The 272,270-nt window shown below is 52.1% G+C and overlaps 5 protein-coding genes and 63 non-coding genes across 71 annotated transcripts; 38 read left to right on the forward strand and 30 right to left on the reverse strand.

Moving 5' to 3' along the window:
- Window positions 1-240: 240 nt before the first annotated feature.
- On the forward strand, window positions 241-33,883 carry SDHC (succinate dehydrogenase complex subunit C). The gene is made up of 6 exons (XM_045783822.2): window positions 241-333; window positions 5,162-5,218; window positions 7,242-7,343; window positions 16,188-16,249; window positions 29,668-29,831; window positions 33,036-33,883. The coding sequence occupies exons 1-6, from the start codon at window positions 314-316 to the stop codon at window positions 33,138-33,140; spliced, it is 510 nt and encodes a 169-aa protein (XP_045639778.1). The 5' UTR covers window positions 241-313; the 3' UTR covers window positions 33,141-33,883.
- Window positions 33,884-35,472: 1,589 nt separating this feature from the next.
- Window positions 35,473-41,422, reverse strand: CFAP126 (cilia and flagella associated protein 126). Its single transcript, XM_087865887.1, has 5 exons — window positions 41,386-41,422; window positions 37,130-37,224; window positions 36,848-36,928; window positions 36,177-36,353; window positions 35,473-35,867 (listed from the first exon to the last, which is right to left on the reverse strand). The coding sequence occupies exons 1-5, from the start codon at window positions 41,420-41,422 to the stop codon at window positions 35,550-35,552; spliced, it is 708 nt and encodes a 235-aa protein (XP_087722013.1). The 3' UTR covers window positions 35,473-35,549.
- A 23,941-nt stretch (window positions 41,423-65,363) lies between these two features.
- TRNAV-CAC (transfer RNA valine (anticodon CAC)) lies at window positions 65,364-65,436 on the reverse strand. Its single transcript has one exon. It is a non-coding gene; the product is annotated as a tRNA-Val (tRNA).
- A 4,674-nt stretch (window positions 65,437-70,110) lies between these two features.
- TRNAE-UUC (transfer RNA glutamic acid (anticodon UUC)) lies at window positions 70,111-70,182 on the forward strand. Its single transcript has one exon. It is a non-coding gene; the product is annotated as a tRNA-Glu (tRNA).
- Window positions 70,183-71,010: 828 nt separating this feature from the next.
- TRNAE-UUC (transfer RNA glutamic acid (anticodon UUC)) lies at window positions 71,011-71,082 on the reverse strand. The gene has a single exon. It is a non-coding gene; the product is annotated as a tRNA-Glu (tRNA).
- An 8,172-nt stretch (window positions 71,083-79,254) lies between these two features.
- TRNAN-GUU (transfer RNA asparagine (anticodon GUU)) lies at window positions 79,255-79,328 on the reverse strand. Its single transcript has one exon. It is a non-coding gene; the product is annotated as a tRNA-Asn (tRNA).
- A 2,714-nt stretch (window positions 79,329-82,042) lies between these two features.
- Window positions 82,043-82,114, reverse strand: TRNAE-CUC (transfer RNA glutamic acid (anticodon CUC)). The gene has a single exon. It is a non-coding gene; the product is annotated as a tRNA-Glu (tRNA).
- A 257-nt stretch (window positions 82,115-82,371) lies between these two features.
- Window positions 82,372-82,443, reverse strand: TRNAG-UCC (transfer RNA glycine (anticodon UCC)). Its single transcript has one exon. It is a non-coding gene; the product is annotated as a tRNA-Gly (tRNA).
- A 711-nt stretch (window positions 82,444-83,154) lies between these two features.
- On the reverse strand, window positions 83,155-83,226 carry TRNAD-GUC (transfer RNA aspartic acid (anticodon GUC)). The gene has a single exon. It is a non-coding gene; the product is annotated as a tRNA-Asp (tRNA).
- A 616-nt stretch (window positions 83,227-83,842) lies between these two features.
- Window positions 83,843-83,925, forward strand: TRNAL-CAG (transfer RNA leucine (anticodon CAG)). The gene has a single exon. It is a non-coding gene; the product is annotated as a tRNA-Leu (tRNA).
- Window positions 83,926-85,739: 1,814 nt separating this feature from the next.
- TRNAG-GCC (transfer RNA glycine (anticodon GCC)) lies at window positions 85,740-85,810 on the reverse strand. Its single transcript has one exon. It is a non-coding gene; the product is annotated as a tRNA-Gly (tRNA).
- Window positions 85,811-87,461: 1,651 nt separating this feature from the next.
- On the reverse strand, window positions 87,462-87,544 carry TRNAL-CAG (transfer RNA leucine (anticodon CAG)). The gene has a single exon. It is a non-coding gene; the product is annotated as a tRNA-Leu (tRNA).
- A 606-nt stretch (window positions 87,545-88,150) lies between these two features.
- On the forward strand, window positions 88,151-88,222 carry TRNAD-GUC (transfer RNA aspartic acid (anticodon GUC)). Its single transcript has one exon. It is a non-coding gene; the product is annotated as a tRNA-Asp (tRNA).
- A 710-nt stretch (window positions 88,223-88,932) lies between these two features.
- Window positions 88,933-89,004, forward strand: TRNAG-UCC (transfer RNA glycine (anticodon UCC)). The gene has a single exon. It is a non-coding gene; the product is annotated as a tRNA-Gly (tRNA).
- A 288-nt stretch (window positions 89,005-89,292) lies between these two features.
- Window positions 89,293-89,364, forward strand: TRNAE-CUC (transfer RNA glutamic acid (anticodon CUC)). The gene has a single exon. It is a non-coding gene; the product is annotated as a tRNA-Glu (tRNA).
- Window positions 89,365-93,409: 4,045 nt separating this feature from the next.
- TRNAG-GCC (transfer RNA glycine (anticodon GCC)) lies at window positions 93,410-93,480 on the reverse strand. The gene has a single exon. It is a non-coding gene; the product is annotated as a tRNA-Gly (tRNA).
- Window positions 93,481-95,149: 1,669 nt separating this feature from the next.
- TRNAL-CAG (transfer RNA leucine (anticodon CAG)) lies at window positions 95,150-95,232 on the reverse strand. The gene has a single exon. It is a non-coding gene; the product is annotated as a tRNA-Leu (tRNA).
- A 606-nt stretch (window positions 95,233-95,838) lies between these two features.
- Window positions 95,839-95,910, forward strand: TRNAD-GUC (transfer RNA aspartic acid (anticodon GUC)). Its single transcript has one exon. It is a non-coding gene; the product is annotated as a tRNA-Asp (tRNA).
- Window positions 95,911-96,621: 711 nt separating this feature from the next.
- TRNAG-UCC (transfer RNA glycine (anticodon UCC)) lies at window positions 96,622-96,693 on the forward strand. Its single transcript has one exon. It is a non-coding gene; the product is annotated as a tRNA-Gly (tRNA).
- A 281-nt stretch (window positions 96,694-96,974) lies between these two features.
- On the forward strand, window positions 96,975-97,046 carry TRNAE-CUC (transfer RNA glutamic acid (anticodon CUC)). The gene has a single exon. It is a non-coding gene; the product is annotated as a tRNA-Glu (tRNA).
- A 4,042-nt stretch (window positions 97,047-101,088) lies between these two features.
- On the reverse strand, window positions 101,089-101,159 carry TRNAG-GCC (transfer RNA glycine (anticodon GCC)). Its single transcript has one exon. It is a non-coding gene; the product is annotated as a tRNA-Gly (tRNA).
- Window positions 101,160-102,806: 1,647 nt separating this feature from the next.
- On the reverse strand, window positions 102,807-102,889 carry TRNAL-CAG (transfer RNA leucine (anticodon CAG)). The gene has a single exon. It is a non-coding gene; the product is annotated as a tRNA-Leu (tRNA).
- Window positions 102,890-103,495: 606 nt separating this feature from the next.
- On the forward strand, window positions 103,496-103,567 carry TRNAD-GUC (transfer RNA aspartic acid (anticodon GUC)). Its single transcript has one exon. It is a non-coding gene; the product is annotated as a tRNA-Asp (tRNA).
- A 709-nt stretch (window positions 103,568-104,276) lies between these two features.
- Window positions 104,277-104,348, forward strand: TRNAG-UCC (transfer RNA glycine (anticodon UCC)). Its single transcript has one exon. It is a non-coding gene; the product is annotated as a tRNA-Gly (tRNA).
- Window positions 104,349-104,636: 288 nt separating this feature from the next.
- TRNAE-CUC (transfer RNA glutamic acid (anticodon CUC)) lies at window positions 104,637-104,708 on the forward strand. The gene has a single exon. It is a non-coding gene; the product is annotated as a tRNA-Glu (tRNA).
- A 4,049-nt stretch (window positions 104,709-108,757) lies between these two features.
- Window positions 108,758-108,828, reverse strand: TRNAG-GCC (transfer RNA glycine (anticodon GCC)). The gene has a single exon. It is a non-coding gene; the product is annotated as a tRNA-Gly (tRNA).
- Window positions 108,829-110,491: 1,663 nt separating this feature from the next.
- Window positions 110,492-110,574, reverse strand: TRNAL-CAG (transfer RNA leucine (anticodon CAG)). Its single transcript has one exon. It is a non-coding gene; the product is annotated as a tRNA-Leu (tRNA).
- A 606-nt stretch (window positions 110,575-111,180) lies between these two features.
- TRNAD-GUC (transfer RNA aspartic acid (anticodon GUC)) lies at window positions 111,181-111,252 on the forward strand. Its single transcript has one exon. It is a non-coding gene; the product is annotated as a tRNA-Asp (tRNA).
- A 711-nt stretch (window positions 111,253-111,963) lies between these two features.
- TRNAG-UCC (transfer RNA glycine (anticodon UCC)) lies at window positions 111,964-112,035 on the forward strand. The gene has a single exon. It is a non-coding gene; the product is annotated as a tRNA-Gly (tRNA).
- A 288-nt stretch (window positions 112,036-112,323) lies between these two features.
- Window positions 112,324-112,395, forward strand: TRNAE-CUC (transfer RNA glutamic acid (anticodon CUC)). Its single transcript has one exon. It is a non-coding gene; the product is annotated as a tRNA-Glu (tRNA).
- A 4,065-nt stretch (window positions 112,396-116,460) lies between these two features.
- TRNAG-GCC (transfer RNA glycine (anticodon GCC)) lies at window positions 116,461-116,531 on the reverse strand. The gene has a single exon. It is a non-coding gene; the product is annotated as a tRNA-Gly (tRNA).
- Window positions 116,532-118,195: 1,664 nt separating this feature from the next.
- On the reverse strand, window positions 118,196-118,278 carry TRNAL-CAG (transfer RNA leucine (anticodon CAG)). The gene has a single exon. It is a non-coding gene; the product is annotated as a tRNA-Leu (tRNA).
- Window positions 118,279-118,884: 606 nt separating this feature from the next.
- On the forward strand, window positions 118,885-118,956 carry TRNAD-GUC (transfer RNA aspartic acid (anticodon GUC)). Its single transcript has one exon. It is a non-coding gene; the product is annotated as a tRNA-Asp (tRNA).
- Window positions 118,957-119,665: 709 nt separating this feature from the next.
- Window positions 119,666-119,737, forward strand: TRNAG-UCC (transfer RNA glycine (anticodon UCC)). Its single transcript has one exon. It is a non-coding gene; the product is annotated as a tRNA-Gly (tRNA).
- A 281-nt stretch (window positions 119,738-120,018) lies between these two features.
- On the forward strand, window positions 120,019-120,090 carry TRNAE-CUC (transfer RNA glutamic acid (anticodon CUC)). The gene has a single exon. It is a non-coding gene; the product is annotated as a tRNA-Glu (tRNA).
- A 4,052-nt stretch (window positions 120,091-124,142) lies between these two features.
- TRNAG-GCC (transfer RNA glycine (anticodon GCC)) lies at window positions 124,143-124,213 on the reverse strand. Its single transcript has one exon. It is a non-coding gene; the product is annotated as a tRNA-Gly (tRNA).
- A 1,651-nt stretch (window positions 124,214-125,864) lies between these two features.
- TRNAL-CAG (transfer RNA leucine (anticodon CAG)) lies at window positions 125,865-125,947 on the reverse strand. Its single transcript has one exon. It is a non-coding gene; the product is annotated as a tRNA-Leu (tRNA).
- A 606-nt stretch (window positions 125,948-126,553) lies between these two features.
- TRNAD-GUC (transfer RNA aspartic acid (anticodon GUC)) lies at window positions 126,554-126,625 on the forward strand. The gene has a single exon. It is a non-coding gene; the product is annotated as a tRNA-Asp (tRNA).
- Window positions 126,626-127,335: 710 nt separating this feature from the next.
- On the forward strand, window positions 127,336-127,407 carry TRNAG-UCC (transfer RNA glycine (anticodon UCC)). The gene has a single exon. It is a non-coding gene; the product is annotated as a tRNA-Gly (tRNA).
- Window positions 127,408-127,695: 288 nt separating this feature from the next.
- Window positions 127,696-127,767, forward strand: TRNAE-CUC (transfer RNA glutamic acid (anticodon CUC)). Its single transcript has one exon. It is a non-coding gene; the product is annotated as a tRNA-Glu (tRNA).
- Window positions 127,768-131,812: 4,045 nt separating this feature from the next.
- On the reverse strand, window positions 131,813-131,883 carry TRNAG-GCC (transfer RNA glycine (anticodon GCC)). The gene has a single exon. It is a non-coding gene; the product is annotated as a tRNA-Gly (tRNA).
- Window positions 131,884-133,534: 1,651 nt separating this feature from the next.
- On the reverse strand, window positions 133,535-133,617 carry TRNAL-CAG (transfer RNA leucine (anticodon CAG)). The gene has a single exon. It is a non-coding gene; the product is annotated as a tRNA-Leu (tRNA).
- A 606-nt stretch (window positions 133,618-134,223) lies between these two features.
- TRNAD-GUC (transfer RNA aspartic acid (anticodon GUC)) lies at window positions 134,224-134,295 on the forward strand. Its single transcript has one exon. It is a non-coding gene; the product is annotated as a tRNA-Asp (tRNA).
- Window positions 134,296-135,005: 710 nt separating this feature from the next.
- On the forward strand, window positions 135,006-135,077 carry TRNAG-UCC (transfer RNA glycine (anticodon UCC)). The gene has a single exon. It is a non-coding gene; the product is annotated as a tRNA-Gly (tRNA).
- Window positions 135,078-135,365: 288 nt separating this feature from the next.
- Window positions 135,366-135,437, forward strand: TRNAE-CUC (transfer RNA glutamic acid (anticodon CUC)). The gene has a single exon. It is a non-coding gene; the product is annotated as a tRNA-Glu (tRNA).
- A 4,069-nt stretch (window positions 135,438-139,506) lies between these two features.
- On the reverse strand, window positions 139,507-139,577 carry TRNAG-GCC (transfer RNA glycine (anticodon GCC)). Its single transcript has one exon. It is a non-coding gene; the product is annotated as a tRNA-Gly (tRNA).
- Window positions 139,578-141,238: 1,661 nt separating this feature from the next.
- TRNAL-CAG (transfer RNA leucine (anticodon CAG)) lies at window positions 141,239-141,321 on the reverse strand. The gene has a single exon. It is a non-coding gene; the product is annotated as a tRNA-Leu (tRNA).
- Window positions 141,322-141,927: 606 nt separating this feature from the next.
- Window positions 141,928-141,999, forward strand: TRNAD-GUC (transfer RNA aspartic acid (anticodon GUC)). Its single transcript has one exon. It is a non-coding gene; the product is annotated as a tRNA-Asp (tRNA).
- A 710-nt stretch (window positions 142,000-142,709) lies between these two features.
- Window positions 142,710-142,781, forward strand: TRNAG-UCC (transfer RNA glycine (anticodon UCC)). The gene has a single exon. It is a non-coding gene; the product is annotated as a tRNA-Gly (tRNA).
- A 288-nt stretch (window positions 142,782-143,069) lies between these two features.
- On the forward strand, window positions 143,070-143,141 carry TRNAE-CUC (transfer RNA glutamic acid (anticodon CUC)). Its single transcript has one exon. It is a non-coding gene; the product is annotated as a tRNA-Glu (tRNA).
- Window positions 143,142-147,221: 4,080 nt separating this feature from the next.
- TRNAG-GCC (transfer RNA glycine (anticodon GCC)) lies at window positions 147,222-147,292 on the reverse strand. Its single transcript has one exon. It is a non-coding gene; the product is annotated as a tRNA-Gly (tRNA).
- A 1,659-nt stretch (window positions 147,293-148,951) lies between these two features.
- Window positions 148,952-149,034, reverse strand: TRNAL-CAG (transfer RNA leucine (anticodon CAG)). Its single transcript has one exon. It is a non-coding gene; the product is annotated as a tRNA-Leu (tRNA).
- Window positions 149,035-149,640: 606 nt separating this feature from the next.
- TRNAD-GUC (transfer RNA aspartic acid (anticodon GUC)) lies at window positions 149,641-149,712 on the forward strand. The gene has a single exon. It is a non-coding gene; the product is annotated as a tRNA-Asp (tRNA).
- A 711-nt stretch (window positions 149,713-150,423) lies between these two features.
- Window positions 150,424-150,495, forward strand: TRNAG-UCC (transfer RNA glycine (anticodon UCC)). The gene has a single exon. It is a non-coding gene; the product is annotated as a tRNA-Gly (tRNA).
- Window positions 150,496-150,776: 281 nt separating this feature from the next.
- Window positions 150,777-150,848, forward strand: TRNAE-CUC (transfer RNA glutamic acid (anticodon CUC)). The gene has a single exon. It is a non-coding gene; the product is annotated as a tRNA-Glu (tRNA).
- A 4,084-nt stretch (window positions 150,849-154,932) lies between these two features.
- Window positions 154,933-155,003, reverse strand: TRNAG-GCC (transfer RNA glycine (anticodon GCC)). Its single transcript has one exon. It is a non-coding gene; the product is annotated as a tRNA-Gly (tRNA).
- Window positions 155,004-156,672: 1,669 nt separating this feature from the next.
- On the reverse strand, window positions 156,673-156,755 carry TRNAL-CAG (transfer RNA leucine (anticodon CAG)). Its single transcript has one exon. It is a non-coding gene; the product is annotated as a tRNA-Leu (tRNA).
- A 606-nt stretch (window positions 156,756-157,361) lies between these two features.
- On the forward strand, window positions 157,362-157,433 carry TRNAD-GUC (transfer RNA aspartic acid (anticodon GUC)). Its single transcript has one exon. It is a non-coding gene; the product is annotated as a tRNA-Asp (tRNA).
- Window positions 157,434-158,143: 710 nt separating this feature from the next.
- TRNAG-UCC (transfer RNA glycine (anticodon UCC)) lies at window positions 158,144-158,215 on the forward strand. Its single transcript has one exon. It is a non-coding gene; the product is annotated as a tRNA-Gly (tRNA).
- Window positions 158,216-158,503: 288 nt separating this feature from the next.
- Window positions 158,504-158,575, forward strand: TRNAE-CUC (transfer RNA glutamic acid (anticodon CUC)). The gene has a single exon. It is a non-coding gene; the product is annotated as a tRNA-Glu (tRNA).
- A 2,726-nt stretch (window positions 158,576-161,301) lies between these two features.
- On the forward strand, window positions 161,302-173,667 carry HSPA6 (heat shock protein family A (Hsp70) member 6). Its single transcript, XM_087865891.1, is given in 14 exon segments — window positions 161,302-161,685; window positions 161,802-161,928; window positions 171,644-171,920; window positions 171,965-172,032; window positions 172,035-172,195; window positions 172,197-172,244; window positions 172,246-172,618; window positions 172,621-172,722; window positions 172,725-172,852; window positions 172,854-173,018; window positions 173,020-173,203; window positions 173,206-173,334; window positions 173,337-173,513; window positions 173,516-173,667. Coding segments are annotated over 14 exon segments (2,475 nt in total).
- TRNAG-GCC (transfer RNA glycine (anticodon GCC)) lies at window positions 171,189-171,259 on the reverse strand. The gene has a single exon. It is a non-coding gene; the product is annotated as a tRNA-Gly (tRNA).
- A 5,323-nt stretch (window positions 173,668-178,990) lies between the features above and the next one.
- Window positions 178,991-179,073, reverse strand: TRNAL-CAG (transfer RNA leucine (anticodon CAG)). Its single transcript has one exon. It is a non-coding gene; the product is annotated as a tRNA-Leu (tRNA).
- Window positions 179,074-179,629: 556 nt separating this feature from the next.
- TRNAG-UCC (transfer RNA glycine (anticodon UCC)) lies at window positions 179,630-179,701 on the forward strand. Its single transcript has one exon. It is a non-coding gene; the product is annotated as a tRNA-Gly (tRNA).
- An 826-nt stretch (window positions 179,702-180,527) lies between these two features.
- TRNAD-GUC (transfer RNA aspartic acid (anticodon GUC)) lies at window positions 180,528-180,599 on the forward strand. The gene has a single exon. It is a non-coding gene; the product is annotated as a tRNA-Asp (tRNA).
- Window positions 180,600-186,155: 5,556 nt separating this feature from the next.
- TRNAN-GUU (transfer RNA asparagine (anticodon GUU)) lies at window positions 186,156-186,229 on the forward strand. Its single transcript has one exon. It is a non-coding gene; the product is annotated as a tRNA-Asn (tRNA).
- Window positions 186,230-187,786: 1,557 nt separating this feature from the next.
- Window positions 187,787-194,458, reverse strand: LOC123783673 (low affinity immunoglobulin gamma Fc region receptor III-A-like). 2 transcript variants are annotated; one of them, XM_045784571.2, is made up of 5 exons: window positions 194,307-194,458; window positions 193,620-193,640; window positions 193,016-193,267; window positions 189,888-190,142; window positions 187,787-189,176 (listed from the first exon to the last, which is right to left on the reverse strand). In XM_045784571.2, exons 1-5 carry the CDS (start codon window positions 194,344-194,346, stop codon window positions 188,998-189,000), a joined length of 747 nt encoding a protein of 248 aa, XP_045640527.2. In that variant the 5' UTR covers window positions 194,347-194,458; the 3' UTR covers window positions 187,787-188,997. The 2 variants fall into 2 exon arrangements, with proteins under 2 accessions (XP_045640527.2, XP_045640526.2); XM_045784570.2 differs by having other exon boundaries at window positions 193,016-193,270; window positions 194,307-194,457.
- Window positions 194,459-243,359: 48,901 nt separating this feature from the next.
- Window positions 243,360-257,921, forward strand: FCGR2B (Fc gamma receptor IIb). 3 transcript variants are annotated; one of them, XM_045784290.2, is made up of 8 exons: window positions 243,360-243,560; window positions 247,601-247,621; window positions 248,859-249,116; window positions 252,213-252,467; window positions 253,193-253,315; window positions 255,039-255,095; window positions 257,206-257,243; window positions 257,327-257,921. In XM_045784290.2, exons 1-8 carry the CDS (start codon window positions 243,506-243,508, stop codon window positions 257,417-257,419), a joined length of 900 nt encoding a protein of 299 aa, XP_045640246.2. In that variant the 5' UTR covers window positions 243,360-243,505; the 3' UTR covers window positions 257,420-257,921. The 3 variants fall into 3 exon arrangements, with proteins under 3 accessions (XP_045640246.2, XP_087712009.1, XP_087712014.1); XM_087855883.1 differs by having other exon boundaries at window positions 248,862-249,116; XM_087855888.1 differs by lacking the exon at window positions 255,039-255,095.
- Window positions 257,922-272,270: the final 14,349 nt, after the last annotated feature.

Genomic DNA, 272,270 nt, shown 5'->3' on the forward strand with positions numbered 1-272,270 from the left:
TCCCTGGTGAAGCATCAGGCCAAGTCAGATGTTCAGTAGTGCGAAACGAAATTAATTATGTTCGCAGGTAAAATGCAGACTGTAGAGTCTGAGTCAGCGCCATTTCTGCCAAATCTCTGGCAAATTCTGGTAGAAGCGATCTGAGGGAGACGGGGAAAAGAAGACAGAACCAGCAAAAACCAAGAATCTGAACAAAGCTGGAACACGGCCACGCCCCATCCTTTATAAAGAGCGAGTACTGTCACGTGACAGAGACCCCGCCCTGAGGCGGTGGGGAAGTTGGGCGTCACTTCCGTCCAGGCCGGAACTCAAGATGGCTGCGCTCTTGTTGAGGTGACTTTAGCCTGGGGCTGGGAGTCGGTGTCCGCGGCCGTCGGGAGCCCTGCACTGCCCCTCACATCTTGCTTACGGCTGTTTGCCCCGTGCCTGGGCAGGGGAAGGCCCCACGGCTGTGCGTGCCGCGCGCTGTGGAATCCTAGGGCCCCTTCTCTTCCCCCAGCCGCTCCGGTACTCGGGGTCACTGGCCGGTTATCTCGTCCCTGCTCCCTACCGACGGGTCGCGCGGCTCTCGCCCCTTCCACTTCCCCCCACCTCCAGTACTTTTCCCCCAGATTGCTCTCGGGGCCACACCGAGAGCCAAGCTCCGAGAGAGTAAAGTTATGACTTCGAGGTCAGCGGATTATCCGCTAGGACTTCGAGGTCTTATTCAGGAATTGGGCTTCGGGGAGAGGGATCTTGGTGTACTTTGTCTTTGCTTAAAACTCCTGCAAACGCTGGTTGCTGGCAATGAGAGGGCACTGTCTTGAGTTTCTAACGGGCCCCTGGCGGAGGGACAGGAGACCTGGATTCCTACCGCGCTGGCGATTAGCAATAGCGCCCATAGCGGTCACTCTGCTGCCCCACAGCAGCCCGGGGAATTCAGTTTTCATTTCTCTTTTTGTTCAGGGTGAGAAGGCGGGGGGGTGGGGCATGTGTGTGGTGTGGATGTCTCAGTTTTTCTATACGAGGTCATTCACTGTCTGGAGAAGTACCCCGGATTTTCTTCCATCCTGAGCTGTCCTCTTTCTAGGCTTCATTCTGTATTCAGAGCCTTTCTAGACCCAGCGACTTCAGTGACTTTAGACACTCCTGGTACAAATGCCAGCATAGTTTCGTGCCAAGCCTATTTTTGGAAACTATTTGTTATGGAAAGTTAGTTTTAATGTTGAGATTTAATTCCTGATTTCCCCAAATGTCTTCTCATTTCTCTTTCCACTTCAGTCACCCAGTATAAAAATAGAGGGACTTTATTTAGTTTTTCTCTGTGAAAAAATGACTCCTCTCGGAGTTGATACCAGGAGTGGGTTATCTCAATCCATCATTTTTCTCCCTCTCATTTCCAAATGTATCTTTTTTTCCTAAGGCATACCAGGGCCAGTCTCTTCAGAACTGCAGTCTTCATTCCAGGTAGTTTTACCATAATTGACTGGTTTTGAATTCTTTGATATATTTTGGTAGATGTCAGGGACTTTTGGTAGAATTAACATTTAGCTTGAAATGATCATATTGGTCAGGATTATTGTTCATTGACTAGTGCTCTATATTTTGTATACTCCCTAAACAGTTCACAGACTAGCCAGGAATGAATAACCTGCTGAGTAATGCAAGCTCCTTTGGCACTCAGTCAAGGAAAGACTTGCCAAAGCCAAGACGGAGATAGAGACCTAAGCTAAGAAAAGCTAGACTTCTGTCTGATAAAGTTCATGCTACTTAAGCACAAAGTCACCAGGAGTCATTAACTATCTGCACATCGCTCATCATATAAAATGCTACATGTGAAACACCTCTAAAAATAAGGTTTAACTTTAAATATGTAAGACTGCTTTTTAAAATAAGCATATTCATTTAGAAACCACTTCTTTTGAGCCTCTCCTATGTGTCAGACATCGTAGATGTTACAGACAGAAAGCATTCCAGTCCTATCCTTGAAGAGCTCAGGCTAGCGGAGAGATAAGTAGATTAATTACCAGGCAACATAGTATGTGTCGATACAGAGATAGGAAGAAGTGGTGTAGAAGCCAGGCAGGTGCAAGTAAGGCTAAAGAAGCGGTGAAGTCGCCATCTAGGAGTTGTTGGGTTTTGAAGGAAGAGTTTATCAGAGTGAGGGAGGTTCCGCTCAAAGAACAGCACAAGTGAAGGCATGTGGTCCTAAGACGGCTTGCTCTGTCTGGGCGTATGTAGTATAATATTCAGTAGTATAATATAAGGGGCTGAAGGGAATTTGTGGGAGAATGGATCCAGAGAGTTGGTTTGGGCTGTGTTGAGAAAAGCCTTGTTTGGCTATCATAGGGACCTTATACTGCAAGCAACAGAACTGTTAAAAGACTTTGGGGCAGAAAAGCAATGAAATCAGCTTCATTTTTCAGTAAGTTAGCTTTGGTAATATTGAATGATAGAGAAGAGAGTGATGCTAGGGAGATCAGTTCAGGAGCTCCTTTTATAGCCCTTTTGTGAGAAATGAAAATGGTAAGGACTAAAACAATGAACTGAAGTTTCCTGGATAGCATTGATAGGATTGGGTGGTGCCTCGCATATATATGGGGGGGCGGTGAGAGAAAAGAAGAAATCAAGGGTGACTCCTGTTGTAGCTTGGGAGCAGGTTGGGTCCTAATAGCCATTAATGAGAACTTTTGTATATAAACGATTGCTCTTCATCCTGTCCTTCAAAGTTGCACATCTATTTTAGTGTTGCTCTTACATCAGATATTTCTAAAACTTTTTGGCATACCATCAGATCAAGTTTAGAGATCATATAAGAGAAACTCATTATATTGTAGTCACATCTTGTTTTGGACCAAAAATGGTTTTATTTTTATTTATTTATTTTTTTAAAAGATTTTATTTATTTATTTGACAGAGAGAGGCAGCGAGAGGGGGAGTACAAGCAGGGGGAGTGGGAGAGGAAGAAGCAGGCTCCCAGCAGAGGAGCCCGATGTGGGGCTCGATCCCGGACCGCTGGGATCACGCCCTGAGCCTAAGGCAGACGCTTAACGACTGCGCCACCCAGGCGCCCCCAAAAATGGTTTTATTTAGTTTGATCACATAGACTTGGCTTTGAATAACTTTTGTTTTTCTCCAAAAGTCAAATCCATTTTCAGCAGATGAATGTTTTTATCACCACTGAGGGTTTTAAAAAGAACGTGATGTGAATTCTAAAGACCTTGGGGAGACCAATGAAATATTAGTAATATCTCATATGTATGGGCAATACTGCGGTTTGGAGAATGCCTTCCTGTACATTTTCTTGTGTCATCCTCCCAGCAACCAGTCAGTGGGTCTTACCAATCCCATTTCATAAATGAAAAAGCTGCAGCTCAGTGATTCCATAAAGTTATACAACTTAGAACTAGAACTCTAGTCTGACTCTTACTTTGATGTTCTTTCTGCATGACTGTTGTTGCCCCAATCCAGAGAAGAGTTTCAGAAACGATTTGAGCAGTGATTACATTTTTGGGTGTATGTTTATTGCATTTAGAAGGGAACAGTACTAACTAGAATGATACATTCTGGGTGTTAATTAAAAAGAAAATACTGTTACCTTTGAGCTATAACGTATAAAGTACAAGCCTTGGTGGAACTTTTCAGAGTTCCTGGTTTCACGTTAAAGGCAAGGATAGATACCTACTTTTGTCATATTTCAAATAAGGTTATGGAGTTTGTGCAGCTAGCTTCTGCGAGGGCCTTGTGGAAAGCTTACATTGGCATTTGTCTGGGAAACAATAGCACGAGACAGAGAGTGCTGTAGATTCCAACCCACATCTGCAAACTCTTGCCGGGTAGCTGGGTGACTGGACCTCGCCTGGTGTGAGGAATGCGTGCCCTGCAACTTCAGAACCACAATTACTTCAATTGATTGAAGACATTTGTTCCCACTTCTCCCTTCTGGGAGCCTTCCGTACACAATGTTGGTATTCACCTCTTGCCTCCAAAGCTGGAAAGAAGGAAGAGCTGAAGGAAGTGTTGATTGGATTATTTTGCCTTCAAATAGTGGGCGCTTCTACTGTCCTATGTAAAGCATAGGGATTTTGACCTCTTTATGCATCTAGTATCTGTGGTGTGAAGGACACCGTGAGCTTTTTTAGAAGATCATTGGATCTCAAGGAGATTTTATGTCCCCACAGTGCTTTACATGTAGTAGATATACCGTAAACTTTTGTAGAATCAATGTATTTTTAATTTTAATCCCACTCAGGTAACTTTCTTAAATAATTTTGGAAAGATTTGATATAATGTGAATAAAGGGGCGTCGTGGTCGTGTTTTTCATAATACTGTGAACTCTGGATCAGTTAAATTCACTTTACATAGAATGCGTGGGCACGTCTTAGTTTTAGACTTGAAAAGCAGTTTTGGTACTGATGTGTACCTTTCAAAAATAGCAACTTTTTGGTAGAACACTTGTGTACCCTCCTCACGTAACTCTTCACTGGTCAGGGAAGTCTTTGCGTTCCCATGCTTTTTGCATGATTAGAGACTTTTTGACTTGAAGTTCATCCAGCTTGTCTGGAACTTGATGGCAGTTCCTAAAATGATAGCTTAGTATTTAGGACCTTCCTTCCACAAACCCCTTATTCTTCAACCTTCTTAATTCATCCATTTGCAGCAGTTATCTGAGGCATATTCTTATTCTTGTTCTTATTTACCCCTGTCCTTTAACACCTAACTAAAAAAAAAAAATCACATTCTATATTTCTCTCTTGAAAATTACCAACTCTGATTATTCTTTTATCTTGTATTATTCGTGTTTGGCTAAGACTTTATTTTGCATTTGTAGGTTATATATCTGATTATTCTCCAGTTATTTGAAGTTGTAGCTTTCCAACTAAAAAATAATCTCAAGGAAATTGATACTGTCCTTGTTTTCATCTTATTAGTTTTTCCCTCCACTCCTAAATCTAATACGGTACAAAAATAGAGACGTTGATAAACTGAGGTTGATCTCTAAATGTGTGTTGACTCTTTATTCTCTCTCTCTTTTTTTTTAAAGATTTTGTTTTTAAGTAATCTCTACACCCAACGTGGGGCTCAGGGGATACAACCCTGAGATTCAGGGTCGCAGATTCCACCCACTGAGCCAGCCAGGCACCCCCCCCCCCATTGACTCATTATTCTCTTATCTTGCAGACATGTTGGCCGTCATTGCCTCCGTGCCCACCTTAGTCCTCGGCTCTGTATCAGAAAGTAAGTTTCTAAATTTGTGGAGGTTATTATGACTTTTTTTCTCTCAGGGAACAGCAGTGGGTCGTTGGTTTAGATTTTGGGGATATGTATGAAAGAAGGAAGTTGCAGAAGGTTGGCTGAAAATTTAGTGATTGTGGTCACTGTTTTTCTCATCTGGTAGTAGAAGGAAGGATAAAAATATTAAACTTTATTTTATTTTATTTTTTTTTAAAGATTTTATTTATTTATTCAACAGAGATAGAGACAGCCAGCGAGAGAGGGAACACAAGCAGGGGGAGTGGGAGAGGAAGAAGCAGGCTCATAGCGGAGGAGCCTGATGTGGGGCTCGATCCCATAACGCCGGAATCACACCCTGAGCCGAAGGCAGACGCTTAACCGCTGTGCCACCCAGGCGCCCCAAAAATATTAAACTTTAAATTTGGGAAATATTTTATTCTTTCAGAAAAGTTGGAAGAATAGTACAGTGGAGTTCTATATACATTTCACCTAGATTCATCAGTTGTTAACATTTTGCTGTGTTTAAGTAAACACAGTTTACTTTTTTATGTATTTTAGGTTGTGTCTTACGAAATCGTTACCTTTGTTGGTCAAACCTGGTCTAATATTGACAATTTAGTGTGGTCCAGACTGATGTATATTTAATTACTGTTAGTGTTTTCTCTGAGTTCTTTGAGATGAAGTTGCAGATACCACGACATTTTGCTTCTTCAAGAGCAAGAACACTATCTTATATAACAGTATAATTATACAAACACAATTACCGAATTCAGGAAATTTAAAATTGATGTACTCTTATCCAGCATAGAGATCGTTTTCAGATTTTCCATTTGTCCCATAGAATGTATTTTAGAGAAATACAGTCCTCCTGTTCCCCATCCAGGAGCTAATTAGGCTCGTACATTGTATTTACTTGTCATGTTTCTTTAGTGCCCTTTACTCTGGAACTGCTTCTTAGCCTTCCTTTGTCTTTTATGACACTGACAGTTTTTTTTTTTTTTTAAAGATTTTATTTATTTATTCGGCAGAGATAGAGACAGCCAGCGAGAGAGGGAACACAAGCAGGGGGAGTGGGAGAGGAAGAAGCAGGCTCATAGCGGAGGAGCCTGACGTGGGGCTCGATCCCAGAACGCCGGGATCACGCCCTGAGCCGAAGGCAGACGCTTAACCGCTGTGCCACCCAGGCGCCCCGACACTGACATTTTTGGAGAATACAGGCCAGTTATTTTGTAGAATGTCTCTCACGTTGGCTTTGTCTTACTGTTTCCTATAATTAGAGTCAGGTTACCCGTTTTTGGCAGGAGTATTACTCAAGTGATGTATATTCTCTGTTACATTCACTTCAGGGGGCGTGTGATCATTTGAATAAGGGAATGTCTGCTAGGTATTTTTCCACTATGAAGTTACTGGGTTTTTTTTTTTTCTTTCTGTCATTAATAAGTAATCTAAGGGTAGGTTATATTTTCTTGAGTGGGATGGGATCGTGTTTAATATGGATACGTAATAAATGAAATTGTTGAACGCAGCTGTTCAACACTTGGCTTCAACCCAACCCTGTGACAAGGGAAACCAAGAAACTGTTCAGAGGTACTGAGCTGATCTAGTTCTTGATTTTTGAGAACCTGAAAGGGAGTCTTGACAAAACAGATGAGAGCAGGTGGTTGTGTATGAGACAGCACCCGTGGCCTGGGGAAAGGGTGATGCATTTATTTAAATGGTTTTGAAATATTGCCCTTGCTCTGCTGTGCAGCATGAAAGAAGTTGAGCTTCTGTTGCAGGACCTGTGTGTTGGGGGATTGGAAAGAAGAGTTCTCCTCTGATACGACTTCACTGGGTGATTGGGGTTATTAATAACTGAGTCAGACTTGGCATAGAGTCAAGGGGAGTGGACGAACATGTTTTCCTTATGCAGTGGGCTCATCCAGCCCAGCTTAGAGCTTAGCTTTTTTAATTTACCTTTTTGTTATGTAAAAACTTAAGCCAAGTTTACTTTTAATCATTTTAAAGCCTTCTGGTTTTATTTCAGTGCTGTTCCTTTGGGAACCACAGCCAAGGAAGAGATGGAGAGGTTCTGGAGTAAGAACACTGATTTAAACCGTCCTCTGTCTCCCCATATCACTATCTACAGGTAAGGTCTCTGGAACCAGGGAGTTTAGAAGTAATAGGTGAAGGTTCTGGAGGTTGGACCATTGCCTCCCTGTTTATTTCCCTCAAGCCTTTTTTATAAGAAGAAGACTGTTTTCTGTCTTCTGGCCTTATAGGGTAATTTATCCTGCAGAACTATGATTATGGAAAATGCTGGTGGGTCAAAATGTAATTCTCATTAATTGAAAAACATTGTTTTGAAACGATTTCAAATCTATATAAATGTTATAAAAACAATACACTGAATTCCTGTATAGCTTTATGCACGTTCCCACTTTGTTAACATGTCCAGAGATGATGTTCCGTCAGTCCTGTAACGCTGCTGTAACAACTCAGCACAAGCTTTGCGGCTCAAAACAACACACTTCCTGTCGTACAGTTCCATAGGTCAGAAGTCTGACACAGGTCTCAGTGGGTTAAAATTAAGGCATTGGGAGGGCTGCATTCCCTTCTGGAGGCTCAAGGGAAGAACCTGTTTCCTTGCCTCTTCTAGCTTCTAGAGGCTACTCTGAGTTCCTGGGCTTGTGGCTTCCTTCCTCCATCTTCAAAACCAGCAATGATGGGTGACGTTCTTCTCCCTCCCACCACGTCAACCCTGCTTCCATTGTCACATTTCTTCTCGATTCCTTCCTTCTGCCAGCCTCTCCCACTTTTAAGGACCTTGGTGATTATGCTGGGTTCATCCAGATAATCCAGGACAGTCTCCTTAGTTTAAGGTGAGCTTATTAGCAAACTTAATTTCATTTGTAACTTTATTTATTTATTTATTTATTTTTAAAGATTTTATTTATTTATTTGACAGAGATAGAGACAGCCAGCGAGAGAGGGAACACAAGCAGGGGGAGTGGGAGAGGAAGAAGCAGGCTCCTAGCGGAGGAGCCTGATGTGGGGCTCGATCCCAGAACGCCGGGATCACGCCCTGAGCTGAAGGCAGACGCTTAACCGCTGTGCCACCCAGGCGCCCCATTTGTAACTTTAAATTTCCCTTTGCCATTTAGGTAAAATACAGGTTCCAGGGAATAGAGTGTGGACATCTTCAGGGAGGTCATTACTCTACCTACCATAAACCCTTAATACTTGAGTGCATGTTTTTTACATTCAAGGGCACTCTAGGGTGGCTTGGTTGATTAAACATCCGATTTTGGATCAGGTCCTGATCTCAGTCAGGGTCGTGAGATTGAGCCCGGCGTCAGGATTCTCTCTCACCCTCTCCGTCTCCCCCTGCCCCTCCCTGCCCCATCCCTCTCTAAAACAAAACAAAACAAAATTCAAGGATACTCTATAGTACAAACCATCACAATCAGAAAATTAACTTTGGGGGCGCCTGGGTGGCTCAGTCGTTAAGCGTCTGCCTTCGGCTCAGTTCATGATCCCGGGGTCCTGGGATCGAGACCCACATCAGGCTCCCTGCTCAGCGGGGGAGCCTGCTTCTCCCTCTCCCACTCCCTGTGCTTGTGTTCCCTCTCTCGCTGTGTCTCTCTCTATCAAATAAATAAATAAAATCTTAAAAAAAAAATTAACTTTGACTCAGTGTCACCATCTAATCCTCAGATCCCATTCAAATGTTGTCAGTTGTCCTAATACTGTCCTTTATAGGTCCAGGATCCAACCCAGGATTGTGCACTGCATTTAGTGTCCGTTTAACTCTTTGATCTCCTTCGGTGTGGAACAGTTTTTTAGTCTTTCCTTATCTTTCATGACGTTAACATTTTTAGATTGTTCCTGTTTGGGTTTGCCTGACGTTTTCTTGTGATTTATGCATTTTTGGCAGGGATAGCTCTTAGTGGTCCTGTGTTCTTCTCAGTGCCTGGGGGAGGGGGAGCTACATGTGATCATGATTTATCCCATTGCTGGCGATGTTGACTTTTATCATTAGTTAAAATGTGTCTGCTTAGGTTTCTCCATCTGTAAAGTTAATGAATAAAGATATTGTGTTTATTGTTAATTATTTTGTGGTGAGACGCCTGCCCCCCCATCTGTTCATGATACTTACTATCAACATTCATTAGTTATTACTAGGAGTCACTTACTACAATGATGGTTGCCAGATTGTATTTTTTCTAATTCCATCATACCCTCTAGATTTATTTATAAATAAATTAATAAATAAATAGGCTAAAGTTTGCTTTCTTTATCAGTACAGACTCAAGGATTGCTAAAAGGAAAAACTCATTTCTCCTCTACTCTTGTGACACCACCTAAAGGAAAAACAGCACTGTTTTTTTCTCTGTTTTCAGTACTTCTTTTTTTTTTTTTTTTTAAGGTTTTATTTATTTATTTGACAGAGAGACAGCCAGTGAGAGAGGGAACACAAGCAGGGGGAGTGGGAGAGGAAGAAGCAGGCTCCCAGCGGAGGAGCCTGATGTGGGGCTCGATCCCAGAACGCCGGGATCACGCCCTGAGCCGAAGGCAGACACTTAACGACTGTGCCACCCAGGCTCCCCTGTTTTCAGTACTTCTGACATCAAATGTGTGGAGGTTTTTCCCACACGAGCCAGTTTTCCAACCCTCTGGATACCAGTTGGGTGTCCAGTAATTCATTTATGACACTTATCTGGAGTTAGTGCAGACCCCACAGGTTAGGGGCTCAGTCCCACAAGACTGCCCCCCACGCCAGATGCCAGTTTGCAAGTCCTGTGCTTTTGACTGACCAGCTATAAATCAAGAGTTCTTTCTATCCCCTTCTCAGGTTCAATAATTTGCTAGAGTTGCTCACAGAACTTAGAAACATTTACTTACATTTACTAGTTCATTAAAAGGGATATGACAGCTGATAGCTGATTGACATGTGTGGATGTACTTACCAACGTGGAAACTCTGAATCCTTCACTTTTGGGATTTTTATGGAGGCTTCATCAGGTAGGCATGATCAATTATTGACTCAATGTCTAGCCCCTCTTCCCTCCCTGGAAAGAAAGGGGGTGGACTGGAAAGCTCCAAGGTTCTAATCATGGCTCAGTGTTTCTGGTAACTAGCCCCCATCCAGAGTCACCTCATTAGAACAGAGGACACTCTTACCACCCAGGAAATTCCAAGGGATTTAGGAACTGTGTGTCAGGAATCAGGGTCAAAGACCAAATATTAGAACAAAAGATGTTCCTAGCACTCCCATCACTAAGATTATAAGGGTTTTAGGAACTCAGTGTCAGGAACCAGGAACGGAGACAATGTATATCCATATTTCTTTTTTTTTTTTTTTTTTTTTTTAAAGATTTTATTTATTTATTTGACAGAGATAGAGACAGCCAGCGAGAGAGGGAACACAAGCAGGGGGCGTGGGAGAGGAAGAAGCAGGCTCATAGCTGAAGAGCCTGATGTGGGGCTCGATCCCATAACGCCGAGATCACGCCCTGAGCCGAAGGCAGGCGCTTAACCGCTGTGCCACCCAGGCGCCCCTATCCATATTTCTTATTATTTCATAGTTCCTATTTTCCCCAAAGGTTAACTCTCCCTTTATTTTGATGTCTGAATTGTCCCACACTCAGCCAGTGGGAGTTCTTCAAGAACGCTCCTGTGCAATCAAGATCTGGGTGCTAAATGTGCTCATTGCTGCCAGGCTGTCATGGCTTCTAGGCCTTTGCAGTAGGTAGAACTGGGATGTATATGTCTGCAAACACAGAGGCACATGTATGTACGCGAGTATACACTTGTACATAGCTGCGTCTGTAGCTGCTTATCTGGTGTTCTCAGAAGTAACATTGATAGCTGCCGTGCTGGTGTTGGCAAAGCAGAACCCCTCACGAGCTGCTCCTTGGGCTCCACTACTCTCTTTACTTGGGTTCTTGCCAGAGAGGCTGGCCATTTTTTAACCACCTCCACAAATACCACAACGCTTCAGATTTTTTCCAAGCCGGATTCCAGAAATAATTCTGATTGCAGAAATTGGACATTCTACTAAAACAGAAGGATCCTAATAAGTGGTCTTAATCCTGCAACTTTATGGTAAACTTTTCTTAAGAGAGAAAACATTTGGGGGGGGATTATAATGGTGAAAAACTTATTATTATGTTATTCTTAATGTATATTTAAAGCTCAGGTCATGATCCCAGGGTCCTGGAATTGAGTCCCATGTTGGGCTCCCTGCTCAATGAGGAGCCTACTTCTCCATCTGCCACCCGCCTGACTCTCTAGCTCTCTCCCTCTCAAATAAACAAAATCTTTTAAAAAATAAATAAATAAAGCCCTGGGCTTTTTTCTTGGGTCACATAATGAATGATAGTAAGCTGGTGGGCTTGAGTCTTTCACTACCTTGTTTGCTGTTGGAGTTAATGAAACTCTTGACACGCTTGTAGGGGGGAAAAGCATCACGGAACACAGGGCAGTTTCCGAGATGATATGTCCAGGAAAGATGGCTGATTTATGTTTTATGGCATCATATTTTCTATTACTAACTTCTAGAGCTGTTTGGAGGAGGCATGAAAATAAAGTTAAATTAGCACCATATGAAATACTCTTTCATCTTAATAAGTTGAGTCAGTTTATCAAAGCAAGAGTGTATCAGGGTTTAAGTTATCAGGAAAACAAGAGTCATTGAAAAGGATGTTAGAAAACTTTTTAAGGGGTGCCTGGGTGGCTCAGTCGGTTAAACATCTGCCTTCGGCTCAGGTCATGGTCCCAGGGTCCTGGGATCAAGCCCCAGTCGGGCTCCGGAGCAGGGAGCCTGCCTCTCTCTCTCCCTCTGCCACTTCTCCTGGTTGTGTGCTCCTCTCTCTTTAAAATAAATAAGATCTTAAAAAAAAGAAAAAAATAGAAAAAACTTTGTTAAAGTTAGAGTTGAAGGGTCCGTAAAATTTAATTTCATCATCAACCTTACTGGTTTTCAGAGTGCTCCGGGGCTTTGGGTATTCCACTAAGCCTCTGTGGGTAATCGTGTGGGGCTGGCCAACGTTCAGAGGAAACTGTAGGCCCCTGGCCCTGGGTAACCAAAGCAGCTTTGCCTTGATCTGTGTTAAATATTGCGTTTTTGCGTTTCAAGAAGGGTGCTGCTCACACACACACGAAGTTAAAAGCCACCATTGTACCTACTGAGTGAATATCTCTGCAGTATCTTCATGTGGTTGTCTGCCTGTGCTTGTATACCTGTAGTATACAAGGAACTCACTGCCCCCCTTTTCCCTTTGGAACTTCTCTTACCATCAGAAAGACGCTTCTTTTATTGAAGTTGTTGCCTCTTATATCTTCTAACCAGTGGCTCTAGTTTTACCTTGAATGATATAAAATAAATCTAAGCACACTGGTTCTCTGACTTCTGTTTATTGATTTTGAATATTTTTTCATGTATTTATTGGCCGTTTACATATCTTCTTTGGAGAAAGGAATATTCCAGTCCTGTGCTCATTTTTTAATTGGGTTGTCTTTTTACTCCTTTTTCACATTTTTTTATTGTAGTGAAAAATGCTTAGTGAAAACTTGCCATTTTAACCATTTTTAAGTGCACAGTTCAGTGGCATTAAACATATTCACCTTGTACAAACCATCACCACTATCCATCTCCAGAATCCTTTTATATTCTTAAACTGAAACTCTCTGCTCATTAAACAATAATTCCCTTTCTCCTCTGCTCCCAGCCCCAGCCCCTAACCGTTCAATGTTCTCTCTCTATAAATTTGACTACTCTGGGTCCTCATAAGGTGGAATCATACAACGCTTGTCCTTTTGTGCCTGGCTTGTTTTACTCGGCACATTGTCTTCAAGGGTTCGTCCATATTGTAGACTGTCAGAATTCCATTCCTTCCTAAGGCTGAATAAAGCCTCTGTTGTATGCGTACGTTACATTTTGCTTATGCATTCATCCGCCCATGGACATTTGTGTTGCTTCCGCCTTTCGGCTCTTGTGAATAACGCCGCAGTGAGAATCAGTGTACAGGTACCTCTTTGAGTTCTGCTTTCAGTTCTTTTGGAGATCTATCCAGAAGTGGAACGGAACTGCTGGATCATATGGTAATTCTTCGTTTAATTTTTTGAGGAACCCGCCATACTGTTTTCCAAAGGAGCTGCGCTGTTTTACGGTCCCACCAACAGTGCACAGGGTCCCAGTTTCTCTCCCTCCTCATCAGCACTTGTTATTTGTTGTTTTTGTTTGTTTGTTTTTAATAACAGCCATCCTAAGGGTGTGACGAGGTATCGCATTATAGTTTTGATTTGCATCTCCCTAATGATTGGTGATACTGAGCATCTTCTCATACACTACCTGGCCATTTGTACATCTTCCTTGGAGAAAAGCATTTTACTTCGTCGATGGCTTTATTTGCCACATGGTTGTTAAATCACTTGCTGAAATTCATATATCCTATGTCTCTAGCTTTTCCTTGATTAACATTCCAGTGACAGTCAAAAAGGAAATAAAATTAATACATTTCAAATCAGTGTATTTGTTGATTGCTCACAGTGTGCTTGATACTCTTTTAGGAATTGGAAATACAGAGATGAATAAGATCTAATCTGTGTTCAAAGGGATCTCGTTATGTCCCGAAAAAATTTTTTCCTGAGGGAAAATTTTAGTGGCTCTTAGTGATTATCTTTTCTATAAGTGAATTAAGAAAATCTTGATTTTCTGTACCAGACTCCTACGTAATGTTCAAACAGGAAATAGTGGGAATGATTTGCCTTTGCTCTGTGATGTCTAGGCCTCAGCTAGAAAACACAAAGGCTGGGGCTGAATTAATCTGAAGATCCACTTACTCACATGACCTGGGTTGATTCTGGCTGTTGGGGGCACCATCCTTTTCTCCCTGCCTGAGCCTTGCTACCTGAGCTCTCTGTATGGGCTATTTGGGCTTCCTCACAGCCGAAGAGAGTGTGATTTGGAAGTCATGCGGTGTCAGTTCTGCTACAGTCTCTTTTTTGAGGCCATCAATCATCAAGTTCTGCCCAGGTTCAAGGGGCTCAATGCTTACGTGCCTGATAAGGAGTGACAAGACTCTGGAAGGTCATGCGGGACTGGAAATAGTACAGTGGGTGTCTGGGAAATAAAATCTCCTTTACCTACTCAGCACTCAGCTGACCCAGGCTGTGGTTGTAACCATTTTTGAAAATTAGGGTCACGTTTGATTCCAGCAGTTTCTTGTCTCACCCCCATTTTCCACTTCAGTATTTCTAAATATCCAGAGCCTCGCGCACGCTTCCTCTGGTAGCTCTTCCAGTCATGGGATTTCATTCGCTGGCCACGAGCCCTAAGTCCATTTGGAATGCTAAGCAATGTCTTAACAATTTCCCCACCTCTGTTTTTTTCAGTTCTCTCAAATCAATATTTGTTCTGTCTTTTTCAGTCTGATAATCATTCTCTTTGACAAATAAAATAGTTGAGCAATCGGCTTTGTACTCTGTCCTCTATTAACATAAAGTTGTCCATCCCGGTTAGGAGGCTTTCTTTCCCTGAATACAATTTTAAAAGCCCCTTTTTGTTGTCCTTGACATTTTTGCAAGCCTCAGCTCATTCTGGGTTTTAGTCTCCTGATTTATCTAACCAAATTATGTCATTGTTCTCTGCCTGTCCTTTGTTATGTGGCTCTTCTTCCGCCTTTTATATTTATCCTGTTAAGTCTGAGTTAAGCAGAGTGGTGTCTAGCCAGTTTTTGTGGTTTCTTTGGACATTACTCCTTTCTTACTGTGACCATTTTCATTACATAGTTAGAATTTCTTTTTGAGATTTTTTTCAGCCTACTTGAGTAGCTTGCCTTTAGAATGCTGAAAGTATGGTCTGCTTGTGCTCAGCATTTCCTATGTAAGCTGACTTTCCAGGATGAATATTAACTTTATCCAAAGACTCCTGTTCTTTCCATTTCACTAACCAGTCCTCTGGAGCATGAGAACTAGGTCCAGAATATAGCAGTGTTAGTTGTCCTTCTACGGAAATGCTCTGGCAAATCAATGATTCAGAACATGATTTAGAAAGGGTTTGATGACAAAGTATTTCGAAACAACTGTGGATTAAGAAACATTTACTAAATCCAGGAAAATTGGATTTAAAAATTTGGGATAGTAGTTTATTAGGGAATAAATGGTATGCTCAATGTGAATATTTATGGGCACATAATAAGAAAGAGTTCAAGGGTGACTATATTCTGTGAAACTAGATCAAGAAAACTCACTTCGTTTTCCTTTTACTTCAGTCTTGTGACTGGCACAAGGAAGGACCTAGGTGGTTGTATTCTAGTGATTATTTTCTAACTAGATGCAACTTTAATTGGTGCCTGACTAACGTTGTTTCTTCTTATGAAAGGAGGAGTTTGAGTTGTGATTGATTCCTTCTGGTAAAAGGGATGTTCTCCTGAAGTAAATCAGTTTTCCTATAAAACAGTGCCTATTTCCAAAGTGGTTTATATTGTCTTTGCCAAAATGGAGTCTCTGGGGATGGCTGGGGCTCAGTCGTTAAACATGTGTCTTCGGCCCAGGGCGTGATCTCAGGGTCCTGGATCGAGCCCCACATCGGGCTCCCTGCTCCGCTGGGAGCCTGCTTCTTCCTCTCCCACTCCCCCTGCTTGTGTTCCCTCTCTCGCTGGCTGGCTAGCTCTCTGTCAAATAAATAAATAAAATCTTTTAAAAAAACAAAACCAGGGGCGCCTGGGTGGCTCAGTTGTTAAGCATCTGCCTTTGGCTCAGGGCGTGATCCCAGCGTTCTGGGATCGAGCCCCACATCAGGCTCCTCCACTGGGAGCCTGCTTCTTCCTCTCCCACTCCCCCTGCTTGTGTTCCCTCTGTCACTGGCTGTCTCTGTCAAATAAATAAATAAATAAAATCTTTAAAAACAAAAACAAAAACAAAATGGAGTCTCCATTGTGATGTCATATTTTTCTTTTTTTAATTGCCTTCGTGTATTTCTTTGCAGTTGGTCTCTTCCCATGGCGATGTCCATTTGCCACCGTGGTACTGGTGTGGCCTTGAGTGCAGGTATGTACATGTGAATTTATGCGCTTGTGCGCGCGCATACACACGCATGCACACACATACACACACACGCACTTTGAAGAACTTTGCTGTTTCTGTGCCTCTTAGCACTGCCTTTTCTACAAATCAGCAACTTGATTTAGAGAAAGTGATGAGTCCTTTTAAGCTTACTGTTCATTCATTCCTTTAACAATTCATTCTGAGTTTCCAGTGTGCTCACATTCTTTTCTTAGCCAGTTTTTTTTAAGGTTTTTTTTTTTTTTTTAATTTAAGCAATCTCTACCCCCGTGTGGGTCTTGAACTCACAACTCTGAGATTAAGAGTTGCATGCTCTTCTGACTGAGCCAGCCAGGTGCCCCTACTTCGCCAGTTTTTAAATCATCCCTAGCACAGCCTGACATTATATGTATTGAAATTACAGAGAGCAGAGATAGAAATGTCATAGAGATGGGCTGGCCAACTAAACATTGACCAAACACAGTCCAAGATTAGTCATCGACCTTATTCTTCCAGAAATTCAGTTTTAGCACCCATTCTTTATCACCTAGAATTGATCGGAGCCAAAAAGATTAAGTCAGTCTCCAATCTTACAAAATCTTGGTTTACAACCCAGGATGTCTGTTTATTTACTTATGCAGTATGAATTGTATGCTGGTCGTGGATAGTGCATCCATTTCAGGTAGTAAAGTTTATTACAGGTAGGAAGTATGCAGATTATCATCAGGATTTGGGGTCTGATGCATCTTTCCACAATAGGGAGATACTTTACAACAGGATCAGCTGTATTTAAAATTTTTTCCCTGGCTTATCATGGAAACATGGACATATTTCTGTTTTCTCTAATATTCTTCAGGGCCCTGCTGGGCTCCTGTAGACTATGTTTTACTGAAGTCATCAGCAAGACTGGTGGCTCAAGTGGAGGAACCCTGTATGTAGGGAGCTGCTGCTGAGACACTGGCAGAAATGATTTAACAACACATCTTTGCCATTTGAAATCAGATTTGTTTTATTGATAATCAAGTAGGGATAGGAATTCCTATCTAAGACCTGATGTTATCATTCCTATATTATCATTCCTTTGGTTGGTAAAGGAATGATGGAATCCAGGTATAAGGATGATGGCTTTTGCTTGGGAATCTGTATATAGTTTCTGGGGGGGGGGGTTGTGTGTTTTTTTTTAAAGATTTTATTTATTTATTTGACAGAGAGAGACAGTGAGAGAGGGAACACAAGCAAGGGGAGTGGGAGAGGGAGAAGCAGGCCTCCCGCCAAGCAGGGAGCCTGATGTGGGGGTCGATCCCAGGACCCTGGGATCATGACCTGAGCCGAAGGCAGATGCTTAATGGTTGAGCCACCCAGGCACCCCTAGTTTCTGGTTTTTAACCCACTTGGAATGAAATAATATGATACGTTTCAAGATTAGGCTCTTCTAGCTGTAAATTCATAGTTACTGTATATCTGCTTACTTAGAATCTTACAATTGTTAGATTGATACTTTATGCTTGGTTTGGTGGTATCGATGAGCAAATTTAATCCTAAAAATCATTGGAAGAACAAGACTAGTTTTATTAGGCTTTAGATCCCCCCCCCTTTTTTTTTTTTAAGATTTTATTATTTATTTGAGGGAGAGAGAATGGAGCAGGGGGAGAGGGAGAGGGAGAAGCAGACTCCCCATTGAGCAGGGAGCCCAACATGGGGCTCGATCCTGGGACTCCTGGATTGTGACCTGAGCTGAAGGCAGATGCTTAATGGACTGAGCCACCCAAGCACCCCTAGATACCTTTTTTATGTCCGTGTATTTATTACCACTGAATGAGAAGGGGGATATTGACTCTTTCATAGACTATAATGACAAAAAAGTATTAGTTTACCAAACATAGCTAAAGTAAATATATTTTTTTTCACAAGGATACTTAATAATCATTTATATTTTCTATCTTTACCCCTTGAATGACCTTGTATTCATCAGCATTTATTCAGTTTTTCCCTATTCTTGGCCCCTAATCCTGTGATGGAACATAGTGGCTGTTGTTTACATACGGTAGTAGTTCTCATGTTTCCCTCGAATGCTGAAGGTCCATTCAGAACTGGAAGGGAACTGGTTTTTGCTAGATGGATGACATAGGCAACTTAGCTCTCTGAACTCGGTTTATTCCTTATAAAATGAGCGTGTTAATAATGCCTATACCAGAATTGATGGAATTTCAAGAAAGTATACTTTGGATATTGACTTATGAAAATAGGGATGAGAAGCACGATAAATTGAATGGCAACGGTCTCTTAGAAGATGATGTGCACTGGACTGAATGGTGAGAAGAATTGGATCATTTGGCCTGAAATGAAGTCAGTCCCGGCAACTGTGATCTTTGCATTCTTGTGGCTCTCCTCCAGTCTTTTTCACATAACAGCAGGAAAAACAAAAATCTTATGAAAATAAGTGGAATCATGTCACACTTAGAATCACCCTTTTACTGTATTTGCCTTTGCACTTAGATTAAAACTTAAGTCTCCCCCGTGCCAGAAAGTGCTCTGCCTGATCCGGCCTCCTCAAGCTCGTCTCTGCCTCCCCTGCTTCCTGTGCTCTGCCGCCCTGGTCTTTGAGTTCCTTTGAATGAGCAAAACTCTTTCTCCCCTCAGAGCCATTGCATGTTCTGTTCCCTTAATCTGAAATGTCTGCCCCTACCCTGTGCTGTGCTGGGTTAGTTCCTTTTTATCCTTCAGATCGGAACAGAATTGTCCACTTAAACAGTACCTTGCTCCCTACCATTTCCGAGGAAGGAGTTTGTGGTTCTAGTTCTTTTGTTAGTTTCTGTCTCGCGGCCCTGCTCCTTCGTAGTTCTTATTGCACTGGTTGTTTCTGTAGAGCTTGTGGTATGTGTTTATTATTATTTTGTTTATAAATCCGTCTCTTTTACGAAACTGCAAACTCTTCAGAGAGTGGGGACTGCGTCTGTCTTTGTTACTGTTCGTACCCTCTAGTGAGCACTGAGCAGGTGCTTGGGTCTCTGTTTACAAAGTGAATATGCCCATCCAAATCATTTTGCTCGTGGTGGTCATTTCAGAGCTGTTCATTCTTCCTGCCTTCTAATTAGTTTCCTGCTATGCATTAGAAATTAGATAGTGATGGTAATAGCCTCTACTCTCGAGGGTAGAGGAGTCTAAGGAGTAAGACAAATAAATATTTATAATGCGTTATGGTAACTTTTTTTAAAGATTTATTTATTTATTTTAGAGAGAGAGAATGAGAGAGAGAGAGAAAGAGCGTGCAGTGGGGAAGGGCAGAGGGAGAAGGATAGGGAATCTTAAGCAGACTTTGTGCTGAGCATGGAGCCCAACGTGGGGCTTGGCGTGGGGCTTGATCCCACGACCCTGAGATCACGACCTGAGCCGAAATCAAGAGTTGGACACCCAACAAAGTGCACCACGCAGGCGCCCCTTTGATAACATTTGAATAGAGATACGGGATCCCTGAGGAGAGGACATCTCTGAAGGAGTTGGAGAGCTTGCCGGAAGGATGAGCAGGAGCGATCCTGAAGAGGAGGTCGGGGACGCATTCAGCAGGGAAACCACCGTATGCAGAGGCCTCGGCGTTGGGAAGCGTTCAGTCCCTGGATAGTGGTGATGGGGTCTGATTGTTTGAGAGTAGTGTTTATGGGAAAAGTGGCAGAAGGTAAGGCTGGAAAGTGTGCCAAACATTAAAGGACTTTGCCCCACAGAGAAGTTGGAACTTGATCCTGTAGACCGTTGGAAGTCATAAAAGGTTCCTGTTCTTGGGGTTCCTGGCTGGCTAAGTTGGTAGAGCACATGACTTTTGATCCTGGGGTCATGGGTTCAAGCCCCACATTGGGCATAGAGCTTACATTCAATTAAAAAAAAAAATTCCTCTTCTTATATGTTCCAGTAATAGGACAAAATGCCAGGACAAATCCATGATAAGGTATTTATCCAGACTGCAGCCAATATATAAATTCTACAAAGCATGTTGAACTAAAAAGTTTGATGACGCTAGTTTGACTTTAAAATAGAGTCTAGTGAAAAAGAACTTTATAGGGGTGCCTGCGTTGCTCAGTTGGTTAAACATCCAACACTTGATTTCAGCTCAAGTCACCATCTTAGGGTTGTGAGATCCAGCCCCGCATCAGGCTCCACGCTGGGTGTGGAGCCTGCTTAAAACTCTCTATCTCTGCCCCTCCTCCCCCTCTAAAAAAGAAAAAAAAAGAAAAAGAACTTTACAAACAGTCCTTTAAAACGTGGAAAGAGATGGCTAGTAACCCTCTTCCTTTACTTAGGGCTGTAGGGATTAAAATACTCATGATTTTCCACAGTGACCGATGGTGTGGCAGTCTAGATGAAACCAGGTAAATACCTTCAGAACAGCAGGGGGCCAAGCTCCCTTGTGAGTGGGGGGGGTGCAGAGCAATGACCAAGACGCACCGACACACAGCAGTAAAAACAAGGAGTTTAGAAAAGGCCCAGATGGTTGCTAAATAGCGGGTATTTGCGAGGAATGCAGCTGTAAGTGAGGTGTACAGTGACCTCGAGTGGGTGTAAGGATGGTCGTGAGCGTTTTGGATAGTCGTTCAAAGCAGGTTAGATTAGAGAATCAGCCCTTCGGTGTGAGATGCCCTAAATGCATAGGCAGACCTTCTGCTCAGGCAGTCAGCTCCTTTTCTAGAAAAGAAGGCCTTAAAGATTTATAAAGGAACTTACAGATTTGTAAAGGAACTAATAGAACTCCAGAACGACTGCTTTTTTTTTTCTGGGCTTGTCATGAGATGGGACATAAGTCACTGATGCTCAAATGTGTTAGAAATCCTGGTCACTGAGGCAGTGGAGAGAAAGTAACAAAGCAAGCTTTGGAGTAAAGCAGTCCTGAGTTCTATATCCTTACTTCCTTTTCTGCTTATAATAATGCCTAGCTAGGATTGTGAGGATTAAATTAAATACTATCTGAAGGGGCGCCTGGGTGGCACAGAGGTTAAGCGTCTGCCTTCGGCTCAGGGCGTGATCCCGGCGTTATGGGATCGAGCCCCACATCAGGCTCCTCCACTATGAGCCTGCTTCTTCCTCTCCCACTCCCCCTGCTTGTGTTCCCTCCTTTGCTGGCTGTCTCTATCTCTGTCGGATAAATAAATAAAATCTTTAAAAAATAAATAAATAAATAAATAAATAAATAAATAAATAAATAAATAAATAAATAAATAAAACTATCTGAAGTTCCGGCTATAAATCAGAGTTTTCATGACCCCTTCCTCAGGTTCGATAGTTTGCTAGAGTAGCTCACCAGAGTTCATGAAAACACTTCACTTACGTTTACTGACTGTTTAAATGAAGGATGCAACTCAGAACAGCCAAATGGAAGATCAGTGTAGGGCAGGGTATGGGGGAGGGGCGGGGGAGTGTGCATGGAGCTTCCATGCCCTTTCTGGTGTAATGCAGCTGAGTAAATAAGATCTAATTGGTTTTATTCATTGATTCATGAGTTGGGCAGCATCCCCTCTAGCGAGGAGAGAGATGCTCTGCTGAGCTAAACAGAAGAAGTTTTTAAAGGTAGAAGGCTTACCAGCAACAACAATAATAACAACAAACGGGCACCTGTCTGGCTCAGTCGTGTGGCTCTTGATCTTGGGCTTTTGAGTTTGAGTCCCACACTGGGTGCAGTGTTTAGTTAAAATCTTTAAAGAAGACAGAAGGAAAGAAAGGAATTTATTAGCAAGGAATGCATTGTGTAGGCAGGGTTGTCCTAAGGGGAGTAGAAGGTATCTATCAGTAAATGTCCTAGTATTGACCAGGAAATTCCATGTTGACTGGTTAAAGGTTACAACCCTGGGGAGTTGAAACTGCAGTTAGGTTAGGCATTAAGGTAGGTTTGCTGATTTGGCCTAAGTGTCACCATGATAGGCCTGTGGTTTCTTTTAACACCACCCTGTCAGCATCTTGATGTGTTCAACAACTTGAAAGCTGTCCAAACCCTGTATAGTTCAGGGGTTTTTATGGAGCTGTCATCACCTAGGCTTAGATCATTTACCATTAGCTCAGTCACCAGCCACTCATTTGCAGATATCGGGGGGGTGGGGATGGGGATGAAAGTTCCAACCCTCAATCATGCCTTGGTCCTTCTGGCAACAGGCCCCATCCTGAAGCCATCTGGAGGCCCCCAGCCACCAGTCATCCCAGTAGCATACTAAAGGCACTCTTAATCACTCTAGAGGTTCCAAAGGTTTCAGGATCTGTGTGCCAGGGACTGGGGGAAAAGAAAAATATATATTTCTTATCGTATCACATCTTTGAACAAGGAATAGCAATCAGTTAATTAATCAGAAATGACTCACCAAAGCTTTCCTCATTACAAGTGAAAAATGTAGGAGTGGAAACCAAATATACGATTTCCTGAATTCTCCTCTGATGTCTAGGATACCGGGAAGCAGGCAGTAGGCTCTCCTCCTGCAACCTCAGTGCCTGAGGAGGGGCCCCTCTAACGGCTAAGCAGTGTAAATGGGGAAAACAGAGCCACTGAGGCTGTCCCGTCTCATTGCCAAGACAAATTAAATGGTGCTTTCGCCTGGCCGCCAGGACAAGCTCCAGCCTCCTCCACTGCGGCGAAGTGCTGTGTACAGACCCCGGTGGGTTGTCAGGACGCCCTGTGGCCACTTCCAGGAACCATCCTTCTTCCCAGCAAGCCCCTGCAGATGTCACTGCAAGTGGAAATGAAAACATGGGGAAGAAAGGCCCTGGCGGAGCTGGCCACGTGGTGATGAAACTCGGGGTGACAGCAGCTGGCTGCTCTTTTTGCTGAAGTGTCCTCACACTAATCTCCTCGTGTGAAGTCGTGCCTGTGCCTTCCCTGCAGCCTCTGGAGGGGGGCGGGGGGCAGGAGGGTTCTTGCCCTGAGAAGTAAAACAGTTCTGAGACGCGTCTTCTGGCGACCGTCAGTCTTGCCAGGCGGTTTCATCTTGGCAATGCGAGGACAGAGCTGTCGCACTTGTGAAGCCGGAGGGTGTGAGAACAAGCGTTTCAACTACAAATGGTCATTTTCTTAATGGGACAGAATTAAATATTCGAAGCATTAATGTAAATAGTAATCACTACCAGGCCTGTATTAGGAACTTCATATCTAGTACTTAATTCTCACCGTCCGAACAAGGCATTAATATAAGCAGAAGGGGAAGTGAGGAAATAGTAGCTGGTTAGTGACAGAGTGGGAACTGAACCCACATTGCCTTTCCCCAGAGGTTGTGTTCTCACCACTTTCTCTCCACCGCCTCGGTGCCAGTGACCAGGATTCCTGATGTATACATAACACATCACATTTGAGAATCAGTGACTAATGGCCTGTCCCATGAAAAGCCCAGAAGAAAAACACAGCCACTTCGGAGCCTCACTGGTTACCTTCTAAGTCTGTATGGAAGGCCTTTCGCTTTTCCAGAAAAGAAGCTGCCTGAGCCATAGGTTTGCCTGTGCATTCACGCAGGCTGTCACTGAAGGGCTGATTCTTCAGCCTGGCCTGTGTGAAAGGCGGGGCAGAGCCGGGAATGATGCTGCTGATGTCCAGTCTGATACCCAAGGTTGGATGTGTTGTTCTGTATCCGACAGTGTATACATCTCATTAGTAAATAATTGTGGTTACTTAAGACCGAAATTTTTTTAAAAAAAATTTCTATTATGTGGATGATTTTTTTTTTCAGATGGCTACTGAATTGTTAGGACATAAATACTTGAGTTGCTTGAATCGAATTACTTATGAAACAAACCTGTTAGGTATTTCTTTTGGCTTAGGGGCACGCTGATAAAAAAAAAAAACTACTGAAAACACTCAGGTACCACAAACTGAGCTAGTTTGAGAAGATTTGGACAGAAGCTATGACCCAAGAGGATTCAAGGATCTTTGACAGTCTGGACAGATAGGAAGTTAGGGGGCCCCTCCTCTGTTCTTTGAATTTCAGTGCAAACCTGCAGCTCCGAACTTACAACAGCCGCACATGGGCCTTAGATATCCAGACAGACTCAGCCCTGGTCCGTGCACCTGACGGGACAGTCTGACCGCTGAGTCCCAGGGATGGCCACTCATCGCAACACTAACCTCTAGAAGACCAGACTGATAGGACTGCCTCATCTTAGAATAACACCAGCTACTCTCGGATAGCCTCCCAGAGTCAAAACTAATGGAAATACCAAGGTATGAACAGCAGTGTCTTCCGCCTTTGCTTCTATGAATGTTTTGGAATTTTATCAGTTAGTTAAATCAGTTCAAAAGCAAATGAATGTCTCAAAATAAATCAGATGTTCTCGACACCATTCTACTGCACCAGTTTTTTCAAGATCAGTATTTTTTGAACGACAGAAACACCAGCAAGTCTAAAAGAACAGTTATGAGTCAGCAGTTTATAGGTGCTTAAGAAAAAAGTGTGGTGTTAGTGGAAAGAATCTGAGTTTTATGTTCGAATCCCAGCCCATTCACTTAATGCTCAGTAAACTTGGATATGCTTCTTAACGTTTCTGAACCTCCTTTCTTCAGCTGTTAGTGAAATGAAGGTGGTACTAATTTTTCAGATTGTTATGAAGATTAAATAATTATGGAAATTTTAAGTAAATGGTGGCTGCAGCAATAAACATTTGAAATAGGTGGTATTTTTCTGACGGGTTGGGTACTTAAAAACAGAAAATGACACAGTGTCTCTGGATGTACACAAAATGGTTATCACTGAGTGGTGGGATTACGGGGAACTTTTCTAAAGCATACATTTCTATAATGTTGTAGTTCTTTGCAATTATTTTGTAATCAGAAAAAATAAATGTTGTCTCTGGGAGGTTAAGGAGATCGGGGGCTCATTACACGGATTCCAGTCCAGATGTAATTAGAAGAGAGACCATACTGGCTGGCTGCCTCTCTCTTCTTTCAAAAAAGGCCCTTTTCTGAACTCTTTTTACTCACAACACTTCTGACACCAAATGCATGTTTTTCTGATTAACGATAAATTTTCCAGTTCTCCAGACACCAGCTGGGTGTGTCCAGTTCAGCACAGCGCTGATCCTCACTACGCAGAGTTAGTGCAGACCCCGCAGGTTAAGGGCGCAGCCCCACAAGACGGCCCCCACTTCAGTCTCCAGTCACGGGTCCCACGTTGCCAGCTGCACTTCTTGACCCAGTAGCGTTGAGAACGTGCTTTGTGTTGCTCTCTGTGTGAAATGCGGTGCTTACAGAGGTGAGAGCCGTGGCCCTTCCCTCGGGCTCCGCAGCCAGGTGGATTTGCCTCCCCCAGGTGCCCCATCCACGCTTCACACTTCACTCATCGCTTGCATGCGGGTGACCCTCAAATCTGTGTCTTTAAGCCAGAGCCCAGCCAGCTTTAGACCTTCAGCCAGCTGCTTACTGCGTATCCTCACGTGCTGTTCCTGGGGTACCTCCAGCTTGGCGGTACTCTAAACTGATCGACATCCGTTCTCAGACAACTCAGAACCGAAACCAAAAACAGCCTGCATTTCCTCGTTCCCTGTGGGGGGAAGGGCATTATCTAGTCACTAGCCCATGCAAACCACCATCCTTGACTTACCTCATTTACCCCATATCCCCAAATTTTATCAGATTTTCCGTTCTTTATTCTCCCTGTACTGTCTTCAGTCAAGCCGTCCCCTTCCTCCGCTGGAGACTTGGAATTACCACAGCATCCTCTTCAGACTCTCTGCCGCCGCTGACTCCCCTCATCCGTCCCCCTGTTGCTACCAAGTTGACCTTTTCAAAGGTCAAAGGTGTATCTGACCGTATCACTGTCCAGTGTAAACTCTTCATGATTTATCAGTCCCCTTAGGAATGGCAGTGTTTGACCCAAGTAACCATCCCCTCCTTCTGAGGCCAGGGCCGGTCATTGTTTCCGTGTGCGATGCGGCCTAAGGATCCTTCCCACTATAACACTTCTTTTTTTTTTATTTTTTTTTTTATTTTCAGGTATACAGTATATTGATTTGACAACTCTATACATTACTCAGGGCTCAGGATAAGTGAAGTCACACCTGTCACCGTACAGTGCCATTACAGTATTACCGACTATATTCCCTATGCTGTACTTTTCATCTCTGTGATTTATTTATTTCATAACTGGAAGTTTGTACCTCTTAATTCCCTTTATGTGTTTCACCTGTGCCTCCACCCACCTCTCCTCTGGCAACCATGAGTTTGTTCTCTATATTTAAGAATCCATTTATTTGTTTGTTTTGTTTTTTAGATTCCACATATAAGTGAAATCATGTGGTATTTGTCTTTTTTTTTTTAAGATATTATTTATTTTTGAGAGAGTGCGAGCACGAGCTGGGGTGGAGGAGCGGCAGAGGGAGAAGCAGACTTCCTGCTGAGCAGGGAGCCTGCTGTGTGACCAGATCCCCAGACCCTGGGATCATGACCCTGAGATGCTTAATGCCTGAGCTACCCCAGCACCTGGTATTTGTCTTTTTCTAGCTAACTTACTTCACTTAGCATAATACCCTCTCGGCCCATGCATGTTGTTGCAGGAGGCCAGATCTCTTTCTTTTTTATGCCTGAGTGATACTCTACTGTGTACGTGTACCACATCCTCTTTAGCCATTCATCTGATGGACACCTGAGCTGCTTCCATATCTTCCATTGTAAATAATGCTGCCATAAACATAGGAAATTAGTGGGGTTTTTTTTAAGTTTGTTTGTTTGTTTGTTTATTTATAGTAATCTCTACACCCAACATGGGGCTTGAACTCACAACCCTGAGACAAAGAGTCATGCTCTTGCAACTGAGCCAGCCAGGCGCCCCGAATTAGTGTTTTCGTTTTCTTTCGGTAAATACCCAGTAGTGGAATTACCAAATCGTATGGTATTTCTGTTTTTAATTTTTTGAGGAACCTCCATACTGTTTCCCACAGTGTTTGTACAATTTACATTCCCATCACCAGTGTGCCAGGGTTCTTTTTTCTTCACATCCTTGTCAACACTTGGTATTTCTTCTCTTTTTGACACTAGCCATTCTGACTGGTGTGAGGTGATATCTCAGAGTGGTTTTGATTTGCATTTTCCTGAAGATTAGTGTTGTGCCTCTTTTCACACATGTGTTGGCCATCTATGTGTCTTACTAGAACACTTTAGATAGCCATTATTAATTGATAGGGGTTGGCACTGAGATGAACCGTGTTTGATTGGCACCAAGATGAAATCTGTCATCCTCGATTGGCAGGATCAAGTTGAAACTCTGTAGTTTAGCATATAAGGCCCTCTGATGTATCCTGTCACTCCTGACTTCTCTGCCCCCTCAGCTCTTTCCTCAAAATTTAGCTTAACTACACCTCTGAAAAAGCTTTTCAGGATACTGTCCCCCTCCTACCAGATGGGTTTTGATTGTTCTGTGTGTTCCCGAGCACCCCACGCACACGTATGCCTTTGTTACGGTGCTAGTGACTTCTGGCACCTTCCTTGGACCGTAGACTGATGCACTGAAGTGTCTCCCCTACTAAACTATAAGCTGCTTTTTTGTTTTAAATATTTTATTGATTTAGTTAATAATTATTAATTATTAATAAATATTTAAATATTTATTTGAGAGAGAGAGTGCACAAGAAGAGGGGAGGATCAGAGGGAGAAGCAGACTCCCTGCTGAGCAGGGATCCTGATGTGGGGCTCAATCCTGAGACTCCAGGATCATGACCTGAGCCGAAGGCAGACGCTTAACCCACTGAGCCACCCAGGCGTCCCTAATTCTATCAATGTTTTGAGAAACTGCCAGATTGTTTTCCAAAGTGGCTGTACCATTTCACACTCCCACCAGCAATATGTGAGATCCTAATTTCTCTACATCCTTGCCAACACTTGTTATTACCTGTCTTTTGATATTTACATGTTATTAAATATAAATTAGACGTATTTGAGGGGCGTATGGGTGGCGCAGTTGGTTAAGTGTCTGACTTAATTTTGGCTCCAGTCATGATCTCAGGGTCGTGAGATCAAGCCCTGCGTTGGGCTCCATGCTAGGCTTAAGATTCTCTCTCTCTCTCCTTCTCCCTCTGCCCCTACCCCCTGCTCGCTCACTTGTTCAGTCTCTCTCTGTCTAGGAAAAAAAATTAAACACATTTGATATTTATGTAAATGTGTATATCTTATATAAATGCACATAGTTTTATATTTAGATATGTTATAACATCCTGGTAGTTGTGAAGTAGCTTCTCATTTTTTTTTCTTTTTTTGAAAGATGTTATTTATTTGAGAGAGAGAGGGAGAGCACAGAGGGGAAGCGAGAGGGAGAAGCAGACTCCCCACAGAGCAAGGAGCCCAATGCGGGGCTCGATCCCAGCACCCTGGGATCATGACCTGAGCCGAAGGCAGACACTCAACCGGCTGAGCCACCCAGGCGCTCTCCTCATGGTTTTCATTTGCATTTCTCTGTTGGCTAATGGTGTTGAGCATCTTTTCATGTTCTTCTTGGCCATTTATTTATCTATGTTTGGAGAGATAACCTATTTAGATCTTTGTCCATTTTTAAATTGGGTTTTATTTTTGAGTTGTAAGATAAAGTTGTAAGTTTATTATTGAGTTGTAAGAATCTGTAGTATATTCTGGATACACGTTCCTTACAGACATATGATCTGCAAATATTTTCTCACGCTCTGTGTTGTCTTTTTACTTTTTTTTTTCTTTTCCCGTTTGAGTGTAGTCGGCACACAATGTTACATTGGTTTCGGGTGTACGACATACTGGTTTCGCTTCCCTTTACGTTATGCTGTGCTCAGCGCTGTTGAAACCACCATCTGTCACCACGCACACTGTCACTCTACCGTTGACTGCTCCCTATGCTGTGCCACTTATTCATGTTTTTACTTTCTGTATGACATTGTTTGCAGCACAAAAAATTTTAATTTTGATAAAGTCCAGTTTATTCTTTTGTCACGATGGTTTTGGCAGCATATATAAGAAACCAGTGCCTAATCTAGGGTCGTGAAGATTGACTTCTGTGGTTTTCTCAGAGTTTTAATGTTTTAGCTCTTACGTTTAGGTCTCTGGTCCATTTTATGGTACATTTTTTGTGTGTATGGTAGAGATTTGAATGATTTAAAATTTTTTCTCAGTCTTTACCTTGGACTGAATATACTGTTTTTACTTTTTCTTATGGAGATGATAATGTAGGTGCAGTCCGAAGGTGACCTCTAGAGTGCCAGGTGAAGTCTTGTAGAGAGGGATGTTGGAAGGAGGAGTAACATGCTAATGTGTACGGCAAATTTAAGACATGAGGGTCAGGTCCCTAGTAGCTTACCTCCTACCACAGACATGAACATTATTTTAAATCTTCCCCATTTCACAATGGGTCGGAATCGTATGAGGTGCCCGGGCCTGTCAGAGGACCGAGTTTTCTGTGTTACAGTAGTGGTAGCTGGTGGGCAGCTGTAATGGGCTCACTTGGTTTTCTCCTCAGGGGTCTCTCTCTTTGGCCTGTCGGCCCTGTTGATCCCTGGGAACTTTGAGTCTCATTTGGAACTTGTGAAGTCCCTGTGTCTGGGGCCGTCATTGATCTACACGGCCAAGTTCGCACTTGTCTTCCCTCTCATGTATCACACCTGGAATGGGATCCGACACCTGGTAAGTTAATTGTTGGTTTATACATTTTCTGGGTGAAGGGAGTGTAGGGGAGTGTAGGATTCCCTCCTTCATTGCCTGGGTTTAGTGCCACCCCTAAAGTTAGTTGTCTGGACCTTTGCTCAGGGGCTCTTGGGGAGAGCTAAACTAGATCCGTGTGCACTCCCTGGCAGCCCTGCTGGGGATCCCGCTGAGCTCTGCGTGTAGGCCTGGCAGATACTTGCAGGGTCTCAGTGTGAACTGCTCCATTTTGAAGGGGAGTGTTGCTAAAGGAGACCCCTGAAGCCAGGTCATCCCTCTGACATAGAAGGCAGATTTATGAGATAATTAATTGGTACCTACAATGTGTCAGGCTCTATTCTAGAGCCTGGGGTGTCAATTCTGAGCTAGATGGTTGCTGCTTTCACTCTAACATTCCTGTCAACCCAGGGTGACAAGTCCAGCTGGAGTCAAATATATTAAGTTTTGTTATCTTGACATTGGATTGCATTAATTGTTTTTGGTTTTTGTTGAGCTCTTGGAGAGAATGGGGTACCTAGGATTCCAGATTTTAATATTGGGGTTAGGAATCTTTTGATGGCCTGAAAACAGTCCATGCTGCCTCCTACATGACTTTTCTCCTCCTCTTTTTTGAATTTTTGTTACTATTTTTTAATTTATTTATTAGAGAGAGAGAGTGCATGCACGCGTACTCAGGGCACATGTGAGCCAGGGAGGAGCAGAGGGAGGGGGACAGGCAGACTCTACTGAGCGTGGAGCCCAACGTGGGGCGTGATCCCAAGACCCTGAGATCCTAACCTAATCTGAAACCAAGAGTCAGACATTTCTAACCTAATCTGAAACCAAGAGTCAGACATTTAACCGACTGAGCCACCCAGGAGCACCTCCTTCTCTCTCTCTCTCTTTTTAAGATATTATTTATTCATTAGAGAGAGCACATGCAAGAGCACACGTGCACAAGAGAGTGAGAGCAGGAGCAGGGTAGAGGGAGAGGGAGAAGCAGACTCCCCACTGAGCAGGGAGCCCAACGTGGGGCTTGATTCCAGGACCCCGGGATCATGACCTGAGTCGAAGGCAGATGCTTAACGGACTGAGCCACCCAGGCACCCCCTCCTTCTCTTTTATAAAGGAATTAAAGCTTAATCATGCCTACCCCAGGTCAGAGAGCAGTCCCTCCTCCAGCATTTTAAGATTTCATGTTTTGTGGTCTCTCTACCCATGGTCTTGCTTTCTTTCCCGGAAAGACAATTATGATTCGATTCTTTCTTGTCTTCCAGTTTCTTCCTAACCTGAGCCATCTGTCAGATGGATTCTCTTGCCTTAATCTGACCTTTATAATTTCCACATCAGAATCCAGAAACAAGCACTTTCTGAATTTCAATCTGGTCCAATAGACAGTTTAATGGAATCAGAAAAGTGAGAGCCTAAATGACCTATTTAATTAAGTGTATCTATCAACTGTTCCCTGGGGCAGTGTTCAGTTTGATTCACAATGACTTCATTTCCCTCCGGGAGGGGGTAAAGAAGGAGGGCATTTCCATTAATGACTCCTTATTCCACAGAACAAATCTCTCTAATGAAAATCAGCTGATCAGCTTCCTCTGTTCACATCCTGGCTCTAGAGGGCTTGCCATATATTTGCTTTTGTCTCAGTATGAGGGGAGGGAAGGGGAAGAGGTTTTGCAAAATCTCAGAACTCAGTCAAGGTTTTTCTGCCCTGGTTCCTGCCTGTAATGGTAATCTCTTTGTTGAGAGAAGTGAGGAGCCTAAAGGCTTTTCTTAAGCCCTTAAATCTGCTTTTATTTTTTCTTGTAGCAAGTACTGGCTCTGAGTGTGGGACAGGATTTGATCTGTTCTCCATGACAGACAGTCCTAGCTCTTGCCCTCTGAGCTTGATAGTTGCCTTCCCAGAAGATCTAATGGGGAGAGGGGAGTCGAATTGATAGAAAAGAGTGGGAAGTGACAGGGTCTCTGGCATTCTAGAGAGTAACCCCCCCCCCTTGTCACCACCAGCCAGTAGGGCTCAGGTTTTTTGGTAGAACTCTGTGCCTATATAAGCAAAACAGCTCTGTGTGGAATCTGCTTGACCCCTAATCTGATCTAGGTAGAGGCTCCATCCCCCCCCCCCCCAGGGTCTCTCTTAGTTTTCTCTTAAGTCCTCCTAATTTAGTTTAACCTTCAGAGTGTGGGCGTTTGTGTTAAATTGGGATAATCAAATGTGGAAAGCGTAGAACCTAAAAATTCTGCTTTTGCCCCGGGGGGTCTTTTAGTGACTGAGATGTAACACCGTTAGTATCCCTGGGGTACAGGAGAGGCTAGTCAGTGCTTTTAAAACCCTGGTTTCTGATGCAGTGGGGAGAAAATCAGTTTAGCGGGTTTTTACCAAAAAAATCCAGAAATTTAGGGGCTCCTGGCTGGCTCAGTCGGTGGAGAGTGTGACCTGAACTTGGGGTTGTGGGTTTAAGCCCCACATTGTGCATGGAGCTTATTAAAAAAAAACAAAACAGAAATTTAATAGCATACAGTATAGAGAATGCAGCACACATACTAATGGTAAATATCGCTTATTCTTTCGTGAGCTTTTGCTGTAAACATACTGGCAAACAAAATGAGAAATAGTGTTCTAGATCTCAGGGCTTTTTTAGAATACTGGTTCTCTGACTGGATGTTACTTCTCAAAGGCAGGGGTTTGGGGAGGTGGTGGTGGTTCTGTGACTGACTGTATCTAAGAAACCACGTATCTTCTATCCTTGTTGTTTTAGAGCTTGACGGTATATGTTAATAAATTGTTTCAAAAGTCTTGCAGTTAAATGTTTACTAAATTTATTTGACTGTGGAACTATGCTCCCCCGTGCAACACCTTTTAGCATTCTGAGGAACTAGTTTGTGGAGGAGCGCACTTTGGGAAATGTTGATTGGGTTTTGTTGTCATTAGCGAAGTTTTCTTTCTTTGGAAGCTTTTGTAGATAGAGGCTGTACTTTGTATATCTGTCTTTTCTGTCATTCGGGCAGCTGGGTGGTAGGGACCATGTTGTGGGTTTTGAGAAAGGTGGGGTCCAGGAGAAGTGCTTTTCCCTAGAACCATGCTAGGAGGAGTTGTCCTTCCAATGGGGTGGAGCTCCTTTCTCAGAAAGGAGAGTACCCAGGGCCCTGATTGCTGAAATTCTTTCTTCCTTCTTTTTTTTTTTTCTTTTCTTTTTTCTGCAGGTATGGGACCTAGGGAAAGGCCTGAAGATTCCCCAGCTGTACCAGTCTGGAGTGGCTGTCTTGGTTCTTACTGTGTTGTCCTCCGTAGGGCTGGCAGCCATGTGAAGAGCTGACGTTCCTGGCATTGTCTTCCCATAAGTGATTCACTGACCTATCTTCCTGTTTGTCACTCTCTTCTCCAGCCAAGACAAAGTTCTCCTGATTTATTTAGACCCTTTTGTGCTTGCACATCCCCTTGGAGCTTAGCGGCAGTAGAGTGCCTTCTAGGACCAGAGCAGTGGAAGAGGGTCCAGTTTCCCCTTTGTTTCTAAAGATGGGATGACTCAAAACTTCCCTTTTCCTGCCCCCAGCTTGAAGCCTACTCTGGGCCTAGAAGCCCTCATTCTCTCTCCATATTGGGCCTTGATTTGTGCTGACAGTCAGCTTTTGGCTCCTTCTTCCTGAGACAGTGGAAACAATGCCAGCTCTGTGGCCTCTGCCATGGGGACTGAGAGTGGGGCTTTGGGTGCCATTGCCTGTGGGTTGCTGGCTTAAAGGACAGTTCTGTTCATTGGTCAGAGCCCAGGGTCTTCAGCACCCACACAGTATGACTGAAAGAGGAGGGATGGGGGTGGAGGGGAATTAGCCTGTCCCAGCTAGCAGGAAATGAAGAGGGTCAGTTGACTCTTAAAGCAGGTGCTTTGGGGAGAAGATATATAGCTTTTAATGCAAAAGGAAGATCCAGAAAATTACAGTGAACCTATTAAGGCCCCCCCCTGCATTTCTGGAAAAAACAAGCCTCTTTTCTAATCCAAATTCATGTGACATCTGTTTCTGAAACTGAATTAAAATACTCATTTTGTCTTTGACTCTCCTTGAAATCTAGAGAAACCAAGAGAATGGAGGTTGGGGAAGAGCCAGTTTCCTCCCTCTCACTCTGGTCTCAGGCGTTTACATCCCCCAATCTGACCTTTCTCAGGAGGGAAACAGCTTGTCCTGCGGCTGACCACTGGAGCAATGTTTAGGGAATCAGATGCAAGTAGCCAGAGATCAAATATTGTGCAGAAGCCTCAGAGAAGGAAGAGAAAGGAGGTTAAGCATGTGGAAGCTTTGCATTATCACGAGCTGCAGAATACCCCTGAGAACTACGCATCGACCTCAGGGTGCAGTTCAGCAGTTGATGACCCAGTAAGGGAGCCAGAGGGCCAGGGGAGGCCGATGAGCTAGGTGTGTAGACTGGGAGAGAAAAGAGAGCAGAGATAAGAGAGGAGGGATTGTTGAAGACCTGGCAAAAATGTGTAATTTAACGGGAAAACTTGCTACTTTTAAAATCCATATGGGCCGGCCTCTTGACTCTCTAACTCCCTTGGCAGGAATGCTGTTTTGATAGTCTTTGGAAACTCGGGGGTAGCAGATCTATCTTGTCTGAGTTGTTGGCCAGCCAGTTGAAGCTGTGGGTTGGAGAGGAGGAGCAATGACTGGAACTGGTGGCAGTTGGACAGGAAGGCCTCACTGAAGCTAAGACACTGGGGATCTGCACTCAGCGGTCCTCCTCCCAGCTCCTGAGTAGCCTTCGGCTTTCTGTGATGATCACTTCTCCCTTCTTGCTTGACTAGCCCTGGGAAGCCTTTGTAGCCTTCCTCCAGCTTAAACCCTGTGTCCTCTGTACTTGTCCTTGGCGTGGGGGACAGATGTTCATGAGGGACACTTCAGCGTTGGAGCTGGGAAGGGTTTGGCAAGGGCGTTACGTTGAACAGCCGGCGCCAGGAAGACCACAGAATAGGACGAGGATAAGCTGGTGTTGGAGGCTGGGAAACCGACAGGGAACTTCTTACCTTTTTTTGGTGGCTTCTTACCATTTGGGTGATTGGGGTTGGGGTACAGGGGTCCTCATGTTTCTTACGCTGCCCTAAATTTCTACTTACCGTCTGTCTTTGTTGTTCTTCTCTGACTTCCAGTCACTTCTGTATCTTCACTTTTCAAAACCATGTATGTACTTTTGCTTGAGTTTTACTTTTATGACTCTTTCTAGTTTGTCTTCCCCGTGTGTTCTGCCGTCAGATGTGAAGTCGTAGACAAGGATAGTGTCTTGTACCCTGGCTTCCCTTCCCTTTTCTTCCCCCATCTTCTCCAGACGTGCGTCTGCGTGCTCTACTGAACAATCGTATTTCTGACTTCAAGGTGGTGGTTGCGCATGCTCAGATGAAAAATGAGGGGCTCGGGGTAAGGACTGGCTCTTTGAGGTTTTTCTTTTGCTACAATTCAGACCAACTTCCTCTTGGCCACTTTTGCAGGATAACTGACTCAGTCCTTGTAAAAATGTGTTCCATCTCCAGCCACTGCCGTGTTCTTTTTCCTACCCTATATCCCCCAGCCCGCCTCCTAGTCATGGGTTACAAGAGGCAGCCATAACAGAAGGAAAAAACTTCCAAATCAGTAATAGATTCAACAAATACTGTTTATTTTCCAAGATTGCCTTTATTCCCACCCTATAATTTCCCTGTTCTATGTCCTGCACCGGGGGTCTTGCTTACATCACTCAGTCTCTAGACAAGTTTTCTCAGTGTGGGCCCTTGGTGCCTCTGGAATTCCAGGTTTGTTTTTCTGGACTGCAGCTGGATTAGGACCTGCCCCGTGTTCTAGCATACATGGGCTTCCTGGTGGGCTCCTGAGAGAGTTGGCTGGGCTGGGGGGACCTGGGGTGTGACCTGCAGAGGGGTGTGAGCTTTGGGGTTGGTCTGGGGAATTGAGGTTTACAGCTGGGGAGCTTGGAATTATGGTCGGACTTGATGCTTGTTGTACAGTCTTTGTGGTAGACTTCCCGAGTTTCCTCTGACTGTCCGGATCATGAGGCTGCCGGGTAGAATGGAAGAGACAGTCATGTTTCTGGTCAGGCCTAGATCATTCCCAGTCCATCTTAGAATTCTAACTCCCTTCTTCCCCATACCATGGACAAAAGGTCAGATCAGATCATTTTGCATTCTGGGGGGAATGTGTCCCTAGCACATCTCTTTAGGTGTCAGAAGACAGGGACTAGACAGGATGAGAGAGCTGGTTAGAGGTTCCCCCTGCTGGGATAGTGCTGGTATAACAAGAGGCATTTTTGAGGTTGAAAAGAAATGCAGATGATAGGATTTGAGGTTAGGTGGGAGGAATAGACACCTTGCCTAAGATTTCAGGACGCAGCCCATTGGAGGCCTTGAGCAAATCAGGATTTTTCTGTATCCATTTGGTGAGGGAGGCAGCACCAGCAACTGTACGGGAGGTCAGGGTCACCCGAGCAGGGGGTATCTTCAGAGGCATTTGCCAGGTGCCCATGAAAGATCCCCAGGGACTTGCCTAAAAGGAAGAAGATGAGGCTCTTCAGCTGGCTTCTCCCAGGACTACTGCCCTATCGGCAGGTCTGTTGTCTTCCTTCCACCCTTCACCCTTGGGGTGCATGGTAATGAAATCAGACTGAAAGCACAGTCTCCTAGTCTCCCCATTCGTGCTTTACCCCCTTTCTCAATTAGGTTACCCTGATTTTGTCATCATATTAATTCTGCTGGGTTAACTTAAATTCCGTGTCCTTAGGCTGAGTCTAGCGGAGTACCCACTACCTAAGTATCGTGAAGATGTTCATCGGTTTAAGGCATTCTGGGTGCTAAGCACAACTCTGTTGTGTTGGATAAGCTGGCTGGAAGTTTGGGGACAGTCATGTTGCAGTGGGAATTAGACTGAACTTTAATTTCCAGATAGTGGCTGTGGTAGATTGCAACCTCCCGTCTCGGTTACTCCAGTTGTGTGCCCCAGTTCTTCACCTTCCTCAGTGGGAATGGGGATCAGTATCTCACCTTGGAACGGGGCACTGAGGGCAACAGATGACCACGATCATTGGCGATAATCTGAGTGTAGCCTTCATGGGAAGAAATTCTCTGGGGTGGAGGTGAGGAGAGAAATGCTTGTGAAGATGGAGTGGAAAAGAGAGGGTATCCGAGGGGCTCGAGTTAAGGGCTGAGGGAGAGGAAGATACGGGAATTTGGAGGCGGCTAAAGGAACTAGGTGCCAGTGAGTTACAGAGAACGTGATGGAAAGAATCAGAAACTGGCCCTGTGGGAGCCCTGCACATGCAATACCTCTTTTGTTGGCTTGGCAGGAGACCAGTTCCGCAGATACTTGGGTGAGAAAGCTTTTTCATACTGTGGAGAGAAAGATGAGAATCTCTGTGAGGCTCAAAGGCCCTGTGCCCGGGAAATGATGACGAGGCACAGTTCTTTAGAGTTGAAGACCAAAGACCTGAACAGCCAAGCTAGGCTTTAACTCACTATAGAAGGGATATTATTTTTTGGTCTAAATGTGTGCTATTCAACATGGCGCCACTAGCCACATGTGGCTACCCAACACTTGAAATGTGACTAGTCCCAATGGAGGTGCTTTGTAATTTTGGAGAGTTAGTACAAAAAAAAGAGAATGTAAGCATCTTATTATAACTTTTTAAATATTGATTAAACATTGAAATAATATTTTAGACTTACTGGGTTAAATATATTATTTAAGTTAATTTTATTTCTTTTTAGTTTTTTTTTTCACATAGCTACTAGAAAATTTTAAATTACATTTGTGACTCGCATTATCTGTTTATTGGGTGATCCTGGTCTAGACCAGGGGTGGGCAAATATGGCCCATGGGCCCAATCCATCCTCCTGTCTGTCTTGGGATGACCTGAGACAGCAAAGAATGGTTTTTATAGATGGATATTTGCAATTGCTTTGAAAAAGGAAACAGTAGTAAAGTGTTTTCTTGTCCCACAAGAATTCTGTTTTTCTCATTAGTATTACAAAAAAATTACGGTTACGATATTCTGAATTCTGTCAGAAATTTTATGGAAAAATATTTTCTCTTGCTATTTTAAGCCATAACATCTCTGATTTTGCCACGTGGCCCTAAAAATTTTGAGATATTTACCGTTTGGCCCTTTACAGAAAAAACCCTGCCAACCTCTTGTCCAGATCCTACAAACTTAACCCAGAGAAGCCTTTTGCTTGTCCGTGGGCCCTCTCTACCCTGAGGAGCTAAAGAGGTGAAAAATACCATCTCACCCCACTTTCAGCTCTTCATTCAATAATCAGAATCCTCTGGGAGAGTCAGTGCAAGGGCAAAGTCAATCATTAGAGATGGAAAAAGAGCTTACCTGGTTGGCACTGTAGTTAGTGGCCATGATCCTGCCACTCTGTGCTGTTTACCTTTGTTGCCCAGCAACCGCGGAAGGCGGCCCTTCCAGGACTGCCGGCCCCTTTACTTGTTACTCACCTCCTTGGATGACACTGCCCCAACCTCTCCCTGGAAATTCAGGTTTGGTTTCATTTTAGAGATGCGGGAGACAAAGTAAATGAGCTAAAGAGCGGCCCTTTTTAATAGCATAACTTACCCTACTTAAGAACTTCTGGATTGTCTGACTGTGGTTTTAACCATCTTAAACTGTGGAACACCAAGAGCTGTGTTTTGGGGGCAGTGTGCTGGAATGGACCCTGGACTTGAGAGCCAGGTGCTGGGGTTGGAATCCTCACTTGACTTACTATCATAGGAGCTGTGTGACATTAAACAGTTGGCTCCCCTTCTCAGTTTCTGTGGACTCATTCATATTGTGAAGATAATAGAGCCTGCCTTTACAGGGTCCGTGAGATAAAGTGGGAGGTGTCCAGTCAGTGTCATTGCATAGTAGGTCCTCAATACGGCGAGACTTAGTTTATAGGGTCCACTTCTTCATTTTCTCAGAATAGCAAAGGAATAATGTTTTTAAAAGTGACTCAGATTTATCTCCAGCAGGAAAAAGCATAGCTTGTCCTTTGTCCTTGAATGACTCCGGTCCCGTCCATCACTCTAGGATCTCAGGGCCTAAGAACACAGGTGCGTGGAGTTGGCAGGGATGAGGTAGAATTAGTGGCGGGAGATTGGGCAGGGATGGAGAAAGCGATGGTGTGGAAAGCATCAGATTTGGAAAGTTAAGTGGTGGTTCCAGGACACAAACTAACATTCGTGGGACTGGGCAACCCCTCCGAGATGCGTCTGAAATGGCATTATCATATTCATTTCCTGGGTTGTCAGAATTGATGAGAAAGGGAAACTGCTTTATGAATTGTAAGTCTGTTTGTAACACGAGATGTGAAGATGAAAAAAGCTGTTCAAAGAAATCATTGAGAACCAAGAGAGCATTATAGGGGACAGTTGTCAGTCCCTCTCCCTTCCTTTTCCCCCTAAAGTCGTCATCCCAACTAACACGCCAAGTATGAGAGCCCTCCTACGCTTGGAGAGATGGAGGTAAAAACAGCCCTGGTTCGGCAGGCTCTGGCAGGTAACAGCCGGAGAATGTGAGGTCTGGAAAGAGGACTTGGCGTGCTTATTCCCTGTGGTTCTCAGTGCTCTAGAGTGATAACCTTCAGAACCAAGGACTTTGCTCTAGGACATCCATTGTGTCCTCAAAGCCACAGTGATAGTCAAATAACCAGCATTTCTCTCGGAACTTCTGTCTTCAGCTGGTATGCTTTTCTTTTCTTTCTTTTTTATTTTTTTTTTAAGAAAATAGCAGTATTTTAAGATTTTATTTATTTATATATTTATTTATGTATTTGAAAGAGAGAGAGAGCACCAGCAGGGGGAGGGGTAGAGGGAGAAGCAGACTCCCCGCTGAGCAGAGAGCCTGATGTAGGACCCGATCCCAGGACCCTGGGATCATGACAGAGCCAAAGGCAGACGCTTAACTAACCGAGCCACCGAGGTGTCCCTGGTATGCTTTTCCGATAGAGTTGTAAGATTATCTGATGACTGCACTCTTGTTTAGAAAAATCAGCTAGCTTTTGTTTAATGGAAAAAGTAATGTACATGGGGGAATCGTTCCATTTTTACAGAAGGGTGTTTAATGAAAACCAAATCTCCATCTGACTTCAACTCCCAGTCTTGCTCCTTAGAGGGGATTGCTGTTACTATTACTATTATAACTACTTTTACTATTTTCTTGTGTCTCTTTCCAGAAGTATTCTATGTATTCTAACACTAACAGTGGCAAGATATCCACATTGTTCTGTGATTGCTTTTTTGACTATCTCAGGGATGTTTTTCATGACAGTATACTATCCATTTTAGGACACACCAGCATGTACTTATTTGGTCCCATTTGGATGACCATTTAGGTTATTTCCAGTCTTTTGCTGTTACATTCTTTTTAAGATTTATTTATTTGAGAGAGAGAGAGTGCATGAGCAGAGGAAGGGACAGAGGAAGAGAGAGAGGGGAAGCAGACTCCTCGCTGAGCAGGGAGCTCATCACAGGGCTTGATCTCCTGAAACTGAGATGGTGACCTAAGCTGAAACTGAGTCGGACACTTAACCGACTGAGCCACCCAGGCACCGCTGTTATAGACATTCTTGCAATGAAAAGCTATATATACATGTATGTCTTTGTGAATATATAGATATATAGATTGATATGTATATAATTTTATGAACATGTGATCGATAGGATACGTTTCTGAAAGTGAATTGCAAAGTCAGATGGCTCGTGCATTTAGTATGCAAGTTGCCAAAGACATTGTGCCAATTTCTACATCTTTTTTTTTTTAAAGATTTTATTTATTTATTTGACAGAGAGACAGCCAGCGAGAGAGGGAACACAGCAGGGGAGTGGGAGAGGAAGAAGCAGGCTCCCATCGGAGGAGCCTGATGTGGGGCTCGATCCCAGAATGCTGGGATCACGCCCTGAGCCAAAGGCAGACGCTTAATGACTGAGCCACCCAGGCGCCCCCAATTTCTACATCTTCTGACAGTCTGTGAGAGGGCCCAGTCCTCTCTTTCCAACACTACTCATGTTTTTACTGTTTTTGTCAGTCTGATAATAAGAATGAACATAATTACTATATGCCAGGCACAGTTCTAATCGCTTTTTATTACATGTTCTCATTTGGTTCTTATAACCACCCCAGCCAGGAAACTGCAGCATAGGGACGCCTGGGGGGCTCAGTCGGGTGAGCATGTGCCTTCGGCTCAGGTCATGATCCTTAAAACGAAATCGTAAAGAAAAAGAAATATATTTTGAACCCCATTACATATTAGTGCGTAAAGAGCTTTCTAATCGCTGCCCGCTGTTACACGGTGAGGTGTTACACTTCATCTAATCAGCGTCCTATTGTCGAACGTGTCGTTTTGTTGCTGTTACAATGCAGAGATGAACATCTTTGCACAGGTGTTATTTTGCATCTTTATGAGCCTATTTGTGGGATAAATTTATAGAAATGAAATCATACAGTCAAAAGGTATTGCATTTTTTTAAAAGATTTTATTTTTAATCTCTACATCTAGTGTGGGGCTCGAACTTACAACCTCGAGGTCGAGAGTCCCACGTTCCACCGGCTGAGCCAGCCAGGCGCCCTGCTGCATTCCGACAGATGTTGCCCAATTGCGTTCCAAAGACGTTACACCCCCTCCAGCCGTGTGTCAGATTCTCTGGCAAATTTTGGAGTCTTGATAGAATTGATTAGATCTCTAAGTTGTTTGCTTTCATCCCATACTCCTTCCCAGATAGTAAAGGGATCTCGAGCAACTTCTCCCTCAAAAATTTGCATTGTTAGATAAACTACCTTATTTGGTGCTTTCTACTTTATCACAACCAAAAGTCAGCAACACGTACTTTCGATGTATTTTTCTTCCCATGGTAATTTTTATTTTATTTGTATTTTCTCCCCATGGTAATTTTTTAAAACCAGAAATCATTAGTAACCCCTCATTAGTAAAACTGTGGGCATCTCATCTATTGCAATTTGACCCCTGAATCATTGTCTCTAGTCATACCATCAGCTCCCCAAGGTTTCTTCCAGATAGTTCCAAGGTACCCTGCATGTTACTTCACTGGGGCAGGTGATGGTGGGTCTTAGATTAGAACCTGGCTTGTGCCTGTTTTCCTGGGCTGACAGGATCTTATCCGACCACGCTAGTGGCCCAGCTCTGAACTCTCCATGTCCCATGGCTTCTGTATATTCCCTTGGAGTCCTGCGCGCAGTGCAGTTCCGTGCACACGAAGCCGGGAAGAGACGGATGCCCGCAAACACAGAAGCTATTTCAAACCTTCTCTGTAGATTATGAAGTTTGGATTCTATTTTCTTCCCCTCTGTTGGAAACTGCTATTATATCTCCCCACACACACCCTAAAAGAAAAATATTCTTGATCAGAACCCTTCCTGAGGAATCTAGAGAACAAACTGTGTACAACCAAAGACTGGAGAGACATCTGTATCTCGCTAGTGGTGAGAGTTAAATTTGTTTCCTTGGCTTTAATGGAAACTGTAGCTTGCACAGCATGGAGGGCGGCCACAAAGTTGGAAAACAGATACTATTATCTTACCATGTATTGAAATGCGATCTCAAGAAACCACGAATATGTATTCTTTTATGTTCCCAGGTTTCTTGGCAACCCTGAAATGTAGTAGAGCTCTCATCATCAGTGAGGAGAGTTCAGGGCGAGGATGTGAGAAGTAGTCATTGTCAGGTGCCGGTGTTAACTAGGACTCAGTTTGGGTGCTGGAGGAGAGCAAGCAGAGGGGGGTTAAGAGAGTCTTAGATTGGGGTGCCTGCCTGGCTCAGTGGGTGGGGCATGTGACTCTTGTCCTAGGGGTTGTGAGTTCAAGCCCCAAGTTGAGCGTAGAGCCCACTTAAAAAAAAAATTATATAAAGTACTCAGCAAGACATTAAAAAAAAGAGAGAGAGAGTCCTAGATTGATTTGATGTTTCTGCACATTAGGAGTCTTTCAAACACCCTGCTAGCACCAGATGTGGGGGGGGGGGGCACCGAGCAGTTGTGCGTCTCCACCTGGGCCACCTACAGCGTAACTCTGTTCTGACACAGTCCACCTAGAGATGGCATCAGGTCCCTGAGGTGAAGGGCTCAGTCCCACAGGACTGCCCCCCTCCGGCCACCCCCAGTTCAGCTGTCAGCTGCCAAGTCCAGATTGTCACCTGGGCTTCCGCCTGATGGCTGTAAGGGAGAGGTTCCCATGACCCCCTCCTTGAGTGGAACGGATTTGCTAGAGTGGCTCACAGAACTCAGGGAAACTGTTTCCATACTGTTTCCCAGCTAATAATAAAAGGCTATGATTAAGGATACAGAGGAACGTCCAGAGGGAAGAGGTGCTTCGGGCAAGGTGTGTGGGCAGGGGTGCGGCGCTTCCACGCCCCTCACCCGCACCTCCACGTGTTCACCCGCCTGGAAGCCCTCCAAACCTGCACTGTTGGGGCTCTTAGGGAGCCCTCATCACCTAGGCATGATCAATCATTAACTCCCATCTCCAGCCCCTCCTCCCTCTCCGGAGAGCTGAAGATGCCAGGCTTCTAATCAGGTCTCCAGGCTTTCTGGTGACCAGCCCCCATCCAGGAGCCCCCCCCTCCCAGAGTTGCCTCAGAACAGAAGACACTCCTAGGACCCAGGAAATTCCAAGGGATTTAGGAGCTCTGTGTAAGGAACTAGAGTCAGAGACCAACTCAGAGCAAAAGATGCTCCTAGCACTCTTATCACTTAAGAAATTACAAGGGTTTTGGGAGCTTTGTCAGGAACAGAGATGGGAGGGGCAAAGACCAATATAGATACTGTCTGCTCACGTGGTCACACAGAGAACAACCCAAAAAGAGAGAGAATTTATGTATTGTATAAAAGTTTTAGGATAAAGGTAACCCTTAGAACAAAAATACAAATTCTTCCTAAATACCAGGAGGTCTCTTTAAAAAAAAAGGGAGGGGAGGGGGGAGGAGGAAGCAAATGAAATAGATCACATGGTGAAAGACTTAAATATATAAAAACATAACATAGGGGCGCCTGGGTGGCTCAGTCGGTTATGCATCTGACTTCGGCTCTGGTCACAATCTCGGGGTCCTCGGACGGAGCCCTATGTCAGGCTCCCTGCTCAGTGGGGAATCTGTTCTCCCTCTCCCTCTGTCCCTCCCCCCACTCGTGCTCCCTCACTCTCTCAAATAAATGCAATCTTTAAAAAAAAATAAAAATAGGGGCGCCTGGGTGGCACAGCGGTTAAGCGTCTGCCTTCGGCTCAGGGCGTGATCCCGGCGTTATGGGATTGAGCCCCACATCAGGCTCCTCCACTAGGAGCCTGCTGCTTCCTCTCCCACTCCCCCTGCTTGTGTTCCCTCTCTCGCTGGCTGTCTCTGTCTCTGTCAAATAAATAAAAAAACAAAATCTTAAAAAAAAAAATAAAATAATAAAACAGGAAGATCAGAGGTCAAGCATATTGATCACATCAATAAATATATTAAGGAGTCTACCACGCCTGTCAAAGAAAATGATTTTCACATCGACTGACAAAGCAAAACCCAGCAGTGTGCTGTGTAAATGAAACACATCTGAAATGAGGAGCCTCGGGAAGGCTAAAAATAAATGACTGAAACAAAAATGTACCAGAGTGGGGTTTTTTGGGTTTTTTGTTTTTTTTTAAACTGAAGCAGGGATTGCAATTGTAATTATCAAAGAAAGGAGGATTCTGACTAAAAAGTTTTACGAGATAAACTTTTGCTGCAATTTGAAAAAAGAAGAGAGAATTACATTTAATACAGGGAGAAAGAAGCGCATCAGTAATTGGAAACTGTAACAGATCTCTCAGATCTAGAAAGATGAAGTGTACACTAAATTAGTAAAGGGCATAGAAAACCTAAGCAACATAATAAATAAGATTTAATATGTATTAAACTCTGAACCTTGATAATAGAGAATACGCTTTTTTTTCCCCAAATGCATTTTAAAACATTCACAATATCACAAGAATGTAGCACATTCACGTCTTAGGCCTCAAAGAAAATTGCAGTTAATTCCAAGGGGAAAAAAAATAATAAAACAAATAGTTTTCTCTGGCCACAATGTAATATAACTAGGTACTAACAACAACAAACCAAAAGACTCTTCTAACAGGAAAAAAAAAATGTTAAATCACTCCTGGGTCTAAGGGGAAATGCAACTCAATTTGTAGATTTTTTTTGAAAATAGTAATAATGGGGGCACCTGGGTGGCTCAGTCCACTAAGTGCCTGCCTTGGGCTCAGGTCATGATCCCGGGGTCCTGGGGTAGAGTCCTGCCAGCTGCTCTGCCTACTTACACTATCAAATAAATGAATAAAATCTTAAAAAAAAAATTCATTCATTAAAAAAAAAGAAAATAGTAATAATGAAAACCAGAATCTATGAGAAATAGTTAAAACAGCTAACAGAAATATTTATGATATCAAATACTTATATGAATTAAAGTAAAAATGAATGAATAAACATTGCGACTCAAGAAATTAGGGGAAGAAAAAAGGTAAACCAATGACAGCAGAAGGAAGGAATAAGTAAAAGAAGGGCAGAGATTCATGGGTTTGAAAACAACCACAGCAAAAAGTAGCACTAATAAATCCTAGCCGGTCTGTTTGAAAAAATAAAATGAACTTTTTAGCTAAACTACTCAAAAAAGGGGGGGGGGAGGGAGACAGCACAAATATATGAAATTAGAAATGAAGAGACATAGGAGAGGAAATTTTAAAAATATTCTATGTAACTATATTTGAAAATCTACGGTAAGTGGATAATTTTGTAGAAAAATCCAATTTAACACAATTGACCCCTGTGGAGACAGAAAGTCTAAACAGGGGCGCCTGGGTGGCTCAGTCCTTAAGCATCTGCCTTCGGCTCAGGGCGTGATTCCAGTGTTCCGGGATCAAGCCCCGCATCAGGCTCCTCTGCTGGGAGCCTGCTTCTTCCTCTCCCACTCCCCCAGCTGTGGTCACTCTCTTGCTGGCTGTCTCTCTCTGTCAAATAAATAAATAAAATCTTAAAAAAAAAAAAAAGTCTAAACAGACCATTTAACATAAACAAAATTGAACTAGTTAGAGTTCCTACAAAACAAAACAGGCTCAGACAGTTTCACTAGGGCGTTCTATCAAACTTTAAAAAATCAAGCCTTCCTAAACTATTCTAGAGCATGACAAAAGAAGGAAAACTCCCAAATTCATGTTATGAAGTGACTTATGAATTCCCAAACCTGAACTTTGGCACCATGACAAACACTATAATAAAAAAAGAACAGGGTAGGTCATTGCACTTATTAATATTGATGCAAAAATCTTTTTTTTAACGTTTCATTTATTTAAATAATCTCTAGACCCAACATGGGGCTTGAACTCATGACCTCAAGACCAAGAGTCCCATGTTCTTCCAACAGAGCCAGCCAGGTTCCCCCATGCAAAAATCGTAGACAAAACATCATGACCAAGTGGATGATAACTCTGTAAATGCAAGAATGGACAAATTAGGAAATCCATTAATATCTATCCCATTCATTGATCCAAAGTGAAACAAAATGTATCATTATCTCCATACGCAGATTGACAGATTTTAATACATCATAACAACAAAAGGCAAAGTGAAAAGACAACTGGGGAAAATGTCATAAATTATAGACCAAGAATATCACTGATTTAAAAAAAACTAAAAATACAGAAGAAAAAAATCCTAATGACCTTATAGAAAACTGGGCTAGAGATATGATCAGGCATATCACAGGGACAGAAGGGAATTGCTGTTAACCATATGAAAATGTACAACGTTGTTCATAACTTTAAAAAATACACATTAAGACGGCGTGGAGCTATGTATCTCACGCTCGGGACTGGAGTGCATCTACTGTGTTCTGTCTAATGCTCTGTGGCCCGGCTCTGAGGAAACAGACACTCTGATACACCGAGCGCGGAAGTGCGAACTGGGACGACCTCCACCACAATACGAGATTTGGCAATATCTAGGCGGCCCAACCAGCAACACCTTTTTATTAAGCAATCCTGATGTAAGAAGTGGTTGGGGTTCGAAGCTGACGGCCAAGAAAGAATTCTTGAGATGTCTTTGGCGCAAAACAGTGGTTTTATTAAAGCATGGGGACAGGACCCGTGGGCAGAAAGAGCAGCACTGGGGTCATGAGGAGTGGCCCATTATATACTTTCAAGATGGGAGGGGATTAGGGATAGCCTGTCCCTAAGGAATTTTGGAAGCAAGGTCCCCAGGACCTTGAGGGGGCGAGCTATTGTTAGGAAAAGGTCATTTATTATTATTTAATAAAACACTCATCATGAGATCGTTCAGATGTGTATCGTTGGGCCATATGCTTGGAGGAGGATTGCCAACTCCTATCTTGGGGGGGTAGGGTCAAGGAAATTTCCAGAGGAATTTGTGTATGTTAAAGAAGATGTTCAGGATCCTAGGGGATTGGGATAATGTTAAGCTACGACTGCCTTTTGCCCTTAGCAAAGTCTTAACATCGAGGCAGCTGAGTTCCTACAGGAATGTCACTTTCCTGTTTCAAGGACTTGTCAATGGGCTGCAAGTAGTAAGGAAATTTTTCTTTTGCCTTTGCTCCCACATCAATCCCACTTTTAGAAATCTATCCCAGAGCTACTCCAGCAAAAATATGAAAAGAAATATGCGCTATTAAACACAGCATTATTTGTAACAGCTGGGACTGTCAATAAGCCTGTGGTACCGCCACCCAAAGCAGTATTACGCAGTCGTAAAAGGCAGTGAGGGGCACCTGGCTAGAGCGTGCGACTCTTGATCTCGGGATCTTGAGTCCAAGCCCCACCTTGGGCTTAGAGATGATTTAAAAAAAAAAGCAACGAGTTAATGTGCTACTATGGAATGATTGTCAAGAAATACTTTCAAGTGGGGGCACCTGGGTGGCACAGCGGTTAAGCGTCTGCCTTTGGCTCAGGGCGTGATCCCGGCGTTATGGGATCGAGCCCCACATCAGGCTCCTCCGCTATGAGCCTGCTTCTTCCTCTCCCACTCCCCGTGCTTGTGTTCCCTCTCTCACTGGCTGTCTCTGTCTCTGTCAAATAAATAAATAAAATCTTAAAAAAAAAAAAGAAAAGAAATACTTTCAAGTGAATAAAGCAAGGTGTAGGACATGTGCGTGTGAATAGTATGCTCTTGTTTATCTAAAAAAGGAGATGTATGTATACATATTTCTAACATAAAAATGGTGGGAAAAGGGGCACCTGAGTGGCTCAGTTGGTTAAGTGTCTGCCTTTGGCTCAGGTCATGATCCCGGGGTCCTGGGATCCAGCCCCGTGTGGGGCTCCCTGCTCAGCGGGGAGTCTGCTTCTCCCTCTGCCTCCTCCCCCCTGTTCATCCTCTGTGTCTCTCTCTCTCAAATAAATAAATAAAATCTAAAAAAAAAAAAACAAAACAGTATAATGAGGAAGAGGGAAGAATAAGGGGGAAAGGACAGGGATAGAAGATAAAACTTTGAATATACCTTGTTTTGCAGTGTTGATTTTAGACCCATGTAAAAATATTAAATAATTATAAAATTAATTTAAAAGAGAAACCAATTCCTAAAATTAAAAAAAAAACAACAAATAAATTCTATTATTTTCAAAACAAAGGTGTTTTTTCCTAAAGAGTTGTCTACAACACGAAAGCTAGACCAATGAGTTAACACCTGGGCTTCCTCTCAAGGCAACGGCCCATCTTTTCTTTCGTGGGACGCAGTCTCCCTCTAGCGGAGGCTAGTTTTATAACTAGTCCCCGAAACCACGAAGGAAACCTTTTGCTCATTGTCTCCTGCGCCGCCCCCCCCCCAATCCTTAAATTACATAAGTCCTCGAGCCACCAGCGGGAGGATGTGGTAGAAGATTCTGAGCGATGGCAGAGCAAAGAGTCAGAGACAGAGTCCGGTGTTAGAAGGAAAGTTGGGGGCATGAGAGACAGGACAGACTCGAAGAGCCTCGAACACCGGGCGGAGGATCTGCAGCTTCCTGTGGTGGAGGATTCCCAGCGCCCGGGGCCAGAAAGAGGTGACTAACATGCTGATGTCACCGTGTGCTCGGGAATAGCTGCGCACAAGGCATTGCCTTCGGGGGAGCCCCGAGGAGAAGTAGAGGGGAAGAGTAGGGATTCTCAGCAATCAGGGACGGTGCGATGGGGATGCACTCCAGGCGTCCCTCCCGTCCCTCAGGACTCTCCCGGAGCCTCGCTGACGTTGGGCTCGGCTGCCGTGGTCAGAGGCGTGAAAGCTTGGTCTTCCCCCAGGCGGTTGGGGGAAAGGCCCTGGCACAGCCTCTTCCGTTCCTGGTGGGGAGGGCCACAGCCTGGCCAGCGGGGAAAGTGGCCTCTGGGGGGAAATGATGGGAGGATCCTTGCCTTCCGGCCACTCTAGGTCTCATCTGACCTCGCCTACTGGAAACGACTCCATGGAAAACTCCCTCGGCAGGGAAACCCTTCGAGTGGAGCCTCTTCTAAGAGCTAGTCCGGTCTCTAAGAGCGTCTGCCATGCTTCCCCTTCCGTCATTCTGTGGTCTGACCCTCGGTCAGCAATATTTGGGAGCTGCCAATTCAGTGTGTATCTCCAATCCCCTTTACCTGCTCAATAAGAATCAAAAAGAAAGGAGCACTAAAAACAGCCTGGTTTCCTAAGTTCATTTTCTGGTCCCATAAAATCTAACTCCTGAATTCAGCTCTTTGTCTCGCTCTTGTATCTAGCAAGCAGGAGAATGCCGTGCAGGAAACTGCATGTTGGAATCCTTATTTCCACCAATTCCCACACGCTTCTTTGTCCTGTCTTCACTTCTTCTCCTTAAAAGGTGAATTTCCAGGCGCACTGAAATTCTGAAGGGAAAACACTGGGCTAACTAGGTGTGGTAACCCTTCCCGGGTGCAAAATGCAACATATTTCTCGAGGAGTCCATCGATGAGGAAGGCAGCTGATGGAGAAAGTATGTGTCTTTCCCCAAACACATTGATGAAGGGCAGCCCCCAGATCATAATGTTTTTCAGACCCTAGTTTTTTTTTTTTTTTAAGATTTTATTTATTTATTTGACAGAGATAGAGACAGCCAGCGGGAGAGGGAACACAAGCAGGGGGAGTGGGAGAGGAAGAAGCAGGCTCATAGCGGAGGAGCCTGATGTGGGGCTCGATCCCATAACGCCGGGATCACGCCCTGAGCCGAAGGCAGACACTTAACCTCTGTGCCACCCTGGCGCCCCAGACCCTAGTTTTTAATATAACAAAAAGTATTATGAACCTTATACAATGGAATGTTATTCAGACTTAAAAAGGCAGGAAATTCTGGCATGCCTCGCAACATGGATGAACCTGGAGGGCTTGAGGCTCAGTGAAATAAGACACAAAAAGACAAGTAGTGGATGATTCCATTTCTTATGAGTACTTGGTCAGTGTGGAGACAGGAAGTAAAATGGCAGTGGCCGGGGCGCCTGGGTGGCTCAGTCCGTTAAGCATCCAACTCTTGATTTTGGTTTGGGTCATGATCTCAAGGTCATGAGATCGAACCCCGTGCCGGACTTGTGCTGGGTACCGAGCCTGCTTAGGATTCTCTCTCCCTCTGCCTGCCCCCATCTCTGTGATGCCCCACAGTAGGAGTGTTTAATTCCATTGAGCTGTTACCCTTAAGAAGGGTTCAGATGGTAAGTTTACTGTTTTGTGTATTTTGCCGCAATAAAAAATTGAAGGAAAACAAGCAGTGTGCACTGCGCACTTCACCGAGGACTGCCAAGGAGCATGGGAGCAGGGTACCGATGACCGATGCTGGCCAAGGAGCACGGGAACAGGGTACTGATGACCGATGCTGGCCAAGGAGCACGGGAGCAGGGTACCGATGACCGATGCTGGCTGAGGTGCTCACCTCCCGTTCCCCGGAGCCCCCAGGAGCCTTTCTTTCTTTCTTTCTTTCTTTTTTTTTTTAAGATTTTATTTATTTATTTGACAGAGACAGCCAGCGAGAGAGGGAACACAAGCAGGGGGAGTGGGAGAGGAAGAAGCAGGCTTCCAGCAGAGGAGCCTGATGTGGGGCTCGATCCCATAACACCGGGATCACGCCCTGAGCCGAAGGCAGACGCTTAATGACTGAGCCACCCAGGTGCCCCAAAATATACCAGTGTTTTAACTTATTTTTCCAACAATCCCGTGTAAAACTGATGATGAGGGCTAGAAACAGAAAAATGTTCACCTTTAGCCCAGAAGAATGACGAAAAGCCTGCATCGTTCTGATGAGGATCAGATACATGCTGGGTGCTCAGTTCTTAAAATTTTTAAAAAAATTTTTTAAATTTCTTTGAGAGAGAGAATGAATGAGGGCAAGCATGAGCAGAGGGGGAGCAGGGGGGAGCCAGCAGGCAGAGAGGGAGAAGCAGGCTCCCCACTGAGCAAGGAGCCTGACATGGGGCTCGAGCCCAGGACCCTGAGATCGTGACCTGAGCCGAAGGCAGCTGTTCAGTTAACTGAGCCCCCCAGGAGCCCCTGGGTGCTGAGTTCTTACAGGGTCTCACGACTGCCTGCCTGTACATCTCACCCACTGTTAATATGGAGCTGAATGATAAGCACCAGAGAAATCTTGAGAAAGTAGTTTTACCAGCAGACAAACATTTATGATGGAACACTCCCTACCCCTCCCAGCCCCCACCCTCCACCTCCCCCCACCGCCCTTGAGCTCTAAGCTTGTCACCCCAGCTTGACGCAGCCAAAGCTCAGCCCTTTCTGCGTGGGGGGGTGGTCCCGGTCCCCGCGCTACTTAAATAAACTTATTACTTTGCAACCCGGAAACATCTCAAGAATTCTTTCTTGACCTTCAGGTTTGACGATTTCGCAACAGAATGAGAACAGCATTGGTACGTTTTACAAACGAGAAAAGGGAAGCACAGGAAGGTGAAACTGTCCGCAGCAGCACAGCTGGGAAGTTGCGGAACCAGGTGTCACCGTCCCAAACCGGCCCATTCCTGAAGGTCCAGACTCTGAAATCGAAAGTCTCCAGCCCTGCTTTAATTGATCGGGTTAATGATGTGAAACAGGCTTGTTTCCTGCGGGAATTGTCAGATGTTTAACTTCCTCCCGTTCGCGGAGACTCCGAGAGCTGGAGAGGGAGATGATAGGCAGCGTCTCTTCTATTCATTTCGCCCCCGGACTTATTTTTCACGAAGCATCTCAAGGAACTTTCTCAGCTGAAATGTTGCAAAACTTTGCATGTAATATGCAATGTTGCTTTTGTCTTTTTCAACTACTTTAGAACAGTATATGAATTATTTTCTCTCATTTAGAAATATTTAAAAATTGAGATAGTGAGAAACTTAGTAATTTGTCCAAGGCCCTAACCAGTGAATTTTGGAGCTGAAATTAAAATCTAGGTCCTCTTGGGGCGCCTGGGTGGTACAGCGGTTGGGCGTCTGCATTCGGCTCAGGGCGTGATCCCGGCGTTGTCGGATCGAGCCCCACATCAGGCTCCTCTGCTATGAGCCTGCTTCTTCCTCTCCCACTCCCCCTGCTTGTGTTCCCTCTCTCGCTGGCTGTCTCTCTCTGTCAAATAAATAAATAAAATCTTTAAAAAAAAAATAAAATAAAATCTAGGTCCTCTGGCCATAATTTCAGGGGTCTTTTTTTTTCTTTTAATTGCAGAGGGAATATGTTCTCACTCTAGCAAATCAGAGATGTACAAAGAAAGCCACATGCAGGGTGCCAGGGGGGTGGGGAGGGCTCAGTCAGTTGAGCCTCTGGCTCTTGATTTCAGCTCAGGTCATGATCTCAGGGTCCTGACATCAAGCCCTGTGTTAGGCTCCATGCTGAGCATGCAGCCTGCTTAAGATTCTCTCTTTCCCTCTCCCTCTGCTCCTCCCCATCCCCCACTTGTGCTCTCTTTCTCTCTAAAAAATAATAATAGTAATAATAATACCTTTTTAAAAAGAAGAAGAAAAAAAAAGAAGGCCATACCCAGCACTTCAATCTCATCTTCCTCGGGTTAAAAAAAACTGGTCTAGTTAGAGTAGATTTGGCTGCAAGTGACAACAAATCCAAAATAAGCACGGCTTAAAATATATAGAAATCTACTTGCCCCTATGTAAAAACCCAGAGATATGCGGGCCAGGGTTCAGGATCTTAGGCTCCTTCCAGCTCGCTCTCATCCATCCCAAGGGGACCCTGATCTTCAAGTCCACCATAGCCGTAGTCCCAAACGGCGCATAGCAGCTCTCTTTGAAGGAATGATCCCTAAAGTGTCACAAAGAGATGTTTCCACTTACATCTCATTGCCTGAACTTAGTCACATGGCCACGCATAGCTGCAAATATAACAGGCCAGGAAATGTATTTTTATTCTGAGAGGCTACATGCCCAACTAAAACTTACAGTAATGAAGAAGGGGCAAGGGGGTGAGTTATGTCAGGAAATTGTTCCTGGAGCCAAATAATCTCTTTTTTCTTTAAGTGGACTTGTAATATTGCGTTAGTGTCAGGTGGACAACATCATGATTCAGTTTTCGTATATTGTGAAACAATCACTAGGATGCCTCGTTAACATCCATCCCCATACACTGTTACAGAAAAATTGTTTTCTTACAAGGAGTTTCAAGGTCTCTCCCAGGAACTTTCAAATATACAATATGGTGGTAGTAACTCTAGTCACCATGCTGTACTCCACATCCCTAGAACTTGTTTATTTTATAATGGCAAGTTAATGCTCTTTGACCTCCTTCACCTTTTTGCCCCCTCCCCCCCCAACTTTGACCTCTGGCAACCCCCAGTCTGTTCTCTGTATCTATGAGCTTGGATTTTTGCTACATATAAGTGACATCCATGTTGTCACAAATGGCAAGATTTAATTCTTTTCTATGGCAAAGTAATATTCCATTACACACACACACACACACACACACACACACACACACACACACACACCACGTCTTCTTTATCCATTCATCCATCAATGGGGATTTGGGTTGTTTTCACGTATTGGCTGTTGGGATTAATACCGCCGTGAACATGAAAGTGCATACATCTTTTCGAGTTAATTGTTTTGTTTTCTTTGGATAAATACCCAGAATGAATTGCTAGATGATATTGTAGTTCTATTTTTTTTATGTGTTTATTTATCTATTTGAGGGAGAGAGAGCGAGTGAGCATGCGTGGGGGGGGGGGGAGTGGCAGGCAGAGGGAGAAGCAGACTCCAGCTGAGCAGGGAGCTGGACGCAGGGCTCAGTCCCACGACCCTGGGATCATGACCTGAGCTGAAGTCAGATCCTTCACCAAGTGAGCCACCCGGGCGCCCCTGTAGTTCTATTTTTAATTTTTTGAGGAACCTCTATATTGTTTTCCACGGTGGCTGCACCAGTATGCATTTCCACGAGCAGTGCAAGGGCACAAAGGTTCCCTTTCCTCCACATGCTCACCAGCACTGTTATCTCTTGTCTTCTTGGTGGTGGGCATTCTACCAGGTGCGAAGTGATAGCTCATTGTGGTTTTAATTTGCATTTCTCTGATGATGAGTGATGTTGAGCTTCTTTCCGTGTACCCGATGGCTGTCTGGATATCTTTGGAAAAATGTCTAGTCTCAGATCCTCTGCGCATTCTTTAATTAGAATGTTTGGATTTTTTGCTATTGAGTTGTATGAGTTCTTTATATATTTTGAATATTAACCATTGTCAGATACATGATTTGCAAATCTTTTCTCCCATTTGCTAGGTTGCCTTTTCATTTTGTTGATGGTTTCCTTTGTCGTGCAGAAGCTTTAGTCTGCTGTATTCCCACTTGTTTATTTTTGCTTTTCTTGCCTTTGCTTTTGGAATCAGATCCAAAAAGTTCTCACCAAGATTGATGCTAAGGAGTTTTCCATTTATGTTTTCTTCTGGGAGTTTTACAGTTTTACTAAATAACTGTCAATCCTTGTCATGTATTCTTCCAAACTGTTATGTCTTTTTGCGCTCTGCACATTATCGTAACAACGTGCCTTTTTCATTTAACGTATCTATGAGATATCAGAGTCCTTAGTTGAAAGAAACACAGACTAACTCTGGCCAATTCAACAGAAAAGGAGCTTATTAAAGGACATTGTGTAGCTCATACACTTTCTGGGAAAGTTGGAGAATTAGACTTGAAGTTACTAGATTTTAAGTTATTTCTGATCATCCTGCAAAATTGGTCCCCGGAACTGCCGCTGTCACTGGGCATAATCCCCGCCGCTTGCCTGACTCGCTGGTGCGCTCCCGGCTGGCCCCGTGCACACGAGGGCTGTGAGTCGCCCGTGGCCCTGCACTTGGAAAGGCCGTGCTCTTGGCTTCATACTCTGCTGTCTCCATCTTGAAGTTCCCAATACTTTTTGAGCAAGGGGTCCTGCATTTTCATTTTGCACTGGGCCCTACAAGTCAGGTGGTCAGTCCTAGGTGCTGGACATTGGCTACCGCTATTACAGCCACTGTCACTCTAACTCTAGAGACCAGATGAAGTTGTCCCTGTTGCCACTGACCCTCACCAAGAGTCATTCACCGTCCTCCCTGCTGCTCTCCCTCACCTGTTCCCAGTTCCAGATGTGGGACTGCAGCATCTAGACTGCAGATTTTCCAGCTGTAGTAGGAGCTAGAAAAATGAGTATCTGATATTTTACAGTGGGAGGAAACTGTATGTCCTGAGGCGAAGTAGGAGGTAGTCCCTCAGACGTAGGAAGTAGGTTCAGAGGCTCAACGGCCAAATGCAATCACAGATGCTCAGTAGGCTAGAACCGCGAGTATGTATAGATTTGTCTCATTCTTTGACATGACGGTCTAATATCCTATCGTGGAGACATTGTAACTGAGTCATTGCCCTGTTGGGGGGCATTCACGATAGTTTCCCTTTTTTTTTTTTTTTTTTTTGCTGCTACAGTGTTGTAACAGACATCTTAATACATTTGGCCTTCTGTACTTATGGTTTTATTTCAGGAAGCTAGAATCTTAAGAGTGGAGTAGCTGGACAAATGTATGTCTATGTTTAGTATTTACTGCCAGATTACTTTTTAAAAAATATAGTAACTTATAGTCCCACCAGCAACATACAAAAGTGCCTTTTTCTCCATCCTTTCAGTTTCTGAAAATTATCACTCTTTTCTTTGTATGGGTCTGATGAGTGAAAATGATATCTCAGTATTCTTTTCTTCTCTGGTCTCTTGACTACTAGCACCCTTTCACGTGTTTATTAGCTACGTGGAATTCCTTTCTTATAGATTACCGAGTCATATCCTTTCCTTATTTTTCTTTTGTTTTCTTCCTTTTTCTTATCAATTTGTAGGTATTCTTTGTGTATCAGGGATACTCTTTATCAGTCATACGTGTTGGATTGTTTCTCAGGGCACGTTTCTTTCTTTTTTTTTTCTCTCTCTGTGGTATGCTATCTTTTGTCTTAATTTTTGTAAAGGTAGTGAAATATGTCTTTTCCTTTATGACTTCTCTTTTTGTATTGTTATTTTTGCTTAAGAAAATTTTATCATACATTTCTGTGTCGATTGTTAAAATAAGAACATATTTCTTTGTAAAAAAAAACCTTTTTTTTAAAAAAGGAAAAAAAAATTAAAGACCACGAAAGAGTATGTTGAAGACCTGTATTCTTAGGTCCAAATCTATTACCAACTAGTTATAGCCTCGGACAAGTCACCAGCCTCTGAGTATCTCCTTGTCTTAGTTTTACAAGTGGGGGATAATAGCACCCTCCCTGCTGACTTCAGAGACTCCCTGTAAAGATAAAATCAGATTTTAAAGAAGGAAAGGTTTGAAAAGTATAAATATGGGTTATAAAAATATAAGGTATTGGGGTGCCTAGCTGGTTCAGTCGGTTGAGCATGCAACTCTTGATCTCAGGGTCATGAGTTTGAGCCCCACGTGAGGTGCAGAGATTCCTTAAATAAATAAAACCTAAAAAAATATATATTATTATCATGCGTTTTCCCTCTTTGCTTGAAAGAAAACGTGATGAGTAAAAAGATCACTAGATCAGGAAGTCATGTTCCATATTATGCCAATTACTAAGCGGCGTGCTTCCGAGCAGCTCAGCGAGCTTCTGCGACCTTCACTTTCCTCATCCTTAAAATGAAAGAATTGGTCTCCAAGTTTGCTTCCAGCTTTAAGCATCTGAAAATATTACAGGGAAATCCCTAACAAGAAAGTTATGTGAATTTTTTTTTTTTTTGTATTAAAGGTATATCCTTAGGATCAAGTGTTTAATGATGTATCGTAAAGACATGCAAATGGAGGGGCGCCTGGGTGGCACAGCGGTTGAGCGTCTGCCTTTGGCTCAGGGCGTGATCCTGGCGTTGTGGGATCGAGCCCCACATCAGGCTCCTCAGCTATGAGCTGCTCAACGAGGGATGGTGGTGGACTGAACCAGCGATGAGAGCAAAGGAAACAAACAAGTGAATTATCAGGGTTTAAAAGTCTCACCGGATCATTTGGTCCACCTTGAGGTGTTTAAGTCCCAGCAAGCACCGATATGATGGAGAGATACAGGTACAAAAGCTTTAGTAGCAAAACCAGAATTAATCTATTTCCCATCCTGATCCAAATTTGTTGTCCAATTTTATTTCTGACTACCAAGGCTCTTTCTGGTGCAGACTAGTGTTTTGACATATGTAATGGCTCACGATTTATTCTTTATATTCAAATATGCAGGAGGCGGAAGGTAGCATACTTAGTAGCTGACCTAACTTTGTTCCTAAGCCTCTGTCCCACAAGATGGGGAGAAGTAGGGGGAAATTTAACTGCCTAATTTGAGATCTTTCCGTTTCATCTTGTTTCGCATCGGTGTGGTGATTGTGTCTCCAAAGAGAGCACATCGGGATCTCCCAGCCCATAAGCCCTTTTGCAGTGTGACCCGGGCATCTACCCTTCAAGAGATGGAGTCTGTTTCCTTTCCCTGTGAATTGGAGTTGGTCCCGTGACCTGTTTCGACCTAAGAATGGGATGGAAGCACTAATATGTAGCTTCTGGGGTACAAGCCCTAACGGATCTGTGGCTTCGGTCTGCCTTGGTTGTAATGTTTCTTTTTGGAAGTCAGTTGCCTGCAAGCCCAGTCACCTTGCCAGAGACAGAGGCCATTGTGGAGAGAGGCCTAAAGCTATCTTGAATGTTCCAGATCAAGCCACACTCCCATCAGAACAGCCCAGCTCGGCCCCAGCCAATGAAAAGAACTATGAGAAATGGTAAATTATTTTAAGCCACTGCACTTTGAAGTGGTTATATAGAAATATCACCAAATAGAAATATAACCCAAACATAGTGTTTTGGGGTTAACTCAGTCCCTCTTGGTAAATGTTTGGGCTCTCCGTCATTCCTCCTAATTTTTCATGAAGGTTGTAGTCAGGGATTAGGCGCAATTTGGACGGCCCCAGGAGTAGGAAGGCGAAATCACCGTGTGACGAAGTACTTTTGGGGAAATGAGCGTTAATGTGTCCCTATTTATTCATTTGAGGGAGAGAGAGAGCACGAGCTGGGGGAGCCACACAGAGAGGGAAAAGCAACTCCCTGCTGAGCAGGGAGCCCAATGTGGAGCTCGATCCCAGGACCCTAGGGTCACAACTTGAGCCGGAGGCAGATGCCTAACTGACCGAGCCACCCAGGCGCCCCGCCACATGCTCTTCTTAAATGTGTTGTTCACACTCCTCCCATTGAGGCGTGGAGTCTGTATCCTCTCCTCTCGAATTCCGGTGGGCCTGACTAAGGTGAATGTGATACAAAGTTTAAAAAAATAAAATAAAAAAATAAAAAGATGCTCTCCTCTGCTTGATGCTATTGGGATGCTCTCTCTTGGAATCCAGCCACCCTGATGTGAGGAAGTGGACCTTATGGAGAGGCCACATGTAAGTGTTCCCACTGAAATGCCCTCCAACAGCCAGCACAACCTCCAGGCTCGTGAGTGAGTGACTCCAGGTAATGCCCGCACCAGCCTGTTAAGTCACCTCTAGGCTCTGTTCTGGCTGAAGTCCCAGAGATTTTGGAACAGAAGCTGTCCCCCTGCTACTCTTTCCCAATTCTTGACCCTGGGGTGGTTTGTTACACAGCAGTAATCAGAGGGCGCCCTCAAGGTGGCATCTAGGTTCACGTGGAACTATCGTGGTAGCAGAGAGAGGAGGCAACCTCAGCTCCCTGTGGCTGGCCTCTGGGACGCTACTGCTCTCAGCCACGTTGGCCTTGTCCCTGTGGGCCTCCTGCTGACTTGCAGCTGTTTCTGCTGGGCCTTTTGGGGTCTTATCCTGACATTAACTAGTTCACTCATTTTCCTGTAGTTGCAAAGTCTCTGCCCAACGGGCTGCTCTGTCTCGTTCCCTTGTTTACAAAAGACATTTGTTCTTGTCTAGGAGTCTTCCCTTGGAAGGAGATAGGAGTTCAGTCTCTTCAGACTCCATTTTTCTCTTCATTCCCCCAAAACTCCCACTGTGGCTGGATTAGCTGGATAGCTGGGTGTGCTCACTTCCTACTCCTGGGTTTTTTAAACGCATTTCCTCAGAAGCAGGAGGATCTGATTCCTTCCAGGACTGGCCCCACTGCAGGGTGTCATGGGACTATTTGGGCATGTCCCACGAGGGGTGTGGGGAGGGGCAGCAGCAAGCACTGGTGGCACCTCGACCTGTCTCCTGCAGTTTCCCCACTGCCTCACCTTGCGGTCAAAAGGGGCAATCCGCCTCTTCCACGGCAGGGTAGGGGCTCACATTCATCCCTTGTCTGGCTTGGACCTCACAGCTCCCCTCTCCAGGCACTCCAAGACAAACTGCAGTATCTGTAGGGCTGATCCCTAGTGATGCTCCAATTTAAAAAGGGATTTGTGGGGGCCCCTGGGTGGCTCAGTCGGTTAAGCATCTGCCTTTGGCTTGGGTCATGATCTCAGGGTACTGGGATCAAGTCCCACCATCGGCTCCCAGTTCAGCGGGGAGTCTGCTTCTTCCTCTCCCTCTGCCTGCCACTCCACCTACTTGTGCGCACTCTGTCAAATAAATAAAATCTTAAAAAAAATATTAAAAGGGATTTGTGGACAATCAGTATGAATGACCTAGGTTTGGATCTGGCCCCATCCCTAGAATGGGAGCTCGGGTATGTCCCTTAACAACTTTATTTCTTCATCTGTTGCATTTTGGTGGTGATTGTCTCCTAAGATTGTTAAAATGATTCAGTGACACTGTAAACCACTTAGTCTTATACAAGGTAAATGTAAAACAAAAATGAGTCATTATGATTTTAAAATGTGCATTAACAAATTCAAGACTCTGCAAGGTATGTAGAGAACCGCTGCACTTTCCTACACCAGACTTTCCCCGTTGTTACGTCCGTAGAATCCTTTTAAATGGCACACCTGTAACTGGGATCAGAGCGGTTTAGGGTCAAAGACGCAGGAGCCGAGTGAACAGGATCGGACGGAACAGCGCCAGGAATGAGTGCGGGTGTGGACTCCACTCCCCTGGGGACGAACCCGGTCTTTCCCAGCGCCTGGGCCCGAGCCACAGACGCCTGGGAGAGGCAGTGGGGCTGCGGAATGGGATCGGCCCTTTCTCCCCACCCCATCCGCGACACCCGGCTCTGCTCTGCTTCCCTTCCGCGGCGTGTTGCCCGTTCCGCGTCATCCTGCCCTCACTGCCGGGAACCGACACCAGCCCCTCTCCACCTTCCGGTCTTGACTCAACCTCACTGACGGGAAGGCTACCGACCGCTGGGGCGGGCACCCGAGCGGGGGCGGGGACGAGGGCGGGGGCGTCCGCGGGCAACAGGCGGGCGGAAGGGTGGGGGCGTCCGCGGGCGGGAGGCGGGGCCGGATGTAACCGGGGGTGGAGGTGGGGGAGGGGGGACTTCCGCCGACGGGAGGCGGGGCCGGACGTGACGGACGGGAGCGCGGACGTCCGCCTGCGGGAGGCGGGAGGCGGGGCCGGCCGAAACAGGAGGCGAGGGAGGCGGGACATCCGCGGGTGGGAGGCGGGGCTGGACGTGAGAGCGGGCGGGGGAAAGGTGACGTCCGGGGGCGAGGGTGTCCCGGGGCTCCAGTCGTTGGGCCTTCTCGGACTTCCGGGGAACCCTGGCTCGCCTTTTCTCGGGGCGTCGCTGATCGGATGTGGATTTTCCGGGATGTTTGGTTAGGCTGGCGAGGTTGGCTGATGTGCAGGGTCGATGTCGCAGGGAGTGACTCGCGCGCGAAAGGCGTCAGGGGTTAGGCGCAACTTGGACGGCCCCAGGAGTAGGAAGGCGAAATCACCGTGTGACGAATTAATTTTGGGGAAATGAGAGCTAACGTGTCCCTGTTTATCTTCGTAATGAAAATTTACTCATAATCTCGCCTTTACCTGACTAGGCTGCTCATTTTTCATGATGCCTCTTTTTTTTTTTTAATCATACTTGAAGTTTGTGTTGTGCCGACTTTTTATCTCTTTTTATTTTAAAAACATTTGAGGGGCACCTGGGTGGCGCAGTCGTTAAGCGTCTGCCTTCGGCTCAGGGTGTGATCCTGGAGTCCTGAGATCGAGCCCCACATCAGGCTCCTCTGCTGGGAGCCTGCTTCTTCCTCTCCCACTCCCCTGCTGTGTTCCCTCTCTCGCTGGCTGTCTCTCTCTGTCAAATAAATAAATAAAATCTTAAAAAAAAAAAACATTTGACATTTTTTGGTAGATAATATGTGAACGTAATAAAAACAATTCAACCACTGGGGCACCTGGGTGTCTCAGTCAGTGAAGCGTCTGCCTTCGGCTGGGGACATGGTCCTGAGATGGAGACCCCCGCATGGGGCTCCCTGCTCGATGGGGAGTCTGCTTCTCCCTCTCGCTCTGCTCCCCCTGCTTTCTCTCTCTCTCTCAAATAAATAAAATCTTTAAAAAACCCCAGACAATTCAACCATTAACGTATATGCAAGGAAAAGTAGGTCTCCTTTCTGGCTCTGCCCTCAGTTCCCCATTCTCTTTCTCAGAAGCAACCACAGCCAAGTTTCTTGTAGGTACTTCATGGATAAGTCGTACCTGTGGATATTTATATGTGCATATGATACGGTTTTAAGTAGGGTTCGGGAGCCAACGGCCAAGAAAGAATTCCTGAGACAGTTTTGGTGCAAAAGGTGGTTTCATTATAGCACAGGGGCAGGACTTGTGGGCAGGAAGAGCTGCGCTGGGATTGTGAGGAGCAATTGATTTAGTACTTTGGAATTTGGCGAGGTAAGGACAAAGGGAAGTTTCAAAAAGGACTTTTCATATGTTAAAGAAAGCTCATAGGGTCCTGGAGGGCTGGCTATTGTCAAGCTAAAGTTGTTTTCCCCTGTAGAAGGCTTTAACCTTAAGTTTGGGGGTTCCTGGGGGAATGTTATCCTCTGCCTGTCTCAACTATTTGTCAATGTTACAAGGAAATGTGATTTTATCTACGTTTCTTTTGCCTTTGTTCCCCACATCACATACATATATTTTCTCCACTTTTCCTTACCCAAACACCACACATTCTACACACTGCTCTGCGCCTGAGTCTTTTTCGATTAACATTACTTGAAGTCCCTGAATGAGTCCAAAAGTGAGGCGCTATGCAGGATTCTATGGTTGGGCTTGAAGGTACTTCCAGCTTTTTGACAATTTAGGCAAAAGGCCCAACTATGGGAATTACAGATGCATTTCTGGCCTGTGCCATGCTCTGGCTGTTTCCAAACAAGGGGAAAAGTTTGTCTAGTCTTCTAACTGGAGTTGGGCAGGATGGTGATGCCTGAGCCTCCTGACTCAGCCAGATGGAGCCCATTTCCCCAGCAGTGTGTGAAGCTCTTGCCTGCAGTACCGAAACTGGAGTAGAATTACTGGCCTGTGTAGTGTGGCCCCTGCTTTTGCATCAGTGGGAGATCCCTGCCAACCCCCCCGCCCCCAGCAAATAGGTAGAAGTGGTGCGTGTTGCCAGGTGAACTGGGGAGCCTCCCCCCTCGGGCCCTGAGGCCTCCACCCAACCAGACCTGAAGGAGTTACCAAAGATTCTTGGTCTTGTCACAAAAAGGAATTCAAGGACAGACACACAGCACAGTAGATGGGTAACACAAGCAGGAAAGTTTATTAAAGTGAAAAGTACATTCTCCGGGTAGGAGAGCTCAATGAGAGAGCTGAATGCCCTGGTGGCTGGGTTTCTAGTTCTTACTGACACTTGTTAACTAGGGTATGGAATATTTATTACTTGAGGTGGGAAGCAGGGTTTCACCCTTTTGCTTCCTAATTTAGTCAGGGGTTTCCTGTCAAGGCATCCGCCATCTTGGGCCTGTCTGGTTTGATCTGGCTTCTTGTGGAAGGCTGCCAGGACAGGCCTCTGACCTTCCCATAGCTGGCCATGGCTTCCTCGCTGCTGGCTTCTGGGTCCCCTGTTAGAACCGAACTAACTGCCTATGTTAACATGCGGACTACTTCTTTCAGGCCCCAAACATGTGTGACCCAGCCATTTTCTTATTTCTTAGGCAAGTCTCACTGATTCTATCCTGAAACGCTTCACAAGGCTCATCATACTTTCCTTGACCTGGGGTGACAGCAGCCTGGGTCCTAAGTGACAACAGAGAAGGGAGCAGGGTGAGAAGACCACTGTGCTTACTGCACTTTACCTTTTAACTTCCATAGGAAGCCATGGACTTGTTTGCTCCCGGAAACAAAGTCTGCCTCCTGTTCCTGGATTTCCCATTTGTGTCCCACCGAGGATCAGACTTTGCAAGATCCTGGCCAGTCTGGGTGGTACAGGCCTGCCACCCTACTAATTCTTTGTACTCTCCATAAAGCCCTGAAATCTGAGCAACAGGGAGGGAATCTTTTCAAGGTCCACAGAGCTCTGAGGAATTTGCCCACCCTTCTTTTCCACAGCTGGCCCAGCTTTCTGGCATCTACTCAGGAGCTAGTGGAATGGGTAACCTAGGAATGCTAGAGTAATTGGTCTGGAACAAGGGTGAGGGAGAGCCATCAATCATTTTGGGCTCCAGATAGACACAAAAGCAAGGTAACCAGAGGAGCTGTAGTTATTCCTTCCCTGCTGCTATTTGGCTGCAGTTTCTCTCTTTCTCAGATGCCTTCTCTGCCCTGTTGTGCCTCGCAAGGAAATACATTTCCCACGCTCTCAGCTCTCCGCTAAGTGAAAGCCAAAAATGTCTTAGTGCGTCTTACAAGGCACTCTACTGCCCCCTAGCGCTGTCTGATCCAGTTACAGGGTCTTTTTGCTATTTCTGGAATACAAGAGCTCCTGCCGTAGGACCTTTGCCCTTGCTTCCCCCCCAGCCTAGAAGCCGGATGCCCAGATCTACAGGGCTAGTCTCCTCACTTCTTCCAGGTTTTAACGCAAAAATCACTTTCTCAGGGGCCCTTCTTTGGCCATGCTATCTAAAACTTCCCATACACTTCCCCTACCTACTCGCGTACACACCGCCAGACATTTCGTATCCTGCGGCTCTCTTTTCCGTGAGTACTTATCATCACTGAATATACTATATATATTATCTTGTTATTGTCTGTCTCACCCACTAGAGTGTAAACTCCATGTGGGCAGGGATTTGTTTTGTCTCTCTTTTTGTCACGACCAAATCCCTGGAGGTCAGAACAGTATCTGGCATTTAGGCTCTCTCTAAATATGTGTCTAATAGAGAATGTATGATGGCATTGTTTGCCATAGCAGGGAGTGCATGACAGCCTGATCCAACATGGGGGAAAGAAAAGTAAAGTGGGCAGATGCTCACTATAAAATTGTTTACGGCAGTTAGAAACAAAGGACTAACTGTGCAGACAACATGAGTAGATCATAAAGTCACAGTGCCGAGTGCAAAAATGACAGAACAGATGTGCATTTTACAAGGCTACATACACATCCAAGATGCATATCGAACACATTAGCGGGGGTGGGAGTAGGGAATAGGGATAAAAGAAAAGAAATTGAGACACCCCCCCCAATAGTTTTGTACTCATCCAGGTGGATAGAGGACGATGAATTGAGATTAACACTGTACCTGAGGTCCACCTGAGGGGTTGCATTGTGAGAGTAACTTTTTAATTAGAGGAAAACATATCGTTCCCACCTGATGGAGAACCGACGGCCTTCGGATTCCGGTGGGGAGAGACAGAAAAGAGGGAGGGAGAAAGGAGAGCACGCTTGTTGACTTGAGAACGGGCTGGATGGTGGGAACTGACATGAAGAGAAACCTGGAAAGACAGGTCTGGTGGGGGACCCGGCTCCTCGGTCCTGAGGGCCGTTCTTGGAAAGCCGGACGGTCGCCCAGCACTGGCTGGGCCCCCGCACAGGTTGGCAGACTCCCCGGAGGAGGCGCGCCCACCGCGGCCCCAGCCGCAGACGCCGGCAGCTGAGCTGCTTCTGACCGGGAACCTGGTCCTCAGGGCTCCGGAGCGGAACCGAGGGCTCCATACGCTGAGCGGCCAGAGTGCTTTCCCTTTCTGGGGCCGGAAAAGGACATCGCAGAGGAGGCGGCGGAGGGCTGCAGGGGGGCCTGCTGCTCGGTGAGGGAGGGCCACCGGCTGACCTGCCTCCTGCCCGGATCTTCCCAAAATCGGCTGCAGGACTGCAGAGCGGCAGGCAAAAGGTATGCGTGTTTCCGCCCGGTTTCGAACCGGGGACCTTTCGCGTGTGAGGCGAACGTGATAACCACTACACTACGGAAACTGGTGGCAGCTGGTGCCTGCAAAGTCGCCTTGCCGCTGGGCAGCTGCGAGCCCCGGGCAGGACCGATGGCGCCCCCGCCGGAAGCTCCGGCCCGGGAGCCCCGTGGCCGCCGCCGGGAGCCGCCTGCGGCTGCCGGGCTCCTCAAACGCAGGTCCCGCGGTTTCCCGACCCCGCAAGTCCCGCGGGAGCGCCGGCGCCCTGCACCCACGGGCGGGAAGAGACAGGTGGCGGCGTGGCCGGGGTAGGGAAAAGCAGCTTCTCTCCGAAACAAGCATACGCGTTCCGTTCGCCCAGCACTAGATGGAGAAGCCCTTGTAAGGAAACACGCCGTTTTCTCTTTCCTGTGCCTTTCCTCCTGTGAGTCCTTTACTGCTCCACGGACGCTTCACCTCTGCCCACCAGGTGCACGGGAGGTTTCCCCACCCCAGCCAGTCCCCGCCTGGGACCCCGGCTGGGGTCCTCCCCTGCAGCTGTGGTCCGACCTGTGCACTCAGGGGCGGTGTCGGATCCCACAGGTTAAGGGCTCAGTCCCACATGACACCCCCTCGCCCCTACAGGCACCTGTCATAAGTGCAGGTTGTCACCTGTGCTTCCGACCAACCAACCAGCTGTAGATCAGAAGTTCCCACCACATCCTCCTCCAGCTTGATAATGTGCGAGAATGACTCGCTGAACGAGGGAAAACAGGTTACCTACCAGATGAATAGCCAGACCGAGGAGATGCATAGCACAGGGTAGGTGGGCAGGGGAGTAAGGTTTGCACCTGTTCCCCAGCCTGGAAGTGCTGCAGACCCCTGCCTCAGGGATTTCTTTTTGTGGAGGCGTCTTCAAGGAGGCACGAGCCACTATTAACTCGATCTCCAGCCTCTCTCCAGAGGAGGGGGAGGTGCCACTGAAATTTCCAAGTTTGTGATCATAATGGTTTTTCTGGTGACCAGACCCCATCCTGCAGCTATCCAGGAGCCCACCAGGAGTCACCTCATTAGAACATAACACACGCCTACCCAGGAAATTCCAAGGGATTTAGGAGCTCTGTGACAGGAACCAGGTCTTAGCATCTTTCTGTCTTAGGAAATTACGAAGGTTTTAGGAGCTCTGGCCGGGGGCCTGGGATGAAGACCAAAGTATACATTTCTTGTTATATCACAATGTCACATTACCGATGCAGGGTCTCTCAGACACTTGGCATATGTGGGCTGGGCGCCATCGTTTTATAAGTCCTAATACTGTTAAGCCAGACAGACACTAGCATGTTCTCTATTCGTTGGGGGAAGGCAGGAGTTGCGGTCCTCAGCGGAATCCAAAACTAAGACTTAGAAAGTTGGAGAAGCAGTGAAGGCAAACTGAGGCATTGAGAGCAGCAGGATAGCAGCCTCAGGAAAGGCTGTCCAGGGATGGGATTGCACCACTGAACATCAGTTAAACGCTGAAGGTGGCAGCCAGCAGCACCCCATAGGCTCGCTAGTGTGGTTCCCCAGGTAAGTCTTGTCCAGGTGCTCGCCGCACAGAGGTAAGGTTGTGCTTTGAGCTCAGTCCTGCTGGGCCCAGCACCAGAATTCGCCACTGCCCAGGACCCAGCTCTGTGACCCTGAGCCTGGTAGCAGGACAGACGGGGTGATTCCAGAAGCGAGACATGGAAATCATCACAACTTCGGGAGCCCAGAACTTCGTTTCATCAATCCCAACGCCCTGCTCCAGCCACAGGCCACTGCTGCTTTCATCCAGAGTTGAGACCTGAGTCAGGCATTGAAGTGGACCCTGCACTGGGTGAAGGGACCCTTCGCTTGGACTGAGGGAGGGGGCAGCCGGAGTGGGGCGGGGAAACTCCCAGCCCCGGGCGCCTTAGCCTGATGACAACAGCCTCTCAGCAACCTCTTCTGTAAGCCAGCTTCATTACCTCTCACTGAAATACATTTTAAAGGTAAGGATGCTGATCACTTACTCAAAGGTGTAAATTAAGAATGGCAGTGAGCTCCTAGTCCTTCTAGCTGTAATCCTCAAGAGAGACAAAGGGCAGAGTCAAACACCCAGTTGCTAGGCTGACAGCACCTGAGGGGCAAGGAGGCTGTGAAGATTGAAGATGTCCTTCCAGTAATTCCGAAATGCTCTCCACCCCCCACCCCCAGGGAATCGCTGATATGTTATTAAACTGTCACTGGGAAACATGCACAATATTTCAGATATCTGCTAAATCTAGAAAGATTATGTCAATAGAAGCACAGTATTAGTAATTATGAAACGTTCTCTCACTGTGAAATCCTAAAAATAGTTCAAATTAGAGTTCTAGGCAGCCCAGTAATTTTACCTGTTTGGCCTTTCCGCTGGAGGCTGCCAGCAGGTGTCTAAAGTGCCTCAAAGGGCAGTGCAGAGCCACGCAAATACACGCGCTGGGCGTGCAAACAGGAATGTCACACTTAATCCCTTCGGACTTCTTGTAAAGCAGCAATGTATTTCTATATGGTAACTAACTGCTTGATTTTACTTGTAAGCTAGGAAATGAGGAGTTAAGCAAAAGTGATGTGGTAACGAATGAGTTAAATGGCCGGTGAATTAAATCCTAATCTCCTATGACAGATGGGAATACATTTCCACTATCCTAATGAGGAAGGAGGTGGGGCTTTTCATCAAAGTCGGTTATCTCCTCGTTCTAGTTTGGGTCCAACTAGCTACAAGGCTTTGATTGCTCTTGTGCCCTAGATCCCAGGAGACCACCGGTGTCCAGTCCCCTGCCCCAGCAAGAGACCAGTATAGGAGTGGCACAAGGTGGAAATGCCAGAAACACTGGCAGCTTTCCACCCCTCCCCCACCCAAGTCCACCAGCGCCCCGCAGGGCTGTGGTAGGTGGTCAGAGACAGCCCCTCTTCCACCGGGGATGCAGAGGTTGCTGGGAGGTGTGAGGCTGCCTTGCCCCTCATGGGAATGGGCAAGCAGAGGTGAGGCTGGGCCTTTCAGAAGCAACGGGTCAGTGACATCCAGCCGCAGGCTCTGGAGAGAGGCCTACCCTGCTCAGCTCCTGCTGGAGGAAAGGGCAGTAGGCGATTGCAAGGAACCGACTGTCGTCCTCTATCTTCCAGGCAAAGCAAAAGAGCAATCAGCTGGGTCTCGCGCCCAGCCGGACGCCTGCACGGGAGGTTAGCCTGGGCGTTCCCAAGGTCTTTGGGGGCTTGACTGAGCCCCAGAACAGTGAAGAAGGATAACAAAACCAAAACTCCAGCTCTGGCTGGTATGTTTGAGAAAGAAGCGGTAACTCATGATAATACAAACGTAGACCCGGAAACTCAACTTACCACCTGGTACTAGGAGCAGCTACAGGAATTGTGGGGCCCCGCGGAAGATGAGAATGTGAGCCCCTTGTTCAGAAAGCAGCAGGAAAAGTGCTGCTAGAGGTCATGAAATATAATGCTTCCCACCGCCCCCCCTCCTTCTTCTGTGGCCTCCCTCCCAACTTGTCGTGGTGTTTTTCATTTGCTATTTAATGTCATTCTATGTAAAGAAAAATTAAAATAATTAGGGTGAATTTTGCCGGTTATCATTAGCTTGTGTGAGGCCCATTTCTCATCCTCTGCTTTAGCTTGAGCTAACTGGAGTCAAGCTTCTCTCCTCCCCACAGGCCCTTGGACTTAGGCTTGTCCCCAAGATTGAGCAAGTGCCAATGTGCAGAACATGTCCCATTTACTAGCTTATCCTGCCAGTCCGTTGACCAAAGGGAAACACATTTCCTGGGAAACTGCTCTCATCACGCTCTCTGTTCAGTCTCCCTCGCTGCCTCAACTTCCCCTTGAAAGCTTCTGCCAAGCTCTGCTTACCCCTCCCTGTGAAAGAAACACCTTTTGCTGTTTGATTTTGAGATATTTGCAGATTTCTGAGATTGTCTTCTTAATAAGTCTCTCCTTATCTAAGTCCGGATTTGTTTTTAGTTGACAGTGCAAACGTAAAAGCACCGAACTCAGAGGCAGAATCCCTGAAGTCACACAATCCGAATTTCCTAGCTCTTCCGGGCGCATGAGTTTTCGTCCTTCCCAGAATAGTGGGAATGTTGCACAGAATTAACTCAACTATTCTTAGTTTACTTCTAAATACACACGTTCTACCATTTTCTACCTTCGGCTTGCTGGTAAGTAAGGGAGGCCTGGAAGGAAAAGGAATTCTTGGTTGTGCTGTCTTTGCCTTTCCTTCCGTGTCCTTGTTTCCACAGTAAGCAGTTGGCTGATACCGGATGTCAGGTAAGACAGGATGACAGGATTTCTTGGTCGTTGGTTTTTCTTAGAACACCACTGTCTTCTTTTTCCGTCTGAAGCAAATTCTGCTTGGAATGGAAAGTGTGGCCTCTGGGCTGGAAGGTCAGTTTATGCGGTCACAGAGGCAAGGTGCTTACTTTACACTCACCTGAAGTCTCTGAACTCCCACTGCGTAGTGGGTCCGTCCATCGAACGTGGCAAATGTTATATAAAACGTGACCAGGGAAGGTGAACAGGAATACTGCTGGCATCCGGCATCCTCTGCACATATGCAGGCTCCATTGTGCCATTGGACTCCAGTTACAAATCACACCTCCAGAAATTATTTAAACTTTCAAGGACATTTTTCAGACATACTCCCAAATTTTTAATGTATGGTTAAACCAATCCTAAGATCTTTTTTCAGGAGGTGCTGCCCACCCATGCTCAGCACCTCTCCCTGGTGGTCTAGTGGTTAGGATTCGGCGCTTTCACCGCCGCGGCCCGGGTTCGATTCCTGGTCAGGGAAGTCTGTTTTCTTTCTGATCGCCGCCGTCGTTCTACTGTTGCTCCGAGCGATTCCGCCTTCACCAAGGCTCGTTTCGGCGCATCCCACGTGTTATCCGGTCCTGAGGTATATCAGTATTGAGGGAACAAGGTACCTGTGAAGAATGAGAAATTCCTCTATGCGGATTCAAACTCACCTCCGCCTCCCTCAACTGGGAATTACGGGTTTGTTTTTTCCCTATGAGAAAATTTCTACGTGAAACAAGTGAGTTACGTCAAATGACTCATATCTATTAAGGTTTGATAGGCATAGGCACTGTTTCAATTTCAATAATGTATGTAACGTATTTCCCCCATTCTTTGAAACCCTAAGTTACATCCCAGAGGTGTAGACAGCTCAGGTAATTTTACCAGATGGTCTGCCGTTTGGTCTTTTGTAAAACAAGAATGTATTTCTAGATGGTAATTAATTCACTTTACCCGTAAGACAGGAACAATCATAAATAGATGAGGACTGATCCTATTAAAATAGCAAATTATAGGACACCAGTCTTTGGCTCCCCAGTAACTTCGTCCTGAGGTTCTCAAAACTGATTTTAGGATCGGCTGGGGAAAGCTTGAGGGGCTTGCAGACTGCGCGAGCCACCGTCTTAGTCTGAAGATCCCTGAGCTTGGCCCTGGCGGGCAAGAGTCAGGAAGGAGCCAGGCGGGCACTTGCCAGCCTGGGAGACTGAGCACGACCCGCCTTGACTATAGCCAGGCTGCTGCGGTTGCATCAAAAGCAGAATGTTGGTGGTGGTCAAAAGGGGAAAGAAAACAAAGAGGAAAAAAAACCCAAAACAAGACTTACTTCCCTGACCGGGAATCGAACCCGGGCCGCGGCGGTGAAAGCGCCGAATCCTAACCACTAGACCACCAGGGAGGGGTGCAGGGGATATTGGGGTAGTGTCTCCTGGAGTAAGGTCTTAAGAATGATGCAGGCACCTGTTAGAGACCTTTAGAAATGTCTGGAGAACGTTGTGAAGTGGGTACGTGGCGCTGGATGCAGGGACTGTCACTTGGGTCAGGGGGTAGAAGGACACTTCAGTGGCAGAAACGTTGCAACAAAGATTGTCACGAGTCAAGCCAAGGAAGAAGACAATTTCTCCTACATTTTTGTCACCGACTCCTTCTGACCACAAGCGTTTCTCATATTTCTTTTTTGCCCCCTTCATTACTAAAATTTCTGTACCTCTCCCATGGTTGATGGAGGAAGATATGTCTCTCTTTTGCTCCCTCACCTCCCACAAAAGGATCTTATTCCTCATCTCCTCCCACTCTGGGCCTCCCGGTGCAGCAGAGGGAGGAATATTCAGGGCCAAGGGGACAGGCCCACCTGGAGCTGCACCCCTCTTCTAGGCCCTGCTCTGTCATCTGGGACCTGGAATGCCATGCCCAAATGCTTGAAGTTTGGTGGGGCTCTCCGCACATCAGTGTTGCGGAGCTGCATTAGGCCTCCAGTGTGTGCAGGTGGTCAAGGGAAGGCTGTTTGCAGGGGTTTGAACAGCTCCTGGTAGTGGCAGGCGAGGTGCCCCCTCTCGGTGCAGGAAGGAGCTAGAATTGAGAGGAGAGGGTCCTCCCTGAGCCACCGTGCTCAGGCACAGAGCTATGAGGAGTCCCACAATTCTAAATGCAAATCTGGCCTCATAGGTCCTTAAGAAAGTCTTTTTGTCAAGGTAGGTGGAAAGATCTTATTGCATTTTACTGTTCATTAGCTTAACTGATAAATTTAAAATATTTAGACATATGGTGTGTGGCCCTCCACTTGTGCTGTTCCCCACAGCTGCAAATATTAGGCACAGCTACTTCTCTAGGCTTCTGGGCCCACTCCTGTATAGAGCTGTCAGCTCCTCACCCCACCACTTGGACCTAAGGTCATGCTCCCCCAAACTGAGTCATCTGTCTCCATTCCCCCGCCCACGGACCTTTCCCCAGGCCCCACCCCTGGTGGATCACAGCACCCTTAGAAATAAACTCGGAACCTTTGCTACCCACCATATCCGTTAACGTACAGTCCTTTCTGTTTGGACCTCTGTGGCTCTCCCTCCAGGAAGGACACTGCCCAGTTCTTTGGGGAGTGTTTTCACCTCCGCAGCTCGAGCAGCTCCCATGTGGTTTGAAGGCAGTGGGCTAATGGGTATGCATTTTCTCCTTCAAATCGCATTCAGTAGCATGTTTCCAATTAAAAAAAAAAATTATAAAGCTGTTTCTGTTTCCTGTCATTTGAGGAGCCCTCAGATTTTCTGCTAGAAGTGAATGAGCAGAGGGGGAAGAAGGGACCTGCATGGAAGGCGCGTTAAGAGTTCTCCAGAGAAACGGAACCCCTAGGAGATCTGCATCTGTAGCTGTCTCTAAGGGTCACGTGATTAGGGAGTCCCAAGACCGGCAGAGTGCGCTGGCAGGCCGGAGACCCAGGACAGGTGGTAGTGAAGTCCCAGTTGCAGTCTGAAGGCCTGAGAACCCCGGGAGCTGCTGGTGCAGTTCCAGTCCGAAGACCAAGGCTTGAGACCCACGAAAAGCGGATGTTCCAGTCCAAGCCCGAAAGCAGGAAAAACCCGGTGTCCCAGTTCACAGGCAGTCAAGCACAAGGAGTTCTCTCTTACTGGAGGCAGGAGGTACTTTTATTCTATTCAGGCCTCCGTCTGATTGGCTGAGGCTCACCCACATTAGGGAAGGCACTGTGCTTTATTCAGTCTACTGATTTAAATGTTAATCCCATCCAAAAACATCCTCGCAGAAGCACCCCACGTAATGTTTGACCAAATATCTGGGCACCCCACGGCCCAGTCAAGGTGACACATAAAATTAACCGTCCCAGAAGGGGATACCTTACTCTAAGCACACAGAGGAGAAAGCTGCCTTGGTCAGGCTTCAGTTTACCATCACTGCTTTTTCAGAGCTTCTGCTCTCTCTGGGTACGGGGCAAAGATGCTTTCATCCGGTCATATAACAGGGATGGATTAAGAAAAAGTCCCTTCTGGCAGAGAAGCAGCAGGGCTGGGGAGGAGTAAGTTAGCAACACACCTCTCCTGGGGGACTTGAACCACCAATATACTGACTTATGATCAAACCTGCTGACCACCGGACTTCAGGGACCATGCTGAGTTGTTTTTTTTTAAATGTAATGCATACGACAGAAGTTTAACTATTTTTAAAGTGAACAGTTCAGTGGCATTTAGTACCTTCTTAAAGTTGTGAGACGACCTTCACTATCGAGTTCCAAACCTTGTTCATCATCCCAAAATAAAACCCCACATCCATCCTCAGTGAGCAATTATTCCTCAATACACACTCCTCCCAGCTCCTGGAAGCCATCAGTTTGCTTTCTGTTCCTATGGACTCACCTCTTCTAGCTATTTCACATGCATGGACTCACACAATATGCGATTTGTCTCTGGCTTCTTTCACTTGGCTTATTGTTGGAGTTCACGCAAGCTGGGCATTCCTTTTTATGGCTAAAGAATATATACACCACATGCTGTTCATGTGTTCATCCACTGATGGACATTCGGGTTGTTTCCACCTTTTGGCTCTGAATGTTCATGTGCAAGGATTCGTTTTGAGTATCTGGATTTAATTTTTGGGGTACGTACCTAGTAGTGAAATCGCTAGGTCATTTACATCCTCACCAGCAATGTTTGGTGGTTCTAATTTCTCCTTCCTGCCAACACCCTTTATTTTCTATTGTTGTTGTTTTTAAAATGATAGCAATCCTAGCGGGTATGAACTTAACGATACACATGTACTAGAATGACTAAAATTAAAAAGACTCACGATACCGAACAAAAAAGAGGGCTTCCTGTATGACTCCATTTACGTAAAATTCTAGAAAATGCCAACTAATCTACAGTGACCGTAAGCGGATCAGTATTTGCTTGAGGTGCACGGGTCAGTGGGGGCATGACTTAGTGAGGGACAGAAGGGAGGCGTTACCCAGGGCAAATGGAAACTTCTGGGGGTGATGGATACATTCATTATTTTGATTATACTGATGGTTTCACTAGTGCGTCCATATGCCAAAATATCATATTGTCTGTTTTAAATATGGGCAGGTTGTTGTATGTTAAATAATAAACTGTTAAGAAACAAGGTGAAACAATTTCATATATCCCTTTTGGAGGTCACTGAAGTCTCTTCATTTTAACCTGTGCTATAAATTGAAAACGTAGAGGATTGATTACACCATTCTCTTTTAAGGAGACTCTCGGAGTCCTTAAATTTCTCACATCTGTGACAAAGTCCTAAGTCATTAGCAATGCAGATCCCCAGGTGACAACAGATGACCATTACCTGCTATACAGCAGACATTGGGTTGTTAGATTCTCTTTCCAGAACATTCACAATATCTTGCCTGCCTTCTACCCCAACAGAGCCCTTTCGCCATTTCAGATGGTGCCAGCTAAAACATGTGGCTAGGTCTGGAGCACTGGCTGGCAGCCAGGAGCCTGACGGGCCTCAAGAAGGCTGGCAGTGATGGCCTGGGATAAAATGAGGAGTATTTTATCAGAAACCAGACGAAGACGCACCCTGGTTTTGTAGTGTCAGAAAGTACCTCAGCACTGTTTCCTGTAGTAATGTGAAGAATGGAAAATGTACCTGGTGAATCCAGGGATTAGCTAAGTAATTTTCCATAGAGAGCACTGAGGAGCAGTTTGGATTCTTTTAGCTGCTATTGGGGACCAGAATATGCCACCCCAAAATATGGCACTTTGGCATAAAGATTATTTTTTTTAAGGATTATTCAGCTGGAGACAAACGAGCATCAACAGATACAGAAAGATGGTTTTCCCGGAGTTCCCTTAGCTGACTAAAAGCAGAAACTTCTGAAAATTGAGGACTCCCATAAATCCCCTCTCCTGGGGAGTTTCTTTTCTTTTCTTTCCTTTCTTTCTTTTTCTTTTCTTTCTTTCTTTTTTTCTTTTTTGAGATTTTATTTATTTATTTGACACAGAGAGAGCAGAAGAGCACAAGCAGAGGGAGCAGCAGAGGCAGAGGGAGAAGCTGACTCCCTGCTGAGCAAGGAGCCTGATGCAGGACTTGATCCCAGGACCCTGAGATCATGACCTGAGCCAAAGGCAGACTCTTAATCCACTGAGCCCCCCAGGTGCCCCGTGAGGAGGTTTTATAGCCATGAAGAAGACATAAAGGGGCACCTGGCTGGCCCAGTTGGTAGGCCACATGGCTTGATCTTGGGGTTGTGGTTCGAGCCCCATGTTATGGGTAGAGATTGCTTAAATAAGCTTAAGAAAATCTTAAGAAGAAGAAGGAGGAGGAGGAGGAGGAGGAGGAGGAGGAGGAGGAGGGGGAGGGAGAGGAGGGGAAGAAGACGAAGACGACGACATAAAGTCAGTTCCAAGAGGGACCTGTACAAGCAAAACTTACTCTTTTAGGCCGCTCATATATTTACCATCCCACAGTTTGCTACCCTTGAAAAGGAAATCCCTTTCCTTTGTCTTGTCATTTCTGTACATATTTATTTTTCTTTCGTTAAGATGCTATATAAGCCCAGGTTCCAACCACCCCTTTGAGTTACTCATCAGGACGTTTCTCCTGTGTGATGTAAGCTGCATGCATTGATAAACTGTTTTTCTCTTGGTAACCTGTCCTTGGTAACCAGTCTTGATCTTACAGGGCCCCAGCCAGAGAACCAAGAGGGTATAAGCAAAAATAATTTTTCCTCCCCTGGACTGCCTATAACAAAACACTAAAAAAAAGAGAGATGAGCTAAAGGACTAACTACTCAGTTTTCAGCTGGAATTTGGAGGAAATGTGAAGGCTTGGGACAGTTTCCATCCAGCAAATGCTTCAGAAAGAAAGAGCAGGCCAAAGAGATCAAACCCAGGCACTGTCAGGAAAACATGGTTCCAGGGGCAAGAGGAAGCTAAAGCTGTGTCGATGGAACTCTTTGTTAAGAACTCAAGAAGATTGAAGTGGTGCCTCGCGGGCTCTTTCAGACAGAAAGGAGGCATTCTTTTTGTTTTATTTAATTTCATTTTTTCTTTAAAATCCATTAATTACCATATAGTGTATTATTAATTTCAGAGGTAGAGTTTAGTGATTCATCAGTTGCATAAAACACCCAGTGCTCATTACATCCTGTGCCCTCCTTAATGCCCATCACCCGGTTATCCCTTCCTGTCACCCACCTCCCCTCCTGCAACCCTCATTTTCTTTCCTATAGTTAAGTGTCTGTTATGGTTTGTCTCCCTCTCTGCTTTTGTCTTATTTTATTTTTCCCTCCCTTCCCCTATGTTCATCTGTTTTGTTTCTTAAATTCCACGTATGAGTGAAATCCTATGATATTTGTCTTTCTCTGACTTATTTCACTTAACATAATACCCTCTAGTTCCATCCATGCCATTGCAAATGGTAAGATTTCATTTTCTCGATGGCTGAGTAATATTCCATTGTGTGTGTGTGTGTGTGTGTGTACCATCTTCTTTATTCATTCATATGTCAGTGGAGATCTGGGCTCAGAAAGGAGGCATTCTATCAATCTTAAGGGCATGCTTCAGAGACCTTTCCTGCTAAGGAGTCTTCTAAGGATCTTAAGAACATTGACCCACAGCAACCTTACCAGGGACCTGATGTAGAAAAGGGTTGATCTCTAAGATATCTGTGAGTGCGGCTTCTACCTAATAAGTGGAGTATATATTGATATAAGAAACTCTTCAAGTTTTTAAAGGAATTATCTCAGCTTGGACTGAAAGGGACAGAGACAGTACAAAATTAAAAGAAGCCTTTGGACCTCGAAACTCCTACAGTCGGGAAGCAGGCTGAGAAAATGATCAGCTGCAAACACTGACTGTTCTTACAAAAAGTAAGGCCAATTCGGGAGGTAGAAGTGAGAGCCACAGATAATCATTCCCAGTGAGTAGTAATGGGGCTTCAGCAGGGAACTGGCAACATGTACCTGACTGGATGTCAGACCAGTGACTGCCATGTGCCTTCAACTTCCCCCTTTTGAATGGGAGTATCAATAGCAGTCGAGCCACGCCTGTCCCAACATTGTATGTTAGAGATGTGCGGGCCAGGTAAGTTATTCTTTTACTCAAAGCCTTTTGACCAGTTTTAGTATACGTGCCGCCAAAGCGAGCACAAAAGTCTTTTGACCAGGAAGAAACTGCCCAAGGTCATCCGCTGAGCATCTGACTCTTGATTTGGGCTCAGGTCATGATCTCAGGGTCGTGAGATCGAGTTCTGAGTTGTTGGGCTCCACGCTGGACATGGAGCCTGCTTAAGATTAAAAAGGAAAAGAAGAAACTTCCCAAGGAGCCTCATGTACACCAGGAGCAATTCAGAAATGAGGTAAGTAGCTTATGAAGAGATGGAGAACATGGAGTTCTGGGGGCAAAGGAAAGATGTTTATGGCTCAAAGGATAGCAATCTCTGGGTGCGCTGCGAACTGCCAAGCTTTAACCTAACCGCAGAGAGTCTAACTGATTACACTACAAGGATCAGGCAGAGTTCGTGGGCTGGCAGTTCCTATTGAATAATTTGTGGCCAAACGCCAGGGTGTACCCCGGGTTAACTGCCAGCCCCAGGTCCAGCACTTTGGGGAGCTCAACTCTATGCAGCCAAAGACCCTGCTCTGCTCTCCTGAGTCTGAAAACCTGGCAGCACAACAGATTCGGATGATTCCAAAAGCCAATCTCCTTCGGCCACTATGGGACAAGTGCATAGCATAGCCCTGTAGCCTCCATAGCTTTGTAAATGGCAGACAAAAGAATTAGGGACCGTGGTGCGCCACATTTGTACTGGAAATTTCCCCAGAGAGCACAGTTGGATCACCCTTTCATGTTGTGAGGAATTACAGAAAGTAGTTTAGGAACTGAAGAACTATGGCAACTATATCCGTTTTCTCGCTCATCATTGTATTTGTAGCTCCTTGCAGAGTGCCTGGCACGTAACAGCTTCAATATATGTTTGATGAATGAATGCACGTGTGCATAAATAAGTAGATGGGTAACAGGTACGCATTCAGAGATTAGGGACAAACCAGGATTTTGTTTTTCTAAAAGACTTGAGGAAAAAGTTTGATTTAGCCAACAGAGTTTCCTCTCTGTGGTCTTCCTGTCCTGACTCCTGAGCTAAGAAGGACATCTGAGAGGATGAAAAGTCCAGCTCACTAGAGTTCCCGGCATGGGAACAGAGGCCGGAGTTTTGGCAACATGTACCTCATTCTATACCAGGACTTTTCCAGCTGACCTGGGTCCGTTTCCCAGGGAAACAGGGGGCTAACAGGAAAGGAAGGCAGGGAAGTTAAAACAGGAAGAACTTGATGACTGATGGATTTGCTGGGTGAGGGAAAGAGACTTCGGGGAAGTCACCTTGCTGTCTGGCTTGTTGCCCAAAAGGTGATGGTACCGCCATTCACTAAGAGAGGGAACACTGGAGAAGACTCCTGCTTAGGGACTGGGGAGAAGTTGGATTCAGGTCAGGAGAGGATAACCAGAGGGCAAGGGGTCATGAAACGCAGGCAGGTGGATGAATGAATAGTTATAGGACTTGGCGAAGTACTGGAGACACATATTTGAAAGTTGACAAGATCACCAAAAGGGAGTGTGATATGAAAGGACAAGAGTTGGAGCCACAGGCAAAGCCCTTAAAAGATTATTTCTAGGACCTTCAATGCAGTCCTATGTGTAAGAGCAGTGTCCAACTGTGAGTAGCAGGAGAAATTAGAGCACATTAATGCATAAAAAGCTTTACACTTTAACCCCTTTTAAACTTGGCCAGAAATCATTGAGTTTCTCCAGGTGCTTAGCATCTGCTGCAAGAATTAACTAAATGGGAAAGAGCCTTAACTGATTTTTGTGTTACCAGGGCTCTACCGGCTGTGGAATTCTGCCGGAAAGCTGCTCTGAAAGTTTCGCTTCTAGGGGGAAAAGTACCGGTGTCTCTAGTTTGGCCATGGATAGCTCCTCATCTTCTAGGATGTGGGACTTGGGAAACGTCTCTTACTAAACAAGTAATTCATAGAATTTTGGATTAGAAGTAGAACTTTGATGTTTAAGAGGGAGGACTGAGGAAAAAGGAAGACCACCCTTTTAGACGTCCCTGGGTGGGATCGAACCACCAACCTTTCGGTTAACAGCCGAACGCGCTAACCAATTGCGCCACAGAGACCGCCTCTGTAGAGGCTTATTTGCAGGTCGTATTTACAGATCATTAGTCAAATACTAGCAGTATTCTGCAGGGATCATTTCTTCGCCTTGAGATTGCAAGTAAGTCTCAGTTGTGTAACTCTAAAAGCCAGAACATGAAACCATCCCTGTTGTGGAACACTAAGACCCTTGCTTCCTTTCTTCCCAATTTCTTAGCACCACCAAGAAGCGACCCTTTCTTTCTCCCCAAGTTGAGACCTGCACGCAAGTAAGACCAAATTCACCACTGGAGGAAGGTGAGAATGGAGGGAGGGAGGGAATGGAGCAGAGGTGGGTGAGTGCAGGGGAAACAGCTTCCTGCTGAGTTGAACTGGCATCCCTGCTTGGGAAATCAGGCTGATGTTCTTTTTTCACCAAATTTCTATAAAAACAACTTACATTAACCCTTTATGAATTTTAAACCCATATGTTGAGCGTTTATTTAAAAAACGTAACTTAAAAAGTGGTAATGATATCCAAAGTTCAACCTGAATGTGATTCTCCAGCAGTACTAAATATTCCGTGGAGACGCAAAACAGCATCTGGAGACCTGAAATACAGCGTAGGCTGAACACTTCCCCCAGTACTACTCCCTTCACTCATATAGTGATTCAAAAATATTGCCAAGGGGCCCTGGCTCTCCATAGAGAATTACTAATTTATAATAACTAAGACTGTAATTTTTTACACTGAAATGTGAAACTAATCTGCAAGTTACTTTAAATCAGGAAAATAAGTTTTAGTAATGAATGTAATTTTACCAGCTCTATGAAATTCTACGAACATAAATTTTAAGGGTTTTGTACAGCCTGAGCATTTTTACCAAACCCTCTGACAGTTCCACCGGTAGATACCGCCATTCAGAAATTCCTGGCTAGAGAAACCCAGATCGTCCATTATATGTGCTTAGGCTCAGAAAAACACCAATAGTGGTACGCTTAATGTGGTTAGTCTTCTGAATGTAAACAATTTAGTTCATGCCGCTTGTAAAACGTGATCAAAGACATCTTCATAAAATAGAAAATACTAGCATGTCATTTCTATGCCAGACAATAAAGCAGATATGACTGGAAGACACTGATTCCTCCCGGATACATCTTGGGTTCATTCAAAAGGTTTTTATAAAAATTCACAGGCCAAGTTAGCTAGACTTACAGGAACCATGGCAGAGGAATAGGTCAACAGGGCCAACCCGCTTTTTTAATCCCCTTTATATCTTTTTTACCATCGTAAAATAAAGAAGCCCATTACTTTCAGAGTACACAAAGGTAGTGAAATGAAAGTTCACTTTCCCACATGACTAGAAGGTAAATGCCTAGCAGGATAGAGAGATGGGAAGTCATCTCCCAGGATCACCAAAACGACCAGGACTATTTGATTCCTGCCAGAATGGCCACAAAAATATCAAGTGATGGGAAAAGACTGAAAAAAAAAGAGGAGGCTTCCAAAAAGGAGGAGGGTTCCAAAAGGAGGTTTTCAAAGAAAGGAGAGAAAAAGAAAAAAGGGGATCTGGATATAAGAAGGATATATTAAATACTTGCAAAAATATACAGATCTCACTGGCGTGCAGATTTCACAAAAAGAGAGGACTATCCCTGTTACCATAACGAGCATCCCTACAAGAGGACAGGCACAGGGGTGGAGAGAGGGATGGAGTAGACCCTGGCTAGGTGTACGCTAAGGCTGAATGGGAACATCTTTAAGGTGACGTCTAAGTCGTGGACCTGCGGGGTGGGGGTGGGGGCTGCAGGGGAAGGAGGCGGCTCCAGGGAGCACGCTTGCCACTTTGCCAAGGGATTCAGGGGAGTGGTGGTGAGGCGATGTGAGGGACGTGTTGGCTAGAAGTCCACCCTGTGTGTCTCCCGTGCGCCTCCAGCCGCTCCCACCCGCTCGGCCGTTGGGTTTTCCCCACCGGCCTCCCGAATCTCCCCGCTGTCTCACCTGCTCTGCCTGGTGGTCCGGCGACCTGGACATGCCCAAATTCGCTTTCCCAACCCCACCTCCGGGGCGCAACGGGCCGGCTCTCTACTCGCATCCCCGCCCAAGGCCAGCACCCACGTGGACCGCAATCGCCGGGCAGGGGGGACGCGGCCAGCCCAGAGGGTAGCCGGGGGCCGGTGGCCGGTGGCTGGGAAGCTGGCCCGGGACGTGGCTGGCAGGGGGGAGAGGCAAGGGACCAGGGGCTCCAGCAGGGTACCCGACTCGAAGAGGTAGATTGCTCACGCTCCCCAGACCTCTTCCCCCACTCCCCCTGCCCCTCTTCCCAGCACCGACACCACGAACTAGCACCTCAGGAAGGAGCAAGGGGTGTCCTGTCAGGGGTGGCGAGGTTTCTACTGGAGGCAGCAGTGAGGCGCAGAGTCCAAGACCCTGGGCTGGTCGGACGTGCGGGCGTCTGCTGGTGGCCACAAGTGGGGACAGAGGGTGTCGCAGCCTCTCGGATTTGGGGCGGAGGAAGACGGGGACAGAGGCCAGCGTCCAGGGAAGGCGCCGAAGCCCTATAGTTGGGCGGCCAGCTGGCGAGACCAAAAGGCTTGGGCTGGCGGAGGCGCGAGGGCAAGGCTTGAGCTAGACGAGGCGACAGGCTTTGCGTGGGTGCCGAGGCGGCGAAGCAAGGGAGAAGTCAGCGAGCTTCGGCAAAAGAGGGGCGGATGCGCTGGGCAGGTTGGTACGTAGGCCTAGAGGAAGAAGAAAGGCTTCCCTGACCGGGAATCGAACCCGGGCCACGGCGGTGAGAGCGCCGAATCCTAACCACTAGACCACCGGGGAGCGGCCCTGGCCCGCACCCCCTGGACCCAGCGCCTCCATACCACCCACGCGCTTCTGCTTTGCCTCCAAGGCCCCCGCCTTGCCACGGCCAGCCGCCCGCCGGCCCTGCCAATCCACCTACCCTGCTGGCAGCACCCTCAAAACGCTGCACGCCTCCTTCCCTCACACACGCGCTCAGCTTCGCCCACGCTCCATGCTCCGGGCTCCCATCGGGCTCGTGCACGAGGGCCCTGGAGCCACGCAAAAGGTTGGCCAGCTGCGTTGGCCGGGAATCGAACCCGGGTCAACTGCTTGGAAGGCAGCTATGCTCACCACTATACCACCAACGCTGCACAGCCCGGGCCGCCCCCAGACGCCGGCCCAGGGTTCGCAGCAGCGCCTTCACGCCTTCTCCCCACCGCCTCGGCCGCCTGGCGCAGCCCTGCCCCGACGTCCTGCCGACCGCCGCTAGGCGCCGCCACACGCGCCAGCAGCGGCCGCCCGGCGCCCCACCCGCGCCGGCCCGGCGCAGCTGTGCGGCTCCGCAGGCCCCACCGCCCGCCGCCCGCCGCCCGCCTCTGGGGGGCGCTCTGGCCGCCCTGCGGCTCCCGGGCCCTCGCCCCCCGACACACGCTGCCCCTCCCAGACCCGCTGGCCTGGGCCCTTCTCCACCCGCTGGTCCGCGAGCCCACATCCCGCACCGACGGAGGACCCCACACGGCCGCCACCCACCCGTCCCCCGTGCGGCACCCCCTTCCCCCGCTTCCCCGCCACGGGGCAGCGTCGCGTCCCCAAGGAGCGCCTTGAGCACAGCCACTCGTCAGGCGCCGTGGCCACGACAGGAGGCCCTGGCTGGGCTGTGGCGATCCCGCACGCGCGCGCGCCGGAAGGGGGGGGGGTGGCGAGGAAGGGAAAGGGGTGGCGGTGGTCGACGGCGGGCAGGCCGGACACCCGTCGTCGCCCTGCGCCTCTTGTCGGACGCTGGAGGGAGGAGAAGAAGGGCCCTGGGGGCAAACGTTTGGAGAGAGCGGCGACGCCGGCGACCAAAAAGGGCGTCTTGCCTCCCCGTCGGGGAATCGAACCCCGGTCTCCCGCGTGACAGGCGGGGATACTCACCACTATACTAACGAGGACGGCGGCGGCCACCCAGGCGCCCGACCCCTCTCCGCCTGCCTGCCCACGCCTACCCCTGCCCTCGACGCCCTGCCTTACACAGGCGTCCGCCACACGCCACACCCGACGCGACCCCAAACCAACCGCGTCAGCCCCCACAGCAGTCCCCCTGCCCCCCACTCGGAGTGGACCAGGGACCCGGGCCGGGCGGGCGGCGCTGAATACCCCGAGTGCGCCGCTGCCTACCGCCTGCCAAGCGGAGATCCCGCCGGCAGGAGAGACCCGAGAGGGCAAGCACGGCTGCGAGCAGGAGGACGGGGGCTCAGGATGGCCAGAGGCGGATGACGGAGGGGAGGGGAGGGCAGGGGAGAGCAGGGGAGGGCAGGGGAGGGCAGGGGAGGGGGCGGTGGCGGCGCAAGAGGCTGGCCCGACGGCGTCCTCTGGGTGCAGAGCCGGGGATGTGCGAGCGGGGCGGGCGGGCGGCGGCTGCGGCGGGGCGGCCAGTCGGCTGGCCGAGCTCCCGGTCGGCCGGTCCCCGCGCGCGCCCCGTCCCTTGCGCACCCACACAGCCGCCAGCCAGCACCAGCGTTCGCGCCGGGTCCCAGCCAGGCGAGCGGCGACGCGCCCAGGCCCGCCGTCAGGATGGCCGAGCGGTCTAAGGCGCTGCGTTCAGGTCGCAGTCTCCCCTGGAGGCGTGGGTTCGAATCCCACTCCTGACACGCCCCCCTTTTGGCGCGCCCAACGAGGGCACGGGACACCGGCGGGCCTGGACGACGCCCTATAGCAAGCCCCGGCCTGCCTGACGGGCCGCTCCTGCCTGGCACCGGAGCAGAAGGGGCCCAGTATGGAGCCCCGACGCCTCCACCCTCCTGGCCACGGGCTTTGCGCACACACGCCCTCCCCCACCAATTCACGCGCCTTTCCCACCTGATCCCACACCCGCAGGCTTCGGGAACCTCGCGGCACGTCTCTGCTCACCTGCTTTCGGGGGGCTGTCTTTTCCTTCCTCCCTCCCGCTCCCGCTCTCGCTCTCGCTCAGGCTCCCGCTCCGGCTCCGCTGCCGGCGCATGCTCCCGCGCCCGCTCTGGCGCCGGCTCTGGCGTCCGCTCCACTCCCACCGCCCACTGCGGGCCAGGCGCGTGCGCAAAGGCCAAAAGCCCTCCGCATTCGGTTCTCCACCAGACTCGTGCCTGGTGAACAGCGCCTCGCTCTCCGAGCCGTGCTCTTCAGCCACCAGGAGCACACCGTCCCGCACCCCGTCCTTTCCGCCGGCCTCCATTCCATTCCCTCCACAGCCTACGCAGGTGGCTGTGGTGCCCACGAGGATTTTGCACCTTGAAAGCTTACCCTGGCCACATCTGCCTGACTGCACTCCTGCCTACCTCGTTGTGGCGGTGTTGAAGGACTTTAGTGCTGTTTGCAGTGGTGCCCGTGGTGGTGTGGTGGTGGACTTGGTCCTAGTGGTGGTGGTGTGGGGGGGTGATAGTGATGGTGGAGGACCTTAGTGCTGTTGGCGATGATGCCTATGCCGGTGCGCTGGTGGTGGCCTTGGTTCTGTTGGTGCTGGTGGCGGTGATGCCGAAGGACTTTAGTGCTGTTGGCAATGGTGCCCGTGGTGGTGTGCGGTGGTGGACTTGGTCCTGCTGGTGGCTGGTGGCCGCGGCGGCGGGGGGTGGTGTCGAAGGAGGCTGCCGAGCTGATGTTGGTGATGGTCCGGGTGCTGCTTTGCTGGTGGACTTGGTGCCGCTGCTGCTGCTACTGGTGCTGCTGTTGGGCGGGGGAGCTCGTGGTGGTGGTGGTGGTGGTGGTGGTGGTGCTGCCGCTGCTGCTGCTGATGCTGGTGGAGGGGGAGCTTGGTGCTGGTGGTGCTGCTGCTAGTGCTGGTGCTGGCGGTGGTCTTAGCGATGGAGGAGCGGCGGGATTTGAAGGATACTGTGGCCAAGCAGGGCATAGAGAGAACAGAGAGCGTGTGTCGGGACGATGGTGTTGTGCCATGAATGTGGTCTTCCTGGTGCACCCTAGTGAGTTTGTGAGGGCCCCTGCCGGAGAATGGGATGTATCAGTGGTAGGGGTGGCAACTTGGTTGTTCCTGGTTGTCAGAGACAGGAGGATTTTGGGAGTGTGGGGAGAGTGAGGCAGGGAGGGAGGAGCGGTGGCGAAAGGAGTGGAGGTGGGGCGAGGTGGGGCGTGCCCACACCCCGAGGCGCGATCGGGGTACAGGTGTGTGGTGGTGCGCGGAAGTATTTCTGGAAGCGAAGTGGGCGAGTCAAGCCGGGTGGTCGGGGTCCCGAAGAGAAAAGGGGCAAAGAGAGCGTGTGGGCGGGCCAGGGGCCTTGGCCCAATGCAGGGTGGAGTTTGGTCGCCTGGACAAGAGAGCCCAAGAAGAAGGGAATGGGCGTCAGAGTGGGGCAGGGCAGGGGCGGTCCCCCCCGGTGGGAGCAGGGTTGGTGTAGGCCAGGTGCCTGGAGCTTTGGAGAGAGGAAGCCGGGCCGTGCCAGCGTTGGGGCTGCAGGGCCAAAAGGGGACAGAGCACTGCATGGGCCGGGAATCGAACCCGGGCCTCCCGCGTGGCAGGCGAGAATTCTACCACTGAACCACCCATGCACCGATGGCAGTGGTCAACAGACGGCTTCCCCAGCGGCGCTCCCCAGCGGCGGCCAGACGCGGGTCGGGGCCAGTCGCGAGCATCTGCTTCGTGGGAGCAGGAGGCGGACGGGCGGCCTGAAAAAGAGGCTCCAGGCACGTCCAGAGCCCTAGGGAGCGGCGCAGACGGGCAGAGCGAGGCACCGGCGCGTGCAGGCTGACTAGGCTCATCCTGTGCTTTCTCCCTGGTGGGAGGGGGGGCGCCAGACACTGCCCCGCTGGGGGTCGGTTGCCAGGGAAGCCAGGAGGTGGACCAAGCCCGGCCTGCGCCCGAATCGCACACAGCACGGGGGATGTGTGGCGGGCGCAGCTGAGCACTGACGTTCCCTTCAGCAGCTCGTGTCAGCACCGACCCAAAGTCCCTTTGGCTGATGGCTTTCTCGTCCACTCAGTGTGTGCAAGGGCCAGGGGGGGAGCGGAGGGTCTGGGGAACGGAGCTGCGGTTGTGTGCGCACGTGGGGTGCCGTGGGGTGGTGTGTGTGTGTGTGTGTGTGTGTGTGTCCCCCGCGCGTGCGCGCGCGTGCCGTGTGGAGAAGTCGGAGGCCCGGCAGCGCGACCGGCGCCTCTGAGTACCGCTCAGGCCGGGAGACCAAAGCAAGGTGTCTGAGCTCTGGCCCGCAGCTCTCCCTAGGGGCCCAGCTCGGGTGCGGTGGTTGTGAGGCAGGAGCGCGATCTTGGCTCGCAGGAGCGCGTGGGCAGAGTGGCCAGCTGGCCGATGGCGCGGCGAGGGAGCGCTCTGGGCTCCTGGGGTCCCGGCCGGGCCGCGGCTTCCGGCGCGGAGATGTGCTGTGGCGCCCAGGTGGGTGGCTTGGGTATCCAGGGCTTCCCTCCGCCCAGCGCTCATGGGAACCACCTTTGCGGGCTGGACTCCAGGGCCAGGCCCAGTGAAGGGAGGGCCCTGGCGTTAGCCGGCGAGCAGGTGGCTGGGCTGCCTGTGTCCCGGGAGGCAGGCAGGCAGGCAGGCAGGCGTGGCCAGGGCAAGGCGTCAAGGTGGAAAATCCTCGTGGGCACCACGGGCCACCTGCGTAGGATGTGGAGGGAATGGAATGGGGGCCGGCGGAAAGGACAGGGTGCGGGACGGTGTGCTCCTGGTGGCTGAAGAGCACGGCTCGGAGAGCGAGGCGCTGTTCACCAGGCACGAGTCTGGTGGAGAACCGAATGCGGAGGGCTTTTGGCCTTTGCGCACGCGCCTGGCCCGCAGGGGGCGGTGGGAGTGGAGCGGACGCCAGAGCCGGGGCCAGAGCGGGCGCGGGAGCATGCGCCGGCAGCGGAGCCGGAGCGGGAGCCTGAGCGAGAGCGGGAGCGAGAGCGGGAGCGGGAGGGAGGAAGGAAAAGACAGCCCCCCGAAAGCAGGTGAGCAGAGACGTGCCGCGAGGTTCCCGAAGCCTGCGGGTGTGGGATCAGGTGGGAAAGGCGCGTGAATTGGTGGGGGAGGGCGTGTGTGCGCAAAGCCCGTGGCCAGGAGGGTGGAGGCGTCGGGGCTCCATACTGGGCCCCTTCTGCTCCGGTGCCAGGCAGGAGCGGCCCGTCAGGCAGGCCGGGGCTTGCTATAGGGCGTCGTCCAGGCCCGCCGGTGTCCCGTGCCCTCGTTGGGCGCGCCAAAAGGGGGGCGTGTCAGGAGTGGGATTCGAACCCACGCCTCCAGGGGAGACTGCGACCTGAACGCAGCGCCTTAGACCGCTCGGCCATCCTGACGGCGGGCCTGGGCGCGTCGCCGCTCGCCTGGCTGGGACCCGGCGCGAACGCTGGTGCTGGCTGGCGGCTGTGTGGGTGCGCAAGGGACGGGGCGCGCGCGGGGACCGGCCGACCGGGAGCTCGGCCAGCCGACTGGCCGCCCCGCCGCAGCCGCCGCCCGCCCGCCCCGCTCGCACATCCCCGGCTCTGCACCCAGAGGGCGCCGTCGGGCCAGCCTCTTGCGCCGCCACCGCCCCCTCCCCTGCCCTCCCCTGCTCTCCCCTGCCCTCCCCTCCCCTCCGTCGTCCGCCTCTGGCCATCCTGAGCCCCCGTCCTCCTGCTCGCAGCCGTGCTTGCCCTCTCGGGTCTCTCCTGCCGGCGGGATCTCCGCTTGGCAGGCGGTAGGCAGCGGCGCACTCGGGGTATTCAGCGCCGCCCGCCCGGCCCGGGTCCCTGGTCCACTCCGAGTGGGGGGCAGGGGGACTGCTGTGGGGGCTGACGCGGTTGGTTTGGGGTCGCGTCGGGTGTGGCGTGTGGCGGACGCCTGTGTAAGGCAGGGCGTCGAGGGCAGGGGTAGGCGTGGGCAGGCAGGCGGAGAGGGGTCGGGCGCCCGGGTGGCCGCCGCCGTCCTCGTTAGTATAGTGGTGAGTATCCCCGCCTGTCACGCGGGAGACCGGGGTTCGATTCCCCGACGGGGAGGCAAGACGCCCTTTTTGGTCGCCGGCGTCGCCGCTCTCTCCAAACGTTTGCCCCCAGGGCCCTTCTTCTCCTCCCTCCAGCGTCCGACAAGAGGCGCAGGGCGACGACGGGTGTCCCGCCTGCCCGCCGTCGACCACCGCCACCCCTTTCCCTTCCTCGCCACCCCCCCCCTCCGGCGCGCGCGCGTGCGGGATCGCCACAGCCCAGCCAGGGCCTCCTGTCGTGGCCACGGCGCCTGACGAGTGGCTGTGCTCAAGGCGCTCCTTGGGGACGCGACGCTGCCCCGTGGCGGGGAAGCGGGGGAAGGGGGTGCCGCACGGGGGACGGGTGGGTGGCGGCCGTGTGGGGTCCTCCGTCGGTGCGGGATGTGGGCTCGCGGACCAGCGGGTGGAGAAGGGCCCAGCCCAGCGGGTCTGGGAGGGGCAGCGTGTGTCGGGGGGCGAGGGCCCGGGAGCCGCAGGGCGGCCAGAGCGCCCCCCAGAGGCGGGCGGCGGGCGGCGGGCGGTGGGGCCTGCGGAGCCGCACAGCTGCGCCGGGCCGGCGCGGGTGGGGCGCCGGGCGGCCGCTGCTGGCGCGTGTGGCGGCGCCGAGCTGCGGTCGGGCAGGACGTCGGGGCAGGGCTGCGCCAGGCGGCCGAGGCGGTGGAGAGAAGGCGTGAAGGCGCTGCTGCGAACCCTGGGCCGGCGTCTGGGGGCGGCCCGGGCTGTGCAGCGTTGGTGGTATAGTGGTGAGCATAGCTGCCTTCCAAGCAGTTGACCCGGGTTCGATTCCCGGCCAACGCAGCTGGCCAACCTTTTGCGTGGCTCCAGGGCCCTCGTGCCCGGGCCCGATGGGAGCCGGGAGCCCGGAGCCCGGAGCCCGGAGCATGGAGCGTGGCCGAAGCTGAGCGCGTGTGTGAGGGAAGGAGGCGTGCAGCGTTTTGAGGGTGCTGCCAGCAGGGTAGGTGGATTGGCAGGGCCGGCGGGCGGCTGGCCGTGGCAAGGCGGGGGCCTTGGAGGCAAAGCAGAAGCGCGTGGGTGGTATGGAGGCGCTGGGTCCAGGGGGTGCGGGCCAGGCGTGGAGCCCGCCGCTCCCTGGTGGTCTAGTGGTTAGGATTCGGCGCTCTCACCGCCGCGGCCCGGGTTCGATTCCCGGTCAGGGAAGCCTTTCTTCTTCCTCTCGGCCTACCTACCAACCTGCCCAGCGCATCCGCGCCCCTTTTAGCCAGCTTCTCCCTTGCCACGCCGCCTCGGCGCCCACGCAAGGCCAGCCGCCCCGTCTAGCCCAAGCCTTGCCCTGTCGCCTCGGCCAGCCCAAGCCTTTTGGCCTCGCCAGCCGGCCGCCCAACTGCAGGGCTTGGGCGCCTCCCCTGGACGCTGGCCGGGCTCCCCCTCTTCCTCCGCCCCAAACCCGAGAGGCCGCGATACCCTCTATCCCCACTCATGGCCACCAGCAGACGCCCGCACGTCCAGCCAGCCCAGGGGCTTGGCCTCTGTGGCTGCAGTGCTGTCTTCAGGAGAAACCTCGCCACCCCTGACAGGACACCCCTTGCTCCTTCCTGAGGTGCTAGTTCGTGGTGTCGGTGCTGGGAAGAGGGGCAGGGGGAGTGGGGGAGGAGGTCTGGGGAGCGTGAGCAATCTACCTCTTCGAGCCGGGTACCCTGCTGGAGCCCCTGGTCCCTTGCCTCTCCCCCCGGCCAGCCACGGCCCGGCCCAGCTTCCCAGCACCGACACCACGAACCTCTGGGCTGGCCGCGTCTCCCGTGCCCGGCGATTGCGGTCCACGTGGGTGCTGGCCTTGGGCGGAGATGGGAGCAGAGAGCCGGCCCGTGGCGCCCCGGAGGTGGGGTTGGGAAAGCGAATCTGGGCACGTCCAGGTCGCCGGACCACCAGGCAGAGCAGGTGAGACAGCGGGGAGATTCGGGAGGCCGGTGGGGAAAACCCAACGGCCGAGCGGGTGGGAGGGGCTGGAGGCGCACGGGAGACACACAGGGTGGACTTCTAGCCAACACGTCCCTCACATCGCCTCACCACCACTCCCCTGAATCCTATGGCAAAGTGGCAAGCGTGCTCCCTGGAGCACCCTCCTCCCCCTCCAGCCCTACCCTCATCCCGCAGACCCACGACCTGGACGGCACCTTAAAGATGTTCTCATTGCCCATTCAGCCTTAGCGTACACCCAGCCAGGGTCTACTCCATCCCTCTCTGCACCCCTGTGCGCGTCGTCTCCTACGGGTGCTCCTCTAGGGAAATCGCAGACCAGGGTCTCCTTCCCGCCAACACGTTCACGCCCCTGTCCGCCAAGCGTTTGCTCTCTGTTCAGAGATTGTCTCCTTCAGAGCCCAAGCGGACAGCCCGTGCCCCGCCCAAACCTGCCGCCGCAGCCCACTCGCTGGATTGGGACAAGGTCGTACCAGCCAGGAAAGGAACCCCTGTGGGCGTCCGGGTGTTTACCATCACCACAGGGAGTTCCTTCAGCACCCTTGCCTCTGTGTGCATGCGTACGTGAGTGAGTGTGTGTGCGTGGGGGGGGGGGAGGCAGCCGCGGTGGGGGAAGCGCAGGATGAAGGTGTTTGCTCCCGTGGGTGGCCTCCCACGGGGGTTAGGGCAGAGGGCGACAAGGATCCCAGAAGGACGGGAGGGCCGGGAGCAGCCCGGATGTGTGGGTGGAGTGCCGGGCGGGGAAGTGTGGGGCTTGCGGACCCGGCCGAGAGCGTGGCTGGCCACTCAGGCAGGGTCTCTGCGGAGGCTTGGGGCGTCTTACCCGGCACGCGTGCACGTGTGCGGGAGGGTGAGCTCAGATCTGAGGTAGGGGAGGAGACGGAGTAGGAGTGTGCCTGAGGAGCCTGTGGGAGGTCCGACTGCTGGCCTTGAGTGTGAGAGATGGGTGTGGGGTACACGGGGTGGGTGGCGGGTGGCAGGGGTCTAGCCTGGAGGCTGGCAGGAGCAGCACGCGGCAAGTGGTGGGGAGTGGGTCCCGGCGTAAAAAAGCTGGAGTCCCCCGTGGTGGGAGAGGACCATGGCGGTGGTGCGGGGGGAGACTGCTGTGCTGTGCTATGCTGTGTTGTACTGCAGGGCGCTCGGGCCAACGGGTGGGGTGCAGGGGGACGTGGGTGGGAAGCCGGTAGGCAGGCAAGCACGGGAAACACAGAGAGATGGGGGACCGGGTCTAGGAGCCGTCCCAGCGGGGTGAGGAATTCCACAGCCCCGGAGACTTCAGTCACCTATCATTGGGACAGTCAGTCAGGTCTCAGGGGTCGTCCTGGGGTTGAGATTCAGAGAGGCCAACAGGACAAATGCCACCCAGGATCATTGACCAGTGAGGACCTGGAAAGGAGGGGGCGAGGAGGCAGGCGACAGGTGTGGGGATGTTGGGCCAGAGGGGCGGCCGGGGCGGGGGGGAGGTACTGGCTGAGCTGGTACTTGTGTTGTTGCTGGTGGATGACTTGGTGCCGCCGCTGCTGGCGATGGTGGTGGTGGCCTTTGGTGCCGTTGGTGACGGTGCCAGGGCTGCCGGGGTGATGGTGGACACGGTCTTGGTGGTGGCGGTGGTGGTGGTGACGAAGGACTTCAGTCCTGTTGGCGATGGTGCCCGTGCCGGTGTGGTGATAGTGGAGCTCGTGGAGGTGGCGGTGGCGATGGCGGTGGTGGTGATCGTAGAGGACTTGGGTGCTGTTGGTGATGATGTCCATGCTGGTGCGCTGGTGGTGGACTTGGTGCTGCTGCTGGACTTGGTCATGGTGGTGGTGGTGGTGAAGGACGTCAGTGCTGTGGGCCATGGTGCCTGTGCCAGTGTGGTGATGGTAGACTTGGTCTTGCTGCTGCTGCTGCTGCTGCTGCTGCTGCTGCTGCTGCTGCTGCTATGGTACGAGGGGTTGGGGGTAGACTACGTGGTGTGGGGGTGGTACTGATGGTGGAGGACTTGGGTGCCGTCGGCGATGATGTCCATGCGCGTGAGCTGGTGGTGGACCTGGTCCTTCTGGTGATGGTGGTGGGGGCGGTGATGATGGTGAAGGACTTCAGTCCTGTTGGTTTTGGTGCCCGTGCCGGTGTGGTGATGGTGGACTTGGTGGTGGTGGTGGTGGTGTTGAGGACTTTAGTGCTGTTGGCAGTGGTGCCCGTGGTGGTGTGGTGGTGGACTTGGTCCTAGTGGTGGTGGTGTGGGGGGGTGATAGTGATGGTGGAGGACCTTAGTGCTGTTGGCGATGATGCCTATGCCGGTGCGCTGGTGGTGGCCTTGGTTCTGTTGGTGCTGGTGGCGGTGATGCCGAAGGACTTTAGTGCTGTTGGCAATGGTGCCCGTGGTGGTGTGCGGTGGTGGACTTGGTCCTGCTGGTGGCTGGTGGCCGCGGCGGCGGGGGTGGTGTCGAAGGAGGCTGCCGAGCTGATGTTGGTGATGGTCCGGGTGCTGCTTTGCTGGTGGACTTGGTGCCGCTGCTGCTGCTACTGGTGCTGCTGTTGGGCGGGGGGGCTCGTGGTGGTGGTGGTGGTGCTGTCGCTGCTGCTGCTGCTGCTGGTGGAGGGGGAGCTTGGTGCTGGTGGTGCTGCTGCTAGTGCTGGTGCTGGCGGTGGTCTTAGCGATGGAGGAGCGGCGGGATTTGAAGGATACTGTGGCCAAGCAGGGCATAGAGAGAACAGAGAGCGTGTGTCGGGACGATGGTGTTGTGCCATGAATGTGGTCTTCCTGGTGCACCCTAGTGAGTTTGTGAGGGCCCCTGCCGGAGAATGGGATGTATCAGTGGTAGGGGTGGCAACTTGGTTGTTCCTGGTTGTCAGAGACAGGAGGATTTTGGGAGTGTGGGGAGAGTGAGGCAGGGAGGGAGGAGCGGTGGCGAAAGGAGTGGAGGTGGGGCGAGGTGGGGCGTGCCCACACCCCGAGGCGCGATCGGGGTACAGGTGTGTGGTGGTGCGCGGAAGTATTTCTGGAAGCGAAGTGGGCGAGTCAAGCCGGGTGGTCGGGGTCCCGAAGAGAAAAGGGGCAAAGAGAGCGTGTGGGCGGGCCAGGGGCCTTGGCCCAATGCAGGGTGGAGTTTGGTCGCCTGGACAAGAGAGCCCAAGAAGAAGGGAATGGGCGTCAGAGTGGGGCAGGGCAGGGGCGGTCCCCCCCGGTGGGAGCAGGGTTGGTGTAGGCCAGGTGCCTGGAGCTTTGGAGAGAGGAAGCCGGGCCGTGCCAGCGTTGGGGCTGCAGGGCCAAAAGGGGACAGAGCACTGCATGGGCCGGGAATCGAACCCGGGCCTCCCGCGTGGCAGGCGAGAATTCTACCACTGAACCACCCATGCACCGATGGCAGTGGTCAACAGACGGCTTCCCCAGCGGCGCTCCCCAGCGGCGGCCAGACGCGGGTCGGGGCCAGTCGCGAGCATCTGCTTCGTGGGAGCAGGAGGCGGACGGGCGGCCTGAAAAAGAGGCTCCAGGCACGTCCAGAGCCCTAGGGAGCGGCGCAGACGGGCAGAGCGAGGCACCGGCGCGTGCAGGCTGACTAGGCTCATCCTGTGCTTTCTCCCTGGTGGGAGGGGGGGCGCCAGACACTGCCCCGCTGGGGGTCGGTTGCCAGGGAAGCCAGGAGGTGGACCAAGCCCGGCCTGCGCCCGAATCGCACACAGCACGGGGGATGTGTGGCGGGCGCAGCTGAGCACTGACGTTCCCTTCAGCAGCTCGTGTCAGCACCGACCCAAAGTCCCTTTGGCTGATGGCTTTCTCGTCCACTCAGTGTGTGCAAGGGCCAGGGGGGGAGCGGAGGGTCTGGGGAACGGAGCTGCGGTTGTGTGCGCACGTGGGGTGCCGTGGGGTGGTGTGTGTGTGTGTGTGTGTGTGTGTGTCCCCCGCGCGTGCGCGCGCGTGCCGTGTGGAGAAGTCGGAGGCCCGGTAGCGCGGCCGGCGCCTCTGAGTACCGCTCAGGCCGGGAGACCAAAGCAAGGTGTCTGAGCTCTGGCCCGCAGCTCTCCCTAGGGGCCCAGCTCGGGTGCGGTGGTTGTGAGGCAGGAGCGCGATCTTGGCTCGCAGGAGCGCGTGGGCAGAGTGGCCAGCTGGCCGATGGCGCGGCGAGGGAGCGCTCTGGGCTCCTGGGGTCCCGGCCGGGCCGCGGCTTCCGGCGCGGAGATGTGCTGTGGCGCCCAGGTGGGTGGCTTGGGTATCCAGGGCTTCCCTCCGCCCAGCGCTCATGGGAACCACCTTTGCGGGCTGGACTCCAGGGCCAGGCCCAGTGAAGGGAGGGCCCTGGCGTTAGCCGGCGAGCAGGTGGCTGGGCTGCCTGTGTCCCGGGAGGCAGGCAGGCAGGCAGGCAGGCGTGGCCAGGGCAAGGCGTCAAGGTGGAAAATCCTCGTGGGCACCACGGGCCACCTGCGTAGGATGTGGAGGGAATGGAATGGGGGCCGGCGGAAAGGACAGGGTGCGGGACGGTGTGCTCCTGGTGGCTGAAGAGCACGGCTCGGAGAGCGAGGCGCTGTTCACCAGGCACGAGTCTGGTGGAGAACCGAATGCGGAGGGCTTTTGGCCTTTGCGCACGCGCCTGGCCCGCAGGGGGCGGTGGGAGTGGAGCGGACGCCAGAGCCGGGGCCAGAGCGGGCGCGGGAGCATGCGCCGGCAGCGGAGCCGGAGCGGGAGCCTGAGCGAGAGCGAGAGCGGGAGCGAGAGCGGGAGCGAGAGCGGGAGCGGGAGGGAGGAAGGAAAAGACAGCCCCCCGAAAGCAGGTGAGCAGAGACGTGCCGCGAGGTTCCCGAAGCCTGCGGGTGTGGGATCAGGTGGGAAAGGCGCGTGAATTGGTGGGGGAGGGCGTGTGTGCGCAAAGCCCGTGGCCAGGAGGGTGGAGGCGTCGGGGCTCCATACTGGGCCCCTTCTGCTCCGGTGCCAGGCAGGAGCGGCCCGTCAGGCAGGCCGGGGCTTGCTATAGGGCGTCGTCCAGGCCCGCCGGTGTCCCGTGCCCTCGTTGGGCGCGCCAAAAGGGGGGCGTGTCAGGAGTGGGATTCGAACCCACGCCTCCAGGGGAGACTGCGACCTGAACGCAGCGCCTTAGACCGCTCGGCCATCCTGACGGCGGGCTTGGGCGCGTCGCCGCTCCCCTGGCTGGGACCCGGCGCGAACGCTGGTGCTGGCTGGCGGCTGTGTGGGTGCGCAAGGGACGGGGCGCGCGCGGGGACCGGCCGACCGGGAGCTCGGCCAGCCGACTGGCCGCCCCGCCGCAGCCGCCGCCCGCCCGCCCCGCTCGCACATCCCCGGCTCTGCACCCAGAGGGCGCCGTCGGGCCAGCCTCTTGCGCCGCCACCGCCCCCTCCCCTGCCCTCCCCTGCTCTCCCCTGCCCTCCCCTCCCCTCCGTCGTCCGCCTCTGGCCATCCTGAGCCCCCGTCCTCCTGCTCGCAGCCGTGCTTGCCCTCTCGGGTCTCTCCTGCCGGCGGGATCTCCGCTTGGCAGGCGGTAGGCAGCGGCGCACTCAGGGTATTCAGCGCCGCCCGCCCGGCCCGGGTCCCTGGTCCACTCCGAGTGGGGGGCAGGGGGACTGCTGTGGGGGCTGACGCGGTTGGTTTGGGGTCGCGTCGGGTGTGGCGTGTGGCGGACGCCTGTGTAAGGCAGGGCGTCGAGGGCAGGGGTAGGCGTGGGCAGGCAGGCGGAGAGGGGTCGGGCGCCCGGGTGGCCGCCGCCGTCCTCGTTAGTATAGTGGTGAGTATCCCCGCCTGTCACGCGGGAGACCGGGGTTCGATTCCCCGACGGGGAGGCAAGACGCCCTTTTTGGTCGCCGGCGTCGCCGCTCTCTCCAAACGTTTGCCCCCAGGGCCTTTCTTCTCCTCCCTCCAGCGTCCGACAAGAGGCGCAGGGCGACGACGGGTGTCCCGCCTGCCCGCCGTCGACCACCGCCACCCCTTTCCCTTCCTCGCCACCCCCCCCCCTCCGGCGCGCACGCGTGCGGGATCGCCACAGCCCAGCCAGGGCCTCCTGTCGTGGCCACGGCGCCTGACGAGTGGCTGTGCTCAAGGCGCTCCTTGGGGACGCGACGCTGCCCCGTGGCGGGGAAGCGGGGGAAGGGGGTGCCGCACGGGGGACGGGTGGGTGGCGGCCGTGTGGGGTCCTCCGTCGGTGCGGGATGTGGGCTCGCGGACCAGCGGGTGGAGAAGGGCCCAGGCCAGCGGGTCTGGGAGGGGCAGCGTGTGTCGGGGGGCGAGGGCCCGGGAGCCGCAGGGCGGCCAGAGCGCCCCCCAGAGGCGGGCGGCGGGCGGCGGGCGGTGGGGCCTGCGGAGCCGCACAGCTGCGCCGGGCCGGCGCGGGTGGGGCGCCGGGCGGCCGCTGCTGGCGCGTGTGGCGGCGCCGAGCTGCGGTCGGGCAGGACGTCGGGGCAGGGCTGCGCCAGGCGGCCGAGGCGGTGGAGAGAAGGCGTGAAGGCGCTGCTGCGAACCCTGGGCCGGCGTCTGGGGGCGGCCCGGGCTGTGCAGCGTTGGTGTTATAGTGGTGAGCATAGCTGCCTTCCAAGCAGTTGACCCGGGTTCGATTCCCGGCCAACGCAGCTGGCCAACCTTTTGCGTGGCTCCAGGGCCCTCGTGCCCGGGCCCGATGGGAGCCGGGAGCCCGGAGCCCGGAGCATGGAGCGTGGCCGAAGCTGAGCGCGTGTGTGAGGGAAGGAGGCGTGCAGCGTTTTGAGGGTGCTGCCAGCAGGGTAGGTGGATTGGCAGGGCCGGCGGGCGGCTGGCCGTGGCAAGGCGGGGGCCTTGGAGGCAAAGCAGAAGCGCGTGGGTGGTATGGAGGCGCTGGGTCCAGGGGGTGCGGGCCAGGCGTGGAGCCCGCCGCTCCCTGGTGGTCTAGTGGTTAGGATTCGGCGCTCTCACCGCCGCGGCCCGGGTTCGATTCCCGGTCAGGGAAGCCTTTCTTCTTCCTCTCGGCCTACCTACCAACCTGCCCAGCGCATCCGCGCCCCTTTTAGCCAGCTTCTCCCTTGCCACGCCGCCTCGGCGCCCACGCAAGGCCAGCCGCCCCGTCTAGCCCAAGCCTTGCCCTGTCGCCTCGGCCAGCCCAAGCCTTTTGGCCTCGCCAGCCGGCCGCCCAACTGCAGGGCTTGGGCGCCTCCCCTGGACGCTGGCCGGGCTCCCCCTCTTCCTCCGCCCCAAACCCGAGAGGCCGCGATACCCTCTATCCCCACTCATGGCCACCAGCAGACGCCCGCACGTCCAGCCAGCCCAGGGGCTTGGCCTCTGTGGCTGCAGTGCTGTCTTCAGGAGAAACCTCGCCACCCCTGACAGGACACCCCTTGCTCCTTCCTGAGGTGCTAGTTCGTGGTGTCGGTGCTGGGAAGAGGGGCAGGGGGAGTGGGGGAGGAGGTCTGGGGAGCGTGAGCAATCTACCTCTTCGAGCCGGGTACCCTGCTGGAGCCCCTGGTCCCTTGCCTCTCCCCCCGGCCAGCCACGGCCCGGCCCAGCTTCCCAGCACCGACACCACGAACCTCTGGGCTGGCCGCGTCTCCCGTGCCCGGCGATTGCGGTCCACGTGGGTGCTGGCCTTGGGCGGAGATGGGAGCAGAGAGCCGGCCCGTGGCGCCCCGGAGGTGGGGTTGGGAAAGCGAATCTGGGCACGTCCAGGTCGCCGGACCACCAGGCAGAGCAGGTGAGACAGCGGGGAGATTCGGGAGGCCGGTGGGGAAAACCCAACGGCCGAGCGGGTGGGAGGGGCTGGAGGCGCACGGGAGACACACAGGGTGGACTTCTAGCCAACACGTCCCTCACATCGCCTCACCACCACTCCCCTGAATCCTATGGCAAAGTGGCAAGCGTGCTCCCTGGAGCACCCTCCTCCCCCTCCAGCCCTACCCTCATCCCGCAGACCCACGACCTGGACGGCACCTTAAAGATGTTCTCATTGCCCATTCAGCCTTAGCGTACACCTAGCCAGGGTCTACTCCATCCCTCTCTGCACCCCTGTGCGCGTCGTCTCCTACGGGTGCTCCTCTAGGGAAATCGCAGACCAGGGTCTCCTTCCCGCCAACACGTTCACGCCCCTGTCCGCCAAGCGTTTGCTCTCTGTTCAGAGATTGTCTCCTTCAGAGCCCAAGCGGACAGCCCGTGCCCCGCCCAAACCTGCCGCCGCAGCCCACTCGCTGGATTGGGACAAGGTCGTACCAGCCAGGAAAGGAACCCCTGTGGGCGTCCGGGTGTTTACCATCACCACAGGGAGTTCCTTCAGCACCCTTGCCTCTGTGTGCATGCGTACGTGAGTGAGTGTGTGTGCGTGGGGGGGGGGAGGCAGCCGCGGTGGGGGAAGCGCAGGATGAAGGTGTTTGCTCCCGTGGGTGGCCTCCCACGGGGGTTAGGGCAGAGGGCGACAAGGATCCCAGAAGGACGGGAGGGCCGGGAGCAGCCCGGATGTGTGGGTGGAGTGCCGGGCGGGGAAGTGTGGGGCTTGCGGACCCGGCCGAGAGCGTGGCTGGCCACTCAGGCAGGGTCTCTGCGGAGGCTTGGGGCGTCTTACCCGGCACGCGTGCACGTGTGCGGGAGGGTGAGCTCAGATCTGAGGTAGGGGAGGAGACGGAGTAGGAGTGTGCCTGAGGAGCCTGTGGGAGGTCCGACTGCTGGCCTTGAGTGTGAGAGATGGGTGTGGGGTACACGGGGTGGGTGGCGGGTGGCAGGGGTCTAGCCTGGAGGCTGGCAGGAGCAGCACGCGGCAAGTGGTGGGGAGTGGGTCCCGGCGTAAAAAAGCTGGAGTCCCCCGTGGTGGGAGAGGACCATGGCGGTGGTGCGGGGGGAGACTGCTGTGCTGTGCTATGCTGTGTTGTACTGCAGGGCGCTCGGGCCAACGGGTGGGGTGCAGGGGGACGTGGGTGGGAAGCCGGTAGGCAGGCAAGCACGGGAAACACAGAGAGATGGGGGACCGGGTCTAGGAGCCGTCCCAGCGGGGTGAGGAATTCCACAGCCCCGGAGACTTCAGTCACCTATCATTGGGACAGTCAGTCAGGTCTCAGGGGTCGTCCTGGGGTTGAGATTCAGAGAGGCCAACAGGACAAATGCCACCCAGGATCATTGACCAGTGAGGACTTGGAAAGGAGGGGGCGAGGAGGCAGGCGACAGGTGTGGGGATGTTGGGCCAGAGGGGCGGCCGGGGCGGGGGGGAGGTACTGGCTGAGCTGGTACTTGTGTTGTTGCTGGTGGATGACTTGGCGCCGCCGCTGCTGGCGATGGTGGTGGTGGCCTTTGGTGCCGTTGGTGACGGTGCCAGGGCTGCCGGGGTGATGGTGGACACGGTCTTGGTGGTGGCGGTGGTGGTGGTGACGAAGGACTTCAGTCCTGTTGGCGATGGTGCCCGTGCCGGTGTGGTGATAGTGGAGCTCGTGGAGGTGGCGGTGGCGATGGCGGTGGTGGTGATCGTAGAGGACTTGGGTGCTGTTGGTGATGATGTCCATGCTGGTGCGCTGGTGGTGGACTTGGTGCTGCTGCTGGACTTGGTCATGGTGGTGGTGGTGGTGAAGGACGTCAGTGCTGTGGGCCATGGTGCCTGTGCCAGTGTGGTGATGGTAGACTTGGTCTTGCTGCTGCTGCTGCTGCTGCTGCTGCTGCTGCTGCTGCTGCTATGGTACGAGGGGTTGGGGGTAGACTACGTGGTGTGGGGGTGGTACTGATGGTGGAGGACTTGGGTGCCGTCGGCGATGATGTCCATGCGCGTGAGCTGGTGGTGGACCTGGTCCTTCTGGTGATGGTGGTGGGGGCGGTGATGATGGTGAAGGACTTCAGTCCTGTTGGTTTTGGTGCCCGTGCCGGTGTGGTGATGGTGGACTTGGTGGTGGTGGTGGTGGTGTTGAGGACTTTAGTGCTGTTGGCAGTGGTGCCCGTGGTGGTGTGGTGGTGGACTTGGTCCTAGTGGTGGTGGTGTGGGGGGGGTGATAGTGATGGTGGAGGACCTTAGTGCTGTTGGCGATGATGCCTATGCCGGTGCGCTGGTGGTGGCCTTGGTTCTGTTGGTGCTGGTGGCGGTGATGCCGAAGGACTTTAGTGCTGTTGGCAATGGTGCCCGTGGTGGTGTGCGGTGGTGGACTTGGTCCTGCTGGTGGCTGGTGGCCGCGGCGGCGGGGGTGGTGTCGAAGGAGGCTGCCGAGCTGATGTTGGTGATGGTCCGGGTGCTGCTTTGCTGGTGGACTTGGTGCCGCTGCTGCTGCTACTGGTGCTGCTGTTGGGCGGGGGGGCTCGTGGTGGTGGTGGTGGTGCTGTCGCTGCTGCTGCTGCTGCTGGTGGAGGGGGAGCTTGGTGCTGGTGGTGCTGCTGCTAGTGCTGGTGCTGGCGGTGGTCTTAGCGATGGAGGAGCGGCGGGATTTGAAGGATACTGTGGCCAAGCAGGGCATAGAGAGAACAGAGAGCGTGTGTCGGGACGATGGTGTTGTGCCATGAATGTGGTCTTCCTGGTGCACCCTAGTGAGTTTGTGAGGGCCCCTGCCGGAGAATGGGATGTATCAGTGGTAGGGGTGGCAACTTGGTTGTTCCTGGTTGTCAGAGACAGGAGGATTTTGGGAGTGTGGGGAGAGTGAGGCAGGGAGGGAGGAGCGGTGGCGAAAGGAGTGGAGGTGGGGCGAGGTGGGGCGTGCCCACACCCCGAGGCGCGATCGGGGTACAGGTGTGTGGTGGTGCGCGGAAGTATTTCTGGAAGCGAAGTGGGCGAGTCAAGCCGGGTGGTCGGGGTCCCGAAGAGAAAAGGGGCAAAGAGAGCGTGTGGGCGGGCCAGGGGCCTTGGCCCAATGCAGGGTGGAGTTTGGTCGCCTGGACAAGAGAGCCCAAGAAGAAGGGAATGGGCGTCAGAGTGGGGCAGGGCAGGGGCGGTCCCCCCCGGTGGGAGCAGGGTTGGTGTAGGCCAGGTGCCTGGAGCTTTGGAGAGAGGAAGCCGGGCCGTGCCAGCGTTGGGGCTGCAGGGCCAAAAGGGGACAGAGCACTGCATGGGCCGGGAATCGAACCCGGGCCTCCCGCGTGGCAGGCGAGAATTCTACCACTGAACCACCCATGCACCGATGGCAGTGCTCAACAGACGGCTTCCCCAGCGGCGCTCCCCAGCGGCGGCCAGACGCGGGTCGGGGCCAGTCGCGAGCATCTGCTTCGTGGGAGCAGGAGGCGGACGGGCGGCCTGAAAAAGAGGCTCCAGGCACGTCCAGAGCCCTAGGGAGCGGCGCAGACGGGCAGAGCGAGGCACCGGCGCGTGCAGGCTGACTAGGCTCATCCTGTGCTTTCTCCCTGGTGGGAGGGGGGGCACCAGACACTGCCCCGCTGGGGGTCGGTTGCCAGGGAAGCCAGGAGGTGGACCAAGCCCGGCCTGCGCCCGAATCGCACACAGCACGGGGGATATGTGGCGGGCGCAGCTGAGCACTGACGTTCCCTTCAGCAGCTCGTGTCAGCACCGACCCAAAGTCCCTTTGGCTGATGGCTTTCTCGTCCACTCAGTGTGTGCAAGGGCCAGGGGGGGAGCGGAGGGTCTGGGGAACGGAGCTGCGGTTGTGTGCGCACGTGGGGTGCCGTGGGGTGGTGTGTGTGTGTGTGTGTGTGTGTCCCCCGCGCGTGCGCGCGCGTGCCGTGTGGAGAAGTCGGAGGCCCGGTAGCGCGGCCGGCGCCTCTGAGTACCGCTCAGGCCGGGAGACCAAAGCAAGGTGTCTGAGCTCTGGCCCGCAGCTCTCCCTAGGGGCCCAGCTCGGGTGCGGTGGTTGTGAGGCAGGAGCGCGATCTTGGCTCGCAGGAGCGCGTGGGCAGAGTGGCCAGCTGGCCGATGGCGCGGCGAGGGAGCGCTCTGGGCTCCTGGGGTCCCGGCCGGGCCGCGGCTTCCGGCGCGGAGATGTGCTGTGGCGCCCAGGTGGGTGGCTTGGGTATCCAGGGCTTCCCTCCGCCCAGCGCTCATGGGAACCACCTTTGCGGGCTGGACTCCAGGGCCAGGCCCAGTGAAGGGAGGGCCCTGGCGTTAGCCGGCGAGCAGGTGGCTGGGCTGCCTGTGTCCCGGGAGGCAGGCAGGCAGGCAGGCAGGCGTGGCCAGGGCAAGGCGTCAAGGTGGAAAATCCTCGTGGGCACCACGGGCCACCTGCGTAGGATGTGGAGGGAATGGAATGGGGGCCGGCGGAAAGGACAGGGTGCGGGACGGTGTGCTCCTGGTGGCTGAAGAGCACGGCTCGGAGAGCGAGGCGCTGTTCACCAGGCACGAGTCTGGTGGAGAACCGAATGCGGAGGGCTTTTGGCCTTTGCGCACGCGCCTGGCCCGCAGGGGGCGGTGGGAGTGGAGCGGACGCCAGAGCCGGGGCCAGAGCGGGCGCGGGAGCATGCGCCGGCAGCGGAGCCGGAGCGGGAGCCTGAGCGAGAGCGGGAGCGAGAGCGGGAGCGGGAGGGAGGAAGGAAAAGACAGCCCCCCGAAAGCAGGTGAGCAGAGACGTGCCGCGAGGTTCCCGAAGCCTGCGGGTGTGGGATCAGGTGGGAAAGGCGCGTGAATTGGTGGGGGAGGGCGTGTGTGCGCAAAGCCCGTGGCCAGGAGGGTGGAGGCGTCGGGGCTCCATACTGGGCCCCTTCTGCTCCGGTGCCAGGCAGGAGCGGCCCGTCAGGCAGGCCGGGGCTTGCTATAGGGCGTCGTCCAGGCCCGCCGGTGTCCCGTGCCCTCGTTGGGCGCGCCAAAAGGGGGGCGTGTCAGGAGTGGGATTCGAACCCACGCCTCCAGGGGAGACTGCGACCTGAACGCAGCGCCTTAGACCGCTCGGCCATCCTGACGGCGGGCCTGGGCGCGTCGCCGCTCGCCTGGCTGGGACCCGGCGCGAACGCTGGTGCTGGCTGGCGGCTGTGTGGGTGCGCAAGGGACGGGGCGCGCGCGGGGACCGGCCGACCGGGAGCTCGGCCAGCCGACTGGCCGCCCCGCCGCAGCCGCCGCCCGCCCGCCCCGCTCGCACATCCCCGGCTCTGCACCCAGAGGGCGCCGTCGGGCCAGCCTCTTGCGCCGCCACCGCCCCCTCCCCTGCCCTCCCCTGCTCTCCCCTGCCCTCCCCTCCCCTCCGTCGTCCGCCTCTGGCCATCCTGAGCCCCCGTCCTCCTGCTCGCAGCCGTGCTTGCCCTCTCGGGTCTCTCCTGCCGGCGGGATCTCCGCTTGGCAGGCGGTAGGCAGCGGCGCACTCGGGGTATTCAGCGCCGCCCGCCCGGCCCGGGTCCCTGGTCCACTCCGAGTGGGGGGCAGGGGGACTGCTGTGGGGGCTGACGCGGTTGGTTTGGGGTCGCGTCGGGTGTGGCGTGTGGCGGACGCCTGTGTAAGGCAGGGCGTCGAGGGCAGGGGTAGGCGTGGGCAGGCAGGCGGAGAGGGGTCGGGCGCCCGGGTGGCCGCCGCCGTCCTCGTTAGTATAGTGGTGAGTATCCCCGCCTGTCACGCGGGAGACCGGGGTTCGATTCCCCGACGGGGAGGCAAGACGCCCTTTTTGGTCGCCGGCGTCGCCGCTCTCTCCAAACGTTTGCCCCCAGGGCCCTTCTTCTCCTCCCTCCAGCGTCCGACAAGAGGCGCAGGGCGACGACGGGTGTCCCGCCTGCCCGCCGTCGACCACCGCCACCCCTTTCCCTTCCTCGCCACCCCCCCCTCCGGCGCGCGCGCGTGCGGGATCGCCACAGCCCAGCCAGGGCCTCCTGTCGTGGCCACGGCGCCTGACGAGTGGCTGTGCTCAAGGCGCTCCTTGGGGACGCGACGCTGCCCCGTGGCGGGGAAGCGGGGGAAGGGGGTGCCGCACGGGGGACGGGTGGGTGGCGGCCGTGTGGGGTCCTCCGTCGGTGCGGGATGTGGGCTCGCGGACCAGCGGGTGGAGAAGGGCCCAGGCCAGCGGGTCTGGGAGGGGCAGCGTGTGTCGGGGGGCGAGGGCCCGGGAGCCGCAGGGCGGCCAGAGCGCCCCCCAGAGGCGGGCGGCGGGCGGCGGGCGGTGGGGCCTGCGGAGCCGCACAGCTGCGCCGGGCCGGCGCGGGTGGGGCGCCGGGCGGCCGCTGCTGGCGCGTGTGGCGGCGCCGAGCTGCGGTCGGGCAGGACGTCGGGGCAGGGCTGCGCCAGGCGGCCGAGGCGGTGGAGAGAAGGCGTGAAGGCGCTGCTGCGAACCCTGGGCCGGCGTCTGGGGGCGGCCCGGGCTGTGCAGCGTTGGTGGTATAGTGGTGAGCATAGCTGCCTTCCAAGCAGTTGACCCGGGTTCGATTCCCGGCCAACGCAGCTGGCCAACCTTTTGCGTGGCTCCAGGGCCCTCGTGCCCGGGCCCGATGGGAGCCGGGAGCCCGGAGCCCGGAGCCCGGAGCATGGAGCGTGGCCGAAGCTGAGCGCGTGTGTGAGGGAAGGAGGCGTGCAGCGTTTTGAGGGTGCTGCCAGCAGGGTAGGTGGATTGGCAGGGCCGGCGGGCGGCTGGCCGTGGCAAGGCGGGGGCCTTGGAGGCAAAGCAGAAGCGCGTGGGTGGTATGGAGGCGCTGGGTCCAGGGGGTGCGGGCCAGGCGTGGAGCCCGCCGCTCCCTGGTGGTCTAGTGGTTAGGATTCGGCGCTCTCACCGCCGCGGCCCGGGTTCGATTCCCGGTCAGGGAAGCCTTTCTTCTTCCTCTCGGCCTACCTACCAACCTGCCCAGCGCATCCGCGCCCCTTTTAGCCAGCTTCTCCCTTGCCACGCCGCCTCGGCGCCCACGCAAGGCCAGCCGCCCCGTCTAGCCCAAGCCTTGCCCTGTCGCCTCGGCCAGCCCAAGCCTTTTGGCCTCGCCAGCCGGCCGCCCAACTGCAGGGCTTGGGCGCCTCCCCTGGACGCTGGCCGGGCTCCCCCTCTTCCTCCGCCCCAAACCCGAGAGGCCGCGATACCCTCTATCCCCACTCATGGCCACCAGCAGACGCCCGCACGTCCAGCCAGCCCAGGGGCTTGGCCTCTGTGGCTGCAGTGCTGTCTTCAGGAGAAACCTCGCCACCCCTGACAGGACACCCCTTGCTCCTTCCTGAGGTGCTAGTTCGTGGTGTCGGTGCTGGGAAGAGGGGCAGGGGGAGTGGGGGAGGAGGTCTGGGGAGCGTGAGCAATCTACCTCTTCGAGCCGGGTACCCTGCTGGAGCCCCTGGTCCCTTGCCTCTCCCCCCGGCCAGCCACGGCCCGGCCCAGCTTCCCAGCACCGACACCACGAACCTCTGGGCTGGCCGCGTCTCCCGTGCCCGGCGATTGCGGTCCACGTGGGTGCTGGCCTTGGGCGGAGATGGGAGCAGAGAGCCGGCCCGTGGCGCCCCGGAGGTGGGGTTGGGAAAGCGAATCTGGGCACGTCCAGGTCGCCGGACCACCAGGCAGAGCAGGTGAGACAGCGGGGAGATTCGGGAGGCCGGTGGGGAAAACCCAACGGCCGAGCGGGTGGGAGGGGCTGGAGGCGCACGGGAGACACACAGGGTGGACTTCTAGCCAACACGTCCCTCACATCGCCTCACCACCACTCCCCTGAATCCTATGGCAAAGTGGCAAGCGTGCTCCCTGGAGCACCCTCCTCCCCCTCCAGCCCTACCCTCATCCCGCAGACCCACGACCTGGACGGCACCTTAAAGATGTTCTCATTGCCCATTCAGCCTTAGCGTACACCCAGCCAGGGTCTACTCCATCCCTCTCTGCACCCCTGTGCGCGTCGTCTCCTACGGGTGCTCCTCTAGGGAAATCGCAGACCAGGGTCTCCTTCCCGCCAACACGTTCACGCCCCTGTCCGCCAAGCGTTTGCTCTCTGTTCAGAGATTGTCTCCTTCAGAGCCCAAGCGGACAGCCCGTGCCCCGCCCAAACCTGCCGCCGCAGCCCACTCGCTGGATTGGGACAAGGTCGTACCAGCCAGGAAAGGAACCCCTGTGGGCGTCCGGGTGTTTACCATCACCACAGGGAGTTCCTTCAGCACCCTTGCCTCTGTGTGCATGCGTACGTGAGTGAGTGTGTGTGCGTGGGGGGGGGGGGAGGCAGCCGCGGTGGGGGAAGCGCAGGATGAAGGTGTTTGCTCCCGTGGGTGGCCTCCCACGGGGGTTAGGGCAGAGGGCGACAAGGATCCCAGAAGGACGGGAGGGCCGGGAGCAGCCCGGATGTGTGGGTGGAGTGCCGGGCGGGGAAGTGTGGGGCTTGCGGACCCGGCCGAGAGCGTGGCTGGCCACTCAGGCAGGGTCTCTGCGGAGGCTTGGGGCGTCTTACCCGGCACGCGTGCACGTGTGCGGGAGGGTGAGCTCAGATCTGAGGTAGGGGAGGAGACGGAGTAGGAGTGTGCCTGAGGAGCCTGTGGGAGGTCCGACTGCTGGCCTTGAGTGTGAGAGATGGGTGTGGGGTACACGGGGTGGGTGGCGGGTGGCAGGGGTCTAGCCTGGAGGCTGGCAGGAGCAGCACGCGGCAAGTGGTGGGGAGTGGGTCCCGGCGTAAAAAAGCTGGAGTCCCCCGTGGTGGGAGAGGACCATGGCGGTGGTGCGGGGGGAGACTGCTGTGCTGTGCTATGCTGTGTTGTACTGCAGGGCGCTCGGGCCAACGGGTGGGGTGCAGGGGGACGTGGGTGGGAAGCCGGTAGGCAGGCAAGCACGGGAAACACAGAGAGATGGGGGACCGGGTCTAGGAGCCGTCCCAGCGGGGTGAGGAATTCCACAGCCCCGGAGACTTCAGTCACCTATCATTGGGACAGTCAGTCAGGTCTCAGGGGTCGTCCTGGGGTTGAGATTCAGAGAGGCCAACAGGACAAATGCCACCCAGGATCATTGACCAGTGAGGACCTGGAAAGGAGGGGGCGAGGAGGCAGGCGACAGGTGTGGGGATGTTGGGCCAGAGGGGCGGCCGGGGCGGGGGGGAGGTACTGGCTGAGCTGGTACTTGTGTTGTTGCTGGTGGATGACTTGGTGCCGCCGCTGCTGGCGATGGTGGTGGTGGCCTTTGGTGCCGTTGGTGACGGTGCCAGGGCTGCCGGGGTGATGGTGGACACGGTCTTGGTGGTGGCGGTGGTGGTGGTGACGAAGGACTTCAGTCCTGTTGGCGATGGTGCCCGTGCCGGTGTGGTGATAGTGGAGCTCGTGGAGGTGGCGGTGGCGATGGCGGTGGTGGTGATCGTAGAGGACTTGGGTGCTGTTGGTGATGATGTCCATGCTGGTGCGCTGGTGGTGGACTTGGTGCTGCTGCTGGACTTGGTCATGGTGGTGGTGGTGGTGAAGGACGTCAGTGCTGTGGGCCATGGTGCCTGTGCCAGTGTGGTGATGGTAGACTTGGTCTTGCTGCTGCTGCTGCTGCTGCTGCTGCTGCTGCTGCTGCTGCTGCTGCTGCTGCTATGGTACGAGGGGTTGGGGGTAGACTACGTGGTGTGGGGGTGGTACTGATGGTGGAGGACTTGGGTGCCGTCGGCGATGATGTCCATGCGCGTGAGCTGGTGGTGGACCTGGTCCTTCTGGTGATGGTGGTGGGGGCGGTGATGATGGTGAAGGACTTCAGTCCTGTTGGTTTTGGTGCCCGTGCCGGTGTGGTGATGGTGGACTTGGTGGTGGTGGTGGTGGTGTTGAGGACTTTAGTGCTGTTGGCAGTGGTGCCCGTGGTGGTGTGGTGGTGGACTTGGTCCTAGTGGTGGTGGTGTGGGGGGGTGATAGTGATGGTGGAGGACCTTAGTGCTGTTGGCGATGATGCCTATGCCGGTGCGCTGGTGGTGGCCTTGGTTCTGTTGGTGCTGGTGGCGGTGATGCCGAAGGACTTTAGTGCTGTTGGCAATGGTGCCCGTGGTGGTGTGCGGTGGTGGACTTGGTCCTGCTGGTGGCTGGTGGCCGCGGCGGCGGGGGTGGTGTCGAAGGAGGCTGCCGAGCTGATGTTGGTGATGGTCCGGGTGCTGCTTTGCTGGTGGACTTGGTGCCGCTGCTGCTGCTACTGGTGCTGCTGTTGGGCGGGGGGGCTCGTGGTGGTGGTGGTGGTGCTGTCGCTGCTGCTGCTGGTGGAGGGGGAGCTTGGTGCTGGTGGTGCTGCTGCTAGTGCTGGTGCTGGCGGTGGTCTTAGCGATGGAGGAGCGGCGGGATTTGAAGGATACTGTGGCCAAGCAGGGCATAGAGAGAACAGAGAGCGTGTGTCGGGACGATGGTGTTGTGCCATGAATGTGGTCTTCCTGGTGCACCCTAGTGAGTTTGTGAGGGCCCCTGCCGGAGAATGGGATGTATCAGTGGTAGGGGTGGCAACTTGGTTGTTCCTGGTTGTCAGAGACAGGAGGATTTTGGGAGTGTGGGGAGAGTGAGGCAGGGAGGGAGGAGCGGTGGCGAAAGGAGTGGAGGTGGGGCGAGGTGGGGCGTGCCCACACCCCGAGGCGCGATCGGGGTACAGGTGTGTGGTGGTGCGCGGAAGTATTTCTGGAAGCGAAGTGGGCGAGTCAAGCCGGGTGGTCGGGGTCCCGAAGAGAAAAGGGGCAAAGAGAGCGTGTGGGCGGGCCAGGGGCCTTGGCCCAATGCAGGGTGGAGTTTGGTCGCCTGGACAAGAGAGCCCAAGAAGAAGGGAATGGGCGTCAGAGTGGGGCAGGGCAGGGGCGGTCCCCCCCGGTGGGAGCAGGGTTGGTGTAGGCCAGGTGCCTGGAGCTTTGGAGAGAGGAAGCCGGGCCGTGCCAGCGTTGGGGCTGCAGGGCCAAAAGGGGACAGAGCACTGCATGGGCCGGGAATCGAACCCGGGCCTCCCGCGTGGCAGGCGAGAATTCTACCACTGAACCACCCATGCACCGATGGCAGTGCTCAACAGACGGCTTCCCCAGCGGCGCTCCCCAGCGGCGGCCAGACGCGGGTCGGGGCCAGTCGCGAGCATCTGCTTCGTGGGAGCAGGAGGCGGACGGGCGGCCTGAAAAAGAGGCTCCAGGCACGTCCAGAGCCCTAGGGAGCGGCGCAGACGGGCAGAGCGAGGCACCGGCGCGTGCAGGCTGACTAGGCTCATCCTGTGCTTTCTCCCTGGTGGGAGGGGGGGCGCCAGACACTGCCCCGCTGGGGGTCGGTTGCCAGGGAAGCCAGGAGGTGGACCAAGCCCGGCCTGCGCCCGAATCGCACACAGCACGGGGGATATGTGGCGGGCGCAGCTGAGCACTGACGTTCCCTTCAGCAGCTCGTGTCAGCACCGACCCAAAGTCCCTTTGGCTGATGGCTTTCTCGTCCACTCAGTGTGTGCAAGGGCCAGGGGGGGAGCGGAGGGTCTGGGGAACGGAGCTGCGGTTGTGTGCGCACGTGGGGTGCCGTGGGGTGGTGTGTGTGTGTGTGTGTGTGTGTGTGTCCCCCGCGCGTGCGCGCGCGTGCCGTGTGGAGAAGTCGGAGGCCCGGTAGCGCGGCCGGCGCCTCTGAGTACCGCTCAGGCCGGGAGACCAAAGCAAGGTGTCTGAGCTCTGGCCCGCAGCTCTCCCTAGGGGCCCAGCTCGGGTGCGGTGGTTGTGAGGCAGGAGCGCGATCTTGGCTCGCAGGAGCGCGTGGGCAGAGTGGCCAGCTGGCCGATGGCGCGGCGAGGGAGCGCTCTGGGCTCCTGGGGTCCCGGCTGGGCCGCGGCTTCCGGCGCGGAGATGTGCTGTGGCGCCCAGGTGGGTGGCTTGGGTATCCAGGGCTTCCCTCCGCCCAGCGCTCATGGGAACCACCTTTGCGGGCTGGACTCCAGGGCCAGGCCCAGTGAAGGGAGGGCCCTGGCGTTAGCCGGCGAGCAGGTGGCTGGGCTGCCTGTGTCCCGGGAGGCAGGCAGGCAGGCAGGCAGGCGTGGCCAGGGCAAGGCGTCAAGGTGGAAAATCCTCGTGGGCACCACGGGCCACCTGCGTAGGATGTGGAGGGAATGGAATGGGGGCCGGCGGAAAGGACAGGGTGCGGGACGGTGTGCTCCTGGTGGCTGAAGAGCACGGCTCGGAGAGCGAGGCGCTGTTCACCAGGCACGAGTCTGGTGGAGAACCGAATGCGGAGGGCTTTTGGCCTTTGCGCACGCGCCTGGCCCGCAGGGGGCGGTGGGAGTGGAGCGGACGCCAGAGCCGGGGCCAGAGCGGGCGCGGGAGCATGCGCCGGCAGCGGAGCCGGAGCGGGAGCCTGAGCGAGAGCGGGAGCGAGAGCGGGAGCGAGAGCGGGAGCGGGAGGGAGGAAGGAAAAGACAGCCCCCCGAAAGCAGGTGAGCAGAGACGTGCCGCGAGGTTCCCGAAGCCTGCGGGTGTGGGATCAGGTGGGAAAGGCGCGTGAATTGGTGGGGGAGGGCGTGTGTGCGCAAAGCCCGTGGCCAGGAGGGTGGAGGCGTCGGGGCTCCATACTGGGCCCCTTCTGCTCCGGTGCCAGGCAGGAGCGGCCCGTCAGGCAGGCCGGGGCTTGCTATAGGGCGTCGTCCAGGCCCGCCGGTGTCCCGTGCCCTCGTTGGGCGCGCCAAAAGGGGGGCGTGTCAGGAGTGGGATTCGAACCCACGCCTCCAGGGGAGACTGCGACCTGAACGCAGCGCCTTAGACCGCTCGGCCATCCTGACGGCGGGCCTGGGCGCGTCGCCGCTCGCCTGGCTGGGACCCGGCGCGAACGCTGGTGCTGGCTGGCGGCTGTGTGGGTGCGCAAGGGACGGGGCGCGCGCGGGGACCGGCCGACCGGGAGCTCGGCCAGCCGACTGGCCGCCCCGCCGCAGCCGCCGCCCGCCCGCCCCGCTCGCACATCCCCGGCTCTGCACCCAGAGGGCGCCGTCGGGCCAGCCTCTTGCGCCGCCACCGCCCCCTCCCCTGCCCTCCCCTGCTCTCCCCTGCCCTCCCCTCCCCTCCGTCGTCCGCCTCTGGCCATCCTGAGCCCCCGTCCTCCTGCTCGCAGCCGTGCTTGCCCTCTCGGGTCTCTCCTGCCGGCGGGATCTCCGCTTGGCAGGCGGTAGGCAGCGGCGCACTCGGGGTATTCAGCGCCGCCCGCCCGGCCCGGGTCCCTGGTCCACTCCGAGTGGGGGGCAGGGGGACTGCTGTGGGGGCTGACGCGGTTGGTTTGGGGTCGCGTCGGGTGTGGCGTGTGGCGGACGCCTGTGTAAGGCAGGGCGTCGAGGGCAGGGGTAGGCGTGGGCAGGCAGGCGGAGAGGGGTCGGGCGCCCGGGTGGCCGCCGCCGTCCTCGTTAGTATAGTGGTGAGTATCCCCGCCTGTCACGCGGGAGACCGGGGTTCGATTCCCCGACGGGGAGGCAAGACGCCCTTTTTGGTCGCCGGCGTCGCCGCTCTCTCCAAACGTTTGCCCCCAGGGCCCTTCTTCTCCTCCCTCCAGCGTCCGACAAGAGGCGCAGGGCGACGACGGGTGTCCCGCCTGCCCGCCGTCGACCACCGCCACCCCTTTCCCTTCCTCGCCACCCCCCCCCCTCCGGCGCGCGCGCGTGCGGGATCGCCACAGCCCAGCCAGGGCCTCCTGTCGTGGCCACGGCGCCTGACGAGTGGCTGTGCTCAAGGCGCTCCTTGGGGACGCGACGCTGCCCCGTGGCGGGGAAGCGGGGGAAGGGGGTGCCGCACGGGGGACGGGTGGGTGGCGGCCGTGTGGGGTCCTCCGTCGGTGCGGGATGTGGGCTCGCGGACCAGCGGGTGGAGAAGGGCCCAGCCCAGCGGGTCTGGGAGGGGCAGCGTGTGTCGGGGGGCGAGGGCCCGGGAGCCGCAGGGCGGCCAGAGCGCCCCCCAGAGGCGGGCGGCGGGCGGCGGGCGGTGGGGCCTGCGGAGCCGCACAGCTGCGCCGGGCCGGCGCGGGTGGGGCGCCGGGCGGCCGCTGCTGGCGCGTGTGGCGGCGCCGAGCTGCGGTCGGGCAGGACGTCGGGGCAGGGCTGCGCCAGGCGGCCGAGGCGGTGGAGAGAAGGCGTGAAGGCGCTGCTGCGAACCCTGGGCCGGCGTCTGGGGGCGGCCCGGGCTGTGCAGCGTTGGTGGTATAGTGGTGAGCATAGCTGCCTTCCAAGCAGTTGACCCGGGTTCGATTCCCGGCCAACGCAGCTGGCCAACCTTTTGCGTGGCTCCAGGGCCCTCGTGCCCGGGCCCGATGGGAGCCGGGAGCCCGGAGCCCGGAGCCCGGAGCATGGAGCGTGGCCGAAGCTGAGCGCGTGTGTGAGGGAAGGAGGCGTGCAGCGTTTTGAGGGTGCTGCCAGCAGGGTAGGTGGATTGGCAGGGCCGGCGGGCGGCTGGCCGTGGCAAGGCGGGGGCCTTGGAGGCAAAGCAGAAGCGCGTGGGTGGTATGGAGGCGCTGGGTCCAGGGGGTGCGGGCCAGGCGTGGAGCCCGCCGCTCCCTGGTGGTCTAGTGGTTAGGATTCGGCGCTCTCACCGCCGCGGCCCGGGTTCGATTCCCGGTCAGGGAAGCCTTTCTTCTTCCTCTCGGCCTACCTACCAACCTGCCCAGCGCATCCGCGCCCCTTTTAGCCAGCTTCTCCCTTGCCACGCCGCCTCGGCGCCCACGCAAGGCCAGCCGCCCCGTCTAGCCCAAGCCTTGCCCTGTCGCCTCGGCCAGCCCAAGCCTTTTGGCCTCGCCAGCCGGCCGCCCAACTGCAGGGCTTGGGCGCCTCCCCTGGACGCTGGCCGGGCTCCCCCTCTTCCTCCGCCCCAAACCCGAGAGGCCGCGATACCCTCTATCCCCACTCATGGCCACCAGCAGACGCCCGCACGTCCAGCCAGCCCAGGGGCTTGGCCTCTGTGGCTGCAGTGCTGTCTTCAGGAGAAACCTCGCCACCCCTGACAGGACACCCCTTGCTCCTTCCTGAGGTGCTAGTTCGTGGTGTCGGTGCTGGGAAGAGGGGCAGGGGGAGTGGGGGAGGAGGTCTGGGGAGCGTGAGCAATCTACCTCTTCGAGCCGGGTACCCTGCTGGAGCCCCTGGTCCCTTGCCTCTCCCCCCGGCCAGCCACGGCCCGGCCCAGCTTCCCAGCACCGACACCACGAACCTCTGGGCTGGCCGCGTCTCCCGTGCCCGGCGATTGCGGTCCACGTGGGTGCTGGCCTTGGGCGGAGATGGGAGCAGAGAGCCGGCCCGTGGCGCCCCGGAGGTGGGGTTGGGAAAGCGAATCTGGGCACGTCCAGGTCGCCGGACCACCAGGCAGAGCAGGTGAGACAGCGGGGAGATTCGGGAGGCCGGTGGGGAAAACCCAACGGCCGAGCGGGTGGGAGGGGCTGGAGGCGCACGGGAGACACACAGGGTGGACTTCTAGCCAACACGTCCCTCACATCGCCTCACCACCACTCCCCTGAATCCTATGGCAAAGTGGCAAGCGTGCTCCCTGGAGCACCCTCCTCCCCCTCCAGCCCTACCCTCATCCCGCAGACCCACGACCTGGACGGCACCTTAAAGATGTTCTCATTGCCCATTCAGCCTTAGCGTACACCTAGCCAGGGTCTACTCCATCCCTCTCTGCACCCCTGTGCGCGTCGTCTCCTACGGGTGCTCCTCTAGGGAAATCGCAGACCAGGGTCTCCTTCCCGCCAACACGTTCACGCCCCTGTCCGCCAAGCGTTTGCTCTCTGTTCAGAGATTGTCTCCTTCAGAGCCCAAGCGGACAGCCCGTGCCCCGCCCAAACCTGCCGCCGCAGCCCACTCGCTGGATTGGGACAAGGTCGTACCAGCCAGGAAAGGAACCCCTGTGGGCGTCCGGGTGTTTACCATCACCACAGGGAGTTCCTTCAGCACCCTTGCCTCTGTGTGCATGCGTACGTGAGTGAGTGTGTGTGCGTGGGGGGGGGGGAGGCAGCCGCGGTGGGGGAAGCGCAGGATGAAGGTGTTTGCTCCCGTGGGTGGCCTCCCACGGGGGTTAGGGCAGAGGGCGACAAGGATCCCAGAAGGACGGGAGGGCCGGGAGCAGCCCGGATGTGTGGGTGGAGTGCCGGGCGGGGAAGTGTGGGGCTTGCGGACCCGGCCGAGAGCGTGGCTGGCCACTCAGGCAGGGTCTCTGCGGAGGCTTGGGGCGTCTTACCCGGCACGCGTGCACGTGTGCGGGAGGGTGAGCTCAGATCTGAGGTAGGGGAGGAGACGGAGTAGGAGTGTGCCTGAGGAGCCTGTGGGAGGTCCGACTGCTGGCCTTGAGTGTGAGAGATGGGTGTGGGGTACACGGGGTGGGTGGCGGGTGGCAGGGGTCTAGCCTGGAGGCTGGCAGGAGCAGCACGCGGCAAGTGGTGGGGAGTGGGTCCCGGCGTAAAAAAGCTGGAGTCCCCCGTGGTGGGAGAGGACCATGGCGGTGGTGCGGGGGGAGACTGCTGTGCTGTGCTATGCTGTGTTGTACTGCAGGGCGCTCGGGCCAACGGGTGGGGTGCAGGGGGACGTGGGTGGGAAGCCGGTAGGCAGGCAAGCACGGGAAACACAGAGAGATGGGGGACCGGGTCTAGGAGCCGTCCCAGCGGGGTGAGGAATTCCACAGCCCCGGAGACTTCAGTCACCTATCATTGGGACAGTCAGTCAGGTCTCAGGGGTCGTCCTGGGGTTGAGATTCAGAGAGGCCAACAGGACAAATGCCACCCAGGATCATTGACCAGTGAGGACCTGGAAAGGAGGGGGCGAGGAGGCAGGCGACAGGTGTGGGGATGTTGGGCCAGAGGGGCGGCCGGGGCGGGGGGGAGGTACTGGCTGAGCTGGTACTTGTGTTGTTGCTGGTGGATGACTTGGTGCCGCCGCTGCTGGCGATGGTGGTGGTGGCCTTTGGTGCCGTTGGTGACGGTGCCAGGGCTGCCGGGGTGATGGTGGACACGGTCTTGGTGGTGGCGGTGGTGGTGGTGACGAAGGACTTCAGTCCTGTTGGCGATGGTGCCCGTGCCGGTGTGGTGATAGTGGAGCTCGTGGAGGTGGCGGTGGCGATGGCGGTGGTGGTGATCGTAGAGGACTTGGGTGCTGTTGGTGATGATGTCCATGCTGGTGCGCTGGTGGTGGACTTGGTGCTGCTGCTGGACTTGGTCATGGTGGTGGTGGTGGTGAAGGACGTCAGTGCTGTGGGCCATGGTGCCTGTGCCAGTGTGGTGATGGTAGACTTGGTCTTGCTGCTGCTGCTGCTGCTGCTGCTGCTGCTGCTGCTGCTGCTGCTGCTGCTGCTGCTGCTGCTATGGTACGAGGGGTTGGGGGTAGACTACGTGGTGTGGGGGTGGTACTGATGGTGGAGGACTTGGGTGCCGTCGGCGATGATGTCCATGCGCGTGAGCTGGTGGTGGACCTGGTCCTTCTGGTGATGGTGGTGGGGGCGGTGATGATGGTGAAGGACTTCAGTCCTGTTGGTTTTGGTGCCCGTGCCGGTGTGGTGATGGTGGACTTGGTGGTGGTGGTGGTGGTGTTGAGGACTTTAGTGCTGTTGGCAGTGGTGCCCGTGGTGGTGTGGTGGTGGACTTGGTCCTAGTGGTGGTGGTGTGGGGGGGGTGATAGTGATGGTGGAGGACCTTAGTGCTGTTGGCGATGATGCCTATGCCGGTGCGCTGGTGGTGGCCTTGGTTCTGTTGGTGCTGGTGGCGGTGATGCCGAAGGACTTTAGTGCTGTTGGCAATGGTGCCCGTGGTGGTGTGCGGTGGTGGACTTGGTCCTGCTGGTGGCTGGTGGCCGCGGCGGCGGGGGGTGGTGTCGAAGGAGGCTGCCGAGCTGATGTTGGTGATGGTCCGGGTGCTGCTTTGCTGGTGGACTTGGTGCCGCTGCTGCTGCTACTGGTGCTGCTGTTGGGCGGGGGGGCTCGTGGTGGTGGTGGTGGTGCTGTCGCTGCTGCTGCTGCTGCTGGTGGAGGGGGAGCTTGGTGCTGGTGGTGCTGCTGCTAGTGCTGGTGCTGGCGGTGGTCTTAGCGATGGAGGAGCGGCGGGATTTGAAGGATACTGTGGCCAAGCAGGGCATAGAGAGAACAGAGAGCGTGTGTCGGGACGATGGTGTTGTGCCATGAATGTGGTCTTCCTGGTGCACCCTAGTGAGTTTGTGAGGGCCCCTGCCGGAGAATGGGATGTATCAGTGGTAGGGGTGGCAACTTGGTTGTTCCTGGTTGTCAGAGACAGGAGGATTTTGGGAGTGTGGGGAGAGTGAGGCAGGGAGGGAGGAGCGGTGGCGAAAGGAGTGGAGGTGGGGCGAGGTGGGGCGTGCCCACACCCCGAGGCGCGATCGGGGTACAGGTGTGTGGTGGTGCGCGGAAGTATTTCTGGAAGCGAAGTGGGCGAGTCAAGCCGGGTGGTCGGGGTCCCGAAGAGAAAAGGGGCAAAGAGAGCGTGTGGGCGGGCCAGGGGCCTTGGCCCAATGCAGGGTGGAGTTTGGTCGCCTGGACAAGAGAGCCCAAGAAGAAGGGAATGGGCGTCAGAGTGGGGCAGGGCAGGGGCGGTCCCCCCCGGTGGGAGCAGGGTTGGTGTAGGCCAGGTGCCTGGAGCTTTGGAGAGAGGAAGCCGGGCCGTGCCAGCGTTGGGGCTGCAGGGCCAAAAGGGGACAGAGCACTGCATGGGCCGGGAATCGAACCCGGGCCTCCCGCGTGGCAGGCGAGAATTCTACCACTGAACCACCCATGCACCGATGGCAGTGGTCAACAGACGGCTTCCCCAGCGGCGCTCCCCAGCGGCGGCCAGACGCGGGTCGGGGCCAGTCGCGAGCATCTGCTTCGTGGGAGCAGGAGGCGGACGGGCGGCCTGAAAAAGAGGCTCCAGGCACGTCCAGAGCCCTAGGGAGCGGCGCAGACGGGCAGAGCGAGGCACCGGCGCGTGCAGGCTGACTAGGCTCATCCTGTGCTTTCTCCCTGGTGGGAGGGGGGGGCGCCAGACACTGCCCCGCTGGGGGTCGGTTGCCAGGGAAGCCAGGAGGTGGACCAAGCCCGGCCTGCGCCCGAATCGCACACAGCACGGGGGATGTGTGGCGGGCGCAGCTGAGCACTGACGTTCCCTTCAGCAGCTCGTGTCAGCACCGACCCAAAGTCCCTTTGGCTGATGGCTTTCTCGTCCACTCAGTGTGTGCAAGGGCCAGGGGGGGAGCGGAGGGTCTGGGGAACGGAGCTGCGGTTGTGTGCGCACGTGGGGTGCCGTGGGGTGGTGTGTGTGTGTGTGTGTGTGTGTGTGTCCCCCGCGCGTGCGCGCGCGTGCCGTGTGGAGAAGTCGGAGGCCCGGTAGCGCGGCCGGCGCCTCTGAGTACCGCTCAGGCCGGGAGACCAAAGCAAGGTGTCTGAGCTCTGGCCCGCAGCTCTCCCTAGGGGCCCAGCTCGGGTGCGGTGGTTGTGAGGCAGGAGCGCGATCTTGGCTCGCAGGAGCGCGTGGGCAGAGTGGCCAGCTGGCCGATGGCGCGGCGAGGGAGCGCTCTGGGCTCCTGGGGTCCCGGCCGGGCCGCGGCTTCCGGCGCGGAGATGTGCTGTGGCGCCCAGGTGGGTGGCTTGGGTATCCAGGGCTTCCCTCCGCCCAGCGCTCATGGGAACCACCTTTGCGGGCTGGACTCCAGGGCCAGGCCCAGTGAAGGGAGGGCCCTGGCGTTAGCCGGCGAGCAGGTGGCTGGGCTGCCTGTGTCCCGGGAGGCAGGCAGGCAGGCAGGCAGGCGTGGCCAGGGCAAGGCGTCAAGGTGGAAAATCCTCGTGGGCACCACGGGCCACCTGCGTAGGATGTGGAGGGAATGGAATGGGGGCCGGCGGAAAGGACAGGGTGCGGGACGGTGTGCTCCTGGTGGCTGAAGAGCACGGCTCGGAGAGCGAGGCGCTGTTCACCAGGCACGAGTCTGGTGGAGAACCGAATGCGGAGGGCTTTTGGCCTTTGCGCACGCGCCTGGCCCGCAGGGGGCGGTGGGAGTGGAGCGGACGCCAGAGCCGGGGCCAGAGCGGGCGCGGGAGCATGCGCCGGCAGCGGAGCCGGAGCGGGAGCCTGAGCGAGAGCGGGAGCGAGAGCGGGAGCGAGAGCGGGAGCGGGAGGGAGGAAGGAAAAGACAGCCCCCCGAAAGCAGGTGAGCAGAGACGTGCCGCGAGGTTCCCGAAGCCTGCGGGTGTGGGATCAGGTGGGAAAGGCGCGTGAATTGGTGGGGGAGGGCGTGTGTGCGCAAAGCCCGTGGCCAGGAGGGTGGAGGCGTCGGGGCTCCATACTGGGCCCCTTCTGCTCCGGTGCCAGGCAGGAGCGGCCCGTCAGGCAGGCCGGGGCTTGCTATAGGGCGTCGTCCAGGCCCGCCGGTGTCCCGTGCCCTCGTTGGGCGCGCCAAAAGGGGGGCGTGTCAGGAGTGGGATTCGAACCCACGCCTCCAGGGGAGACTGCGACCTGAACGCAGCGCCTTAGACCGCTCGGCCATCCTGACGGCGGGCCTGGGCGCGTCGCCGCTCGCCTGGCTGGGACCCGGCGCGAACGCTGGTGCTGGCTGGCGGCTGTGTGGGTGCGCAAGGGACGGGGCGCGCGCGGGGACCGGCCGACCGGGAGCTCGGCCAGCCGACTGGCCGCCCCGCCGCAGCCGCCGCCCGCCCGCCCCGCTCGCACATCCCCGGCTCTGCACCCAGAGGGCGCCGTCGGGCCAGCCTCTTGCGCCGCCACCGCCCCCTCCCCTGCCCTCCCCTGCTCTCCCCTGCCCTCCCCTCCCCTCCGTCGTCCGCCTCTGGCCATCCTGAGCCCCCGTCCTCCTGCTCGCAGCCGTGCTTGCCCTCTCGGGTCTCTCCTGCCGGCGGGATCTCCGCTTGGCAGGCGGTAGGCAGCGGCGCACTCGGGGTATTCAGCGCCGCCCGCCCGGCCCGGGTCCCTGGTCCACTCCGAGTGGGGGGCAGGGGGACTGCTGTGGGGGCTGACGCGGTTGGTTTGGGGTCGCGTCGGGTGTGGCGTGTGGCGGACGCCTGTGTAAGGCAGGGCGTCGAGGGCAGGGGTAGGCGTGGGCAGGCAGGCGGAGAGGGGTCGGGCGCCCGGGTGGCCGCCGCCGTCCTCGTTAGTATAGTGGTGAGTATCCCCGCCTGTCACGCGGGAGACCGGGGTTCGATTCCCCGACGGGGAGGCAAGACGCCCTTTTTGGTCGCCGGCGTCGCCGCTCTCTCCAAACGTTTGCCCCCAGGGCCCTTCTTCTCCTCCCTCCAGCGTCCGACAAGAGGCGCAGGGCGACGACGGGTGTCCCGCCTGCCCGCCGTCGACCACCGCCACCCCTTTCCCTTCCTCGCCACCCCCCCCTCCGGCGCGCGCGCGTGCGGGATCGCCACAGCCCAGCCAGGGCCTCCTGTCGTGGCCACGGCGCCTGACGAGTGGCTGTGCTCAAGGCGCTCCTTGGGGACGCGACGCTGCCCCGTGGCGGGGAAGCGGGGGAAGGGGGTGCCGCACGGGGGACGGGTGGGTGGCGGCCGTGTGGGGTCCTCCGTCGGTGCGGGATGTGGGCTCGCGGACCAGCGGGTGGAGAAGGGCCCAGGCCAGCGGGTCTGGGAGGGGCAGCGTGTGTCGGGGGGCGAGGGCCCGGGAGCCGCAGGGCGGCCAGAGCGCCCCCCAGAGGCGGGCGGCGGGCGGCGGGCGGTGGGGCCTGCGGAGCCGCACAGCTGCGCCGGGCCGGCGCGGGTGGGGCGCCGGGCGGCCGCTGCTGGCGCGTGTGGCGGCGCCGAGCTGCGGTCGGGCAGGACGTCGGGGCAGGGCTGCGCCAGGCGGCCGAGGCGGTGGAGAGAAGGCGTGAAGGCGCTGCTGCGAACCCTGGGCCGGCGTCTGGGGGCGGCCCGGGCTGTGCAGCGTTGGTGGTATAGTGGTGAGCATAGCTGCCTTCCAAGCAGTTGACCCGGGTTCGATTCCCGGCCAACGCAGCTGGCCAACCTTTTGCGTGGCTCCAGGGCCCTCGTGCCCGGGCCCGATGGGAGCCCGGAGCCCGGAGCCCGGAGCATGGAGCGTGGCCGAAGCTGAGCGCGTGTGTGAGGGAAGGAGGCGTGCAGCGTTTTGAGGGTGCTGCCAGCAGGGTAGGTGGATTGGCAGGGCCGGCGGGCGGCTGGCCGTGGCAAGGCGGGGGCCTTGGAGGCAAAGCAGAAGCGCGTGGGTGGTATGGAGGCGCTGGGTCCAGGGGGTGCGGGCCAGGCGTGGAGCCCGCCGCTCCCTGGTGGTCTAGTGGTTAGGATTCGGCGCTCTCACCGCCGCGGCCCGGGTTCGATTCCCGGTCAGGGAAGCCTTTCTTCTTCCTCTCGGCCTACCTACCAACCTGCCCAGCGCATCCGCGCCCCTTTTAGCCAGCTTCTCCCTTGCCACGCCGCCTCGGCGCCCACGCAAGGCCAGCCGCCCCGTCTAGCCCAAGCCTTGCCCTGTCGCCTCGGCCAGCCCAAGCCTTTTGGCCTCGCCAGCCGGCCGCCCAACTGCAGGGCTTGGGCGCCTCCCCTGGACGCTGGCCGGGCTCCCCCTCTTCCTCCGCCCCAAACCCGAGAGGCCGCGATACCCTCTATCCCCACTCATGGCCACCAGCAGACGCCCGCACGTCCAGCCAGCCCAGGGGCTTGGCCTCTGTGGCTGCAGTGCTGTCTTCAGGAGAAACCTCGCCACCCCTGACAGGACACCCCTTGCTCCTTCCTGAGGTGCTAGTTCGTGGTGTCGGTGCTGGGAAGAGGGGCAGGGGGAGTGGGGGAGGAGGTCTGGGGAGCGTGAGCAATCTACCTCTTCGAGCCGGGTACCCTGCTGGAGCCCCTGGTCCCTTGCCTCTCCCCCCGGCCAGCCACGGCCCGGCCCAGCTTCCCAGCACCGACACCACGAACCTCTGGGCTGGCCGCGTCTCCCGTGCCCGGCGATTGCGGTCCACGTGGGTGCTGGCCTTGGGCGGAGATGGGAGCAGAGAGCCGGCCCGTGGCGCCCCGGAGGTGGGGTTGGGAAAGCGAATCTGGGCACGTCCAGGTCGCCGGACCACCAGGCAGAGCAGGTGAGACAGCGGGGAGATTCGGGAGGCCGGTGGGGAAAACCCAACGGCCGAGCGGGTGGGAGGGGCTGGAGGCGCACGGGAGACACACAGGGTGGACTTCTAGCCAACACGTCCCTCACATCGCCTCACCACCACTCCCCTGAATCCTATGGCAAAGTGGCAAGCGTGCTCCCTGGAGCACCCTCCTCCCCCTCCAGCCCTACCCTCATCCCGCAGACCCACGACCTGGACGGCACCTTAAAGATGTTCTCATTGCCCATTCAGCCTTAGCGTACACCCAGCCAGGGTCTACTCCATCCCTCTCTGCACCCCTGTGCGCGTCGTCTCCTACGGGTGCTCCTCTAGGGAAATCGCAGACCAGGGTCTCCTTCCCGCCAACACGTTCACGCCCCTGTCCGCCAAGCGTTTGCTCTCTGTTCAGAGATTGTCTCCTTCAGAGCCCAAGCGGACAGCCCGTGCCCCGCCCAAACCTGCCGCCGCAGCCCACTCGCTGGATTGGGACAAGGTCGTACCAGCCAGGAAAGGAACCCCTGTGGGCGTCCGGGTGTTTACCATCACCACAGGGAGTTCCTTCAGCACCCTTGCCTCTGTGTGCATGCGTACGTGAGTGAGTGTGTGTGCGTGGGGGGGGGGGAGGCAGCCGCGGTGGGGGAAGCGCAGGATGAAGGTGTTTGCTCCCGTGGGTGGCCTCCCACGGGGGTTAGGGCAGAGGGCGACAAGGATCCCAGAAGGACGGGAGGGCCGGGAGCAGCCCGGATGTGTGGGTGGAGTGCCGGGCGGGGAAGTGTGGGGCTTGCGGACCCGGCCGAGAGCGTGGCTGGCCACTCAGGCAGGGTCTCTGCGGAGGCTTGGGGCGTCTTACCCGGCACGCGTGCACGTGTGCGGGAGGGTGAGCTCAGATCTGAGGTAGGGGAGGAGACGGAGTAGGAGTGTGCCTGAGGAGCCTGTGGGAGGTCCGACTGCTGGCCTTGAGTGTGAGAGATGGGTGTGGGGTACACGGGGTGGGTGGCGGGTGGCAGGGGTCTAGCCTGGAGGCTGGCAGGAGCAGCACGCGGCAAGTGGTGGGGAGTGGGTCCCGGCGTAAAAAAGCTGGAGTCCCCCGTGGTGGGAGAGGACCATGGCGGTGGTGCGGGGGGAGACTGCTGTGCTGTGCTATGCTGTGTTGTACTGCAGGGCGCTCGGGCCAACGGGTGGGGTGCAGGGGGACGTGGGTGGGAAGCCGGTAGGCAGGCAAGCACGGGAAACACAGAGAGATGGGGGACCGGGTCTAGGAGCCGTCCCAGCGGGGTGAGGAATTCCACAGCCCCGGAGACTTCAGTCACCTATCATTGGGACAGTCAGTCAGGTCTCAGGGGTCGTCCTGGGGTTGAGATTCAGAGAGGCCAACAGGACAAATGCCACCCAGGATCATTGACCAGTGAGGACCTGGAAAGGAGGGGGCGAGGAGGCAGGCGACAGGTGTGGGGATGTTGGGCCAGAGGGGCGGCCGGGGCGGGGGGGAGGTACTGGCTGAGCTGGTACTTGTGTTGTTGCTGGTGGATGACTTGGTGCCGCCGCTGCTGGCGATGGTGGTGGTGGCCTTTGGTGCCGTTGGTGACGGTGCCAGGGCTGCCGGGGTGATGGTGGACACGGTCTTGGTGGTGGCGGTGGTGGTGGTGACGAAGGACTTCAGTCCTGTTGGCGATGGTGCCCGTGCCGGTGTGGTGATAGTGGAGCTCGTGGAGGTGGCGGTGGCGATGGCGGTGGTGGTGATCGTAGAGGACTTGGGTGCTGTTGGTGATGATGTCCATGCTGGTGCGCTGGTGGTGGACTTGGTGCTGCTGCTGGACTTGGTCATGGTGGTGGTGGTGGTGAAGGACGTCAGTGCTGTGGGCCATGGTGCCTGTGCCAGTGTGGTGATGGTAGACTTGGTCTTGCTGCTGCTGCTGCTGCTGCTGCTGCTGCTGCTGCTGCTGCTGCTGCTGCTGCTGCTATGGTACGAGGGGTTGGGGGTAGACTACGTGGTGTGGGGGTGGTACTGATGGTGGAGGACTTGGGTGCCGTCGGCGATGATGTCCATGCGCGTGAGCTGGTGGTGGACCTGGTCCTTCTGGTGATGGTGGTGGGGGCGGTGATGATGGTGAAGGACTTCAGTCCTGTTGGTTTTGGTGCCCGTGCCGGTGTGGTGATGGTGGACTTGGTGGTGGTGGTGGTGGTGTTGAGGACTTTAGTGCTGTTGGCAGTGGTGCCCGTGGTGGTGTGGTGGTGGACTTGGTCCTAGTGGTGGTGGTGTGGGGGGGTGATAGTGATGGTGGAGGACCTTAGTGCTGTTGGCGATGATGCCTATGCCGGTGCGCTGGTGGTGGCCTTGGTTCTGTTGGTGCTGGTGGCGGTGATGCCGAAGGACTTTAGTGCTGTTGGCAATGGTGCCCGTGGTGGTGTGCGGTGGTGGACTTGGTCCTGCTGGTGGCTGGTGGCCGCGGCGGCGGGGGTGGTGTCGAAGGAGGCTGCCGAGCTGATGTTGGTGATGGTCCGGGTGCTGCTTTGCTGGTGGACTTGGTGCCGCTGCTGCTGCTACTGGTGCTGCTGTTGGGCGGGGGGGCTCGTGGTGGTGGTGGTGGTGCTGTCGCTGCTGCTGCTGGTGGAGGGGGAGCTTGGTGCTGGTGGTGCTGCTGCTAGTGCTGGTGCTGGCGGTGGTCTTAGCGATGGAGGAGCGGCGGGATTTGAAGGATACTGTGGCCAAGCAGGGCATAGAGAGAACAGAGAGCGTGTGTCGGGACGATGGTGTTGTGCCATGAATGTGGTCTTCCTGGTGCACCCTAGTGAGTTTGTGAGGGCCCCTGCCGGAGAATGGGATGTATCAGTGGTAGGGGTGGCAACTTGGTTGTTCCTGGTTGTCAGAGACAGGAGGATTTTGGGAGTGTGGGGAGAGTGAGGCAGGGAGGGAGGAGCGGTGGCGAAAGGAGTGGAGGTGGGGCGAGGTGGGGCGTGCCCACACCCCGAGGCGCGATCGGGGTACAGGTGTGTGGTGGTGCGCGGAAGTATTTCTGGAAGCGAAGTGGGCGAGTCAAGCCGGGTGGTCGGGGGTCCCGAAGAGAAAAGGGGCAAAGAGAGCGTGTGGGCGGGCCAGGGGCCTTGGCCCAATGCAGGGTGGAGTTTGGTCGCCTGGACAAGAGAGCCCAAGAAGAAGGGAATGGGCGTCAGAGTGGGGCAGGGCAGGGGCGGTCCCCCCCGGTGGGAGCAGGGTTGGTGTAGGCCAGGTGCCTGGAGCTTTGGAGAGAGGAAGCCGGGCCGTGCCAGCGTTGGGGCTGCAGGGCCAAAAGGGGACAGAGCACTGCATGGGCCGGGAATCGAACCCGGGCCTCCCGCGTGGCAGGCGAGAATTCTACCACTGAACCACCCATGCACCGATGGCAGTGCTCAACAGACGGCTTCCCCAGCGGCGCTCCCCAGCGGCGGCCAGACGCGGGTCGGGGCCAGTCGCGAGCATCTGCTTCGTGGGAGCAGGAGGCGGACGGGCGGCCTGAAAAAGAGGCTCCAGGCACGTCCAGAGCCCTAGGGAGCGGCGCAGACGGGCAGAGCGAGGCACCGGCGCGTGCAGGCTGACTAGGCTCATCCTGTGCTTTCTCCCTGGTGGGAGGGGGGGCGCCAGACACTGCCCCGCTGGGGGTCGGTTGCCAGGGAAGCCAGGAGGTGGACCAAGCCCGGCCTGCGCCCGAATCGCACACAGCACGGGGGATGTGTGGCGGGCGCAGCTGAGCACTGACGTTCCCTTCAGCAGCTCGTGTCAGCACCGACCCAAAGTCCCTTTGGCTGATGGCTTTCTCGTCCACTCAGTGTGTGCAAGGGCCAGGGGGGGAGCGGAGGGTCTGGGGAACGGAGCTGCGGTTGTGTGCGCACGTGGGGTGCCGTGGGGTGGTGTGTGTGTGTGTGTGTGTGTGTGTGTCCCCCGCGCGTGCGCGCGCGTGCCGTGTGGAGAAGTCGGAGGCCCGGTAGCGCGGCCGGCGCCTCTGAGTACCGCTCAGGCCGGGAGACCAAAGCAAGGTGTCTGAGCTCTGGCCCGCAGCTCTCCCTAGGGGCCCAGCTCGGGTGCGGTGGTTGTGAGGCAGGAGCGCGATCTTGGCTCGCAGGAGCGCGTGGGCAGAGTGGCCAGCTGGCCGATGGCGCGGCGAGGGAGCGCTCTGGGCTCCTGGGGTCCCGGCCGGGCCGCGGCTTCCGGCGCGGAGATGTGCTGTGGCGCCCAGGTGGGTGGCTTGGGTATCCAGGGCTTCCCTCCGCCCAGCGCTCATGGGAACCACCTTTGCGGGCTGGACTCCAGGGCCAGGCCCAGTGAAGGGAGGGCCCTGGCGTTAGCCGGCGAGCAGGTGGCTGGGCTGCCTGTGTCCCGGGAGGCAGGCAGGCAGGCAGGCAGGCGTGGCCAGGGCAAGGCGTCAAGGTGGAAAATCCTCGTGGGCACCACGGGCCACCTGCGTAGGATGTGGAGGGAATGGAATGGGGGCCGGCGGAAAGGACAGGGTGCGGGACGGTGTGCTCCTGGTGGCTGAAGAGCACGGCTCGGAGAGCGAGGCGCTGTTCACCAGGCACGAGTCTGGTGGAGAACCGAATGCGGAGGGCTTTTGGCCTTTGCGCACGCGCCTGGCCCGCAGGGGGCGGTGGGAGTGGAGCGGACGCCAGAGCCGGGGCCAGAGCGGGCGCGGGAGCATGCGCCGGCAGCGGAGCCGGAGCGGGAGCCTGAGCGAGAGCGGGAGCGAGAGCGGGAGCGGGAGGGAGGAAGGAAAAGACAGCCCCCCGAAAGCAGGTGAGCAGAGACGTGCCGCGAGGTTCCCGAAGCCTGCGGGTGTGGGATCAGGTGGGAAAGGCGCGTGAATTGGTGGGGGAGGGCGTGTGTGCGCAAAGCCCGTGGCCAGGAGGGTGGAGGCGTCGGGGCTCCATACTGGGCCCCTTCTGCTCCGGTGCCAGGCAGGAGCGGCCCGTCAGGCAGGCCGGGGCTTGCTATAGGGCGTCGTCCAGGCCCGCCGGTGTCCCGTGCCCTCGTTGGGCGCGCCAAAAGGGGGGCGTGTCAGGAGTGGGATTCGAACCCACGCCTCCAGGGGAGACTGCGACCTGAACGCAGCGCCTTAGACCGCTCGGCCATCCTGACGGCGGGCCTGGGCGCGTCGCCGCTCGCCTGGCTGGGACCCGGCGCGAACGCTGGTGCTGGCTGGCGGCTGTGTGGGTGCGCAAGGGACGGGGCGCGCGCGGGGACCGGCCGACCGGGAGCTCGGCCAGCCGACTGGCCGCCCCGCCGCAGCCGCCGCCCGCCCGCCCCGCTCGCACATCCCCGGCTCTGCACCCAGAGGGCGCCGTCGGGCCAGCCTCTTGCGCCGCCACCGCCCCCTCCCCTGCCCTCCCCTGCTCTCCCCTGCCCTCCCCTCCCCTCCGTCGTCCGCCTCTGGCCATCCTGAGCCCCCGTCCTCCTGCTCGCAGCCGTGCTTGCCCTCTCGGGTCTCTCCTGCCGGCGGGATCTCCGCTTGGCAGGCGGTAGGCAGCGGCGCACTCGGGGTATTCAGCGCCGCCCGCCCGGCCCGGGTCCCTGGTCCACTCCGAGTGGGGGGCAGGGGGACTGCTGTGGGGGCTGACGCGGTTGGTTTGGGGTCGCGTCGGGTGTGGCGTGTGGCGGACGCCTGTGTAAGGCAGGGCGTCGAGGGCAGGGGTAGGCGTGGGCAGGCAGGCGGAGAGGGGTCGGGCGCCCGGGTGGCCGCCGCCGTCCTCGTTAGTATAGTGGTGAGTATCCCCGCCTGTCACGCGGGAGACCGGGGTTCGATTCCCCGACGGGGAGGCAAGACGCCCTTTTTGGTCGCCGGCGTCGCCGCTCTCTCCAAACGTTTGCCCCCAGGGCCCTTCTTCTCCTCCCTCCAGCGTCCGACAAGAGGCGCAGGGCGACGACGGGTGTCCCGCCTGCCCGCCGTCGACCACCGCCACCCCTTTCCCTTCCTCGCCACCCCCCCCCTCCGGCGCGCGCGCGTGCGGGATCGCCACAGCCCAGCCAGGGCCTCCTGTCGTGGCCACGGCGCCTGACGAGTGGCTGTGCTCAAGGCGCTCCTTGGGGACGCGACGCTGCCCCGTGGCGGGGAAGCGGGGGAAGGGGGTGCCGCACGGGGGACGGGTGGGTGGCGGCCGTGTGGGGTCCTCCGTCGGTGCGGGATGTGGGCTCGCGGACCAGCGGGTGGAGAAGGGCCCAGCCCAGCGGGTCTGGGAGGGGCAGCGTGTGTCGGGGGGCGAGGGCCCGGGAGCCGCAGGGCGGCCAGAGCGCCCCCCAGAGGCGGGCGGCGGGCGGCGGGCGGTGGGGCCTGCGGAGCCGCACAGCTGCGCCGGGCCGGCGCGGGTGGGGCGCCGGGCGGCCGCTGCTGGCGCGTGTGGCGGCGCCGAGCTGCGGTCGGGCAGGACGTCGGGGCAGGGCTGCGCCAGGCGGCCGAGGCGGTGGAGAGAAGGCGTGAAGGCGCTGCTGCGAACCCTGGGCCGGCGTCTGGGGGCGGCCCGGGCTGTGCAGCGTTGGTGGTATAGTGGTGAGCATAGCTGCCTTCCAAGCAGTTGACCCGGGTTCGATTCCCGGCCAACGCAGCTGGCCAACCTTTTGCGTGGCTCCAGGGCCCTCGTGCCCGGGCCCGATGGGAGCCGGGAGCCCGGAGCCCGGAGCCCGGAGCATGGAGCGTGGCCGAAGCTGAGCGCGTGTGTGAGGGAAGGAGGCGTGCAGCGTTTTGAGGGTGCTGCCAGCAGGGTAGGTGGATTGGCAGGGCCGGCGGGCGGCTGGCCGTGGCAAGGCGGGGGCCTTGGAGGCAAAGCAGAAGCGCGTGGGTGGTATGGAGGCGCTGGGTCCAGGGGGTGCGGGCCAGGCGTGGAGCCCGCCGCTCCCTGGTGGTCTAGTGGTTAGGATTCGGCGCTCTCACCGCCGCGGCCCGGGTTCGATTCCCGGTCAGGGAAGCCTTTCTTCTTCCTCTCGGCCTACCTACCAACCTGCCCAGCGCATCCGCGCCCCTTTTAGCCAGCTTCTCCCTTGCCACGCCGCCTCGGCGCCCACGCAAGGCCAGCCGCCCCGTCTAGCCCAAGCCTTGCCCTGTCGCCTCGGCCAGCCCAAGCCTTTTGGCCTCGCCAGCCGGCCGCCCAACTGCAGGGCTTGGGCGCCTCCCCTGGACGCTGGCCGGGCTCCCCCTCTTCCTCCGCCCCAAACCCGAGAGGCCGCGATACCCTCTATCCCCACTCATGGCCACCAGCAGACGCCCGCACGTCCAGCCAGCCCAGGGGCTTGGCCTCTGTGGCTGCAGTGCTGTCTTCAGGAGAAACCTCGCCACCCCTGACAGGACACCCCTTGCTCCTTCCTGAGGTGCTAGTTCGTGGTGTCGGTGCTGGGAAGAGGGGCAGGGGGAGTGGGGGAGGAGGTCTGGGGAGCGTGAGCAATCTACCTCTTCGAGCCGGGTACCCTGCTGGAGCCCCTGGTCCCTTGCCTCTCCCCCCGGCCAGCCACGGCCCGGCCCAGCTTCCCAGCACCGACACCACGAACCTCTGGGCTGGCCGCGTCTCCCGTGCCCGGCGATTGCGGTCCACGTGGGTGCTGGCCTTGGGCGGAGATGGGAGCAGAGAGCCGGCCCGTGGCGCCCCGGAGGTGGGGTTGGGAAAGCGAATCTGGGCACGTCCAGGTCGCCGGACCACCAGGCAGAGCAGGTGAGACAGCGGGGAGATTCGGGAGGCCGGTGGGGAAAACCCAACGGCCGAGCGGGTGGGAGGGGCTGGAGGCGCACGGGAGACACACAGGGTGGACTTCTAGCCAACACGTCCCTCACATCGCCTCACCACCACTCCCCTGAATCCTATGGCAAAGTGGCAAGCGTGCTCCCTGGAGCACCCTCCTCCCCCTCCAGCCCTACCCTCATCCCGCAGACCCACGACCTGGACGGCACCTTAAAGATGTTCTCATTGCCCATTCAGCCTTAGCGTACACCCAGCCAGGGTCTACTCCATCCCTCTCTGCACCCCTGTGCGCGTCGTCTCCTACGGGTGCTCCTCTAGGGAAATCGCAGACCAGGGTCTCCTTCCCGCCAACACGTTCACGCCCCTGTCCGCCAAGCGTTTGCTCTCTGTTCAGAGATTGTCTCCTTCAGAGCCCAAGCGGACAGCCCGTGCCCCGCCCAAACCTGCCGCCGCAGCCCACTCGCTGGATTGGGACAAGGTCGTACCAGCCAGGAAAGGAACCCCTGTGGGCGTCCGGGTGTTTACCATCACCACAGGGAGTTCCTTCAGCACCCTTGCCTCTGTGTGCATGCGTACGTGAGTGAGTGTGTGTGCGTGGGGGGGGGGGAGGCAGCCGCGGTGGGGGAAGCGCAGGATGAAGGTGTTTGCTCCCGTGGGTGGCCTCCCACGGGGGTTAGGGCAGAGGGCGACAAGGATCCCAGAAGGACGGGAGGGCCGGGAGCAGCCCGGATGTGTGGGTGGAGTGCCGGGCGGGGAAGTGTGGGGCTTGCGGACCCGGCCGAGAGCGTGGCTGGCCACTCAGGCAGGGTCTCTGCGGAGGCTTGGGGCGTCTTACCCGGCACGCGTGCACGTGTGCGGGAGGGTGAGCTCAGATCTGAGGTAGGGGAGGAGACGGAGTAGGAGTGTGCCTGAGGAGCCTGTGGGAGGTCCGACTGCTGGCCTTGAGTGTGAGAGATGGGTGTGGGGTACACGGGGTGGGTGGCGGGTGGCAGGGGTCTAGCCTGGAGGCTGGCAGGAGCAGCACGCGGCAAGTGGTGGGGAGTGGGTCCCGGCGTAAAAAAGCTGGAGTCCCCCGTGGTGGGAGAGGACCATGGCGGTGGTGCGGGGGGAGACTGCTGTGCTGTGCTATGCTGTGTTGTACTGCAGGGCGCTCGGGCCAACGGGTGGGGTGCAGGGGGACGTGGGTGGGAAGCCGGTAGGCAGGCAAGCACGGGAAACACAGAGAGATGGGGGACCGGGTCTAGGAGCCGTCCCAGCGGGGTGAGGAATTCCACAGCCCCGGAGACTTCAGTCACCTATCATTGGGACAGTCAGTCAGGTCTCAGGGGTCGTCCTGGGGTTGAGATTCAGAGAGGCCAACAGGACAAATGCCACCCAGGATCATTGACCAGTGAGGACCTGGAAAGGAGGGGGCGAGGAGGCAGGCGACAGGTGTGGGGATGTTGGGCCAGAGGGGCGGCCGGGGCGGGGGGGAGGTACTGGCTGAGCTGGTACTTGTGTTGTTGCTGGTGGATGACTTGGTGCCGCCGCTGCTGGCGATGGTGGTGGTGGCCTTTGGTGCCGTTGGTGACGGTGCCAGGGCTGCCGGGGTGATGGTGGACACGGTCTTGGTGGTGGCGGTGGTGGTGGTGACGAAGGACTTCAGTCCTGTTGGCGATGGTGCCCGTGCCGGTGTGGTGATAGTGGAGCTCGTGGAGGTGGCGGTGGCGATGGCGGTGGTGGTGATCGTAGAGGACTTGGGTGCTGTTGGTGATGATGTCCATGCTGGTGCGCTGGTGGTGGACTTGGTGCTGCTGCTGGACTTGGTCATGGTGGTGGTGGTGGTGAAGGACGTCAGTGCTGTGGGCCATGGTGCCTGTGCCAGTGTGGTGATGGTAGACTTGGTCTTGCTGCTGCTGCTGCTGCTGCTGCTGCTGCTGCTGCTGCTGCTGCTGCTGCTATGGTACGAGGGGTTGGGGGTAGACTACGTGGTGTGGGGGTGGTACTGATGGTGGAGGACTTGGGTGCCGTCGGCGATGATGTCCATGCGCGTGAGCTGGTGGTGGACCTGGTCCTTCTGGTGATGGTGGTGGGGGCGGTGATGATGGTGAAGGACTTCAGTCCTGTTGGTTTTGGTGCCCGTGCCGGTGTGGTGATGGTGGACTTGGTGGTGGTGGTGGTGGTGTTGAGGACTTTAGTGCTGTTGGCAGTGGTGCCCGTGGTGGTGTGGTGGTGGACTTGGTCCTAGTGGTGGTGGTGTGGGGGGGTGATAGTGATGGTGGAGGACCTTAGTGCTGTTGGCGATGATGCCTATGCCGGTGCGCTGGTGGTGGCCTTGGTTCTGTTGGTGCTGGTGGCGGTGATGCCGAAGGACTTTAGTGCTGTTGGCAATGGTGCCCGTGGTGGTGTGCGGTGGTGGACTTGGTCCTGCTGGTGGCTGGTGGCCGCGGCGGCGGGGGTGGTGTCGAAGGAGGCTGCCGAGCTGATGTTGGTGATGGTCCGGGTGCTGCTTTGCTGGTGGACTTGGTGCCGCTGCTGCTGCTACTGGTGCTGCTGTTGGGCGGGGGGGCTCGTGGTGGTGGTGGTGGTGCTGTCGCTGCTGCTGCTGGTGGAGGGGGAGCTTGGTGCTGGTGGTGCTGCTGCTAGTGCTGGTGCTGGCGGTGGTCTTAGCGATGGAGGAGCGGCGGGATTTGAAGGATACTGTGGCCAAGCAGGGCATAGAGAGAACAGAGAGCGTGTGTCGGGACGATGGTGTTGTGCCATGAATGTGGTCTTCCTGGTGCACCCTAGTGAGTTTGTGAGGGCCCCTGCCGGAGAATGGGATGTATCAGTGGTAGGGGTGGCAACTTGGTTGTTCCTGGTTGTCAGAGACAGGAGGATTTTGGGAGTGTGGGGAGAGTGAGGCAGGGAGGGAGGAGCGGTGGCGAAAGGAGTGGAGGTGGGGCGAGGTGGGGCGTGCCCACACCCCGAGGCGCGATCGGGGTACAGGTGTGTGGTGGTGCGCGGAAGTATTTCTGGAAGCGAAGTGGGCGAGTCAAGCCGGGTGGTCGGGGTCCCGAAGAGAAAAGGGGCAAAGAGAGCGTGTGGGCGGGCCAGGGGCCTTGGCCCAATGCAGGGTGGAGTTTGGTCGCCTGGACAAGAGAGCCCAAGAAGAAGGGAATGGGCGTCAGAGTGGGGCAGGGCAGGGGCGGTCCCCCCCGGTGGGAGCAGGGTTGGTGTAGGCCAGGTGCCTGGAGCTTTGGAGAGAGGAAGCCGGGCCGTGCCAGCGTTGGGGCTGCAGGGCCAAAAGGGGACAGAGCACTGCATGGGCCGGGAATCGAACCCGGGCCTCCCGCGTGGCAGGCGAGAATTCTACCACTGAACCACCCATGCACCGATGGCAGTGCTCAACAGACGGCTTCCCCAGCGGCGCTCCCCAGCGGCGGCCAGACGCGGGTCGGGGCCAGTCGCGAGCATCTGCTTCGTGGGAGCAGGAGGCGGACGGGCGGCCTGAAAAAGAGGCTCCAGGCACGTCCAGAGCCCTAGGGAGCGGCGCAGACGGGCAGAGCGAGGCACCGGCGCGTGCAGGCTGACTAGGCTCATCCTGTGCTTTCTCCCTGGTGGGAGGGGGGGCGCCAGACACTGCCCCGCTGGGGGTCGGTTGCCAGGGAAGCCAGGAGGTGGACCAAGCCCGGCCTGCGCCCGAATCGCACACAGCACGGGGGATATGTGGCGGGCGCAGCTGAGCACTGACGTTCCCTTCAGCAGCTCGTGTCAGCACCGACCCAAAGTCCCTTTGGCTGATGGCTTTCTCGTCCACTCAGTGTGTGCAAGGGCCAGGGGGGGAGCGGAGGGTCTGGGGAACGGAGCTGCGGTTGTGTGCGCACGTGGGGTGCCGTGGGGTGGTGTGTGTGTGTGTGTGTGTGTGTGTGTCCCCCGCGCGTGCGCGCGCGTGCCGTGTGGAAAAGTCGGAGGCCCGGTAGCGCGGCCGGCGCCTCTGAGTACCGCTCAGGCCGGGAGACCAAAGCAAGGTGTCTGAGCTCTGGCCCGCAGCTCTCCCTAGGGGCCCAGCTCGGGTGCGGTGGTTGTGAGGCAGGAGCGCGATCTTGGCTCGCAGGAGCGCGTGGGCAGAGTGGCCAGCTGGCCGATGGCGCGGCGAGGGAGCGCTCTGGGCTCCTGGGGTCCCGGCCGGGCCGCGGCTTCCGGCGCGGAGATGTGCTGTGGCGCCCAGGTGGGTGGCTTGGGTATCCAGGGCTTCCCTCCGCCCAGCGCTCATGGGAACCACCTTTGCGGGCTGGACTCCAGGGCCAGGCCCAGTGAAGGGAGGGCCCTGGCGTTAGCCGGCGAGCAGGTGGCTGGGCTGCCTGTGTCCCGGGAGGCAGGCAGGCAGGCAGGCAGGCGTGGCCAGGGCAAGGCGTCAAGGTGGAAAATCCTCGTGGGCACCACGGGCCACCTGCGTAGGATGTGGAGGGAATGGAATGGGGGCCGGCGGAAAGGACAGGGTGCGGGACGGTGTGCTCCTGGTGGCTGAAGAGCACGGCTCGGAGAGCGAGGCGCTGTTCACCAGGCACGAGTCTGGTGGAGAACCGAATGCGGAGGGCTTTTGGCCTTTGCGCACGCGCCTGGCCCGCAGGGGGCGGTGGGAGTGGAGCGGACGCCAGAGCCGGGGCCAGAGCGGGCGCGGGAGCATGCGCCGGCAGCGGAGCCGGAGCGGGAGCCTGAGCGAGAGCGGGAGCGAGAGCGGGAGCGGGAGGGAGGAAGGAAAAGACAGCCCCCCGAAAGCAGGTGAGCAGAGACGTGCCGCGAGGTTCCCGAAGCCTGCGGGTGTGGGATCAGGTGGGAAAGGCGCGTGAATTGGTGGGGGAGGGCGTGTGTGCGCAAAGCCCGTGGCCAGGAGGGTGGAGGCGTCGGGGCTCCATACTGGGCCCCTTCTGCTCCGGTGCCAGGCAGGAGCGGCCCGTCAGGCAGGCCGGGGCTTGCTATAGGGCGTCGTCCAGGCCCGCCGGTGTCCCGTGCCCTCGTTGGGCGCGCCAAAAGGGGGGCGTGTCAGGAGTGGGATTCGAACCCACGCCTCCAGGGGAGACTGCGACCTGAACGCAGCGCCTTAGACCGCTCGGCCATCCTGACGGCGGGCCTGGGCGCGTCGCCGCTCGCCTGGCTGGGACCCGGCGCGAACGCTGGTGCTGGCTGGCGGCTGTGTGGGTGCGCAAGGGACGGGGCGCGCGCGGGGACCGGCCGACCGGGAGCTCGGCCAGCCGACTGGCCGCCCCGCCGCAGCCGCCGCCCGCCCGCCCCGCTCGCACATCCCCGGCTCTGCACCCAGAGGGCGCCGTCGGGCCAGCCTCTTGCGCCGCCACCGCCCCCTCCCCTGCCCTCCCCTGCTCTCCCCTGCCCTCCCCTCCCCTCCGTCGTCCGCCTCTGGCCATCCTGAGCCCCCGTCCTCCTGCTCGCAGCCGTGCTTGCCCTCTCGGGTCTCTCCTGCCGGCGGGATCTCCGCTTGGCAGGCGGTAGGCAGCGGCGCACTCGGGGTATTCAGCGCCGCCCGCCCGGCCCGGGTCCCTGGTCCACTCCGAGTGGGGGGCAGGGGGACTGCTGTGGGGGCTGACGCGGTTGGTTTGGGGTCGCGTCGGGTGTGGCGTGTGGCGGACGCCTGTGTAAGGCAGGGCGTCGAGGGCAGGGGTAGGCGTGGGCAGGCAGGCGGAGAGGGGTCGGGCGCCCGGGTGGCCGCCGCCGTCCTCGTTAGTATAGTGGTGAGTATCCCCGCCTGTCACGCGGGAGACCGGGGTTCGATTCCCCGACGGGGAGGCAAGACGCCCTTTTTGGTCGCCGGCGTCGCCGCTCTCTCCAAACGTTTGCCCCCAGGGCCCTTCTTCTCCTCCCTCCAGCGTCCGACAAGAGGCGCAGGGCGACGACGGGTGTCCCGCCTGCCCGCCGTCGACCACCGCCACCCCTTTCCCTTCCTCGCCACCCCCCCCCTCCGGCGCGCGCGCGTGCGGGATCGCCACAGCCCAGCCAGGGCCTCCTGTCGTGGCCACGGCGCCTGACGAGTGGCTGTGCTCAAGGCGCTCCTTGGGGACGCGACGCTGCCCCGTGGCGGGGAAGCGGGGGAAGGGGGTGCCGCACGGGGGACGGGTGGGTGGCGGCCGTGTGGGGTCCTCCGTCGGTGCGGGATGTGGGCTCGCGGACCAGCGGGTGGAGAAGGGCCCAGCCCAGCGGGTCTGGGAGGGGCAGCGTGTGTCGGGGGGCGAGGGCCCGGGAGCCGCAGGGCGGCCAGAGCGCCCCCCAGAGGCGGGCGGCGGGCGGCGGGCGGTGGGGCCTGCGGAGCCGCACAGCTGCGCCGGGCCGGCGCGGGTGGGGCGCCGGGCGGCCGCTGCTGGCACGTGTGGCGGCGCCGAGCTGCGGTCGGGCAGGACGTCGGGGCAGGGCTGCGCCAGGCGGCCGAGGCGGTGGAGAGAAGGCGTGAAGGCGCTGCTGCGAACCCTGGGCCGGCGTCTGGGGGCGGCCCGGGCTGTGCAGCGTTGGTGGTATAGTGGTGAGCATAGCTGCCTTCCAAGCAGTTGACCCGGGTTCGATTCCCGGCCAACGCAGCTGGCCAACCTTTTGCGTGGCTCCAGGGCCCTCGTGCCCGGGCCCGATGGGAGCCGGGAGCCCGGAGCCCGGAGCCCGGAGCATGGAGCGTGGCCGAAGCTGAGCGCGTGTGTGAGGGAAGGAGGCGTGCAGCGTTTTGAGGGTGCTGCCAGCAGGGTAGGTGGATTGGCAGGGCCGGCGGGCGGCTGGCCGTGGCAAGGCGGGGGCCTTGGAGGCAAAGCAGAAGCGCGTGGGTGGTATGGAGGCGCTGGGTCCAGGGGGTGCGGGCCAGGCGTGGAGCCCGCCGCTCCCTGGTGGTCTAGTGGTTAGGATTCGGCGCTCTCACCGCCGCGGCCCGGGTTCGATTCCCGGTCAGGGAAGCCTTTCTTCTTCCTCTCGGCCTACCTACCAACCTGCCCAGCGCATCCGCGCCCCTTTTAGCCAGCTTCTCCCTTGCCACGCCGCCTCGGCGCCCACGCAAGGCCAGCCGCCCCGTCTAGCCCAAGCCTTGCCCTGTCGCCTCGGCCAGCCCAAGCCTTTTGGCCTCGCCAGCCGGCCGCCCAACTGCAGGGCTTGGGCGCCTCCCCTGGACGCTGGCCGGGCTCCCCCTCTTCCTCCGCCCCAAACCCGAGAGGCCGCGATACCCTCTATCCCCACTCATGGCCACCAGCAGACGCCCGCACGTCCAGCCAGCCCAGGGGCTTGGCCTCTGTGGCTGCAGTGCTGTCTTCAGGAGAAACCTCGCCACCCCTGACAGGACACCCCTTGCTCCTTCCTGAGGTGCTAGTTCGTGGTGTCGGTGCTGGGAAGAGGGGCAGGGGGAGTGGGGGAGGAGGTCTGGGGAGCGTGAGCAATCTACCTCTTCGAGCCGGGTACCCTGCTGGAGCCCCTGGTCCCTTGCCTCTCCCCCCGGCCAGCCACGGCCCGGCCCAGCTTCCCAGCACCGACACCACGAACCTCTGGGCTGGCCGCGTCTCCCGTGCCCGGCGATTGCGGTCCACGTGGGTGCTGGCCTTGGGCGGAGATGGGAGCAGAGAGCCGGCCCGTGGCGCCCCGGAGGTGGGGTTGGGAAAGCGAATCTGGGCACGTCCAGGTCGCCGGACCACCAGGCAGAGCAGGTGAGACAGCGGGGAGATTCGGGAGGCCGGTGGGGAAAACCCAACGGCCGAGCGGGTGGGAGGGGCTGGAGGCGCACGGGAGACACACAGGGTGGACTTCTAGCCAACACGTCCCTCACATCGCCTCACCACCACTCCCCTGAATCCTATGGCAAAGTGGCAAGCGTGCTCCCTGGAGCACCCTCCTCCCCCTCCAGCCCTACCCTCATCCCGCAGACCCACGACCTGGACGGCACCTTAAAGATGTTCTCATTGCCCATTCAGCCTTAGCGTACACCCAGCCAGGGTCTACTCCATCCCTCTCTGCACCCCTGTGCGCGTCGTCTCCTACGGGTGCTCCTCTAGGGAAATCGCAGACCAGGGTCTCCTTCCCGCCAACACGTTCACGCCCCTGTCCGCCAAGCGTTTGCTCTCTGTTCAGAGATTGTCTCCTTCAGAGCCCAAGCGGACAGCCCGTGCCCCGCCCAAACCTGCCGCCGCAGCCCACTCGCTGGATTGGGACAAGGTCGTACCAGCCAGGAAAGGAACCCCTGTGGGCGTCCGGGTGTTTACCATCACCACAGGGAGTTCCTTCAGCACCCTTGCCTCTGTGTGCATGCGTACGTGAGTGAGTGTGTGTGCGTGGGGGGGGGGGAGGCAGCCGCGGTGGGGGAAGCGCAGGATGAAGGTGTTTGCTCCCGTGGGTGGCCTCCCACGGGGGTTAGGGCAGAGGGCGACAAGGATCCCAGAAGGACGGGAGGGCCGGGAGCAGCCCGGATGTGTGGGTGGAGTGCCGGGCGGGGAAGTGTGGGGCTTGCGGACCCGGCCGAGAGCGTGGCTGGCCACTCAGGCAGGGTCTCTGCGGAGGCTTGGGGCGTCTTACCCGGCACGCGTGCACGTGTGCGGGAGGGTGAGCTCAGATCTGAGGTAGGGGAGGAGACGGAGTAGGAGTGTGCCTGAGGAGCCTGTGGGAGGTCCGACTGCTGGCCTTGAGTGTGAGAGATGGGTGTGGGGTACACGGGGTGGGTGGCGGGTGGCAGGGGTCTAGCCTGGAGGCTGGCAGGAGCAGCACGCGGCAAGTGGTGGGGAGTGGGTCCCGGCGTAAAAAAGCTGGAGTCCCCCGTGGTGGGAGAGGACCATGGCGGTGGTGCGGGGGGAGACTGCTGTGCTGTGCTATGCTGTGTTGTACTGCAGGGCGCTCGGGCCAACGGGTGGGGTGCAGGGGGACGTGGGTGGGAAGCCGGTAGGCAGGCAAGCACGGGAAACACAGAGAGATGGGGGACCGGGTCTAGGAGCCGTCCCAGCGGGGTGAGGAATTCCACAGCCCCGGAGACTTCAGTCACCTATCATTGGGACAGTCAGTCAGGTCTCAGGGGTCGTCCTGGGGTTGAGATTCAGAGAGGCCAACAGGACAAATGCCACCCAGGATCATTGACCAGTGAGGACCTGGAAAGGAGGGGGCGAGGAGGCAGGCGACAGGTGTGGGGATGTTGGGCCAGAGGGGCGGCCGGGGCGGGGGGGAGGTACTGGCTGAGCTGGTACTTGTGTTGTTGCTGGTGGATGACTTGGTGCCGCCGCTGCTGGCGATGGTGGTGGTGGCCTTTGGTGCCGTTGGTGACGGTGCCAGGGCTGCCGGGGTGATGGTGGACACGGTCTTGGTGGTGGCGGTGGTGGTGGTGACGAAGGACTTCAGTCCTGTTGGCGATGGTGCCCGTGCCGGTGTGGTGATAGTGGAGCTCGTGGAGGTGGCGGTGGCGATGGCGGTGGTGGTGATCGTAGAGGACTTGGGTGCTGTTGGTGATGATGTCCATGCTGGTGCGCTGGTGGTGGACTTGGTGCTGCTGCTGGACTTGGTCATGGTGGTGGTGGTGGTGAAGGACGTCAGTGCTGTGGGCCATGGTGCCTGTGCCAGTGTGGTGATGGTAGACTTGGTCTTGCTGCTGCTGCTGCTGCTTCTGCTGCTGCTGCTGCTGCTGCTGCTGCTGCTGCTGCTGCTATGGTACGAGGGGTTGGGGGTAGACTACGTGGTGTGGGGGTGGTACTGATGGTGGAGGACTTGGGTGCCGTCGGCGATGATGTCCATGCGCGTGAGCTGGTGGTGGACCTGGTCCTTCTGGTGATGGTGGTGGGGGCGGTGATGATGGTGAAGGACTTCAGTCCTGTTGGTTTTGGTGCCCGTGCCGGTGTGGTGATGGTGGACTTGGTGGTGGTGGTGGTGGTGTTGAGGACTTTAGTGCTGTTGGCAGTGGTGCCCGTGGTGGTGTGGTGGTGGACTTGGTCCTAGTGGTGGTGGTGTGGGGGGGTGATAGTGATGGTGGAGGACCTTAGTGCTGTTGGCGATGATGCCTATGCCGGTGCGCTGGTGGTGGCCTTGGTTCTGTTGGTGCTGGTGGCGGTGATGCCGAAGGACTTTAGTGCTGTTGGCAATGGTGCCCGTGGTGGTGTGCGGTGGTGGACTTGGTCCTGCTGGTGGCTGGTGGCCGCGGCGGCGGGGGTGGTGTCGAAGGAGGCTGCCGAGCTGATGTTGGTGATGGTCCGGGTGCTGCTTTGCTGGTGGACTTGGTGCCGCTGCTGCTGCTACTGGTGCTGCTGTTGGGCGGGGGGGCTCGTGGTGGTGGTGGTGGTGCTGTCGCTGCTGCTGCTGCTGCTGCTGGTGGAGGGGGAGCTTGGTGGTGGTGGTGCTGCTGCTAGTGCTGGTGCTGGCGGTGGTCTTAGCGATGGAGGAGCGGCGGGATTTGAAGGATACTGTGGCCAAGCAGGGCATAGAGAGAACAGAGAGCGTGTGTCGGGACAATGGTGTTGTGCCATGAATGTGGTCTTCCTGGTGCACCCTAGTGAGTTTGTGAGGGCCCCTGCCGGAGAATGGGATGTATCAGTGGTAGGGGTGGCAACTTGGTTGTTCCTGGTTGTCAGAGACAGGAGGATTTTGGGAGTGTGGGGAGAGTGAGGCAGGGAGGGAGGAGCGGTGGCGAAAGGAGTGGAGGTGGGGCGAGGTGGGGCGTGCCCACACCCCGAGGCGCGATCGGGGTACAGGTGTGTGGTGGTGCGCGGAAGTATTTCTGGAAGCGAAGTGGGCGAGTCAAGCCGGGTGGTCGGGGTCCCGAAGAGAAAAGGGGCAAAGAGAGCGTGTGGGCGGGCCAGGGGCCTTGGCCCAATGCAGGGTGGAGTTTGGTCGCCTGGACAAGAGAGCCCAAGAAGAAGGGAATGGGCGTCAGAGTGGGGCAGGGCAGGGGCGGTCCCCCCCCCCCCCGGTGGGAGCAGGGTTGGTGTAGGCCAGGTGCCTGGAGCTTTGGAGAGAGGAAGCCGGGCCGTGCCAGCGTTGGGGCTGCAGGGCCAAAAGGGGACAGAGCACTGCATGGGCCGGGAATCGAACCCGGGCCTCCCGCGTGGCAGGCGAGAATTCTACCACTGAACCACCCATGCACCGATGGCAGTGCTCAACAGACGGCTTCCCCAGCGGCGCTCCCCAGCGGCGGCCAGACGCGGGTCGGGGCCAGTCGCGAGCATCTGCTTCGTGGGAGCAGGAGGCGGACGGGCGGCCTGAAAAAGAGGCTCCAGGCACGTCCAGAGCCCTAGGGAGCGGCGCAGACGGGCAGAGCGAGGCACCGGCGCGTGCAGGCTGACTAGGCTCATCCTGTGCTTTCTCCCTGGTGGGAGGGGGGGCGCCAGACACTGCCCCGCTGGGGGTCGGTTGCCAGGGAAGCCAGGAGGTGGACCAAGCCCGGCCTGCGCCCGAATCGCACACAGCACGGGGGATATGTGGCGGGCGCAGCTGAGCACTGACGTTCCCTTCAGCAGCTCGTGTCAGCACCGACCCAAAGTCCCTTTGGCTGATGGCTTTCTCGTCCACTCAGTGTGTGCAAGGGCCAGGGGGGGAGCGGAGGGTCTGGGGAACGGAGCTGCGGTTGTGTGCGCACGTGGGGTGCCGTGGGGTGGTGTGTGTGTGTGTGTGTGTGTGTGTGTGTGTGTCCCCCGCGCGTGCGCGCGCGTGCCGTGTGGAGAAGTCGGAGGCCCGGTAGCGCGGCCGGCGCCTCTGAGTACCGCTCAGGCCGGGAGACCAAAGCAAGGTGTCTGAGCTCTGGCCCGCAGCTCTCCCTAGGGGCCCAGCTCGGGTGCGGTGGTTGTGAGGCAGGAGCGCGATCTTGGCTCGCAGGAGCGCGTGGGCAGAGTGGCCAGCTGGCCGATGGCGCGGCGAGGGAGCGCTCTGGGCTCCTGGGGTCCCGGCCGGGCCGCGGCTTCCGGCGCGGAGATGTGCTGTGGCGCCCAGGTGGGTGGCTTGGGTATCCAGGGCTTCCCTCCGCCCAGCGCTCATGGGAACCACCTTTGCGGGCTGGACTCCAGGGCCAGGCCCAGTGAAGGGAGGGCCCTGGCGTTAGCCGGCGAGCAGGTGGCTGGGCTGCCTGTGTCCCGGGAGGCAGGCAGGCAGGCAGGCAGGCAGGCGTGGCCAGGGCAAGGCGTCAAGGTGGAAAATCCTCGTGGGCACCACGGGCCACCTGCGTAGGATGTGGAGGGAATGGAATGGGGGCCGGCGGAAAGGACAGGGTGCGGGACGGTGTGCTCCTGGTGGCTGAAGAGCACGGCTCGGAGAGCGAGGCGCTGTTCACCAGGCACGAGTCTGGTGGAGAACCGAATGCGGAGGGCTTTTGGCCTTTGCGCACGCGCCTGGCCCGCAGGGGGCGGTGGGAGTGGAGCGGACGCCAGAGCCGGGGCCAGAGCGGGCGCGGGAGCATGCGCCGGCAGCGGAGCCGGAGCGGGAGCCTGAGCGAGAGCGGGAGCGAGAGCGGGAGCGGGAGGGAGGAAGGAAAAGACAGCCCCCCGAAAGCAGGTGAGCAGAGACGTGCCGCGAGGTTCCCGAAGCCTGCGGGTGTGGGATCAGGTGGGAAAGGCGCGTGAATTGGTGGGGGAGGGCGTGTGTGCGCAAAGCCCGTGGCCAGGAGGGTGGAGGCGTCGGGGCTCCATACTGGGCCCCTTCTGCTCCGGTGCCAGGCAGGAGCGGCCCGTCAGGCAGGCCGGGGCTTGCTATAGGGCGTCGTCCAGGCCCGCCGGTGTCCCGTGCCCTCGTTGGGCGCGCCAAAAGGGGGGCGTGTCAGGAGTGGGATTCGAACCCACGCCTCCAGGGGAGACTGCGACCTGAACGCAGCGCCTTAGACCGCTCGGCCATCCTGACGGCGGGCCTGGGCGCGTCGCCGCTCGCCTGGCTGGGACCCGGCGCGAACGCTGGTGCTGGCTGGCGGCTGTGTGGGTGCGCAAGGGACGGGGCGCGCGCGGGGACCGGCCGACCGGGAGCTCGGCCAGCCGACTGGCCGCCCCGCCGCAGCCGCCGCCCGCCCGCCCCGCTCGCACATCCCCGGCTCTGCACCCAGAGGGCGCCGTCGGGCCAGCCTCTTGCGCCGCCACCGCCCCCTCCCCTGCCCTCCCCTGCTCTCCCCTGCCCTCCCCTCCCCTCCGTCGTCCGCCTCTGGCCATCCTGAGCCCCCGTCCTCCTGCTCGCAGCCGTGCTTGCCCTCTCGGGTCTCTCCTGCCGGCGGGATCTCCGCTTGGCAGGCGGTAGGCAGCGGCGCACTCGGGGTATTCAGCGCCGCCCGCCCGGCCCGGGTCCCTGGTCCACTCCGAGTGGGGGGCAGGGGGACTGCTGTGGGGGCTGACGCGGTTGGTTTGGGGTCGCGTCGGGTGTGGCGTGTGGCGGACGCCTGTGTAAGGCAGGGCGTCGAGGGCAGGGGTAGGCGTGGGCAGGCAGGCGGAGAGGGGTCGGGCGCCCGGGTGGCCGCCGCCGTCCTCGTTAGTATAGTGGTGAGTATCCCCGCCTGTCACGCGGGAGACCGGGGTTCGATTCCCCGACGGGGAGGCAAGACGCCCTTTTTGGTCGCCGGCGTCGCCGCTCTCTCCAAACGTTTGCCCCCAGGGCCCTTCTTCTCCTCCCTCCAGCGTCCGACAAGAGGCGCAGGGCGACGACGGGTGTCCCGCCTGCCCGCCGTCGACCACCGCCACCCCTTTCCCTTCCTCGCCACCCCCCCCCTCCGGCGCGCGCGCGTGCGGGATCGCCACAGCCCAGCCAGGGCCTCCTGTCGTGGCCACGGCGCCTGACGAGTGGCTGTGCTCAAGGCGCTCCTTGGGGACGCGACGCTGCCCCGTGGCGGGGAAGCGGGGGAAGGGGGTGCCGCACGGGGGACGGGTGGGTGGCGGCCGTGTGGGGTCCTCCGTCGGTGCGGGATGTGGGCTCGCGGACCAGCGGGTGGAGAAGGGCCCAGGCCAGCGGGTCTGGGAGGGGCAGCGTGTGTCGGGGGGCGAGGGCCCGGGAGCCGCAGGGCGGCCAGAGCGCCCCCCAGAGGCGGGCGGCGGGCGGCGGGCGGTGGGGCCTGCGGAGCCGCACAGCTGCGCCGGGCCGGCGCGGGTGGGGCGCCGGGCGGCCGCTGCTGGCGCGTGTGGCGGCGCCGAGCTGCGGTCGGGCAGGACGTCGGGGCAGGGCTGCGCCAGGCGGCCGAGGCGGTGGAGAGAAGGCGTGAAGGCGCTGCTGCGAACCCTGGGCCGGCGTCTGGGGGCGGCCCGGGCTGTGCAGCGTTGGTGGTATAGTGGTGAGCATAGCTGCCTTCCAAGCAGTTGACCCGGGTTCGATTCCCGGCCAACGCAGCTGGCCAACCTTTTGCGTGGCTCCAGGGCCCTCGTGCCCGGGCCCGATGGGAGCCGGGAGCCCGGAGCCCGGAGCCCGGAGCATGGAGCGTGGCCGAAGCTGAGCGCGTGTGTGAGGGAAGGAGGCGTGCAGCGTTTTGAGGGTGCTGCCAGCAGGGTAGGTGGATTGGCAGGGCCGGCGGGCGGCTGGCCGTGGCAAGGCGGGGGCCTTGGAGGCAAAGCAGAAGCGCGTGGGTGGTATGGAGGCGCTGGGTCCAGGGGGTGCGGGCCAGGCGTGGAGCCCGCCGCTCCCTGGTGGTCTAGTGGTTAGGATTCGGCGCTCTCACCGCCGCGGCCCGGGTTCGATTCCCGGTCAGGGAAGCCTTTCTTCTTCCTCTCGGCCTACCTACCAACCTGCCCAGCGCATCCGCGCCCCTTTTAGCCAGCTTCTCCCTTGCCACGCCGCCTCGGCGCCCACGCAAGGCCAGCCGCCCCGTCTAGCCCAAGCCTTGCCCTGTCGCCTCGGCCAGCCCAAGCCTTTTGGCCTCGCCAGCCGGCCGCCCAACTGCAGGGCTTGGGCGCCTCCCCTGGACGCTGGCCGGGCTCCCCCTCTTCCTCCGCCCCAAACCCGAGAGGCCGCGATACCCTCTATCCCCACTCATGGCCACCAGCAGACGCCCGCACGTCCAGCCAGCCCAGGGGCTTGGCCTCTGTGGCTGCAGTGCTGTCTTCAGGAGAAACCTCGCCACCCCTGACAGGACACCCCTTGCTCCTTCCTGAGGTGCTAGTTCGTGGTGTCGGTGCTGGGAAGAGGGGCAGGGGGAGTGGGGGAGGAGGTCTGGGGAGCGTGAGCAATCTACCTCTTCGAGCCGGGTACCCTGCTGGAGCCCCTGGTCCCTTGCCTCTCCCCCCGGCCAGCCACGGCCCGGCCCAGCTTCCCAGCACCGACACCACGAACCTCTGGGCTGGCCGCGTCTCCCGTGCCCGGCGATTGCGGTCCACGTGGGTGCTGGCCTTGGGCGGAGATGGGAGCAGAGAGCCGGCCCGTGGCGCCCCGGAGGTGGGGTTGGGAAAGCGAATCTGGGCACGTCCAGGTCGCCGGACCACCAGGCAGAGCAGGTGAGACAGCGGGGAGATTCGGGAGGCCGGTGGGGAAAACCCAACGGCCGAGCGGGTGGGAGGGGCTGGAGGCGCACGGGAGACACACAGGGTGGACTTCTAGCCAACACGTCCCTCACATCGCCTCACCACCACTCCCCTGAATCCTATGGCAAAGTGGCAAGCGTGCTCCCTGGAGCACCCTCCTCCCCCTCCAGCCCTACCCTCATCCCGCAGACCCACGACCTGGACGGCACCTTAAAGATGTTCTCATTGCCCATTCAGCCTTAGCGTACACCCAGCCAGGGTCTACTCCATCCCTCTCTGCACCCCTGTGCGCGTCGTCTCCTACGGGTGCTCCTCTAGGGAAATCGCAGACCAGGGTCTCCTTCCCGCCAACACGTTCACGCCCCTGTCCGCCAAGCGTTTGCTCTCTGTTCAGAGATTGTCTCCTTCAGAGCCCAAGCGGACAGCCCGTGCCCCGCCCAAACCTGCCGCCGCAGCCCACTCGCTGGATTGGGACAAGGTCGTACCAGCCAGGAAAGGAACCCCTGTGGGCGTCCGGGTGTTTACCATCACCACAGGGAGTTCCTTCAGCACCCTTGCCTCTGTGTGCATGCGTACGTGAGTGAGTGTGTGTGCGTGGGGGGGGGGGGGGAGGCAGCCGCGGTGGGGGAAGCGCAGGATGAAGGTGTTTGCTCCCGTGGGTGGCCTCCCACGGGGGTTAGGGCAGAGGGCGACAAGGATCCCAGAAGGACGGGAGGGCCGGGAGCAGCCCGGATGTGTGGGTGGAGTGCCGGGCGGGGAAGTGTGGGGCTTGCGGACCCGGCCGAGAGCGTGGCTGGCCACTCAGGCAGGGTCTCTGCGGAGGCTTGGGGCGTCTTACCCGGCACGCGTGCACGTGTGCGGGAGGGTGAGCTCAGATCTGAGGTAGGGGAGGAGACGGAGTAGGAGTGTGCCTGAGGAGCCTGTGGGAGGTCCGACTGCTGGCCTTGAGTGTGAGAGATGGGTGTGGGGTACACGGGGTGGGTGGCGGGTGGCAGGGGTCTAGCCTGGAGGCTGGCAGGAGCAGCACGCGGCAAGTGGTGGGGAGTGGGTCCCGGCGTAAAAAAGCTGGAGTCCCCCGTGGTGGGAGAGGACCATGGCGGTGGTGCGGGGGGAGACTGCTGTGCTGTGCTATGCTGTGTTGTACTGCAGGGCGCTCGGGCCAACGGGTGGGGTGCAGGGGGACGTGGGTGGGAAGCCGGTAGGCAGGCAAGCACGGGAAACACAGAGAGATGGGGGACCGGGTCTAGGAGCCGTCCCAGCGGGGTGAGGAATTCCACAGCCCCGGAGACTTCAGTCACCTATCATTGGGACAGTCAGTCAGGTCTCAGGGGTCGTCCTGGGGTTGAGATTCAGAGAGGCCAACAGGACAAATGCCACCCAGGATCATTGACCAGTGAGGACTTGGAAAGGAGGGGGCGAGGAGGCAGGCGACAGGTGTGGGGATGTTGGGCCAGAGGGGCGGCCGGGGCGGGGGGGAGGTACTGGCTGAGCTGGTACTTGTGTTGTTGCTGGTGGATGACTTGGTGCCGCCGCTGCTGGCGATGGTGGTGGTGGCCTTTGGTGCCGTTGGTGACGGTGCCAGGGCTGCCGGGGTGATGGTGGACACGGTCTTGGTGGTGGCGGTGGTGGTGGTGACGAAGGACTTCAGTCCTGTTGGCGATGGTGCCCGTGCCGGTGTGGTGATAGTGGAGCTCGTGGAGGTGGCGGTGGCGATGGCGGTGGTGGTGATCGTAGAGGACTTGGGTGCTGTTGGTGATGATGTCCATGCTGGTGCGCTGGTGGTGGACTTGGTGCTGCTGCTGGACTTGGTCATGGTGGTGGTGGTGGTGAAGGACGTCAGTGCTGTGGGCCATGGTGCCTGTGCCAGTGTGGTGATGGTAGACTTGGTCTTGCTGCTGCTGCTGCTGCTGCTGCTGCTGCTGCTGCTGCTTCTGCTGCTGCTGCTGCTGCTGCTGCTGCTGCTGCTATGGTACGAGGGGTTGGGGGTAGACTACGTGGTGTGGGGGTGGTACTGATGGTGGAGGACTTGGGTGCCGTCGGCGATGATGTCCATGCGCGTGAGCTGGTGGTGGACCTGGTCCTTCTGGTGATGGTGGTGGGGGCGGTGATGATGGTGAAGGACTTCAGTCCTGTTGGTTTTGGTGCCCGTGCCGGTGTGGTGATGGTGGACTTGGTGGTGGTGGTGGTGGTGTTGAGGACTTTAGTGCTGTTGGCAGTGGTGCCCGTGGTGGTGTGGTGGTGGACTTGGTCCTAGTGGTGGTGGTGTGGGGGGGTGATAGTGATGGTGGAGGACCTTAGTGCTGTTGGCGATGATGCCTATGCCGGTGCGCTGGTGGTGGCCTTGGTTCTGTTGGTGCTGGTGGCGGTGATGCCGAAGGACTTTAGTGCTGTTGGCAATGGTGCCCGTGGTGGTGTGCGGTGGTGGACTTGGTCCTGCTGGTGGCTGGTGGCCGCGGCGGCGGGGGTGGTGTCGAAGGAGGCTGCCGAGCTGATGTTGGTGATGGTCCGGGTGCTGCTTTGCTGGTGGACTTGGTGCCGCTGCTGCTGCTACTGGTGCTGCTGTTGGGCGGGGGGGCTCGTGGTGGTGGTGGTGGTGCTGTCGCTGCTGCTGCTGCTGCTGGTGGAGGGGGAGCTTGGTGCTGGTGGTGCTGCTGCTAGTGCTGGTGCTGGCGGTGGTCTTAGCGATGGAGGAGCGGCGGGATTTGAAGGATACTGTGGCCAAGCAGGGCATAGAGAGAACAGAGAGCGTGTGTCGGGACAATGGTGTTGTGCCATGAATGTGGTCTTCCTGGTGCACCCTAGTGAGTTTGTGAGGGCCCCTGCCGGAGAATGGGATGTATCAGTGGTAGGGGTGGCAACTTGGTTGTTCCTGGTTGTCAGAGACAGGAGGATTTTGGGAGTGTGGGGAGAGTGAGGCAGGGAGGGAGGAGCGGTGGCGAAAGGAGTGGAGGTGGGGCGAGGTGGGGCGTGCCCACACCCCGAGGCGCGATCGGGGTACAGGTGTGTGGTGGTGCGCGGAAGTATTTCTGGAAGCGAAGTGGGCGAGTCAAGCCGGGTGGTCGGGGTCCCGAAGAGAAAAGGGGCAAAGAGAGCGTGTGGGCGGGCCAGGGGCCTTGGCCCAATGCAGGGTGGAGTTTGGTCGCCTGGACAAGAGAGCCCAAGAAGAAGGGAATGGGCGTCAGAGTGGGGCAGGGCAGGGGCGGTCCCCCCCCCGGTGGGAGCAGGGTTGGTGTAGGCCAGGTGCCTGGAGCTTTGGAGAGAGGAAGCCGGGCCGTGCCAGCGTTGGGGCTGCAGGGCCAAAAGGGGACAGAGCACTGCATGGGCCGGGAATCGAACCCGGGCCTCCCGCGTGGCAGGCGAGAATTCTACCACTGAACCACCCATGCACCGATGGCAGTGCTCAACAGACGGCTTCCCCAGCGGCGCTCCCCAGCGGCGGCCAGACGCGGGTCGGGGCCAGTCGCGAGCATCTGCTTCGTGGGAGCAGGAGGCGGACGGGCGGCCTGAAAAAGAGGCTCCAGGCACGTCCAGAGCCCTAGGGAGCGGCGCAGACGGGCAGAGCGAGGCACCGGCGCGTGCAGGCTGACTAGGCTCATCCTGTGCTTTCTCCCTGGTGGGAGGGGGGGCGCCAGACACTGCCCCGCTGGGGGTCGGTTGCCAGGGAAGCCAGGAGGTGGACCAAGCCCGGCCTGCGCCCGAATCGCACACAGCACGGGGGATATGTGGCGGGCGCAGCTGAGCACTGACGTTCCCTTCAGCAGCTCGTGTCAGCACCGACCCAAAGTCCCTTTGGCTGATGGCTTTCTCGTCCACTCAGTGTGTGCAAGGGCCAGGGGGGGAGCGGAGGGTCTGGGGAACGGAGCTGCGGTTGTGTGCGCACGTGGGGTGCCGTGGGGTGGTGTGTGTGTGTGTGTGTGTGTGTGTGTGTGTCCCCCGCGCGTGCGCGCGCGTGCCGTGTGGAGAAGTCGGAGGCCCGGTAGCGCGGCCGGCGCCTCTGAGTACCGCTCAGGCCGGGAGACCAAAGCAAGGTGTCTGAGCTCTGGCCCGCAGCTCTCCCTAGGGGCCCAGCTCGGGTGCGGTGGTTGTGAGGCAGGAGCGCGATCTTGGCTCGCAGGAGCGCGTGGGCAGAGTGGCCAGCTGGCCGATGGCGCGGCGAGGGAGCGCTCTGGGCTCCTGGGGTCCCGGCCGGGCCGCGGCTTCCGGCGCGGAGATGTGCTGTGGCGCCCAGGTGGGTGGCTTGGGTATCCAGGGCTTCCCTCCGCCCAGCGCTCATGGGAACCACCTTTGCGGGCTGGACTCCAGGGCCAGGCCCAGTGAAGGGAGGGCCCTGGCGTTAGCCGGCGAGCAGGTGGCTGGGCTGCCTGTGTCCCGGGAGGCAGGCAGGCAGGCAGGCAGGCAGGCGTGGCCAGGGCAAGGCGTCAAGGTGGAAAATCCTCGTGGGCACCACGGGCCACCTGCGTAGGATGTGGAGGGAATGGAATGGGGGCCGGCGGAAAGGACAGGGTGCGGGACGGTGTGCTCCTGGTGGCTGAAGAGCACGGCTCGGAGAGCGAGGCGCTGTTCACCAGGCACGAGTCTGGTGGAGAACCGAATGCGGAGGGCTTTTGGCCTTTGCGCACGCGCCTGGCCCGCAGGGGGCGGTGGGAGTGGAGCGGACGCCAGAGCCGGGGCCAGAGCGGGCGCGGGAGCATGCGCCGGCAGCGGAGCCGGAGCGGGAGCCTGAGCGAGAGCGGGAGCGAGAGCGGGAGCGGGAGGGAGGAAGGAAAAGACAGCCCCCCGAAAGCAGGTGAGCAGAGACGTGCCGCGAGGTTCCCGAAGCCTGCGGGTGTGGGATCAGGTGGGAAAGGCGCGTGAATTGGTGGGGGAGGGCGTGTGTGCGCAAAGCCCGTGGCCAGGAGGGTGGAGGCGTCGGGGCTCCATACTGGGCCCCTTCTGCTCCGGTGCCAGGCAGGAGCGGCCCGTCAGGCAGGCCGGGGCTTGCTATAGGGCGTCGTCCAGGCCCGCCGGTGTCCCGTGCCCTCGTTGGGCGCGCCAAAAGGGGGGCGTGTCAGGAGTGGGATTCGAACCCACGCCTCCAGGGGAGACTGCGACCTGAACGCAGCGCCTTAGACCGCTCGGCCATCCTGACGGCGGGCCTGGGCGCGTCGCCGCTCGCCTGGCTGGGACCCGGCGCGAACGCTGGTGCTGGCTGGCGGCTGTGTGGGTGCGCAAGGGACGGGGCGCGCGCGGGGACCGGCCGACCGGGAGCTCGGCCAGCCGACTGGCCGCCCCGCCGCAGCCGCCGCCCGCCCGCCCCGCTCGCACATCCCCGGCTCTGCACCCAGAGGGCGCCGTCGGGCCAGCCTCTTGCGCCGCCACCGCCCCCTCCCCTGCCCTCCCCTGCTCTCCCCTGCCCTCCCCTCCCCTCCGTCGTCCGCCTCTGGCCATCCTGAGCCCCCGTCCTCCTGCTCGCAGCCGTGCTTGCCCTCTCGGGTCTCTCCTGCCGGCGGGATCTCCGCTTGGCAGGCGGTAGGCAGCGGCGCACTCGGGGTATTCAGCGCCGCCCGCCCGGCCCGGGTCCCTGGTCCACTCCGAGTGGGGGGCAGGGGGACTGCTGTGGGGGCTGACGCGGTTGGTTTGGGGTCGCGTCGGGTGTGGCGTGTGGCGGACGCCTGTGTAAGGCAGGGCGTCGAGGGCAGGGGTAGGCGTGGGCAGGCAGGCGGAGAGGGGTCGGGCGCCCGGGTGGCCGCCGCCGTCCTCGTTAGTATAGTGGTGAGTATCCCCGCCTGTCACGCGGGAGACCGGGGTTCGATTCCCCGACGGGGAGGCAAGACGCCCTTTTTGGTCGCCGGCGTCGCCGCTCTCTCCAAACGTTTGCCCCCAGGGCCCTTCTTCTCCTCCCTCCAGCGTCCGACAAGAGGCGCAGGGCGACGACGGGTGTCCCGCCTGCCCGCCGTCGACCACCGCCACCCCTTTCCCTTCCTCGCCACCCCCCCCCCTCCGGCGCGCGCGCGTGCGGGATCGCCACAGCCCAGCCAGGGCCTCCTGTCGTGGCCACGGCGCCTGACGAGTGGCTGTGCTCAAGGCGCTCCTTGGGGACGCGACGCTGCCCCGTGGCGGGGAAGCGGGGGAAGGGGGTGCCGCACGGGGGACGGGTGGGTGGCGGCCGTGTGGGGTCCTCCGTCGGTGCGGGATGTGGGCTCGCGGACCAGCGGGTGGAGAAGGGCCCAGGCCAGCGGGTCTGGGAGGGGCAGCGTGTGTCGGGGGGCGAGGGCCCGGGAGCCGCAGGGCGGCCAGAGCGCCCCCCAGAGGCGGGCGGCGGGCGGCGGGCGGTGGGGCCTGCGGAGCCGCACAGCTGCGCCGGGCCGGCGCGGGTGGGGCGCCGGGCGGCCGCTGCTGGCGCGTGTGGCGGCGCCGAGCTGCGGTCGGGCAGGACGTCGGGGCAGGGCTGCGCCAGGCGGCCGAGGCGGTGGAGAGAAGGCGTGAAGGCGCTGCTGCGAACCCTGGGCCGGCGTCTGGGGGCGGCCCGGGCTGTGCAGCGTTGGTGGTATAGTGGTGAGCATAGCTGCCTTCCAAGCAGTTGACCCGGGTTCGATTCCCGGCCAACGCAGCTGGCCAACCTTTTGCGTGGCTCCAGGGCCCTCGTGCCCGGGCCCGATGGGAGCCGGGAGCCCGGAGCCCGGAGCATGGAGCGTGGCCGAAGCTGAGCGCGTGTGTGAGGGAAGGAGGCGTGCAGCGTTTTGAGGGTGCTGCCAGCAGGGTAGGTGGATTGGCAGGGCCGGCGGGCGGCTGGCCGTGGCAAGGCGGGGGCCTTGGAGGCAAAGCAGAAGCGCGTGGGTGGTATGGAGGCGCTGGGTCCAGGGGGTGCGGGCCAGGCGTGGAGCCCGCCGCTCCCTGGTGGTCTAGTGGTTAGGATTCGGCGCTCTCACCGCCGCGGCCCGGGTTCGATTCCCGGTCAGGGAAGCCTTTCTTCTTCCTCTCGGCCTACCTACCAACCTGCCCAGCGCATCCGCGCCCCTTTTAGCCAGCTTCTCCCTTGCCACGCCGCCTCGGCGCCCACGCAAGGCCAGCCGCCCCGTCTAGCCCAAGCCTTGCCCTGTCGCCTCGGCCAGCCCAAGCCTTTTGGCCTCGCCAGCCGGCCGCCCAACTGCAGGGCTTGGGCGCCTCCCCTGGACGCTGGCCGGGCTCCCCCTCTTCCTCCGCCCCAAACCCGAGAGGCCGCGATACCCTCTATCCCCACTCATGGCCACCAGCAGACGCCCGCACGTCCAGCCAGCCCAGGGGCTTGGCCTCTGTGGCTGCAGTGCTGTCTTCAGGAGAAACCTCGCCACCCCTGACAGGACACCCCTTGCTCCTTCCTGAGGTGCTAGTTCGTGGTGTCGGTGCTGGGAAGAGGGGCAGGGGGAGTGGGGGAGGAGGTCTGGGGAGCGTGAGCAATCTACCTCTTCGAGCCGGGTACCCTGCTGGAGCCCCTGGTCCCTTGCCTCTCCCCCCGGCCAGCCACGGCCCGGCCCAGCTTCCCAGCACCGACACCACGAACCTCTGGGCTGGCCGCGTCTCCCGTGCCCGGCGATTGCGGTCCACGTGGGTGCTGGCCTTGGGCGGAGATGGGAGCAGAGAGCCGGCCCGTGGCGCCCCGGAGGTGGGGTTGGGAAAGCGAATCTGGGCACGTCCAGGTCGCCGGACCACCAGGCAGAGCAGGTGAGACAGCGGGGAGATTCGGGAGGCCGGTGGGGAAAACCCAACGGCCGAGCGGGTGGGAGGGGCTGGAGGCGCACGGGAGACACACAGGGTGGACTTCTAGCCAACACGTCCCTCACATCGCCTCACCACCACTCCCCTGAATCCTATGGCAAAGTGGCAAGCGTGCTCCCTGGAGCACCCTCCTCCCCCTCCAGCCCTACCCTCATCCCGCAGACCCACGACCTGGACGGCACCTTAAAGATGTTCTCATTGCCCATTCAGCCTTAGCGTACACCCAGCCAGGGTCTACTCCATCCCTCTCTGCACCCCTGTGCGCGTCGTCTCCTACGGGTGCTCCTCTAGGGAAATCGCAGACCAGGGTCTCCTTCCCGCCAACACGTTCACGCCCCTGTCCGCCAAGCGTTTGCTCTCTGTTCAGAGATTGTCTCCTTCAGAGCCCAAGCGGACAGCACGTGCCCCGCCCAAACCTGCCGCCGCAGCCCACTCGCTGGATTGGGACAAGGTCGTACCAGCCAGGAAAGGAACCCCTGTGGGCGTCCGGGTGTTTACCATCACCACAGGGAGTTCCTTCAGCACCCTTGCCTCTGTGTGCATGCGTACGTGAGTGAGTGTGTGTGCGTGGGGGGGGGGGAGGCAGCCGCGGTGGGGGAAGCGCAGGATGAAGGTGTTTGCTCCCGTGGGTGGCCTCCCACGGGGGTTAGGGCAGAGGGCGACAAGGATCCCAGAAGGACGGGAGGGCCGGGAGCAGCCCGGATGTGTGGGTGGAGTGCCGGGCGGGGAAGTGTGGGGCTTGCGGACCCGGCCGAGAGCGTGGCTGGCCACTCAGGCAGGGTCTCTGCGGAGGCTTGGGGCGTCTTACCCGGCACGCGTGCACGTGTGCGGGAGGGTGAGCTCAGATCTGAGGTAGGGGAGGAGACGGAGTAGGAGTGTGCCTGAGGAGCCTGTGGGAGGTCCGACTGCTGGCCTTGAGTGTGAGAGATGGGTGTGGGGTACACGGGGTGGGTGGCGGGTGGCAGGGGTCTAGCCTGGAGGCTGGCAGGAGCAGCACGCGGCAAGTGGTGGGGAGTGGGTCCCGGCGTAAAAAAGCTGGAGTCCCCCGTGGTGGGAGAGGACCATGGCGGTGGTGCGGGGGGAGACTGCTGTGCTGTGCTATGCTGTGTTGTACTGCAGGGCGCTCGGGCCAACGGGTGGGGTGCAGGGGGACGTGGGTGGGAAGCCGGTAGGCAGGCAAGCACGGGAAACACAGAGAGATGGGGGACCGGGTCTAGGAGCCGTCCCAGCGGGGTGAGGAATTCCACAGCCCCGGAGACTTCAGTCACCTATCATTGGGACAGTCAGTCAGGTCTCAGGGGTCGTCCTGGGGTTGAGATTCAGAGAGGCCAACAGGACAAATGCCACCCAGGATCATTGACCAGTGAGGACTTGGAAAGGAGGGGGCGAGGAGGCAGGCGACAGGTGTGGGGATGTTGGGCCAGAGGGGCGGCCGGGGCGGGGGGGAGGTACTGGCTGAGCTGGTACTTGTGTTGTTGCTGGTGGATGACTTGGTGCCGCCGCTGCTGGCGATGGTGGTGGTGGCCTTTGGTGCCGTTGGTGACGGTGCCAGGGCTGCCGGGGTGATGGTGGACACGGTCTTGGTGGTGGCGGTGGTGGTGGTGACGAAGGACTTCAGTCCTGTTGGCGATGGTGCCCGTGCCGGTGTGGTGATAGTGGAGCTCGTGGAGGTGGCGGTGGCGATGGCGGTGGTGGTGATCGTAGAGGACTTGGGTGCTGTTGGTGATGATGTCCATGCTGGTGCGCTGGTGGTGGACTTGGTGCTGCTGCTGGACTTGGTCATGGTGGTGGTGGTGGTGAAGGACGTCAGTGCTGTGGGCCATGGTGCCTGTGCCAGTGTGGTGATGGTAGACTTGGTCTTGCTGCTGCTGCTGCTGCTGCTGCTGCTGCTGCTTCTGCTGCTGCTGCTGCTGCTGCTGCTGCTGCTGCTGCTGCTGCTGCTATGGTACGAGGGGTTGGGGGTAGACTACGTGGTGTGGGGGTGGTACTGATGGTGGAGGACTTGGGTGCCGTCGGCGATGATGTCCATGCGCGTGAGCTGGTGGTGGACCTGGTCCTTCTGGTGATGGTGGTGGGGGCGGTGATGATGGTGAAGGACTTCAGTCCTGTTGGTTTTGGTGCCCGTGCCGGTGTGGTGATGGTGGACTTGGTGGTGGTGGTGGTGGTGTTGAGGACTTTAGTGCTGTTGGCAGTGGTGCCCGTGGTGGTGTGGTGGTGGACTTGGTCCTAGTGGTGGTGGTGTGGGGGGGTGATAGTGATGGTGGAGGACCTTAGTGCTGTTGGCGATGATGCCTATGCCGGTGCGCTGGTGGTGGCCTTGGTTCTGTTGGTGCTGGTGGCGGTGATGCCGAAGGACTTTAGTGCTGTTGGCAATGGTGCCCGTGGTGGTGTGCGGTGGTGGACTTGGTCCTGCTGGTGGCTGGTGGCCGCGGCGGCGGGGGTGGTGTCGAAGGAGGCTGCCGAGCTGATGTTGGTGATGGTCCGGGTGCTGCTTTGCTGGTGGACTTGGTGCCGCTGCTGCTGCTACTGGTGCTGCTGTTGGGCGGGGGGGCTCGTGGTGGTGGTGGTGGTGCTGTCGCTGCTGCTGCTGCTGCTGCTGGTGGAGGGGGAGCTTGGTGCTGGTGGTGCTGCTGCTAGTGCTGGTGCTGGCGGTGGTCTTAGCGATGGAGGAGCGGCGGGATTTGAAGGATACTGTGGCCAAGCAGGGCATAGAGAGAACAGAGAGCGTGTGTCGGGACGATGGTGTTGTGCCATGAATGTGGTCTTCCTGGTGCACCCTAGTGAGTTTGTGAGGGCCCCTGCCGGAGAATGGGATGTATCAGTGGTAGGGGTGGCAACTTGGTTGTTCCTGGTTGTCAGAGACAGGAGGATTTTGGGAGTGTGGGGAGAGTGAGGCAGGGAGGGAGGAGCGGTGGCGAAAGGAGTGGAGGTGGGGCGAGGTGGGGCGTGCCCACACCCCGAGGCGCGATCGGGGTACAGGTGTGTGGTGGTGCGCGGAAGTATTTCTGGAAGCGAAGTGGGCGAGTCAAGCCGGGTGGTCGGGGTCCCGAAGAGAAAAGGGGCAAAGAGAGCGTGTGGGCGGGCCAGGGGCCTTGGCCCAATGCAGGGTGGAGTTTGGTCGCCTGGACAAGAGAGCCCAAGAAGAAGGGAATGGGCGTCAGAGTGGGGCAGGGCAGGGGCGGTCCCCCCCGGTGGGAGCAGGGTTGGTGTAGGCCAGGTGCCTGGAGCTTTGGAGAGAGGAAGCCGGGCCGTGCCAGCGTTGGGGCTGCAGGGCCAAAAGGGGACAGAGCACTGCATGGGCCGGGAATCGAACCCGGGCCTCCCGCGTGGCAGGCGAGAATTCTACCACTGAACCACCCATGCACCGATGGCAGTGCTCAACAGACGGCTTCCCCAGCGGCGCTCCCCAGCGGCGGCCAGACGCGGGTCGGGGCCAGTCGCGAGCATCTGCTTCGTGGGAGCAGGAGGCGGACGGGCGGCCTGAAAAAGAGGCTCCAGGCACGTCCAGAGCCCTAGGGAGCGGCGCAGACGGGCAGAGCGAGGCACCGGCGCGTGCAGGCTGACTAGGCTCATCCTGTGCTTTCTCCCTGGTGGGAGGGGGGGCGCCAGACACTGCCCCGCTGGGGGTCGGTTGCCAGGGAAGCCAGGAGGTGGACCAAGCCCGGCCTGCGCCCGAATCGCACACAGCACGGGGGATATGTGGCGGGCGCAGCTGAGCACTGACGTTCCCTTCAGCAGCTCGTGTCAGCACCGACCCAAAGTCCCTTTGGCTGATGGCTTTCTCGTCCACTCAGTGTGTGCAAGGGCCAGGGGGGGAGCGGAGGGTCTGGGGAACGGAGCTGCGGTTGTGTGCGCACGTGGGGTGCCGTGGGGTGGTGTGTGTGTGTGTGTGTGTGTGTGTGTGTCCCCCGCGCGTGCGCGCGCGTGCCGTGTGGAGAAGTCGGAGGCCCGGTAGCGCGGCCGGCGCCTCTGAGTACCGCTCAGGCCGGGAGACCAAAGCAAGGTGTCTGAGCTCTGGCCCGCAGCTCTCCCTAGGGGCCCAGCTCGGGTGCGGTGGTTGTGAGGCAGGAGCGCGATCTTGGCTCGCAGGAGCGCGTGGGCAGAGTGGCCAGCTGGCCGATGGCGCGGCGAGGGAGCGCTCTGGGCTCCTGGGGTCCCGGCCGGGCCGCGGCTTCCGGCGCGGAGATGTGGTGTGGCGCCCAGGTGGGTGGCTTGGGTATCCAGGGCTTCCCTCCGCCCAGCGCTCATGGGAACCACCTTTGCGGGCTGGACTCCAGGGCCAGGCCCAGTGAAGGGAGGGCCCTGGCGTTAGCCGGCGAGCAGGTGGCTGGGCTGCCTGTGTCCCGGGAGGCAGGCAGGCAGGCAGGCAGGCAGGCGTGGCCAGGGCAAGGCGTCAAGGTGGAAAATCCTCGTGGGCACCACGGGCCACCTGCGTAGGATGTGGAGGGAATGGAATGGGGGCCGGCGGAAAGGACAGGGTGCGGGACGGTGTGCTCCTGGTGGCTGAAGAGCACGGCTCGGAGAGCGAGGCGCTGTTCACCAGGCACGAGTCTGGTGGAGAACCGAATGCGGAGGGCTTTTGGCCTTTGCGCACGCGCCTGGCCCGCAGGGGGCGGTGGGAGTGGAGCGGACGCCAGAGCCGGGGCCAGAGCGGGCGCGGGAGCATGCGCCGGCAGCGGAGCCGGAGCGGGAGCCTGAGCGAGAGCGGGAGCGAGAGCGGGAGCGAGAGCGGGAGCGGGAGGGAGGAAGGAAAAGACAGCCCCCCGAAAGCAGGTGAGCAGAGACGTGCCGCGAGGTTCCCGAAGCCTGCGGGTGTGGGATCAGGTGGGAAAGGCGCGTGAATTGGTGGGGGAGGGCGTGTGTGCGCAAAGCCCGTGGCCAGGAGGGTGGAGGCGTCGGGGCTCCATACTGGGCCCCTTCTGCTCCGGTGCCAGGCAGGAGCGGCCCGTCAGGCAGGCCGGGGCTTGCTATAGGGCGTCGTCCAGGCCCGCCGGTGTCCCGTGCCCTCGTTGGGCGCGCCAAAAGGGGGGCGTGTCAGGAGTGGGATTCGAACCCACGCCTCCAGGGGAGACTGCGACCTGAACGCAGCGCCTTAGACCGCTCGGCCATCCTGACGGCGGGCCTGGGCGCGTCGCCGCTCGCCTGGCTGGGACCCGGCGCGAACGCTGGTGCTGGCTGGCGGCTGTGTGGGTGCGCAAGGGACGGGGCGCGCGCGGGGACCGGCCGACCGGGAGCTCGGCCAGCCGACTGGCCGCCCCGCCGCAGCCGCCGCCCGCCCGCCCCGCTCGCACATCCCCGGCTCTGCACCCAGAGGGCGCCGTCGGGCCAGCCTCTTGCGCCGCCACCGCCCCCTCCCCTGCCCTCCCCTGCTCTCCCCTGCCCTCCCCTCCCCTCCGTCGTCCGCCTCTGGCCATCCTGAGCCCCCGTCCTCCTGCTCGCAGCCGTGCTTGCCCTCTCGGGTCTCTCCTGCCGGCGGGATCTCCGCTTGGCAGGCGGTAGGCAGCGGCGCACTCGGGGTATTCAGCGCCGCCCGCCCGGCCCGGGTCCCTGGTCCACTCCGAGTGGGGGGCAGGGGGACTGCTGTGGGGGCTGACGCGGTTGGTTTGGGGTCGCGTCGGGTGTGGCGTGTGGCGGACGCCTGTGTAAGGCAGGGCGTCGAGGGCAGGGGTAGGCGTGGGCAGGCAGGCGGAGAGGGGTCGGGCGCCCGGGTGGCCGCCGCCGTCCTCGTTAGTATAGTGGTGAGTATCCCCGCCTGTCACGCGGGAGACCGGGGTTCGATTCCCCGACGGGGAGGCAAGACGCCCTTTTTGGTCGCCGGCGTCGCCGCTCTCTCCAAACGTTTGCCCCCAGGGCCCTTCTTCTCCTCCCTCCAGCGTCCGACAAGAGGCGCAGGGCGACGACGGGTGTCCCGCCTGCCCGCCGTCGACCACCGCCACCCCTTTCCCTTCCTCGCCACCCCCCCCCTCCGGCGCGCGCGCGTGCGGGATCGCCACAGCCCAGCCAGGGCCTCCTGTCGTGGCCACGGCGCCTGACGAGTGGCTGTGCTCAAGGCGCTCCTTGGGGACGCGACGCTGCCCCGTGGCGGGGAAGCGGGGGAAGGGGGTGCCGCACGGGGGACGGGTGGGTGGCGGCCGTGTGGGGTCCTCCGTCGGTGCGGGATGTGGGCTCGCGGACCAGCGGGTGGAGAAGGGCCCAGGCCAGCGGGTCTGGGAGGGGCAGCGTGTGTCGGGGGGCGAGGGCCCGGGAGCCGCAGGGCGGCCAGAGCGCCCCCCAGAGGCGGGCGGCGGGCGGCGGGCGGTGGGGCCTGCGGAGCCGCACAGCTGCGCCGGGCCGGCGCGGGTGGGGCGCCGGGCGGCCGCTGCTGGCGCGTGTGGCGGCGCCGAGCTGCGGTCGGGCAGGACGTCGGGGCAGGGCTGCGCCAGGCGGCCGAGGCGGTGGAGAGAAGGCGTGAAGGCGCTGCTGCGAACCCTGGGCCGGCGTCTGGGGGCGGCCCGGGCTGTGCAGCGTTGGTGGTATAGTGGTGAGCATAGCTGCCTTCCAAGCAGTTGACCCGGGTTCGATTCCCGGCCAACGCAGCTGGCCAACCTTTTGCGTGGCTCCAGGGCCCTCGTGCCCGGGCCCGATGGGAGCCGGGAGCCCGGAGCCCGGAGCCCGGAGCATGGAGCGTGGCCGAAGCTGAGCGCGTGTGTGAGGGAAGGAGGCGTGCAGCGTTTTGAGGGTGCTGCCAGCAGGGTAGGTGGATTGGCAGGGCCGGCGGGCGGCTGGCCGTGGCAAGGCGGGGGCCTTGGAGGCAAAGCAGAAGCGCGTGGGTGGTATGGAGGCGCTGGGTCCAGGGGGTGCGGGCCAGGCGTGGAGCCCGCCGCTCCCTGGTGGTCTAGTGGTTAGGATTCGGCGCTCTCACCGCCGCGGCCCGGGTTCGATTCCCGGTCAGGGAAGCCTTTCTTCTTCCTCTCGGCCTACCTACCAACCTGCCCAGCGCATCCGCGCCCCTTTTAGCCAGCTTCTCCCTTGCCACGCCGCCTCGGCGCCCACGCAAGGCCAGCCGCCCCGTCTAGCCCAAGCCTTGCCCTGTCGCCTCGGCCAGCCCAAGCCTTTTGGCCTCGCCAGCCGGCCGCCCAACTGCAGGGCTTGGGCGCCTCCCCTGGACGCTGGCCGGGCTCCCCCTCTTCCTCCGCCCCAAACCCGAGAGGCCGCGATACCCTCTATCCCCACTCATGGCCACCAGCAGACGCCCGCACGTCCAGCCAGCCCAGGGGCTTGGCCTCTGTGGCTGCAGTGCTGTCTTCAGGAGAAACCTCGCCACCCCTGACAGGACACCCCTTGCTCCTTCCTGAGGTGCTAGTTCGTGGTGTCGGTGCTGGGAAGAGGGGCAGGGGGAGTGGGGGAGGAGGTCTGGGGAGCGTGAGCAATCTACCTCTTCGAGCCGGGTACCCTGCTGGAGCCCCTGGTCCCTTGCCTCTCCCCCCGGCCAGCCACGGCCCGGCCCAGCTTCCCAGCACCGACACCACGAACCTCTGGGCTGGCCGCGTCTCCCGTGCCCGGCGATTGCGGTCCACGTGGGTGCTGGCCTTGGGCGGAGATGGGAGCAGAGAGCCGGCCCGTGGCGCCCCGGAGGTGGGGTTGGGAAAGCGAATCTGGGCACGTCCAGGTCGCCGGACCACCAGGCAGAGCAGGTGAGACAGCGGGGAGATTCGGGAGGCCGGTGGGGAAAACCCAACGGCCGAGCGGGTGGGAGGGGCTGGAGGCGCACGGGAGACACACAGGGTGGACTTCTAGCCAACACGTCCCTCACATCGCCTCACCACCACTCCCCTGAATCCTATGGCAAAGTGGCAAGCGTGCTCCCTGGAGCACCCTCCTCCCCCTCCAGCCCTACCCTCATCCCGCAGACCCACGACCTGGACGGCACCTTAAAGATGTTCTCATTGCCCATTCAGCCTTAGCGTACACCTAGCCAGGGTCTACTCCATCCCTCTCTGCACCCCTGTGCGCGTCGTCTCCTACGGGTGCTCCTCTAGGGAAATCGCAGACCAGGGTCTCCTTCCCGCCAACACGTTCACGCCCCTGTCCGCCAAGCGTTTGCTCTCTGTTCAGAGATTGTCTCCTTCAGAGCCCAAGCGGACAGCCCGTGCCCCGCCCAAACCTGCCGCCGCAGCCCACTCGCTGGATTGGGACAAGGTCGTACCAGCCAGGAAAGGAACCCCTGTGGGCGTCCGGGTGTTTACCATCACCACAGGGAGTTCCTTCAGCACCCTTGCCTCTGTGTGCATGCGTACGTGAGTGAGTGTGTGTGCGTGGGGGGGGGAGGCAGCCGCGGTGGGGGAAGCGCAGGATGAAGGTGTTTGCTCCCGTGGGTGGCCTCCCACGGGGGTTAGGGCAGAGGGCGACAAGGATCCCAGAAGGACGGGAGGGCCGGGAGCAGCCCGGATGTGTGGGTGGAGTGCCGGGCGGGGAAGTGTGGGGCTTGCGGACCCGGCCGAGAGCGTGGCTGGCCACTCAGGCAGGGTCTCTGCGGAGGCTTGGGGCGTCTTACCCGGCACGCGTGCACGTGTGCGGGAGGGTGAGCTCAGATCTGAGGTAGGGGAGGAGACGGAGTAGGAGTGTGCCTGAGGAGCCTGTGGGAGGTCCGACTGCTGGCCTTGAGTGTGAGAGATGGGTGTGGGGTACACGGGGTGGGTGGCGGGTGGCAGGGGTCTAGCCTGGAGGCTGGCAGGAGCAGCACGCGGCAAGTGGTGGGGAGTGGGTCCCGGCGTAAAAAAGCTGGAGTCCCCCGTGGTGGGAGAGGACCATGGCGGTGGTGCGGGGGGAGACTGCTGTGCTGTGCTATGCTGTGTTGTACTGCAGGGCGCTCGGGCCAACGGGTGGGGTGCAGGGGGACGTGGGTGGGAAGCCGGTAGGCAGGCAAGCACGGGAAACACAGAGAGATGGGGGACCGGGTCTAGGAGCCGTCCCAGCGGGGTGAGGAATTCCACAGCCCCGGAGACTTCAGTCACCTATCATTGGGACAGTCAGTCAGGTCTCAGGGGTCGTCCTGGGGTTGAGATTCAGAGAGGCCAACAGGACAAATGCCACCCAGGATCATTGACCAGTGAGGACTTGGAAAGGAGGGGGCGAGGAGGCAGGCGACAGGTGTGGGGATGTTGGGCCAGAGGGGCGGCCGGGGCGGGGGGGAGGTACTGGCTGAGCTGGTACTTGTGTTGTTGCTGGTGGATGACTTGGTGCCGCCGCTGCTGGCGATGGTGGTGGTGGCCTTTGGTGCCGTTGGTGACGGTGCCAGGGCTGCCGGGGTGATGGTGGACACGGTCTTGGTGGTGGCGGTGGTGGTGGTGACGAAGGACTTCAGTCCTGTTGGCGATGGTGCCCGTGCCGGTGTGGTGATAGTGGAGCTCGTGGAGGTGGCGGTGGCGATGGCGGTGGTGGTGATCGTAGAGGACTTGGGTGCTGTTGGTGATGATGTCCATGCTGGTGCGCTGGTGGTGGACTTGGTGCTGCTGCTGGACTTGGTCATGGTGGTGGTGGTGGTGAAGGACGTCAGTGCTGTGGGCCATGGTGCCTGTGCCAGTGTGGTGATGGTAGACTTGGTCTTGCTGCTGCTGCTGCTGCTGCTGCTGCTATGGGACGAGGGGTTGGGGGTAGACTACGTGGTGTGGGGGTGGTACTGATGGTGGAGGACTTGGGTGCTGTTGGCGATGATGTCCATGCGCATGAGCTGGTGGTGGACCTGGTCCTTCTGGTGATGGTGGTGGGGGTGGTGATGATGGTGAAGGACTTCAGTCCTGTTGGTGATGGTGCCCGTGCCGGTGCGGTGATAGTGGAGTTCGTGGAGGTGGTGGTGGCGATGGCGGTGGTGGTGATCATAGAGGACTTGGGTGCTGTTGGTGATGATGTCCATGCTGGTGCGCTGGTGGTGCACTTGGTGCTGCTGCTGGATTTGGTCCTGGTGGTGGTGGTGGTGGTGGTTGTGGTGGTGGTGGTGAGGGACATCAGTGCTGTGGGCGATGGTGCCTTTGCCAGTGTGGTGATGGTGGACTTGGTCTTGCTGCTGGTGCTGCTGCTGCTGCTGCTGCTGCTGCTTCTGCTGCTGCTGCTGCTGCTGCTGCTGCTATGGTACGAGGGGTTGGGGGTAGACTACGTGGTGTGGGGGTGGTACTGATGGTGGAGGACTTGGGTGCTGTTGGCGATGATGTCCATGCGCGTGAGCTGGTGGTGGAGCTGGTCCTTCTGGTGATGGTGGTGGCGGTGGTGGCGATGGCGGTGGTGATGATCATAGAGGACTTGGGTGCTTTTGGCGGGTGGGAGGGGCTGGAGGTGCACGGGAGACACACAGGGTGGACATCTAGCCAACACGTCCCTCACATCTCCTCACCACCACTCCCCTGAGTCCCATGGCAAAGTGGCAAGCGTGCTCCCTGGAGCACCCTCCTCCCCCTCCAGCTCCCACCCCCACCCCGCAGGCTCAGGACCTAGATGTCACCTTGAAGATGTTCCCCTCAGCCTTAGGGTACACCCACCCAGGGTCTACTCTGCCCCCCTCCCCACCCTGTGTTAGTCTTTTTCCTTGGGTTTTGTTCAGTTTTCTTGCAACAAGAGGTATTTACAGTGAAATGTATACATAGAGAAAGTATGGAACATTGGAATTACGGTAGTTTCCGTATTTATTTCTCTAAAATTTGGGAGGCACAAAAGCTTGTATGGTGTAAGAAGGCATTTTTCCTAGTATATCCATGGAGCACGACCATGGAGTCATCTTTATTTCAAGTTTAGTCTAAGACTGTGAGAGAATTAATTTTTCTTGTTTTATGGCCCTGAATGTGCAATATGTTATAACAGTCTGGGCAAAGCAATACAATTTATGTAAGTACCATCGCCCTTTTAGAATTAACATTCTACCATACATCTTCCGTTACACAGCCTTGTACATATCCAGACTTCTAGGTTGTCATAGTTTCGGCCTTATCACATGTTATCAGTATTTGCAGGAATGCCTGGTTGGCTCAGTGGAGTATACAACTCTTCATCTTAGTTCCATGAGTTCAAGCCCCACCCAGGGCATAGATGTTAGTGAAAAAAAAAAAAATTATTGTCGCCCGGGCAGCTTAGTCAGTTAATCCTCTTCCTTGTGCTTAGGTCATGATCTCAGGATCCTGGGATGGATCCCTGCTTCCTCTTCTTCCTCCCACTCCCCCTGCTTTTGCTCTCTCTCTTTCAAATGAATTTTAAAAATGAAAAAATAATTGTAAAATGCTCCTGTGAGAGGTGTCCTACCTGTACCTCTGGAAGAAAAGGACATCTTTGTCTCTCAATGCAAAGGGACATAGAGAGGAATCTGAATATTTGCAATATTTGATTGTAGTATTGGCGATGAGGGAGGAAAAGGTCAATATCATTTAATGGGGAATTTGGGGGAATCAAATTATATTTCAAAATTTTCAGAGATCTGTATTTTTAATGTGTTTATCGTTTGTCAACATTCTACTGTAGTATTTTATCTTACTCAATATTTGCACTAGTGGGTAAAATTGTATGTTCATTAATTTATTTTTATAGGGCAACCCTGTCCACACCCCTCTCACTCCTGAAAGCTTTATCTGTATTCTTACTTAATAAATTTCTATTGCTTTACTCTTATATCTATATAGATATAGTTTGTGTTCTTGAAAAGTAGGGAATACTTTACATGTTCATTGCTAAGAATCTGTTAATGAAATATATAACATAATATAACTGTTTAGAAGAGTGAGTAAATAAGCATATATGTCAGTTATTTTTTTGTGGTAGTGAGCTGCTAAGACCCTTTATAAGGATCACCACCTCCCGGTTTTCAAACCAGCCACAATCCTTTCCCACACTGTATGGGGGTTTGTATGTGTGAATAATAGCAGGTAGCCAAGATATAAGTATGTCGCTTCCAAAATTAGGTTAGAAAACACTGTGGCTTCCATCTTGGGCTCTCTCTCTTTCTCTCTCATAACCTTCTCTGGAGGAGGCCAGTTAACTTTTTTTTTTTTTTTTTTTTTAAGATTTTATTTATTTATTTGACAGAGAGCGACAGCGAGAGAGGGAACACCAGCAGGGGGAGTGGGAGAGGTAGAAGCAGGCTTCCCGCTGAGCATGGAGCCCAACGCCGGGCTGGATCCCAGGACTCTGAGATCATGACCCGAACAGAAGGCAGACGCCTAACGACTGAGCCACCCAGGCGCCCCCCCAGTTAACATTGTGCGATGATGCACAGGCCAGCTATGCAGTGGCCCAAAGAGGGAGGAACGAAGGCTACTTGAGCCACCACCCACATGAGCTCCATTGGGTCCTCCATTCCAGTTGAAGCCTCAGAGGACTGCTTACCCAGTCAACAGCTTGACAGCAACTTCATGAGGACCGTGAAGCAGATCCATGAAGCTAAGTTGCTCCTGGATTCCTGACTCCAGAAACTGTGAGTTTCCTGAATAAATGTTTCCTGTTTTAAGCTGCCAAGCTTTGGAGTAATAGAATATGGACTCCATTTGCAATAATACATAAGTTATCCAAAGATGACTCATACAGATAGTAGGCTAAAAAAGTCAATTGTAGGGCCACCTGGGTGGCTCCCTCGGTTAAGTGGGTGACTCTTTCAGCTCAGTTCATGGTCTCAGGGTTGTGAGATCGAGCCCAGTGTGGGGCTCCATGCTCTGTGGGGAGGTCGGCTTGAGATCCTGTCCCTCTCTCTGCTCCTCCCCCCCACTCATGCACACCCTCTCTCTCAAATAAATAAATGTCTTAAAAAAGTAAATTGTAGAATAGTGAAATCTTATAATATGAAAATGATAAATTTTTTATAAATTATAAAAAATTATAAATCATAATTTTATGTAAACTCTTGAAATTCAAAACATAATAATATGGTGAGTAAGGGCTTATATCATTTGTCCTATAGTATTATTTGAGTGTTTTTACAAGTAACTCTTTAAATTGATATATAACTGAGCTTTATTGATGTATAGTTGATAGACAATAATATGTACACCTTTAAAGTGCACTATTTGATAAGTTTTGACATATAAAACCATGACTACCATCAGGATGATGAACCCCCAAACATTTCCTCATGCCCCTCTGTAATTTCCTCCTTCTTGTCCCCTCCAGGCAACAATTGATTTGCTTTTTGTCACCATTGCATAGTTTTGCTTCCCGGAACATGCTGTGTACTAGAATTTCTGTGAGGGGAGCCTGGGTGGGTCATTCAGTTAAGCGTCTGCTTTCGGCTCAGGTCATGAACCCAGGGTACTGGGATCGAGCCCTGCATCGGGCTCCCTGCTCAGCAGAGAGCCTGCTTTTCCCTCTCCCTCTGCCTGCCACTCCCCCTGCTCATGCTCTCTGTCACATAAATAAAATATTTTTTTAAAATAGAATTTCTGTGATTCTAAAAATTTTATATTTGTATTTTCCAATATGGTAGCCTCTAGTCACATGTAGCTATTGAGCACTTGAAAAGAGGCTAGTTCAAATTGAAGAATCCCTTAAGTATAAAATATACGCTGAATTTCAAAGACTGGAAACAGGAGTGTAAACCATCTCTATGTTTTTATACCGATTACATATTGAAATAATGCTATATTGGATATATTGGGTATTATGGATTGAATTGTGTCCTCTCAAAATGCACATACTGAAGTCCTGACTCCCAGTACCTCAGAATGTGAGCTTATTTGGCGATAGGACGTCTGTTTCCCATGTAATTAGTTAGGATGAGGACATCCTGGAATAGAGCGGGCTGCTCATACAATATGACTAGCATCCATATTAAAAGGGGAAATTCAAAGACATAGACACACTCACCTGGGAAGAACACCAGGTAAAGTTTGGAGCTATGCTGTAGGAACTGTCAGAAGGTAGGAAAGAGGCCTGAACAGATCCTTCCCTAGTGCCTTCAGAGGGAACATGTCCCTGCTGACACTTGGATCTGACTTCCGGCCTCTGAAACTGTGACACAATAAATTTATGGTGGTTAAACCACTCGTTCATAGTACTTTGTTACGGCAGCTGTCGAAAACTAATACATTGGGTTAAATAAAATATATTATTAAATTAATTTTATCTGTCTCAAAGTAGGCCCTGACTCTTCCCTCTTCAAACACCCTGCAGCACAGAGCTAGGCATTTCTGAAAAATCTTGCAATCCCATTTTAAACAAAAACAACAAGCATAATCCTTATTGTGTGGCATGGCAGCTAAGGTGGTGTAGACCCACAAGGGAAACCTTCCACTGTTGAGGCAATGAGAATGGAATCAAGCCCCCCATGTCGGTGACCTGTTCCTGCCCCCACAGCTCTGGAGAATGTATTGTGCCCCCATGAGGAGTTGTGATGAGAACATGTGATGAGAATTATAGTGGAGGTGGACCGTAGCACAAAACTCTGGAAGAGTAAATCATGTATTTGATTTTTCCCCTGATTTTCTTGGGGGGGGGGGTATGAGGAAGAAAAGAGTTGAGCCAAGCATCAAAAGGAATGAGGGGAGCCCTCAGGGAAATTGTAAGTGAATCGCTTTTTCTTCGCATCCTTGCACACCTTCCCTGAGCTCCCTTCTCCTCTCACTGGCCCGCTCCCTCATTGCTGTGCATTCCCCGCCCTGGAGCCTTGTCTCCTCTGAGCTTTGTCTCCTCTGAGCGAACTACCAGCCAGAGAAGCTGATTCTCCCCATGGTGTTACTGACTGTCCTCAACAGGAGAAGAATGTTGATTGTAAGAAAACAAAACCCAGTCAGAATCGATGAAATACAGATGCACCATAAACCTATGAGAGGAAACCTCAAAGATCTTCAGAGACACGGAAAAAAGCATGACGTCAGCAGACTGAAAGTGAAACAGGAAGTGTGTTCGGGAAGCCAGATTTGGAAGACGAGACCGCTCTTGTCTGCTTTTTTCACTACTTCTCTCCAATTTCAACCAGCTCTCTCATTTTCTCTTGCCCTCTCGCTCTCTCCCCTTTCCGCCCTCCCTTCCTTCCCCGCTCCTTCTCTCAGATGGCTTGCTTTATTTTCACATGACCTAACATGGTCTGACATGACGCAATCTGTTGGTGAAGTACCGGCCGTCATCTACCTAAAGTGTTGGTGCCTCAGGTAATTTCAAAGTCTGATTAGTCATTGGTGATTCTGTGAGCTCCGTCCTCCTTGGCATTACCCAAGGAGGTCCCAGCCTGACCTGGGCGCGGGGGGGCGAGAATGAAGGAGTTAGGAGAGGGCTTTTCCCATCTGAAAGACCTAGGGCTGCCTCTTCTAGCTGTGAGCAGGGCGCAGGAAGTGGGGCATGCGTGTCAGGTATCTGCAGACGTTATCTATTGAAAATAGACAATGACATTACCTGTTTTCCCCCTGCCTGAAAAATACATCATGAAAAATAATGTAAAAATTATATACTTGCAATTTCATAAATGCTAGAGGAATTATCCCCGTTAGGGATGAGATGTTTTTTACTTTCACTTTTTTTCTTACTTTTGCAAATGCAGCCTTTATATATGTGAATTTAAATATGTGGCTCACATTGCATTTCTATTGGACGACGCTGCGCTGAAGGTATACTTAGCAACAAATGTATCCTGTCAGGTTTACCAGGAAGCTGTTCTTTCTCCTAGCCCTTTATCTGGTGATGCGTATCTACCCCATATCTTTAGGAAATACGGAAAGTACGTCTCTATTTAGCAAAGGTATTGCCTTTGATATTCACCCAGAACACTCTCCCATTTACCTGTAATGTCTTTATAACCTGCACCCCATTGACAATACTTGAAATGGGCAGATTGTAACATTCCCCAGGATCCTAAGTCTGCTTTTACATATGAAAGTCCTTTTGGAACTTCCCTTATCTTTACTTCCCCTGACCCCAAGGTATATAATCACTTGCTCCTCGTGATCCCAGGGCAGCAGGGAGCAGTAGGCAGTCCCTCTTTCTGCCCATGGGTCCTGTCCCCGTGCTTTAATAAAGCCACCATTTTGTACCGAAGACGCCTCAAGAACTCTTCCTTGGCTGTCGGCTCCGGACCCCACCAACACACCAGCATTCAAAAACACTACACCTGTGTCATGAGGAGGAATTTCCAGGACAGACAACAGCACAGCTAACAAGTGACACAAGTGGGAATGTTTATTGCAAGGTGGGGTTGGGGGAGAGGGAGAGAGAAAGAGTTTGGGATGTGTGCCCTGGGTGGGGGAGGTGTCTTATCTTTCACTGACGGTTGAGGGCAGAATATTCATTACTAGGGGCAGAAAACAGGTCTCTGAGCTTTTTCTTCCTTATTTGGTCGGGGGGTTCCTGTCATGGCATCTGCCATCTTGGGCCTGTCTGGTTTGATCTGGCTTCTTCTGGAAGGCTGCCAGGACAGGCCTCTGACTTTCCCAATAGCTGGCCACGGGCTTTCTTGTTGTTGGCTTCCGGGTCTCCTGTTAGAACCTAACTAACTGCCTATGCTAACATACGGACTGTTTCCCACACTCGTTCAGCCTGATTAAAACTTTAGTTTCTTTCCCTTCACCTGAGGGAACCCATCTTGTTTGTTAGCTGTTGCTGTCTAATCCTTCTCGCTTATGTTGTCGGTGATTATCACCCAGTCTTGAGCTCAGAGGAAATGGTGAGTGAATCTGCTGATGTGGTTTGGATTCCCTAGTTCAGTATTTTCCAAAAGCTGTTCCCCAGTCACACAATTCCTTGAGAGGCTTTTTGGAGTGAAGGGGTTCTGTGGTCAAAATAATGCAGAACATTCTGCTACGCTGTTGCTCTCCTTGTATATTCATAATGCCGATTAAAGCCTCCAAGAAGTCCTATTGCAAAGAAAACTTTTAAACTAAGTTTTATAAGGCATTCGCCAAACCTAGTTAACCATAGAATCTTTTTTCCTCTGCAACTTGTATCAATGTCCCTCAGAACGGATGTGCCCAAGGTCACCCTTCAGGAAATGCTGATCCAGTGCTTTATTTGGGAAGACAGAGAGGTGAAGAGAATCTCTGAAGACTTCCTGGGCTACCTGGCTGCTTTGGGCCTTGGCCTTAGGCCCTGGCTTGGGTGACTTCACAAAGGCTCCCCACAGGGGACCTGACTGTTTATTCCAAATTTCTGCCTTGACAACCGTCATTTTCCCCATCCCTCTGCATCTCCTATTAGGTCTGGCAATTCTATTCATCTTTGCACCTTGGTATCAAATCACTTTCTGCCTGGTGATGGGACTCCTGTTTGCGGTGGACATGGGGCCATCTTTGTCTGTGTAGAGAGACTTTCAAAGCTCAAAGGAGACTGGAGGAATTGCAAAGTCAAATGGAACCAGGGCCCTCGGGGCAAATGGCCTTTCTTGCCAAGGTGTAACAGCATTGGTGGCAGCAACCTCAGCTCAGGCCATAGCTTTCGTCCTGCCCCAGCCCCTCTCCACAGCAACCTGGCTAAGGAGCCTCCAACCACCCGTTAGCCTCCAGGGAAAAACGGGGGCCTGCGTTTTCCAGAGCTAAATTGCAATCCCCCCCCCCCAGTGGATTTCTGAAGGTCGAGGCACAGGCAGCCCAGCCAGCTCTAAGTATGTTCGTTTGTTAATTGTTTATTGCCTGACTACGCCACCTCCTATCAGAATGTGAGCTCCAGGAGAGTGGGCCTTTGTTCACTGCCATGTACTTAGAGTGTAGGTCAGTGCCCCGCACATGATAAAGCACTCAAAAAGTTGTGGAATGAGGGGCGCCTGGGTGGCACAACGGTTAGGCGTCTGCCTTTGGCTCAGCGTGATCCTGGCATTGTGGGATCGAGCCCCACATCAGGCTCCTCCACTGGGAGCCTGCTTCTTCCTCTCCCACTCCCCCTGCTTGTGTTCCCTCTCTCGCTGGCTGTCTCTCTCTCTGTCGAATAAATAAATAAAATCTTAAAAAAAAAATCTCTTTCATCATTAAAAAAAAAAGTTGTGGAATGAGTGAATTCTTTAGCATTTGAAATCAGAATTTTAAACCTAGAAAGTCCTTATAAATGATGTAGTCTAATCTCCTTATTTTAAAATTGAGGAAGGTATTGCCCAGATGGTCGAAATGACTCGTTCAAGGATATACAGGTAGTTGGTGTTACAAACCTTTATATGTATAGTTTTGGATTGTACTATATATGTTGCTTTACAACTTACTTTTTGCACTCAGTATTGGGTCACGAGCATCCCTCCACTTCATAATGTTCATTTAAGTTATCACTTTAAAATCCATTCTACTTCTGAAGATACTCAAGCTAAGTTACAAAACATAAATGGATATATTTAAGTGTGCGTATAAAGTTAGCACTCAACATAGGCTCCTCTACATTGGAACCTTTTTGAATTAAAAAGTAAATAAATGAGTGACTTTGGGAGAGTGTCTGTGTGGTTTAATGTCCAGATATGGAGGTGCATGCTTTAGAATTCCCTGGAATTCTTGGGGGGGGTGGTGGTGGATGGGAGGGGGCTTTGAGCTGCTGAGAGCTGGGAGAGAATGTTGGAAGAGCTTGGACAAGACAGTCTCTGAACAGGCCAGGGCACAGATTCCAGGCCAGGCCCCCTTTCCTCCTGAGGTGAGGACCCTTCTCTTGCAGGCCCTTGTCTAAAATGTCCCAAATGTGATACCCAGGCCTGGCTGGCCTAGACTCCAACCAAGAGTGAAGGAATTTAAAGCCGACAGCTCCTCTTTCTTTTGGGGCTATAAAATAGTTTCCTTCTTTTTGAGGATGGTTTGATTGTCCACAGTGGAAGTCATTCATTGCACACGTCTTCACATTCCCTTTTTTCCTGGACCCATCACTGGGACCAATCCCAGTACAGCTGATCTCTCCAGCAGCAAACTTTGCCAGCTCCTTCTCACCGGTACACAGGCAGAGGGTTGACCAAGAAACCCGGTCTAGAAGCCAGGCTGACCTCTGCATCCTGACTCCTGCCTCCCTCTCCAAAGCTCCCTGAGCTTCCAGAAGGGTTCTCAAGGCCTCTGAGGAGAAAAAAGCCACTTACAGAGCACAGGTTTTTGTTCCTCTTTTTAAAAATTGGCTTCCTTTGAATTAGGCAAATAACAATATATTACACAAAAGTCAACTTTTAAGTTCCTTTAATAAACTACTTAAGTTTAATGTTGTAATGTATCACATACTCTTAAGATACTGCCCTGGTTAGTGTAGCAGGGAGTGTCTCTGCCTGCCACCTGGGAGACTCAGGTCCCATTCCCCAACGGGCAAATGACAAAGACATTTTGTTTTCTTTTCCTCCACTTCCACATTCATGTCTCGGAAAAGTCTCCTTCTTTTGGCATACTGTGCTTTTCCAGTCGGCCTCTGGGACAATGCCCCTCGGGGGCGGGAGCGAGCGTCAGGGACCGGTCTCAAGAGCCGGGTATTTCCACTACAGCTCAAGCTCCTCCCCCTTCCAGGCCCCCGCTCCTCAGAGGAAAGTGACTTGGTAAAGGAGGGGAACCAAAACAAAAGAACGCTAGCTTCAGCTAGCTGGTTTCGCTTCGTTCAGTGTCACAAATCCAAGAATGGAAAAGGACTTAGTTCAAACAAGTGTGCGACAGAAAACAAAAACAAAGAACACTACATTGCATTGGCCGGGAATCGAACCCGGGCCTCCCGCGTGGCAGGCGAGAATTCTACCACTGAACCACCAATGCTCACAGCGAGCGCTTTCTGGCGCCATCCTTTAACTTCATCTGCTTCCCTAGCTCCGTTCCACCACGGGAATCGGGTCCTTGTTGAGTCACCATTTGGAAAGTAGTGCCTTTATGTTTTCAGACAGAAAAACATTACGACTCAAAAAAGAACAACAACAACAAACACCTATTGTAAGTCCTGGCTCTGAGGCCACGTCTCTGTTCGCACGGGGACAGGCTTTCGGCTTTCCCGGCTGCAGGCCTCGGACCGCCCTCTTGAACCGTCCAAGCGGAGCATTGGTTCTCTCGGGGATTTGCGGCCTTCAGTGGCTTCCGACCGCGCTTGGAACCGGCCGGGAGAGCCGAACTTTCCCAGCTGCTGAGCCAGGGGCGGGTGGCCTGCAGGCGGCGCGGCGGCTGAGAATGACAGGCTGGTGGAGGCCGAGCCGCGCTGCCCCGAGTCCCGCAGGCTCGGGCGTCCGACGCGTCCCGGGAGCGCGAGAAGCCAGAGCGACGGCTGCCCCAGCGAAGTGGCCGTGGGCACCGACCCGGGCTCCACGCGCTCGTGCGTGGGCATGGGGCGGTGCGGCCGGGTGGCCACCGTCGCCCACGACTGGGGCACGCGCCCCGCGCCCCGCTAGGTGGCCTTCCCCGACCCCGCGTGGCTGGGGCGCCGGGCCACGTGGCCTTCACCCACCCCGCGCCACGAGGGTGCGGGTAGCCGAGAACTCCGCGCACCACCCGGATGGACGGCACGCGGCTGATGGCGCGCAGGTTCGCGGGCGCTGAGGTGCACGCGACCCGAATCACCGGCCCTTCCGGGGGGCGAGCGAGGGCGGCAAGGCCTGGGTGCGCGCGTCCTACCGCGGGTAGGACATGGCCTGCTACCCCGAGGAGGTCTCGTCCACGGTGCTGGGCCAGGGTAAGGAGACAGGCGTCGCGCGCCTGGGCCAGCCCGGGGGGGGGGCACGCCGCGATCGCCGTGCCCGCCTGCCTCAACGACTCCGCAGCGCCAGCCCACCAATGACGCGGGTGCCATCGCGGGGCGCAACCGGCTGCGGATCATCAACCTCCCTCGCCAACCGGCTGACACGCGGGGCGCCAGGGAGCCAAACGTGCTCGTTTTCGACCTGGGTGGGCGCACCTTCGACGTAAGGGTCCCCGCTGTGGACGCAGGTGTCTTCAAGGTGCCTGAGGCTGGAGACGCTCGCCCGGGCGGAGAGAACTTCGGCGACAGGTTGGTGAGCCACTTCATGAAGGACTTCCGTGAGAAGCACGGGGAGAACATGAGCGGGAACAAGCAGACCCTGCGCAGGCTTCGCACAGCCTGTGAGAGCGCCGCGCGCACTCCGACCTCTTGCACCCAGGCCACCCCGGAGATCAGTCCCTGTTTGAGGGCGTGGACTTCAACACGTCCATCATTGGAGCCTGCTTTGAGGAACTGGGCTTGGTTCTTTTCTGCAGCGCCTTGGACTGGGTGGAGAAGGCCAGATCCATGACATTGCCCTAGTGGGCTGCTCCGCCCGCATCTGCAAGGTGCAGAAGCTGCTACGGGACTTCTTTGGGGGTAGGGAGCTGAACAAGAGCATGAACCCCGATGAGGCTGTGGCTATGGAGGGCGGGGGTTGCTGTGCAGGTGGCTGTATTGATCGGAGACGAGTGTGAGAAAGTGCAGGATCTCCTGCTGCTGGACCTGGCTCACCTGTCCCTGGGGCTGGAGACAGCATGTGGGGAGATGACCACGCTGATCCAGAGGAATGCCACCATCCCCACCAAACAAGACCCAGACTTTCACCACCTACTCAGACAACCAGCCTGGGGTCCTGACCCAGGTGTATGAGAGTGAGGGGGCCATGACCAGAGACATGCTGGGGCACTTTGAGCCAATTGGTATCCCTCTTACTGCACGTGGAGTCCCCCAGATCAAGGTGACCTTTGACATTGATGCCAATGGCATCCTGAGTGTGCAGCCACTGACGGGAGCCCAGAGAAGGCTAACAAGATCACCATCCCCAACAAGGGCCGGCTGAGCAAAGAGGACCGTGAGAGGATGGTTTGGGAGGCTGAGTAGCACAAGGCTGAGGATGAGGCCCAGAGGGAGTGGTTGCCAAGAACTCCCTAGAGGCCAGTGTCTTCCATGTGCAGGGCTTGGTGCAAGCAGAACGCCTTAGGGACAAGATTTCCAAAGAGGACAGGCACAGGGTACAAGACAAGTGACAGGGAGTTCTTGCCTGGCTGGAGCACACCCAGCAGGCAGAGGAGGAGTGTGAGCGTCAGAGAGGGAGCCGGAGCAAATCTGTCACCTCACCTTCTCTAGGCCCTATGGAGACCCTCGTGGCCCTGGGGGTAGTCGTTGTGGGGCTGAAGCTGGCCAGGAGCCCCCAGTGCCAGCCCAGCATGAAGGAGGTGGATTGCATGGCCCCTCCTGACAAGTTCTCTGTGCCGGTCAGGGCTGGGCTTGTGTGCCCTCTAGACTTCTGTGACCCCGCGGTGAACTGCTGGAATGGGAGAGGAGGGGAATCTTCCTCCCAAGCAGGGAGCTTTCTTCTCAGTGTGTTGTATAACTGAGGTCCGTGTCATTGCACTTTTTAAAATCCTCTTCTCCCATTTCAGACAGGCAGCAGTAATTATTGTTATTATTAAAGATTTTCTTTATTTGAGAGAGAAAGAGAACTAGCAGGGGGAGGGGCAGAAGGAGAGGGAGAAGCAGGATCTCCCCTCAGTGGAGAGCCCCACACAGGGCTCGATCCCAGGACCTTGAGATCATGACCTGAGCCAAGGGCAGACGCTCAACTGACTGAGCCACCCAGGTGCCCCCAGAAGTAATTATTATTAACATTTGTGTGGCGCTTCAACATCGCTTTTACCCACTTTTTCTTTTGTTACTTGCATATATGAATTTTGTTAATATATAAGGATTTTGTGAAAGACAGATCTAAGTAAAGTTTTAAAACTCTTTCTTAGTTTTCATTCCAACCAATTAAATACATAAAGAGGCAAGGCTTTCAGAAGCAGACGATGTTGGGGTCACTATTGAAGGAGGGACATGAACAGAACTCACAAGCCTGTGTATGTGATTTCCACAGACGGAAACAGGGTAAGGAGAGTTTCAGGCAGACACGTTGAGGCAGTAGTAAAATCTGAGGGCTGACGGGAGAGAGCTGTGAGTTATTGGCTGGAAAAGTTAGGGCGATAGAGTTGGAAAAGTGGAGAAAGGAGAGAAACTTTAAGTCCCGGCAAGGTTCCCCTGTGTGACCCTAAGATTAAAAAATCCTGTATTGGGATTCTAGTTGGTCTGGTGTCCTAATACCCTGAGAAATTGTTTATATGCTAAGTAGCTGTCTCTAATCAAGTGACCTTGTCCATTGTTCTTTTAGAGAACAAGCTCCAGTCCTGGACCCTGGAAATGTAGTTTCTCCCGACTCTGGAGCGAGTACATCGAGCGGTGTGATGAAAGTCACTGTGGATCTTATGTGTGTGAGAGAAATAGCGTGGGCCCATCTGGTTTCTGCTGATGCGTGATGATGATGATGATGATAGTAATCATAGTAATAATAATAATAACGATAATATTGGAAACAGACTGCTTAGGTTTTCAGCTCTGTTCCTTTATATATGGTGCAAATTAAACTCTCTGAGGCTCGGTCTCACTTTCTATGTGTGGGGGGGGGATGATGAAATAGGACCTATCTCAAGATTGCCAAGAGGGTTCAATTAATTAATATACGTAAGAAGTGACGAAGAATGTTAGGCATACAGCATATGAGAACGAATAGTAGCTATTACTATTTCTCTTAGTTGAGTGTCAACTATGTAGCAGGTACCTAACATGCATAAATCTAGTTTAATCCCCACAGCAACATCACAGGGTAGTAGCTCTTTTGGAAGAGGATTCCGAGGTCCAGAGAGGTTAAACACTTTACTCAAGGTCACATAGCTATTCAGTGTGTGTGTGGGAGGGGGGGTGGCTTGGAACTGAGAATCCTGTCCTGCCTGATTCTAGAGCCTGCACATTGTCACCTCACAAACTGACCACAGCTCTACTTATCATCAGAACTTCCCCCAGATGTTGTGAAATTGGATATGTTATTCCTGTAGAACACAGTTGGATGCTGAGCCCTGAGAGAAAAGTGTATCTTTTACTGTATTATTTACATGATTCACTAAATGAGTATGTGCTTTTTACAGCAAACGACTGAAGCTGGGAGGTCTTCTCAGGCTCCACTGTACTGCCAGTTGAGTAAATGACACTATGAGAGCAAGGATAGACTTGCATGAGTTAGTTCCCAGTTAACCCAGTTCACACTCTCTCTCCTATGAACAATGGAAGACGCATTTTTATCTCAGAAATGCAGGTGGGCTTGGCTAAGCTAGGCTACGTTAACAGTAGCTAAGGGTTGTCTCTGGTGGGCGGAGAGGGGGTTGCAGAAACAACCCACTCCTCCTGTACCTGTCATTTCACATTTTTAACTGCTCTCTTTTCCTGCCTCCTGCCTACATCCTGGGCATCCTGGTTTCACATTGAAGGAAACTGTCCCCCCAAAGAGGACATTGCATACACATTCTACAGTACACTTTCCCTTTCCTGAATTTCCTCCAACATGGACCACCCAACCTGTTTGTACTTCTCAAGAGGAATGATGGTTCTTGTGTTGCCTGGTGAACTGGGGAGACCGCGGGCCCTGGGGCCTCGACCCAGCCAGACCCCAAGGAGTCAACGAAGGTTCTTGGCCTTGTTGCGAGAATGAATTCAAGGGCAGACAACACAGCACAGTGGATAAGTGACAAAAGTGGGAAAGTTTATTAAAGTGAAAAGTACACTCTTGAGATATGAGAGCAGATATGAGAGTGGCCAAGTGAGGGAGGGAGGAGGGGAGAGAGAGAGAGAGAGAGAGAGTGCCCACCCAGGAGCCCTGAGTGTAGGTTTGGGTTTCTATCTTTTATTCACAGCTGTTAACCAGGGGACAGAATATTTATTACTTGGGGCAGGAAGCAGGGTTTCGAGCTTTTTCTTACTTATTTGGTCAGGGGTTTCCTGTCATGGCATCCACCATCTTGGGCCTGTCTGGTTTGATCTGGCTTCTTGTGGAGGGCCTCTGACCTTCCCATAGCGGCCGTGGCTTCCTTGTTGCTGGCTTCCGGGTCTCCTGTTGGAACCTAGCTAACTGCCTATTCATAACACTCTCAGGGTTTACATAGTTTCTTAGCATTTCAACAACATATATCTCATTCCCTCTTTAAAATCACATATAGAGTCTAAGAAGGAAAGTTCTCTTGTGCTTAGTTGTGAAAACATTTCAGACCCTCTCATTTGTGTTCTATCTATTTTTCCATAGAAGGATTTAAACACACTACTTCATCTACTTTTAAGTGACTGTTGTTAACGGTTTTGTCTTTGGGGACTGTTTCTTATATAATAGGCGTCTTTAAAGAACAAAATCTCAACTGAGTCAATCTGCAGGTCTCATTGGCTTGAGTAAGTGATTCAAGAATTGGGCACTATCCCATCTAGCAAGTAAAGGGGAGCTCCAAGGCCCTGTTCAAAATGGAAGGTTTTTATAGGAAGAAGGGTGGGGCAAGGAAGTTGTTAGCAAAAGAAAAGAAAGGATTGTTCCAGACAAGGTCACCTTCCCTTAGGAGTAAGGGGGGGGGTGTCTTACCTACTCTTCCTTTGGGGGATGGAGAGGACCCGTGTGAGGGAATACCTCATTGGTGCTGACTAGAACATCCCTGACTGACTGGTTAAGACTATATTTCTGGGAGAGGTCGAAAGTGCAATTAGGTTAGGCATTTTCAAGAGTACCGATCAGGTATTTGGCAGATTGTCCCTCAATTTGGGTTTATCTGATGCTTTTCATTAGACTGAGGTTTTTGAGAAGGCCACTGGGTGAAGTGCCCGTCTCCACGTATTTGATCGGGGGTATGTGATGGCAACAGGATGAGTCCCTGGTGATGTTCACCTTGATCATGTGGTTAAGGTCAACTTTATTTTTTTACCCGTCTCTCTTACGAATGTGTTGTCGTTGTCTTTCATTTAGACACAGTTTTTAATTTAACTTTTGATCTTGTGTTCTAATCACATTGTCTGACATATGTGAGGGCTCAGCTGATACTGAGTGCCTTGGTGAGAAGCAAGGGAAAGGATATTCCAAGTTCAAGGTCAACCTGTGCAAAGGCACCTAAATTAGACAGACCAGGGCTTCTCAAGCTTTCATATAGACGTGCATCACCTGGAGATCTTACAAATTTCAGATTTGGTAGGTCTGAGGTGCGGCCTGCAATCCGCATTTCTAATAAACACCCAGGCTCTCACCTAAGCCTCCCAACAACTCTGGATACCTTATACTGCAGGCAGACTTCCCAAGGTCAAGGTCTAATAAAGAACAAAGAATGCAGTTTGTTTGGCAAACTTTCCCTAACTGACCTGAAGATCCTTCCATCCTCACCATCCTCACGCTTGTGAACCTCACGCATTCAGCCTCTTCATCTTGACAATTCTATCCTCCTCCCAGAAGAGCCACAGGATTTTTTTTCATAACCAGTTCTGAAAGCATCTTACTTGTGATCTTCAGGAAAAAGTAGCTCTTGAAACAACATACTCCCCAGGTTTACCTTTCCTCTGTATTACTTTTCCTGATTCGTTCTGTTGACTTCCTTTCCTGGGTTTTGGTGACCCAGCAAACCTACCGAATTAGAATTGGTGGTGGTTTTAGAATCAGCAGCTGGTTAGGTTTTAACCCAGTGCCTGGATGCCAGCAAAAGACTGAGGGTCAGCTATCAGGAAAGTCAGATATCTAGCCTGGTAGCATTCTAAAACTAAAGCCACAAGAAAGTCAGATCAAACCAGACAGGCCCAAGACAAAGAAGGTCTGAGACTGACCACGTAAGGGAGAAAAGGCCGGAAACGTTGTCCAAAGGAAATCTCCTCCCCAACTAATAAATACTCTACCCTCTGGTTAACAACTGTCAATAAAAGATAGAGACCCAAACCCTAGGCCCAGCTCTCCCTTGAGCACTCTGGCTCTCATATCTCTAGAATGTACTCTCTTTAAATAAACTCAACCACCGTCTGGTCTCTCCTTGAATTTCTCTCTTGCCATAAGACTGAGAGCTTCCAGTCACATCCGAGGGACTGGCTGGGCAGAGGCCTCCGGGCCCAGGGGTCTCCCCAGTCCACCCTGCAACAGCAGGAGTGGGTCAGGCAAGATGGTGGGAAATGTGTGGCCTCCCAAAGTTTGACACTATTGTCTGAGCATTAGAAGACTCCGGCCAAGTTAGTAAATGAAAGGATCTGAGAGCTTTGCCTTGTTCAGTTGGAGGAGACTTTGATATCTGCCTGCCCTAGTGTGCTGGGCACATTAGAAAGGGCTCAAAATATTTTTTTCATAGTTAGGTATAGATCTCAACTGCTTCCTGTTTTCAAAAACCAGTCTCCTGCGTACAATATAGAAAAAAATAGATTCAGTCCCGTATTCACAGTGAAGCATAATATTCATATATAGATACGCAGGACAAAAAGGTGTCGCTTAATCAATACTCCTTTCTCCATGAATTCAATTGTATTTGTTGGTGGAAAAAAAGGTAAAAAAAAAACCCCACACCCCACATCAGGCTCCTCCGCTATGAGCCTGCTTCTTCCTTTCCCACTCCCCCTGCTTGTGTTCCCTCTCTCGCTGGCTGTCTCTATCTCTGTTGAATAAATAAATAAAATCGTTAAAAACAAAACACCCACAGAACAAAAAGTCAGTGTTTTGTCAGAAGTGGGATTCGAACCCACGCCTCCAGGGGAGACTGCGACCTGAACGCAGCGCCTTAGACCGCTCGGCCATCCTGACACGGAAACCCAACGTTTTCTTATTTCACTTTCAGATTACCCCACAGTGCTGTTTCATGACGTCACGTTATAGCGATGCTGCGTTTATCGTTTTAAATAAAACTAGAACTCTACCTGGGGTCCTTGGCAAAGTACGGAGGATAAAACTGTCTCTGACTCCTCCTTCCTACTTCACCATCCTAAACTGTAAAGATCCATTTTTCCTGGCGCCTTTTCCGGCCAGTCTCCCTTGCACCCTCAGCCCCAAATCGCCGGTACCGAATCCCACACCCGGCGGATCCAGCGCTGGGGCGCGCAGGCGGCGGAGCTGGAAGTGCGGATCAGAGCAGGCGGAGGTGAAAATCTCCGGGCCGTGCGAGGCTTCGGCTTTCCCGCGGTGCTCCGCGAACCCTCCCCTCCCCGGCCTCCGTGGCTGGGTGACGGGCTAGGAGTAAGATCGGGCTCCATCCTCGCGAAGGGAAGGCTCCGTGTGCCTCAGGATCATAGAACACCAGGGTGAGAAAAATTTGCGGCCTTTACTTTCCTTATATATGAAATTTTGAGAACTTATAACATCAGCGTTGGTGGTATAGTGGTGAGCATAGCTGCCTTCCAAGCAGTTGACCCGGGTTCGATTCCCGGCCAACGCAAGCTATACTTTTTCCAGGAAGAGTGTTCGGGGTTGCTTTTTTTAAAGCCTGGGCCCAAACTAGGAACTGCGGGCGCTGCTTTTTCTCGCCCCGCTGGTCTGTCGCTGAAGAACCCCTTTCCCCGCCCAGCTGCGTTTGGGCGGAGTTCGCCTCTGACCGCTTTCCTCTCTGCGTTTCCTTCCCGCCTGCCTTTAAGCGCTTCCACCTGCAGAGGAACCAACCCGTCTGGGTTCCGAGTCTCTCCGGCCGGCGTGCAGGTGCGAGATGTCCTCGCCGGGGCCCTGCGGGGAACCGCACTTGCAGGTCTACGTCAGTAAGCAGATCCATTATTTGAAGTCAATAAATGGAACATTTTAAAAAGATGCTCAGTTTAGCTTCTGGAGAAAGTTTAAGTACGGTCGGAGCAACTTGGATATATGAATCCACTTTTTCAACTGTAAACATTATGAAATCTAAGTACGGATCAAGTTTGCAAATGAAAATGTAACGCCCGAGATGAAAAGTGCTGTGAGTGTACAATACATACTGGTTTGAAAACTAAGTACGAAAAAAAAATCTTTTTATATTAGCTACATGTTGAAACAATATTTTGGAAATCTTGGGTTACATAAGATGTAGTAGTAAAATCATTACATGTTTCTTTTTAATGTGGCTGCAAGAAATTTTAAATTACACGTGGGGTTTTCATCTTGTCGATTGTAACGTGCCTGTCGAGGCAGTAAAGGCACAGTGTTGCCAGCACTCAACCTTCTTTCACGGAAGAAATTGGCCCGGCAACTTTGAAGTAACTTCCTAAAGAAAGATTTTTGACAGCAACCTGCGGTTTTCCTCGTTAGTATAGTGGTGAGTATCCCCGCCTGTCACGCGGGAGACCGGGGTTCGATTCCCCGACGGGGAGACATAAGGCGTCTTTTTGTCTCTTCCTTGCTCTACATTCTCGCTTACTTCAGAAACAAAAGGTATTCCTCGATAATTTTAGGTTCTCCCCATGATTATGGTTGTCACATGTGAATTTGTTTGCTGGATGATGGGCAGGAGAACTGGTGGGTGCGGTTATTTTGACCCTGGTTCTTAACCCTGCAAACAAGTTTCCACCTAATGGACCGCCGAAGAGGCCTGCCACTAGGTTTAACTTCTTCCATCCCCATGATTTCTTGCTGCCACTGGAAGAGAATTCCAGGATCCAGGCTCTACCTTGAGCCTTGTATTCCAAATTTTCACTCTCCTTCTTGCCGTCCCCCACACCCACGTCTTACCAGGCGCTCCTCCTTTCTTTCTCCGGGGTATATCGCTATCCAGCTGTGGCCAGCCCACGTTCTCAAAAGTTCGTGTTCTTTCTGCTGCCTTACGACAACCAAGGTGAGCAAACAGAAATGGGCTCTAGTCTGACAATCAGCATACCTGTCCTTTCATCACTAGGCGGCTGTTTGCTTTAGCGCAAGCCCTTTTTCTCTGGGCTTCGGTTTCTTCACCTGTAACGTGGAGAAGCAGTTTTGAGACCCTTTGGGGCTAAAGTCCTTTGAAGTTGTGCCCTGCACTCGCAGCTGGCACACAGTGTACGCTCATGTTTTAAAAGATACTATCTTTCCTGAATATAAGAGGAAGATATAGTCGTTGTAGAAAATATGGGAGATAAGCAAACCACAAAGAAAGAAGAGGCATCCGTATTTCCATCACCCAGGAAATCCCTATTGATATTTTGCTGTGTGTTTATCTCTTGGGCATTTTTTTAAATGCAAAGCTGGAATCACATTGTGCATATCGTTTTTTAATCTACTTGAGTGTTTACTTTAAAATGTGACTGTTTCTAAATTCATTAAATGTTAGTCTAAAACGTTATTTTAATGGCTTCGTTGTGCTATATTAAGTGGCCACATCATCATTTCTTTAATGAATCTCCTGTTTTTGAGCATTTTTGTTGCTGCAGTGTTTTTCTGGCTCTTCTGGTGGGGCAGCTCTTGAAATCTCTGCTGGGTACTCTTTCGCCCCCAGCACTTACTTTCACCATGACCTTGTGAAATCTGTGCTCCGTACACGCTCAGTTCAAGGGTGAGCCAAAGATAAGACAGCTTGATTTGCAGATTTGGTTTTCCGGAATGAGACTATCTCTTTCGAGTCTGACTTCAATTTCCAGCCAGTCTGGAAGCCCTGGGCCCTACCTCAATCAATGCGTGGGTATGAGACTAGTTTTCTGCATCATTTAAAGTGCCCAAGTCTTGTTTCCTGGCGAGGGCTCTCAGGATGAGGATCTTACCCACAGCGATTCCTTCTTTCCGGGATTGAATGCTCTTTATTTTCAATCTGATTTGATTGCTATCCAATGCCTTACAGATTTTTTAAAAAATATTTTGTCTAGAGTTTATAATTGTTATCTATGGAGTGGTTAGCCCCATGCAAGCTCCTCCACCGTGATGGAAAGTGAAATTGCTTTTTAATTTTATTCATAATGTTTTTGAACTTCAGAAATTTCTAATTTTTATGTGGTCAAATACTTCCCCTGGTAGTTTTTAAACTTGTTTTCATACATAGAAAACTCCTTCCCACCCCAATATCTGATCAGTTTTTGCCTTTATTTTCTTATAGTAACTTTGTTTCCTTTTGCTTTTTGGTATTATCCCTTTAATTCTTTTTGAAATTATTTTGAGATATAACATGGGGTAAGTCTATAGCTCCATTCCCAACCCTTCACCTGAGCGTTCTCCATTTCATTCATTGAATAGCCCGCCCCTCAACCACTGATTTGAAATGACATCATTGACGGCTACGCACCCATCCCTCCCTCTCAAACAAAGCAAAACACAAAGTCTGGAACATACTCGACTCCACTCCCAGCTCGGATCCATAAGACAATGGTGAAACCAGAAGATATCAAGCTTCCTCTTGGATGTTGTGAATGACCAGGAGTCAATGGCTTACATTCTTTTATGCTGCTGTCCCTTCTTGTCTTTTCTTGCTCATGTTTTTGATATTCAGCTCTGTGAGTGATGTCCCACTCTAATTTCCAAGACAGTTTTGACTCCATCTTGGAGTCTGCGTGGGATTCTTTCTCTCACTCTCCCTCTGCCCCCCTCCCGTCTCACACTTTAAATAAATAAATACATAAAATCTTAAAAAAACTATTGTCTGGGGGTTTTATACATCTGTTTTCTCTATTACACAACAATCATTTATTGGAATGATATGTGTAACTAGGTTGACCACAGCCACTCAGCCTGGCTGAGGCAACACACATAATACTGTTGTGAGGTGGGGACTCTGTTGTGCTGCCTGTGTTTGAATCCTGGCTCTCTGTCTCCATTTCCTCATATGTAAAAAGGGATAATGATGATAATTATAATTCTCAAATGAGTTAATAAATGTTTAGAATGGTGGTTGGCAATGAGTAAGCATTCATTATCTTTTTTATTACTAAAACAATTATTAATGGTGGGAGGATGTTTGGGGTTTAAAAAAAGACAACCTTGTCCCATGAATTGAAGGTAAAATACAATGCAGATGGGGAAAAGGGGCGCCTGCCCCTCAGTCACCCTTGCACCCCACCTTTCCCCCATGGTCCAGGCTGCCTCACAGCCTCCCTCCTACCACAGGACGGCCACCAGTGCCAGCAGAGGCCTCAACACCTGGCTGATGCTGTCAGTGTGACCTGCTGTCTGTTATTTCCTAACTCTTGGTACCAAGGTTGGGTGGAGGCTTCAGTTCTCACAAGTGGCCACAAACAAGGGTGACTACAGAATAGTACTGAGTGGTAGTGGGCAGCCACGGTCTTGGGGGGCCAAACTGTCCCTGGGCTCTTGTTAAGTGGATCGGGGTCCAGGTGGCCCTGTCCTGGGAGACAAACAGGGACAGGCACCTATAACCAGGACTCGAAGTAGGTTGGCTTAAATTGGACCTGCTGGTCGGGAGGCATTGAGTGGCCTCTGGGCAGGGCCCATGTAGAGTTTCCTAGAGTTGGCCAGCAGTGGTATGGGGACTGACTTTCTGGGGTGTCTAGGGAGAGCCAAAGCAGACCCTAGAAGATGACTCTTTTTGAGGGGAGTTAGCTGGTATGGCCCTGACCAATCAGAATGTAACTGCCTGTACTTTTCCCTCCTTGTAACAGGATTAATTGCATTCCAAACGTTGTCTGTTGTTGTTGTGTTTTGTTTTTGGGGTTTTTTTGTAACAGAAAACACTGCTTAATACATATGCTAAACACTGAAGGTTGGTGGAGTGTTCCTTTTCCCTAGTGCACATGTAAAACTTTGAACAATCCAAGATTTGGGTGTGTTATATTTTTATTACTACTCAATCTAAGTATTTTTCAGTTTCCATTCAATTTCTCTTTGATTCATGAGGTATTTAAAAAGCATGGGTTTTAAATTTTCCACATATATGAGGGTTTTAAATTGATTTTTGAGTTAAATTGCATTATGTTCAAAGAATGTGTTCTATATAGTTCCGATTCCATGATATACGTTAAGACTTGTTTTATGGCCTCATACAGAGCCAATTTTTGTAAATGTTCTATATTCATTTGAGAAGAATGTATAACCAAAAATCATTGGTTGCTGAGTTGTAAATATATATTAAACCAAGCTTATCGTGTTCTTATGCTTAATTTTTTTTTCTCTGCTTGACCAGTCGAATGCTCAAAGTAGTATGTTGAATTCCCTCACCACAGAATTTGAATATTCACTGTAATTAAATTTGTCAATTTTCCCTTGTAGGTCAAATAATTCCTGCTCTTATATTTTCATGTTATTTTATTAATACATATGTTTTTAGAATTATTATATGTTCATCATAAGCATAATCTTTTATTATCATCTCGCGACCATCTCCATCCCTTGTGATGTATCATTTCTTAAACTTTATTCTGTCTGATACTATATAGCTATATGCCAACTTTCTTTTTGTTGGAGTATTCCTGGCATATCTTTTTTCCATTCTTTTTCATTCAATCTTTCTGGTTTTTTGTTTAATGTTTTAATGTCATTTTTCTAAAACAGGATAAAATCTATTTTTAAAAAATCCACTTTAACTGGCAAATTTTCTCCATGTCTATATATTGTGATTACTGACATATTTGGATTTATTTCACCATCCCATTTTGTACTTTCTTTTTCATGCCTCAGTTTTGTTTTTGTTTTTGTTTTTGTTTTTGTTTTGCTTTCCTTTGGACTGCTCTTATGTGTACACACAAAGGGAAGTGCAGGAAACATGTGTATTTAGAATAAACTGGAAAGTAATTTTTAATTCCTGCTGCCAACGCAATAAAAGAGGTGAAGGTGAGCGAACTTGTTCCCAAACTTGCACTTCACAGACGAGTAAAATGTTAGTGGTCAATATAGAGTTGCCAGATTTTTATTTTGCTAAGTTAGGAAATTTATAAGACAACCACAGCCGCAACTATCACCTAGCCTCACCATAATTTTAAAAAGAACATTTAAAAACAAACTTTTAAAGTGTAAAAAAAACAAAGGTAGTCTTAATGCAGAGATCATGTGGCGAAGTTTTCTGAGATGCGCGCGCGCGCGCACACACACACACACACACACACACACACTTGCACCTGCCCTTATCTGTATTCGTTGTACACAGATTCCACCCAACGGCACTGGAAACTCTGACCTGCACCTACACTGGAGCCCACTAAGTAGCGGACGGTGGTGCAGAAGGAAGAGCAGGTTCTGGGTGGAGGCTGGGGAGGGGTCCCCCCGACCAGCCACACACTGTGGGTGCCTGGGTGCGGCAAAGAACGGTAGTAGAGGGGGTAGGTGTGCCTGTGGCGGCGAAATGGGCCAAGAACCAAGAGAGGAGCTTCCGTCCAGGCAGGAGAGGAGAGGAGGCCCAGCCCTGGCCGCGATCCCCGGGCTGATGATGTTGGATGCGCGGCCTCTGCCCTCGGATATTTAGATTCGGCTATTTCAGGGCTTAAGTCCTTAAGTTCCCGGCATTTATAAACTCCGTGTTCTGTCCGGGTGCCTAACACGCTGGTGGGGGGGCTGGAGATTCGTATTGGTCTATTAGGCTCCGTTGCTTAAACATTTCATTCTGCCCGGCAGGATCGGACCCGTGATGCCGTGTTTTAAATACTCACAATAACGAGCTGACACGAACACATAAATTGTTAGATCAGCCAAAAAAAGAAAAAAGAAAAAAAAGTGGACTGCACTTCCAGGAGCAAAAACAAGTGAACTCGCGAGCCCGCAGAGAGCCTTCGTTTGGCTTCCCCGGAGACCTCGGCTGCTCGGCTGTTCGGCCTCGTCTGGGGGAACACTGAGGCCCGTCCCAGGTCGAAGCAGGTGCCAGCGCCGAGGGAGAAACCCTGCTTCACTCGGGCCTCCCGGGGCGCCGCAAGGGGACCGCCCCACGGGCGCCCGCGCCAGCCCCCGCCCCGTTTGGGGGCGCAGGAGGAAGCTGTGCGAACGTTCTCTGCCGTGAACTGACTTGGCAGAAGCAGTCGCTTTCGCCTGTCTCTGTGGCGCAATCGGTTAGCGCGTTCGGCTGTTAACCGAAAGGTTGGTGGTTCGAGCCCACCCAGGGACGGGGTTTGAGCGTTTTGAACCCCAGGGTGTGGCCCCCTGGGACGCGGAAGCCGGGGAGGTCTTGACTCGGTCCGGCTCTCACCCTCCCGCCGGGCGCCCGGGCCATCGGTCTGCATGGTCTGCGCCGCAGGTGGCAGCAAGCCTTTTAGCGGCTTGACTTAGGTCCTACGAAAACTGCCCCATGAAATTGATGTTTTAAAAATGGTTGCCGACCAGAGGAGGCAAGTGCTGATAAGCCAGAGATGAATTCGTTAGCACCTCTGTGCCTGCCTTGCCTCTGTGCTTGGATTTCCGAACTCCTGAAACAGGCGTGTCCGGAACCGGGCCCTTAGTCATGCTGAGTCCTACCGGTTACCCGTGTCTGGAGTCGGCCTTCTGAATACCTTTTCAGGAGGCGCCTTCCTCTCCGGCCTCGCTGCCTTTTACTTCCTCACCGCTTCCGCCTTGGGTTACTGCGGTAACCACCCAGCTTTCCAGGGGGGTTCCTGTCTTCAGCTCCCCTCTCCCTTCCTTCCTCCACGTAGCTGCCAGAGAGCCTTCCTAAAATGCAAACTTGTTCTTAAAATCCCTCAATGGCTTGCTTGGCCGGCGGGGCTCTCCTTAGCTTGGGCGGCAGTGCCTTTCAGGATCCGGCCCTGACCTGGCTCCTCGCCCTCGCTGGCTCTTTACCCTGGAAAGCAGCTGAACTACTTGCTTGAGTCCTACTCTGGCTTTTGAATCTTTGCCCACAGACCTTCAGTGTCCGTCCCCTTTGCCTGGCAAACTCTCACTCCTCCTCCACCACCACGAAACTGAGCCCGTTCTCTGCAGACTGTTCTCTGTTCTCTCCTCGGGGCTTTTCTCCCCAGAATGCATGCTCCTGCAGGAATGACTCCGCCGGGTTCATCTATCTTCAGCACCTGAACCCAAGCTCCGGGCATCATAGGTACTAAATAGATGTGAGTTGAAGATTGTATTTATTTGTTTATTTGCAAGAAAGAGAGAGCGCAAGCATGAGAGCGGGGTGAGGGGCAGAGGGAGAAGAAGAGCCTCCCCCCACCCCCTGATCCTGGACTCCTGGATCATGACCTGAGCGGAAGGCAGACACCCAACGGACTGAGCCGCCCAGGCCCCCTAGATGTGAGCTGAATGTCTGGGGTTTCCCGATGCGCTTGCCTCATGTCTGGATCTCATTTAATATTCAGACATCAGGCTCGAATCATGTTGGCATATAGCTCGTAACTGACAGACACAACGAACGAGGCTGACCCCATACCTCTGTGCAGGCCCCTATCTCCTTCCTGGGGGTGCCTTCTCCTGCCCACCACCTGCTCGGAACTAACTCTAACAGCCACCCACCCTCCCATCCCACACCACCTGTAAAAGTCCCTTTTACCCAGTTGCCTCAGCAAGACTGGTGAGTCTGCAACGGGTTGATTCATGTGAGCTGTGTGGATATGATTTTGTTACCCAGACTCATCCCTGGTAGATTTTCGGACAACAGGAGGAAAAATGAATTTTACAAACATTCAGGTCTTATCATCATGGTTTTTTCATCTCCTGAGAGCAGCATGCGAGATCTTGTTCAATGCTTTATTGGAATCAAGAAATGTTCTGTTTAAAGCTTCCAGTACAGAAAGAGACAGCTAAGCTTTCTTCCATAAGCAACACTCGTGACCCGACCCCCACTCCATCGTCACTGACAGGCCAAGGGATTTCAAATGTTCCCGGTTTAACTCAGCAGGGTCGAGCACGTTTAGGACCGCTCATCCAGCATTTGTTGGATGAAGGATGTGCAGCTGCAGCTGGAGCGTATTAAATACTGAAGCAGAAAGCTGGCGATAGTCCCCGCATCTCCTCTCTCTGATGCCTGCTATCCTGGCCTGCAAATGTCCTCACCTCCTGCCCATTGCCTCCCGAGCAGCTGTTGTTGACTCTTCCCTGCCATGCTTTCTCAGTTCGGACCCAGAGAGATCTCTGTTCAATGAGCTTAATCTGGGCCAGCAATGTGGTCCCTTTCCTACGGACGGAGAGTTTGTTCTGCGTTTTCTTTTCCAAGACCCTCCAATCCCCAACCGCCTTCTGGGAACATTCGCTACTCATGACCTCAAGAGCGTTCATCATTAAATACTCACACACCATCCCAGTTCTGACAGGGGATCCCCCGAAAAACCAATTCTACATCACCCCTGTGATTTTTCTGTGACCGACACCACCACTCACGTTCTAGGAAGACAGCCCAGGCAGGGGTCTCCCCTGGTCCGTCCTGGACTGCCTTGTTCTCTCTTAGCCACTCCCCTCACTGGTTCTGCTGTCTCCCCTAGACCCTTGATACCCCCCACAATCTGTCTAGAAGGGGTTTTAGGGTGCCTGAAAGGCAACCAGCCCTGCAGCAACAGGTGTAGACCACTACCCAGCTGGCCCTCGGCCATAATTCTCTTATCTACTTATCCTGGTATTTAAGAACAAGTTCATACATTGGGTCACCATCCAGAGATTGCATTGTGGTTTTGCTGTGACAGACAGCTGTGCAGAGGAAGTATCTGGGTAGCTCTGAGACTTCAATTCTGAGTACTGTGTCTACTCACTGGGGTTTCATGGGTGGCCCCTAGAGATCACAGATCCTTCCTTTCCAGCAGAGACCAAGAGAAATGGAGTTGAGTGGATGACCCTCAGCCTAGATCCTGAGGTGTGGTTTTCCTGCTGCTCCCAGAGCTGCCTGTTGAGGATGATGGGGTTGTGAATCCAGAAAGAGGCTCAGAGGTGCTGCTTTTACTACCTCCATTTGTCCTAAGGGCCCTGAGTCCAGGAGACTTTGCTGTTTTTCCAGGCCCCCATTGAGCTGTGAAGGTCTCTCTGCACAGCAAAATACAGCCCCGTGTCCACTGCAAATAGAAGTGCCATCACCAGGGAGAAAGGGATTTGGGGCCAATGTAGAAGGGATGTTGAGGTGGATGGAACTGCTGGACCTAATGGGAGAAGCAGAGGGATGAGAAAAATGATACTTGTTAAGGCAGAAATTTGGCATCTGTCCAATTCTTAAATAAATATAAAGGTCTTTGAATCTTCGGTGTGATCTTAAAGACACATTAACAACCCCCCCTCCCCTCAGTTACAGTTGCTCCATCTGTAAAGTAGACTCAATACTATCTATAACCTCGTAGGTTGCTGTGAGGGGCAACTGTGATTGATGGTCAAAGTGGGTGCATGGAAAGGAGCACGCGGAGCGGTGCCCAATAAACGTCAACTCATCTTGTTACAGAAGAGGAACTTGAGATTCAGAGAGACTAATGGTTTACCCACTGTCACATGATTAATGAGCAGCAGAGCCAAGACTCGGTTTCTATGCCCTCTCTGTGAGGAAGTGAGGGACGCCCACCAGATTGGCTTTTGGCTGAGACTTGAGGCTTGGAGAGGAAAGGAGGGCAGGTGAAGACGGGTGAGCACTGTAGGGACACATAACATTGTGGGCATAGTTTGACTGGGGTAAGGAAGGACGGGTGTGTTTATGGGGCAGGAAATGTGGCTTCTGTTCATATGGAGTCAATGACACCCCTCAGAACCCCTTGTAAAGAAGCCTGCGGAATAGTCCAGATTCTCCTCTCCACTCATCTTCACAGTGTGAATGCAGACTCCATGCCCAGGGGGTTCTGGACCTTTGAGGGCTGCACAGCTCTTACCTTGAATGATGATGTCCACAGCTTCTGAAGACTCGTTTTTCTTCCCGATAAGCGCCCTGCAGAAGTAGGAGCCGCTGTGTTTGCTTGCTGCTGCTGGAATGTGGAACTCAGAATCTGTATGAGAAAACTTCCTGCTTCTTCCGTTCTGGAAAAATTGGATGTTCCGTATGGGCTTGTTCTGCCAGCTGTGGCATGTCAGCTGCAGGGGCTCCCCCTCCTGGAACACCTGCCGAGGGGCCTGGAGCAGCAGCCAGCCTGAAAGACACAGACAGCACAGGCCCAGGAGGCTTCAGCAACCAGAGCAAAGACCTTGGGAAGGGGACGCTCACCACCCAGATCCTGGGGCGTCATGGAGAGCCAGCCTGGGAGCCATCCCTGCAGAGCTCCCTTGGGGAAGAAGCCACCTGGGCCCCGCAAGAGAACTCACGGCCCACCAAGCCTTTTTGTCTAATGGGGAAGAGGGACACGCAGATCAAACCATAAGGGTAGAGCAGAGGGACTAAGGGAAGAGGTAGGTGGGAAGCCATCTGCTGGGTCCTTAGGGCTACGCTGGGATTTTGCTGTGGCAGATAATAAGCAGCCACTGTAAGTTCTAAGTCAAAGAATAAATTGCATTTGAAAATGATGGTTTGTGGGGCACCTGGGCGTGCGGGTTGAGTGTCTGACTCTTGCATCTGGCTCAGGCCATGACCTCTGGGTCGTGGGACAGAGCCCCACATCGGGCTCCATGCTGAGCATGGAGTCAGCTGGAGATTCTCTCTCTCCCTCTTCCTCTGCCCCTCCCCCCATGCATGCGCTCCCTTTCTTTCTCTCAATAATTAAATAAATAAATAATTTAAATCCTAAAAAAGAAATGATGATTTGTTCCCTTAAAGGAAAGGTAGAGGGGTGCCTGGGTGGCTCAGTTGGTGAAGCGTCTGCCTTCCGCTCAGGTCATGATCCTGGGATCCTGGGATCCAGCCCCACCTTGGGATCCCTGCTTGGTGGGGAGTCTGCTTCTCCCTCTCGCTCTGCCTGCTGCTCTCCGTGCTTGTGCTCTCTCTCTCTCTCTCAAATAAATAAATAAAATCCTTAAAAAAACCCAACAACAACAAAGGAAAGGTAGACTTCAGAAGGAATAGACAGTTGAGGGAATATTGACAGACTCTTGCAGCCAGTCAGGAATAAGGTCACTGGGTCGCCACTGGAGTGGCTACAGACACTGTGAAGCAGAACTCGCAATAAAGGTCAAGGACGGGAAAGAAGGGCATGACGGTAGCACTCATGGTGGCTGGTGCTTTCTGAAGGGCTCCAGGGCCTCAGCGAGGCCATCTTTATCACTGAGCAAAGTCTTCAAGACAGAAAATTCTTATATCACCAGGATACTTGTTCTCACAACTGTCTTGTCAAGTAATCAGATTTCACAGGGAGGGAACAGGAAGTCACGGTCAGGAGGCTGACCGAAATAATTAAAGATGATATTGCAGATAAATTTTTAAATGACACAAGAAAACATTCACGAGATAATGGCGAGTTAAAAAGACAGAATATAAAAAGCAGATAAGCACAGAAAAAAAAAGAAAATGTGCTTACATATTAGCAGGGCTTTTCTCTGAGGACTAGAGGTTATCTTAATTTTCTCCCTTTTACTTTTCTATATTTTAGCAATTGAACCCGAATGACGTCTGTAATAAGAACAGAACAATAAAACTTCCCATAATCTAAAAAATCTACTACCTTATGCTAAACAAAATTGGTAGACCCGAAAATTCTCTACTAGGGAGGTCTGCCAAACAGAAGGTAACCTTGATTACTTATGAAGAGCTATTTATCCAAAAAGGCCGTGTGCCCATATATGCACTTACTTTTTCAGCAGAGAGATGAATCATTGTTATCATAAGATCACGTTATAAGAATACATATATGGAGTCTGGTGCCTTTGGGGGAGCACTCCTGCTCTAATCTGTCCGTACGTACATCCATTCAGCGCAGCTTTGACCGACCGCTCGCTATGTTCCAGGTGTTGTGCCGTCCGGGGATACCCGATGACGAAGACACCAGATCCCTAACCTCAAAGAATCTGTAGACCCAACATAGAAAAACACAGACGCAGAAATCATTCCAACGCAATGAGCTATAACAGGCTAAGAACAAAGGCCTCTGGGCCAAAGAGAGTGGAATAGAGAGGACTTCTCAGAGGAGGAGCTAAGTGAAATGAGCCTTAAAAGATGATCGAAAGTTCTTCCTGGCAAAGTTAATGCTCATGGTCACAGTTTAGTACAGTCCTCATCGATGGGACTTCCGAAGCCAGCTTCTAGATCGAAATCCGCGGCAAGCTAACAGCTCTCAGGCTTGACTTTTCTATTGCTTCCTGTTGGTAATTCCCCCTTATATTTGGTCTAAGGTGGCCACGTCTCACCTAGCTAGAGAACACATGTTCCCCCCGTAACTCTGTGGCATGAAGACCGTGTCAGCCACGTGGCAGGCAGCGGCTAAGGAGCCACAGAGATCAGCTTCAGAGGCCCAGTTCCGTGAACTCTTTGCAAGCCCACCTCCGATAGCCCTCCTTCCCCTCCAGGCTCCTTCCACCCGCACACATCGTGCAACTGAGGCAGTCACTGAGGTAGCGTCAGGCTTGCGAGGTGACACTGCACGTACCAGGCCAGGTGGTGGGGTTCCAGGGACAGCAGGACACACCCCTGCCTCTGGCATCCTCCCCTCACCTGCTTCTGATGCCCGCATTCTGTCAGCAATGCTTAAGACTTCCGTTCCATGACCCGTGGGCGGGCTGAACACGTTTCTATCCCACTAGGAGATTTATGCTGAAGTTTCAGTTTGCGTGTGGCACTGATAGGGAGAGAGGGGAGATAGGACCCTAGGCCGTTCGGAAGGGTTTGGAGGGCCACCTAGGGCATTGTACGGCTGAGAGTCAGAAGGAGGTGGAGGTCACAAAAACAGATTCATTAACTTATTCAATAAATATTAGTGGTGCTAACGGCACGGCCTGTCCCTCAGGAGACGCATTCTATTGGGTACATTCTATGTGGACGGTGGCTGCTGGGACTGTGCCCTGCAGACCTGGGTCTTCTCAAGTCTTCTGCTTTCACCCTTTGTGGGTGAGCCTCCCCTCTCCCCCTTCGCCCACTCACCCACGTGGACTTCCAACTGCACGGGGTCACTGAGTTCGGAGAGGTCCGTCCGGCACCTGTACTCGCCACTGTTTTCAACGCTGGCGGCTTTGATGAAATAGCTGGTCTGACTTGAGATGAGGGTCCCATTGTGCAGCCACTGGGTGGAATCGTCCCCAGGGGACTGGTCCCCCTGGCACTTCAGAGTCACACTGTCCAACGTGAGGATCCTATTCCATGGAGGTTCCAGGACCACCACAGCCTTTGGGAGGTCTGCTGAGGAGCCAGGAGGAGGTGGGTTAGGGCAGGGAGGGGAGCAGGCCCTACACTGGCACCCCTGGGGAGGCTCAGGGCCAGAGCCAGCCCATCCCAAACCCACAGTTGGTGGGTGGTGACTCAGACTTACAGCATCTTGGCTTCAAGGCACTTAGCCCCATTTCTGGCCTCTCATTATGCAGAGGAAAATTAGCCAGAGAAGCCTAGGGCCAAGCCCGACTGTACTGGGGAAGGGACCCGACACCCCTGCACCAACAGTTTCCCACGCGGTGCACATTTCCCAACACCCGGTGGCTGTCACGCACTGTGTGCCTCACTCGATCCACGCAAGACCACAAAGCCAACTCACCAGCTTGCGCGCCGGCAGAAACTGCAAGACAAAAGAGTGGAACCAATACTGAGCAGAAGTGGAGATGAGGGTGGCTGGAGTGTGGCAGGACTCCAAGTTCCCTGGCCAGCCCCTGCCCTGGGAGTCCCGTGTCGCCAAGAATTAAGGTACACAGGGTGGCTAGCTTCCCCGCTGACTGCCTTCTCGTTGCCAGTGTCTACACCTCCTGTCCTGTCGGTCACCCGCATCCCTGCTTTCAACACCACTCCCTTCCTCCTTAGTCCCTATTCAAACTCCCAAAACAAGGGTACAGACTGAATTCCCCTGAATCAAGCCAGAGACACCACCTGAACCCAAGTCCTCCCAAAAGGGTGGAAATCAGAAGCCTTAGAGGCGAACCCTGGGATGTCAGAACAGAAGAGACAGAACTTAGGGACCATCTATCTGGTCCATAGTCTTCAGTTTGCAGATAGGGAAACTGAGCCCCAGCAGGGTGAAGTAACAGAGACCTCCCAGTCCCCCTTTGCTTCCTGGTTATGCCCAAATCAGAGCCTGCGTTCTCATCTCTAGCCCCCCAGTGGTTTGTCCTGGGAGCTCGATCGAGCGCTCTACACGTGGGTAGGGGTCCCACCCCCGGCCTGAAAAGTGGGCTCTGCTGAACCCAGGGCATCGGGTGCTTCTCTCTGAGCCCGAGAGACCCTGACTCACCTAGAAGCAGCAGAGCCGTTGAGGGCAGTAGCTGCCACATGCTGCCACATCAGAGCGAACGAGTCACCGCAGATACACTGAGCCCTTAAGGGACGCAGCTCACTTGAAGAGAGGAAGTAAATAGTCTTTCCCCCCACCCCCCAGCTCATTACTCTCTAGGTTCCTTTTCCCAGAGCGTCATCTGATTTCTGAACCAGAATTCTGACAAGTGAGCCCCATGATGGGGCAGGAAGGGGAGGAAAAAAGTCCGGAACAGGGGCGCCTGGGTGGCTCAGTCGGTGAAGAGTCTGTCAGGTCATGATCCCGGGGTCCGGGGATCGAGTCTTGAGCCTCGTGTGGGGCTTCCCTGCTCAGCGGGGAGCCTGCTTCTCCCTCAGCCACTCCTCCCGCTTGTGTGTTCTCTCTCTCTCAAATTAAAATCTTAAAAAAAATTGGAAGAGAAGCTGAGGTGGACATGTCCCCCTTGGGGCCCACATAGGTCTACAGGTGGGCGTCTAGTGACATAGAGTCTGTCAGAATGCCTCCCGGTAAATCTCAAGATATTTCCCCCACTTGGTGGGTTTGGGTCCACTCAGTGCCAAAAACAAAGTGTCAGGAATGAGAGTCAAGAGGGAGAGCATTCACTGAGGGCTCTCTTGTTCTAGTTCAGAACCCTGCCACTGCCCAGACCCGGCTCCATGCAGCCTGGACCTGCCTGCATACATTAGATCTTCGGACCACTAGAAAGCATCTCCCCCCCCCAACCCCGGGGTTATCTCTACAAGCATATTTTCAAAATTCAAAATGCGTGTGCCTTGGCTCCTGCAATGCACTTCTTAGCATGAATTTGACCATGAGATTCACACCCTCTGTTAAAGGAAACCCAGGCAGTGGGGGAGGAATGGGGCCCTGGGAGGGGGCAGTGTCACTGGCTGGTTGCAGGGAAGGCAGAGAAGGAGGAATAGAGGGAAGGGCAGCGGGGAGGGGAAGGCAGGAGCTCTTTACCTTCCACCCACCATTACCAGGGCTGAGCTGAGTCACAGCAGCTCAGGTGAGCTCAGCCCCTCGGGGACCCACTAGGCCTGGGCTGGCCTGGGCTCCTTACTGGAAAAGGTGGAGGTGCAGTGGCCAGGAAATTATCAGATTGAGAACCTGTTCTGCCCTCCCTAGATGCAGCCCCCCCCCACTTGCACCTCCGTACTCTCCCCCCACCCTCCTCCCCACTTTAAATCCAGGTCTCAGACCGAAAATCAAATGGCTCTGCTTGGCAATGCCACTGCCCCATTGGGTTCCTGGACATCTGGGACAGGTCTCACTCGGAAAAGCCTTGGAAAAGGCCAGATGTGGGGATTGGCAGCGGTAGAGGGGAGGCGGGACGGGCACGGGTGCCTGCTGACCACTGCTTGCGACCAATGCCCCTGTCCACTCCGAAGTCATATAATAAACCACTTCTCAGGATTTTGTTTTGCTTTGCTCCTAGTACAGTTCATTGGTGCCCCCCTCCGGTGCACCCAACGCCTTCCTGCATTCTTGCAGCAGCCCCTCCCCCACAGGCCCTCGGGTGAGATGCCTGGTTAGGATCTGCCGGGGACAAGAACCAGGCCCCGTTCTAGTGCTCCCTCTCAAGCGTCTACACCTTGCAAAATCCAGACCAGCATCTGAAAACGTAAAGCCCCACGCTGTGGCACTTCCCATGCTTCTCTGGGAAACCTAGGCCCGGAGAGTGCCCCCTCCCCCCGGCTGTGGAAGGTTTCCGAGGTGAAGGGGGACCCCCCACCCCCAGGCTCTCTGTTCTTCACGGTTCTGCGTGGCTTTCTTGCCCGCGGTTCGCGGTTCGTGGTTCGCGGCGTTCTCTTTAGTTTGCCTTCTTTGCAGTGTCATTGTCTCCTGTGACTCATCTTCCGTGTGTGGTCTTCATGTGGAGGGAGGAATTGTCAGCTGCAGAGGATGGGCGATAGGAACGAGGAAGCGCAGGAGGCCCGCAGGAGTTTCATCCAGTGCTTACTGAACTGGCCTGCGCTGGAGCGTGGGGTTGCAAGGGCTCATTTTATAGGGCGGCTGAAACGCACAGTGTTTAAAGGACAGATGGTCTTGGGATAGCGTCCGCTGGAGTGTTTGTCCCCGTGCTTGCCTTTTCTTTTCTCCCTTCGTTGTTGTTGTTGTTTTCCCCTCTCCCTTCCTCTCTCCCCATTACTTTCCCTTCAACACTGAAATGCCAGCCACAGCACGAGGTTCTGAGATTACCAGGCCAGTGAGTTTTCACCCCCCAGGACTCACTCTTGCGTAGGGGAGACACCAGGTAAGCGCCTGCAGTGTCATAGGGCCTGAGAGTATTTGCAAAATTCTCTTTGAGCACAAAGAAGGCATTTGCAGGAGGAGTCCACGTGGAAGAGAGAACGCTTTAATTGGATCACAAAAGGTGTGTTCAACAGGGAGGTTTTGAGAGAAAGGTGTTCCAGGGAAATAGAGAGACATGAGCAAAGATGGGGTGAAATAGGCTGGCGTGTTTGCAGAGCTGGGTATAGCTCCCCAAGATTAGTGAGAACCAGAAAGGAGAAGCACAAGCTAGAGGGTTAAGGGTGGGGCGTCTGGGTGGCTCAGTTATTTGGGCCTGGGCGTCTGCCTTCAACTCGGGTCATGATCTCAGGGTCCTGGGATTGAGCCCTGCGTTGGGCTCCCTGCTCACCCGGGAGCCTGCTTCTCCCTCTGCCTGCTACTCCCCCTGCTTGTGCTCTCTCTCTCAAATAAATAAAATCTAAAAAAATAAATAAATAAAGGGTTAAGGCTGCTGGGTTTCAGATGAGTCTGGGATGGAATCTCAACTCCACCTCTTACTCCATCTAGGCCTCAGTTTTCTAATCTGTAAAATGGGGTTAACAATAAGGGCACTAACCACCCAGGTGTCATTGTGAAGCTTAAATGAAATAATACGTATAAAATTATTGGTTCCTTGGGGCACCTGGGTGGCTCAGTGGGTTAAGCACCTGCCTTCGGCTCAGGTCCTGGGATCAAGCCCCACGTTGGGCTCCTCGCTCACTGGGGAGCCTGCTCCTTCCTTCACCTGCCATTTCCCCGGCTTGTGCTCTCTCTCTGCCAAATAGATAAACGAATAAAATCTAAAAAAAAAAAAAAAAAAGTGCAAGATGGTTGGTGAAGGCCTTCCCTGGTGATCTGAATGAAGTTGTGACACCCCCACCCCCTTACTCCTTTACGAGCTTGTGCTTCTCCTTTGTAGTAGTCGTCCTATTTCGGTAAGGTCTTTGAGGGCAGGGACTCTGTTCCTCTTGTTTATATTGTATCCCCAGCATTTAGCACAGTGCCTAAAACATACTCAGCATTCAACATCTATGGAGTGATGACGAAGGACTTTGCATGTCATGGTGAACAGTATAGACTTCTTAGATTGCTTTCAGAATAATTTTTATAAAATGTAAAACCAATCATCAACATTTTAAGCTGGGGAATGACACGATCAGTTTTATGTTTTATAAAAATGACTCTGATAGCAGTTCAATAAATAAACTGGAGAGGAGAGAAATCAAAGGTGGAGGGAAAAGTCGGGAAGTTATTTTAACAGTCTAGCCGAGGGGAGATTCCCTGTTAAAGAAGTGGAAATGCAGTGGAAGCCTCTAAGGGAGACGCAAAGAGGGTGGAACGGACAGGATTTGGATGAGGGGTTGGCTATGAGGGTAACAGAGAAGGAGGGTCTGGGCGATGCACAGATTTCGATCTGTTGATGAGGAGGATGGTGACACATTTCATGGACATAAGAAATAGAGGAAGAGCAGCAGGCGCTTTGGGGAGACCATGATCTCGGCTCTTGACCTTACTGAGCTGGAGGTAGTTGTGATTCTGCGTGGAGATTCCAAGTAGGCAGCTGGGCGTGTGGCCTGGGGACTCAGAAGGCAGGTCTGGACAAAAGACAAGATTTAGGAGGCATCAACATGGTGTTTAAACTTTTGATAAAAGCTTTAGTCCTTTTCCTAAGAAAAAATGTAAATAAATATACACATACATTTCCCTATAATTTAAGGAGTTCCATGTGAAGCCCATCCAGAGATCCTAGGTTCAGATACAGTAGGGGTAAGATCTCTCTATCAGAGGACTGAGTGAGAAAAAAGGGGAGCTCCAGTGAGGGAAGGAAGTAGAGGAGATGGGAAGGAGGGGCAGGAGAAGGGGAGCAAGGATGCAAGGTTGGCACGCAGCAACTTTTGCAGAGTGTGAAAAGGAAGAACAGCTGACAAAGGAGATTGCGTAGGAGGGGCTAGAGAAGAGAGGAGAATAGGGAAGCCCAGGCAGCAGAGACCTTTAAGGAGGCAGAAGTCAACAGTATTAAGTGCTGTAGAAAGTTCAAAATGTCCTTTCAATGTGGCCTTTTGGGAACTGTTTATGACCTTTGCCTGAACAATATCAGGAGCTGGGGCTGGGGGACAGAAACTTTGATAACTTTCGGTTGAAGATTGAGTAGAAGTGAAAAAGTGTTTCCATGACTTGCTAGTCCTTCTGAGAATCTCCATTATGAAGACATCGTGGACCTTTGTCGGGGCTGTCCCAGGGCCTTACCCCCTTCGTATCAGCATCTCATTTCCCCTTGAGGAAGCCCCCACTGTGAGTAGTCTTAATAGGAAGTGGTGACTGGTTTCTACTACATAAGCCAAGCGAGCCAGATGCCCTTTTCCCTGCCTTGGGCCAGTGTTATGTGCTAAACTGTGTCCCTCATGAATTTATGTGTGGAGGTTCTAACCCCCAGTACCTCTGAATGTGACTGTATTTGGAGACAGAACCTTGGAAAGGTCATTAAGTTAAAATGAAGTTGTTAGGATGTGTCCTATTCCAATATGACTGGTGTTCCTCCAAGAAGAGAAGATTAGGACACAGACAGGCACGGAGGGAAGACCGTGTGAAGACACAGGGAGACGATGTCCATCTACAAGCCCAGGAGAGAGGACTCGGAAAAAACGACCCCTGACAACACCTTGGTCTCAGACTGTTAGCCTCCAGAACTGTGAGAAAATAAATTTCTGTTCTTTAAACAACCCGGCCTGTGGTCCTTTGTTCTAGCAGCCTGAGCTGACTCAGACAGGAAGCCAAGGAGCAGACATGTGATCTAGGCTTAGCCAACTTGTCTCTTCTGGAATGTTGAATCCCGAATAAGTGGCACTTATCCATTTATAAGGGAGATTCATTCATAAGGGAAGGAGATGGTTGGCTCCAGTCATCACAGCAGCAGGAGCGGCTGACCTGCCTCCAGTTTCCACCCAGTAAATTCCTTTCCTTTTCTTAATATACCTAGATTCTGATACAGTTGCTTGTAGTCAAGAGCCCTGAGTGATACAGTAAGAAAGGAGAGTCAGAAGATGGTAACTACAGGGGATCAAGGAAAGAAAAGGAGATTTTGCTTTGTCTTAAGGGAAAGACTTGAACTTATCAGCAGGTCATTTAACTTTCTTAACGGCCGTGATGGTGAATGGCTTCACTTTTCACAGCAGCCCGCTAGTCAAAATGCTAGCGTAGGCAGGTAGGTTCTAACAGGAGACCTGGATGTCTGCGACAAGGAAGTCCTGGCCCGCTACCGGGAAAGCCAGAGGCCTTCCTGGAAGCCCTCCACCAGAGCCAGATCAAACCAGACAGCTCTCAGACTGCGGCCATGACAGAAACCCCTGACCAATAAGGAAGAAAAAGTGCAAAACCCTGCTTCCTGCCCCAAAGTAATGACTATTTTACCCCCTAGTTAACAACTCAAAAAACACTAAAAACTCAACCCTAGGGGGGAGCAGGGGCCATCTTTTGAGCTCACAGGCCCTCACATCTTGAGCGTGTACTTTTCACTTTAATCAACTTTCCCCCTTGTGTTGCTTGTTCACTGTGCTGTCTGTCCTTGAATTCTTCCTCTAGGGGAGACCAAGAACCTTTGGTGACATCTTTGGGATAGGCTGGGTCGAGGCCCCAGGGCCTGGGGTCTCCCCAGTTCACTTGGTAACAAGAAGAGTTATAAGCACCCCCCAAATCAAGAGTAGGAGATACAGATCCATCTCTTGATGGAGAGAGTGTCAAAGAATTTGTAGCCATGTGTCAATAGTGCCACAGCTAGCGACTTTAGTAACTTCTGGAGGATTTCCTGATCCTTTGAGGGTATGGTGATTAGATCAAAATCTTTAAAATAGAGTCTCTGTGGACATGTGTGAGAGACTGTAAAATAGAGGGAAGGAAAGAATTTTCATCTTCTCCAAGAACAATCACAGGAAGAAGGGAGATGGTTGCTTTTAACTGGAAAGAAGAAATCCAGACAGACATTACCCAACACTCCCTCCCAAGAGTTTGGGTACAATTATAATAGTAAGGAAACAGCGGACCTCGGGGAACTTTCTTAGCTCAGCGCTATGGTGCAATTGCTGAGATATCCAGGAAACAAGGACTTCTTGAACTCGGATCCATAGGAACCTCTGAGTTCTCTGTAACTCAAAAATTGCTATGACTCAGTTGACTTAACAAGTATAATATGACGTACAATGAGGGGGTAACACTAACCAATATCCATCCTTCCTCCTTCCTAATACAGTGCTGATCTGATTCCGGAGCTCACATCATCCCATAGACAGAAGTGGATCCTGATTGGTCTGAGCCATGAGGGGATAGCATTCTCCTGGCTCTTATTGGGTAAGTGAGGGAAGAGGGGACATTGTCCAAAAGATCCAATCGGGCAGAAAGGACTGGCTTTATTTTATTTTATTTTTTAATATTTTATTTGTTTGTCAGAGAGAAAGAGAGAGAGAGCACAAGTAGGGGGAACGGCAGGCAGAGGGAGAAGCAGGCTCCGCACTGAGCAGGGAGGCTGATGCGAGGCTCCATCCCAGGACCCCGGGATCATGACCCAAGCTGCAGGCAGACGCTTCACCGACTGAGCCACCCAGGCGTCCCAGGACTGGCTTTAAATGTCATTGTTGGGAGAGAGGGCGTCTCTCTTGCATCAGATATGAACGAGGGCTCGTTATGTCTCAAGGTTTGCTGGCAGCTATTGGTAAGACTTTGAGGGCGGCCAGTATGAGGCCCAAGCCAAAGTACCAAGGAGGGCAGACAGGAAGGGAGGGGTAGAATGTGGCCTTGTCACCGAACCAGCCCAGATTTTCATAATTTGAGATACATTTCCTTATTGTTTAAGCCTGTTTAAGTCAGAGCTTGCTACTTGGAGACAAAGGCATCCTAATGGATACGTAGGTATTTACGGAATACCAACTAAAAGGACACGTAACTCTCTTTCTGGAAAGAGCTACTAGTGAATAGGGGAGAAAACTTGGCATTTAATGAAGAGAGAATACCGACAGGGAGGCCAGGAACTCTAGACCTACCTTCTGTGACCCTGAACAACTCACTGAATCCCAACAGAACTCAGTCTCCACATCCAGGGGAGGAGAAGGTGGACTCTGTGTTTGCTAAGATTCCCTCAGACAATTCCCTTAAGCAATTCTGCCTTAGTGAGTGTCAACTAGAGGAAAGATGACTCCTCACTTTTCAGTCAGCATCACTGATCCAGGAAGAACAATGAAAGCCCAAAGAGAGGAAAAAGAAATGTAATTGTCTTTTGAAGGAAACATTCTACTTGTTCATTTTAATAGCAAAATATAGTAATCTCTGGACTGTAAATACAATCGATATCAGAGTCATTTAATAAAAAAGATTCACTGTTACACGTCCAGTAAAGTGAGGGAAAGAAACAGAAAAGGAAACTGGCAGAATCGAAGAGAAGGTGGTGGCGGGTGCGTGGCGGGGGGCGGGGGGAGGCAGAGAGTGAGACACAAGGGAGCAGAATGTGGAGAAAACCCTGGAAGAGTAAAAGGTTACAGGAAAGGTACCTAGGTTCACAGACCCGGAGTCTCAAACGTAGTTGGAAAACACACACAGCAGAAGACACGCACACAGAGGTCTGGAAACACACACCTACAATGACATATACAGAGTTGGTTGTGGGGAAAGAGGAAAGCCAGCTCCAAACAACAGGAAGTCATAGGTGCAAGGGGGTTGGGTGGAGAAAACAACACAGAAATAAAATTGGTTTTGTGGTGTGACTTTAAGCTACAGCCTGTTTACTTTGGGTGTGCTCATTAACATGATACAGCTTATTGCCATAAAAGAGGGTTCTAGAATTTTGATGCTGTCTGCTAGAGCGACTAATAAATGCCCTACCTTGTTATCCCCGTCAGAACACACTTAGAGTTGCCCCAGCCTTGCAACCATTTAAAGTTTCAAAAGAAGTGTTGATGATGTGGTTTTGGGGAGGACATTGGCCAAGGAGGAAGGAAATCCAGGTTTCGGTTTCAGCAGGACCACTGCTAGCTGTCAAGCCACTTCTCTTCCCTAAACCCCTGTTTCTTCGTTCCTCAAGTGAGGTAATGATTATTTCGCGCTCCTTCTATCTTAAATAGGCTGGCTTCCAATGGTAATTTCAGGCACTGCAGAACGCAGTAGCCCTTGTCTTCTAAAAATCCTAAAGAAGGCCATTGGGCAACTCCGGGGAACTGAAGGAAATTTCTAGCAGAGCTAGCAAATTAGTACCTCTAAGATGTAAAAATTAAATCAGAAAACCTGAACTCATGCTTTCACTCCCAGGCAGACTAGTCAGTCCCCAGGAAATTAAAAGGCATCACCAAAAGAAGGTTTGGAAAAACCATTTGGTTTTGTTACTCGGTGCCTTCTGTCCCTCTGGAGATGAGGGGGTTTGGAGGCCTCAGCAGGGGTGTAAACGGAGCCCGGAACCAGCCCTGGAGATTCAGTCCTTGTCCCTCTCATCAATGTTTGGTCGTTGTCCGCTTTCAACATTCCTGTTTGAAAATGTGCACATGAATCGATAATATACCCTTGGTGCTAAAGCAGTGAAGCAGTTCAGACTTAATAAAGCAAAAGTGAAAGCGACTCTTAATGACCTTTCTCCCTTCCTCAGGGGTAACCACCGAGAACATTGTGTCCTTCCAGAACTTGCCCCATGCATCCATATTTGTGTAAACACATAACTCTGTATACATCTCTATATTCTGTTCATTTGTTGCTGATACTGTTTACATATTGTATTAGAAGAGTTTTCTGCAACTTGATTTTTTACGGTAATTCCACATACACATAGGCACGCGCTACTCAACATTTTTCACATTTTTTTTAGTTGGAGAAAAAAATGTTAAATATTTTCAAGGAATGTGTGGAGAGGAAGAGACAGTGTTAGTCCTTCGACTTGGATTCTTAAAAGACTCAGGTCATGATCGACACCAGGACAGGGGCTTTCTCCCGGAAGGAGGCTGCCTGCCCCACAGCCGTTTCTCCCTGGCTAACAGAACATGAGTTTGTTCAGATAGATGGAGGCCGGACCTCTTCCCAGCTTCTTCCCAGTCTCAGGAGGTGACCTTTAGTTCATGTAAGTCAGTACTTCTCAAATCTGAGCTGCACCAGAGTCACCAGGAAGACTTGTTAAAGTACAAACTCGTGGGCCTCACTCTCAGATTTTCTGATTGTGGTGGGCCTGAGAATTTGCCTGCCTTCCTTCCTTCCTTCCTTCCTTCCTTCCTTCCTTCCTTCCTTCATTTATTTTTTTAGTCATCTCTACACCCAACCTAGGGCTTGAACTCACTCACGACCCTGAGATCAAGAGTCATATGCTCTACCAACTGAGCCAGCCAGGTGCCCGAGTTTGCATTTCTAATATGTTTCCAGGTGATGGTGATCTTGCTGGTCCCAGAACCCACTTTGAGACCTTCTTCCCTTGCCGGAGAGAAGCAGACCCCTTGCTGAGCGTGGAGCCTCAAGCAGAGCTTGATCTCCGGACCCTGAGATCATGACCTGAGCCGAAATCAAGAGTTGTAAGCTTAACTGATTGAGCTGTCCAGGTGCCCCCACATTCTCTTTATTAAGTTTGTAATTTTAATTCCAGTATAATTAACATACAGTGTTGTATTAGTTTCAGGTGTACACTAGAGTGATTTAACAATTCTGTACATTACTCAGTGCTCAACACGATAAGTGTACTGTTTATCCCCATCCCCTGCCCCCCCCTCCCCTGAGGCAACCCACAGTGTGTTCTCTATAGTTAAGAGTCTTGCTTGGTTTCCTTCATCCCTCATCTCCCCTTTGTTCGTTTGCTTTCACATTCTTTTTCTACTCTTTGGTAACTTATTGGCTGAGAAATGGGGTCTCATCATTTTAACTTGCATTTCTTTGATTACTAGTGCATCTGAACAGTTCCCACGTATTTACTGGCTGCATTTCCTCTTTTATCTTTCTATTAGATGGGGAGCACTTAAGACAGTGTCTGGCACGCTTAGACATTTAAGGTCTGTTTAACCAAATGTCTTTGGATGTCTGTTGGTACCCCCACCTCTGCCTATTGCTCAAGACTCTGTATTTTTCTCCTTACACTTGATCTTAGCCAAAAGGCCAAGAAGCAATCTATATTTTTCTCCTTAATGGCTTGTATAATAAAAATACCTCTTTGGGGGGCATAATTAAAAAATTTTTTTTTTCAAAATTTACAGTTGGTAGTTTATTTTAAGCTGACTTTAGTTTTGTATTACTCAGAAATTTAAAAGTTTTATGAGGATCTTTCCCTCCTCCCCCCTACCCCCAGGCTTAGAAATCTTTTTCTTCCTTGAGAGAATTTGATCACCGTTCAGCTCTATTATATTCCAGGTTTTCTATAGCTTGGTTCTCATGGTTCACCCTGTGATCCTTCTGAAACGTATTTGTGAGTTTTGATGTTTGTCTAACAACTTGCTTTATTAAGCTCCCTACTTTAAGAAAAAATTGTGGTGAGAAACACAGAGCATAAATTTACCACCTTAACCATTTTACAGCGTATAGCAGTGTTTAATCTATTCGCATTGCTATACGGCAGATCTTTAGAATTTTCTCATGTTGCAAAACTAAAACTCTATACCCACGGAACACTAATTCTCCCAAACCCTAAGCAACCACTCTGTACTTTCTCATTCTATGATTTTAACTACCTTACTTACTTCTTTTGAGTGGAATCATACGGTATCTGTCCTTTTGTGACTGACGTATTTTGCTTAGTTTAACATCCTTGAAGTTCATCCATGAGGTCGCATGTTGGAGGATTTCCCTCTTTTTTAAGACTGCCTAATATTCCACCAAATGCATATGTCACTATTTTTTCGGTACTTATCTGTTGATGGGCATTTGTGCTGTTTCCATGTCTTGGCTATTGTGAATAATGCTGCAAGGAACACAGGAGTGCAGATAAAACTTCACAATCCTGTTTGAATTCTTTGGCTAAGGTGATGGTGGTGGGGTTGAGATATTCAGCAAGGAGAACTAGCAAAATTAGATGTGGATTATGAAAAAGAGGAAGAAAGCCACGATGATACCCAGATTTCTGCCTTAGGACGTGCCACTTCCTGAGGTGGGAAATATGGTGGGAAGGAATTTAGCTGGGATGTCACTGAGGGGACAGGATAAGTCCAGGTTTGGAGACTCTGGGTCTGAGGTGCCCGCGGGACATACCGGTGAGTTATCAGGATCGTTGGATATCAGGAAGGAGGCGGCTGGGCTAGAACCAGAGACACAGACTCGAACTGAATCGTGCTTTAGGAAAAGAACTGGAAGCTGTAGAAGTGATTCTTTCATTTGCTGAGGCCGTAAGGTAGATGTATTTCCAGTGATAGGAAGATAATTTTGAATCACTTAGGATCTCCTTTACAGTTCTTCAAATGTTCTAGTGGAATATTTACTTGCTACTAAGCAGGGCAGCTTCACTCTCCCCAGAAGCAACCCTCAGCATGCTTGGCTTAACATGGTATTCTGCCCGCCGGCCCCTGAAACTTTACCCTCACCGGAGACCCATGCCCTTGACACAGTGGACAAAGGACAGAGCAGGTCTGAGCTGGAGGTTCTGAGCTATATGAGCTGCAGACCTTAAATGCTGGGCTCTAACTCCTAATTTTCGGCTACAATTTCAAATCCTACCATCACCCCTAAGGACCCAAAGCCAGAGTATTTCTTGAAAGTCTGATGTCAGGAGTCATTCAAGCTGAAAAGCAGAGCAAGTGGCTTAAAGTAAGAGAGTTCTCAGGTTTTCCTTGCTCCTGAACCTGACTCATTCTTACTTCGCTAGTCCCTTAGACTGGCTGTTTTTTGTGTTAAACCACTCACTCGGATCTTTCTTTCCTTTCCTTTTCTTTTTCTTTTTAATATTTTATTTATTTATTTGAGAGAGAGCAAGCACGAGCGATGAGAGGGGCAGAGGGAGAAGCAGGCTCCCCGCTGAGCAGGGAAGCCCGACCAGGGCTCAATCCCAGGACGGAGTGGGGCGGGGGGGGGGGCGGGGGGACGGGGGATTATGACCTGAGGCACCCAGGCGCCCCTTTCTTTAGTTTTCTTGAAAACGGAGTCTCTTTGTCCTGCCGCTGAGACTCGCATTGCCCACGTTGTTTCAGCAGAGGGCAGCAGAGAGCAGCTAACAGCTTACATTTCGAAGCTCAGCGGGAAAAGTCCATTTACATCATTCCAATGTCCAGGTCCCAAAATATGGCACATCAGGCTTCATGTGTTCATGAATGCGAGAGATCTTTCTGGAGGGAGGGAAGTCCCTCGAGAGTCAGCAACTCTTAGATGATCCTCCTCTTGCAAACAGCAGTTTATCTATGTGCAACTCATGGAGGGCTTTATGAAGAAGGAGTTTGGCCTTGAAGAATGCATATGAGTTGGGGCATAGCTTTGTTCACAGAAAATAGCATGGGCAAAAACAGGGCAACACGTGGCAAATTTAGGGAACAGCAAGAAGGTAGGTATCAGTGGAGCACAAGATTGGGGTGGGGACAGCCGTGATAGATAGGCTCCCAGGTGCTCTGGGCTACCCTGGTGGGTACAAAGGCCATCTTGACTATCATCCTGAAGACAATGGGAAGTCATGGAAGGATCTGGAACAGGGCGGTGACTTGATCTGTTAGCCAATTTTGGTTTTGTTTTTAACTGCGGTAGGTACTGCTAGTGTCATTTTAACTTCTAGCCCACCTGGGGGTCTATAGGGATATTTCATTGTATTTTTAATTTGCATTTCCCTGGTAAGTAGTGTTGGATATTTTTTCGTGTGCTTATTTGGCCATGTGGATATCCTCTTCTGTGAAGTGTCTGTTTAAATCTTTTGCTCTCTTTTTAATTGTGTTTTCTGTCTTCTTCCTGATTTGTGGGAGTTCCTTACGGATTCTAGATATAAGACTCCTTTGTCCAATATATCTGTTACAGATATCGTCTCCTCGTTCATGGCCACTCATTTGTTAAATGATGTCTTCCGATGAAAAAGCTTGATGAGTATTTTTGGATAAGGAGAGAAGATGGATTGGAAGGAGGAAAGCTTGGTTAAGATTGTGTTTCAGGGATTCAGGCAAGGACGGATGAGGACATGAAATAAGACTTCTACTAATTGTAATACCAGCAGCCAGTACAGACATGGCACTTTCTACGTGCAGGCTTTGTACTAAGCCCTTAAACTTATTTAATCCTTCCATCAACCCTGTGAGGTAGTTGAACTACGACCGTCCCTATTTCACAGATGAGAAAACCAGGGCATGGAGAGATTAAGTGACTTGCTCAAAGTTTTATGCTGCTAATAACCGGCAGGAGGGAAAGAACCTGAGAACATTTAATTATTGGTTGGATAGGAATGGAGAGGCATTAACGGTAAGATAGTTGGGAACTTCCTGGAGGAACATTACACTTCAATTATCTGTCAATGGGCTGCAGATTTATAAGGACATTGAATTGTATCTACATTCCCTTCTGGAAGCCAGGTTATTGATAGAAACGCTTTGTTCTTGTAAATCGCTAAGACATTTGTAAACTGAGGGAGACTCAAGTCTTGCAGGATTGTGATCTCTTGAAGTTAACTGTCTTTCCTTAGCTTTAGGGCAGCCGGGAGTGCATGAGGAATGTCACACAGATCCCATCTGGGGGTTGGGGGGTGTCAGCTTCCGCTTTGTCCTCAGCTTGCCTTCTGTTCCCTCCTCAATCTCTACACCCGATGTGGGGCTTGAACTCACAACCCCAAGATCCAGAGTCACAGGCTCTGCTGACTGAGGCAGCCAGGCACCCCTCTCCATTCTTTTAAGCCCACTGCCAAACATTTTAAACAAATTTTTCATCTTCCTTTAATTCTACCTCAAATTTCGAAATTGGTTTGTCCAATTTACAAGTATAAAAGTATAATCATGCTGAATAAGCTTTCCTCTACCTCTCGTTGCCCTTCCTATTCCGATACAGGTCCTGGGGGAGGCTCTCCCCAGTTAGGAAACGACTGGAAGAGAGAGAAGTACGTTGAGGACAGAAGGCTGAACAGACACCGGTATTTAATGGATGGTGAAGATAGGTGAGCGTTCAGGGAGAGGAACAAGAGTCGTCAGCGGGGCAGCAGGAACCCTAAGTCACGATGAAGGAGGTGATGAACAACATCGAAGTATTTTGGTCCTGAAAAATGCAATGAGATGTCACAAAGGACTGTCTCCTGCTCCTGGGGTTCCTACATGACTTGTTAGACAAGTGGGAGGGTTCTGAAGACGCCCTGAGCTTCGAATGGAAGGAGCCTTTCCAGTGACAGAACCCAAGGCAGCATCCAGGGCAACTCAGCAGGAGGAACCTTTGAGCTTCCGAAAGAAAAGGGACTTGCCTATAGCTCAGCCGGTGAAGGCAGACACTTCACCGACTGAGCCACTCAGGCATCTATTCATTTCTATTTCTTAAAAAATTTTCTTTTTAACCCTTCTAGACAATTGTGAGGTGGCCAAGAGAAGGATTTAGATGTCTCGATGTCTACGATAGCCTCTGGAGCAGTTATGAGGAGGTTGGGGAATATACTTGAGGTTCAGCGGGGTGGGGTCCGGAGCCCACGACCAAGAAAGAATTCTTGAGGCATCTTTGGTGCAAAATGGTGGTTTATTAAAGCACGGGGACAGGACCCGTGGGCAGAAAGAGCCGCTGCCCCGGGGTTGTGAGGAATGGCCTATTTTATACCCTCAAGTGAGGAGGGGGCTAGGGATAGCATTTAAGTCTCTAAGGAATTTTGGAAGCAAGGTCTCCGGGACCTTGAGGGGGCTAGCTACTGTTGGGAAAGGGTCACTTATTACCGTCTAATAAAACCTGAGTCATGAGACCCTTCAGATGTATATCGCTGGGCCATATGCTGGGGGGATGATTGCCAATACGTATCTTGGGGGGTAGAGATAAAGGAAATTTCCAAAGGAATTTTTATACGTTAAAGTAGACTGACAGGATCTTGGTGGAGGGGAGGGGGTCAGGCCAGGACTGCCTTTGGCCCTTAGCAAAGTATTAACATGGAGGCAGCTGAGTTCCTAGAGGAATGTCACCATGCCTGTTTCAAGGACTTGTCAATGGGCTGTAGGTAGTAAGGACTGTTCCTTTGTCCCTTAGGGGAGCCAGGAGTGTCTGAGGAATGTTGCATACATCCCATGGGGGGGAGGGGTTGCAGGGTGTCAGCTCCTGCTTTGTCCTCAGCTTGCCTTCCCTTCCCTCATGAGTTATGCTATTGGCCGCTGGCTAGTGGCCGGATTTCCTGGCTCTCTACAATTTTTAAAAAGAAAGGTCTACTGGTATTTTAATGACCTTCTGTTTCTCCTTGGTTTTCAGGAGTTTGGATGGGGTGTGTTTAGGTGGTGTGTGTGTGCTTAGTCGGCCTATGGTGGTTCTCTCAGCGCCTTGGATCTCTGGTTTGACCCATTATCTCTTCAAATGTTTCCTCTGCCCGTTCTTTCTCTCTTCTTTGGAATTTTAATTATACATACATTAGAGCATTTTATATTGTTCCACATTTCTTGGATGTTCTGTTCTATTTTCCTTTTTTTTTTTTTCACGTTCTTTTCCTTTTGAATTTCAGCTTGGTTAATTTCTATGGACCCATCTTCAAGACGATGATTATTTCTCAGCCGTTTGGGGTCTGCCGATGAGCCTGTCAAATATATCCTTCCTCTCTCTCGCCATGTTCACAATTTCCTTACATTTCCATTTGACTCTAATAGTTTCTATCTCTCCACTGAAATTTCTTATCTGTTCATGCAGGTCGTCCATGTTTTCCACCAGAGCCTGTAACATGTTACTTGTTTTTTAAATTCCTTGTTTGATAGGACTGTATCTGGATTATCTCTGAGGCAGTTTCGCTTGCATTGTCTTTTGACCCGGCTGTTTTTTATCTTTTTTGTGTGGTTTCATAATTTTTTTAAAAAAAGATTTTATTTATTTAAGAAATCTCTACATCCAATGTGGGGTTCGAACTCACAACCCCAAGATCAAGACTCACATGGTCTACCGACTGAGCCAGCCAGGTGCCCGTGTAGTTTCATAACTTTTTATTGAATTCTGAACATTATATAAGGAGCGTAGAGACTGAAGTAAATGCTCTTTATGCTTGGAAGCGAGCACCCCTTCTTCTGTTAAGCTAGGAGGTGTGGGGGATTGAGGCAATTTAGTCAGGAGTAGAGCCGGGCTTGGTTTTCTTGTTGCCGTGGTTAGCTTCAATTCTTCTAGTGTTCCCTTTGTTTGTGGTGAGGGGCTGGACCTCCTGGAGGGTTTTTCTCAGTGTCTCTGCTCCATCCTCCACTTTAGGCTTGCTTCTGTGCCTGCACCCCAGGCAGACTCTCCGCAGGGGTGGAGGGCTGTTGCTTCTTATTCAGCACTTGCTAGCCTGGTGGGGACAGGGATGTCCCTGTTGACTTGGACTTTGGACTTGCCTCAGGCTTAGGCAGGCTCTCTGTCCCTGGAACTTGAGTGTAGGACTTTGTCAATGATTTTGCACCCTTTGCGATGGAAGAAGCCTTCTCGAGGTCTGGTCCTGGGATGGTTTCGAGGCTCTCCCCCAGGGGTAGAAGTTTTCTTTTTATTCCCCTTTTTCGGGTGTAATGGTTTTTTACCTATGTCCTGGGCCCTTCTCCTAGTAATGGAAGGCTGCTGTTCCTTACAGAGAAGTGGTCAGGTGGGCTTCTACCCTTCCCACCATGGCCCCTGCTCCTGTTCTTTAGCGTGTGCCACCAGGGAAGCTTTCTCTGACCTCCCTCCCGGCCCCTATTCTTTTCATGAGCACCAGATGACTCTACAGGGAGGACCCTTCAAGTGGGTGTGAACTCCTCTTGCATCAGCAGCTCTCAGCTCTTGGCCATGCCCGGCTTCTAGCCATGTGTTCACAATTTTAGCTGAATTTTTCTAACCCATTCTTCTGGCAGCGCCATCTTCCTCCCACGCTCTGGTATAGGTGACCCTGCACTCAGGCCCCAGCTCTCCTTGAAAGTACCTCCTTCATTAGATTTCAACCCTCTGTCACTCAGCACTCTGATGGGTTCAAGAACAATTCTGGGTATTGTCATCTGGCTTTTTTTGTGGCTCTAATCAGGGTAACTTAATGTGGCTTGTTTTCGAAGCTGTGTTTACACCACTCAACCAAAACGGCCAAGTCCAAAATGAAAAATCACCAGGATGGCCAGGCACGATGAATTTAGGCATAGGAATTAGGTGACCGTATCTGTTTCTCATATGACTTGGTAATCTGAAAAGCTAAAAGTGAAACATTTTGTAAAAATTGAAATATATGTGACATATAACATCATATAAATTGAAGGTATATAGCATGTTAATTTCATACATTTATATATTATAATATGATTGCCATTGTAGTGAGGATTATCACCTCTATCATATTACATAATTATCCTTTTTAGGGTAATTTTTAGGGTAACCCCCCTATTTAGAGCGCCTGGGTGGCTCAGTTGTTTAAGCAACTGCCTTCGGCTCAGCTCATGATCCCAGGGTCCAGGCTCCATGTCAGGCTCCCTGCTTAGCGGGGAGTCTGCTTCTCCCTCTCCCTCTGCCCCTCCCCCCCACTCATGCACTCTCTCCTCTCTCTGTCCCTATCAAATAAATAAATTAAATTTTTTTAAAAAACTATCCTTTCTTTAGTAGTTGGAATAACTAAGTTCTAGTCTTTTATCAAGTTTGATGATTATAATACAATCTTTTTATCTATAGTCACTGTTTTGTGCATTAGATCTCTAGGGCCTTTTCACTATTCGTTGTAAGTTTGTACCCTTAAATAACATCTGTCTCAATTCCTGTCTCCACCATTTTACTGTTTTTATAAGTTCGGCTTTTTAAAATTCCACATATAAACGATATCACACAGTACTTGTCTTTCTCTATCTCACTTAGCATAATGTGCTCAAGGCCCATCCACGTTGTCACAAATGTCTGGATGTCTTCCTTTCTCATGACTAAATATTATTCCATCATGCGTGCGTGCATGCATGTGCGTGTGCGTGCATGTGCATGTGCGTGTGCGTGTGTGTGTGTGGCACATCTCTATCCATTCATCCATTGATGGGCACTTCAGTTGTTCCCATGTCTTGGCTATTGTGAATAATGCTGCAGTAAACACGGAAGTGCATATATCTCTTCAAAATTCTTTCATTTCTTTTGGGTATTTGGCCAGAGGTGGAATTGCTCAATCCTACGGTAGATCTATTTCTAATTTTTTGAGGAACCTTCATATTGTTTTCCATAGCGGTTGAACCAATTCGCATCCCCACCAACAGTGTATAAGTGTTCCCTTTTCTCCACATCTTCAGCAGTACTTGTTATCTCTTGTTTTCTTGATGAAAGCCATTCTAACAGGTGTAATGTGATATCTCTCTATGGTTTTGATTTGCATTCCCCTGATGATGAGTGATGGTGAGCATCTTTTCATGTCCCTGTTGGCCATTTGGATATCTTTTTGGAAAAACGTCTGTTTAGTTCTTCTGCCCATTTTTAAATCAGGCTGTTTGGGTTTTTTGTTTTGTTTTGTTTTGTTTTTGCTATTGAGTTGTATGAATTAGTTGTATATTTTGGTATTATCCCCTTATCTGATATATGGTTTGCAAAATTTTTCTCCTATTCTGTGGGTTGCCTTTTATTTTGTCCATTGTATTTTTTTGCTGTACAAAAGCTTTTATGTTTGATGCAGTCCCCCATTTGTTGATTTTTGCTGTTGTTGTTTGGGCTGTTAGTGTCATATCCAAAAAATCATTTCCAAGGCCAATGTTGAGCTGCTTCTAAGTTTTCTTCTAGGAGTTTTATAGTATCTGGTCTTATGTTTAACCCCTTGATCCATTTTGAGTTAATTTTTCGGAGTGGTGCAAGATAGTAGTCCAATTTCATCACTCTGCATCTGTTTGTCCAATTTTCTCAGCACCATTTGTTGAAGACACTACCCTTTCTCCATTGGGTATTCTTTTTGTTTTTGTTTTTGTTTTTAAGATTTTATTTATTTATTTTGACAGAGAGACAGCCAGCGAGAGGGGGAACACAAGCAGGGGGTGGGAGAGGAAGAAGCAGGCTCTCAGCAGAGGAGCCTGATACGGGGCTCGATCCCAGAATGCCAGGATCATGCCCTGAGCTGAAGGCAGACACTTAACAACTGAGCCACCCAGGCACCCCTCCATTGGGTATTCTTGACTGTGTTGTTAAATATTAGTTGACCATACAAACAAGGGTTTAAGTCTGGACTCTCTTGGTCTATGTGTCTATTTTTGTTCCAGTACCATACTGTTTCTTTTTTTTTTTTTAAAGATTTTATTTATTTATTCGACAGAGATAGAGACAGCCAGCGAGAGAGGGAACACAAGCAGGGGGAGTGGGAGAGGAAGAAGCAGGCTCATAGCAGAAGAGCCTGATGTGGGGCTCGATCCCAGATCGCCGGGATCACGCCCTGAGCCGAAGGCAGACGCTTAACCGCTGTGCCACCCAGGCGCCCCAGTACCATACTGTTTCTATCACTGTAGCTTTGTAGTATAGTTTGAAATCAGGAGCTGTGATACTTCCAGTTTTGTTCTTTTTCCTCAGGATTGCTTTGGCTGTTTGGGGACTTTCGTGGTGACATACAAATTTTAGAATTTCTTTTTTCTTTTTTAATTCCTGTGAAAAATGCCATTGGTATTTTGATGGGCATTGCATTGAATCTATGCATGGTTTTGGGTAGTGTGGACATTTTAACACTATTAATCCTCCTGATCCATGAACATGGGATGTCTTTCCATGTTTATGTCTTCTTTGATTTCTCTCAGGAAAGTCTTGTAGTTCTAGTTGAACAACCTTTCACTTCCATTGTCAAATTTATTCCTAAGTATTTTGTTGTTTTTGATGCTAACATGAATAGGATATTTTTCTTTATTTCTTTTTCAGATGTTTCATCAGTGGTGTATAGAAATGCAACTAATTTCTGTATGTTGATTTTGTATACTGCGACTTTACTTAAATTACTGATTAGTTCAAATAGTTTTATGGTTGAGTCTTTGGCATTTTCTATATGCAAAACATCAGCTGCAGATAGCAACAGTTTTAATTCTTCCTTCCTGGTGTGGATGCCTTTTATTTCTTTGTCTTGATGACTTGCTGTGGCTAGGACTTCCAGTACTACATTTTCCTCTTAGCGGAAAAGCTTTTAATTTTTCTCCATTGAGTAGAATGTTAGCTATGGGTTTGTCATATATGCTCTTTATTATGTTAAGGTATGTTTCCTCTACACTCAATCTACTGAGGGTTTTTATCATGAAAGAATGTTATCTTTTGTGAGATGCTTTTTCTGCATCTATTGGGATCATCATGTGATTTTTACCTTGCATTTTATTAATGCAGTGTATTACATTTGTATGTGATTTGTATGTGTTGAACCATCCTTGCATCCCAGGGATAAATCCCACCTGGTCATGATGTATAATCTTTTATGTGTTCTTGAATTTGGTATGTTAATATTTTGTTGAAAGTTTTCACATCTATATTCATCAGGGATACTGGTCTAAAGTTTTCTTGTGGTGTTCTTATCTGGCTGGGTAATGCTGGCCTTGTAGAATGAGTTTAGAAGTGTCTTCTCCTCCTCCTCAACTTTTTGAAAGAGTTTGAGAAGTACTGGTGTTAAGTTCTTTGAATGTTTGGTAGAATTTTCCAGTGAAGTGGTCTGGCCCTTGGGTTTTCTGTGTTGGAAAGTTTTTGATTACTGATTCAATTTTTTTACTTGTTACTGATCTGTTCAGATTTACTATTTCTTCCTAATTTAGTCTTGGTAAGTTGTGTGTTTCTAGAAATGTATCCATTTCTTCTAGGTTATCTAATTTGTTGGCATATAATTGTTCATAACAGTCTTTTATGGTCTTATGTATGTCTGCAGTATCAGTTATAATGTCTCTTTTTTATTCCTAATTTTATTTATCTGAGTATTCTCTCTGTTTTCTCTTGTTAGTCAGATAAAGGTTTGTTAATTTTGTTTATCTTTTTGAAGAACCAGCTTTTAGTTTCATTGCTCCTTTCTGTTTTTCTTATCTCTATTTCATTTATTTCCACTCTGATCTTTATTATTTCCTTCCTTCTGCTAACTTTGGGCTTAATTTGTTCTTTTGATAGTTCCTTGAGGTGTATAGTGAGTTAGTTATTTGAGAGCTTTCTCATTTTTTAATATATGCTTTTATTGCTATAAACTTTCCTCTCAAAACTGATTTTGCCACATCCCATAAGTTTTGATATGGTGTATTTACATTTTCATTTGTTTCAAGGTTTTTACTTCCTTTTTGATTTCTTCTTTGACCCATTGTTGTTTGGAAGTGTGTTGTTTAATGTTTTATAATTGATACATGTCAAGGTTCTCCACATAAAATGATTTAAAAAGTTTCACCAAAGAGGGATGTATTTCTTGCTTATATTTTGTTAATAAAATGATCAAATGCTCATTGAAAAAAAAGAAGTGTGTTGTTTAGTTTCTACATATTTGTAACTTCCCATTTTTTTTCAGTTGTTGATTTCTAGTTTTTTTCCATTGTGGTCAGAAAAGATAGTTGGTATGATTTCCGTCTTCTTAAATTTGCTAATATTGTTTTGTGTCCTATCATATGATCTATCCTGGAGAATGTTCCATGGGTACTGGAGAAGAATGTGTATTCTACTACTGGATGGAAAGTTCTGTGTGTACTTGTTAAATTTATTTGTTCTAGGGTATGGTTCAATTCCAAGATTTCATTCTTGATTTTCTGCCTGGATGACCTATCCATTGCCTACAGGGGGATATTGAGGTCCCCTACTATTAGTGTATTATTGTCTATTTCTCTCATTAGATCTATTAGTATTTACTTAATACATTTTGGTGCTCCAATGTTGAGTGCATATATGTTTATAACTCTTATATATTCTTGTATTGACCCTTTCATCCTTGTATAATGGCCTTCTTTGTCTCTTGTTACTGTTTTTGGCTTGAAGTCTGTTTCAACTGATGTAAGAATAGTTATGCCCACTTTCTTTTGGTTTCCACATGCATGCAATAACTTCTTCCATTTCTTCATTTTGAGCCTCTATGTGTCTTTAGAGCTGAAATGGGTCTCCTGTAGGCAGCATATAGTTGGGTCTTTTTTTTTTTTTAAAGTTTTAATATTTTTAAATAATCTCTACACCCAGCATGGGGCTTAAGCTCACAATCCCAAGATAAAAAGTAACATGCTCTACTGACTGAGCCAGCCAGGCACCCCAGGTCTTGTTTTTTAAAATTTTATCTAGCCACTCTCTACCTTTTGGTTGGTGAACTCAATCTACTTGTATTTAGAGTAATTATGGGCATGTAAAGACACTACTGCCATCTGTTGTTTGCCTTCTGGTTGTCTTGTATCCCCATGTTCCATTCTTCCTGTTTCTGTGTAGAAATGGTGTGTTTTAAAAGTCCTCATCCAGGGGTGCCTGCATGGCTCAGTCAGTTGGGCATCTGACTCTTGATTTCAGCTTAGGTCATGATCTCAGGGTCATGAGATTGAGCCCTGTGTTGGGCTCCAAGCTCGGCACAGAGTCTGCGGGAGATTCTCTCTTCCCTCTCCCTCTGCCCCTCCCCTGCCGCTCATGCTTGCTCTCTCTTTCTCTCTAAAATAAAGATAAATAAATAAATAATCATCCAAAGTGACTAAGAGTTATTCCCCAATTATGACTAGGAGCTTATGCAAACAGGAGTCATGCTATGGTGGTAGGCTTTTCTATATGTTCCTCTCATCACTGTATGTTCAGTTTGCAGTCTCTCCTATGCTAAGCTCTCACCCCTGCACGATATTGGTATTTGTTTTCCCCGAGGCTGTGTTGTTTGTAATATAAACATAATGTCAATTTTATGACCACCCTAACATAAATGGTCCAAGCCGCTCTTAGCTACTGTGTTCTTTTTTTTTTTTTTTAAAGATTTTATTTATTTATTCGACAGAGATAGAGACAGCCAGAGAGGGAACACAAGCAGGGGGAGTGGGAGAGGAAGAAGCAGGCTCATAGCGGAGGAGCCTGATGTGGGGCTCGATCCCAGGATGCTGGGATCACGCCCTGAGCCGAAGGCAGACGCTTAACCGCTGTGCCACCCAGGCACCCCTAGCTACTGTGTTCTTCAGGGTTTTCTTAGATTTATGTTATTACCGCTTGATACTCAGACCTACCTTGCAGCTAACCTGTCGATGTGTCCAAAATCAAAACCCTTTTGGTGAAATACTTTGACTCTCTGATCAATAATCATTTTTGCTAACATTCATACTTTCCCTCGATTTTTGATTCAGTCATAAATTCAAAGTTCCTTTGTGTTCTGCTAATACAGGTGAAGGATAGGATGTATTCATGCTGTTTTTACATCTGTCTCCTGCATGCATCATCTCTTCCCCATTATACTGAGAATTCCTCAGGGCAGAAACTGTTGTCTCTTATTTCTTCATCTTCTCCCTCCCCCACCCCATCTCTTTTATGAGCATAATGTCAACACAGGGTTAGAGGACTGGGTATTGACTGAGTCACTCGGATTCTAGTAAACACCCTTGGGCAAGTTATCCCTTGCTCAGCATTTGTTGTTATTGCTAGCCTTAGTATCATTTCCCTCCAGTGGTTCCAGAAGACTAGCTTCACTTCCGCAATTCTGCCAGGGTTCAAGTTCACTCTTGCCTGCCCACCTGCCCTGCACCTTTGCCACAGTAAACTCTTTTCCTGGAACTTCTACTGAGACTGGAGGCCACAAGAACAGATGCTGAGCAGGTGACTACCACTATCTTATTCAAAATGACTTTTCCCAGCTTCTAGACTAATAAACTAAAGCGGACTGGAGGTGCTTTTCCTGAAGTCTCCTCAATGAACAATGACATACCTTTTATATTTGCAATTTCACTCAACTGCTATGGTCAGAAGAGATCTTCATTTACATTCCTGTCCTTTTAGGATTTGTCCTTTCCTAGCAATCCTCCAATCAGTGCATAAAAAGAATGAATTGTGGGACCTTTGTGTTGATAAGATTTGTTCCGGACTGAGTCTAGACCCACCACACTTCCGTCTGTTTCTGATTCTTCATCCTCCAGTACTTTTGCCCTAGAGACCTCATTAAGGGGCTTCTCTGGCGCCAGACTTTTCTGCTTTCTGTCCAGGTGATGGCAGACATCTTCCCTCCTGGCTCAGTGCCTGTTTAGCTCTCCTAGTAAGTGGTATCTTAGTTCCCACCCTTCTGTTTGTGGCCTCAAAAGACAGCCTGCCCCGGTGTGATCTGGGATCCCAACTCTCTCTTGTTCCCAACAGGTTATGAAAAATTGGTCACCGTCAGGCTGGGAATCAACATTAGAGAAAGTTGAGTTTGGAGCCTATACTGGGTAAAGTTGGAAATGAGTATAAGGGAGCAAAATATGCATCCCAAAATGTGGATTATTTTATGCAAATTACTTTTAAGAAACAGAAGGCTCAAGAAGAACCTTTGACCTTACACTACCTGCCTGAAGGAATTTAGACAGAGGAACTTCTCCAGGAAGGGAGCTATCACCATCGTTTTCTCTAGTATAATATGAGCTAGATGTGGTAGGCAGGGAGGCACTTAGCAAAGCCTGTTTGTTAAAATTCCTCTGTATGTCCCATTGCTTCTGTATGTCCAACAGACACTTGGTTACCCAACATTTACTGTTTTTCATCCTTCTCTGAATTGGGTTCCTTCCCTTTGAAGTCCCAGACACTACCCCCTTCTCCTTAGCTCTAGATGGCATATAAGCCTCAATTGCCTGACTGCCTGGAGGCTTCCTATTCTGATGGAACCCCTGTATAAATGTAATTACATTGATTTTCTCCTGTTACTCTGTCTCAAGTCAGTTTAACTCTTAGGCCCATCAAAAGAATATTAGAGGGTAGAGGACTGTTCTTCCTTCCCCAACAGTTGGTATCGTTGGCAGGATAAACTTTGACTGGACACCTTTTTACCCAGGACTGCTGCAGCTGAGAGATCCTGGGACTTCTGATAAAACCTGAGCAGGTGAGACTTCTTACCAAGCCAGTCTTCTTGAAATCTGCCTGCAGGGTCTAATGGAGGTGTTAGTGGTAAGAGTACATTTTGTAAATCTAAATTTAGATGAGCAGAAGAAAATATTTGTGAAAGTAGTTCCGTGGGTAGAGCAACTTTGGTAAAAATTTGTTGTAAGTACTTTTGTTTTCTCTTGATCCTTTTTCCTCCCAGGGATGGTCATTGTTTTCTTTTGTCTACTTTATGATTGGTGAGAATATTCTCTGGTCTCCATCAGCTGGAGGGTGCACGTGCATCGGCAGGCAGCTAAATACGCCGTGGACCCAAGCTTAGGGGGTGGGGAGGTGGTGAACTTTTGGCTTGGTAAGTCACCCTACTCTGTTCAAAAGGAGGGAAAACACATGATTTCCTGTGTTTTGAAACAGCTGTTTAAAATAGGGCCCTTCATAGTACCGCCTGTGCTTTCTTAGACTATCTTTGGGAGTGAACTTTCTGGATCTTGTGAAGGCTGCATTTTTTGCACTCTCTTCTGGGCTGCCTCTCACATCTTCGGTTAAGCCACAAAAAGGCTTATGGGTTTAAGTCTCTTCTGAAATTAATATAAAATCCTACTCACCCATGGCCGGATGATGGATCCTTTAAATTGGCTATATTTGAAAGAAAAAAAAATGTTTGGAGAGCTCTCGTTCTAAACAATTGTCTTATTGGCGTAACAGCTAGCCATAGGGACTCCTGTAATAAGATGAAAGAACAGAAATTAGGCATAGAACAAAAATCAAAGTCCACTCAGACCCCTTCCTATTGGCCTTCAGACATTTGCGATATTGTAAAAAAAAATCAGTGCATTGGAAGTACAATTGTCCTCCACTCAAGAAGAAAAGAAAACAAAATTGAGAGCAACTGTCCTTATCTTACAAATCTTTGCAAAACTAAAAAAAAATGCAGCACTAAAGGCAATCCGAAGTCTATTTATTCCTTTCTACCAAACCTACAACTTTCCCCATTTATCTCAAAGGATTTTGTAAATCATTGACCTCAGGAAACCAAAGTCCTTCTTGGAGGAACTGACATACTTTTTCTGTCCCTTGAATATATAAATGTTACCATGTCTTTGAAATGTAAATATCCCAGAAACTGAAACCACTTAAAAGCATACAGTTGAACAAAAATCAAAATGGCTGCGCTAAGGCTTCAGGGAAGCTCCATTTTAAAGTAACTTTTCCCCTCTCTGCCCCAAACCTCCCCTCCTCCCTTCTTAGCCTTTTGTTTCAGGAACCCGGAATCACCCTGGAAACAACCATGGAGGCTGGCAGCACAGACACAATTCCTGTGGAAACCAGCTAGATCCTATATGATGAGGGAAGGGAAGGCAAGCTGAGGACAAAGCAGAAGCTAACACCCTGCAAACTACCCCACCCCCCATGGGATGTATGCAACATTCCTCAGGCACTCCTGGCTCCCCTAAACGACAAAGGAACAGTCCTTACTACCTACAGCCCATTGACAAGTCCTTGAAACAGGCATGGTGACATTCCTCTAGGAACTCAGCTGCCTCCATGTTAATACTTTGCTAAGGGCAAAAGCCAGTCCTGGCCGGACCCCCTCCCCTCCACCAAGATCCTGTTAGTCTACTTTAACGTATAAAAATTCCTTTGGAAACTTCCTTTATCTCTAACCCCCCAAGATACGTGTTGGCCATCATCCCCCCAGCATATGGCCCAGCGATATACATCTGAAGGGTCTCATGACTCAGGTTTTATTAGACGGTAATAAGTGACCCTTTCCCAACAGTAGCTAGCCCCCTCAAGGTCCCGAAGACCTTGCTTCCAAAATTCCTTAGAGATTTAAACGCTATCCCTAGCCCCCTCCTCACTTGAGGGTATAAAATAGGCCATTCCTCACAACCCCGGGGCAGCAGCTCTTTCTGCCCACGGGTCCTGTCCCCCCGCTTTAATAAACCACCATTTTGCACCAAAGACGCCTCAAGAATTCTTTCTTGGTCGTCGGCTCCTGACCCCACCCCACTGAACCTCACTGATGTTCCCCAACTTCATCACATAGATCCAGTATTCTCCTATTAACCAACTCCCCCCGCCCACATACCCCCCTTCTTCTAGGGACTTGCAGTTTTTGAAGGCCTTAGCCTTCTGCAGCCTCCTTTGCCCAGCAAAGCAACCAACTATCTTCCTTCTTTATACCCAGTCCCTGTCTTTGCATTACATTTGGCTCCAAAGCACGGAGGTCAGTTTTCAACAACGGAAGGATCTGAAACAATCCCCATACTCACCAAAGACTAAAGAAAAAAGAAAAAGACAGAAAAAACAGTGTTTTTTAAAAATACAAACTGTATAAAGGGCTCTTGTGTCCAAACCTGACACCATAGCCTTCCTAAGATTACTTCCACGGACAAATACACATCTTAAAAGTATTCTCTACAAATAGTAATAAACCATCCAGAGGAGTGAGTAAATTAAGTTTATTCTAACTATTATTTACAAGCTAGCGTATTTTATACTGTTTTGAAACAGAAGCTACGGGATCTCTGTGTTTGTCTATATGTATGTACATTATAGATTGGGGGGGGTTTTAACCTCTGGATGGTGTTGCTCACATTAATTCATAAAAGAGTTCTATTTAATTGGCTTAAAATTAAGCACTTACAAATAAATCATTTCTAAATCTCAGAAATACAATACAATACTAACCCAGATTTTTTCAAGTTCTAGGATCTAGGAAAATTTTCAGAAAATAAAAGTTAGTTTAAGTTTGTTAGCTCTTTTTTTTTTAAGTAATCTCTGTGCCCAACATGGGGCTCAAACTCATGACCCCAAGATCAGGAACTGCATGCTCTACCAACTGAGCCAGCCAGGTGCCCCTACGTTTGTTGGTTCAAATAATATAGACATGTAATAGGGTTACCAACATTGACTATAATGCAGATATCCAACTTTTCTTTCGAAGATTTTATTTATTTATTTGCAAGAGAAGCACACTTAAGCTGTCCTTAACAAACCCAAATTTATCTTTACATTCTCTGTAATAAGGAGCCAAAAGTAGATAAATCTATGCTCAGTAATTAAAGTTTCATTTTTATCTTCTGTAGAAATGATCTAGATATTTGATAAATTTCCATTATTTGACTTAACTAAGCGAAACTTTAAGGTTTTAAGTTACCAAAGAGATTTGGGAAACCATTTCTAAGTATGTATACCATAACACATAATTATTGCTAAAAAAGTTCACCTAAAAGCTTTTATTGTACTTACATCTATTTAATTTACTGGTTATTAAGAATTATGTTTAAAATCTTACCCATGAAAACTTCATGAAACATTAGACAAAATCAGCCATTATTTTTTGCTCTGAGTTATTTCTGCTGACAAATTTTGCAATAGAGATAATGTAAACTTGTAAGCAAACCAACCTGAATTCCCTCCTTGGTGAGTCAGAAACTGGAACAGCTCGATTTGTCCCACAAAGAAATCTTAAATGCAGCAAATAAGGCGATCAGGGGAAATGCTTCCAAAGCCTGAGTCCCCAAGACAGGGTGAATGGGTTCCTTTTGTTTGGAGTTGGGATGAATATTTAGATAGGGAAGGCTTGTCATTGTATATAGAGGCAGACACCCCTTAGATTTTATTTTCAAGTCATCTCTATACCCATTGTGGGGCTCGAACTTACAATCCACAGCCCTGAGATCAAGAGTCCCACACTCAACTGACTGAGCCCATCAGGCATCCCAAAATTTGGTCTGTGTATCTGTTAAGGGGACAAAATTTTCTTGGACTATTGTCCTGCTCTTACTAGCAAGAGATTATGAAGGGTTTTTCTTTGCCTTTGAAGTAACATGCCTAGAAAACAAAAATTTTGTGCTTATCAAATTAATGTTTGGTGCTTCATGTTGTCTTAATCAGCAGGTATAAAAGAACCTATATGATTAGCCGCCATTCTTCCTGCACTTGTGCAAGTAATCAGGTCTTTGATTATGTAAGAAAACCGAATCTTCTCAATATTATAAGAGCTAAGTTTTCCCTTTTTACAGCCATTTAACATTCTGTGTTTGCCTGCAAAATCTTTGTCACCATGGTTAAATGGATAGCTAAGTATCATTACATAGTTATTATGTAATAATAGTTATTACATAGTAATAACCTATGATCCTATTTGGCTAAGCGTTTTTAAACCTTTTCGATATTTATTTTTTCCAAAGTTTATTTATTTATTTTTAAGTAATCTCTACATTCAACATGGGGTTTGAACACAAGATCCCAGGATCAGGCATCACACGCTCTTCCAGCTGTGCCAGCCAGGTGCCCCACTTTTTTGATATTTTTGACAAACTTCCAAAAAATCAAATCCTAAATGGAGTTTTTCTTTTTTTTTTTTTTTTTAACCTTGAAGTAACTGGGATTTTTCAGAGGGTCCTTTGGGGAAAAAAAAATAAAAAGATTAGTTCTCTCTCCTTATAAAAGAGAGATATTGAACTAATTAGGTCTATTCGATATGTTACATTACATGGGAAACATTGTCAAGTAAGTGACGTGAATCTTCTTAGATGATTCTGTATGGGTAAATATTAATATAAATGTCCTAGAAATTGTATAAAATCCCTAAAATTATGATCTGTGATATGCATAATATTATCAATCATAGTTCTAGTTATTATCTTAAAATATTGTCTGTCGCAGAAATTTCCTTAACAACTGCATTGTAATGCACTCTAATTAGACTGTTAACCATGCCATTTTTAAGTCTTTTATCATTTACAGACATTTATTTTTTTACTCAGATGCTTTTATAAAAGAATTCCTGCAAACATGCTTCATCTTAAAGGAGACTCATGAAAAAAACTCTAAAAAACAGCTTTCTCATACCTTTAAGATCATAAAATTAGCTGGGTAAACATTTCCAGAACTAAAGGGAAAAAAACTGGATTCAGGCAGAACAAGAATTAATTACATGGGACTGAATAAACTGAGGAGGATGATTATAACTTTTATGACTTTTTGTTTCAAATATTGCTGGTTCTTTAATCTTTTGTTTTTCAGATATAAGGAAACGTTCTCTCTTAAGCTCATTATGACTTACAGCAATCTGGCAAATTATACCTTTGTAAGCAGAATGGAAACATTGATCTTTTTCTCTCTGCCGGACCCCTCCAGAATTTGAGAACTTTGTGAGTGTTCTTATTTTTATGCCAATACATTTATTTGCATATAAGAGTCAATTCTCCTTGCCATAGGACACAATTGGAAACATTCTTATATTGCCAAGGCTTAGACTGGAATGTCGTTTTTGAGAGAGATGTGCAGAGACTGAGAGATGGTCAGACAGCTTTAAGGAATGAAGATTAACTTGATGGATCCGGTATTGGAAATATTGGCCTGATAGCTTGCTTCCAGGGTTTCCAGCAGCTTACCAGGAAAGTAAAGAACGCCACTTCCCGGCAGGTGCAGGAATCTCAGGATCTTTCCGGGACCTGGAGAAGAGAGGAATGAATTCAAATCTATAGGTGTGGCGGGTGAAGTCTGATGGCAAGTATTTGGCTTGACTTCTTAGCCTCAAGATTGAAAGTTCGATTTTTTTTTTTGTTTTTGTGTTTTTAAAGATTTTTATTTATTTATTTGACAGAGAGAGACACAGCCAGTGAGAGGGGAACACAAGCAGGGGGAATGGGAGAGGAAGAAGCAGGCTCCCAGTGGAGCAGGGTGCCTGATGTGGGGCTCGACCCCAGAACGCTGGGATCACGCCCTGGGTCGAAGGCAGACGCTTAACGACTGAGCCACCCAGGCGGCCCTGAAAGTTCAAGTTGGAGATTCCTTATGAGAACTGGTAGCAAAGCAGATACAGAAGAGCCTGTACGACTAGCCGTCCTTCTTCCTGCACTTATGCAAGTGATCAGGCCACGTTTGTTGAAAGTAGACTTATTTTGCAAACAAATTTGTCATACTTTGGTTACCTTTGCTAGAAATTAAGGCGATTATAGAGAGCAAGAATTGTTTCCGTAGCACACCTTTGCGATTATTAAATTCTAGTACTGTTTTTTGCAAACTGGACTAGATCCCAATTCTTCAAGTTTCCTCTAGGGTCTGGCTACAATTCTGCAAACTAATGTTTTCAATTTTTGTCTCACCCGTCTGACTTGAAATCACTGGGAAATAAAGCTGCTCTTTTTTCCGAAGCCCTACGAACGAAGTAAGAACGACTTGACATAAACTTTAGAGAAATCACCACATCAGCTCACGTGTGGATCATCTTCATGCCGGATTGCTGCTGCCTGTCCTTGCTCCCTCCGAAGATGCTTCAAGACGGACATCTAAACACTGTCTCAACTGGCTGCCTTCAGAACTCAGAAACCAAGTTGCTAATTTGCTCGAATCATTAACCATTGTTTTTCTTTTATCTCCATAAAAAGGCCTCTTACTTAATACCTGATTACTTGAACCACTGGCTCACCTTGGGAACATACCTGCATCCCTGGCCTCTGAAATGAGTGTAACTGAACTGACCTCGTCAGGACAGGGAGACTGTTTCAGGAAGATGAAATAATGTACCAACTTAGCTTCTGGACTGATGTGGAAAAAAAAGGCAGAGGAAAATTATTAAATTTCCTTAGGACCTGCAGCCCATTGACAAGCCCTTGAAATAGGCAGAGCAATGTACACGAGGAACACCACTGCCTCCTTGCTGATACTTTGCTAGGCTCAAAAGGCAACCTTAGCCTGACCCTTCAGGATCCTGTAAGTCTAATTTAACATGAAAATTCCTTTGGAAACGTCCTTTATCTCTACCCCCCAAGATGTTGGCAATCATCCCCCCGCATATGACCCACTGATATACATCTGAAGGGTCTCATGACTAAGGTTTTATTACACAGTAATAAATGACTTTTTCCTAACAATAGCTCGCCCCTCAAGGTCCTGGGAACCTTGCTTCCAAAATTCCTTAAAGACTCACGCTATCTCTAATACCCTCCCAACTTGAAAGTATAAAACGGGCCACTCCTCATGACCCCAGTGCAGCTCTTTCTGCCCATGGATCCTGTCCTCATGCTTTAATAAAACCATGTTTTTGCACCAAAGACGTGTCAAGAATTCTTTCTTGGCGATCAGCTTTGAACCCTAACATCTTTCCTACATCATGGACTATGAAATTTTGGGAAGTTTCAAAATTTTGGGAAGTAGGACTGTGGGGAGTAAAATTCACCACTCAAAATGTGTCTCTGTGGCATGAGGATTATTTTACGATAATTAATTTAAGAGAAGGCTCAAGGGGTACCTGGGTGGCTCAGTCCGTTAAGCATCTGAGTTTGGCTCAGGTCATCATCTCAAGGTCCTTAGATCAAGCCCCAGATCTGGCCCATGTTGGGCCCACACGTCCCTCCCTCTGTCCCAACCCTGAATCCCCACCCCCCACTGTTAACGTAGATAACTACAGTATAATATGAACTAGGTGTGGTAGACAGGGAGGCATTTAGGAAAGTCTGTTAAAATTCTTCTCTATGTCCCATTGTTTCTGTGTGGCCCAGCAAACACTTGTTTACCCAACATTTACTCATTTTCATTTTCATCTTTCTGTGAATTGATTTCCTTCCCTTTGAAGTCATAGGCCCCTACCCCCTTCTCCTTAGTTCTGGATGGCGTATAAGCCTCAATTGCCTGTCTGCCTGGGAGCTGCCGGTTCTGATGGAGCCCCTGTATAAATGTAATTTAATTGACTTTCTGCTGTTAATCTGTCTCATGTCAGTTTAACTCTTAGACCAACCAGAAGACTATTGTAGGGTAGAGGAAAGTTTTCCTGCCCAATATGAGTCAATGCTTATTAACATATAGGTTAATGAATAGGAAGAGCTGGTTAGAACAAGAAGAACTCTTTTTTTTTTTAATTTTAAATTTTAATTTTATTTATTTATTTATTTATTTATTTATTTATTTATTTATTTATTTATTCAACAGGATAGAGACAGCCAGCGAGAGAGGGAACACAAGCAGGGGGAGTGGGAGAGGAAGAAGCAGGCTCATAGCGGAGGAGCCTGATGTGGGGCTCGATCCCAGAATGCCGGGATCACGCCCTGAGCCGAAGGCAGACGCTTAACCGCTGTGCCACCCAGGCGCCCCTATTTATTTATTTTTTACTGCAAGAGAGAGCACGTGCACACTTGTGAGGATTTGGGGAGAGAGAGAGAGAATCCTAAGCAGGCTCCATACCCAGCATGGAGCCCAACACAGGGCTTGATCTCATGGCTCCAAGATCATGACCTGAGCAAAAATCAAGTGTTGGACACCTAACCAAGTGAGCCACTCAGGTGCCCCCAACCAAGAAGAATTCTTTTTTTTTTAATTGTGCAAATACTTTTAATTGTATTATTTCCTCACAACAAATTCATTACGAAATGTTAAGTTGTACCCGATGATGGAGAACACATGGTTTAAATTAATTAGCTTTTTCTCTTTCTTCTTCTTGTACCTCTCAGTTTCCCCTTTCTCCTCCCAAACACAGATCTGGTGGTTACCAGCCCTGGTGCGGGCCCCCCTCCATCATCATCACTAGAGCTGCTGCTGGTTGCACCTTGGCCCCTAGCAGGAGCAGGGTTCGCTGCACTCTGCTGACCTGGGTGGCTGGCGGGCGACTCTGGGGCTGCTCTCCCCCGTTGCACGTTCACTGAAGACCCACACTTAGCGGTCTTCCTTAATAGAGGAACAAAAACAAGAAGAACGCTTAAAGAACACCTGGTTATTGGCAAAAGAATGGACAAACACATAAATGGAACAGAACAGAGAGCCCAGAAATAAACCCACATAAATACACTGAACTGACTTTTTGGCAAAGAAGCAAAAGCCATATAATGGTGAAAAGACAGTCTTTCAACAAATGGTGCTGGAACAATTGGACATCCACATACAAAGAAGTGAATCTAGCCACCAACCTTAAACCCTTCACAAAAATTAACTCAAAATGGATCATAGACCTAAGTGTAATATGCAAAACTATAAAACTCCCAGTAGATAACAAAGGAGAACAATCTAGATGACCTTGGATATGATAATGACTTTTTACATACTACGTCAGAGATATGATCCATTAAAGAAATAACTGAAAATTAGTAACTTCTGCTCTGCAGATGATGTCAAGAGACTCAGAAGACAAGTCACGGACTGGGAGAAAATATTTACAAGTCATATCTGATAAAGAGCATCCTGTCTATCCTCCTCATTTTGCCGAGGTCCAGAGAAACAAAATGCTTTGCCCAAGACCAGAGAGTGGCACAGCTAGGTCTAAAATCAGGTCTCACCCCTCCCTTCCTAACTTAGGTCGTTAGAGATAAATAGCCTTTTGTGGTCTCAGCCCCTCACTTTGTCATGGGTCTTGGCCTCCTGGGAAATAGCCCTTCTGTCCTATTATTTCTCTCTCCTCTCAGCAAAATTCTTCATACTCTGCTGTTCTGAGAAAGGGTGATTGGTAAACGAGTGCACCCTCGGAAGTGAACGACCCACACAGCTTAGGGCGTTTGTGTTTCTTAAAACGTTGTTAAAGGCTGCAATGCTTTAATGCAAGGACATGAGTTCCCAGAGGAAGATTCCAGGCTGGTCTGGGGACGGTAGTGTAGCACCTGGATGAGATGCCTGAAGCCAGAGCCCCCGCAACTCAATCATTCTTTCTCCTTTCTTCCCTTCTGTGGCTGCCTTTCCTCCCAGACTTCCTCTTCTTCTGGGATCAGCAGCCGATTGTAGTGCTGTGTGGGTGGCTCAGCGCTGGAGGAAGTGGCTGTAATGAGGAAACCCGAGAGAGAACTGATAAAACAATCACGGGAATCCACTAAAAGGGTGGTCAGAGTGTTAAGAGGAAGAGAAACAAGAGCCAGCCAAGCAGAGAAAAGAGAAAAGAGCACCTCCTGAATCGTGGCTAGAATCTAAGGGTGTCTGGAGCGCGGTCCCAGGCGTTAATGGCATTCATTGGCCCTTTACAAATTGGGTCCATAAACAATGGTCCTCGTCCGCGTAGACGAGACTCTCCTGGTCTTTTAATGACAGTAATGATGAAGACTAAATTTGTATGCCAGGTGGTTTTCTTTTGTTTTTGTTTGGATTTTACTTATTTATTTGTCAGAGAGACACAGAGAGAGAGAGAGTGCACAAGCAGGGAGGTGGCAGAAGGAGAAGCAGGCTCCCCGCTAAGCAAGGAGCCCCGTGTAGGGCTCAGTCCCACAACCCTGGGATCATGACCTGAGCTGAAGACAGACACTTAACTGACTGAGCCACCCAGGTGCCCCCTGCCTCTGTGTTAAGTATTGTTAAGAACGAGTTGACAAACTTAAGATGCTAAACCCCACGTCATCAAACTGAGACTTAATTACAGTTTTGGCTCTTCCAGAAATGGTCTTAAACCAATCACTAATCGTCTGATCTGCATAAGTTAGGTAATCTTCCTGAGGACAGCCTCCCCCCACCCCATCGTCCCCTGAAGGAAAGTAATCTTGCCATAACCATTCTTCTTTTTGGACTGGTATAACTTCCTTCTCTCTGCTCCCTTCTGCTTATAAAATCTTTCATTTTGCACAGCTCCTCAGAGCTCTTTTCTATCTGCTAGATCAGACGCTGCCCAGTTAATGAATCATTGTATAGAACCCATAAGATCCTCAAAATTTATTCAGTTGAATTTTTTTTTAAAGATTTTATTTATTTATTCGACAGAGATAGAGACAGCCAGGGAGAGAGGGAACACAAGCAGGGGGAGTAGGAGAGGAAGAAGCTGGCTCCCAGCGGAGGAGCCTGATGTGGGACTCGATCCCATAACGCCGGGATCACGCCCTGAGCCAAAGGCAGACGCTTAACCGCTGTGCCACCCAGGCGCCCCTGAATTTTGTTTTTTTAAACATTACCCATGGATTTTCTGATTTAATCTTAACAACGTTATAAGTGCTAATGTAATCTCCATTTTAAAGATGAAACAACAGAGCTTTAAAAAGATGGATAATATATCGAAGATTACAAGGAGTCTGCTTGTCCCTTTCCCCCGTCCCTCCCCTGTTCATGTTCTTTCTCTCTCACAAATAAATAAATAAAATCTTCAAAAAAAAAAAAAAGTGTGCCTCTATACTCCTATCCGTTTTCTTTTAGAAATACCTCTTTGTATTTTGTTCTTTAGTCTTCCCAGCTGTGATGGAAAAGAGAGACTCCTATTTCTATAGAGACTCCTGTTTGGTGTTGTAAAGGAGGAGAAACAATGTTCCCCTTACCCTTCTAGGGTCTGGGCTGAGACGCCTCCCCCCTCCTCAGTAACAAAAGACAGATTAACATGAGAAAAAAACAAACAGAATTTGAATAATATAAATACCTCCTGTTTACATGGGAAATATCCAGGAAAACCGAGTGACTCCCCAAAATGCCCAAACCATCACTTAAATACTATCTTCAGCTAAAGACAAAAGAAACAAAATTTTTTTGGAGGGGGGAGGAGGAGCCAGTTATAGGACGTTATCAGGAAGAGCTCAGTAAAAGGTCAAGTTCGTACACGGATTGAAGTCTGTGCCTTCTCCATTGATAAGAGTTTCCTGTGATTCAGAGTCGCCCTGCTCATCCCCGCACCGGGAGGGAGACCCCTTACAAAATGGAGATTTCCTTATAAATGTAAATATCCCTTACAGAAGGGTAACTCCCACTTGGTTTTCAAAACTTCTCTTTTGTCTACTGTTAACTTAAAACAAGCTCAACATAATCCTTATGCTAAAGAGGCATATTTTGGGATGGCGTATTCTGCTCGCCTTCACAACAAATCACAAACAGCCAATTAGGCTTTTGCAAATAATGCGAACGCTTAAGCTGTAGCCAACAGAGTGATTGCTTTGCGTCCACCTTTCCTCTATAAAAGCCTTTCCCTAAGCTTCTGTCGGTGGACCGCTCCTAACCACTCCCAGATTCCCAAGTGAAATTCATTTTTGCTCCGATAAACTCTGAAACATTTTTTTAATATGCCTCAGTTTATCTTTTAACTGTTTCTTCATGTGCAAATGAGGATGGGTATAGTTTACCTTCTGAGATTGTGGTATTAGAGATAATATATATAAAATGCCCCCTCTGTAGTAAGCATTCATACGCTTACATAGTAACTACTAATTTTGGTTTTTTTAATGTGTTAATTATATATTGCTCTATGTTTTTGTTTTGTTAAATGACAACGAAGGAACAAGTTTGATGTCCTTTATTTTAGGGAGTTTGACATGTAGAGAAGGGGCTTCATTTGGTCCATTCAACTGAAGCACTGGAAATCAGGGAGAAGTTTGTAACAGGCATCACCAGCATCAGGGACCAAGTATACTCTTTGGTGGTAAACCAAATAATCAAATAGGTTTCCCCCTTTGCAAGAGCTCCAGAAATACAGGTGATAGCATTATGTTTCCAAGTGGCAGAAGGAGGAAGAAGAAAGGCAAAGCAGGTACGAAAGGGTGAATGGAGTTCATGATGAGAGGGGAAGGGACCAGGATTCTTATGCCAATGTCTTGGGTAGAAGCGTGATGTCAGCATCTTCTCGTTCTAATGAGCTTGACTTTGAAGTCTCTGGCACTTGTACAGGGCCAGATGTCAGGTGCAGCCTTCCTCAGTTGTGAAATATACACTCAAATTTCAACACTTTGTAATTTGGCAGCAGTGTCCGTGGTCCAGAATTCTTAGCAGGGTTCTTTCTATGAGTCTCACTTTTGCTAAAGTGTTAGGGAGCCCTCTTGCTCAACGGCAAATGCCAACAGTTAAAACAAGAAATAAACAAACCACTTAACTTATGCTCTAACTAAAACCCATTGTGCTTAGTTCGTATTTCACTTCCTTGAGGCAAAGATGAAGATTTAAGATGTTTTGGAATGACTGAGAACATCCCAACTGCCAGGCCAGAAAAGCCCTAATAGCAACAGAATGCTTGGGAGACCACACATCCCCTTCGCTACGCATGATCATGGGCTGAACACATACTGACCCCCGCCCATGATCATGTGCCCTCAGCCGGCTCTCTTGCACATTCCACCCCCCAACCCCAACCTCTCCTTAGAAAACTCTGGGTGTCCATACTGTGGGCTAAGCAGTCAGTTGTGAAAGCTTAAGCTGGCCACCTCCCCTGGCTGGCAGCACCCAAAACAAGTTTCTCCCTTTCTTTTTTCCAAAACTTCATCTTTTTGAGTTATTGGCTTCTCCTGTGGTAAGTTTATTAGGCTTTGTTTGGCAACAGTGTTGGCAAACCCAGCCAGGAGCTATGATTTTGATTTTAGTGGCCTCAGGATTTCCTTGGTTGGAGCAGTTGGCCAGGGTGGTGCACCCGGGCTTACCCATTCATTTCCTCAGTTGTTAGTGGCTGTGACCCTGGGACCATGTGACAATATTAGTGGCTCAGTAACAAAAGCATCAGACTAAAACTATATTAGCCAGTAAATGACAAGAAATGTTTAAATGCCCATGGGTAAAGATCTGATGAGAGTTCATTCGATAAGAAAATGTAGTTATTTCTGTGGCAAAATAATTTAGGGTAATAATTGGACAATAAGGGGCGCCTGGGTAGTGCAGTCGTTAAGCGTCTGCCTTCGGCTCAGGGCGTGATCCCGGCATTCTGGGATCGAGCCCCGCATCGGGCTCCTCCGCTGGGGGCCTGCTTCTTCCTCTCCCACTCCCCCTGCTTGCGTTCCCTCTCTCGCTGGCTGTCTCTCTCTCTCTGTCAAATAAATAAATAAAATCTTAAAAAAAAAATAATTGGACAATGAGAGTATTGACAAATTTCTAGAACTTTTAAACAATTTCCGGAATCCTAAATCAGTAACATGTATCCACACACATAAAACCTAGGAAGGCGTATCATCACTTTTTATTTTACAGTGCTTCCCACATAATTTAACATACCAAATACACCTAATTCGTTTAATATCTCTCCTTCACGGGGTGATAAATCCTTTGAGGTTTCTAGGGACCCTTTAGGAAATCTCAAAGTTACTCTGAAATAAAAAAGACTTTATTTAGAATTTGATTTAGGGAAGTTGTCAAAATGGCAAAAGATTGGAACATTTGACTAAATAAAATCACAGATCATTATGAAATAATGCATAATTATTTAAAGTGACAATAGAAGATCTTAAATCAAATATGGAAGGTCACATAGTTGTGAGCAAAACTTAGCTCTTTTAATATTGAGAAGACTGGGTTTTCTTAAGTAATCAAAGACCGGAGAAAGACAACATGAAGCATGGGAAATTATTTGGTAAGACACAAAATCTTTGTTTTCCAGGTAGATTACCCAGAAGGTTAAAAAAAGAGAAACTTTCACAATCTCTTCTCAAGAACAGACCAATATGGAGGGACCTAGAGGGCATGCAAAGTGAAATAAGTCAAACAAAAATATCATATGATGTCAATTATATGTAGAATCGAAAAAACAGAACAAATGAACAAACAGCAGAAACAGACCCATAAATACAGAGAACAAACTGGTGGTTACCATAGAGGAGGGGGTGGTGGGGTCGGGCAAAATGGGGGAAAGGAATGGAGAGGTACAGGCTTCCAGCCATGGAATGAATAAGTTATGGGGATGAAAGGTACAGCACAGGGACTAGAGTCAATGGTATTGTGATAGTGTTGTATAGTGACTGATGATACTTACATTTGTGGGGAGTGTAGCGTAGAATTGTACAGATCACTATGTCATATACCTGAAACGAATACAAAATTGTGTGTCAACTATACTTCAATTAAAAAAAAGAGCAGACCAATAGTCCAAGAAAACTTTGTCCTTCTGAAAGAGGCCTTCAACCACCTCCATTTTGACCTCAAACTTTCCTTTTTTTAAATTTAAATTCCATTAATTAACATATAGTGTGTTATTAGTTTCAGAGGTAGAGTTTAGTGATTCATCAGTCTTCTACAATACCCAGTGCTCATTACATCACATGCCCTCCTTAATGTCCCTCACCCAGTTACCCCATCCCCCTCCTCTCCAGCAACCCTCAGTTTGTTTCCCGTGATTAAGAGTCTTATGGTTGGGGCGCCTGGGTAGCGCAGTCGTTAAAGCGTCTGCCTTCGGCTCAGGGTGTGATCCTGGCGTCTGCCTTCGGCTCAGGGTGTGATCCTGGCGTACCGGGATCGAGTCCCACATCAGGCTCCTCTGCTATGAGCCTGCTTCTTCCTCTCCCACTCCCTCTGCTGTGTTCCCTCTCTCGCTGGCTGTCTCTCTGTCACATAAATAAATAAAATCTTTAAAAAAAAAAAAAAAGAGTCTTATGGTTTATCTCCTTCTCTGATTTTGTCTTGTTTTATTTTTCCCTCCCTTCCCCTATGATCCTGTTTTGTTTCTTAAATTCCACATATAAGCGAAATCATTAGATAATTGTCTTTCTCTGATTGATCTATTTCACTCAGTATAATCCCCTCCAGTTCCATCCACTTCAATATAAATGGTAAGTATTCATCCTTTCTGATGGCTGAGTACTATTCCATTGTCTATATATACCACATCTTCTTTATCCAGTCATCTGTCGAAGGACATTTGGGCTCTTTCCATAGTTTGGCTATTGTGGACATTGCTGCTATAAACCTTGGGGTGCACGTGCCACCTCAGATCACTACATGTGTATCTTTGAGGTAAATACCTAGTAGTAGGGTCGTAGGGTTGCTCTATTTTCAACTTTTTGAGGAACTTCCATGTTGTTTTCCAGAATGACTGCACCAGCTTGCATTCCCACCAACAGTATGAGAGTGTTCCCCTTTCTCTGCACCCTCGCCGACATCTGTCATTTCCTGACTTGCTAATTTTAGCCATTCTGACTGGTGTGAGGTGGTATCTCATTGTGGTTTTGATTTATATTTCCCTGATGCTGAGTGATGTTGAGCATTTTTTCATGGGTCTGTTGGCCATTCGTATGTCTTCTTTGGAGAAATGTCTGTTTATGCCTTCTGCCCATTTCTTCATTGGATTATTTGTTCTTTGGGTGTTGAGTTTGATAAGTCCTTTATAGATTTTGGATACTAGCCCTTTATCTGATAAGACATTTGCAAATATCTTCTCCCGTTCTGTCGGTTGTCTCTTGGTTTTGTCGACTGTTTCCTTTGCTGTGCAACAGTGTTTTGTCTTGATGAAGTCCTAGTAGCTCATTTTTGCCTTTGTTTCCCTTGCCTTTGGAGATGGGTCTAGCAAGAAGTTGCTGTGGCCGAGGTCGAAGAGGTTGCTGCCTGTGTTCTCCTCTAGAATTTTGATGGATTCCTGTCTTACATGTAGGTCTTTCATCCAGTTCGAGTCTATTTCTGTGTATGATGTAAGAAAATGGCCCAGTTTCATTCTTCTGCATGTGACTGTCCAATTTTCCCAACACCATTTGTTGAGGAGACTGTCTTTTTTCCATTGGATATTCTTTCCTGCTTTGTTGAAGATTAGTTGACCATCGAGTTGAGGGTCCATTTCTGGGTTCTCTATTCTGTTCCATTGATCTATGTGTCTGTTTTTGTGCCAGGACCATACTGTCTTGATGACTACAGCTTTGTAATACATCTTGAAGCATGGAATTGTGATGCCATGAGCTTTGGTTTTCTTTTTCAACATGACTTTGGCTATTCGGGGGCTTTTCTGGTTCCATACAAACTTTAGGATTATTTGTTCTAGCTCTATGAAAAAGGTTGATGGTATTTTGAGAGGGATTGCATTGAATGTATAGATTGCTCTAGGTAGCATAGACATTTAACAATATGTGTTCATCCAACCCATGAGCATGGAATATTTTTCCATTTCTCTGTGTCTTCCACAATTTCTTTCATGATCGTTGTATAGTTTTCAGAGTACAGATCCTTTGCCTCTTTGGTTAGGTCTATCCCTAGGTATCTTATGGTTTTTGGTGCAATTGTAAAGGGGATCGACTCCTTAATTTCCTTCTCTTCTGTCTCATTGTTAGTGTATAGAAATGCAACTGATTTCTGTGCATTGATTTTATATCCTGCCACTTTGCTAAATTCCTGTATGAGTTCTAGCAATTTTGGGGTGGAGTCTTTTGGGTTTTCCACATAGAGTATCATGTCACCTGCACAGAGTGAGAGTTTGACTTCTTTGCCAATTCAGATGCCTTTTATTTCTTTTTGTTGTCTGATTGCTGAGGCTAGGACTTCTAGTACTATGTTGAATAACAGTGGTGAGAGTGGACATCCCTGCTGTGTTCCTGGCCTTAGGGGAAAAGCTCTCAGTTTTCCCCATTGAGAATGATATTCGCTGGGGGCTTTTTGGATGTGGCTTATACAATATTGGGGGATGTTCCCTCTATCCCTACATTGTGAAGAATTTTAATCAAGGAAGGGTGGTGTGGGGCGCCTGGGTGGCTCAGTCGTTAAGTGTCTGCCTTCGGCTCAGGTCATGATCCCAGCGTTCTGGGATAGAGCCCTGTGTCAGGTCGGTGGGAGGCCTGCTTCTCCCTCTCCCACTCCCCCTGCTTGTGTTCCCTCTCTCGCTGCCTCTCTCTCTGTCACATACATAAATAAAATCTTAAACAAAAAAAGAAAGGATGGTGTGCTTTGTCAAGTGCTTTTTCTGCATCTGTTAAGAGGATCATATGGTTCTTGCCCTTTCTTTCTTTTTTTTTTTTTTTAAAGATTTTATTTATTTGACAGAGAGAGAGGCAGCCAGTGAGAGAGGGAACACAAGCAGGGGTAGTGGAAGAGGAAGAAGCAGGCTCCCAGCGGAGGAGCCTGATGCGGGGCTCGATCCCAGAACGCCGGGATCACGCCCTGAGTCGAAGGCAGACACTTAACGACTGCACCACCCAGGCACCCCTGTCCTTTCTTTTATTAATGTAACATATCACATTGATTTGCAGATGTTGAACCACCCTTGCAGCCCAGGAATAAATCCCACTTGGTCATGGTGAATAATCCTTTTAATGTACTGTTGGATCCTATTGGCTAGAATCTTGGTGAGAATTTTTGCATCCATGTTCATCAGGGATATTGGACCTCAAACTTTCTAATTGATTAAATTCTTCTTTCAGCTTAAATCAACTCAGGCAAAAGACTCTGTGGACAAAGCATCCCTTAATGGGAACCTAAACTACCCCTCAAGCAATGAGGACTACTCTGAGCCAACAAGACCCTGGCCATGATTGACCCCAAGATAATGATCAACATGACCTTTACTGCCCACTTACATGTACTCACTGAACTTTGTCTCACATTTTTCTTATCTAAACCTGGAAGTATTTTCAGAACTTTGGAGACCGTCTTTGAGACATTCCTCTATTGTCTTCCTGGTGGGTGGCCTTGGTAAAATAAATTCCTTTCTTGTTTAACCTCCACTTATCTCTCTGTCTTTGGATTTTTTTCAGTGGTGAGTGGCTGGACCTGGTCTGTTTGGGACCTTCAGAGCCAGCTACAAAGAGAAAACCAAATTCTAATTTGGCAACAGTGTATTTTTTAAATTAAAATTCTTAAAAACAAACAAACAAATCTTAAATAGACACATTCCAATCTTAGCCAGCTTGACCACATCTAAAATTACTTTCCCGGGGTGCCTGGATGGCTCAGTCCTTAAGTGTCTGCCTTTGGCTCAGGGCGTGATCCCAGTGTCCTGGGATCGAGCCCTGCATCAGGCTCCTGCTGGGAGCCTGCTTCCTCCTCTCCCACTCCCCCTATTTGTGTTTCCTCTCTCGCTGGCTATCTCTCTCTCTGTCAAATAAATAAATGAAATCTAAAATAAAATAATAAAATAAAATAAAATAAATAACTTCCCTAGATTTCTTTTCCACAAGCATTCTATAACTTTTTGTATCCATTTAAATTTTGTCTGATTTTTTTTTTCCTCTTTCTCATTCTGGAACAATTATTTTACTTTAGGACAAAATTACTCTCTTTTTCCCTTAACAAAAGTATATCTCCATATCTCATACTTCTTTTTTTTTTTAAGATTTTATTTATTAATTTGACAGAGAAAGACAGCCAACGAGAGAGGGAACACAAGCAGGGGGAGTGGGAGAGGAAGAAGCAGGCTTCCAGAGGAGGAGCCTGATGTGGGGCTCGATCCCAGAATGCCAGGATCACACCCTGATCCGAAGGCAGACGCTTAACAACTGCGCCACCCAGGCGCCCCTCCATATCTCATACTTCTTACCAAAAAGGCATCCTACGTTCCTTGCATGGAGATGTTTCCCTTATTATTTCTAGTAGTATTATTACATATATTAGAATGTGTAACCCCAGAATCCTTAACTTTTAGTGAAAACTAAGAAGAAACAATTGGGGATTGTTAGACTAACATTGTGTGAATTAGCAAATTTACAAATACATTTCATAGTTTCTAGTGATGTATTCTTTCTCACAGTAAATGTTTTCAATATGGCACCCAGACATCTTTACTTACTCTGTAAAAGGAAGCCAAAAGTGGATAAACCTATGTGCTGTAATTAATATTTCAGTATTCTATTTTATTTGGAAATGATCTAGATAGTCAAGAAATACCCATCATTTGACATATCTTAGTATAACATTAAAATTTCAAGTTACCAAAAAGATTCCGGAAACTATTTTTTTAAGATTTTATTTATTTATTTGAGAGAAAGAGAGAGTGAGTGAGTGCAAGTGGTGGGAGGGAGAGGGACAAGCAGAGTCAACACTGAACACAGAGCCTGATGAGGGGCTCAACAAGGGGCTCAATCTCATGGCCCTGAGATCATGACCCTGAGATCATGACCTGAGCTGAAATCAACATTTGACACTTAACTGACTGAGACACCCGGGTGTCCTAGAAACTATTTTTTAAGTAGATGTACCATAAAGCATAATTATGGTTGAAAAGTTCATTTATAAACTTTTATTTTACTTACAGCTATTTAATATACTTGTTCTTTTTTTTTTTTTTTAAAGATTTTATTTATTTATGTGACAGAGAGAGACAGCCAGTGAGAGAGGGAACACAGCAAGGGAGTGGGAGAGGAAGAAGCAGGCTCCCAGCGGAGAAGCCCGATGTGGGACTCGATCCAGGAACGCCAGGATCACGCCCTGAGCTGAAGGCAGATGCTTAACGACTGCGCTACCCAGGCGCCCATATATACTTGTTCTTAATAATTATGTTGAGATTACTCATGAAAAATTCATGGGACATTAAACAACTAACCATCGTCTGAACTTATCTTTCCTGCTGACAAATTCTATAAGATGACAGATGAGATAAAATGAGCTTCTGTGACTTTTAGTAAACCTCGGTAGAATAGAAGTATTATATTTAATGCTGCTAACTCTAAAGACATCCTCATTTTAATTAAATCAATAAATAAAAACTAGATTTTATTTACCAAAGATTATCCTAAATCATGTGAACTTGAAATACATTTGGGTTAATTTCTATATTTCTGAGACCATATTTGACTTATACAGATGCTTAAGTTTCTTTAAACCAATTAAATAGAGGTCTCTACACAAATTGATTTTGGCAATACCATATGGAGGTAGGACAAAATCACACGTTTATAACATGCACACGTTTAGACTTACAGATAGATGCAATCAGAGATTTCATCTCTGATTGTTTTGAAATTTTAGCCATGAGGCAGCTATGATAAAGCAGAAATTATCATGTGATTTTACTCATATGTGGAATTTAAAAGACACTTGGATCCAAATTGTTTTTGTGGTAGATGGAATAAGTTAAGGTTAACTGCTCAGATAGTTTAAACTTTTTATTAATATTGGTGAAAACTTTAAAGATTTTTCATTTGCTTTGTTTCCAAACAGCCTTTCCTCTTTTTTTTTTTTTCCTGATAAAAATTACATTCCTAAATGCAAGCTGGTGCAGCCACTCTGGAAAACAGTATGGAGGTTCCTCAAAAACTTAAAAACAGAGCTACCCTATGACCCAGCTACCCTATGACTAGGTATTTATCCGAAGGGTACAAATATAGTGACCAGAAGGGGCACCTGCACCCCAATGTTGATAGCAGCAATGTCCATAATAGCCTAACTATGGAAAGAGCCCAGATGTCCATTGATAGATGAATGGATAAAGAAGATGTCGTGCATATATATACCCAATATCACTCAGCCATCAAAAAGAATGAGATCTTGCCAGTTGCAATGACGTGGATGGAACCAGAGGGTATGATGCTAAGTGAAATAAGTCAATCAGAGAAAGACAATTATCATATGACTTCACTCATATGTGGAATTTAAGAAACAAAACGGATGAACATAGGGGAAAGGAAGGAAAAATAAAATAACATGAAAATTGAGAGGAAGGCAAACCACAAGAGACGCTGAACTCAAGGAGACAAACTGAGGGTTGCTGGAGGGGGGGGAGGGGGAGGAATAATTGGGTGATGGGCATTAAGGAGGGCACTTGATGTAAAGATCAATGGATGTCATATGCAACTGATGAATCACTAAATACCTCTGAAACTAAACAACAATAACAACAAAAACCCACAAAAAAACAAAAAATGAATTACCTACCTAAAGTTTGCATTTCAAAGAGATAGCCAGGATAGGAGTTCCTAGAGAAGAGTGGGTAGTATGTTTATATCTCGAAAGCACAGGGGAAGAGTGCAAGTTCTTCCAAGAAGGACTTCCATTCCCTAAATTCAGCATTTGACAATACCACAAGCCTTTTGAAATGAATACAGGTGGTTTTGGAATTGGCAAAAAGGATAGGTGGGCTTTGAATTGCTTGTAGAGCTGCATTTCTGTTCTTGTAAAGAGTCAGCTAATAAGACAAAAACAGCTGTTTTTAATTCCTCAAAAAATTAGGTTGCAGCCTGAATGATGTTGAAGGGCTGACCCACTCAGCCGACTACATTTTCTTCAATTTGCTTCTTTATATCAGGGAAAAGATCTTCAACTAATTTAGAAGTCAAAAGAATCTCTGTTCTAAATGTATAGCTTTTTGTCTTTGGCATGTTTTTCTTCTCCTCTTAGTATATGGTTTCATTTAGCTTAGGAGAGAAAGCCTTAAAAAAGTTTCTACTGGGCTCTGAATATCAGCTTCCAGTGTAGTCAACTTCTGACCATAGAACTACTTAAAAAACCCTTTCAAGGGTGCCTGGGTGGCTCAATTGGTTAAGTGACTGCCTTCAGCCCAGGTCATGATCCTAAGAGTTCACCTAAAAGTCAGATAAGGGCTAGAGGTAGATTGGGGTAGGGGCATTGAATGGGGCCAGTAGTAAAAGCCTGCGGCTGATGGGCTGAGGCATTTGAGGTTTCTGAAGATGACGGGTACGAGAAGAGATTTTACAGTGTTATTTCCTTGAGTCTTACAGCTTGCTTCCTGTGAGGCATTTGGGAAAGAGCCCCAGGAAGGAGCCCCAAGAAGAGCATTTTATATTCTGGGGATGTTGAGGGTGAACAAACGGTGATGACGACGATGACAGAAAGCAGGAAAAGGAAACTAGCCATCATTGGATACGCATGATGCACCAGGTACTTTGCTAGTACTCGAATTTTCTTTTCTTTTCCAAAAATCTTGAGTGCAGTGATTCTCAATCAGGGGCAAGTTTGCCTTTGAGAGAACATTTGTCAACGTCTAGAGACATTTTATTTTCACAACCAGGGGTGCCACTGGCATCTAGTGGGTGGGGCCTGAGAGGCTTCTGATCATTCACCAATGTACAGGATAGCTCCTCGCAATGAAAACTGGCCCAAGATGTCAAAAGTACTGAGGCCGAGAAATCCTGCTTGCAGGGTAGGCATGATTACCTTAATTTTTACAGACAAGCAATCTGAGGTTGTAAGAAGCTAGCTGGCATTCAAAACTAGACTTATATAGCTCCAAGGCCCATGCTCCTTCACCATGCCATAGTGAAAACAGTAATGCTACTAGGCACAAGTTGGTGTTCAAAAGATATCTGTTGAAGGAACAAGCAAAAGAGTGAATGTGAGGGGTGCCCGGGTGGCTCAGTCAGTTGGGTGTCCAACTCTTGATTTAGGCTCAGGCCATGATCTCAGAGTCATGAGATGAAGCTCCATGTCTGGCTTTGCACTCAGTGGGGAGTTGTCTTTTCTCCCTCTCCCTCTGCCCTTCCCCTCCCCCTGCATGAGCACGTGCTCTCTCTCTCAAATAAAGAAATAAACCTTAAAAGGGGGGGGGGTGGGCACCTGTGTGGCTCAATCATTAAGCATCTGCCTTGGGATCAGGTCATGATCCCAGGGCCCTGGATCGAGCTCCGCATCCGGCTCCCTGCTAAGCTGGAAGCCTGCTTGTCCCTCTTCCACTCCCCCTGCTTGTGTTCCTTCTCTCACTGCCTCTCTCTGTCAAATAAATAAATAACATCTTTAAAAAAAATGAACGAATGCCAGAGGGGAATAAGAGGATGGGTATAATCGTCCTATTGCCACCCTGACACACGTCCTTGTTCTTGCTCCACAATCCAGGAGTAAGTCAGAGATTATGATAACAAAGAAAATCAAATAATGGTGGGTGGCCTCAAGCCCACCATCATCAGTTTCAGGAGCATCCGGGCCTCCAAATGAAGCTAGAAGTCAGAGAAGACTGGCAGCACATTCTGCTCCATTGGCTTTTCTAAAGATATAGGAACCGATAGGAGGGTCTGAGCTGAATTTGGGTGACCAGTCCCCTCGTACTCCCAGAGGTTGAGCCTAGCTGTGTCCCAAAAGAAGAGGAAGAAGTTGTTTCCCAGTTTCTAAAATTTCTGTGAATTTGGAATTGGGCTGAGCCAGACCCCTTTTGGGAAGCTCTGAATCTTCTGGGAGGGAACGGTTGAGAGGAAAGAGGGTGGAAGGGGAGGAGCCTATGATAAAACAACATTTCTTTTCACTTCCTCTTTTGGACTTCAGAATTTGTCCTCTGGGGTGGAATCTGTCAAGTCTCAAGAGAAGCCTCTGCCTGCCACATCAGGGCTGCTGGAGCCAACGTGAGCCAGCAACTGACGCGGATCCCCTCGTCCCTCCCCATCCCTGCTGCTCTTCGTGACTGGGCTGACTGCATGCCCTGCCATCCTTTGGGTGACATGCTGCTGTGGACGGCTCTGCTGTTCCTGGGTGAGTCGGTGTCCTCGTGAGGGACAGAGCCAGGTGAACTTCCTTAACTCAGCTGCTGCTTCCCCAGGTTGGCCTGAGCTTTGGCAAGACCGAGGGGTAGCATGGGAAGCATTCAGGAAAATGAGGAGGGTGAAGCAGGCTGGTGAAGATCAAACTTGGACCACCCCACTGGTCTTGGCAAATGATAAAATTGGCAGAGTTTTTGTTGTAGTTTTTAGTGTCTTTTGCCCAATACCACTGGGCAGCCAGGTCCCTGATGTTCTGCCACCACCTACATCGGAACCTGCTGAGGAAAATCTAGGGACCTAGACTTGAGCGACTAATGAGTGGCAGGGTGTTTCCCTCCCTTAGAAATTTGTGTTTCACAAGGACCAAATCTCAGGTGGAAGGGCTAATGCTGTCTTAGACAAGGGATGGGGAGGGAGCAATAGGACACTTGGTGGGGGGTGGGGTGGGGGACAGTAGCCAGTCTCTGTCACGCAGCAGAAGCTTATTCTGTTCATGTGTTAAATTTCCCTGGGAAGAAGCAAAGATGGTCTGGGTTATCCAGGGAACAGGGGTTCAGAGAACACACAACCTGGGCAATTCTGGAATCGTCAATTTTAGGACTGGAGGAATCACACATGCTTCCTTGTACACACACATGGGGATAGGTCCTGGCTGTCATCACAGAGAAAGTCAGAGTCCTAGGTCAAGATGGAGGGCCAGGGACTGATGGTGCCGGGTGGGAGGAAGTTTAGGGAGCCCAGCTAGGGGAGCCCTATGGCCAGGATTGTCTCTCCAAGCTCAATTTCTAGAGTTTCCACCCTCAAATACACTTTAGGATGGCCCCAGAGGAAGACACGTAGCCACTCTCCAGTTAGGTGCTGTGACTGATAATAAAATCTGGTCATCTCTGGGAGCCCTCGGCCTTCAATGCTGAATGATACTGGGATAGGAAGTGGAGGTGAGGAAGAGAGAATATTCCTTCATGAGCAGGATAAAGTGGACTGAAGTAGAATAACATGTGAAAGGAGCATTAAACCATCTCATTTTTCACATGAGGCAGTGCAGGCCTGAGAGGTGATATGCGTCTCCATCCCTAGTGCCATCAATGTGCCGGGCACCTGGCAAGACTCCTGGGCAAGGCTTGATATTTTCTTCCATTTGCCTTTTTGCTAAGTCACCAAGGATTTGCTCCATTTTTCCTGTTCTTATTTAGACCACCATATTTAGGTCTTCTGTCCTCAATATCCCAGCTTTGACAACAGCCTCTGACCCCATCTCGACTGCTCCTGTCTCTCTCCTCTGAATCTGTGCTGCACACTGAGGCCATGACATCTTCAAGTGCAGCCGAGTCACTACTTCCAAAATGCCTCCAGGGCTGCTCCGTTGCCTGCTAACTAAGGCTCCCATTCTACCCTCTTAACCACATTTCTCTTGCCCCAAGTGGATCTTCCTCTACAGCCAGGCAATGTGGACACTGCATTTCCTGCTCTCTACAGATTCCACAAACTGCCTTGTTTTAAACATTAAGTAAATGCATGAACAGGCCCTGTTCTAGGACTTGGAGGTTTACCAATGAACAAGACAGACAGCCTTCCTGACCTAAAGCATAAGGTCTTTGTCTCACTTACAATGACTCTATTGAGTCTGTATTCATGACCATTTGTTGAGCATGGAATGAATAAATGACTGATGACTTCTCTCTACTCTTCTCATCTCTTTCTTGTTTCTCCTCTTCCCCTCCTCTTAGGTTCTACTTCTTTACTTGCTCCCCTACTGCACTGTCCCTCTTGCCAATCCAACACACGCTGGTTTTCAGCTATCACTTCTATGTCAACAACTTCCAAACCTGGCTTTCTTGCTTATGTCAACTACAGTTAGTGTTTCCACCGCTGGTTGGACACCTCCACATTGATATGCCTGCTCAGAAACAAAACATATTGAACTCAACTTATCATCTTCTCCTTACAAATGTACTCCTCTTCCTAACATTTATATTTGTGTGAGCATGAGTAACTTTTCCCCTGGCCATCCAATTACATTACCCCCACTCTCATCAAGTGCCAGCTTCCCCAGTTTTGCCTCTTAAATTTCTCTCATGTGGGGGCGCCTGGGTGGCTCAGTTAGTGACGAGTCTGCCTTCAGCTCAGGTCTTGATCCTGGAGTCCCGGGATGAAGCCCTGTGTCAGGTTCCTTGCTCAGCGGGGAGTCTGCTTCTCCCTCTCCCTCTCCCTCTCCCTCCCACCCAGCTTGAGTTCTCTCTCTCTCACTCTCTCTCTCAAATAAATAAAATCTTAGAAAAAAAAATTTCTCTCATGTGCGTGTTTTCTTCACTTCCTATTGTCAATACAACCGTGGCCCCTCTTATCTCCCACCTAGGCTCATTCAGTAGGTGATTTCCAGAGCACTGGCAAATAGAATTGATATGGCTACTGCCCTCTTTGAGCTTCCATTCTCCTGGGAGATATAAGCAACAAATAAACAGACACTCGGGCATAAATATAAATTGGAAAGGGCCGTGAAGATGTAAACAGGATACTGTGATTAGAATAGTCTTTGTGGGGAAGAAGACAGGGTGATAAGCAGGATGATACAGAAAGCCTTTTCTGAGGAGGTGACACTTGGGCTGGGACTTTGAGCTGGCAGAGATCTAGCCGTTTGAAGAGATAAAGGAAACAGTTCTAGAAGAGGGATCTGCATACACAAAAGCCCCAAGTGTGAAGAATTTGAAGAGGGCTAGTGTTATGGGTGCTCAATGAATAGGAGAAGAAGGGCTTGAGATGAGGTGGGAGAGGTGAGCAAGGCTCTTGTCCTGTCCTGTGTGGCCTCGTAAAGATGTACTTTTATTTCAAGAGCAAAAGAAAGGCCCTTGAAGGCTTCTAAGCAGGGGAGTGATAGTATTGGACCTGATATTTTAAAAATAACTGTAGCTTTTCTGTGGAAAGTGGATTGTGGGGAACAAGGAATGAGGAGAGGAGTTAGGAGGCAGAGAAAGCTGGTGGTGACTTAAACTAGCATGGCGGCCACGAGCAAAGAGCGAAGTGGATGGACTTGAGGCCTGAGTCGGAAGCAGAATCAACAAGATTCACTGAGGTGAAGGGGGAGGGGGCCTGGGAGAGAGAGGGGACTAAAGGGGACTTAGTTTTCAGGTACGTGTAACTGGGGAGGTGGTGAGGATGTACACTTACCTGGGAAGAATGAGAGAGAAAAGTTGTAGTGAACTGGCAAAGGCAGAGTCCAAATTGTGGAGACTGAAACAGTAAATGGAAGGAGTAGAAATGAGCCCAGCCCACGTGGGAAAAAAATTGAGAAATCTGGCTATGAAAGGGAGCAGAGAAATAATTTTGGAATTATATGTGGGATCAAGTGAGAAACTTTTTTTTTTTAATGAAAGATCCCGGAATATGCTTCTGCTGATGGGAAAGATGGACGAGAAGGAGGAATTGGCGATGCGGAAGAGCACGGGAATAACAGAGAGAGGGAAACCTTGTGAGGGTGACAGGGACTGTGAACCAGGATAGAGACAGACCGTGGAGAGGAGGCCGACTTTCCCCAGTGAACAGCAAGAAGGGAAGTTGGGCAGGGGGCGCATAGGTTAGACATTTGAGTTGCGGGAAGGTGTGAGATTTCCTGTTCAACTGCTTTTGTTTTGTGTGAAGAGTGAAAGAAGGCATCCACTTTAAGCAAGAAGGGATTGGAGGCAGAGGACAGGAAAGTTTTGGGAGTGAGGAAAAGGCAAGTGTCACTGCCGAGAGCAGCAGAACAAATTTGCTAGAGAAAAGTGTCAGAGTGGCAGCTCAGTGTCCTACGAATATGGTGACCACAAATTTATAGAGACTCTGATCTGTCTGCCTGTGTGGTCTTTTTAGTAACACGCAGCCGAACAAGTAAAAGGATGGACAGTACAGATAGATTTAACAGAGGCAGGCAAGGGCCAGGGAGTTAAGGGGATTTGCATGGAGGGAATTTTTTTATTTTTGGGGGGGGGGGTGATTCTTGTAATGATGAATCATCAAATCTAAACTCTGGGCTGATCTTCGCTTTCTCTCTTACAGCTCCAGTTGCTGGGACACCTGGTAAGTACTCCACCCACATCCTCTCTCACCCCAGCTACCCTCTTCCTCTGCTCCCGGCACCCCACCCCGCCTTGGAGGTGCCCTGAATGCACCAGTAACCCAGTAGCGAGGTGGAGCCAGGAAGGAGTAACGGCTCCCGGAAGCTGCCCTGCCCCCCCCCCCTCTTTCCCCTCCTCCCAGGGAAGCAGAGGATAGGCAGCCATGGTGCACAGGGGCTTTAATCCTCCTGGTTCTGTTAGGGTGAAACATCACAGATATGGTCACAGAAAACAACTCGTCCTCTCAGTAAAATCAGGAGCCCAGACATTTTAGCCTCAGCCGTGCACAAAATCCCATCATCTGCCCAGGTTATCTCCCTGTGTTGAGAAGTCCCCCACTTTTCATGTATCTGATGGCTTCAGGGCCTGTTTCCCTGGACAGAACTAGGAGGACATACCATGGATTGCAGCTTGGTGAAGTAAACTCTGCTGGGCACTTCTTTCTCTTTACCAATCAGCTCCCTGCCTCCCAGGGCTCCCAGGAGTGGGGTGGGGGGTACAGTTCTCCCTGGGGCACTGACCCCAGGGCTCCCTAGACTGGCCCTTTAGCCTTTCTCTCTCTTTATCCTTCTGAGGCCACAGAGACTCCTCTGTACTTGGGTATGAGGATGGGTCTAATCTAAGGGACAAAGATTGACATCAGGTCAGAACAGAAACCTGATGTCTGACTCATGCCGGACACCTGCACCAGACGCCTTCATCTGGCTCTGGAGAGAGTTTATCCACTAGTATCCAAAATGCCTCAGTTTACAGGGGAGGAAAGGGAGTTCCAGAAAGGTATGTATGTGTCGTGTGCGTGTGTGTGTGTGTGTGTGTGTGAGAGAGAGAGAGAGAGAGAGAGAGAGAGAGAGAAGGGAGGAAGGAAAGGAAGAAAGGAAGAATAAAAGGAAGGAAGAACTGTTTCAGATACCCCTGGTGAGGTATACATATACTTCTAGAGTGTTTGCCTTGGCCCTGCTCCCTTTCTCTTACCTTGCCCTCTCTTCCTGAGGAACGGCCAAGCTCCCTGAGCAGACCTGGCTGCCCAGGGGCCCCTGTGGTGGGACACATGAGTAAGAAGAATTATCTACAGTTACACAACAGTTCTAGGCTGGGTTCCCCTCTCGATGACCAGAGGCGCTTCACTGTCTGAAAATCGGGGCCTGCTTAGGCTCTTGGGGCCCCCTTTCCTCCTGCTTCCTCCTCTCTCTGCCCCTCAGCAGGTCTCCCGAAGGCTGTGCTGGACCTCGAGCCCCCATGGGTCAATGTGCTCCAGGAGGATCCCGTGACTCTGAAGTGCGGGGGGGCCCACACCCCTGCCAACCACGTCACCCAGTGGTTCCTTAATGGGAGCTCCATCCCAACCCTGGTCAAGTCCAGCTACAGCTTTAAGGCCAGAAAACAGGACAGTGGGGAGTACAGGTGCCAGACGGACCAGACCAGCCTCAGTGACCCTGTGCATCTGGACGTGACTTCCGGTCAGTGGAGGAAGGGCTGGGAGGGTCTGGGAGGACAAGGAAAGATGAAATCTGCTTACATGGCAGAGGTTTTTAGGGAAGGGGGGTAGCCTATTTCCTGGGAAGCTGCACTGTGAGTTGTTGGAAGATGTTTTCGTCCACTCACTTCCCTTTTCACCCACCCCCTTTGCTTAGTATGTGTGATGGCGATGGACGGTCCTAAGAGAGTCCTCAGAATAGGTTGTCTTGCCTCAATCCTGATGGAGCAAGAAGGTTACAAGGCCTCAAACAGGCATGTAGGGTATGAGAGAAGCAGAAGGAAATTCTGACTGCATAAAAACCCGTTTCTGTAGCCATCACAAAGCATAGACCACAGCGGAGTCTTCGGCCTACACCACTAGCCATGTGAATATGGTGATTCGTCTGCCCTTGGATTTGATTCCTTGTCTGCTCGTGGGGGTATTAATGTCTCCCTCCCCAGGTCCTGGTGGGAATCAGCATTTCCCTGCCCCCCTACGCTCCATGCAACTTGACCTGAAAGTTGTGTTGATTTTTTTTTTTTTAATTAGAGAGAGAGAGAGGGAGGGAGGGAGGGGCAGAGGCAGAGAGAGAGAGAGAGCATCCCAAGCAGGCTCCATACTCAGCACAGAGCCCGACACAGGGCTCAATCTCACCACCCTGAGGTCATGGCCTGAGCCAAATCCAAGGGCTGGACGCTAAACTGACTGAGCCAGCCAGGCGCCCCCTGAAAGTTGTGTTTTAACTATCTTTGCATTTCCAGCCCCTGACAGAGGCAGGGTTTAATAAATGTTTGCTAAACAGATGAATGATTTTACAAAGCTTCTGGTAAAAAGTAGTTTCTCCGTAAAGAAGAGCCACCACGTGACTATGATGACTGTTTTCACTATTACTCTTCAAGTAGTCCCTTTCCCTCACTGGATGCCTAAATTTTCCTCAAAAGCACACAGCTGGGGGCGCCTGGGTGGCGTAGTCGTTAAGCGTCTGCCTTCGGCTCAGGGCGTGATCCCAGGGGCCTGGGATCCAGCCCCACATGGGCTACCTGCTCTGCTGGGAGCCTGTTTCCTCCTCTCCCACTCCCCCTGCTTGTATTCCCTCTCTCGCTGGCTGTCTCTCTGTCAAATAAATAAAACCTTAAAAAAAAAAAAGCACACAGCTGGCCTGTCGCCCCCACCCACTCAGTGCAGCAGGAAGTGACAGGCCTGGAGGGAAGCTCCTGAGGCCTCCCATCTATGTCCCTGCCCCTGCAGGAAGGCAAGGAGGTGAGAGCATCCCACCCCCGAGCTTGAGTGTGTTCCCGCGTAGCCACGGGTGTGTAAAGATGTGGGCGTTTATCACTTCTCTACAAGGCTTCCAGGAGATTCCAGAGGAGTTTCGTTCCCAGATGGATGGGAAGGCCCTTTGATTACTTGAAGAACATCTCATGAGTGCCACAAACAGGAAGCTGGCCCCTGCTCTCAAGATCTCCACCAAGATAAATGTCCTCAAGGAGAGCCGAGGTGGCCCCTTGCACAGACCAGCCAAAGGCAGACACTCCCCATTATCCAGGTTATAACCTGGTCCCAGCCGAGACTCTGCAGGGAAGAAAGAGCCATTCCAGCCACGTGGGTCTTCTGTGTGGGGATTACCTAGGCAGAGAAGAGAAGTGCAGGAATTGGTTGCTGGGGCTACATGGCAACTTTGGCATTTTCTCTGGGTTCTACTTTATGTTTTCAAAGCTTTACAATTCTCAGCATTCCCACCTGCCCTAATCCAATCTCACGAGAGAGGCAGTCTAGGGACCCGGGACGGCTCAGCCTCATCCCGGTGTGCAGTGTCCAGCCAGGGTCTCAGTTCTCCAAGAGGAGGAATACAGAGGACGGTAAGGCAAGGAAACGGGTGGAAGGTAGATGTGCCTCCCCAGCAGGAGAGGTAGGATTTTCCAGCTTGTGGCACCCAAGTAGCAAGATCTGGTGTCCCCCTCCGCCCCTGGATTTCCCGCTGCAGCTGTGGCTGACTTTCCTCTGTGACGGCACTCACTCCCTTGGTATCGAGCATCTCCTCCTGCATCCGTGGCCACGTCACCAGCCAGTGCAGACTTGGTTGGCCACATCCTGGCTGGCTGCATGGAGTGCTTGCTGGGCACATGGGTGGCTGTTGTCATGCTTCATGCACCCCGCCCCCTATACCCCCCAACCCCACTCCCTTCTAATTCATTTTTTTTTGAGATATTATTTATTTATTTGAGAGAGAGAGAGCATGAGCCAGGCATTGGGGGCAGAGGGAGAGGAAGAAGCAGACTCTCCACTGAGCAGGGAGCCCCACAGGGTCTCGATCTCAGGACCCCGGGTTCAAGACCTGAGCTGAAGGCAGATGCTTAACTGACTGAGCCACCCAGGTGCCCTCCTAATTCTGCTGTTGTCTTCTACCCTACCTGTCTTTCCAATTCCAGCTCTGCTCCGTCCTCCAGCTTTAGGGAAAAGGAGAATGTGGGCTGAGGTCAGGAGTACAAATACCTCAGGCTTTATTCCCTATACAACAAAAATACTAAATATTTTTTCTTCTTCAGTAGAAGGATGAACATTGGGAGGGAAAAAGTACACAGCAGGCTAATGACCCACCTTCAGACAAAGACCCTGATGAGGTAAATCTCCACATTTACCAACATCCATCAAACAAGCTAATGCTGGCTGGATGTCCATGACTTCCTACTCTCCCGAAAGACATGTCTCTGCTGTGTCCCCTCACATGTCATCTCCTAGGTCAGACTGCACCCCGGGCTCTCTTGTATCCTTCCTGCAAGAGCCTGTTGGGCACGACAGGGCTGAAGCTACCCTCTCCCAGGATGGGAAAGAGAAGACAAGCATATCCTGAACACCTCCTATGGGCCAGGGACCACCGTAGACGCATGGTATTGTTATGTCCATTTTCACAGAGGAGGAATCCAAGGCCCAGAAGAGGCCCAAGACTACAGAGCTCCCAAACGATGGAGCCAGCATTAGAGACCAGGGCCGTTGGATCCCAAACTTAAGCTCTTCCCTCCACACACCGTGTCCCACCGGTAAGGATGGCCTCAGAGTCAAGACCTCCTGGGTCCTAGGGTCCCTTTGTGTCTTTCAGACTGGCTGCTGCTCCAGACCCCGCGCCTGGTGTTCCAGAAGGGGGAGCCCATCGTGCTGAGATGCCACAGCTGGAAGAACAGGCCTCTGTACAAGATCACATTCTTCCAGGATGGAAAATCCAAGCAGTTTTCATCTCTGAATTCCACGTTCTTCATCCCAGAAGCGAACGTCAGTCACAGCGGCGACTACCACTGCACGGGGATGATAGGGCAGATGCTGCGTTACTCACGGTCTGTGGCCATCACTGTCCAAGGTGGGAACTCTGTCAGGATGGAGGAAGGATGATGACTGGGGGGGGGGGGGGGGGATGGACCATTATGGCTAAGGTCATATGGGCCTCCTTGGAGATCTGAGAAATGCCAGAGCGCAAACAACTGGGCCCTGAGGCGAGGCGGGGAGGAATGGGGGCGTGATAAATATTGGCCCTGGGCAGCAGGAGGGGCTAGAGCTTGGGACACTCCGCTCCAGGTCACAGGTGAAAAGGCTGTGTGCCCCTGAAACGCAGGACCTGTCCTCAGGACAACAATGGAGCAGAGCCCCCACACTGGGGCAGGGGGGGAACGCTCCCAGCCGTTCCCAAGAGCTGAGGTTTTCTTACATCTTCTTACACCCATTCACTCCCCAAGGCATGGCAAGTCCCGGACAGTTCAGGGCCTTGTGGGATTCAGTTACAGCGCCTCTAGCTAGGGGAGGCTTCCAGTCCCCCTCCCTTCTCTCCCCGAGGGCCAACAGGGGCCCTGCCCTCGGCCTCACACATTCAATAGTCTGCCTTTACTGGATGGGCGGAGACCCCTGTGAGGGGGGAGGCACAAATCCAGCCACACTGCAGTCACACAGGTGAGGTTGCGGGAGGACCCGGACAAGGGACAAGGGACAGGGACAAGGGACCCAGACACAAAGCAGCTCCCGGGGAGAAGCACTGGGGTACAGCGTGGGAGGTGGGACAGTACTACCTGTCCTGAGGTCTGTCTTCCCCAGAGTCCAGTTGGAGCACCTCCTCCGTGGTGATGTCAGTCGTGGCTGCTGTGGCCGGCTTGGCTGCAGCGGTCATCCTCGCTGCTGCAGTGGCCTGGTTCCGTCTCAGGCAAAAGCACACTACAGGTTTGTGGCTTCTCCAGGTTCCTCTTGTGGTCAGTTCCTACTTGGCCAAGGCCCTAACCCCAAACATCGCCAGTAGCCTCCTCTTGGGGCTAAGAGAATCCTTGTGTTCAGACAGAGCCCCATATTTCATTCATTCATTCATTCACTTATTGATTTTTAAAAGATTTTATTTATTTATTCATGAGAGACAGAGAGAGAGAGGCAGGCAGAGGCAGGCTCCCCTGAGCCTGAGGCAGAGGCTTAACCGACTGAGCCACCCTTCATTCATTTATTCAACAAGGCTTGAAAAAACTTGCTTCTGGGTCAGGCCCTGTGCTAGGCACTATGGATGATGAAAGTCCAGTCCCTGCTCTCAAGGAGCTCACAGTGTGGTGGGGAACACGGAAGGACAAGTAAATCATCAGAATTAGGTGGATTGAAAGCCATGAGAGAGTCACAAAGGCTGTGATGGGGGGAGGGGCACAAGAGCCCACGGGACCCAGTGGGGGGCGAGTGGTTGGAGAAGCTTTCACAGCAGGTAGTGGTATATGTGGTGACCCAAGCACACGTGTGGGGGGGGGGTACCCCGGTTTACATCTCAGCTCCACAGCGCACCAGCTGTGTGACGTTGGGTGAGTTCTTCAGTATCTCTGTGCCCGTATTTCTTCATCTGGAAAATGAGGACGCGAATAGCACGACCTCGCAGGGCGGCGTGAGGATGGATGAGGCCGAGGGCTCAGCCCCAGCGGAGTGCAGCACAGCGCACGAGAGGGGGCTGTTCTCATGACGGAGGGGGGACGTTGGAGGGTAGCAGTCAGCCAGGCAGAGAGGCCTGGAAGAGCGTTGCAGGCGTGGGGGCCAAGGCACGAAGGGAGGAGCACTGCGGCGGGGACGGCGCTGGGGGGGAAGCAAGGAGGGCGCCGTAAGGGGTGTGATGCGTCCGAACGGTAAACTGCCCGGCACAGGGAGCAGAGACGAGGCGGGGCAGACACATGGGTAAGGCCGGGGTCATGCAGACCAGTTAGAGAACTGAACTGTGTTGCAGACTCCCGGAGGGAAGTCACCATAAGTCACCGAAAATCCTCAGTCACTTCCCCCCTCGCCCCCACACCCAGCACGGTTTGCCAGGCAGGGAGACCTCACTAAACCTCTGTTCACAGACAGGTGCCCTGAAGAACCTCGACTCTTGGAAAGCAGTTCCTTCCCCCCTAGTACTACCCTGAAGGAGCTGAGAGAGGAGGCGGGGCACCCTAGAAATCGAATAAGCAAATTGTCACAGTTCATCGCACTGGAGAGCTAGCTTGCTGGAGAGAGTCTGAAGACACCCAGAGAAAGAAGGGGAAAAAAGACTCTGAGCCACTGAGAGGGAGAAGAGACAGCTCCTCACAAGACACTTGGGCCTCAGTGCACAGCCTGGCCCGCAGTCGCTGATGATAAGTCAATATGGAGATGCACAGAGCCTCTGAGAGGGAGGAAAAAGAGCTTTTAAAAAGGCAGAGCAAGTCTGAGAAAGATGCAGCCAAGTGCCTTTCTGACAGTCCCAGGGGTCCCCACGGTTAACTCCATGGTCCTTTTACAGGCCGGGCAGGCCCCGGGCAGGCCCCAGGCAGGAGAGCCGGGAGTGGGGAGGCATCTCCCCGGGGACAGGTCTCTGTTGGTTCTAACCCAATCCTGCCCCTGGTCCTCGCCTGGGGACTCAGGCCCCACCCTATAACCCTACTAACCTCCTCTGTGCCCCTCATAGCTCCCCTAGGAAACCCCAAGCACAGGGAAATGGGAGAGACCCTCCCTGAGGAACCAGGTGAGTGCAGCTCTCTGTCTGGGAGCTCAAGGTGCCCTGCTTGGGCTGCCAGGTGGATTGGAGCCCGCAGGAAGTGGCTTGTGTGAGTTCAGCTGGGAGCACAGCAGAGGGAGGGGGCGGTGGGAGGAGGGCAGGGACTCAAATCGCTTGGTCGGTTCTGAGACTAACTCCTGGGCCTAAAGAGGACCTCACTGGGGATGAGGGGAAGAGGACCACCTGCCACAGATAGAGAGGGGAGGGCTGTGTCCGAATTTTGGAGCCAGGAATGCTGGGAACATTTCAGAGCAGGACATCAGAGACATCTGGGTCCTTCCGTGGGGTTTGGCAGACCTGGCACAGGACAGAGGTTAGGAGTGGTAAGGCTGAGACACACGGGATTAAGAGGAGAAGAGAGGGAGACCTAGGGAATAATCCCTGGACACGTCGAGGAAGTCTGTTTCAGGGAGTGATGGGGGAGGAGTGGAGCATTACAAGGACATCTGGGCTGGAGAAAGTTCTAGGGGACTGGGTGCCTTCGTGGGCTTCACTGCTGGGCAAAGTTTGGCTCTGATGCCCGCGTGTGTAAGTTTATGAAACACAGGCCTGGCCCCGGCTCTGTCACGAGCAGCGGGTGGAATCTTTCACGTTCCCCACCACGGGGTGCAGTCACCTCCCTGAGGAAATGAGTGGATTGGCCTCGTGACCTCAAAGCCCTTCCGGGTCTGATGTTCTGAGAGCCAGTGACTGTTCAACCTCAGGCCCAGGCAGGAGCCGGAGTTTCCCAGGTGACGTCCTGACTGTAACAAGCCAGAGCACAGGAACCTGGACCTTTCTTGAGGGGCTCCTGGACCACAGGAACAGAGGGAAAAGAGGCCCTCGAGGACTCTGCGTCAGGTGGCTGGAGTGTGACTCAGAGCGGAACCAACAGATTCGAGAGCTTGAGCAAACTGGCCCTTGTCCCGCTGTGCTTTGAGCAAAGCCCTTGCGTTCTTGGCCACGTCGAGTGGGGATGCGGGCCTGAGTCCGCACCAGGCCAAACAAGATCTACAAAAAAGCCCAAACACAACTGGGACAGCCAAACCTTGGAGGTTTGGCTCTGTCTACACTGGCACAAATACATTTCACAAGCACTTATGTCACGAAGCCGAGCACGGGGGCTGAGGGTTTCCAGCAGCGAGCTATTCGCTAGCATTGCTGAGAAATGCATTAGAAGGAGAATTCAGGAGGTGGTTTGTTCCAGAAACTGGAGCATGGCAAACAGAGACTCTCTGTCTGCAGGGGGTGAGTGGAGACACTAGATGTATTGTCTCACCCCCACCCCCTGGCCTGAGGAATGCTGCTTTGCAGATACTGAGACTACTTTTCACACTGGCAAAGTGCATTTATTGGCAAAAAACATGTGGGAATTTGGTGTGTTTTAGCTATTTACCAGGGAAAGTACTGGCTTGAGGCCTTGCTTCCCTCTTTCCCTCCCTCACTTTCACTGTTGCGCTTTCTTCCCTTTTAATGTCACCGAGCACCACAGTCTTCAAAGTGCCCCCCCCCCCCCCCGGGACCGCTGCATCTGGCCCAGCTGAAACGGCCCCGTCTTCTCTCCTGAAGACCGTGGTTGGCAAAAACCTGGACTTGACTTCCCTGTGATACTGGACATCCCCCCCATCTCTTCCCCAATATCTCAGATCCCTAAAGCTGGCTGGTTGGCTTCTAGAAAAAGTCAGCAGTTCTCTGAAAAGCATGCAGCACAGATGAGGGCCTCCCTCTGCCAGCGTGGCCAGGAGGGGAGGCTGAGTCTGGGCTGTGAACGACACCCTTGGCCTACGGGTCCTTGTCCCATGTCTGGTTGGGGGTTTCGTGCTGCGGCCTCCGTGGCAGTGTGGTGGGCCCCTCCTCTACTCCCACACCCTGTCCCATCTCTGTTCTTCTTCTTCTTCTTTTTTTTTTTTTTTTAAGATTTTATTTATTTATTTGGGGGAGAGAGAGAGAGCACGAGTGGGGGTGGGGGGCAGAGAGGGGGGAGAAGCAGACTCAGGACTCGATCCCAGGACCCTGAGATCATGACCTGAGCAGAAGAGAGATGCTTAACTGACTGAGCCCCACAGGCGCCCCTGACCTCCGTTCTTTCTGCCCACAGCCAATGTCACGGATACTGAAGAGGCTGCCAAAATTGAGGTGAGCCACCCCAGCCATCTCCTCCTTCCCCCTCCTCCTCTGCTGTCTTCATTCTTTTGACTGCTCCGTTCTGCGTTCTCTAGGCCGAGAATAGCATCACCTACTCGCTTCTCTTGCACCCGGAGGAAGAGGCAGAGGCAGAGGCAGAGGCCTCCGATTACCAGAACCACATTTAGTCTCCGTTGTCTTGCCTGAGACCCCCGGGGAAGAGAATCAGGGAGGCCAGGACGCCTGGCCTGAGTTCCCCTCAGGGCGGACAAGAGGATGCCGCAGTCCCAAAAAGGAGAAGGACCCTTCCAGGGTCATCTGCACGAATCCTGAAGCAAACTGTCCTAAAAGTCCCAGACAATATGGTCCCAGATGACTGACTGTCCTGGTTCCTTCTGTGCTCAGCACTTCTTGCCATCAGGAGTCTTCGGCATACATCCACACGGCAGATAAAAATCACTTTTATTAGGAGATCGTAGCAATATGGGAAATGCTTATGTTACAGGTTCCCTGAGAAAAATAAAGTAGGCATATATGTTTCAGGAATGTCGAAACAGACTAACAGTTATTTGCCAACATATTAAAAGTGATGTTTCAGGGTGATGGGATTATTGGTGATTTTTATCTTCTTTATTTTTCTGTACAGACCACGTATTACTTTTATAATAAAATACTAGAAAAACAACACGCCCTTTACCTTTCAAAGGCTGTAGTGTTTGGAGCGTGGACTGACCGGTTTCTTTTCAAGGATAAAAATCTTGGGAAGGTTGGGGGGCGTCTGGGTAGCACAGTCGTTAAGTGTCTGCCTTCGGCTCACATCGGGCTTCTCTGCTGGGAACCTGCTTCTTCCTCTCCCACTCCCCCTGCTTGTGTTCCCTCTCTCGCTGGCTGTCTCTCTGTCAAATAAATAAATAAAATCTTAAAAAAAAAAAATCTTGGGAAGGTCCTAATGGGTAGGAGGTGGAAGAGAGGGAAGATTTGGAGTGTAGGATGAATGTCCTCGTCTTAAAACTGAATACTGTTCTTTAAAAATCGTCTTCTGGTTTCCGTGTGTTCTTCCTCTTCCTCCCATGACAAAGAAAACAATTACTTTGTTTTGCAACACCAGTTCTCAGGAAGCCAACCTTCAGATGAGTCCTCCATGGAGACTGCTGACTCTTCCTGCCCCTGCTCTTCTCCTCTATTTACAAGAAGGATGTGACCTTCTCAGGGAAGCCATCCTGGCAGGTTAAAAACATGACTGACAGCTTCTCCGGGGGTTTGGTGGGCGTCCTTATTTTCCTGGGACTCTCTCATGGCTTCATTGTGCAGCATTCTTGCATTCAGGATTCAGCAGCTTCCTTTCCTGTATAGTTTCCATGGCTTTCTGTGATACATTTTATTTTTTTGAGAGCAAGAGGGCAAGAGTGTGTGTGTCTGTGAGCGAGGTTGGGGAGGGACAGAGGGAGAGGGAGAGGGAATCTTAGGCAGGCTCCATGCCCAGCGCAGAGCCTGAAGCAGGGATTGATCTCATGACCCTGAGATCATCACCCGAACTGAAATGGAGTTGGATGCTCAACAGACTGAGTCACCCAGGTGGTTCACCTACCCCTATGATACTCACATTTTAGTGTCCTACAATCAGATTTCACACTCACCTATTGTTATAATAAGGAATCGTAGTAACACGATTACTAGGTTATTGAGGGCTTACTTTATGCCAAACTATGTGCTTTAGAATTAGAGAGTTTCGGAGTATCAGCCATTCATATTTCTTCTTTTGTGATTTTCCTGTTCACATATTCTTGCCCATTTTTATGTAATAATGTATATCTATTTATAAATTACATGGTAGCAACTTATCTCCAAAAGGAAATAAAAATTTCTATGTCAATTATTTTACTATACTAATATTCTTTTTATAAAATTAAAACACAGATAAGCAAAAGAGATAATTAAGATCATCTATAAGCCTATAAACCACTATCAATGCCAACATTTACAGGGTGCCAATCCATGTTCCTCTCAGTAGCAACAGGTGCATGTATTTTAAAAATTGGATCACATCATATTTTTACATGTTCATAAACACGCATAAGCAGAAATTCATGCTCACTGTAAGCATGTAGTTCAAACACTACAGAAATATAAAGAAGTAAAAGTGAATGTTCCTTTTCACTGCACCCAGTCTTGTTTCCCTTTCTGTGGGTAACTGCTGTTGAACTTTTGGTGTGGATTTGTTTCTGGACTTTTTGGTGTGCATCTGACACATATTTATGGTTTTTTATGGTTTTTTAAAGACCAAAGTGGGACCATACTTTACATATGCGTATGCAGTTGGTTTCTTTTGATTAACAATGTATTATGGAGCTCTTTCTCTGGAACTTTTTTCTTTTTAAGGATTATATAGTAGCCCATAGTACAAACAATATACTGTATTTTATTTAACCAACACTTTAAATGTTACCACGTGGTCAGTGTTGCACATGATGATGCAGCAAACAGCGTTTTTGGATGATAACTTTGACAGCACATGTCACTATTTCTGAAGGATAAATTCCTAAATTAAAATCATTGGCTTAAAGGATACTCTCGTATTGTCTCTTAAAAAGCAGCTTACATGTCCCCCCAAAGTATATTAGAGTGACCATTTTCTGATACCCTTCTCAGTGTTGGGCGCTTTAAATTTTTAATTTTTGCCAATCTGATTAGGATGGACTCTATTACTGTTCCCTACCCAGCATGAATTTCCCCTGATTTTAGTAACAAAGCCTGCTTTTGCTTTGGCAAAACAGCTCTTACTGCCCTTCTCAGTCCATGTCGATAGGTGGGCGGACTTCAAACCTGATTCCAGAGGACAGTGTGCACCCAAGCTGGTCAAGCAGCTTGCGCTGTTTCCCTGCCATTTAAATCTGAATGCATTAGACCTTGACTGAAGGCAGGGAAGTTCATTCATCCCAATGGCACTGCCTAGATGAGACCACCTCCCTGCATCCTTAAATCTGCCCTGTTTCTTGTAGTTTCTAAGGTCTGTCAACTTCCCCTTATAGTAGATAATTTAGGTTGATAGACTCCTCCTATAATATCCTACGGGGCTGATACCTTTTTGGGGATAGATCTTTTTTTTTTTTTTTTAAGATTTTATTTATTTATTCGACAGAGATAGAGACAGCCAGCGAGAGAGGGAACACAAGCAGGGGGAGTGGGAGAGGAAGAAGCAGGCTCATAGTGGAGGAGCCTGACGTGGGACTCCATCCCGTAACGCTGGGATCACGCCCTGAGCCGAAGGCAGACGCTTAACCGCTGTGCCACCCAGGCGCCCCTGGGGATAGATCTTTGACAAACTTTTGTGTCTTGTCATTACTGGTCTCAGCAGGCTTTTCGATCTCTTTTGGAGTCAAGTGTGAAAAGTCATCCGTCTTACTGGTATGTAGATGTACACTACATTTTTTTCCTATTTTTTGGTAAGAATTTATGTGTCTGTACTTACATACCTAGCTTTTGGGCTTTCTTTCTTCTATCAGTTAGATGATTTCAGCTGGAAACAACAGGAAAGCATGATTCAGATTGGCTTAAACAATAAGGAAATGTATTATCTCACATAACAAAAAGTCCAGAGACAGGATGTCTCCAGGACATCAAGACTCTGGGTCCAGTTTCCTGCAACTCTCTGGGCACTGCCCTTGGGCTAGCGGCAAGATGATTATAGCAGCTCTGAGCATCATCCCCAAAAATCTAGAGAAAGAAAGGGACTAACTACCTCTTCCGTGTATCTCTTTCTTAAGAGTGTTGAACTTTCTCCAGCAATCTTGCCATATCATATTGGTCAGGACTGAGTAACGTGCCCATTCCTAAATCAATCACTAGAAAGGGGAATCGCCCACCATAACCTACTTATCTTAATCCTTCTGAGGTGGAATGACTGTTGGAGAGGCAACCACCTGGACCACTTTATCTGTTTATCTTAATCAGACATGCCAAAGGTTTGTCTGTTTTATCAGTCCTATCACAGATTTTGTCTTATTGATCAGGTCTTTCTTTGTCTTTTGTTTCCTAATGCTCTGTTTCTTCTACTTTATTTAGATTTACTGCATTACTCATTTATTTCTAAACTGTTTATGAACAAATTCATAAAGGCTATAACTTTTCCTCTTTTTGTTATTTTGGCTACCTCCATTGGATTTTGATATGCCTTCCTGTCATTGTTATTGGTTTCTAAATTATCTATAACTTTAGTTTTACTTTCTTCTTTTTTTTAAGATTTTATTTAATTATTTATTTGAGAGAGAGAGAGAGAGAGAGAGAGCGTGAGAGCACAAATCAGGGGAGGGGTCGAGGAGGAGGGAGAAGTAGACTCCCTCCTGAGCAGGGAGCCGATCCCAGGACCCCGAGATCATGACCCTAGCCAAACGCAAATGCTCAACTGACTGAGCCACCCAGGCACCCCTAGTCTTACTATCTTCTGAAGTTTGATATAGACGGCTGTTTTATCCCTCTGCCAAAACCACAGTCTTGCTGACTACAGCTATGCAGTAAGTTTTGAAATCAAGTACATGGATTCCTCCCACTTTATTCTCCTTTTCCAAAATTATCTTAGTTCCTTTGTCTTTCCACATACGTTGTAGAATAATTTTGTCTGTATCTACGAAAAGGTCTTGCTAGGGTTTTGACAGGAATTGTGCCAAAGCTGTGTGTTGGTTTGAGGAGAAATGACTTCTTTGCTATGTTGAGTTTTCTATTTTGTGAACCTGGTATGTGTCTTATTTGTTTATATTTTTAAAATTTCTTTCATTGTGTTACATAGTTTTCATCATATCAGTCCTGTACATGCTTCATTAGACTAATGCTATTTTTTTAGTGATTATAAATGGTATTGAATTTTAAATTTCAGTCAGTGTGTTTATTTTTAAATAAATAAAAATGTAATTGAAATTTGTTATGTTTACCTCGTATTTTGCAAACTTATTGGGTACTCACTTATTACTTTTGGTTTTTTGGGGATTCTTGAGATTTTCTACATAGGTGATAATATTGTGTACAATTAGGGATATTTTTATTTCTTTCTTTCCAGGCTGAAAGACTTTTCTTTTCTTTTCTTTTCTTTTCTTTTTTCTTCTCTTTTCTTTTCTCTTCTTACTCTTGAACTAGCTAGAACTTCCCACATTATGTTGAATAAGGGTGGTAAAAGCAGTCATCTTTAACTTCCTATCTCATGGGGAGAACATGCAGGCTTTCATTGTTAAATACCGTGTTAGCTGTAGGTCTTTTGTAGATGCTCTTTATCAAGTTGAGGAAGTTCCTTTCCATTCTGTTGTGGTTTTTTTTTTTTAAGAGTTTTTATCATGAATGGGTATTGATTTTATCAAGTGCTTTCTTGTACTGATTACCATTATCATGTGACCTTTCTTCCTTAGTCTGTTAATACAGTGGGTTAAATTGAATACTTTTAAAATATTGAACCATCCTTGTATTCAGGAATAAACCCTACATAGTCATGATGTATAATTTCTCTTATATGTTACTAAATTCTATTTGCTGATGTTTTCTTAAGGATTATTGCATATATATATATATATATATATATATATATATATATATATATATATATGAGAGATATGAGTCTGTGGGGTGTGTGTGTGTGTGTGTGTGTGTGTGTGTGTGTGTGTTAAGCCTGTATTTGTTTTGGCCCAGGTTATGGTCTATTTCAAATATGTTCCATGGACACTTGAAAATAACATGTATTCTTTGTTTGACTTTGGTATCAGGGTAATACTAACTTCCTAAAATGAATTAGGATGTATTGCCCCTTCTATATTCTGAAAAATTGTGTGGAATTGAAGTTAATTCTTTAAATTTTTTCTCCAGGAAAACCATCTGGGCCTTAAGATTTCCTTTTGGGGAGTTATAAAATTATGAATTCAATTTCGTTTATAATTATAGGGTTATTTGGGGCGTCTGGGTGGCTCAGTCGGTTAAGTGCCTGCGTTCAGTTCAGGGCATGATCTCAGGGTCCTGGGATGGATGACCATGCCAGGCTGTCTGCTCAGCAGGAGTCTGCTTCTCCCTCTCCCTCCATACTCTCTCTCTCAGTCTCTCTCAGTCTCTCTCAAGCAAATAAAAATCTTTTAAAAAATTATAGGGTTATTCAATTATCTATTTAATTTTGGGTGAATTATGGTAGTTTGCACTTTTCAAGGAATTGACCCATTTGATCTAAGCAAATTTATGTGTATCAAATTGTAGTGTTCCCTTACTCTCCTTTGATATCTGCAGTTTCCGTAGTGATATCCTCTGTTTTGCCCAGATATTGGTGATTTATGTCTTCTTCCTCTCTTTTTTTTCTTTGTCAGGCTTGCTAAAAGTTTGTCAGTTTTATTAGTCCTTTCAGGAAAAATTACTTTTCTCTTTTTTTAACCTCACTAATTTTCTCTATTATTTTTCCATTTTCCAATTTATTGTTTTTCTGCTCTTCATTATTTCCTTCTTTCATCTTGTTTGGATTTGTTTTGCTCTTCTTTTTCTAGGCAACTCAGCTCGCTGATTTAATATTTTTCTCTTTTCTAATGTATGTGGTTAGTGCTATGCATTCCCCTTTCAATACGGCTTTAACTATGTCCTACAAATTTTGATACGTTGTCTCTTCATTTTCATTCAATCCAGTGTATTTTTTTTAATTCCCCCCTTTTAAACAATATTTGATTTATTTATTTGACAGAGAGAGAGAGAGAGCGAGCACACAAGTAGGCAGAGTGACAGAGGGAGAGGCAGGCTCCCTCTCCCACTGAGCAGAGAGTCTAACGTGGGGCTCGATCCCAGGACTCTGGGATCCTGGCCTGAGCTGAAGGCAGATGCTTAACCGACTGAACCACCCAGGCGCCTCTAATTTCCCTTGACTCATGGATTATTTGGGAGTATGTTGCTTAGTTTCCAACTGTTTAGAGATTTTTCTGTTCTCTTTCTGTGATTGATTTCTAGTTTGATTCCACTGTGGCTGGAAAACAGTGCGTTTTCCACACAGAGTGTCTATGTGATTTTAATTTAATTTTTTAAAGATTTTATTTATTTATTTGACAGAGAGAGAGACAGCCAGCGAGAGAGGGAACACAAGCAGAGGGAGTGGGAGAGGAAGAAGCAGGCTCATAGCAGAGGAGCCTGATGCGGGGCTTGATCCCGGAACGCCAGGATCACGCCCTGAGTCGAAGGCAGACGCTTAATGACTATGCCACCCAGGCGCCCCTATGTGATTTTAATTTTTGAAAATGTGTTGAGCAGTTTTGTTGGCCCAGGATATGGTCTATTTTAGTATATGGACACTTAAAAACAATGTATGTTCTCCTCTTATTGGGCAGAGTGTTCTGTAAATACCGATTAGATCTTGTTGGTTGCTGGCATTGTAGGTTCTTCTGTATCTTTGTTGATTTTCTATTTAGTTGTTTTAACAGTTGTTGAGAGGAGTGTTGAAGCTTCCAACTATAATTGTGGATTTGTCAACTTTTCTATCATTTTTGCTTCACGTGTTTGGCGGTCTGTTGTCTTATATATACATATGGGATGTCTTTTGGTGGATTGATCATTTTATTATTATATAATGTCCATATAATGGTCAGTGGTAATTTGCTCCTCTCTGAAGTCTACTGACGCTTTTTCTAATGCTTTTGTTTTTGTTTTGTAGGTTGGTTGGTTGGTTTGTTTTTAGTAATCTCCACACCCAACATGAGGCTTGAACTCATGACCCCAAGAGGAAGAGTCTGACTGAGCCAGCCAGGCACCCCAGTTTTCTAAGGCTTTTGTAGGTGGTAGTAGGGCCATAGTTTTTTCCTTTGAGGGTGCCGAAGTAGAACATTTATGGTCTAAACGTTTTCAGTCATGCTAAACCGTCTTTTTTCCAGTCCTTTGGCCAAAGAGAGCAGGTTTTGCTGGAGATTTCTTTTCTTTTCTTTCTTTCTTTTTTTTTTTTTTTCTTCTGTGCCACTGCATTTCTGGGCTGCTGGCTCTTTCAACTCCAAGTCTGGGATATAGAAAGCAAAAGGAAAACCCAGGGAACTGACCACCATTTGTTCCTTGATTTCCAAGATCCCTAGCTGGTTTGCCTTCTTCTTTACATTTTTAAGGGTTTTATTTTTATATGTAATGTCCAAAATTGTTAGTTGCATTTAGTAGGAGAAATAAGGAAGAGTACCTCTACTCCACATTCCCTATTCCAGATATCTAGAGTTTTAGATATATTTTTTTTTAGTGCTTTGTATTTTTGTTTGTTTGTTTGTTGGGGTTGTTTTGCTTTGTTTGTTTTTAAGTAGGTTCCATGCCCAGTGTGGAGCCAAACACAAGGCCCGAACTCATGACCCTGAGGTCTAGACCTGAGCTGAAAGAGTCAGACACCCAACCAACTGAACCAGCCAGGCACCCCGGAGCTTTATGTATTTAATATACATAGTTAAACTTATGTTTTCTACCAGTACATAAAATTAATCATAGTCTGTGTTTTCCCTCTGAGTTTGCTGGGTGAGGGGAACACCTAAGAAGAGAATAAACCAAGCTATCGATAGGAAAAGTCTCTGGGTAGAAGAATTACAAATGATTTTTACTTCTTTATTTCCTTTTTCTGTGTTTTCTACGCTTTCTACAATGAGCAAGTATTGTTGCAAAAAACATTTGGAAGCTTGATGTTCTGTGTGCCTTATGTTGTTATATTAAGTAAAATCTTATTTATTTCTACCAGTAGAATAGAGTTTTATAGGCCTTCTTTTTGCTTACAGTGATAACCAACGAAATTGCAGGCCCTAAACTTCAAAATGAAAGTCTTTGTAGTTAATAAAAGGAGTCTTGAAAGAGATGAAAGAAGTGTCCCTTCTCTTCTGAATCAACAGAGGGAGCATTATCCTTGTACATCATAAAGCTGGCCCAAAGAATCCGATATGATAAGGTGTTAAACTAAAGAGTTTTATGAGACTATCAAGCTTGTTTTCTTGAGCAAAATAGAGGCTTGTGTGAATATTCGTAATTGTTTACCAACTTGCTGCGTTAATATCCACCTGTTTTTGGAAGTAACACTTGGCTAACGGGGCCTTGTGGGAGAACGTCCTAAAAAGTTGCCATGTTCAATGAAAATCACCTTCAAAAGGAAACCCACGATTCTACTTGGTTATCTTGTTTTAGAATGTGTTGTCTGGGCAATAAATGTTGTAATTGACATCTCTGTATTCCTGCACAGAACAAACAGTTGTAAAATTGCTCTGTCAAGTAAGAAGCAGTTACTGACACTTTCATTTTTTCATTCATGTATGTTGGGGGTGGGGGAAGACCTGTGGTTCTGCTCGACAGTCTACTTCAACAAAGACACTGAGAGATGTATTTCAGTTAATTAACAAATTATAAATGAAGCGAGACACCGAGCAGCTGAGAACCGAAGGCTGTGCTCTGTGTTGACAGGCCCAAGTAAAGCAGCAAAGAGAAGGGAGACAGATCATCGTCTCGGGCCCCAGCAGGAGCCTGCCTCCTCTGTGCTGTACCCCTTGCCAGCTCAGAGTTACTCTGTCTTGCTGGGTGAATCCACAGACCCATCACAGAAAGAGTGAGAAAAAAAATACACACACATATATTTTTCAATCCTCTCTGGCCCAAGAACCTCAACCAGTATTAATTTCTCAAGGAGAAAAAGCTCAGGGCACTATCCTCTGTGAAATATCCTTAATTCTTTTTTTTTTTGCTGCCAGCAGCCAAGTTAAAGGAAAAGCTCAGGGCACGATCTTCCGGGAATATGTGCCTTTTCCTTATGAAAATGAGATCCACCTGGCAGCGGAGTGAGTTTCTCATACTTCCAGTGTCCTCGGGGTGAGGGATTAGCTTTCTTGAGGAATTGGAGCCATTTCCTGAAAGAGAAACAATTGAGCGAGAGGTTTGGTGCGTGGGAGACTCAGGGCATCCTCGTGCATGCTTTCTGAATGCACGTTCTGAGCTGTGCACGAAAAGCGTGCATCTAGGGCGTGTCAATTCGTGGCTGGCTTAGTGGACTCTTCCAGTTCTGCCTGAGCAACCTGAAACTAGACCCGAGCGTATTCTCTTTTTTGTTTTCCCCTCCCCTGCCTCTCTCCTTTCTTCCCTCCTGCTTTCTTCCCTCCTTCCTTCCTGTTTTCCCTCCTTCTCTCCCTCGCTCCCTTCCTTGCTCCCTCCCTTTATTCCTTTTGTCTTTCTCTTGGAAGAGATGAACAAGCAACCGGAGCTCTCCTACACTGCGAGTGGGCTTGTAAAATGATTCAACGACTTGGAAAGAAACAGTGTGGCAGTTTCTTAAATAGTTAAACATATTAGACTTGAAACTATAAAACCCTTAGGAAAAAAAACCACATGGGGCAAAATTTCATGGCATTGAATTTAGCATTGATTTCTCGGATATGACACCAAAGGTACAGGCAACAAAAGAAAAAAAGATAAATGAAACTTTATAAAAACTTAAAAATTTTGTGCATCAAAAGACAATATCAACATAACAAAAAGGCGACCCACAGGACGAGTGAGACCGTTTGCAAATCATAAGTCTGCTAAGGGGTTCATGCCCAGAACATGTAGAGAACTCCTAAAACTCAACAACAACAACAACAAAATCAAATTTTAAAATGGGCAAAGAATTTGAATAGACATTTTTCTAAAGAAGATAAACAAATGGCCAATAAGCACATAAAAAGATCCTCAAGGTCACTAATCAGTAGGGAGATGCAAATTAGAACTATAATAGAGACTGCCTTACACGCAATAGCACGGCTGCCAGCAGAAAAAAACCAGAAAACGACAAGTATTGCTGAGGACCTGGAGCAATTGGAACACTTGTGCCCTGCTGGTGGGAACATAAATTAGCACAGCTGCTGCGGAAAGTGAATGGTGGTTCCTCAGAAAGTTAAAAATAGTATGATATGATCCAGAAATTCCACTTGTGGGTATACACCCCAAAGAATTGAGGGTCTCGAAGAGGTATTTGTACACCCATGTACTCAGCAGCATTACTCACAATAGCTAAATTGTGGAAGCAGCCCAACTGTCCGTCCATGGATAAGCAAAATACGGTATATACCTACAGTGTAATATTTATTATTCAACCTTAAAAAGGAAGGAAATTCTTTTTTTAAATTTTTAAAAAAGATGTTATTTATCTATTTGTCAGAGAGAGAGAGAGAGCGAGCGCAAGCAGGATGGAGGGGCAGAAGCAGAGAGAGAAGCAGGCTCCCCACTGAGCAGGGAGCCCGATGCGGGACTCGATCCCAGGACCCCGGGATCATGACCTGAGCGGAAGGCAGACGTGTCACTGACTGACACACCCAGGTGCCCCCCCAAAAGAAAGGAAAAGTCTGACATAGGCTTCGACATGGATGCATCTTCAAGACATTATGCTAAGTGAACTAAGCCAGTCACGGAAAACAAATACTTTGAGATTCTACTTATCTGCTGTACTTAGTCAAAATTACAGAGATAGAAGGTAGAATGGTGGATGCCCTGCTACTTGGGAAGGTGAAGCGTTCTTGTTTAACAGGGACAGAGTTTCAGTTTCACAAGATGAAAAGAATGATGGGGATGGATGGTGGTGATGGTAGCACAATATTATGACTGTGTAATACCACTGAACTGGACACTTAAACATAGTTAAGATGGTTGACTTTGTGTTATGTGTATTTTATGACAATAAAAAAATTATAGAAATACATAATACATACTTACATCAACAAATAAAAATTTAAAAATAAAAATAAGAAAATGAATCATACACTTATACCTCTATGAGCCAGCCGTCTACTCTTGGTTACTCAATAAAAATGAAAGCTAGTAAATCCTGGGAATATAACTACAGCATGGTGACTCTAGGTAATAATGTTGGATTGTATATTTGAAAGTTGCTAAGAGAGTAGATCTTAAAAGTTCTCATCACAAGAAAAAAATCTGTGGCCCTGTGTGGTGGTGGGTGTTAATTAGAGTCGTGGTAGCCATTCTGCGATATATACAAATACGGAAGAATTACGTTGTACACCTGAACTAATATAACGTTAGATGTCAATTATAGCTCACTATAAATAAATAAATAAGCCTATGTGTATGCAACAACTGGTATATAAATGTCCATAGTAGTTTTATTTATTTTATTCTGGACTAAAAAAACATGAGCCACCAAGCCAGAAAAAGACATGGAGGAAAACCAAATACATATTGCTAAGTGAAAGAAGTCAATCTGAAAAGTTTACACACTGTATGATTCCATCTCTGTGACATTCTGGAAAAGGCAAAATTATAGAGACAGTAAAAAGACCAATGGTTACTAGGGTTTAGGATGAACAGCAGAGCGCAAAGTGGTTAAGGCAGTGAAAGTACTCCGCGTGATACTATAATAACGGATATCTGTCATTATGCGTTTGTCCAAACCTACAGGGTGTAAACACCAAGAGTAAACTCTAACGTAAACTATGGATTTTGAGTGATGATCATGTGTCAGTGTAGGTTTATCAGCTGTAACAGATGTACCACTCTTGGGAGAATGTTGATAATGACAAAGGTTGTGGGTGTGTAGGGGCATGGGTACGTGGGCACTCTTTACACCTTCCCCTCAATTTTGCTGTGAATCTCAAACTACTCTTAAAAAATCGTGTTTAAATGTCCTACACACACACACACACACACACACCTGACCTGAAGGATGACAGATAAGGAATTAAGGACCAAGCAAAAGGCTAATAAAAGAAATTCACAAGAAAAAAGAAGAAAGCAAGTCTCAGAACAATAAATATAATATGATTCTATTTATTAAAATCTCTGAAGTACAAAATTATTACAACTATAAAATAAAGGGGGGCAATAAATTCAAGATCAGGGTTGTGGATGATTATCATGGGGAAGGAAGAGAATGTAATCAGAAGGGACTTCACACTGTGCTTCCAGGGTGAGGGTGTTATTCTTTTTTTTTTTTTTTTAAGATTTTATTTATTTTTTTGACAGAGATAGAAACAGCCAGCAAGAGAGGGAACACAAGCAGGGGGAGCGGGAGAGGAAGAAGCAGGCTCACAGCGGAAGAGCCTGATGTGGGGCTCGATCCCACAACGCCGGATCACGCCCTGAGCCAAAGGCAGGCGCTTAACCGCTGTGCCACCCAGGCGCCCCGAGGGTGTTATTCTATTTCTTCAATTGCACAAGGGTACAAAACTGCATATTGCACTATTACTCTTTAAACCTTCACATCTTTTATAAATATCTTTACCCAATTAAAAACAAAGGAAAAATAAGCATCAGCCCACTAGCGACAAGCCAGGTGCAGCTGGGACTGGTAACAGCCATTAACCCATGGTGTTGGGATGGGGTGATGTCAAGAACTCCCCATCTCCCCATGAGAATTCGGGGATGAGCTCGATGGCAGAGCTAACTCGGTGAACTGGATTTCAGTCTTCACAAGCACAGAGCAAGGCCCAAGGTTGCCTTTTCCTACTACTCTAAATAGTTCATCCGTGAGACTTCAAGTGAGTAAAATTCCCAGAGGCCTTAGCAGGAACTTAAGTGTGAAGAATACGATGGCTTCACCCCACGTCTTCAGAGGCCTTCTTGCTTCTCGTATTGAGATCTCGTGAGTTGATGCAGATGGTACGGAGGAGGGTGTCTGTCCAGGTAGGACAGTGTGGAAGGGCAGTTGAAGAGAAGGTTCAGCCTGAGAAGGGACAGAGTTTTGTGGTTGGTTTAGAAGCCCCTTGAAGACTTATCTTACCCTGAGACTCTGTTCTAAGGAGCGTTAGGAGTGGAGGTCCATGTAAACACATTTCATTTTCTTAATTTTGATTAGGTCCGGCCAAGAATTTTCTTCCTCTTCTGAGACTGCTCGGTCTTTCGCATCACATCAGCTGCAAGGCTTACTGCTTCACTGACTCTCCCCACACCCATATTCAACCCCCGCTGGATTCCCTGGGGCCACCTGCTCAAAAATACATGCCTCTCAGATAATGGAAAATTTATTCTAAACGCTATTTTAGATTGAGAAATATCCGTTCTCTCAGGCTCGTGTTGCTAATATGTCTGCTCTGACCTGTGGTTTTTGCACAGCTGAGGGGTCATGCTGGTCCTCCCTCTGCCTTCAAGCAGGACTGCTTTCTCCCATTTCTGATGACTTGTTTCATCTCATGGTGGGTGTTATGATGGGGGAGGGCGGTAAGGAGTGTGGTCCCTGGAACGAGTCATGAGCCCTGCCATTAAGGAGGCCTTGACCCAACAGTAAACATTCAGAGGCAAGGACAACGTTCCCATAAGGCCACCTGGAGCTGAAGAGAGATGCTATCGCCTCCATATCGCCCTTATTCCTGAGTCTCCTTAGGTCTCTCCAGCTATCCGATGCCTCCTGTCTCTAGTTTCCTCAGGATCAGTGGCTCAAGCTTTGGCCCTGGGCCTGAGCCCTGGGCTTACTGCTATGTCCTCTGGAAGGCAATTTTCTGCTTTCCTCTCCTCTTTCCCAGGGGACTCTGCCTCAGACTCAGATTTCCTCTGAGACCGAATAGCTTTAATCTTGCTGCAGAAACCGAGAGCCGAGACATGAGTCTAGAGAAATTTGCGTACAAATTTGTGTGGGCTTTGGATGGTTGGAGCCCACAAGGGACTAATCTGATATCTGATCAGGTGTCATTACCAATCTACTTCCCTCTCTGACAGTCTGGTCACTAGAAACATGGAAACCTTGGAGCAGGTTAGGACAGGACACATGAATTCTCATCGTTGCTCTCCCAGTGAATCTCTGTGTTGCCTTCAAGCAATTTCGTGCCTCTTGTCCCCAGCTACTTCGCCAGTGAAATGAAAGGTTGTTGCACTGACCCTTCCCAGAGCGTCATGAAGGCCAGAAGGATATCAGACAATTACGTGCTTTGGAAGTTCTCTGAGCTCTATGGGAGAATTCTTGGAAAATTCAGGGTGTTACTATTTCATCCACAATCCTAAGGATGTAGGCGATGCTGGGGCCAACCTAGACAAATCTGAATGATGAAAGCCAATCACAAAGTTGAAAATAGGTCGCAGATGCAAGAAGATGAGACAGTTAGATTTACTTCCTCTTTT

Source organism: Ursus americanus, chromosome 2 (assembly GCF_024610735.1).
Source record: "Ursus americanus isolate L20-20 chromosome 2, mUrsAme1.1.p, whole genome shotgun sequence".
Lineage (NCBI taxonomy): Eukaryota > Metazoa > Chordata > Mammalia > Carnivora > Ursidae > Ursus > Ursus americanus.

Bases quoted from the DNA above. Each gene is read 5' to 3' on its own strand.
- SDHC (XM_045783822.2), top strand. From the start codon at position 314: ATGGCTGCGCTCTTGTTGAG. The intron at 16,250-29,667 runs GTATGTACATGT...TTTTCTCCTCAG, and splicing joins TGGTGTGGCCTTGAGTGCAG to GGGTCTCTCTCTTTGGCCTG. The intron at 29,832-33,035 runs GTAAGTTAATTG...TTTTTTCTGCAG, and splicing joins GGAATGGGATCCGACACCTG to GTATGGGACCTAGGGAAAGG.
- CFAP126 (XM_087865887.1), bottom strand. From the start codon at position 41,422: ATGCAGCAGGGCGCCTGGCTGGCTCAGCCGGTGGAAC. The intron at 36,929-37,129 runs GTATTGCATGTG...CCTCCACCCCAG, and splicing joins CTGCCAAGCCAACAAAAGAG to AGAATTTCTTCCCATGAAGG. The intron at 36,354-36,847 runs GTGAGATACTGA...TCTTCCTTTTAG, and splicing joins CCTCAGTGCCCCGTTCCAAG to GCAAGTCCCTGGGGATCTTT.
- LOC123783673 (XM_045784570.2), bottom strand. From the start codon at position 194,346: ATGTGGCAGCTACTGCCCTCAACGGCTCTGCTGCTTCTAG. The intron at 190,143-193,015 runs GTGAGTGGGCGA...TGTGTCTTTCAG, and splicing joins GCAGTTGGAAGTCCACGTGG to GCTGGCTGCTGCTCCAGGCC. The intron at 189,177-189,887 runs GTAAGAGCTGTG...TTCTCCCATTAG, and splicing joins TGTGGACATCATCATTCAAG to GTCCAGCAGTTCCATCCACC.
- FCGR2B (XM_045784290.2), top strand. From the start codon at position 243,506: ATGCCCTGCCATCCTTTGGGTGACATGCTGCTGTGGACGGCTCTGCTG. The intron at 249,117-252,212 runs GTCAGTGGAGGA...TGTGTCTTTCAG, and splicing joins GCATCTGGACGTGACTTCCG to ACTGGCTGCTGCTCCAGACC. The intron at 253,316-255,038 runs GTTTGTGGCTTC...TGCCCCTCATAG, and splicing joins CAGGCAAAAGCACACTACAG to CTCCCCTAGGAAACCCCAAG.